The 288,358-nt window shown below is 42.0% G+C and overlaps 1 protein-coding gene across 1 annotated transcript; it reads right to left on the bottom strand.

The window, feature by feature from the left end:
* Nucleotides 1-59,474: 59,474 nt before the first annotated feature.
* On the bottom strand, nucleotides 59,475-196,044 carry CNKSR3 (CNKSR family member 3). Its single transcript, XM_075203403.1, has 13 exons — nucleotides 195,636-196,044; nucleotides 156,266-156,429; nucleotides 121,556-121,758; nucleotides 119,743-119,830; nucleotides 112,254-112,295; nucleotides 96,820-96,939; nucleotides 95,086-95,145; nucleotides 83,024-83,092; nucleotides 73,956-74,102; nucleotides 73,121-73,245; nucleotides 67,943-68,142; nucleotides 63,666-63,755; nucleotides 59,475-63,399 (listed from the first exon to the last, which is right to left on the bottom strand). The coding sequence occupies exons 1-13, from the start codon at nucleotides 195,688-195,690 to the stop codon at nucleotides 63,101-63,103; spliced, it is 1,662 nt and encodes a 553-aa protein (XP_075059504.1). The 5' UTR covers nucleotides 195,691-196,044; the 3' UTR covers nucleotides 59,475-63,100.
* Between the last annotated feature and the right edge of the window lie 92,314 nt (nucleotides 196,045-288,358).

Genomic DNA, 288,358 nt, shown 5'->3' with positions numbered 1-288,358 from the left:
CTCTTCTCGGCTCAGCAGGAGAAGACTTCGGGATCAACCCCAGCGGAAGAAGCACCCGTTCTCAGCAGAAGATCCTGCTCTTCTCTCTCCCTCCAGACTAGCTTTTCAAGCCTTTCAGCCCCAGGAAGAAGAGCCAGGAAGATGGCTTCAGCTCCTGCAGCTCCTGCCTTCTCCCCTGTTCCAGCCTCTAGGAAAAATGGTGAAAAGACCTCTGCACCAAAGCCTCTCCCAGTGGCTGGAATCTCTGCTTTCACCGCCCCAGCTGCTCCAGGACAAGGGAAACCCAGCCAGGATGCCCCCCCTGAAACCCTGGATGAGGCAGACCGTCATCCTGAAGCTGATGGAAGAGTTCCAGATCTGACGGCTGAGACCTTTGGGAAGAAGATGGTCCTTGAACAGGGTTTTTCGAAGGCTGAAACCTTCAGCATTCAGACCTACATTAAGGGCATCTTTTACATCACCTTCGCCTCCATAGCCATCTGCAAAAGATACTGAGAGGCGGTGAAGTCTGCGATACCGGAATCCCCATTTGCTCGATTTGTGGGTAGGCGTCCCATAGAGAGAGAGGAAAGAAGGGTGACAGTCTCCATGAGGAATCCTCATACCCCTGGCAAGGATATCACTACCTTCTTGAACCGCTTCTGCACTGTGATCAAGATCCTGAATGCCAACGGTTTCTGGACAGTCAAGTGGTCCATAATTGTCAGGCTGAGGAAAAAAAGACTCTGCAACAGACGAACTCCAGCATCTGCCATCATGTTTTGCCCTGGGTGGCTCTGCTAACCTTCTTCACTACGCTGATCAGCCAATAAACTGCAGGAAGTGTGGGGAAGCTGATCACATGTGGAGAAACTGCAAAGTTTCAGTCTGCAGAATCTGCAGAGTGGCAGGGCATGAGACCAAGTATTGCCCAAGGAAACATCTTGCAACCTCTGTGGCCTGGCCAGCCACATCTCCAGGGACTTCCCCCAGAGAGCCAGAACCTACGTTGCAGCATCCGAGAAATGACTGCTGGAAAGTGGACCTGCACCTGCCCTGCAGCCCAAAGGAAGCAGTAGAAGCCCCTACTGCAGCCATGAGTGGGTAAGAAACCTTCCACCTCTTCTCTCCCAACCCCCTTACAACCTCCCTCCCCCCTCCTTCCTCACCCGTTGTGATAGCATCTCCCTCCCTCTCTGCTGTCACAATCCCCCCACCCTCCCCAACCAGCTCCCGTCCTCTTCTCACTTTTAACCCATTCCCCATCGCAACCCTCCCTCCTCCCTCCCCTGCAGCAGCATAAACCCCATTCCACCGCTATTGCAGCTCCCTCACTCTCCCTGGAAGATTTTCTTCCTTTTGTGTCCGCTGCAGTTAAGGAGAACAAACTGAGGAGGAAGAGGAAAGAGTTTGACAGCTGCTGAAACTTCCAAGAAGCCAGCGGTCGATCTCGTAGAGGACCCGCCCCTACAAGAGGGGACCCTAGAAGAGACGGTGGATAAGCTGCTGGCAGTTCAGGATTTTGAAACAAAGGAGGAGTTAGAAGTGGACGAATTCCTGCAGCTGCCCGACATCTGCCTCTTTGATCAGCTGAATGAGAGATGTCTGCTCCCATCTCAACATGGGGACATGGGCAGACTGGAACAAGACCCACCTGACAAGGGTGGTAACTAATGTTTTGTATGTGCTAACTTTCTTTTTTCTCCCAACTAATGGCTAATTTTTCTCTTTTTACCATTAATGTGAGAAGTGCTAAGGATAAGATTAGTCATTCTGTGTTTACCTTTCTTGATTGTCAGAAATGTGATGTTACATGTTGCAGGAATGTTGTTTGCCTTTCTCTAGCTCTTACAGACATCTGGGTAGGCAGTGTTCTCATAGGCCCTCCTATAGGTGTGGGGGGAGTGACTGTAAGTCTGCGCGGGTCGCCATACTTAACAGGGGAAGCTTCTTCACACTAAATTCCATTCAGGAATTTGTCTGTGGCAGATTGCTTATTGTAGATGGCTCTTGCATGGGTGAGCCTATCAAGCTAATCTGTGTGTATGCATCCCCTGGTAAGAATGAGCGTTTGGAGCTTTTCCAGACCCTGTGGGCCCAGCTCACATCCACCAGGGCAGAAGTGATGGCCAGGGATTTTAACTGTCCTATTGTCACACACCGGCCCCATGGACGGGAACCGGCATTGTTACCTCTCTCCCATAAGCGGTGACCACAGTATCCTGAACTTTGCTTTACAGTCTCCATCTGGTCTTCTGTTCTGCGCATGTGTCATCTACCACTCTCTCTTATGACCTCCTACCTACTCCTATTGGTTCTGGCACTTTGGAGCGCTATTTAAACCTCCCATTTCCTGCTATCTGATGAAAATAGAAGAGGAGCGCACTACGCAATGATTTAGGTCAGCAGCTGAATAACAGGATAGTCCAACCTGAACTTACAATATACAGAAAATTCTGTGCTTTAACCTAAAGGATGGTAATTGGTAGAGGCACACCGCAGATTCTGAGTGTGGATATATATTCTGCGATGGGCCTTAATTGAAATGAATGGTGAGGGCTACAAGAGTATGTGTGTACACTTTATCACAATCCAAATAGCAAACAATCAAATGGCAAACTTTATACAAACAATGTAGATAAAATCAAAGTGTCAGCATATGCACAATGAGGACAATATAGGCAATATAAGGCAGAGTTTAAACACCATCTGTAAATATGATTACCATGTTGAGCTCCCTCCAAGAGGTAACGCCATTCAGAAAACGCCAGTTTCATGGCCAGTAGTTCCTTGTCGCCGGTGGTATAATTCTGTTCGGCAGGCAAGAACTTCCGAGAAAAGAAGGCACATGGTAATAGTCAGCTGGATGAAGACCGTTGGGAGAAAACAGCTCCTACGCCAATAGTTGAAGCGTAAACTTCCAAAAAGAATGGCAGGGAAAGGTCTGGTTGTCAAAGGATAGGAGCTGAGGAAATGGCATTCTTTAGAAAAGAAACCCGAACATGGAACACAGGACACGGCTGCGGAGTTCAGGTACAGCGGAAGTTCCATCAGAGGCAACGGAGAGAAACTGCAGCTAAACACGGAGTGGTAATGCAAAGCAACAACAGGTTAGTTAAACCGAAGGAAGCCCAATTCTAATGAGAGTGAGTAACTCGAAGAACAGGCATCAGATAGCAGGATATATATTCTGCTATGGGCCTTAATTGAAATGAATGGTGAGGGCTACAAGAGTATGTGTGTACACTTTATCACAATCCAAATAGCAAACAATCAAATGGCAAACTTTATACAAACAATGTAGATAAAATCAAAGTGTCAGCATATGCACAATGAGGACAATATAGGCAATATAAGGCAGAGTTTAAACACCAGCGCGCTGAGGCAAGATCATAGAAATGAAGGTCCATATATATAGGATATTATGTGGATATGTCCCAAAAGTCGATCGCTAGCAGCGACAGCTAAATGGCAAAGGTTCATAGGTATTATGTCATCTCTATACTTGCACTTTGGTGATTCATGTAGGAGGTGTCCAAAAAAACGCGGTAGTCCGATAATGACGGTGGTATATGGGTCCTGATGGTGAAGAAATCTTGCTGGTCCTAGTGAGAAGTGAGGACAGAGCAGTTGTGGGGATTACCAGAATTCGCGATGATCGCGTGGAGAGTCTGTGGCGTGCGTTCCAACGTGGGACGCAGGTGTAAACGGAAGTAGAGAACCGGAAATGTCTTGTGATTGGCTAACGCGTTTCGCCACCTAGGTGACTTTCTCAAGGCTGTAATCGCGTGTAAGGAAGTGGGCTGTTTATATAGTGTTGGCTGGTGATTGACACTTTGTCTCCGATGTCCGGACCTGTGTGGACCTTTGACCAATTGGTGCTATGTTTAATCCCAGAACAGTCTTTTCTGCGGTCATTAATACAAGAACATATGTTAAAGTAAATTACATAAATAGATAATTATTCCAGGAATTACATTGGAGCGATATATAGATGTGACAATATAAACAGTGTTCTGTATCGGAAAACCAGCGGACAATAAACAGTATAATATGCATTATGTTGTACCATGTTTCTTTATTGTCATCTGGTGGGTTTGGTAATTAATTAAATATTGCAGTGGTTATGCGACCATGACCAGAAAAGGTTCCCATAGTAATTAGATAGTTTGAGTACCTGGCATAAGGGGAAATTTAGATGCCAGTACGCATTGGTATATCACTGTATCATGTAGAGTGACTGGAAATAGTAAAGTGTTATTTTTATTGAAGGAGGATATTGTTTGAGTGTGAGTATTATCTTAGGTACATTTTAATCAATTTGATTCCAATAAGTCAAATTATGCTAGAAGAAAATTAATTTAGGGGGAGGTGGATATGATAGGATAAGTGGTGAAAGGAGATCTTTTAAGTATTATTGATTTTATAGATCGATTTTCTTTACAGCTGACTAATGCTAGAGTTCCTATAGAGTTCCTATAGATCGATGAGGTAAAATGGGTGGATTTGAGGAGTATAGGACTGATGTGAGGATATGTGCGTCTGGTCTTATTCACCATGCTGACATACCACCCAGTTAATTGTCACCAGATGACAATAAAGAAACATGGTACAACATAATGCATATTATACTGTTTATTGTCCGCTGGTTTTCCGATACAGAACACTGTTTATATTGTCACATGTATATATCGCTCCAATGTAATTCCTGGAATAATTATCTATTTATGTAATTTACTTTAACATATGTTCTTGTATTAATGACCGCAGAAAAGACTGTTCTGGGATTAAACATAGCACCAATTGGTCAAAAGTCCACACAGGTCCGGACATCGGAGAAAAAGTGCCAATCACCAGCCAACACTATATAAACAGCCCACTTCCTTACACGCGATTACAGCCTTGAGAAAGCCACCTAGGTGACGAAACGCGTTGGTTAATCACAAGAAATTTCCGGTTCTCTACTTCCGTTTACACCTGCGTCCCACGTTGGAACGCACGCCACAGACTCTCCACGCGATCATCGCGAACTCCGGTAATCCCCACAACTGCTCCGTCCTCACTTCTCATCAGGACCACCAAGATTTCTTCACCATCAGGACCCATATACCACCGTCATTATTGGACTACCCTGTTTTTTTGGACACCTCCTACATGAATCACCAAAGTGCAAGTATAGAGATGACATAATACCTAAGAACCTTTGCCATTTAGCTGTCGCTGCTAGCGATCAACTTTTGGAACATATCCACATAATATCCTATATATATGGACCTTCATTTCTATGATCTTGCCTCAGCGCGCTGGTGTTTAAACTCTGCCTTATATTGCCTATATTGTCCTCATTGTGCATATGCTGACACTTTGATTTTATCTACATTGTTTGTATAAAGTTTGCCATTTGATTGTTTGCTATTTGGATTGTGATAAAGTGTACACACATACTCTTGTAGCCCTCACCATTCATTTCAATTAAGGCCCATAGCAGAATATATATCCTGCTATCTGATGCCTGTTCTTCGAGTTACTCACTCTCATTAGAATTGGGCTTCCTTCGGTTTAACTAACCTGTTGTTGCTTTGCATTACCACTCCGTGTTTAGCTGCAGTTTCTCTCCGTTGCCTCTGATGGAACTTCCGCTGTACCTGAACTCCGCAGCCGTGTCCTGTGCTCCATGTTCGGGTCTCTTTTCTAAAGAATGCCTTTTCCTCAGCTCCTATCCTTCGACAACCAGACCTTTCCCTGCCATTCTTTTTGGAAGTATACGCTTCAACTATTGGCGTAGGAGCTGTTCTCTCTTCATCCAGCTGACTATTACCATGTGCCTTCTTTTCTCGGAAGTTCTTGCCTGCCGAACAGAATTATACCACCGGCGACAAGGAACTACTGGCCATGAAACTGGCGTTTTCTGAATGGCGTTACCTCTTGGAGGGAGCTCAACATGGTAATCATATTTACAGATCATAAGAATCTCCTGTATCTACAGACCGCACAATGTCTCAACCCTCGGCAGGCTCAATGGTCTGTCTTCTTCTCTCGCTTCAATCTCCATGTCACCTTCAAACCAGGTCATCTGAACAAAAGAGCAGATGCGCTCTCTCAAGCTGTTGACCACACTCTGGATCCGGATCCACCACCTGCTCACCCTATCTTAGATCCTAAATCTCTTCTAGCCACTTCTACTTCTCCATCTCCTCCTCCAGGTAAGACCTTTGTCTTCAAGGCACTTCATAAAAAACATTTCCGCTGGCATCATGCCTCCAAATTCTCTGGGCATGCTGGTTTCCTCAAGACCTACAAATGAATATCTCGTTCCTATTGGTGGCCATCTTTCCATGCTGATGTCAAAGACTTCATTGCCGCTTGTAATATCTATGCTCAGCACAAATCCTCTCACCTTGCTCCCATGGGTCTTTTGTTACCACTTCCCATACCATCCAAACCTTGGACTCACATCAGTATGGATTTCGTTACCGATCTCCCTACCAGCAAAGGACATAATACCATCTGGGTTGTGGTGGTGCATTTCTCAAAAATGGCCCACTTTATACCTCTGGTGGGTCTGCCTTCCTTCTCAATTCTAGCACAACATTTCATCAAGGAAATATTTTGTATATATGGCTGTCCACTGGAAATCGTGTCCGGTAGAGGGGTCCAGTTTACATCTAAATTCTGGCGGGCACTATGTAAGGCTCTTGGGGTACAACTTATTTCCTCTTCTGGTTACAATCCCCAATCCAACGGTCAGACGGAGAGGGTGAATCAAGACCTCGAAACATTTATCCGAATATTCTGCTCCGCTAATCAAGACAACTGGATGGATCTTTTACCATGGGCAGAAATTGCCCACAATAATTTATTCCACGAGTCCACCTCCTCCACTCCATTCTTCATTGTCTACGGCCTTCACCCTAACCTTCCCAGGTTTTCGGAACTCCCACCCACCCATGTTCCTGCTGCAACAGAACTTCTACAAAATTTTTCTTCTATCTGGTCTCAAGTTTCGGCTCAGCTCAAAAAAGTATCCATCCACTACAAGACTGCAACAGACAAGAGACGTCGGGCTGTACCTTCCCTCAAGGTCGGAGACAAAGTGTGGTTATCCACCCGGAACATCCATCTTAGAGTGCCTTCAATGAAATTCGCTCCCCGGTTTATTGGACCATATAAAATGCTACAAGTCATTAACCCAGTCTCCTTTAAATTGAAGATTCCTTCCTCGCTTCACATCTCCAACTCCTTCCATATATCTCTTTTAAAACCATTGATCGTCAATAGGTTCTCTTCTACCACACATTCCTCTACCACGCCCAGATTCTCAAAACAGGAAGAATTTGAACTTACTCAAATTTTGGATTCAAAAGTTTCCAGAGGACTGGTGAAGTATCTAGTGGATTGGAGGGGCTTCAGTCCTGAGGAACGCTCCTGGGTTAATGCTTTTGATATCAACGCTCCTCCATTATTACGAAAGTTTCATGCCAGATTCCCACACAAAATCACTGCTAAGTGTCCACTTCTAAAAAGGGGGGTACTTTTACACACCAGCCCCGTGGACGGGTACCGGCATTGTTACCTCTCTCCCATAAGCGGTGACCATGCTATCCTGAACTCAGCTTTGCTTTTTAGTCTCCATCTGGTCTCCTGTTCTGCGCATGTGTCATCTACCACTCTCTCTTATGACCTCCTACCTGCTCCTATTGGTTCTGGCACTTTGGAGCACTATTTAAACCTCCCATTTCCTGCTATCTGATGCCTGTTCTTCGAGTTACTCACTCTCATTAGGATTGGAATTCCTTTGGTTAACATGTTGTTACTTTGCATTACCACTCCATGTTTAGCTGCAGTTTCTCTCCGTTGGAACTTCCGCTGTACCAAAACTCTGCAGCTGTGTCCTGTGTTCCATGTTCGGGTCCACTGCTCTGGCTTCGTTGTCTCATTATTGGAACTCCAGCTTCATTAGGAACTCTCCACACCTGCTGCTCTGAGTTACTATCTACGGATCACCTAAGTTCCTCATCATTACTGTTTTTAACTGAACTGCCGCTGTACCAGTAATTCAACTGCTGCTGTTCTGAGTTACCATCTACGGATCAGCTAGGTTCCTCATCATTGCTGTTTCTAACTGAACTGCCGCTGTACCAGTAATTCACCTGCTGTTGCTTGTTACCATCTAACGGATCAGCAAGTTCCACATCGCTACTATTCACGGATGACGTCCTGAGCTTCCATTGTTATCTATGCCTATTTCTTCTCTGAGCAGCTCTGTTAATCACCTCTGCTCAGCAATACGTTCTGACCATATTCCTGTTACCTTCAGTGTTTCTCCACTCTACCATTGCTCTCCCTCTGCATCAGGCTCTACCTACTGTTCTGCCACCATTCTTTCTGGGAACCGCGACCTTCAGAAATAGGTGCTGCAAATTCCATACCCTCTAGTGAATACCACCTACCGTTAGACTCCGCGCCCCGGAATGAGCATCAGTTATTGCCAGTTACACGGGACTCACTAAATAATCACCAGATTTCGTGACACCTATAGACGAAAGAGGACGTAGTTCTTCTATGTTGTTGCAGGAGATGGTAGCCGAAGCATTCTTGTGGGATGCAGTGGGATCAATGGGGGCTGGCTCTTTAAATTATACTTGGAGCCGCCCCGTTGGCTCAGTGCATTCCCAAATTGACTTTGTGTTTACCTTGGGAGCAGTAAGGCAGAACAAGCATGTCATGGTTACCTGCTTCTTCTCGGACCACAGGGCCATTCTTTCAAGGGAGTTCTGGGGCATGGTTTTCCTCCTGCACCAGGCTCCTGAAAATTGACTTGTGCTCTGCTGGAGAAGGAGGATGTTTTGGAGGAACTGAGAGATGCCTACATCACGTGGAAGACGACAAATATTATTTTGAGTGCATGTCTAACTGGTGGGAATAGGTTAAGGTCAGAATTCTCAGTTTCTTTCACGCTAAGGACCAACAACAGGTGTGTGAAAGGCACAGAAACCTTAGGAGGCTGCAACGACAACTGCTGTCCCTGTTAAATCTCCAACTTTGCGGCTGGGATGTGAAGGATGATCTCATGGAGACCAATGGAGGCACTTGGAAAAAAAAGCCAGGTGAATCATCTTCTGTTCCAAGGTGGAGAACCTGGAAAAAGGTAAGAAATGTAACTCTTTTGTTTTCAGAAAACTACTCCGGCCACACACCCCTGACTAAGCTGCGAGACGTCCTGCAAATGAAGCTGCGAGACGTCCTGCAACTGAAGGAGGAAGATGTCCTTCAATTCCTGGCAGCAGGAACTCACCTGGGTGGCACCAACCTTGATTTCCAAATGGAGCAGTATATTTATAAGAGGAAAAGTGATGGCATTTATATTATAAACCTGAAGCGCACATGGGAGAAACTGCTACTGGCTGCACGTGCCATTGTAGCCATTGAAAATCCAGCTGACGTGTGTGTGATTTCCTCCAGGAATACTGGCCAGCGAGCTGTTCTGAAGTTTCTGGCATTCCCAGAAAGGAGAAAAAGGGAGTCATGGGAGTCGTCACAGGCTACTACAGCAACCTCTATTCCCCCAAGACTACTGACACAGATGCGGCTGATTCATTCCTGTCAGGTATCACTAATACTATTGATCCTGCAGATAAAGAATCCATGGACGCCCACCCTGTGGGAACTGCTCTCTGCCGCTAGATCTTTTAAACTGGGTAGGACCCCGGGCAGTGATGGTCTCCCAGTGGAGCTCTATGTAGCACTGTGGGACCTCATTGGGCCGGACCCGCTAGAGCTGTACGAGGAGATGGTGCTGGAGGGCAGAATGCCTCCTACTCTGAGAGACTGATCACAATCCTGTATAAGTGCAAGGGGGAGAGATGTGACCTTAAAAATTGGCGGTCCATCTCTCTCCTGAACGTGGACTACAAGATTCTCGCCAAGGTACTAGCCAGCAGGCTAAAGGTTGTCATTTGGCAGACTGTTCATCCGGATCACACTTGTGGCATTCCTGGTGGCAGGAATTCAGACAGCCTTGGGACACGGTCCATTGCATTAAAGATCGCCAAGCACACGTGGACCTGGTCAGTCTTGATCAGGACAAGGCCTTTGATCGTGTTTCTTATGATTTTATGCGTAGGGTTTTGTGCAGGTTTGGTCTGGGAAAGATGTTTTGTTCATATGTTAACCTGATGTACCTTGATATTTACAGCTTGGTGTTGGTGAATGGCTGGAAGACTGACCCTTTTTTGTCATGTCTGGGATCAGACAAGGCAGCTTTTTGCGATGTGCGGAATACAGAGGAAAAAGCAAAAAAAAAGTAACATTTATGTTCAATATAACCATTTTCCACGCCCATAATCCCCAAACTCAGCCCCACATTCAATAATAGACCGAAACCTCCCCAGCATTAAATTAAATGTTCCATGACCCCATCTTAATTTAATAGGCCCCACCGATAAATTAAATTGCCCCACCAATAAATTAAATTGCCCCACTATCACCCCACAAATAAAATAGCATCTATTAAATAATTAGCCCCCCACCTAAACTCCACCATTAAATTAATAGCCTATTTTCCACCCATGTACTATTAAGACAGCCCCCCATTCCCTCACACATTATAGCTCCCCTCTTTATAGTTTAGCATAGGCAACCCCCCTATAATTTAGTATAGGCAGCCCCCCCTCCCTCCATCCCTTTAGCTTAGAATAGGCAGGGCCCCCCTCTCTGCATACCTATAGCTTAGAATAGGCAGGGCCACCCTCTCCGAATTCTTATAGCTTAGAATAGGCAGGGGCCCCCTCTCCGCATCCCTATAGCTTAGAATAGGCAACCCCCCCCCCTCTCTGCATCCCTATAGCTTAGAATAGGCAGGGCCAGGGGCGGATTGGCCATAGGCACTACCGGGAATTTTACCGGTAGGCCGATGACCTGAGGCCGCCCGTGTGCCGCCTGACGTTTTTGTTTTTTTTTAAACAAGGAAGATGGCTGGCCCCTTTCCCCGGGACCAGCCACCTTCCTTCTAATGGCCGCGGATCTGTGTCTCTCTCCCCCTCTGCGTGGCCTAAGTATCACATGGGACGTGCACCATGTGACAGGTGCCGTCCCATGTGAGCAGAGCAGAAAGCGCGGCTGGAAGCGGATGACAGGTAAGTGTGAAGTGGGGGCGCTGATAACAGGTGTGGGTGGGTGTGTGTGTGTGAAGGGGGGGCTGATGTCAGTACAGTGTGTGTGAAGAAGGGGGGGGCTGATGTCAGTATAGTGTGTGTGAAGAAGGGGGGGGCTGCTGTCAGTACAGTGTGTGTGAAGAAGGGGGGGCTGATGTCAGTACAGTGTGTGTGAAGGGGGGGCTGATGTCAGTACAGTGTGTGTGAAGAAGGGGGGCTGATGTCAGTACAGTGTGTGTGTGAAGGGGGGGGGCTGATGTCAGTACAGTGTGTGTGAAGGGGGGGCTGATGTCAGTACAGTGTGTGTGAAGAAGGGGGGGCTGATGTCAGTACAGTGTGTGTGAAGAAGGGGGAACTGATGTCAGTACAGTGTGTGTGAAGAAGGGGGGGGGGCTGATGTCAGTACAGTGTGTGTGAAGAAGGGGGGGGCTGATGTCAGTACAGTGTGTGTGAAGGGGGGGCTGATGTCAGTACAGTGTGTGTGAAGGGGGGGCTGATGTCAGTGTTTTGTGTGTGTGTGTGAAGGGGGAAATAATGGAAGTACTGTGTATGTGAAGGGGGGGGCTGATGTCAGTGTTGTGTGTGTGTGTGTAGGGGGGCTGATGTCAGTGCTGTGTGTGATGACAAGGGGGCGTGTGGCAATGTAATGTGGGTGTGAGGTAGGTGGTGGCTAAAAGGTGCTATTTTGTTTGTGGGGTGATGGGGTAATGTAATTTAATAGTGGGGCCTATTAATTTAAAATGGGGTGGTTTGGGGGCTATTAATTGAATGTAGGGGTGATTTTGGGGACAATGAGGTCTATTTATTAAATTTAAATATGAATTATTTAATGGCAGGATAGTTGTGAGAAATGGTTATATTTATTAAATGTAAATGCTATTAATTTATTGCTGGGGCTCTTGGAGGGAGGTTTATTTATTCAATGTGAATGCTAATATTTTAATGTTGGGGTTGGAGGGAGGCCTTATCATTATATGTGAGTTATTTTGATTTAACACCAGAGCTCCTTAGAGTTTTCTAAATTTCATGTACCCATTTTCTTTTCTAGATGGGGCCCCCAGCATTTCAGCATCCAGACAATCGGCAAACTGAGCAAGAGACACCAGAAACCACAGGTAGGGAAAGCAGCAAGAACAGGTAAGAGAGAACAGGACAGTCTGCCAACTGTATTTTTCTATATTGGCAGTTCCTTTGCACCCTGTTATTAAATAAACACAAATATGTACAGTCATGGCCAAATGTTTTGAGAATGACACAAGTATTGGTTTTCACAAAGTTTTAGACCTTTTTGTCAGATATTGCTATGGTTTACTGAAGTAAAATTACAAGCATTTCACAAGTGTCAATGGCTTTTATTGACCATGTCATTAACTTTATGCAAAGAGTCAATATTTGCAGTGTTGACCCTTTCGTTTTAAAGACCTCTACAATTTGCCCTGGCATGCTGTCAATCAACTTCTGGGCCACATACTGACTGACGGCCGCCCATTCTTGCCTAATCAATGCTTGGAGTTTGACAGAATTTGTGGGTTTTTGTTTGTCCACCCGCCTCTTGAGGATTGACCACAAGCTCTCAATGGGATTAAGGTCTGGGGAGTTTCCTGGCCATGGACCCAAAATTTTGATGTTTTAATCCCTGAGCCACTTAGTTATCACTTTTGCCTTATGGTAAGGTGTCCATCATGCTGGAAAAGGCATTAGTCACAACCAAACTGTTCTTGGATGGTTGGGAGAAGTTGCTCTTGGAGGATGTTTTGGTATTATTCTTAATTCATGGCTGTGTTCTTAGGCAAAATTGTGAGTGAGCCCACTCCCTTGGCTGAGAACCACCCCACACATGAATGGTCTCAGGATGCTTTACTGTTGGCATGACACAGGACTGATGGTAGTCCTCACATTTTCTTCTCTGGACAAGCATGTTTCCAGGTGCCCCAAACAATCTGAAAGGGGATTCATCAGAGAAAATTACTTTACCCCCGTCCTCAGCAGTCCATTCCTTGTACATTTTGCAGAATATCATTCTATCCCTGATGTTTTTACTGGAGAGAAGTGGCTTCTTTGCTGGCCTTCTTGACATCAGGACTTCCTCCAAAAGTCTTCACCTCACTGTGTGTGCACTCACACCTGCCTGCTGCCAATACTGAGAAAGCTATGCACTGGTGGTGCTTTGATCCCGCATTCTGGGGTATATGCAAATTGCCATCATAAAAACTGAGACAGCAGACTTTGTGAAAATAATATTTGTGTCATTCTCAAATTTTGGCCATGACTATATATTGTGATGACATTTTCTGTTACTGGTTTACTACTGCTAAATTTAGTTGCTCATATTGTCCTACTTACTATGTATTAGTCAAAGTGTACCCATCACTTGTACACAGAGAAGGCAGCCATTATGTGGGTGAACCAATAATCATACCACCCAACTGTCCTGATTTTAGCGGGACAGTCCTGATTTAGGGTTCTGTCCCGCCCAGGGACATGTTTGTCCCATGGGTGGGAATGTTAGATGAAGGGTGCTATGTAAAGGGGAGTCTAGAACTTTACAGACCTCTGGTGGCATAGTCGACTTTGTACTAATCCCGCCTCCTTTTGTGCTTGCCCCGCCTACAGTTGATATGGTCCCTCCCACATGAGGCCACTTCCAGAAATTTTTTCAGGGCCACTTTAAGTTCCCAATCCGCCCCTGGGCAGGGCCCCCCTCTCTGCATACCTATAGCTTATAATAGGCAGGGCTCCCCCTCTCTGCATCCCTATAGCTTAGAATAGGCAGGGCCCCCTCTCTGCATTCCTATAGCTTAGAATAGGCAGGGCCCCCTTCTCTGCATCCCTATAGCTTAGAATAAGCAGGACCTCCCACTCTGTATCCCTATAGCTTAGAATAGACAGGGCTCCCCTCTCTGCATCCCTATAGCTTAGTATAGGCAGGCCCATCCTTCCCCGAGCTTGCGTACCTATAGTTGCTCCGCAGATCAGGCAGACAGGAAGTGAAGTGAGACTTCCTGTCTGCAGCACAGCCCTGTTGGAGCCCATACAGCAACAGGCCTAGTGATTGGCTGCCTGTTGCTGTCCACTGACCACCAGTGTTTTTGATCACTCTCCCCTCCATGTCCCCCACGATCGTGCGCCCCCCCACCCCGTCAAAAACAAAACAGGAGCTGCTCACCTCATAAGCGTCGGGGCCCACTGGGGGATACCCTGGCTCCCCGGCCAGCAAGTCCAACCCTGCATTTGAGCTACCTAGATTTTTGTTTTAATCTATCTGTAGATCTTTTTCTATGTATCCTAGCAACCTAGTGCATACTTCCCACTAAAATACATAGTCTTACCAAATAGAGGTAAAAGAAGAGGAGCTTAAGCAATCATGGATTCAGCATCACACTTGTTTGTGGGCGAGCCTTATTTATGCCTCTATTACTCAAGCCTGAGAAGTATGCAATAGCTTGTCTAAGACATAGAAAAAGGTCCCCAATCTAGAATAAAAACACCAGGTGGTTCTGTGTACTAGTTGAAAGGTTTTGTGTGAGTGGCTCACGGCTGTTATACAGGTTCAAATCCCTGAGTAACCTTTTTTTAAATAGCTTAGCATTCTGTGGCTTAGCATGCTGTGGCATGCATCCTGTTTAGTTCCAATTTGTTGACCTCAAAAGGGAGGAGTAGCTTAACCATGGATCCAGATTCACAACAAAGATGGTGGGCAGTGTTTATTTTAACTTTCTTTACAAGCTTATGTATTGGATGAGAAGTATTCAGAAGGTTGGTAAAAGACATAGAAGAAAGTCTCTGGGTTGAACCAAAACACCAAAACACCAGCTGACTCAATGGGCTGATAGACAGGTTAATTAAAAATAGTTCATGGCAACAACACAGGTTTAAATCCCCTTACATGCATTTTTTTTAATGGCTTTGCATGTTGTTGTGGCATACCTGTCTGTCCTTGTTGGTTAACCTAAAAAGGGGGAGGAGCTTTACAAGAAAGTGTGTGGAGTGCAAGCCTTAGTGATTGTTGGAAGTTTTCAGTAAGCTGATGTACTACATACAGAAAAGTCTTTGGACTGCATCAAAACACCAAGTGAGACAGTGGACTTATAGACTGGTACTGTGCGAGTGGGTCATTGTTGCTGCAGATTCAAATGCCTTTAGAGAAAGCTTTTTTATCATGGCTTTGCATGCTGCTGTGGTACACCTCCCGTCTATCCTGATTCTTTGGTCTCAAAAGGGGGAGGAGCTCCCTTTAGCATACCAGGTGTCTTATTTGATTGGTTGCCCTCTAAGGTGGTAGCGCTTGAACAGCCAAGAATTCAGCATTACAACAAAGCAGTTTTGTGGGGCTTCTTTTGCCTCTATTTTGCAAGCCCATGTATTTCATGGAAAATATGCAATAGGTTGATGAAAGACGCAGAATAAAGTTTCAGCATTGAAATACAGTGCCAGGTAACGTAACACATGTGCAGTTTGAGTTGTTTATACCTGTAGCAAAGGTTCAAATCCCCTTACAGGCATTTTTTTTAATGGCTTTGCATGTTGTTATGGCATACCTGTCTTTCCTTGTTGGTTAATCTAAAAAGGGGGAGGAGCTTTACAAGAAAGTGTGTGGAGTGCAAGCCTTTGAGTTTGTTGGAAGTTTTCAGTAAGCTGATGTACTACATACAGAAAAGTCTTTGGACTGCATCAAAACACCAAGTGAGACAGTGGACTTATAGACTGGTACTGTGCGAGTTGGTCATTGTTGCTGCAGATTCAAATGCCTTTAGAGAAAGCTTTTTTATCATGGCTTTGCATGCTGCTGTGGTACACCTCCCGTCTATCCTGATTGTTTGGTCTCAAAAGGGAGAGGAGCTCCCTTTAGCATACCAGGTGTCTTATCTGATTGGTTGCCCTCAAAGGTGGCAGCGCTTGAACAGCCAAGAATTCAGCATTACAACAAAGCAGTTTTGCGGGGCTTCTTTTGCCTCTATTTTGCAAGCCCATGTATTTCATGGAAAATATGCAATAGGTTGATGAAAGATGCAGAATAAAGTTTCAGCATTGAAATACAGTGCCAGGTAACGTAACACATGTGCAGTTTGAGTTGTTTATACCTGTAGCAAAGGTTCAAATCCCCTTACAGGCATTTTTTTAATGGCTTTGCTTGCTGCTGTGGCATACCTCTTGTCTTTCCTGATTGGTTTACCTCAAAAGAGGGAGGGGCTTTTAGGGAGGTTAATGCGTGGCTAAAAGATTGGTGTAGAAAGGAGGGTTTTGGATTCTTAGAGCACTGGGCTGATATCTCGGTTAGTTGCCATCTTTATTGTCGTGATGGATTGCACCTAAATAAGGAGGGATCTGCAGTGCTAGGGGAGAGGATGGTTAGAAGGTTGGAGGAGATTTTGAACTAGGCTTCGGGGGGGAGGGGCAAGCAAGTATTTATGGGATAGACATTGAGAGTAGTAAGGAGAAATTTAACAAGAGTCAAGGGGGTGGAGAGGGGGGAAAGGGAAGCATAGCCGATAAGGAGAGGCCCTTTTTAAAGCAAAATAAAATACCTAAGGGAGGCAATAGACTTTAGTGTATGCTTGCAAATGCAAGAAGCCTGACAGGTAAAATGGGAGAGTTAGAACTAGTAGCAATGAATGAGCAGTATGATATTATAGGTATTACGGAGACCTGGTGGGATGATACACATGACTGGGCAGTCAACTTGGAAGGCTATTCTCTCTTCAGGAGGGATAGGGTAAATAAAAGGGGAGGAGGAGTATGTTTTTATATTAAGTCAGAATTAAAACCAAGTATTTAGGAAGTTATATACGAGAATATTGGTGATAATATAGAGGCATTGTGGGTGGAAATATCCAGCGGAGGAAAAAGTTCCGAGAAGTTGCTGATAGGGATATGCTATAAACCGCCAGATATTAGTACGATTGAGGAAGCCCAACTTCTACAGCAAATTGAAAAGGCTACACAACTTGGTCAAATTTTAATTATGGGGAATTTTAATTATCCGGACATTGATTGGAGTACTGAGACCTGCGGTACAGCTAGGGGAAATAGGTTTCTGAGCACGCTAAAAGACCATTACATGTCCCAATTAGTAGAGGAACCAACTAGGAACCGGACTAAACTGGACCTAGTAATAACAAACAATGTAGACGTAATATGAAATATTCAAGTAAAGGAGCACTTGGGAAACAGTGATCATAATATTGTCTCATTTGAAATTAGTTTCCAGAAGCAACGGTATAAGGGATCAACTAGGACTTTAATCTTTAGAAAGGCAAATTTTAATATGCTAAAGGAGTCTGTAAAGAGCATAGACTGGGACAAAGCCTTTGAAGGAAAAAATACGGAAGAAGAGTGGGCTGTCTTTAAAATGTTGTTGGAAACATACACGTATCAGTTCATTCCTATGGGAAATAAATGTAAAAGAATTAAGTCTAAACCAATGTGGCTAAATAAAAAGGTAAGGGAAGAAATGCAAAGAAAGAAGCGTGCATTTAAATTGTTTAAGTCTGAAGGGTCAGAGGAGTCCTTCCGTAGGTACAAGGAATGTAATAAAACATGCAAAAAGGAAATTAGATTGGCTAAATTAGAAAATGAAAGGCACGTTGCAAAAGAAAGTAAGACAAACCCCAAAAAGTTTTTTAAGTATATAAATGGCAAAAGGATTAAAAAAGATAATAAAGGAACCCTAAGAAGTGAGATGGGTGAATTGATAAATGATACTAAGGAAAAAGCAGAGGTATTAAACACTTTCTTTTCTTCAGTATTTACCAGAGAGGAACAAATGGCAGGAGTAGTACATAAAAATGGAAATGAAACCATGCCATTAATTAATACTTGGTTGTCAGAGGAAGAAGTTCAAAGGCGACTGAAGAATATTAAGATAAATAAAGCTTCAGGTCCAGATGGCATACACCCAAGGGTCCTTATGGAGTTAAACTCAGAAATAGCTAGACCGCTATTCTTAATTTTCAGAGATTCAATCTCATCAGGCTCAGTAGCAAGGGATTAGCGAATAGCAGATGTGGTGCCGTTGTTTAAAAAGGGGACGAGATCACAACCAGAGAATTATAGACCTGTAAGCCTGACATCAATAGTGGGGAAACTACTGGAAGGTATGTTAAGGGACAGTATTCAGGATTACTTGGTACGCAAAAAAATTATTAGTGGGAATCAACATGGATTTGTGAGGGATAGGTCATGTCAAACTAATCTAATTAGTTTCTACGAGGAAGTTAGTGGGAACTTAGACCAGGGTAGGACAGTAGATGTGGTCTACTTAGATTTTGCAAAGGCCTTTGATACAGTGCCACACAAGAGGTTGGTTTACAAAATAAGGGAACTGGGTCTAGGAATCAAAATTTGTACTTGGATCGAAAACTGGTTAGAGAATAGGGAACAGAGAGTTGTGATAAATGGAACATTTTCTAATTGGTCAAAAGTCTTAAGTGGAATACTTCAAGGTTCCGTGCTGAGGCCACTCCTTTTTAATATATTTATTAATGACCTTGGTGATGGTTTAGAGAGTAAAGTTTCTATTTTTGCAGATGACACTAAACTCTGTAAGGTAATAAAATCAGAGCAAGATGTAGCTTCTCTATAAAGGGACTTAAATAAACTTAAAGGTTAGAGGAGAGGAAATTTCACAACCAGCAAAGGAAGGGGTTCTTTACAGTAAGGGCAGTCAAGATATGGAATTCATTGCCAGGGCAGGTTGTGATGGCAGATTCAATAGATATGTTTAAGAAAGGGTTAGACAAATTTTTAGCGGAAAGGTGTATCCAGGGATACGACCGTTAATTAAAATGAAGGATAGTAGTGGATATAAGGTAAAAATAGGACTGCAATATTGAGTCTGGGGGGATTTTCACAATTGAAACAGATTGGTGGTTGCTTACTCTGGATTAATTTCAAATATAAGTGCAGGATCGCAGGAGATCCAAAATAGGTTGAACTTGATGGACTGGTGTCTTTTTTCAACCTCATCAACTATGTTACTATGTTACTATGTTAAGTGCTCTCGGATTCAGCATCACAACAAAGTAGTGAACGAGGCTTCTTTTGCCTTTATATAGCAAGCCAATGTATTGGGTGGGGGGTATGCCGTAGTTTGATGAAAGACAACAAATTCTCACACATGAAATGAAGTATCTTGTATCTCATGGAACTATTCTGCAGGTTTTCTATAAATCAAACAAACTTAATCTCTGGCGCTAATATAGGGCATGAACATCTATAGGAAACAACAACAATATCTTCTGGGTATCAGATGCAGCAACTCAAAAAAGGAGGCAGTGTAGAACCTCCATACAATAATTACAGTCAAAAAGGGAACATAGAGTTGCGCAGAAGTACCTAGTAGAGCTTTTATTATAAAAATAACACAAATGTGTAAAATAGGTACATTGAAACGGTAAAAAAACACAAGTCATATAGCATACAATATGAATATCTAAAGATATTAGCTCTTTATAAACATGAATAGAGAACTCAGGTATAGATTCAAAGAGAAACAATCCACATGACCTCAATTGAATTTGTGATATACATTTGTACTAATAATAGCTCTACTAGGTACTTCTGCGCAACTCTAAGTTTTCTATAAATAGCTTATGGCTGTGGCACAGGTTCACAACCTCTATCAGTGAGATTTATTTTAATGGCATTCTGTGCTGCTATGGCATACCTCTTGTCTTTCCTGATTGGCTGACCTTAAAGAGGAAGGAGCAACAGGATTCAGCATCACAACAAAGTGGGAGAGCGGAGCATTTTGCCTATGTATTAAGTGGGAAGTATGCGGTAGGTTGAAAGTCATAGAAAAATGTGTCACCATCCTACTAAAGCACCAGTTGGCACAGTGGACTAATAGACAGGTGTGGTGAGCTGTTCATGACTACGGCTCAGGTTCAAATCCCCTTAGAGCTAGTATTTTTTGTTTGTTTAAATCGGTTGTAATGCAGTTGTGGCATACCTCCAGTCTTTCCAGATTGGTTGACCTAAAAAATGACTATGAACCTATCTAAGGTGGGAGAGTGGGGGATACTTTTGTCTCTTATTACAAATCTATGTATTGGGTGGGAAGTATTCAGCTGGTTGATGGAAGCCATAGAAAATTGTCTCAGACTTCAATTATAACACCATGTGCCTCACTGGTCTAGAGAAGACAGAGGTCTTATTAGTACTGAAAGGAGCATAAACTCTGAGGCCAGCCCTGCACTAATAAGGAGATGGGAGGGGGTGAGAGAATTAGTGGAGCGTAAAAGGGAATAAGAAGGATTGAATAGGAATAACAAGTATGAAATAGAAGGGGAGCTGGGTAGGAGAAAACACAATGGAAGAATTGAATGAGGAGTAGCAGGGATGGACAGAAGGGATTTAAAGTGTTTAAACACTGAAGGAGTCATTTGATTGAAGAGGTCCCATTTTTTCTGCTTCTCCCAGCACCAGAAACTTGATTCTAAGTGAACTATCAATTTTGTGTTTTATCCTTTTTATTTTATAAGAAACAATTGCACTATATAAGTATGTCTTTTATTATATTTTTATCTTAAGCATTGTGGATGTATTTTCCATATTAAATTACACTTAATAAGTTCTAGTCTCTGTGTTTTTACGAATTCACGCAACAGTTTGGTCAAGACGCTACATAATTGAAACAAGGAGAAGATTGAGGTTTTATGTGAACTCTGATAAAAAGTAAATTGTGTTAGATTAATGTTAGAGAGAACCAAAGGCTTCCTAAATAAGAGTGTCAGCTCTTGTCAGAAAAAACCTTGGTGGTGGTATAATTAGTATCGCAAAGCTAGTGTGTGGCATAGATAGGGAAGGATTTAATCATTTTAGACAGACCAGGTGGTTGTGATATGGTTAACCCTGTGTCACACCTGCATCACGCAGACTCAGGTGAGTGCTGTTCATGACAAATTGGTGAGTGTTTAAAGTATGTCATAGGAAATTGTTATCTGTTTAAACTTAGGTTATCCCAGTCTTTTATTGATGCCTAATTTATGATGGGTATCTGGCCTCCTCTAGCCTTTTAAACAAATGTTTTCTTTCCTTTCGATTAGCTGACCAATTAGCACATCTGTAGAGTATTCCTAAATTACCCTGACTACATCTTAGCTTCAGTCTATGGGGAGACGTAGTGGGATTTTCTCACAAAGTGGACGAAAATGCACAGTTAGACAACACAGTTGGACAAACATTGGAATTGATTTTACTTCCAGCAATAAGCTACATCTGCCACAGCCTATTTCTGCATTACTTGTCTATCTATATGGAACACTGCAAAGAGGTAATTCTTTAAAATCCCCTTGCTTTTTGCTTTTACTCCTTTTATCACAATGTTTAACAAATTGCTTTTCTTAGTCTCATTTCATGGCATGATCTTTAGGACTGTGTCATCTTTCACCCCTCCACCAACACACAAACTTGTTCATATTGCACCTGCATTACTCCACTCACCTCTATATAACACCCATGAACTGTTGCCCTATTTATTATCTCTAACAAGTACAGCCTCCACCTGTCGCCAGAAAATAAAAAGTCACACATCTTACAATCCCCTTGCCTATCTTTCTCTCACTCTGCTTCTATTAGCTGGTGATATATCACCTAATCCAGGTCCCCCACACTACTCACACACACATACATCAGAGCACTACCGCTCTATAGCAAACCTCAAACACATCACCTGTCTCCCCTCTCTTCCAAAGTCCTTTAAATGTGCCCTTTGGAATGCATGCTCTGTTTGTAACAAACTTACCTCCATTCATGATCTCTTCCTCTCAAAAAAACCTCAACCTTCTGGCAATAACTGAAACATGGCTCATGCAATCAGACACTGCCTCACCTGCAGCACTTTCACATGGTGGCCTCCATCTCACCCACACCTCCAGACCTGAAGGCAGACAAGGACTACTTCTCTCCCCACAGTGCACATTCACAGTTCTACCAAATGTCCCATCACTCACGTTCACATGTTTTGAAGTACATGCTATTTGCATTTTTAATCCATTCTCCCTACGTGTTGCGGTGATCTATCGTCCCTCTGGAGCACACCAACAGTTTATTGAGGATTTCTCTGCATGGCTCTCTCACTTCTTATCTTCAGACATCCCCACCATCATCATGGGTGACTTCAACATCCCCATTGATAACCCACCTTCCAAAGCTGCTTCCAAACTACTCTCTCTAACATCCTCACTTGACCTCTCCCAGTGGATTGAATCATCTACTCATAAGGATGGCCACTGCCTTGATCTTGTTTTCTCTAGACTATGCTCAGTTTCTAATTTTATTAATACACCCTTCCCCCTCTCGGATCATCACCTTATCGGCTACACTCTCACCCCCACTGCTCTAACCTCTCTACTGTCTAACTCAACCAACCCTCTTCATACTTGCAGAAATCCTAATTCTATTAATCTTCAACAATTTTCCACCTTTCTCCAACACCTTCTCTCCCCTATCTCTACATTCTCATCCCCTGAGATGGCAGTACCTCATTTTCACCTAACCTTAGCAATGGCCCTTGATCAAGTGGCTCCAGCGACACTACATACTACACGTCGACTTCGATGTCAACCGTGGCACACCAAAGCAACACGAAATCTTCAAAAACTGTCCCGTAAAGCAGAACGTCACTGGCGTAAATCTCGAAGCTCTAATGACTTCTTCACATATACTTCTGTCTACCGCTCCTATAGAAATGCTCTGGACACTGCAAAACAAACATACTTCCAATCTCTCATCTATGCTCAGGCTTCTAACCCCAAACGCTTTTTCAATACATTTAATCATCTTCTCAATCCTCCCACCCCAAACCCTCCATCTACTATCAGTGCTCAGGATCTTGCTTCCTACTTCAAGGACAAGATTGATAAGATCAGACTAGAAATGGTATCCTCTTCCTCGACAAGCATTCAGCTCAATTCCTTCCCACTACCCTCTGACACCCTCTCTTCAATTGACCCCACAAATGAAGAAGAGATCTCTACTCTCTTCTTATCTTCCTACTCTACCTCCTGTCCTCTTGATCCTATTCCCTCGCAAATTGGTAGATCCCTGTCTCCTGTACTCATTTTACCTCTAACTAAAATCTGTAATCTCTCACTCTCTACTGGCATTTTTCCATCACTATACAACCATGCAGTGATTGCTCCTATTCTAAAAAAACAAAACTCCGACCACCCAAACTCTCTCAAATTACCGTCCCATCTCAGCTCCCTTGCCCCTCCAAGCTTCTAGAGAGACTTAAATGATATACAAGGTAGTGGGGATGACAGCGCTGCTCTAAAAAATGTGTAAAAGCTGGCAAGGTGGGTCTGAGCAGGATGAATTCCAGAACTTCCCAGTATAAATCAGTAAAGACACAATATAGACCCACGGCGCTAGAATTAACAGCTACAAGATGTAAGTGGAGTGCGCCGTGGGTCCATATTGTGTCTTCTAGAGAGACTTGCCTACACTCGCCTCACACACTTTCTTTCCGCAAACAACCTGTTCGATCCTCTTCAGTCTGGATTTTGTTCTCAACACTCCACAGAGACTGCGCTGACCAAGGTTGTCAATGATCTGATCACTGCTAAAACTGAACGCCATTACTCTCTCCTAATTCTCCTGGATCTCTCGGCTGCATTTGACACCGTTGACCACTCTCTTCTCATACAAACGCTGCAATCACTAGGTCTTCAAGACATTGTTCTATCCTGGTTCTCATCCTACCTCTCTAATCGCTCTTTCACTGTTAATTTCTCTGCAGCCACCTCTGCTCCGCTTCCCCTATCAGTTGGAGTACCACAAGGCTCAGTGCTAGGTCCTCTGCTGTTCTCTATCTATACCGCTTCTCTTGGAAATCTAATAAGTTCCTTTGGCTTTCAGTATCATCTCTATGCGGATGATACCCAAATCTATCTATCCTCTCCTGATCTCTCGACATCTGTGTTGTCCCGTGTAACTGACTGTCTTTCTGCCATATCATCTTAGATGTCCTCTCGCCAACTCAAAATTAATCTTTCTAAAACAGAGTTAATAATATTCCCACCCGCCAACAAGAGCATACCTGACATTTCTATCTCTGTTGATAACATGACCATAAATCCCACGCCACAAGCTCGCTGCCTAGGTGTAATCCTTGATTCACACCTATCCTTTGTTCCCCACATTGAATCTATATCTAAATCATGTTACATACATCTAAAGAACATTTCCAGAATCCGCACATATCTCACGCAAGACACTGCTAAAACCTTAATTCATGCACTTATCATCTCCCGCATTGACTATTGCAATTCCCTCCTAACTGGTCTTCCCAAAAACAGACTCAAACCCCTACAATCTATTTTGCATGCTGCAGCATGACTGATTTTCCTTGCAAATCGCTATTCCTCTGTTGATTCACTCTGTATGTCTCTACACTGGCTGCCCGTCTTCTACCGAATCCAATATAAAATACTTTTACTAACCTACAAGGCCATCAACAAAGCTGCACCAACATACATCTCCTCTCTTGTCTCAAAATATCTCCCAACTCGGCAACTCCGTTCTGCAAAAGATCTGCGTCTTTTATCCACCCTCATTACATCCTCCCATTCCCGGTTACAGGACTTTTTTCGGGCTGCACCCACTCTATGGAACTCTCTCCCTCGCACAATAAGACTCTCCTCTGGTCTACAAACTTTCAAGCGTTCTCTGAAAACCTACCTATTCAGACTCATGATTCATGATTCATGATTTAATTCATGATTCATGATTCATATATAATAATATTCCTCAACCATCCTCTTAACCTCACTACCTTTAGCCTGTTACTGCCTGTTATACAATTTCACACAAGACAACTACCCCCTGACCAACATTGCTGTGTGACAGGATCATTTACCTTATGAGTCACTTTACCTTTGCAGTCTGGCTGGGCCAAGATGCAAAATGTATACTTAACCTCATGTGTCAATCTCCCATTGTCCCATAGATTGTAAGCTTGCGAGCAGGGCCTTCTCACCTCTTTGTCTGTTTTACCCAGTTTGTTTATTAGTTTATTATGTTTGTCCCCAATTGTAAAGCGCTACGGAATATGTTGGCGCTATATAAATAAATGATGATGATGATGATGAAGGGATTAGGATGGTAATTACAGAGAGTACAGTAGAATTTGTTTTCAGAATTTCACCTGGGCATACCTGAAATCTCTGTTCAGAGGCATCTTTGGATACTTGGAAGAGCCACTTAAGTTTTTGTTTTCATAACATTATTCCTCTTTTTCTTGCCTTGTCCTGCTTGTTTCCTGCATCTTTCTTCTATTTATTTTCATCCTCTCTCTTTTTCTTATATCCATTTGTCCCCCCTGATCCTCTCTCGCCAAGTTGCTCCATTCTCTCAATCGCTCTCCACTGTGCTCTGTCCCCCTCCTTGTCTCTCCGATGTATTCCATCCCCCTCCTTGTCTCTCCGCTGTGCTCTGTCCCCCTCCTTGGCTCTCAGCTGTGCTCTTTGCCCCTCTTTGTCTCTCCGCTGTGCTCCGTCCCTCTCCTTGTCTCTCCGTTCTGCTCCGTCCCAATCCTTGTCTCTACACTCTGCTCCGTTCCTCTCCTTGTCTCTCCGTTCTGCTCCGTCCTCCTCCTTGTCTCTACACTGTGCTCCGTCTCTCCACTCTGCTCCGTCCCCCTCCTTGTTTCTACGCTGTGCTCCGTCCCTCTCTTTGTCTCTCCACTGTTCTCTGTGCCCCTCCTTATCTCTCCACTCTACTCGGTCCCCCTCCTTTTCTCTGCGCTATGCTCCGTCCCTCTCCTTGTCTCTCCGCTCTGCTCCACCCCCCTCCTTGTCTGTACACTGTGCTCCATCCCTCTTCTTGTTTCTCCACTGTTCTCTGTCCCTCTTCTTAGGTCCTATTTATGAAGCAATTTAATGTGCCAAAACTACACTTATTCTCTCAATTGCTCTCCGCTTTACTGCGTCCCCCTCCTTGTCTCTCCGCTGTGCTCTGTCCCCCTCCTTGTCTCTCCAATGTATTCCATCCCCCTCCTTGTCTCTCTGCTGTGCTCTTTGCCCCTCCTTGTCTCTCCGCTGTGCTCCGTCCGTCTCATTGTCTCTCCGCTGTGCTCTGTCCCTCTCCTTGTCTCTCCACTGTGCTCCGTCCCTCTCCTTGTTTCTCCACTGTGCTCCGTTCCTCTCCTTGTCTCTCCGCTGTGCTCCATCTCTCTCCTTGTCTCTCCGCACTGCTCCGTCCCCCTCCTTGTCTCTATGCTCTGTTCCGTCCCCCTCCTTGTCTCTACGCTGTGCTCCGTCCCTCTTCTTGTCTCCCCACTGCTCTCTGTCCCTCTCCTTAGGGCCTATTTATGAAGCAATTTAATGTGCCAAAACCACACTTACCGTGAATCCACCGCAATTTGAAGTATACTTGAAATATATGAAGGTTGCATCAAACCAGATATCTTGGATATCTGCTGCTTTGTATTTCTATTTGTTTTCTGTGCAGTCCCCATAAAAAAAGAGTATGGGGACTGCTCCTTAATGCAATTCAACAAGTTCCGAAAAATAGACATTTTCAGAATTTTGTTATGTTAATGTAATGTAATTGAAAACTTTTCTAGCTGTCAGCTCTGCTCCAAAGAGCAAAGCTACACAGCGCATGTGTGGAGGGATCATTTGATCCCTCCCTGTCACGTTAGTCAGCCGTCGGTCAGTGCATTCTTTGTGCTCATGCCCGATATTTCCGGTTTGTGTATGCACACTAGGGGGTAAATGTATCAATGAACGGAATTCTTCAACTCCGGCGAGATCGGCGTCTTCAGCGCTTAAATTTAAAGCGGCGCTGCCTTGTAAAGGGAAGTTTCCCTTTACAAGGCAGCGCCGCTTTAAATTTAAGCGCTGAAGACGCCGATCTCGCCGGAGTTGAAGAATTCGGTCATTGATACATTTACCCCTAGGTGTTAAAGGGAAGCTGCTGTCTTCGGAAGTTTTTTTCAGTTGGTGTAAAGGTAAGTGATGATAAACTTCACAGGGACAGCAGTTTATCGTAACTGCTGTCTTTGCTGAAGTTTTTGATAAATATGAAAGATAGTTCAATTCTTATCAATGCGATAAGGATTGAAAGCTATCTTTTATATTATGCGTTGCTACATAAATATGCCCCCTTGTCTCTCTGCTGTGCTCCGTTCTGTTTCCTGTGTACCACATGTCCCTTGTGTGCCAGAAGGGGTACACACACCCTTTGCAAACACACAGGGGCTTATCATCATCACCATTTATTTATATAGCGCCACTGATTCCGCAGCGCTGTACAGAGAACTCATTCACATCAGTCCATGCACCATTGGAGCTTACAGTCTAAATTCCCTAACATACACACACAGACAGAGATAGAGAGACTGGGGTCAATTTTGATAGCAGCCACTTAACCTACTAGTATGTTTTTGGAGTGTGGGAGGAAACCGGAGTACCCGGAGGAAACCCACGCAAACATGGGGAGAACTAACAAACTCCACACAGATAAGGCCATGGTTGGGAATTGAACTCATGACCAATGCTCTGTGAGGCAGAAGTGCTAACCACTTAGCCACCGTGCTGCCCATATGGCTTATGGCAATATAATGTGTGTGTGATGACACAGGGGGCTTGTGGCAATGTAGTGTGTGTGATGGCATAGGTTCTTTGTGGCAATGTAATGGGTGTAAGTGATGGCACAGGGGGCTTGTGGCAATGTAATGTGTGTGTGATGGCACAAGGGTGCTTTTGGCAATGTAATGTGTGTGATGGCACAGGGGGCTTGTGGAAATGTAGTGTGTGAGGGCACAGGGGGCTTGTGGCAATGAGGTGTGAGTGAGGGCAGGGGGCTTGTGGCAATGTAATGTAATACTATTTAGTATTACCATTTATTAAATAGGAATACTATTAGTATTGTTAGTAAGTAGTACTCTAGTGGGGGCTGTTTGGAGGGAAGGAACCTTTCATTTAATGCTGGGGTGGTTTCGGTCTATTACTGAATTGGCTGAGTTTGGGGATTATGGGCGTGGGAAATGGTTATATTAAACATAAATGTTACTAATTTTTTGCTTGGGCAGTTTAGAGGGAGGGTATTAGGTTTATTTATTAAATGGGAATACTATTACTTTAATGTTGGGGTTGGTTAGAGGTATATAGATCTAGGGCCTGATTCATTAAGGATCTTAACTTGAGAAACTTCTTATTTCAGTCTCCTGGACAAAACCATGTTACAATGCAAGGGGTGCAAATTAGCATTCTGTTTTGTACATAAGTTAAATACTGACTGTTTTTTCATGTAGCACACAAATACTTAATAGCTTATTTGTACACTGAAATTTAAAGTTGATATTTGTGTGTTACATGAAAAAACAGTCAGTATTTAACTTATGTGCAAAACAGAATGCTTATTTGCACCCCTTGAATTGTAACATGGTTTTGTCCAGGAGACTGAAATAAGAAGTTTCTCAAGTTAAGATCCTTAATGAATCAGGCCCCTATTTATTAAATGGGAATACTATTATTTTAATGTTGGGGCTGGAGGAAGACCTAATTATTAATTGTGGGTGCTATTGATTTAACGCAGGGGCTGGTTGGAGTTTTCTAAATGTACCCATTTTTTTCCAAATAGAGCCTCCAACATTCCAGGATTCAGACAATACTAAAGAAACCTGCAGACACAGGTGATGAAAGTGACATGAACAGGTAGGAAAGAGTAGGACAGTCTGCCAAATGGTGACTGTTCTGCCCAATCTAAGGGGCAGGACAAGGCTGTGTACTCTTTATATACACACTGCATTCTTTATATACTACACTATGGTGTATAGCTGTCCTTCATGGGTTTACCACATCCCCTCTAGTGGTTTGGTTACGCCTCTCTAGTGGCTGGCCACACCCCCTCTGGTGGGCCTCTACCATTGTATCCCCGCTGTGGGCCCTTCATGCCCTAGTCCGACACTGAGCACGATTTACAGAAAAAGCGCAGGAAAGAGCAGAAAGGTTTGCGATACAGAAAGCAAGGTTCCTGACCTGTAAGTAAGGCAGCCAAGGACGTTGCCATATTATTGACAACTGTGCAGTGACTCACTTGATCAACAAGGTACCAGCGAAGAAGGATCAGTGCACCCTGTGGCATCGCCCGTGGGGCTGAAACATAATCAAAACGGGGCTAGAAATAGCAGGGTAGGTGACAGCTTGGGATACTCACCATTACTTTTCAATTATAATTAAAGTTCGGGACAACAACAGTCACAGATCAGGGGAGCTTTGGGGTCAACAGAGACAAATGGTTATGTACATATGACAAATTAAGGACAGGGCAATTTTAACCCTTGCACTGGACAGCATCAAACTGGGCACCAGCACCCAGGGAATTTTTAACAGGGTTTTCCCTATTGGCCGCAGACAACTTGTATGCCCAATCAGCAAGCTATGGGTCGCTTCAACTGTATGAAATTTCAACAAAAACACTCAAATGGTACAAACATCCCTTTGGGGCCGTATGGCATGTGTCAGGGCCAATGCAATCAACAAGGGATGGAACCAGTGGTTTGCAGCATTTGGAGGCAGCACCTAGCACGGGAGGTTGGCAAGGGAGGCAGCAATGTATTACAAACATGCGTGTTAACATGTTTGTAAGAACATGTTTTCACTTTCAGGATCCAATGCACCTACAAGCAGGGAGGATGTTCAGCAAGCAGCACTAACTGTTATTGCGAAAAGGGAAGAATCAAATCAGACATGAAGCACAAGCCTGAAAGAAAAGGCCATAAGAACAAACAGCAGGGGGACGGACGGACGGGGGGTGTCGTGGCCTAACCAGCATTCATTGCCGACGCATGTTAATAGAGCTTTCCCCACCTGAAGTTGCCAGAAAATAGAGGAATAGCTTCACCAACATAGTGGGATCCCTGTGGTTCCAATTGTGTTGGTGACACTTAACTACACACGGTGTCCGCTTCTTGCAGAGCTTTTGCGCCAGTGTGGGAAGAGACACAGGCACGAAATATACCATCCTACAATGGCTTGGGTGACCATACAAGAGCTGTCTTCATCTGCGGTCCACAATTAGTGCTGATCCAAGGTTATAAGGTGGGAACTGCTCTTACAATAGCTCCCTGCACTGATGGACACAGAGCGACATCTAGAATCTACATCACCCTCCAACTTTCACAACTAGCAGCTAAACTCTGGAGACCAGAATGATTATACACCTATATACCTCTAATTGTTGCGTCCCAAGAGCTGCTCCAACTTGACTGGACTTGTCTTATTCCTTATAATAGTTGTCATCTGCATGCTAGCAGAGGCTCATACAATCTATTCCAGGTCGGCTGACTACAAAAAAGCTGGACATGTTATTTTAGTGCTCAAATACATGAATCCACCATTACCGTCCCTCACAAAGTATGTAAGCTCCTCCCCTAGGTCAGTGACACTTGTAACTAACTCAAAAATATAAAGATACCGGGTTTTCTGGCCTAGTGCTACCCACTTCACGCTGGCTGGCCACCCACGGGTGCCTTCCTATGCCAGGAAATTCTACCCAGTACCTTGTAGGATTCGTATAGTCACTCAGGCAAATGCAGTTAGAAAAGTAAAACAGTACATTTATTGTCATACAAACAACACTAGAATATTATGTACACACAGTAAATAAATGCCAGGCAGGTTTACCACATCATCTGTCCCTTACCCCACTAGTTTAAGAAATCACGACCCATTGATCTCTCTCAGCTGCATATATAGACTCTAGTAGAGAACAACAACTCAAAACCAGATCTTGCACTCTTCATGAATGAAATCCCAGAATGAACACCCCCTCCCCCCTGGAGTGGCTCCTTATATCTGGGGTCTAATTTCCACAGTCTTTTACCCTCCCTGGGCAAACCGCTGGGTCTATTCTTCTTAACCATTGGTCAGTGCTGGAATGGGGGGTTGGACAGGGGAGTGAAGGTGAGCTTTCCTGCCACAGAACCTCCCCTGTTAGATGGCCTGTCTGGACTAGACTGGTGAGAACAATGGACACTAATTAGTTTTCCAACGCAACATCTTGCATCCAGATGCCTACCCATAATTCCCCTGGCTTCACTTTAAAGTCAATAAACAACCTTACTGCAAGTCATCAATATACAATACACAATATACATATTTACACTGAGCTATAATGTCCCCTTAGCCACATGTAACTAGACAATGCAGTTGTAGTCTGGTGAGCTGGGGAACAAAAGCAAGGGCTATAAAAGGTACTTGCTATAATCCACATTATGTGAGAAACGAGAAACAGAATGGTTAGTGTTATCACACTCGTTTCATCACACTCCCCTAGCCCAGTGACACTTGTGACTAACTCCTTGAGAGCATAAAATACAGATTACATATTAGTAGTACTAATACAAGACTGAGTAGATCCCCAGCAGCAGATTGTCAAATTCACTGCATTATATCACAACTATTTCCATCACAGCTTCTTTTTAATAAATGATAAGGAAGCTTTCTTTTAGCGCCAAAATACATCTTCAGCTGCGATTACAGTGCAACTCAATGTAATAGGAGATCCTACAGTGATGGAATTTCAACTTCCACCATTCACTGTGAAATAAGTATTATTGTTTTTCCTTCCCATATAATAATTCTGCTAACACCATTATTATTTCTTAAAAGAAGTGCCTCCTACCCCCACAACCTGGGTGAGTAGGTTATCACGGTCACAGTTACTCTGCCATTGCTGATAGCTGTCTGTATTACCTGTACAGTTGCTGTGACCTAATCTGACCTAATTTGGATGAGAATTGCCATTAAGTGGTGATATATTACATCTGCTGTGAAAATTCTCACTACATTCTTCCACACTTTGTCTACAGTTGGATACTAAAGCTCTATCACGTTTTGGCCTCATACAAGACTCTGGGGCATTCCTCTTCAACTACTTTATCTCAGCAGAGATGCCCTGCTCTAACTCCAGTCTGGCAGCTGGCATGAGCCACGGTTATAACTTGATTCCAGGTTTCTTTTTCTCTCTGCTATCTTTCCTATGAGGTTTGAGTAATTGTTTTGCACTAACTATGGCTAATACTATGGGGAGTATTCAATTAGGATTTGCGGCCGTGATTACGCGCGGCTGCATGTGTAAAGTACCATTACAGTACAGCAACATCGCGGATATCTGTGCGCACCCCTATCGATGTTGCGATAGCGAGACCCGTTCACCGCCGCAAATGCAAATTGAACATGCCCCTATATGTTTTTCTGGTAGTAAAAGTTTTTCTCAGGCTCATTGTGTATGCTACTATACTTAAAACTAGATATCTTCACTGACACCCATGTTTTGGTTTTGGATCTGGATTAAGTTTGTGTTTTGCTTTTGGCAAAACTGCCCTCGCGTGTTTTGGTTTTGGATCTGCATTTTTTAGAAAAATTGCTAATATATGCTAAAATCACATAATTGTGCTCTTTTTTTTGTTCCTACATTATTATTAACCTGAATAACACTAATTTCCAGTCACTTCCAGTCAATTTGGACCACCTCACAGGTCACAATTTTATTTTCATCCACTTTCAGTCAAAGACTGCAGCAGTTGACTGGATGCTAAACGAAAGAACAATGACAAAAACACACAGCAGCCCATAGCACATCTAGGAAACATTGCCACACAGCAGAAAAAAAGAAAAGTGGTGCAAGATGGAAATGTCCTTGGGCCCTCCCACCCATCCTTATATAAGATATTGAAAAGGACATGTACAGTTTAGCAAACCAATTGCTCCAGCAACAAGGAGTGCCACATTTGTGGCTGAAGTGCTTGGGTTGTTTGGGCCCCCACAAAACAAGCTACCAATAGCTTAGCTGCCTTAACCCCAACTGCTGTCAAGGAACTCTACATTATTAAACCATGTCTGCTCGTGCTGCATCTTTAATCTCCTTCTCCTCTGTGGATACCTCCCTCTCATCCCTGAAGAACTGCCACAGTTATATAGACACAATAATGGATATTACAACTGGAGTGGCATTAGATCTGCTTCAGACAGACTGTGACACAGAACATGAGGGCAGCATGGAATTCATAATGTTGGAATACGCTGCATTGAACAGAGATTTAAACCAATATATAGATGCATTTGAGGAGCTCGCACTTAAGTTAAAATGTGACCCACCGGATGAGATGCCGGATGTAAGAGAGCTTGTACACGAGAGATACACTGCGCTTCAGAATAATAATACAGAGGAGGCCCTGAGACAGGGCGATAAATATGTCCAGTTTAAAGAACAGCTAAGAGACCTGAGAAAACAAATGGGTGTGTCACCGGCCACTGCAGACTAAGCTTTGGAAGATGAAGACGAGGAGATCGCCATCACCCAGAGCACTCCTATAACACAGTTGGAGGTGGTGAACCCAGTGAAAAACAAAGTATGTGGTCATACGTGCGAGAGAGAAGCAATTGAAAGGATGATTGAAAACAAACTTCTGAAGGTTAAATCCATCAGGTGTCCAAAAATTGGCTGCGATCACTCTGACATGATGTTATTCCAGACAATGTACAAAAAAGAGCCTTGACTTTCACAGCAAAAAGCAAGGTCCTCACTGAGCTTCGAATCAGCTGCAGTCCCCTAAAAAATAAAATATAGCTAGGTACTTTTGAAGTAAAGTGCAGATTACAACACTTTGTGCAATACTGATGAAACAGCAGCAAAGTGGAAAGTTTGAGTAATATATATATACACTTCTATTTAGACATCCATGCTTGCAATACTTCTGCAAGCAACTGTTCTTTGTTAATAAAACTGTTGTCTTTATACCGTAATTATAAATAAATAATAATACTCCACCATTCTTTGGATGTTGATAATTAATAGTAGGATCAGGTGGAGTTACGGCAGAGGTGTCACTAATTTTGGTCAATTCTTTTACAATAGACCAGACCAGATGTCAAAATGTTATTCTGAATCATCTGCATCATCAATGGGTGTCTTTGAGTTTTGCAAAGCACACAACAGTATATAGCACATATAGGTAAAATTGACATACAGCGGTAGCTGAAAGGAAAAGTGGTGCAAGAGGGAATTGTCATTGGCCCTCCCACCCATCTTTATGTTGGATCTTAAAAATGACATGCACACTTTAACAAACCAAGCACTTTGACGACAAGGAGTGCTACTTTTGTGGCTGAAGTGATTGGTTTGTTTGGGCCCCCACAAAACAAGCTAACAATGGGTTAAAGCCAACTAAGCTAACAGTGCTGTTAATGAACTCTACTGTGGCAATATGTTGTCATCAGCCTCATCCTCACCCTCATCAGTGTGTACATCATCCTCACACAATATTAATCCAACATTACAGAAGTCTGTTTTTTTTTATGCAATTGCCGGGAAAGGCCTTCCTCAAGAAAATTGTAGTTCATTTTATGAACATCATCTTTTCCACATTTTAAGGAAGTAGCCTCATACGCTGAACGTTGACAAGGTTCCCGACTGTGCTGAAAATTATTTCTACGTACATACTGGAGGGTGGGCAGGTTAGGTAGTGCAAAGCGAGTTGGTACATGGGTCTACAAATTCCCTTTTTTTCCTCCCAGTATGTAAAGGGACTGACTGATGTGTTTTTTTTTTCTATGCTGTCGTTAAAATAATCCTCCACCATCCCTTGGATGTTGATAGTAGGATCAAGTGGAGTTTTGGCAGAGGTGTCACAGTTTTTAGTCAATTCTTTTAGACCAGACCAGATGTCAAAATGTTGTGCTGACTGATCTGCATTATCCCTGGGTCTCTTGGGAAAGCTAAGTTTTTTCCAGAAGCAGGTGAGTGAGAAACTGAAGGAGAAGACGCCGTCCTGTCATGTAACACTTGAGCTGTCATCTTGCTCATTAGGAGGTCCTTGTATCTCTTGAGATCTGGGTCAGTTGGAAACAAAGAGAAGACATAGCTCTTAAACCTAGGATCAAGCACAGTCGCCAAAATGTAGTGAACCAATTTCAAGATTTTGATAACTGGCGAAGCGAATAAAGTACTTGATCTACAAGTCCAACATAATTAGAGTAGTTGCTCTGTTTCAGGTCCTCCTTCAGTTTCTCAAGCTGCTTTCCAAAAGTCTAGTTAAGGGCATAACTTGGCTCAAGCGACCAGTGTCTGAACTCACTTCACAGATGACTACTTCAAATGGTTTCAGCACCTTGCACAACACGGAAAGTAGTCTCCACAGCGCTTGAGTAAAAATCTTTCCGAGTACACACTGGAGGTTGAGTAGCTTAGGCAGTGCAAAGCGAGTTGATACATGGGACTCCAAATTCCCTTTTTTTCCTCCCAGTATGTAAAAGGACTGTCTGATGTGTCTATTTCTATACTGTTGCGAAAATAGTCCTCCACCATCCTTTGGATAACTCCACCCGATAGTAGGATCAGGTGGAGTTACTTTTTTTTGTCAATTCTTTTAGACCAGACCAGATGTCAAAATTTGGTGCAGAGTCATCTGCATCATCCCTGGGTGTCTTGGGAAAGCAAAGTTTTTTCCGAGCAGCAGTTGAGTGAGAAACTGAAGGAGGAGACGTCGTCCTGTCACGTAACACTTGAGCTGTCATCTTGCTCACCAGGAGCTCCTTGCATCTCTTCAGATTTGGGTCAGTTGGAAAGAGAGCAGACATAGCTCTTAGAATGAAGATCAAGCACAGTCGCTAAAATGTAGTGATCCAATTTCAAGATTTTGTTAACTCTTAGATCCTGGCAAAGCGAATAAAGTACTTGATCTACAAGTCCGACATACTTAGCGTAATTGCTTTGTTTAATCTCCTCCTTCAGTTTCTCAAGCTGCTTTTCCAAAAGTGTAATTAAGGGAATCACTTGACTCAAGCTAGCAGTGTCTGAACTCACTTCACAGGTGGCTACTTCGAATGGTTTGCACAACACAGAAAGTATTCTTCACTGTGCTTGATTAAAATACATTCCCCCTCCTTTCCCAATGTCATGACTTGTGAAATAAGCGTGGATGACTTTTTACTGTTCCTCCATCCTCAGAAGCATATACAGGATGGAATTCCAACTTCTTACCATCGCTTGCTTCAGTTGGTGGCAGGGCAATCTCCTACATGCTGTTGCCTAATGCCAGAAATGTCCAGATATTTTACGGGACACAGACAGCCTCTCTTGCATGTCCCTGTCATTTTTCAAAAAGCTCTGCACCACCAAATTAATGTGTGAGCAAAACAGGGAATGTGATGGAATTCACCCAGCTGTAATGTTTTCACAATATTGTTGGCGTTATCAGAAATGACATATCCTGAGGAGAGTCCAAGAGGGATAAGCCATGTTGCAATGACAGCCCTTAGTTTTTGTAACAGATTGTCAGCTGTATATCTCTTAGTGAAGCCAGTGATACAGAGTAGCCTGCCACTGAATAATGTGACATAGTTGGGCATATGCTGCTGCTGTTCCTGCAGGTGAAGGCAAATCACCAACCCAGTGGGCTGTCACAGCCATATATGGCCAGAGTCATTAAGGAAAGTAAGGCAAAAAGAGGAGTAGATGTTTTCCGGGACAAACCATGCTACAATGCAAGGGGTGCAAATGAGTTTATTATTTTGCACATAAGTTAAATACTGGCTGTTTTTTCATCTAGCACACAAATACTTGATAGCTTCATTTTTACACTGAAATTTAAAGTTGATCTAGGACATGTTCTTCCCCAACTATAAATCTGTCCCCACATTTTAAATTTACCTCACCTTTCAATGCAACATGGTTTTGCCCAGGTACAAAGTTACTCCTTTTTTATGTTTTGCTCTCCTTAATGACTCAGACCCATATCCTTTAGTTTGCCAAGTTCCGCTTGTCCACATAACTGTGGTGAAGTGTACAGTGGGTAGAATGGCATTTTGTCGCCCAATAATTACATTTTTATGAACCTTTTGAACAGGTGAGCAATAGCTTTTCTAGTAAAATGGTGTCATGATGGAATTTGGTGATGGGGACACAAGACCTCAATTAACTGTCTAAAATCAGCTGAATTAATAGTGGATATTGGATGCAGATCTAATATTAGCATAGTCGCTATGGCACCTGTGATCCGCTTTGCGACTGGGTGACAGCATTCATACTTGCTTCCTCTTGCAAAGGATTGTTTAACAGTCAATTGTTGTGAACTACTAGTAGCCTTCTTCTTGGTATGCTTCTGGGATGAAGATCCACCACCAGCAGCAGCAGCCACAGCAGGACTAACGCTCAAGAATTCTTCTGAGGAATCCTGGATAGGGTAGTCACTTAGCCTTAGCAACTTGGATGCAGGATTAACGCCGATCACTATTGAGGATATTGATGAGAACGATGTTGTGGGTGTAGATTGCAGGTGCCGGGATCTAGCTGAGAGAAGGGAACTAGCTGATGCTGGACTGCTTGTTATTATTTTTTTAGCATAAGTTTCTAATTCTCCCAACAGCTTGCCATGATCTTGCTTCAAAAGGCATACCATGGATGAGGTGCCTAGATGGTTAAGGTCCCTACTTCTACTGATTGTGGCTTTAGAAACGCTACAAATGGCTTGACAACTGTTGTCAGGATTTGGGTAAAAATAATTCCACATATAAGAGGTGGATTTTTTTGGTTTTATGCCCAGGTATGACAATGGCCTTCTTCTTATAACTGGCATGAACTGCTTCCACTGGTGTAGGACTTACACAAACAAGATCATCCTCATCAACATTCTCATTAGCATCGTCGTCAGCTAAACAAATATCCCCCTCATTCTGTTGCAATTCCAAAGTGGCATCCTCAATTTGTGTATCACCAGCTACACTCAGCTCAATGCTGAAAGGAGGCATCTTTATAAGTACAGTATCAGATAGGTCAGGCTTACACATAGCACTCAGTGTCTTACATAGCTGTTTTCAAAATTACTGATTCTAATACATTGGGTTGCCATTGACGTGGAAAAACTGACTATATGTAAGACCATAGTAATCAGTTGTAAACACTGTAATACACTGTAATTCTACAAAGTATTACAGAGCTGTTTTTAAGCTTATTGATACTAATTCATTGGTCTGCCTTTGAAATAGGAGGGCTGGCTATTTATATGGCAATAATAATAATTGTACCTACTGGTACTCCCTACCATTGTGCAGTGTATTACATAGCTGTTTTCAAGCTTAGTGATACTAATTCCTTGGTTTGCCATTGAAGTGGGAGACCTGTCTCTGTGAATGGCTATAGTTACCAGATGTACCTACTATTGTAAAGAAATCTCCTTTAAATATCGCATTGAAATTAGAATTTACAGATTCCATGTAAAACAAACTGATTGATTCTTCATAATCCGAGAATAGTTGCAGACTTATTTTTTTTTACAAAGAAAATATTTGAATGGAAACAGTGTCTCGCTGGGTTATAGGAACAGGACAGATCCTGTTAACAATTTTTGTAGGCTGTCGATGTTGTAAACCCTGGGGATAATATTTAGGACCCATTGATCCTGAGTGATGAGCATCCAGACCTCCGCAAAGTTTCAAATCCTGCCACCCACAGAGGTAGGAGATACTAGAGGTTCGATCTAAAATGAGTCATTGTGATGTGTGCTGCCCTGGAAGAGATGTTACCATAAAGTCTGGAATATTTCCCAGGTTGATAATTAGGTGCCTCCTTGAATTGTTGACTAGAGGAAAGGAAAGGGAAACATATTATTCTTCTGTCCTGTGGTAAGTGATTGGACTAACCTTCTGTTAGTGTCTGAATATAATAATAGAATTATATTATATAGTTATAGAAATAAGCTTTTGACTAAAAAGGAAAAAGCCTTGAAAAGGAAATATGGCTAGATGATCTTTTCATTATACATCTGCTGCCCATGGATGCAGTCAAAGAGCCCTTCTTGCTACCACAGCTGAAGCCATATTACTAGAAGAGAAACTAAATAGTATCCAAAGATGCTTCACAAATCAATACCTTCTTACATAACTTCACTGGCCCACTATCTAAGTGTTCTTGGGGCTGAAACTAGACAGTCTCAGGCTCGGTTCCTCGGGAACCGAACAAACCCGAACTTAGGGGATCCGAGTACCGAGCCGAGTCGGCTCAGTACTTCCGTGCTTATTCGTAATTGAAAACGAGGCAAAACGTCATTGTGACGACGTCGGATCTCGCAAGTTTTGGAATCTATAAATACCGCCCTCCACATCGATCTAGCGCCATTTGAGAGGGACACAGAAGGGGTAGCATAGAGTGTAGAGCAGTTGGGCAGGCAAAGTTATAGAATTGAAAGAGGAGGGTGGTAGCAGTGTTAAACAAAGTAATCAGTGACATTCAGGAGAGCTCCATAGCTCCAGTGTTAAATCTCATTGCAGAAAAATACAAATACTAGTGCTGGCAGGGTTGGTGTAATTCTGCAGCCTAATTCTACTGTGTTATATAGGTAACACAAAAAGGAGAGCTGCGTTGCTCTATTGCTAATTGTCATTGCTGAAATACAAATAGTAGTTCTTGCAGGCTTTTCTTCTGAATTTGCACCAAAAAGTGTATGGTGTTATATACACCCAAAGACAAGAGCTCCATTGCTAATTGTAATTGCTGAAATACAAAAACTAGTGCTTGCAGGCTTTTCTTTTGAAATTGCACCAAAAAGTGTACGGTGTTATATACACTCAAAGACAAGAGTTCCATTGCTCCATTGCTAATTGTCATTGCTGAAATACCAATACTAGTCATTGCAGGCTTATCTTCTGAATTTGCACCAAAAGGTGTATGGTTTTATATACACCCAAATACAAGAGCTCCATTGCTCCATTGCTAATTGTGATTGCTGAAATACAAATACTAGTCCTTGCAGGCTTTTCTTCTGAATTTGCTCTAAAAAGTGTACAGTGTTATATACACTCAAAGAAAAGAACTCCTTGGCTAATTGTCATTGCTGAAATACAAATACTAGTCCTTGCAGGCTTTTCTTCTGAATTTGCACCAAAAAGTGTACAGTGTTATCAAAATGGATTCACAGCAGTACACAGAAGAGCAGGAGCACCAAGCAGCTGCTGATTTTTTATTTAGAAAAACTTGCAACAAAATACATAACACAACAATCTTACAATAACCAAGCCCCTCTCATATCCCAATAAAAAAGTCCATGCTCATAATAAATAAAGTCCATAAAAATAGAAAACTCCATAGGCCTTCATGGCTAAGGTAAACTGGTTATATGCACCATAATAAATCACAACTTTAATGTTAAAGCAAACTTTAACTGTACCAAAACTAAAAACAAGCACAGTGGAACTAAATAGGATGACTAGACATATGCAAGCACTTACTAAAAAAAAGGAACCAATCAAAATCTACTGGGAGGTGAAGAAATAGAAAGCCAACAGATGGAGAGGCCCCAGATTTATGCCACACACTAAGGGGGTTTCAAGCCATGCCAAAGCCTGGCCCATCTCGCAGCATCCATCCATTGCCTCTCCATATCCTTTATCTTCCAATCCTTGTGAAGAATATCTCCCACCACCTCTTTGCAAGGGAGGACTTTCTTGCGGATTGTCCCTAAACACTGTGCATTTCACGTGTAATAGCTAACCACTAAGGTAACTAAAAACAGAGTGACTAAATGAAAAGCCCTAAACCTCTTGAGTGCCCCGTAAACCCACTCAGGGTAACTAAGCCCCGAAAGACTAGGGGTGCTCAAGACACACAAGACCCTATCATAAACCCCTATGTTAAAAGAACACCTCAACAAGAAATGATCCATTGTCTCCTCCTCCTCTGGACACTCCTCCCGTGGGCAGGCACGATCATCGGCATTCCTTACCTTGAGGTTTCCTCTAACATAGAGTCTTCCATGGAAGTTGAGCCAGGCAATGTGATCAGAGCTATGCCATCTGAGAAAACACTGCCCGGGCAGTCCCTCAGTGACAGAGGCTCCCAGAAGTGAGACCGCAAGACTCTCCAACTCCCTTCTTGAGGAGCTTTTGACCTCTCCCACCTCCAGTTGCAAATTCCTTGTCACCTTCAAACCCAGTTTCACGTAGGCCGGGAGGTAACCATGTGGAACTCGAAAACTCTTTACCGCTCCTCCCCCAGGAATTTAGGAAGGGATGCACCCAGGCGCGAAAGCCCTCTACCCATCGAGGGAGAGTCTCCAAGATGAGACTGTGCAGATGTAATTTAAGAAAGGTGATCATAAAGAAGAGCACTGGGTTTACCATACCCAGGCCCCCCTCCCCCCTCGATCTGTAGGTTACGCTACGCTTAACAAGGTTCAGCCTGTTCCCCCAAAGCATCTGGAAGAACACTGCATTCACCCTGGCCCATAAAGATTCTGGCAAAAAGGTATACATAGCTGACATACAAAAAGACTGGAATCAGGTAAGTCTTGATCAAGTTCACCCTTTCCCTAAGAGACAAATACCATCCTTTCCAGTGTACCACTTTAGTGGAAACTGCTCCCAGCCTAATTTCCCAATTTCGCTTGGCATAATCACCAGGGCCAAATCGGATACCAAGAATTTTAATCTCCTCGCTCGCCTGGGAAAGGCTGTCCGGAAGGTTGAAATGCTGACTCTCCTCCCCCATTCAGAAAGCTTCACACTTATCCTGATTGATTCTGGACCCTGAGACCTCAGAATATGTATAGATATCAACCGTCACGTCTTTCACATCAGAAATCAAGATTGCGACATAATCTGTGTAAGCCACCACTTTCAACGGCTTCCCTGGACTCAGTTGCACCCTCTCACTGTGTCGCCTTCCACCCTGATGAAGGGATCGATTGCAAACACGTACAAGAGGGGGCTCAGGGGACATCCCTGTCTGACTCCCGAACTCACCAAGAAAGTAGGACCTACCCAACCATTCACAAGCGGGAAGCTCTCGGCTTGCCTGTAGATCAATCTAATCCAATTGACCACCCGCTCTGGGAGCCCATACCTGTCAAGTAGACACCGCAGGCATTTTGCAGACCAAAAATGTTACAGAGCCTACAAGTGGTGCACAGCTACTGTTACGAGTCAAAGCCAAGCAGTAAGATAAGATAACAGTAAGGCATTAGAGGAAAATATATGTTCAGATTCAGAAATAACACCAATCCCTGAGGAGAGTCTATCCACGAGTGCTATGTGTAATCGTGACCATTCTGATAGAGTACCCATAAAGAAGGCCCCTTTCAGCATTTCTGCAGATGTGTGCATGAACAGCCCAAGTGTAGCCAGTGATACACAAATTGAGGATGCCACTTTGGAATTGCAGCAGTATGAGGGGGATATTTGTGTAGCCAAGAGGGCGCTAATGAGTATGTTGATGAGGATGATGTTGTTTGTTTAAGTCCTGCACCGGTGTAAGCAGTTCTGTCACGTGATAAGAAGAAGGCCATTGTCAAGCCTGGACATAAGACCAAAAAATCCACTTCTTATGTGTGGAATTATTGTTACCCAAATCCTGAGAACAGTTGTCTAGCCCTTTGTAGTGTATGTAAAGCTACAGTCAGTCGAGGGAGGGACCTTAACCATCTAGGAACCTTATCCATGTTACGCCATTTGACGCGAGTTTATGTCAAGGTGTTGGGAAAATCAGAAAGTTATGCTAAAAAAATAACAACAAGCAGTCCATCATCAGCTAGGACCCTTCTGTCACCTACATCCCGATGCCTGCAATCTACACCCACAACACCGTCCTCGTCAATATACTCAGTAGCAATCGGAGTTAGTCCTGCATCCAAGTTGCTAAGGCTAGATGACTCCTCCACTATCCTGGATTCTTAAGAAGAATTCTTGCACGTTAGTCCCACCGCTGCTGCTGCTGAGGGTGAATCTTCATCCCAGAAGCAGACCAAGAAGAAGACTATTAGTAGTTTACAACAATTGACTGTTAAACAATCCTTTGCAACAGAAAGCAAGTATGAAAGCTGTCACCCAGTCGCAAAGCGGATCACAGATGCCATGGCGACTCTGCTAGTATTAGATCTGCGTCCAATATCCACTGGTTTTAGACAGCTACTTGAGGTCTTGTGTCCCCGTTACCAAATTCCTTCAAGACACCATTTCAGTAGAAAAGCTATACCTCACCTCTACCAGAAGGTTTGTAAAAATTTTATTTTTGGGCTGCAAAATGCCATTATACCCACTGTACACTTAACCACAGATATGTGGACAAGCGGAACTGGGCAAGCTAAATATTATATGACTGTGACAGACGGTGATGAATTTTGAGGGTTGGTGATTCGTCTTCACCAGCAGGAACAGCAGCAGCATGTACTCAAGTACGACAGATTTGTAAGAGGCAGGCTACTCTGTGTATCACCGGCTTCACAAAGAGGCAAATAGCTGACAATCTGTTACAAAAACTAAGGAATGTCATTGCAATATGGCTTATCCCACTTGGACTCTTCTCAGGATATGTCATTTCTGATAACGCCACCAATATTGTCAGAGCATTACAGCTGGGTGAATTCCATCACATTCCCTGTTTTGCTCACACAATAAACTTGGTGGTGCAGAGCTTTTTAAAAAATGACAGGTACGTGCAGGAGATGCTGTCTGTGGCCTGTAAAATATCTGGACATTTCTGGCATTCGGCAATAGCGTGTAGGAGATTGCAGCAGCTGCAAGAGCAATTTAATTTGCCCTGCCACCAATTTAAGTAAGAGGTGGTGACAAGGTGCAATTCCACTCTGCATATGCTTCTACAGATGGATGAACAGCGAAAAGCCATCCACGCTTACTCCACAAGTCATGACATTGGGAAAGGAGGGGGGATGTATTTTAGTCAAGCGTAGTGGAGAATACTTTCTGTGTTGTGCAAGGTGCTGAAACCATTCGAAGTAGCCACCTGTGAAGTGAGTTCAGACACTGCTAGCTTGAGTCAAGTGATTCCCTTAATTAGACTTTTGGAAAAGCAGCTTGAGAAACTGAAGGAGGAGATTAAACAAAGCAATTACACTAAGTATGTCGGACTTGTAGATCAAGTACTTTATTCACTTCGCCAGGATCTAAGAGTTAACAAAATCTTGAAATCGGATCACTACATTTTAGCGACTGTGCTTGATCTTCAGTTTAAGAGCTATGTCTGCTCTGTTTCCAACTGACCCAAATCTGAAGAGATGCAAGGAGCTCCTGGTGAGCAAGATGACAGCTCAAGTGTTACGTGACAGGACGACGTCTCCTCCTTCAGTTTCTCACTCAACTGCTGCTCGGAAAAAACTTCGCTTTCCCAATACACCCAGGGATAATGCAGATGACTCTGCCCCAAATTTTGACATCTGGTCTGGTCTAAAAGAATTGACAAAAAAAAAGTAACTCCACCTGATCCTACTATCAGCATCCAAAGGATGGTGGAGGACTATTTTCACGACAGTATAGAAATAGACACATCAGACAGTCCCTTTACATACTGGGAGGAAAAAAAGGGCATTTGGAGTCCCATGTACCAACTCGCTTTGCACTGCCTAAGCTACTCAACCTCCAGTGTGTACTCGGAAAGATTTTTCAGCCCAGCCGGAAACCTTGTCAGCAATCGGCGCAGGAGGCTACTTCCTCAAAATGTGGAAAAGATCATGTTCACGATTACTTCAAAATACTAAGACTTGTGTAACGGTGGATTCCAGCGGTGATGAATTATTAATGTGTGAGGATGATGTACACACTGATGAGGGTGAGGATGAGGCTGAGGATGATGACAACAACATCTTGCCACAGTAGAGTTACTTAACAGCACTGTTACCTTACGTGGCTTAAGGCCATTGTTACCTTATTTTGTGGGGGGCCCAAACAAACCAAGCACTTCAGCCACAAGGAGTGGCACTTTTGTGGCTGAAGTGCTTGGTTTGTTAAAGTGTGCGTGTCCTTTTTAAGATTTAACATAAGGGTGGGTGGGATGGCCCTAGGACAATTCTATCTTGCACAACTTTTCTTTTCTGACACTGCTGTATGCCAATGTGTCCTAGATGTGCTAGGAACTGCCGTGTGTTTGAGTCATTGCTCTGTCGCTTAGCATTAAGCCAGGTCGTTGCAGTATTTTTCCGAAAGTGTATGAAAATAATATTGTGACCTGTGAGGTGGTCAAATTTGACTGCAATTGACTTGAAATTATTGTTATTGAGGTTAATAATAATGTAGGATCAAAAAAAGTAATTATGCGATTTTAGCATATTTTGGCAACTTTTCTAAAAAATACAGATCCAAAACCAAAACCAAAACACACGTGGGTGGTTTTGCCAAAACCTAAACACGAAGCTAAGCCATCATACGAGAATTAAGTATAATACTGGAAGAAAAATTTAGGTTTTTGAAGCATCTTTCCATATTCTTGTCCATGAGATCTTGCAACGGACCCCCATCTTCTAATTGAATAGAGGTTTTAGTTGAAATGCTTGCTATTTCAGAATCTATTTTACACACACCATATTGGCATTCTCATCCTGAAAAGGATACAAATGGTCAAGTATCTACATATTAGGTTAGTCTTTATCTAATAGTTGCATTCCTTATTAATAATAATTTTAAGAACATGGGGCCTGAATCATTAAGACATGTATTTGCCAATCTTAAGCGTATCGTACACAAAATCACTTCCAGAACTGGGACATACGGACGCGAATGCAGCCCTGGCCACTGTGTATGCGGCTGCAATGTACACTTTCTTCAGCCTACGATTTTGGGGAGAGAATATGGCGAAAAAGGGTCATTTTTTTGTATTTCCATTTATAATCATAAATTACTATATTATTGACAGGTAACATTAAATGCTTAATATATTTTTTTCTTTGCATTCTTTAGAGATTTTATATTCCACATAGGCATTGTAGGTATCCTGCAATGGAGACAAATTAAATCAATTGTACAAAGACATTGGCCTATACTGATGTCAGACCAACAATTGGCCAAGTCATTGGATGAGAGGGTCAATTTTAGCTGGAGGCGCGCACCTAACCTACGGGACAAATTGGTACAAAGTCATTATAACCCAAGAAAACAAATATTGACTGTAAAAGGCTCACATAAATGTGGATCATGCAAAGCATGTTCAGTGATGGTTAAAACTACTGAAATACACGATAGATATGGGCAAAAACATATTATTAATAACTTTATTAATTGTAACACCAAAGGAGTTATTTATGTTTTGAAATGTACCTGCAATAAGATCTACGTAGGTATGACTAGTCGACCTTTAAAACAACGAGTTCTTGAACATGTAGGAAGTATTAGAAACGCTGCTATGGATAAACAACGCTTTAAACCACTTACCTCTGTAGCACGCCATTTCCTACAAATACATGAGTAATACAATTTCACTCTGATACATTATTGTGTAAGCACTTTATATTTGTTTGTGTTCACATTGAATTTGTTCAGACCAAATCTTTGGTATCTGACATACATGACATCATTGGTACCAATGTTATCACTTGATATTATTACTACATTGACATTTCCACGTGTCACTTCACAGGAATTTTAAATAAATTTTTTCCTTAATCATAAATAATATGATATGGTCACCTTGTATAATCCATGAAGAAAACATGGTCTTAGCACATTAATTTTTACATAATAATTTTTTCATTTTTTATTTATAACACCAATATTTTTTTCACTTTTCTAATTTTATTTTTACTTTTCTTATTATTATTACATATTTTTTTTTTTATATAAGCAATACAGTGCACTAATTCAGAGTGATCTTGTCAGTGCATTAATCCACAATAATTTTGATAATAATATCCAAGACAATTAGGCTATAAACCGTATATACTTACCTAGATGATATACTCGTTTTTATCCACTTATCTACCCATTTAACTTGTGAGTGGAGATGTTTACTATGGAACAAACATGACACACCTCCTTATTGGTCCTTGTGACTGTCAATCATAAATGTAAGTAAACTGTTAGCCGCTATGAGTTTATAAACCTCCAACCCGCAACAAACAGGTAATTCCCATGACTAAGCCGATAGGGCGAAACGTACGTCGGGTCACGTGTGACGCGTGACGTCACACACCCGGAAGTGTGAAGCCGGTTAGCGGAGCCAGCCGCGATCGTGCCACACTCTGTTTAATCTTGCAGTTTATTTAGACTGCTGCAATGCGCCTTGTTTAGGGTTTATATTAGTATAATACTATTCTACCATAGGAGGGTGACTAGAAGGATTAGTCCTTATGGTCCTTCAATACCGCTAGTCTCGCTATCAGCATGACTATAGGCAGAGCCGATCCATTTTATAATACAGCAGATATGTTTTAGAGGAGAATCCTCTGTGGTCACAATAATAATAACCCCTCTCTTTCACATATTATATGAGAGGATATTATATATTTATATATCAATTTGAGCTACCAATCTCAATCGTTGGGACTATATGTATAGATCCCTAATTTTCTAAGAATCTACATTAGTCAGGTTACCCTGACTTTTGGAACTATATACATACAGACCTAAGTTTCCCTCAATATCTGTGTTAGACTATAACACCCTAGCGGCTTTAATAATTATAACCCTTAGAAGTGCATTTCTATTAGAACTACTGTTACTTAATTCAGAGTGGACACATTTGCTGGCTATATGTGAAACACAATGTATCAATGAATGTATGAAATTTAATCTTAATAAACTGTGCTATTTTGAACCTAACTGATACAATGTTTATACTTATGGGTATTTTCCCCAGTCAATTATAAGTGTCACAACTTTGTGACCACCGGCTTCCCGGAAGGGTATTTTTAACTATCTTTATCACTTGTCTTTATTTTTCATCACCTCTTTATTTTAACAAATTCGCCTAGTCTGATATCCAATATTTGTCTAATTTTTAATAATAATCATTAATAAAGTTGATTTTATAAAACCCTTAGGGACAGGAGTGCCCCACACACTACTTTTTTCAGTTGATATTAAAGCATAAAGAGGATAGGAAGAATTGTGTATTGGAAGGCACTCAGCGATCTTCTTGTTAAAAATAAAAAACTTTTACTTTATTGATATACTTTAAAATATTAATATATACCTCCTAATTGAATAGCGAAATATTTAAGTGACTAAAGTGAATTAAAATAGCAAATTAAAATTGCTATGCCCTGCTACTTGTTATCAATATATATAAAGATAATCAGTATATAATAATCACTCCTATTATAATTATATTAAACTACCTAAGATACCATTGCAACTGGAAATGTATGCTGTGTGTACTATGGTCACCTTGATTGGAACCACTGGTCATGTGATTATAGTTGACACAATTTATAAGGTAAGTTCAGTAACTATTTAAGAAGATTACAGGGACAAAGGATTACTAGATTATACAACCTAATGAATACTAGTCAGAGTTCCTTTTAGCCCCAGTAATACTACTTAATATTATATAATAATACTCAACTTGGTGTGAGCTTATATAAACATGAATGTTTATTGATGTGATCATATATAGGGCATACTTATATAATAAAGCGCTCCTTACAGTCAAATAATCATCAGAGGTCTGAGTCAACATATAAGCTCATTACCTTATAAATTGTGTCAACTATAATCACATGACCAGTGGTTCCAATCAAGGTGACCATAGTACACACAGCATACATTTCCAGTTGCAATGGTATCTTAGGTAGTTTAATATAATTATAATAGGAGTGATTATTATATACTGATTATCTTTATAAATATTGATAACAAGTAGCAGGGCATAGCAATTTTAATTTGCTATTTTAATTCACTTTAGTCACTTAAATATTTCGCTATTCAATTAGGAGGTATATATTAATATTTTAAAGTATATCAATAAAGTAAAAGTTTTTTATTTTTAACAAGAAGATCGCTGAGTGCCTTCCAATACACAATTCTTCCTATCCTCTTTATGCTTCAATATTAGCTATTTGTGTAATAGTGCACCACCCAGTAAATTATTCCAACCTTTATTATTATATTTTGATACTGGAATAGCGATACCTAGTGCAGTGGTACCCTCTTTTTTCAGTTGATGTCTACCATCAATTGATTCCCTTTATGTTCTAGATTCGTCTAGTTTAGGAAGCACCCCCTCATATAATATAATATATGATATCTATTGAGGTTTGTCCTTGCTTTAGAGCGGATTGACAATCTTTTTCTTATCCTGCAGTGCTGGGTAGAGCAGAGTAAAACTACACCGTAGTCAACACCACACATATCTTTAGATCTGTTCCTTGTTGACTGCGGGAGTATAGTCGACTTTATAACAAACACACGATGCGCTCAATATGCGTGCCTAATGACTCAGCCCACGGTGTATATGAGAAACACTGCTCTTTTTCTGATGATCCTGCAAAAGGGCATCTTGAAGACAAACAGGAGCTGAAATCATCAATTCTCATAGATTTATTAATATCCTTAGCATTATATTCACAATACCTAGGTTAAACAACCCGGGTGTTAGGATATTGGGATTGTCTGTTTAGCTCTGGTGAGCTTGAGTCTTTCACTGTGTCTATTGACATTACCTCTTCAGCCTTAGTTAATATGATACCTGTCTCATTAAATTAAGGTGTGTTTCTCTCCTGACCGATTGGATCGTTGGAGTTTAATAGTACCTCCTGTTCTATTCAACTTTGTCAGTGATAGAGTTTCACTGGAGACTCTGGACTTCTGTGCAGTGTTCTCTCTGGGATTCTTCAGTTTTCTGATTACAACTTCAAATCTGGCTCTATTACCCTGGCTAACAGCATTGAACTCCAATTCAGCATTCCGGCATCCTGCTTACCGTGACCTCTCTCTGTGAGTACAGCATTTTGAACATTAGTGAACTACTCTCAGTCCCCTGACATCGCCGTGATATCAGCGATGCTGCAGTGATAGAAGCCAGGAGACAGGTGACATTTGTATGTCTCCCGGCATTCATCTGTGATCATGTCCTGTGGCATGCTCCGCTTCTACATGTTCCTGGGGGGCTGGATGCGCTTGACCAAATAGCAGGTAGCCGTTGTACCCCCTTGGACATGTGCCCTGGACAGTCACACATCCCGTACTGTCCTCGTAATGGCCCTGCCACAGTGTTTAACAGCAGCATGGGTATCAGGAACTGTTTAGAGAAATGTAAAAAGAAAATGTAAAAAGTTTTGAGTTCTGGTAAACTATAGTAGTAATGTTTGTGGTTCACAATCATGAAATGTGTAATGGCATGTCAAGTCACAAGATGGCAGTGTTTGCCTGTGAATATTTAAAACCAGGCTATGACCTTGTAGATAGAGGGCCTCATTTAGAGTTAGGAGCAAAGCGAAATAAGGAGCAAATTTGCACTACATGGGGAAGGGAATTTAAAATGTGCTGAGTTAGGAGTGGGCCTCTCCTAGTTCAACTCTAAATTTCACTGTAGAATAGAGCAGCCCATTATTTGTTTGCTACATGCAAAAGCAGCAGTATGTTCCCAAGCAAAAAAATAAATGTTTTATTTTACTTCCTGCATTACAATATGGTTTGCCCAAGAGCAAATTTGCATGTTTTTTTTTACTTTGCTCCTAACTCTAAATGAGGCCTAGACATATATTGAAAACAGGTCTTTAATGCATGTCTTTAGAGCCTAGTAAACATGCTTTAATGCTGATAGTCCAAAAAAATAATGTAAGCGAGTTGACCTGTACACAGACACACTTCTGACAAGTGTTCTCTTCACTTTCCAACAATTTTAATTTTGCTTCCAGCTTTCATAAGCATTGTTGCTCTGCCAATACACCTTGTCTTCGTTCTCATCAGCATAAACAGAAATGATGTCCCATTCCCAGAGCCGGGTTAACCGAATGATCCAGGGGCCTCGGGCAGCTCGGGGGCTCTAACAAATATTTTTATGTAATACTGCTGGCGATCAGGTTGGGCGGCCTCCCATTCATTCTAGGCAGGCTTAGCTAACAGCAAATATGATGCTGTTAGCTGCCCTGTTGTCAGTGCGGCCGCGATGCATATCGGGCTACTAGAGAGAAGGTCTTGTGAGACTATGACTTATAGTCACACGAGATCTTCTCACTAAGCAGCGCGCTGCCCACCGCACCTGCACGGACAGCAGGACAAGAAGAAGAGGAGCGTGCAGGCTGCCGCGAGAGTAGAGAACCAGGTAAGTACTGTGTGTGTATATATATATATATATATATATATATATATATATATATATAATGTATATCAGGGGGAAGGGGGTTCTTTTGCCTTATTCCGGCCCTGCCCATTCCTAGGAGGAAGTATGCCTAAAAACCAAAGGATATGCATGGCACCCCAGTAGCTATATTAAAATAAATACAGGATAATTAGAGCAATGGGAAGTACACAAACTACGATTAAGCTCAACTTGTGGGATATTCAATTGTTATCAATATTAATAAATGTTGATTTCATTTGACTTATGAGCCTTATTAAAAAAACAATAGCAGTTTCCCTGCAGTATTGAAGGGATGCAGGTAATTCCCTTCAAACCCATAGCTTGTTAAAGGATGACATGCAGGTATGAATAGATTAATTGGAACTAATGATATACTGAAAGACCATGATACTAAAGGAGAATATATAAGATGTTTTTCTTCCCATAATGCTGTTTTTCAGTACCCAGATTATTGCATAAACTTCATGAATGTATCAATCAAACTATGGGGCAGTTAGAGTCAACCTATCTAAAAGCAGTCAGAATTTTTTGGAACTAGAAACCAAATCCTGCAGCGCTTCACAGATTATTTACCATTCACTCCAGCCTATCTCATTGGAGTTTATTAGGTTTGTCTATGCCTACCCTACAAAAAACAACACAAGGGTCCATTAAACTTATCAATCAATTAACCTATCAATATGTTTTGGACTGTGGGAGGAAACCCACGCTAACATGGATAGAACAGACAACTCCGCACAGATAGGGCCCTAGTTGGGTATCAAACTAATCTGACAGATCAGATTTGATTTTTTGGGGATCAAAGGAGGTTCGTGAGCCATCTCGGTTTTGTGTGCCAGTCCAAGAAAATGTTGGATCTCGTGCATTTTGGATTGATATATTTTGTTCTGTAGCTGTCCCAACTGTTCTCATCTGCCATTTTAGAAGAGCTAGTGTGTAGGGAAGAACGTAGCTGTAGTGCTCTGCTACAAAATTGTGCACAGAGAGGGTTAGATGGTGAAAAAGGCAAATTAGATAGCAAACAAGCTGTAATTTTACTGCAGTTTACTTATGTAGAGATCAGTCAGCTAGAATTGTGTGCCGCTGATCAATAGGGTATCAGAGAGTTTAGACTAGTGTGGTAGCTACTGACTGTTATAAGCAATATTACACACCAAAAACTAATACTAAATAGATTTCCTGCTTTTAAAATACAAAGTGTTTGAAGTTGAAACCAATTTTGTGAGAGGCAGTATCATTGAGTGTAACATCTGAAGATGAGAAGTTGAGAAAACATAGGGTGCTCTATGAGTGTGAACAGCACCCCCCAAAAAAAACAAGATATTTCTTAATTTCTTTTTTGTTAAAAAATTCCATATGCTTTTCTCCCAGCAATTATAAAATATACTTGTTTTTTTTTAGGAACCAGTTGTCTTAATTTCAATTATATAATTGTGGTGCAGTGTCAAAAGAATCTCATTGTGCATTCACCTGTTGTGGAGGCAACTACAAGAAACTCCAGATTGAAGTATCATCATCATCATCAACATTTATTTATATAACGCCAGCAGATTCTGTAGCACTTTACAATTGGGAACAAACAGTAATAAAACAATACTGGGTAATACATACACACAGAGAGGTAATAGGGCCCTGCTCGCAAGCTTACAATCTATGGGACAATGGTATGATACACAAGGGTAAGTGCTACATCATATTGAATATTTTTCCAGCTAGAATGAAAAGGTTACAAAGTATTTAGTGGGCTGTATGCTCAGTCACACAACTATATTGGTCAGAGAGTTGTTGTCTGTTTTAGCTGTGTAGAGGGTGGTAATAGGGTAACCTAGAGAGATTAAGAGGGTGCTAGAGAATTATTATAAGCTTGTTTAAAGAGGTGGGTTTTCAGAGATCGTCTGAAGGTTTGAAGACTAGAGCAAAGTCTTGTGGTGCGAGGGAGTGAATTCCATAAAGTGGGTGCATCCCGAAAAAAAGTCCTGTAACCGAGAATGGGAGTAAGTACTGAGAGTTGAAGAGAGACGCAGATCTTGTGCAGTACAGAGGTGTCTAGTTTGGAGATATTTTGAGACAAGTGAGAAGATGTATGTTGATGCAATCTTGTTGATGCCTTTGTATGTTAGTAGAAGAATGCTATTTTGGATTCTTTGAGAAACAGGCAACCGATGTAGAGACTGACAGAGTGTCTCAGCAGACAAAAAAACAATTTGCAAGTAAAATCAATCTAGCCGTTGCGTGCAAAATAGATTGTAGGGCCTCGAGTCTGATTTTGGGAAGGACAGTAAGGAGGGAATTACAATAGTCCATGTGGGCGATGATGAGTGCATGAATTAAAGTTTTTGCAGTGTCTTGTGTGAGATATGTACATATTCTGGAAATGTTTTTTAGATGTATGCAGCATGATGTAAATATAGAGTTGATGTGGGGAACAAAGGATAGTTGCGAGTCAAGGATTACACCTAGCACGAGAGGTGGGATTTATGGTCATGTTGTCCACAGAAATAGAAATGTCAGGCAGGGAGCTTCTATTGTTGGGTGGGCCTATTATTAATTCTGTTTTTGAAAGATTGAGTTTGAGTTGGCAAGAGGGCATCCAAGATGAAATGGCAGAAAGACAATCAGTAACGGGAGACAAAACAGATGGTGAGAGATCAGGAGAGGATAGATAAATTTGTGTATCATCCGCATAGAGATGATACTGCAATCCAAAGGAACTTATTAGTTAGAAAAGTGGTGTAGATAGAGAATAGCAGAGGACCTTGAACTGAGCACTCCAACTGATAAAGGAAGCGGACTGGCGGTTGTTCTAGAGAAATGAACAGTGAAAGAGCGATTAGATAGGTAGGATGAGAGCCAGGATAGGACAGTGTTTTGAAGACCTAAGGACTGTAGCGTCAGTATGAGGAGAGAGTGGTCAACAGTTTCGAATGCAGCAGAGAGATCCAGCAGAATTAGAAGAGAGTAATCACTTTTAGATTTAGCTGTGATCAGATCACTGACAACCTTGGTCAGCGCAGTCTCTGTGGAGTGTTGAGATCAAAAGCCTGATTGTAGAGGATCCAATAGGTTGTTTGCAGAAAGGAAACGTGTGAGGCAAGTGTAGGCAATTCTCTCAAGAAGTTTGGAGGGGCATGGGAGCGGAGAGATGGAGCAGTTATTTGAGAGTTTAAAGTAGCTTTACTCCTCTTGTCAATGTGAAACATGAATCATTCTAAAGATCAGGAGCATCCCAGTACCAGTACTTGCAGTAGTAGTACGTGTTTAGTTGAAGTAGTAAGGTTTTTTTCAGTCCTTAGCTTTGTTTGTATCAACATTATTCATACTCAGGTTTTGTATTTTCTTTTTAGGTGATTTAAACAATATGCATTTCTCTTCAGGTTTCTGATAATTTACCTTCTGATGGGACAATGGAGAATCTGCAACCCTTGTATGGTTTAAATGATTGCTTGCAGCATTTTTTTTATGCTTACACCTTTTTAACTTAAATTAACTTAAATGGTGTCCTCTGACTCTTTACCCCAGTGGTTCCCAAACTTTTTCAGTTCACGGCACCCTTAGAGTCTCCATAATTTTTTCAAGGCACCCCTCCAAAATAATTACCAAGCAGTCTCATTTTTTAAGTAGTTGGGTCAAAAAAGCGTAATAAGTATTTAGGTCAGAACATAAATACTTATTTAGTTGTATGCAAAAATAATACACATAAATCCAAGGGAAAAGAATATTTTCATATTTTTTTTTCAATTATATTTCTGTCAAAGAATAATTTACAGCTACCTCACACTGTGCCCTCCTTCATCACCACACACTCTGTGCTCCCTCTGCATCCATCACACACTCTGTGCTCCCTCTGCATCCATCACACACTCTGTGCCCCCTCTGCATCCATCACACACTCTGTGCCCCCTCTGCAGCCTCCTTTCACACACTCTGTGCCCCCTCTGCAGCCTCCTTTCACACACTCTGTGTCCCCTCTGCAGCCTCCTTTCACACACTCTGTGTCCCCTCTGCAGCCTCCTTTCACACACTCTGTGCCCCCTCTGCAGCTTCCGCTCAATCTGTGCCCCCTCTGCAGCCTCTGCTCACACTCTGTGCCCCCTCTGCAGCCTCCTTTCACACTCTGTGCCCCCTCTGCAGCTTCCGCTCAATCTGTGCCCCCTCTGCTCACACTCTGTGCCCCCTCTGCAGCCTCCGCTCACACTCTGTGCCCCCTCTGCAGCCTCTGTTCACACTCTGTGCCCCCTCTGCAGCCTCCTTTCACACTCTGTACCCCCTCTGCAGTCTGCTCTCACACTCTGTGCCCCCTCTGCAGTCTGCTCTCACACTCTGTGCCCCCTCTGCAGTCTCCTCTCACACTCTGTGCCCCCTCTGCAGCCTCCTTTCACACTCTGTGCCCCCTCTGCAGCATCCTTTCACACTCTGTGCCCCCTCTGCAGCCTCCTTTCACACTCTGTGCCCCCCTGTAGCCTCCATTCACACTCTGTGCCCCCTCTGCAGCCTCCTCACACTCTGTGCCCCTTCTGCAGCCTCTGTTCACACTCTGTGCCTCCTCTGCAGCCTCCTTTCACACTCTGTGCCCCCGATGCAGCCTCCTCTCACACTCTGTGCCCCCTCTGCAGAGTCCTCTTACACTTTGTGCCCCCTCTGCAGCCTCTGCTCACACTCTGTGCCCCCTCTGCATCACGGGGGTCAGGAAGAGGAAAAACAAACAAGCAAAAAAACAACTTACCAATCCGGCGGCGCTCAGGACCCAGCATCCTCCTCTCTCCTGCCGCTTGTCACTGAATGTCGAGCGTGATGACGTCCCGCCCGACATTCAGTGAGAAGTGAGGACGCTGGGTCCCGGGCGCCACCGGATTGGTAAGTTTTTTTTTTGTTTCACTACCTGGCCTCGGCACCCCTGTGACAGTGCCGCGGCGCACACTTTGGGAACTGCTTTACACCTTTAGGTCCATTTCTACTGATAGTTTATAATTCAGCTTTACAGTACATACCTTACTTTTGCCAATGTCAGGAGACTCCCTTGTACAATTATCATGAGTAACAGATCTCTGGACAGTTTTTAAAACTTTTGCTTTGCTAGTCACTGCAGTACTTTTAGCCACAGAATTGTTTGTGTGAGATAACGGTTCGTCATTGTAATTTTCTCTTAATCTACTCTTTGCCCTTGTAGGAGCTTTAGTTTTTTGGTTTGTTTCTTGAACCATGTACCAACTACCTTCATCTTGTCCGCTATCAGTACATGAAGAAATAAACTGGCTTTTGTTGTGAAGATGCTATTGTCATTGCCTTTAGTAGTACATCCTGATGTACTAAAAGACACAGAAAAAGCTACTTGAGTACAAGTTGGTGGGCTTTTATCAGGAGATAAAAACATTTTAGCATTCTTTCCTTCATTTGTAAGTTCTAATTGATTTGCAAATATTCTGAAGTATTTGTCATATGTGCACAACTTTCTAGAAAGTCCTGCATTTTCCTCATTAGATAACCTTTTCAAAGATTGGATTTTTTTTTTTTTTTTTTAATTTGTTTATTGACCTTTTTTTAGGGATACGAAAAATAAAAGGGAAGGAAGGGGTGTACAGAGTCCAGCTGGGACAAATGGTCATATAGAGGTATTTGGAAATTTGGTGATGGATGAGATAAAATCCTGGGAGAGCAACAATGGGAAATCGAACAATCTCACTAAGGTAGAGAGATTAGCCATTAAATCCTTGAAAGACAATAACGATATTGTCATCAAACCCGCCGATAATGGTGGGTCCATAGTTATTATGAATAGACTGGATTATGTGACAGAGATTAATAGACAGCTGAATGATGGTCAAACCAATCGTAAACTTCGGGGTGATCCCACAAATCAAATTAAGCAAGATTTCTATAATCTCATTGATAAATACAAAAAGAAGAAAGTCTTAGAAGAGAGTCTGGCCGACTTCCTCATCATTAAGTATCCCACCATTCCGACTATATATATTCTACCTAAAATACACAAGAATTTAGAGACACCACCTGGTAGACCAATTATTAGTGGGGTAAATTCTATTACATCTAACTTGTGATCATATATTGATTCCCTCCTACAACCATTTGTTGTGAATTTGACATCTTATTTAAAAGACACTCATGATGTGTTATCCAAACTTGGCAATATTAACTGGCAGGAAGGATGGTATATTGTTACTGCCGATGTATCCTCTCTATATACCCATAACAGACCATCGTTTAGGATTGTAAGCTATAAAGAATATACTAGAGAGAAACCAAACTCCACAAGGTTTACTTGGTTTTATTACTGAAAGTATTGAATTTATTCTGAAGAACAATTTCTTTTATTTTGACAATGACGTCTTCTTAAAAATGGTCGGTACATCCATGGGCACCAAGTTCACACCCTGTTATGCAAATATTTTTATGAGCATATGGGAAAAAAAAATTGTCTGGGGAAATCCCAGATGGGTAGCGGACCTGGTGTCACGGTATAGATACATTGACAACATCATTTTCATATGGAAGGGAGATAGGGCTAAGTTAAATCTTTTCTGTCAACTTAACTGTAATAGTTATAATATCCATTTAACGTCTAACATTAGCCAAGAATCTGTTAACTTTCTGGACCTCGCCCTCTATGTAAATGATGGTCTATTGTACACCAAAACATATACTAAACCAACAGATAGTAATTCTTCTATCAATAGAAATAGTCACCAACACCAGAGATGGTTAGAGAATATCCCAGTAGGACAGTTCATTCGTATAAAAAGAAATTGCACAGAAAATGCTGTATGTGAAGAACAGATATCCATATTGAAAGAGAGATTTTTACAGAAAGGATATTCTAAGGAATCCATTGAGGTAGCCCATGATAAAACTAGAAAGATTGATAGGGCTTAAGTGCTCCAACCACAGGAATATACAAAGAATAAGACAGATACAAGTCACTTATCCTTGATCACACAATATAATGAAGATCATAAGAGATGTGAAAATGTCTTTAGAAAACATTGGAAAGTACTAATGGGAGATCCAGTTTTAAAAAATCTTTTGCCATCCAAACCAAGGTTTATTTATAGAAGGGCCTGAATTTAAAAGACAAAATAGTATGTAGCCTTCTCCATATTTGCCAGACTTCTCACTAGCTGTCCATTAAAAATATGGATTATCGAACATTACACAGAGTGACACCCAAAACAAAGACATCAATGAACTTCAAAATTGTGTGTAAAATGCATTTTAATATTTGTAATGTTCTTACTCTTCTAATTCAATATTTAAAACTTGAAATGTCAGGTTTTAACAAAGGCAGTTCTGGTATAATTATACAGTCTTGAAACATGTACTTTGAATTAAATATTATTGCATTAAAAATACAATACAATATGAACTGTGACATAAATGACAAACATAGTGTAAAAGCAGTTATGTTTACACCTGTTTAATTGCATAAAAATAGACATTATCTATTGTATTTAGGTCTTCCACGCATCACTGAAAGAAAGTGAAAGTTATGTAAATCACTCATTTTATTTTAATTTTCTATTTGCATATTACCCATAATTACAGTATAGTTCTGTTTGTTTAGAGTAAGGCTCTACAAAAATCATTCATCGTTTAACATAATTAACACAATAGTTGAGGCACAGCACTAAACAGCTAAAGCTTATGAACAATGCGGATGACCATATTGGCAGTGCAAGTGCTATAACAAATTCCTAAAACTCAATTTTATGGCTCATTTGCTAACTTTAGGAAAGAGGAAATGCCACATAACTGTGACTTTAATTAATCTCTTTTTAAAGCTATGGGTCGGTGCATTAACAAATGGCTACATTCCTATGGTTATTTTTAAATTAAATTGGGTTGCTTTTGCTAGTATATTTTTTATCTTAAAGTTTTTGCAAGAGTTATGTGATATATTCTTAGTCGAAATAAAGTTGAACCGCACTGGGTAAGCCCAGTATCCTAGTATAGATAATAATTCAGATTTTTATAGCCTCAATTGGTCTCATAACTAAACCAACAGACAAAAAGTAAAAATAATAGAAATGCGGTCTCTTATACTAGGATGGGTGCCCCCTCACATAAATTACAATGACAACACAGTAAGAGAGAGAAAGAATATGTGAACCGGGGCACTCAGAGAGCAGAGAAAACATATATTAAAAAACTTTAAATCTTTATTAGTAATAAAGATTTTCTCTGCTCTTTGATATATTCTTAGAACTGGTCAAAAATTTATGTTTGAAACCTATTATAAAATATGCAAATTTAAGGCTTGTTCCCACATTTGAGATGAGAAAATGGATATGAAAATGTACATTAAAACTCCAACTTTAGATGTGTTTTTGTATCATTTTTTAAAAAGCAGTTCTAATCTGGTAGTGCATGTTAACACATAGGAAATTGATTGTGCCACATTCTAAAATTTGAAATGCAGTGGAGGGAAAGGCACCGGTAATTCGTATTTGAACTATTATTAATATGTTTTTAATGCATTTATTAACTCCTGAAAACTGCAAAAAAGAGTATAGGTGTCAACAATGCCTCAAAAATAATTCTCTATCACATAAGGTTTGTAAAACTCACTTTAAGGGGCATATTCAATTGTTTGAATTCCCCACAGCGTTAAAATTATTACCGTTATTACGGTAATACTAAGCCGGATTTCAGCTCGCAGCTCCCTGAGCCGCGAGCTGCAATCCAGCGTGAAAGGTACCGTAATAACGGTATTTACACGCACTATTACTGTTATGACGGCAATAGTGCGTGCGCCGCATTACTTTTCAGTGTAACGCTAACAATTGAATATGCCCCTAAAGATATTTAGATATCTGACATCAAAAATTGCCTGGTCCATTATTGTTGCTTTTGTCTTTTGATAGCATGATTATGAAATTATAAAATTACATTACTGAACTACAATTATATAGTTATATTATTAAAGTTAATTTGTGTTAAAATAGCAATGAAAAATACCTAGTTTTGGAAATCAGCACTCTATATATGGTCAATGTTTTTCATAGAATTTTGCACAGAGGAGGCTAAGCAACATAGTATACATAAAATATACCAGAAATTAGGGCCTTTATCTTACATTTTCTCTTTTGCTTCAAAAGTGATTATGTGAAAAAGACACAAAAATGACAAAATGAAAAGGAAAAGACACATTTGAAGTTATTATTGTCTACCAATCTAAAATGTCTGCTGAGCTGGCAAACCAACAAGAAGCTGCATGCTCCCTGCTTACGGGTTTGTATTGGCCTCCTGTCCCTGATTAATATAAAAGAAGGTTTTCTTTTAATGTTGCGAACTGAATAGGTATGAGCACAACACATTTGTACAATATAGTTGACTATTAAATCAGTAAACAGCCTGTTTAGCTTCCTACTAATCTCTATTACTGATTTGATAAAGTTTCACTTTCAAGCGACACTTGGAGGAAGACTGGAAGAGAAGGAGGTATTTTAAGAGATAAATGAATCTCATACTGTCATTTTTGAAGAAAAAAAACATGGTATAAATGTCTGAAAAACATTATCGATATCCCTGCTAGTGCAACACATGGCTTTTAATACCTGATTTAAATTATTAGTAATCATAAAATAAATCTGCTTTACTCACTGGTTAAATAGTGCTCAGTGCTAAAGGCAACTGCCAAGTTTAAAAGTTTAAAAGTATACAATTACATATAAACAGATATTATAGAAGAATGTAACATTCACTGTATACCCTTTCTAGAACATTATGTACATTCAGTTTGTAGGCAAGATTTCCATGATAACATGTTTAAGAAAATACTAAACAGTCATTGCATCTTACATATATGTGCAGAGATAGCACTGGTGTTTCAAACATTTATTTCGCAAAATGAAAACTTGTGCTGGTCTCTAATTAAATGTACTGAATAAAGTTTGACTACATTACACTTGATAATGTAGTATTGTTGATTAAACAGCATCTTGGTAAAAAAAAAAAGCTCTACTCTTTTTAAATAGACTTTGACCTAATTTTTTGGTGTGCAGGCAAGTAAATGTGAAAACATTGTCTGTTTTTTTTAATTATGTATTTGGATAAAAATATTTCCATGGGACAGTTTGCTTGCACACAGAAGGCGGCCATGAGTGGTCCTCAGTGGTACCTTCTGCTCCCTCCCCTATTCTATCTAGACACATGTCTGATAAGAAAGTACAGTACTTTTACCTCTAGTATTGATGGGGAGTAGTGCAGAAAAAGGTAAGGTCAAAGATGGTCTTATTCGCAAAAACAAGAAAAAGAATGGTGGTGTTTCAAATGAACTGATTAAATACTGTTTGTAGCAGGAATTGTAACTGAGGGCCTGATTTAGAGTCGGATGCAATTTACACTGAAACCGTAATTGTAAATTGCATCCTTCATTATCATCATCATTTATTTATATAGCGCCACTAATTCCGCAGCGCTGTACAGAGAACTCATTCACATCAGTCCCTGCCCCATTGGAGCTTACAGTCTAAATTCCCTAATATAGACACACACACACAGACAGACAGAAAGGGAGACAGACAGACAGAGACTAGGGTCAATTTATTGATAGCAGTCCATTAACCTACTAGTATGTTTTTTGGAGTGTGGGAGGAAACCGGAGCACCCGGAGGAAACCCTGTAAAGCAGATATATGATTAAAAAAATGAATGTAAAAAATAAATAAAAATTGTGCTTTTTTTGCCCCGAAATAGCACAAGGGTTGGTTATGCTGTTTGCGAGGGGATGCACACCTTTTTTTTTAAAAACAAATGTAATTATTTTTTATTTAGTTTTTTAATACACCAAGATTTCTTGCACCAGTTGAAAGCACCTGAAAAAGATATGTCTCCGAGAGACCTATATGCGGTTGCTTTGAACTCAAAATAGCAAGTAAAGAGTGTGAACACGCTATTACATTCCTAAGCTCGCCCACTACCTTCCCCATTCTACCTCTCTAAGCGCAGAGAGGTGCAATGTGGAGATCTGTCTCAGTCAAAATGCAAACTGAGAGGGATCTTTGGCCAAAAGTGCTTTTTGCACTGATCAGAAGGACTTGCATCCGATTCTAAATCAGGCCCTGAATGTACAATATGAATATAGTTATTTATATCTTAATTTGGTAAATCATATTGGGATGCTTTATAAAGTGAGGTTAGTGTGTCTTTAACTGTACCAATAATTTTTGAGGATGAGTGTAAACTGCCAAGTGTATACTTACCTCTGCAACAATGAGCAGTGCCTGTAAAAAATGTTTTATCACTAAGTAAATGGAATGAGAAAAAAATACTAGTTAAATCTCTGCACATCTATGTTATTCAAAGAATATACATATTTTGTTAATGAGTACAAATGTAGAACTGCACTAATATTTTTCATAAATAATAACATTGAAATGTGGTTTTTTTTATATTGCTTGATAAAAACATTTGGAAAGCATACATATGTTAACATTACATCTAGAAAGCTAATAAATCCCAATAAATCCTAAAAACAATATTAAATAAATCCTTTGGTAAATCGCATGATGAAAAGTTGACAGCAAATTCGAATAAATTACTTCATTCTTGAAAGCTTAAAAAAAAAAGAAAAAAAAGCAGTAGCGCAAAATGTAAGTAAAATTTACATGCACATACTGTATATCTTTTATAGATTACAACTAAAGTACAAAAAAAGTTAACATATTCTGCAGAGACAAAGATAAATTTCCATTTACTGTATGTTTGTGATACCAAGGTATGCATTTTCCTTATTGCTTCAAAAAATATTGGTGGCATTGTGGTATTGTTTTTTTTATTTGCCAGGATGTAAAAGTAAGTACGTTGAGGAAGAGGTACACCGTCAATTTCTGTGGAACCTGCTTCACATAATACTGCCATTTTGGGAACAAAGGCACTGAGAGGTATAAGTAATGTCTGTTAAAAGTACAATTGAAAAAATAAAAATCAGCGACTCAAGAGTTTTAGTTTGGTAAACCAACTGACCAGTAGTGAGGGCTCTGTTGTGGAATTTTTTGAAGATGAAGCAGTGGTATGTTTCCTGGGTCCTTCGTCTTGGTATGGCATTGTGGCACTATTGTGCAGGTCCATGTTCAAAAGACCACGGCTACCCCTTATATAGTCTGTTCCTCTGACTAAATGCCTTTCAGTTGTTGATCTGATGAAATAATTCCGAGATGATACGTTTTCTTCTATTATCGGTGCTATACGTTCATTGCTGAAATACCTGGATAAAGGCTCATCACCTTTAAAATAGAGAGAAAACACTTAATAAATATTTTAAACATTGGGAGTTAGAAAGGATACAAGTGCATTCATTGACCATTTAGTTTTAAATGAAAAGGAATGTCTAATGTTTGCTAGCAAATACTGTTAGCAATTTTACAACTGTGTTAGTAAATAACCCCCAAACATGTACAATACATATATGGAAATAAAAAAAATAGAAAATATTCTTAAAACTTTAACATTCCCTCTATTGTTTTCACAGAAAAACTATGCTTCTTTTTACCTTTTTTTCCTGTGATTCTGTGCCTTGAGTAGGTTTCTGCAGATAAGATCCAACTAGCTTCTGCAGGCATAGATAAAGGACGTGGCTTACCTGTTGACAGACAAGAAAAAAGGAAGACATTAATAAAGGGCATACCCAAACTATAGTGGAAGTAAGATAGGCAGTTTGTCGTAGAAACATGTGAATATTTTATTGTTTACATTTTCAATATAAAATTGTGAAATCACTAGAAAACTTTAAAAAAAAGGTACAAAATTATGAAAGTGTTGCAGACAACGATTAAAGTAGACTGCATTAACAGATGCAAAATGAAGAGTATAAGTAATGTACTTGTAAGCAATCTACATGCACTTACATTTGTCTATTGTTCATTAACAACTGTTTTGATCTACATGCGTATCTTAGTATTAAATTGCGCTTAAATGCTGAAAAATCAGAAGAAAGCAGGGTTGAATTGACGTTATTCTACAGGTACCGTGCCTGTCAGTCAAAGTCCACTGTTTTGCTTCTTTCCCCCTCCACCCATTCAAATTTGCTCAGGTAGATTAAACCGAATGATAATAAACAGTTTTTTTTAAAAGATATATTAAGCTGATAAGATATCACAGATGCAAAAATGTCTGAAACGCAAACAATATAAACATGACATCTGAATACAGTCTGACGGAAGCCTTGTTTATAAAGACAGATACAACTCAGGAACATTTTGAATAAAAATAAGTGGCAAAATGTGTGGGGAGGGGAGATGAGGAAGGTGTGTGTATGGTGGAGCTCTGGAACTAACCGCTGCACGAGTCCACAAGTCTATGAGGAAAAGAACTAGCACTTAGTTCCCATCGTAAAAAGTCTTCTAAGGGCTGGCACAATTAAAAAATGCATCGGTCGGATAGCTGAAATGCGTAGTCCGCGGGGGATACATTTTGGTAAAAAAAGGGACTGCTTAATGGAGGATACTGGTAATATATTCCATGCTCTAAATATACCTACCTAGATGTAAGCCCCTCTACCTGGGAGGTGAGTGCATCTGATTTTAACTGCATTTTAATGGTGTTCAAAACATATAGGTCAGTGCAGGACTTGCATACAATAAGGTGCCCTTGACGCTAAGATGCAGGCTTAAATGTTTTGATAAAAATATGAAATAATATCTCATGTTTTCATTTTGCTAGATATACACATATATGCAGTGTAATGGATAACTGTCTTTTTGTTTTATATAAATATATGGGCATTTAATTGCCATGCAGTTAGGACCATGTATAGTATGACATATACCGAGAACTGGTGTATTTCTTCTGTGGTTTTGTTTCTAAATATACCACAACCTGCTGATAACCGATATAAGCACAGGTGCAAATCCTTAAGGAGCTAAACAGCTAGTAGCACATGCAATAATCAGTCACAAAATTAAAACCACTGACAACTGAAGTGAATAATACTGATAATATGTTACCATGGCAAGGAGTGGGATATGTTAGGCAGCAACTGAACAGTCAGTTCTTGAAGTGGATGGGTTGGAAGCAGGAAAAATGGGCAAGTGAGCTACTGTAGCACAAATTACTGAAAAGGTTAATGCTGGTTATGATAGAAAGGTGTCAGAACACAGAGTGCATCGCAGTTTGCTGCATATGGGGCTGCGTAGCTGCAGTCAGAGTGCCCAAGCTGACCCTTGTCCACTGCCAAAAGTGTCTACAATGGACACGTGAGTGCCAGAATTGGACCATGGGGCAATGGAAGACCGTGGCCTGGTCTGATGAATCACGTTTTCTATTACATTATGTGGATGGCCGGATGTGTGTGCGTTTACCTGGGGAAGAGATGGCACCAAGATGTACTATGGGAAGAAGGTGAGCATGCAGAGGCAGTGTGATGCTTGGCCAATGTTTTGCTGGGAAAACCTTGGGACTTGGCATTCATGTGGATGTTACTTTGACATGTACCTCAATAAGCAGGATAATATGCACTGCCACACTGCAAAAATTGTTCAGGAATGGTTTGAGGAACATGACAAAGAGTTGAAGATGTTGACCTGGCCTACAAATTCCCCAGATCTCAATCCAATTGAGCATCTGTGGGATATGCTGAAAGTCAGAGCCATGGAGGCCCCACTTCGCAATTTACAAGACTTAAAGGATCTGCTGTTAACGTCTTGGTGCCACATACCGCAGAACACCTTCAGAGGACATGACATCTATGCCTCCACAATTCAGAGCTGTTTTGGTAGCACAAGAGGGACCTACACAATATTAGGCAGGTGATTTTAAAGTTGTGGTTGATCGGTATATGTCTATTTCATTTCTTAGTGTGCTTGGGGAATCAACAGTAGAAAACATATGGGGACATTAGGAACTGAAACCCTCCAATGGTTTGTTATCAAAAGCCTGACACTAGATCATATGGGTTTCAAATATGGGTAAAAGATCTCATTTATGTGCATTGCCTCCAACAAACATTTGAGAAGCTGATGGAGAAAAAGTGGATCCCAGTGGGGTCAATAATACCAATGATAATAGAGCTTCAGTACATTTTCATTTATAAAAATGCTGTAAGCTGAAGCACCCCTATATTGTGTTGCTAATTAATGTCATGAAGCTCTGCTCTTTGTCTTGTGGCTTTGGGTATGTTAGGTTCCAATGGAGACCAATATTTTGGAGGTGAAGTGGAATAACGAAATGCACAACGATTTCAAAACATAACAGGAAGTAGGGCATAAGCTAGACTTATTACAATGTGTCTGATTTGGAGGTATTGGTGGAAGTCATGTTTGGAAAGCTTAATTTATGTTTGCAGTTCCAGGAAATCAGTCAGGGTCTCCAGAAAAGCAAGTTAGTATATTTCTGGATCCAGTCAAAGATAAAGATCAATTTAAATTGGGAGTTATTCTGAACTGGGTAGATCACTGGGGGTGTCCCAGCACAGATTGTATAGTCTATTGAAACAATCCTACACTTGAAAAGAAAAAGATCTGAGGGGTGCAACATAAAGGCTGCTAGCCTCTTTTGCTGAGGGATCTACAATATGGTGGCTATTAAGATCATATTCAGGCATGAAGATTCAATGTCAACCCATAGTTTGGTACCAGGAAGTAAATGCATTCAGACTAACTGTAATAATGTAGTATTTTTTCATATAAGTAACACTTAGTCCCATGTTGAATACATGCTTATGCGGATATCTCATCTTAATCCAGGACTTTCAACTGACCCAGATTAACTGAGTTTTTTAAAGAATCTATCAGGAATAGTGACTGAAAGAGTTTAGAACAACTATAAGAACTGTGGTAGTACTACTTTAATTTTGATGCAGGCAATCCTACCTATCAGTGAGATCAATAGTATATTCCATTTGGTAAGGTCTGACTTATTGGTCTCTATCAACAGGGGAAATTGGCATTGAATATTTGCTCATAAATTTTAATAATGGAAAAGCCAAAGTATTTGAATTTGGGGGATTAACACTTAACATTAAAATTCAGTGCAAGTAATTTTTACAGTTGATTTAGACAGTTTTGTCTGTATTAATTTTAGACCCTGAGAGGTTAAAATTTTGAATTTCGTAGAGAAGATTAGGGAGTGATGTCATGAAGTGGGTAAGCAAAAGCCAGACATTATTTGCACATAGACCTATTTTATACTTGTAGTAATTATGATATTTTCCTTTGATTAACAATCAAGATGGAGTCTATCATTAATTTCTATGTGTCTCTTTATGAACAGATACTAAGGAGTATATTTTCTAAACTGCGGGTTTGAACAAGTGGAGATGTTGCCTATAGCAACCAATCAGATTCTAGTTATCATTTATTTAGTACATTCTACAAAATAACAGCTAGAATCTGATTGGTTGTTATAGGCAACATCTCCACTTTTTCAAACCCGTAGTTTAGTAAATATACCCCTAACTCTGTGATGTTTCTTCAGATTATTTACTTGTCTTTTATGACCATGTTTTCTCTAAAATTAGTGTAGTGGACTATGGCCTGCAAACTCAGCTCTTTAAGTAATTTAGAACTCAAAGAGACAAAGGTTATTTACTGACAGACAGATAGATATACCGTAAGTATTTGTGTATTCTTAAGTATACTTTGTAATGTTTGTTTATAAGAAATATATGAATGTAATTGTTTAGTTAACTGCTGTACTCAGAATGATGCTGTCATCAATTGCATGTATTACATCAGTATTCACTTTAGCCATTTAATCCCTCATGTTTTCATCACCACTGAGAAATAGTTCAAATCAGTTTAATTTTTTCAAGTTACTGAGGTGAATACCTACCATGCATTGGAGTTTTGTCTCTGAGTTTGGCAGGCTGCACATGCACCTCAACTGGAAAAGTCGCCAGCTGGTCAGAGTCTGCAATAGTAAACCGTCGCCTACGGCTTTCCTGATCAAGGTAGGAATTTGGAGATTCTGAACCTTTTGATCCCGTGGGCGTGTCTCTGTAAGCAGTGTATCCAAAACTACTCTTCTCATCTCTTAAAATGGAAAAAAGCACACTTTTAGTATATTTTAAAAAATAACATGTTTGATCTTAACTCAATTATTCTGATGAATGTAAACAATAAAACAATAAAAAATGGTCTATAAATACTATTTCGTTAATGCTGAAGATTCATATGTCTGCATGTCAAAGTTCTGTTTCATTAAATACTACAATTCATAAAAAACAGTTATAACACAGATAATTTAACATGGCACATGCAAATAAAGGTAGTTTATTTGCATGTGTAGCTCCTGAAATTGCAGCAAAAAAGTGAAGTATGAAAATATACTTTTTTAGGAAGATTTGTCTCTTTCTTGGGTCATAACACAATATATACACTCAGTGGCAACTTTATTGGGTATATCTGCTCATTAATACAAATATCTAATCAGCCAATCATGTGGCAGCAACTCAATGCATAAAAGCATGAAAACATGGTCAAGAGGATCAGTTGTTGTTCAGACCAAATAACAGAATGGGGGAGACTTGTGATCTAAATGACATTGATCAAGGAAGATTATTGGTGCCAGGCAATTTGGTTCGAGTATCTCAGAAACTGCTGATCTCCAGGGATTTTCACGCACAACATTCTCTAGAATAGACTGGTAATACTATGCAAAAAAAAAGATCCAGTGAGAATGGCCAGATTGGCTCAAGCTGACGGGAATGTGATAGCAACACAAATAACCATGCATTATAACAGCAGTATGCAGAAAAACAACTTCAAATGCATATTATGTTGAACCTTGAAGTGGATGGGCTACAGAAGTAAAAGATGACACTAGGTTACACTCCTGCCAGCTATGAACAGGAAGCTAAGGCTACTGTGCACAGGTTCACCAAAAAAGGACAGTTGAAGAGTGGAAAAATGTTGTTGTCAGAATTTGGCATAAACAAAATGAATCCATGGATGCATCCTGCCTTGTGTCAATGGTGCAGGCTTGTATCGTTGTGGGGAATGTTTACTTGGCACACTATAGGCCCCTTAATATTGAGCATCATTTAAATGCCTCTGTCACGATTCGGGGTCTTAGTCCTGTTTACACCACCCGGCGATACCATATCACCGTACATCTCCTTCCTGGTCGAATGCAGCATTCTATCCTGGGACAAGTGTGTCTTCTGTCTGCAGTACTGGAGGCTGCCATATTGGGTGAGACACTTGCTAAATATCCTGCTGAGTCTGAACACCTGGGGGTATATTTACTAAACTGCGGGTTTGAAAAAGTGAAGATGTTGCCTATGGCAACTAATCAGATTCTAGTTGTCATTTTGTAGAATGTACTAAATAAATGATAACTAGAATCTGATAGGTTGCTATAGGCAACATCTCCACTTTTTCAAACCAGCAGTTTAGTAAATCTAGCCCCTGATCTCATCCACCAATTGGCTTCCTCTGCAGACTAAAAGAGTTTCCTCCTACACTCAGCAAACTGCCAGTGCAACACTTTCCTAGTTCCTGGTTCCAGACTTCCACAGTTGCTGTTGGTTGCTGCTTCAATCCTGTCTGCTGTATACAGATCTCAACCATCATCCTTCATGGGAATTCAGCTTCACCCTGTTTGCTGTTCTATGGATTTCTACCATTATCTCTCTGAGTGAATTCAGCCTCTTCCTGCTGCTGTTATATAAACTGCAATCATTAAGGCTTTGTGTGATTTCAGCTTCATCTTGTTGCTGTTATATGAACTGCAAACCGTTAACCCTTTGTGTGAATTCAGCTTCATCTTGTTGCTGTTATATAAACTGCAAACCATTAACCTTTCGTGTGAATTCAGCTCCATTCTGCCTGCTGAAATGAATACTTTGGTTATTTATTCCTCGTGTGGATTTACCTTCATTCTATCTGCTTGTGTACAGATTCCAGCTGTTATCTTCTGTGTGGATCCTCCTCTCATCAATCTATTTCTATCTCTGCTACTAGGTTATCTGGGATAATAGGTTGTTGTTCTGAGTCATCCACCTTCTGGAGCCATTTCTGTGTCTTAGGGTACCGATTTCCAGTTCCAGGCCTAAACCAGGTTCTGAGTTGTCCAGGGCCAGTTCCTGGCTTAGTCTATTCAGGAGGTTGCCACCCCTGTATATCCTCTGCCTGAGTTCTGAGTCTTCCCAGTGCCAATTGTGGGAGTATATTTGCCTGAATCTCTGAGTTCTTGGAGGTACTGAGTCTCTGGCCGTGGGTTCAGGTCCCCCCTGTTCCAGTACAGCAGCTCCAGATTCCAGTCATTTATTTCAGTACGGAGTCCAGTACAGCAGTCCTCCTCCTAACTTCCAGTATACGGGATTACAGCAAACTCTATGAGCAAGACATTCATCCGGCCTCCCAGTTTCCACTACACTCCTGCCACAGCTAGCCCCAGGAGTTTCGAGACGGATCACAGAAACCTTATTGCTGTAACAGCCTCAGCCTACCTGAGTATTGTTTTGGACTACATTCCTTAATGGCCACAGTCTACCCATCTTCTAATAGCTACTTCCAGCAGGATAACACGCCATACCACAAAGCATTCAGGTTGTTCAGGAGAAAGGGGGATTCTACCGAGTACTAGAAAGGTGTACCTAATAAAGTGACCACTGAGGGTATGTATTTTTGTTAGCTGTGTCAACCTATTTTATTGAACCTAGTAAACATTTTTTTACATATCATTTGTTAAGCTGCAATAAAATAGGCTAGGATGTCATGCACATGCCGTAACACTAGAGTGCCCTATTCATGTTGGAAACAGTGGGTACATTCGGGAATAGAGAATTCTAGGAGATTATTTTCCAAAACTGCCTAAGTGGACATGGGATATCCAGAAGGATAACCCGTGCCTATTTACACATAGGTCAGTTGACCCAGACTTACTAAAGATATGAGCTGCAGCCAACCGTGGTTATGAAAAGAATTACAGCAAAAATTGGCTTCTTTAGCAAAAATTTGAAATTACAACTGTGCATACATTATGTACAGTAAAGAGGAAAATGTTCAAATACCAAATCAAATCCCAAGTTCAATAGTAACACATATCTTATAACTAGCACTTAAAAACTTCCACATACATAAAGTAAATATTTCATTTACTAAATTTGCAATAAAGACACTTTATTAATTAATCCCCAGATTTCAATTTTCAGGTATGAATTGAGAAGGTAAAAGAGCTCTGTTATAAAGTAAAGTATGAACCTGCCCACTCTCTTAAACACAATTGGAGCTCCTTCCACATTTTATGGCAGAGCCCTAATGACATTGAAGTCAATAGGTTGAGACTGCAGAAGCTTATTTTTCTGTGACATCAATGGACCTTGCAGTACTAAAATCACCACTATGACAAGTTTCATTACAACATACATTTTAAAATACACAGAAATTTTATATACACCTTCTACATTTTGAATTATAAAGCCTTTTAACATTATAAAAGAGTTGCTTTTATTGTGCAGTAGGTCGATATAGAAAATAGGGACAGCCTTGCAAATGTAAATAGATCCAGATTGAACGGAACTCAGGATGGGACTCAGATAAGCAACTATTCATTTGTTTATTATTATTATTATCATCATCATCATCATCATCATCCTTTATTTATAAGGCACCACAAGATTATATCAATGTAAGTTACCATTACTTATGTAAAAAATATTTTTCACCACCATATATCTCACTGCGGTTTAATGCGCTTCGATTTTTATTATTTTATAGTAAAGCAAGTCTGCCTAGATGTCAGTCACTGTCTGCTTGTTTAGTTAGAGAAGCATCTATCTCCGCGGAAACTGCAGCATAGATATGCTCATCTTACTGTCATTAATACATACATATATGATGAGCATATCTAGTTAAGTATAAACACTCCACACACTATATGGACAAAAGTATTTGGCCACACCTGTTATTTAGTAAATAGAGGTGTTTCAATCAGACCCATTACCAGAGGTGTATAAAATCAAGCACCTAGCCTTGCAGCCTCCATTTACAAACATTTGTGATACCAAATAGGTCGTTCTGAATAGCTCAGTGACTTCAAACGTGGTACTGTGATAGGGTGTCACCTTTGCAATAAGATGGTTCGTGAACTTTAATCCGTGCTGGATATTCCTTGGTCAACTGTAAGTGACATTATTAGAAAGTTGAAACCATTAGGAACAGCAGCAACTCAGCCACGAAGCAGAAGACCACGTAAAATCACAGACTAGGGTCAATGACTGCTAAGGCGCATGGTGCATGAATGTCGCTGATTCCATAGCTGAAGAGGTCCGAACTTCCACTGGCATTAATGTAAGCACAAAAAGTGTGTGGCGGGAGCTTAATGGAATGGGTTTCCATTGCCGAGCAGCTGCATGCAAGCCTCACATCACCAAGATCAATACCAAGCGTCGGATGGAGTGCTTTAAAGCACACCGACATTGGACTGTGGAGCAGTGGAAACGTGTTCTGTGGAGTGGCGAATAACACTTCTCTGTTTAGCAGTCAGATGGGCGTGTCTGGGTTTGGCGGATGCCAGAACGTTACCTGCCTGTCTGCATTATGCCAACTGGTAATTTTGGTGGAGGGATAATGGTATGGGGCTGATTTTCAGGGTTTGGGCTAGGCCCATTATATTCAGTGAAGGGCAATCTTAATACTTCAGCATATTAAGTAATTTTGGACAATGCTATGCTTCCAACTTTGTGGCAACAGTTTGGGAAGGCCCTTTTCTATTCCAACATGACTGTGCCCCAGTGCCCAAAGAAAGGACTACAAAGATATGGTTTGATGAGTTTGGTGTGAAAGAACTTGACTGGCCTGCACAGAGCCCTGACCACATCCCCATTGAATACCTTTGTGATGAACGGGAATAGACATTGCGAGCCAGGCCTGCCCGTCCAACATCAGTGCCTGACCTCTTAATTACTCTACAGAATGAATGAGCACAAATCTTTATCTTCACTTGCTGAGGTTGCAAGTGGAAATTGATACCTGGACATTCATTATTCCGCCCCTTTAAACGTACCTTGGGGAGTATGGGACTTTGGGTGGTGGAGGAATATAAAGATCAAGTATTGCTGGCTTCTCTTTTTTCAGTGAGGAATCCAGTGTGCTTTCTGGTGACTGTGTCATAGTTGGTGGAGGGCTTGTCTAAATTTAAAATAAAGGACACAAATCATACAAAATACAATTGCACATAAAACTAAACAAGTACAGACAAGTTTAACGAAAAAGGTGAAGAAGTGAGACAAAAGATAGAGAAATCAAGTGGGTATATGTGATAAGTGACGAAATGGGTTTTGAGAGCACGCTTGAAAGATTAAAGGTTTGGAGAGAGTCTTGTCAGGCAGGGTAGGGAGTTCCATAAGTGGGGAGTCGTCAAGGCTGGAGTGACTTAGGTTAGATGGAGAGAACAGAGGGTAAGAGGGATTGTATCTCTGATGAGGTCAGAGAAATATGAAAGGGAGGAGTTTTTGAAGGTGAGGGTAAATTTGAATTGAATTTTGGAAGAAATAGGGATACAGTGCAAAGACTGGCAGAGTGGTGCAGCAGATGTATAGCAGCAAGAAAAGAAGATTAGTCTCATCTCCGTATTAAGGGCGGATTGTAGAGGGGAAAGACGGATGAGGGGAAGGCCAGATATTAGGAGGACGCAGTAGAGAATGTGAGAGATAAAGAAATACAGTTATCATAAGTAAATTCATTATATGAGATATCAGATGAATACATTTCTCATGCTTCTCATTTCTGAAGCAAATTGACTCACTCTTTTTATTTGTTCCTCCAAATTAACGTTTAATTGGTATTTGTAATAGTTGGACTAACTCATCAAATGGGATTTCTTTTAGTAAATTCGATACCTGAACAAGTGGCGGTCTCCATCTCAAGTTTTTTAAAGGTGCAGGGGTGAAATTAAAAGTTCCTGTGGGTCTCTTTTTCAGAAGTAGTGTAACTCCATCAGCGTTCTCTCTTAGTCTTGCCACAAGGTTCTTTAATTGCCATCCAACCTTCAAAATATATAGAAAGACTTCAATTTCTCACAGTTCAAAGTATGTTTAATCAATGTAATAAAATGTAATAAAACCTTTATATGAATTATATTTATAAATGTAAATATTGTAGTTGTTGTTTACTAACAAGTTATATTCATTGACCTCTTGTCTTAAAGTTAGATATGGTAAACATTTTTTGCAAGTATTAAATACTGCATATTTAAACAAGCCCTTCCTATGCACATGAGAGGCAAAGATTCTGGGAGTTTTTCACAACTTAAACCAGTGGTTCCCAAACTTTCTCAGCTCGAGGCACCCTTAGGGTCACCATAATTTTTCCAAGGCACCCCTAAGCAAAAATAATTAACGGGTATTCCCGTTTTTTAAGTAGTTGGGTCAAAATGACGTTAGATGTATTTAGACCCCTTCACCATCACATTGTGCCCCTTTATCATATCACTGCGCCCCTTCACCATATCACTCAGTATCTCCTTCGCCCTCTCACACTGTGTCCCCCTCTTCATCAGCTCACACCCACCCTGTGTCCCCCTCTTTGCCATCTCACACCCTGTGTCCCCCTCTTCGCCATCTCACACCCTGTGTCCCCCTCTTCGCCATCTCACACCCTGCGTCCACCGCTTCCCCATCTCACACCCTGTGTCCCCCTCTTCACCATCTCACACTCTGATCCCCCTTCAGCATCTCTCTCTGTCCCCCCCCTTCAGCATCTCTCTCTGTCCCCCTCCTTCAGTGTCTCTCTATCTCCCTCCTTTAGTGTCTCTCTCTGCCCTCCTCCTTCAGTGTCTCTTTGTCCCCCTCCTTCAGTGTCCCTCTGTCCCCCTCCTTGAGCATCTCTCTGTCTTCCTCCTTCAGTGTCTCTGTCCCCCACCTTCAGTGTCTCTCTATGCGTCTCTCTATCCCCCTCCTTCAGTGTCTCTCTCTGCCCTCCTCCTTCAGTGTCTATCTGTCCCCCTCCTTCAGTCTCTCTCTCTGCCCTCCTCCTTCAGTGTCTCTCTGACCCCCTCCTTCAGCGTGTCTCTCTGTCCCCCTCCTTCAGCGTGTCTCTGTGCCCCCTTCAGCCTGTCTCTCTGTGCCCCCTTCAACCTGTCTCTGTGTCCCCCTTCAGCCTGTCTCTCTGTGTCCTCCTTCAGCCTGTCTCTATGTGCCCCCTTCAGCCTGTCTCTCTGTGTCCCCCTTCAGCCTGTCTCTCTGCGTCCCTCTTCAGCATATCTCTTTGTGTCCCCCTTCAGGGTCTCTCTGTCCCCCTTCAGTGTCTCTCTGTGTCCCTTCAGTGTGTCTCTCTGTGTCCCTTCAGTGTCTCTCTGTGTCCCTTCAGTGTCTCTCTGTGTCCCACTTCACATCATGTTTAATTTAAACACTACAACTCAAACCAAGTATATCTTTAATTTTAATTTCACAAATTTACCAGATATCATGGATAACCTTAAAATGTGTCACATCTGAAGATCAGATTTGGGAATTAAAAGATGGCATACAACACATTTTTGGTTGGTGTATATTCCACTGCAATGAACAAAATGCATATCAATATAAATATTTAAAATGTAATGATTATTAACCCATATAAGTAAAATGTACTTGTGAATTTTGATCTAAGCAAAGATCATGTGGAATAGTGACAATTCAAATTCGTTTTTTAGGCCCAAGATAATTATGTGTTTTTCTAATCATTCCTCTACAAATTTCTTATTGGCTGCTGAACTCACCGTTTTGATCAGATACTTAGCTGAGCAAGGTCCTTCTTTATGTGTTCTCCTTATATTCAGTATTTATTCAATTCTTTGTGCAAACAACTGGGTTATTTTCAATCATAACCAGAGGGTTCTCCTACATTTGTGTGTTGGAACTCAGCTTTGACTACACAACAAGTGACAGACAATTTTGCCTTGAAATCCACAGCAGGTCCTCCTTTTACCTCACTATAATGGGACAAGTCAACATCTTTAAAAGGATATACCTTTGGGAGCGTAGCTTGGTAAACATCTTGAGCAGTCACACCGTTCTATAGCTCCTGCAGCTTTAAAGTGCTAATTCATGAACATCTGGGATACTCCATCTCTAATCCCCAACTGGATCACAAATAAAGCTATGGGAGTCCTTGGGATCTTTTAAGCGGGACTCCGGAATTGGGCCTGCCGCTCCTGAGACCCAGGCAGTTCTTCGCCTTCTACCCTCCCCCAAAAGCATCTATAGTATCATGCCCGCTGAAATCCCCTAAAGTAAACAGTCATCCATCTCGGACATCTTGGGGAGCCTGGCCATCCTCCATCCATTGCTACAAGAATAATAGTGCCTCCCCTCCACTTGTGGCCTCCTTCTTGTAGAAATCTGCGACCACTAGCACCCATCAGAATTTTGGTGCACTGATAATGCTCTGATACATGGTGCACGCAGCCTCACTGAGACCTCTGCAAGCCAGTGCCTGTAAGAATCACTGCACAAGATAGCAGACAGCGCTGTGCAGACATAGCTCACTGTCACATCACAAGAGTGTGTGTTGCCTGCATTAACTTGCCCAGTCTCTCATTACATAACATTGTACGATATATGGCTGGCCTGTACTAAGGAACCAAGAAGAAGGTCCTTACACACCACCTTACCTGGTATGCCACACTTAAAAAAATATTGAATTAACAAGGGTAGCATTTACAACCACACTTAAGGGTACCAGATAAAATTACTAGTTAACACTTCAACATAAATATTTGTAAACCTATCCCTTAAAACCTGGATTACTTGGATCTGTTTTCCAGACCAGGATATTTCCATACCTATCTCCTGGTTAGATATAAAGTCTAACTTTACTGGCTTTACCAACTATTATCCCTATTAGTAATCCTTTAAAGCACTTCACTGCCATCTAGTGGCCTCCTGTTTAAAACAACAGTGCATTCTGCTTTACAAACCCTGATCTCTGCAAAATCTTACTGGAACTACCTATGATTCAGGACTAAAAATTTAACATCCACCCTCCCAGATCACTTATTTCAGAGCGAAAGGATTATAATTTCTCTGTCAATTTTACCTTTACTATATCCATCAGGCATGAATCAGTGAAAGGCAAAAAAGAGGCAAAGATAACGCAATATTTTTCTTATCAAGAAGGACAAACCACAATTTCTTTTACCTTTGCCACTCCTAGATCAAAACGAAAACCCTGAGATAACTCCAGCTACAAAAGTAGCCATCCATGCTCTTCTGACCTTAAAACAGGACTCACTTCTATTGCTAAACGCACAACTGACTTGGAACATAAGGCAGAGTGCTCATTACAATTCCAAACATAGACAGTTAGAGATATGGGGGTAAATGTATCAAGGTCCGATTTTTTCAGCGTTTTAAAATCGCGGCAAATCGCGGGTGTTGACCCACGATTTTTGTCCAAAAGTTATCAAATGTATCAAGCTGTGATTTTTACCCTGATCTTCAAAATAGCTGGTCATCTCTGGCTATTTGCTGCGATATCAAACACTTCCGTGTTTAGCTAACTCTCCTGTGTTGTCCTTATGTAGCTGCGAGATTAGTAAACACATCACTGTTACACTGCACTGTCTATAGAGCCAAATGTCCCGTCAGCTGTCAAAACTGATAAAAATAAATAAAAGTTGAAAAAAAATAGTGACTGAGCCTCATTGCCGGTTATAGCGTCCTGTTCTCAGTTCTGCTGCCTGCTTGTTCACTCTCTGCTTGGTGTTTATACCTTCAACTGACTTCCCGTGTATGACCTTTGCTTGTTCCTGGACCTTTGAACCTAAGCTTCTGACCCTGACCATTTGCCTGAAATCCGGATTCTGCTCCTCCGCTAGTGCTTCTAGCCTTTCGCTTGTCCCTGGATTCCGAACCTGTGCTTGTGTCCTCTGACCTTGGTTTTCTCTGCCTGAACCCCACGCTGTTGTCCGCCAATCACTCCACTCCTGGGTTCTCCTTAAGCCTGTATACGATTCTCGACCCTCCGTCAGCCTGCGGCCAAGTTTGTCCCCACCACGACGGACTCCAGCGAACACCAGGCTTTCAGAGTAGACTCCGAGTTTCATTGTGCTGGCTTGGGAGTTCCTAACATAAAGACGCCAAACACCCTCATTTATACCACATACTTTTAATAAAAATAATAAATTCCCAATATACTCACCACTGATGTTTTCATCTGTTGTCAGCAGCTTTTAATCTTAAAATGTATGTAAACCAAGTCCCAAATAAATTTGTATCCAGTAGTCCGGCTTGACCAAGTCCAAAATAAATTTGCAATTCCCAAAGTCCGGCTTGAAATGTCCAAATTAATTTGTAAATCCAAAGTCCCTGCTTGAAATGTCTTTTCTTCTTGGGCAAAAAGCCCCCCTTGTTGCTTGAAGTCTTCATATCTTCTTCCAGGAGGGCCCCCTTGTTTCTTGAAGTCTTCTTATCTTCAGCCAGGAGGTCCCGATATTTGTAATATCCCATCCGGAACATGCTTGTAATAATAAAAAAAAAAATGAAGAGAGCCACCGCAAACAGCTTCTACAGTGTAGAAGCATCGATACGCAATGAACTTAGTTAATTTGCAATGTCTATTTATAGTATTAGGGGATTTTCCCAAGCTGTCATGGGAAAACCCTAATACTATAAATAGACCTAGCACATAAACTAAGTTAATCGTGTGATAGAGCTTCTACACTGTAGAAGCTGTTTGAGACGGCTCTCTTCATTTTTTTTTTTTATTCAGCCCTCCTGGCTGAAGATAAGAAGAATTCAAGCCACAAGGCGGTCCCACCTGGCCAGAAGAAATAAAGACTTCAAGGAACAAGGGGGGCTTTTTGTCCAAGAAGAAAAGAAGACATTTCAAGCAGGGACTTTGGATTTACAAATTATTTTTGGACATTTCAAGCAGGACTTTGGATACAAATATTTTGTTGACATTTTGAGCCGGACTCTGGGAATTACAAATTTATTTTGGACTTGGTCAAGCCGGACTACTGGATACAAATTTATTTGGGACTTGGTTTACAGACATTTTAGGATTAAAAACAACAGATAAAAACATCAGTGGTGAGTATTTTGGAGATTTATTATTTTTAATAAAAGTATGTGGTATAAATGAGGGTGTTTAGTGTCTTTATTGGGGTTTTATTATTTTTATAAAATGTATGTGGTTTTAATGAGGGTGTGGAGGTTTATTTAACATTTTCTTTTGTGGAACTACAGGTCCCAGCCAGCCGTGGATGTCAGGGCATGTTGGCGCTTGTGGTTCTCCAAGTGCCAACATGCCCTGGCTGTCATGGGTATGCTGGTGCTTGTAGCTATACAAGTACCAGCATGTCCACACTGTTTATGGCATCCTAGCTGGTTGGGACAAACAAAATGGCGTCTGTTTATTTTTTTAACTCTTTTATCGCTGTTTATTACCCTACACCCATCGCTCAGGGAATCCAGTCCAGCGCTGAACAGGCTTGGTTTGGTTTGTCATTATGGTAGGAGTAACCCTGCCGCATGTCCCCCTGCTATAGTGCCACCCACCCCGACTGGCTTGCCTAGTGCTGGCTATGTGAAAATCGGGGGACCCCAAGCAAAATGTTTCCCCGATTTTCACGTAACCAGCAGTAGGCTGGCAGCACTAGGGTTAATAGTGAATAGAGAGGAGACCCCACACTTTTTTTTTTCAACTTTTATTTATTCTTATCAGTTTCGACAGCTGCCGGGACCTCCGGCTCTATAGATGGGGAGGTGTAACAGTGATGTGTTTACTGAACACGCTGCTAGAATGCAGCATGTTGTATCTGGCTTGTTTTAAAGCACACTCAGGAGAGTTTGCTAAATTGAAGCTTCATACATTTGAGACTTATATAGCTAGAGTGGCAAACAGTCGGAAGTTTGATCTCTATCGATTTTGGAAATAGCGATTTTGACAGAAAAACAACTCTGGCGATTTTACATGAAATCTCAGGTTCATACATCTGCGAGTTTCAACTCTCCGGAGAAAATCGCTGGATTTGCAAATTTTGCACCTTGATACATTTACCCCATGGAGTTTCTTCACAGAGAAATGGAACTTTTGTAAGAGATGAATGAAGACCTATTGAATCGAGAAAAACAGAACAATATATGCATCGTAATATTCTTGAGTCAGATTAACCTGCAAATCTAGAATCATACATCATGCATTTCTTCTCTACTTTAGACCATGCTGAATACAGGTTGAAAAGACTCATAGGGCTCTCAGTCTAAAACTGAAAGATCTCAAACCCCCAGAGATGTTATCAAACTGCTCTCTTTTAAGGTGAAAGATAAAATTACGTCAGCATGCAGAAACCAATTGTACATTTTATTTGAAAAAGAGAAACTTGAGATATACCAGGGCTTGGCCCCAACAACCATTGCTAAATTATGTGACCTGAGAAATACAACGCATACCTTACTGGAAAACAGCTATAAAATGGTTTTCCCCTTTAAACTCATCATACCCATGGGCACCAAGCAACATGTATCTGTGATCCCAAAGAAGTTAAGACTTCATCTGCTTATCTCCATAAGGAGGAATGTTGTCTCAATGAGAGCTTTTTTTATCGTTGTGATCAAGTAATCCACCAAAGCTGTCTACAGCTGACTTATTTTTCTTATTCTGCCTTCTTCACATAGTTCTCACTATCTTCTCTTATTGTAATATCATAATCACTTTATCTAATCTTCATAACCGCTAGAAATAAATTTGTTTATCTGGTTTAATATACTGAAGCTCAACAGCACTTGCTAATTTTCTCAATCTGAAGAACCTCTACATAGGTTTGTGTTAAAATTTGATACCAATTGTTTACACAATATAAGATTTTGTTGTTATGGTATTGTAAGTGCTGCTTATACTAGTTCTCTGCTACTTTTTAGTTTCATTGCAAACAACTATTATATGTTTTACATTGTGTACACTTAAAGATGTCACCACCAGCAACATTTTTTCCAATAGATCCTCTAATGAAAACTTCGTCCAGTTCCAGACAAATTCACCTAAATTAAGACAATTAACCCAAATAGAGCACACCTGTATCTGCTCTGTAAATCGCAAAGGCCTGATTTCTATAAAAACATACTCTGCCAGGATCAACAAAATTTGGAACCGCTTGAAGCCAAATGGGAAAGAGATCTGAACACCAGTCTAGAGACAAAAGGACTGGGACCACATCAAACGCAGAATAGCTAAATCCTCAATTAACATAGCTTTGAGAGAAAACGCGTACAAAATATATACCAGATGGTACTTTGCTCCATCCAAATTGTGGTCCCCAGATTTCTGCTAGAGAGATTGTGGCATCAGGACTTTTTGCCATACCTGGTGGTTGTGCCCCCTTATTACCCAATTCTGGAAGATGGATATAAACGTAATCTATTAGATTATGGATTTTCAGGTACCTGCTGACCCTGCAGAACTGTTTTCAACCAAACCAATTTCCTCACTTACCAAACATGAGGATAGACTCATTACCCACATAAGTAATAAAGATAAAATAAGATAATTAATCCATAGGGAATGGAAGCAGGCCCCCACAATTAGAGAAGCTTTGCTAAATTGCATATGGTATGTCTTTTCCATGGAATATCTATTCAGCCTAATTAAAAATTCTGTATCTCTACAATAAAACTTAGACCCTTTGGTACCAACACCACACTCTCGGGCACAATTTCCCTTTCCCTTCTATCCCCACTACAAACACATATATTCATTGTCGCCCCCTTTTCCATAATCCTTTGCCCATTTAAATTGAAAAAACTTTGACAAGTGAATAATAATCAAGGGGTTATATCTCTTTTCCCTACCCCTTAGCTCCTAGCATTTCATTATTTGTGTTTCCAACTACTGGTTTATCTGTTTGTTTGTTTATTTTTGTTGTTGTTGTTACAATGTTGTATCTAAATATAAGCTTGTTTTCTTACTTTTGTTTATTGTATTCACTGAATTGTGATTTTCTATAAATAAAGACATTTTTGAAAAAAATTATATACCTTCCTTAATATTCGGATCTATTATAGACATATGAACTCCCTAAGGACCTCCTTTATTTTGGTCTCTTTCTCTCCTCTAGATTTAGTAGGCCCAGCCTACAATCCCCTTGTAAGCTCCGTTGTGTAGGCTGAATGACTTGTATTTATACTACATTAGCTCTCAGATATATTTTATTATATGGTAGGTGAACCTGAACCATGACAATCAACCAGTTTATTTTTTTCAGGTTGCTGCAGCCAGTTCCTTTGAAAACCTTTTTTCATTTAGAAGTCCAACTTAAATACTGCGAGACTATTCCCCAACTCTCTGTTATTTCTTTTCCTAAACCCCCATTATGGTGCAACATATTTCTTTTGATTGTATATCATGACCAGTCATGGCATAAAAGGGCAGACTAGATGGGCCTGTAGCTTTTCTCACCTCAAATTCATTGTTTCTATAGCATTTGTTTACAGATGATACCTTCCCTCATTTGTACAATTTTCAGGAGAAATATAATATACCTAAAGCAGCGTTTCACGTTATGAAGATGACTTTTCAGGTCCTGTATGCTATACAATTAAAAAAGCCCTAGGGAATATAAATGTTTTTTATCATTGAGAGGAGGCATCTTTTTATAGGTCTTCATCCACTGGCATCCACAATGTCTACTGGCTAAGGCTTTGTGCTAGGTAATAATGCACTTCCCCATACCAAACTCATTTACTTGAGTCTTGACTACCCAGACAAGTTTCTGTAGATGTAGCAGTCATGACTTGATTGCTCAGAGGCCTGTCAACTCTCTTCACCTAGCTAGATCTACAATGATGCTTTATGATTAGATAGAATGTGTGTATGGTTAAGTAATCTGTGTATTGCAGTTTTGTCTTTTTTTGTAATACTCTGTTAAAATTAGCTTGCGAAAATAAAATACTATTAAAAAATAATAAAACAATAACATAAAGCTTACCACAGTCTGATGATTAACCTGTATCACTTCATCACCAGCGTGAATCTTCCGGGAGGAATCAGCAGGTGACTGGGGAGATAGAAGAAAGAGAAAAACAAATCAAAGATATTGCCCAGACCTGTCTACAGTGTTTATGTAGATTGTTTGTACTGTTACAGTTTACTAATACAGCTTTAAAGCACGTACAGTCAAACAGTACGTACTGTCAAGGGAGCAAGAATGAATGATGTCAACTTCTCGAGGTCAATATAACTCCAACATTTTACATCCTTGCATCCCACCTGTCATTTTGGCATTTATTTTTTTATTTTTGTGTGATAGTAAAGCTAAAATAACAGAAGTTTGTTTCAACTATTTAAGTAACTGCGACGCTTCAGAGAAAAAAATATATCTTTTTATGTTCTTTAAATTATATATTACAGTATCTAAATAACCTTGTACTGCTTGTACAAATGTTTACACTATTTTATCTATGAATTGAATCTAGCAATAAATGCTGGTCTAGCAATTTTCACTGGGCATAAAACCCCATTCCTGCCACCGTAACAACAAATCTCATAGTAACAAGTGCAGAAAAAAAAGGCACCAGTCTCTGTATACAGTCACAAGGTCAGAGGGTAGAAAAAAAGAAAGCCATAATCTAGTAATCGGATCAAGAAACATGTGCTCTGCTGTCCATGAATTTCACCTTTTATCCAACTGCCTCATTAAAAATGGTGTTTTACCTAAAACACCTTTAATAGGATTTATATCTGCAGCACAGGAGAGAATAAACTCTCTTTTCTTTTCACTCAACTGCACATTTCATTGCTGCTTGTTCTCTCAGTAAGCTGTGGACTTGGGCAATAGCAGGGATAAATGGAAAACTTGTGGGTCATAGGAATGTTCCATAGGAAATAATGATTCACAAGCTTGAGCTGGCTAAACTGATAATTCTTGAACTATATATGCTAATATGCTGTTTTATATAATGCAATAATGACTATATGGTTTTAAATACACATTAAATATATGTTAAACATAATACAAATATACTCTTTGGAGATTACTTCAAAATCAGTGATTACATAGTTCTACTGTAAGCAAATACAAATTTCATAATGAAAAACCTTTCTATTACAATGTTGTCTTTATGGGGTGAATTCATACGGCATAAAAAAAAACGTGTTTTTGCCAGGGCAAGCCCAGACAACCCAGGTTTAGGCGCAGTATGGATGGTGTTAGTGAGAAATCCCGGGTCTGAAAACCCGGGATTTAGACCCAGGACTTTTGGTGGGGTAATTCCCGTGTCGGCCGTGGTTAGCCTGCAGTATGAATGGTGAGACCTGGGTCTCACATAAAGCAGCTGATTGGGTGTCTGGGACGCTTGAGGATGACATCATCGTTATGCTGCTGCAGAAGAGTCTAGAAGGAGAAGAAGCATTGAGAAGCAGAGAGAAGCATTGAGAAGCAGAGAGAATGTCACATTGGAATGAAGAGTTGCTAAATATCAGAGGGGAGGAAGAGAAAAAAAAACAAATAACAGGGACTGTAAAGGATGCAACTATTTATTCAAACATTGCAAAAATCATGAAACAACGTGGAATAAAGTGCAGCCAGCAACAGGTTGTGAACAAATTAAAATCCCTGCGTAAACAATATGCAAAAGTCTATGATAACAACTGTCGGAAAAGCGGTACTGCAAGAATGGAATGACCGTTTTACGAACAATGCAATATGGTGTTTGGAAATTCAGCACTTTCACATCCCATTGCACTATCTTCATCTTGTTGCCGGGATGCTCCTACTCCTCCACCAGAAAGCAGTCAGTCTAGCCAGCCCGCAATGGTGACTAGCGACGAGTCAGTAGAGGAACATGCTGATTTGGAGTGGACCAACAGTGCAGAAGACACAATCAATCTGTCTGCATATGAATTTCAAGATTAGCAACCTTTGGCATCAGCACAGCTTGCAGCAGATTCACAATCCTTGCAAGAGACACAACCGTTGTCAGCGAACCAACTTTTGCAATCACCACAGAGCACAACGTTACGCTCAAACAGTAAGTTTCTTAATTTGTAAATGTAATAAAATAAATTAAATTAATGAAAGTGTAACTAAACTAACAACTAGGCACAACTACAACTATAAAACTACAAAACAACTACATCTACAAACCTACAACTACATCTACAAAACTACATCTACATCTACAAAACTACAACTACATCTACAAAACTACAACTACATCTACAAAACTACAACTACATCTACAAAACTACAACAACTAGCCTCCTAAATTAAACATAGAAACATATTAAAACATGAACACGTATATGTTGCAGCGTGAAGCTATTGTGCAGGAGGGAAGAGGCCTCAAGCACATTTCTGCTTACAAAACTGCTATTTAATTTTAGAGCAATATTCTGTCATCCTCAGTGATCCTAATGTTTTTCCTTTCTTTTTTCCATTTCTAATTTACAATGTTCCTAAAAAAATGAAGAGACCAAATAAGATGGAAATAGCTACCAAAACCATGACCACGTTGATGTTAGACCACCTAAAGGAAATGGATAGGCTATGGCTGCCCAAGAGGATGCACGTCTCCAAAGATTCATGGACAATGAGCGCAAGCTCCAGGACTCCTTTATAACCCAAATCATGGGTATGCAAGAGCGTATTCTCCGTGAAAACCGTGAATGCTTAATGGGTTGCCTGGATCGACTCCTGCCAAGAATGCAGGGACATGCACAATCGCCACACCATGTAGAGGCACCTTACCCCGTGTATAACAGAGGCCAACAAATGGTGCACCCTAAATCAGGTACTTCAATAAACAACACACATCATCAACCACAAATGGATAAACATAACCTTGCCTACCCACCTACTACCCATAATCAAGAATATACAACTACTGTCCATAACCCTAAGTACACAGCAAGTCAACCAAATCAAGACTACCCACATTACCGACAGTTGTAGGTAATGAAATAATGTTGTGGACAATTATAATTTTGTTATTGTTTGAGTGTAAGGCAACAACATGTATATTGTTATTTAAAGTTAAAAATGGTTTGTGATCTAAGCAAACACTGAAAGAAAGTGTAGACTTGCACTACTGTTTGCACACATGGCTGCATATATTTATATGTTTTTTTTACTATTGTTATATTTTTGTGTTTTTGCTAATCAGCACTTTATATAGGTACATATGAGCAAATATTTACCATTTAACAAAGAAAAAACATTTTGAATAAAAATATTTTATTTAGTTATCGCTTGTCTGCTCTACTAATAATGAAGGACAGATTGGTGGTGATAGTGGTACGAATAAGTTCTGCAGAGGTCTTTGTGCACTCCAGCTCATAACCCGTAGAGTCCACAGAAAGCACTGACAGTTCAGAGTCCTGTACATTCCACTCTGGTAGAAACTGCTCTTTCTGTATTACACAAATATTGTGTAAAATACAGCAAGCAGCAACTACAAGGGGCATAAGTTTGGTGTCAATGTCATAGTGCTTCAATAAACACCGCCAAGCGTCCAGAGACATTTTCTACCACCATCCGAGCTGAGCTGAGGGTATGGGTGAAGCGAATTTGTTCCGCAGACAGTTGATGTTGCTGTGTGAAGCCCTTCATCAACCATCGCCACAATGGGTAAGCTGCATCCCTGATGATGTGCACTGGGATCTTCACACCATTCACGAACTTTGATTTCTGTAAAGAAATGTAACACATTACATTTCAGTAGTGCTTTAAAGAGAATATTGGAACATTTAAAAGAATCAGTACACCTATTAATCTTTCAATCTATCATGTCTAGCTCTAAATAAAAAAACACATAAACACGCTACCCAAATGTTGGTTACAGAACACAATACACCTGCTGGTACATGTTTTAAGTGTATTTTGAAAGCGGAACATCTAGAGAGGAAAAGGTGCAGTAACTAAATACCAAAAAATACATGAATGTATTATCCAGCTGAGGAAAACATCATCTAACAAAATATAGATATTTACCTCACTAGGGAACAACCAGCCATCTTGTCTGTCCTCTGCAATCTGGTACAAATCAGAATTGGCCAGAGCTCTGGCATCATGGGAATGTCCAGAACAGCCAATAAAGACATTTGTGAAACTGAAAATAAAATATATTTACCTTTGTTTTACAATAGACATCATAAGATACAGTCACATTAAACTAATAAATGATGCTTACCAATAGTTGTTGTCAACTACAGCTTGTAGAATAATGGAATGCCAGCCTTTGCGGTTATAGTAATCCGCAGCATTGCCTGTGGGGGCAATGATAGGGATGTGTGTCCCGTCAATTGCTCCAGCACACTGTGGGTATCCACGTCACAGGAATTCAGTGATGGTGTCATCTAGTCACTGTCCTTCAGGTAAGGAGATGAAACAATGGTAAAAGGCTTCCAGCAATGCCTTGGTGACTTCATGGACTAGAGTGCATACTGTGGATATCCCCACTCCAAACAAGCAGGAGATTGTGCGGTATTCACCTGGGGTAGCATACCAGCACATCACAATTGCTAGTCTCCTACAATGGGGTTTCTGAAGTTTGTTGACTGTTTAGAAAGTGCTGGGATGATAAGGTCCAGCACATAGTGAAATGTCCCACGTGACATACGAAAGTGTGCCATTCACTCCTAGTCCTCAAAAGATTCCACAGTAGACTGAAAAGCTTCTCCGTGGCTGCGTTGTCTGGCACACATTGTTCGGTTAGTCGCAGCACTGAATGGCAATCTGGAGGAAATGCTGGCCCTGAGAAAAGCTCTCCTCCTGTGCTTATACAGGCGCTGAGTATTCTCCCTCTGTGCCAGAAATTGCTCCTTTCTCCTCCTGAAATGACACTGTGCAAGGTAGCACAGTGGTAGCAGCTGCATCAAGCTCTCATTTGCTGTGTAAAACAGCAAATAAACGCAATAAAACATGACACAAAAGTGACTTGTCGGCCATGATTAAAGCAATGCTGTGAACAGTCACCACCCACTTTGACCTCATCTTTGTGTGCAAAAAATCTAGTCCCCTTTAAATGACCTCAGTATTTTTCAGCCAATGAAAGCTTCTCTTGTGATGACTCACACTTATTGGCAGGGCAGACCTGATTTCAGTATGAATGGGATCGACCCAGGAAATTCCCGGGATCAAGGTGCAGTGTGAACGGGGTCTCTGAGCTGGGAAGTTCGAACACTCTACAAAAACCCGGCTTGAAAAACCCAGGAAATTGCAGGTATTATACCACTTTCACATTGTCGCCCCTGCAATTTCCCGAGTTTTTTAAGAAAGGTTTTTGCCGTGTTAAAGAGCATCCCAGCTCGTAGACCCCGTTCACACTGCACCTTGGACCCAGGAATTTCCCGGGTCTACTCCGTTCATACTGAACCTGGGTCTGCCCTGACAATAAGTTTGAGTCATCACAAGAGGAGCTTTCATTGGCTGAATGGTGAGGTCATTTATAGGGGACCTTTTTTTTGCACACAAACGTGAGGCTAAAGTGGGTGGTGACTGTTCACAGCTTTACTTTAATCATGGGCGACGAGTCACTATTGTGTAGCCAGGATTTCCTGGTTCATTGCAATTCTTTGGCTGTTTTATAAAGCAAATGAGAGCTTGATGCAGCTGCTAACACTGTGCTACCTTGTACAGTGTCATTCCAGGAGGAGAAAGGAGCAATTTATGGAAGAGCAGGGGAATACGCAACGTCTTTATTTTCGTAGGAGACCTTTTGCCAGGTCCAGCATTTCCTCCATATTGAGATTCAGTGCGGCAACTAACCAAACAATGTGGGCCAGAGAACGCAGTCACGGAGAAGCTTTCTGGTTTACTGTGGAAGATTTTGAGAACGAGCAGTGAATGGCACACTTTCGTATGTCACGTGGGGCATTTCAGTATGTACTGGACTTTATTACCCAGCACTTTCTAGACAGACCACAAACTTCAGAAACCCCATTGCACCAAGTAGGAGACTAGCAATTGTGTTGTGGTGGTATGCTACCCCTGGCGAATACTGCACAATCTCCTGCTTCTTTGGAGTGGGGATATCCACAGTTTGCAATATAGTGCATGAAGTTGCCAAGGCATTGCTGAAAGCCCTTTACCATCGCTTCATCTCCTTGCCTCAAGGACAGTGACTAGATGACACCATCACTGGATTCCTGTGACATGGATATCCACAGTGTGCAGGAGTCATAGACGGGACACACATCCCTATCATTGTCCCCACAGACAACCTTGCGGATTACTACAATCACAAAGGCTGCCATTCCATCATTCTGCAGGCTGTAGTTGATCAACTATTGGCAAGCCTCATTTTTTTATTTTAATGTTACTGTGTCCTATGATGTGTATTGTAAAACAAAGCTAAATATATTATATTTTTAGTTTCACAGATGTGTTTATTGGCTGGCCTGGACGTTCCCATGACACCAGAGTTCTGGCCTATCTGGATCTGTACCAGATTGCAGAGGAGCAGCAAGATGGCTGGTTGTTCCCTAATAAGGTAAATATCTATATTTTTTTATGATGTTTTACTCAGCTACATTCATGTATTTTTTGCTATTTGTTTACTGTCCCTGTCCATCTGTTGATGTTCTGCTTTCCAAATACAATTAAAACATATACCAGGAGGTGTATTGTGTTCTGTAACCAACATTTGGGTAGCGTGTATATGTCTTTTGGGGGGGTTGGAGCTAGACATTATAGACGGCAAGATCTATAGGTGTAGTGATTGTTGTCAAAGTACCAATATTCTCTGTAAAGTACTACAGAAATTGAACCTGTTGTATTTCTTTACAAAAATCCAAGATCGTGAATGGTGTGGAGATCCAAGTACAGATCATCGGGGATGCAGCTCACCCTTTGCAGCAATGGTTGATGAAGGGCTTCACACAGCAACATCAACTTTCTGCACAACAAATTCACTTCACCCATACCCTCAGCTCTGCTCGGATGGTGGTAGAAAATGCCTTTGGAAGATTGAAAGGACGCTGGCGGTGTTTACTGAAGCATGATGACACCAAACTTGTGCCCCATGTAGTTACTGCTTGCTGTATTTTACACAACATTTGTGAAATACAGAAAGAGCAGTTTCTACCAGAGTGGAACATATAGGACTCTGAACTATATGTGCTGTCTGTGGATTCTGCAGCTTATGAGAGAGAACGTACAAATACCTCTGCAGAACTCACTCGTACCACCATCACCGCCAATCTGTCATCAATAATCAAGTAGAGCGGACAATGGGTTACCTGAACAAAATATTTTTTTATTTAAATTGTAAAATACTTTTTTAAAGGTTACATATTACGTTATATGTACCAATATAAATCAAAAAGTGCGTGTGTTTTCACAAAGGTCTGTATATTGTAGCATTTAAAAAACATATACAAATATACCGTTTAGACACACATGCGTCTAAAAACAGTAGTGCAAGATAAAACTTTTTCCAGTGCTTACATTACAAACATTTTAAATATAGAAAACATTTTAAATATTGTTGCCTCAAACACAGGCAAACATTATAACTGTACTATACATACTTTCATTACCTATAATTGACAGTAATGTGGGTACTCAGGGTTTTGTGGAGAAGCCAGGTACTCAGGGCTTTGTGTAGTAGACGGTACTCAGGGTTATGGGGAGTAGCCGGGTACTCAGTGTTATGTGGAGCCATTTGAGGATGATGTGGGGTGTTTAGTGGCATACCTGGGCAGCACAGTGGCCTAGTGGTTAGCACTTCTGCCTCACAGCACTGGAGTCATGAGGTCGATTCCTGACCATGGCCTTATCTGTGTGGAGTTTGTATGTTCTTCCTGTGTTTACGTGGGTTTCCTCCAGGTGCTCCGGTTTCCTCACACACTCCAAAAAACATACTGGTAGGTTAATTGGCTGCTATCAAAATTGACCTTAGTCTCTCTCTGTGTGTCTATGTTAGGGGATTTAGACTGAAAGCTCCAATGGGGCAGGGACCGATGTGAGTGAGTTTTCTGTACAGGGATGCGGAATTAGTGGCGCTATATAAATAATTGATGATGATGATAACTGAGTTTGGGGAAAAAATTTGTTGTCCTCTGTTGTATAAGGGGTAAGGGCTCTCAACATGTATGGAGGTTGTGCAGGTCCTTGCGGTTTTGGCATCAGGCAATCTATGTAAGCCACCATAAATTTGCGGTTTTCCCTCAGAATCCTGCATACCCATTATTTGGGTAATGAAAGATTCCTGCAGCTCATGCTCATTAACCATAAAGCATTGGAGATATGCGTCTTCTTGGGCTGCCATAGCCATAACCATTTCCTTGCGCTGTTCAACCATTACTGTGCTCATGGCTTTCTTCTTCCTTTTAGGAACATTGTAAATTACAAATGGATAAAAGAAAGGAAATACATTAGGGCCACCGAGGATGAATGAATATTGCTGCAAAATTAAATAGCAGTGTTGTAAACAGATATATGCCTGAGGCCTCCTCCCTCTTGCACACTAGCTTCACGCTGCAACATATACGTGTTCATGTTTTAATATGTTTTTACATTTAGTTTTGTTTAGTTTTTAGTTTAGTAATATTAAACGTTCATTTATTTATTTAATTTACTTTACAAATTTTAAAATTAGTAAACTTACTGTTTGAACTTAACATCGGGGTCTGCGTCGATGGGGAAGGCTAAGTCGCTGGCAATGTTTTGTCTCTTGCAACAGTTGTGTGTCTGGTGAAGGTTGTGCCGCTGGCAAAGATTGTGAGTCTGCCAGTTCCCCTGCTGACATATTCATGTTGTCTTCATTTACATTTCAATACTCCAAATCAGCATGTTCCTCCAGCAAATCATCGCTAATCATCAATGTTGGCACACTTGACTGACTGCTTTCAGGTGTTGGACTGTGAGCATCACGGCAGCTTGATGATGACAGTACTATGGGATTTGCCAGGGCAGAGTTGCCGAACACCACATTACATTGCTCATAAAATGGTCATTCCATACGGGCAGCACCACTCTATCTGCAGTTGTGGTCATGCACTTTTGAGTATTGTTTTCAAAGTGACTTAAATTTCTTTACCACTTGCTGCTGGCTGCGCTTTATCCACCTACTCTGTTAGTATTTTTGTTATATTATAGAACACTGTTGCTTCCTTTACAGTGCTTATGATCTGTTTTTTAATTTTCTCCTCTCCTCTAATGGCCAGCAGCTTATGCACTTCTTCCTCTAGCCAGTATGCCATGCTTTCTCCTATCTCTCTTCTATGCAGCATTGAAATGATGTCATCCTCCAGTGTGTCTAATCCCGCCAATCATCTTCTTTATGCGAGACCTGGGTTGAAAAAACCAGGTCGCACCGTTCACACTGCAGGAGACCTGGGACTGACATGGGAATAACTTCTCATGCATATGTTTCTTATAGAAATTGACATTAGGCATCGCCTTTATTTATATGCAATAGATTTTTAATATAAGGGTTAACCAACGTTCACCTATCAGATGGAAAGTTAGAGAAGTAACGGGCTTCATGTTATTATATATAACTTCACTAAAGAGACTTTAATCTCACTTTCGCTAATGAGTCAGAAGATATCCCACATAATACATATGCACATGTGTGATAGACTTTATATTGATCATATGATATAATGTATGAAATAATAGGTGAATCAATCCAAAAAAATATCTCTCGTGAATATATGTTCTCATAATAAATACCATTATTGACAATTTAGGAAATAAATCCATCTAGTACAAATTATGTACAAAAGCAGACAAATCAAACAAATAAAATAGACAATATAATTTGGTTTGAATTTCAATCTTTTTTTGAAAGTCTATTAATAAGTATACAATGTTGCGATTCAAAGATATTCCAGTAATTTTAACTGTATTGGATAAAATGTGAATTTTTATGTATTTCATTGGACCGGAGTGGCATGCTTCTTTGTTAATTCCAACTCTGGTCTTTAAGAGTTATAGTTATTATGTGTTGGAAGAGCACCCCCTCATCAAGATAAGTGAACATTTGGGTTTTAATATATTTTGAGAGGAACTGCAGCAGAGAAGACGTCAGGAAAGAAGGTAAGTGAAGGGGGCACTGAGAGACACGCTAAAGGGGATAGAGAGACGCTGAAGGGGGCAGAGAGACGCTGAAGGGGGCAGAGAGACGCTAAAGGGGGCAGAGAGACGCTGAAGGGGGCAGAGAGACGCTGAAGGGGGCGGGGGGCACAGACAGGCTGAAGGGGACAGAGAGACGCTGAAGGGGGGCACAGACAGGCTGAAGGGTGGCACAGACAGGCTGAAGGGGGGCACAGACAGGCTGAAGGGGGGCACAGACAGGCTGAAGGGGGGCACAGACAGGCTGAAGGGGGGCACAGACAGGCTGAAGGGGGGCACAGACAGGCTGAAGGGGGGCACAGACAGGCTGAAGGGGGGCACAGACAGGCTGAAGGGGGGCACAGAGAGACGCTGAAGGGGGGCACAGAGAGACGCTGAAGGGGACAGAGAGACGCTGAAGGGGACAGAGAGACGCTGTAGGGAGACACAGACAGGCTGAAGGGGACAGAGAGGCACTGAAGGGGGAAACAGAGGCTGAAGGGGCAGAGAGACACTGAAGGGGGACAGAGAGAGGCTGAAGGGGACAGATAGACACTGAAGGAGGGGGAGAGAGAGACACTGAAGGAGGGGGACAGAGAGAGACACTGAAGGAGGGGGACAGAGAGAGACACTGAAGGAGGGGGACAGAGAGGGACAGAGAGACGCTGAAGGAGGGGGACAGAGAGACGCTGAAGGAGGGGGACAGAGACGCTGAAGGAGGGGGACAGAGAGACGCTGAAGGAGGGGGACAGAGAGACGCTGAAGGAGGAGGACAGAGAGACGCTGAAGGAGGGGGACAGAGAGACGCTGAAGGAGGGGGACAGAGAGACACTGAAGGAGGGGGACAGAGAGAGACACTGAAGGAGGGGGACAGAGAGAGACGCTGAAGGAGGGGGACAGAGAGAGACGCTGAAGGAGGGGGACAGAGAGACACTGAAGGAGGGGGACAGAGAGACACTGAACGAGGGGGACAGAGAGAGACGCTGAAGGGGGGTCAGAGTGTGAGCTGATGAAGAGGGACACAGGGTGTGAGATGGCGAAGAGGGGGACACAGGGTGTGAGATGGCGAAGAGGGGGACACAGGGTGTGAGATGGCGAAGAGGGCGACACAGGGTGTGAGATGGCGAAGAGGGCGACACAGGGTGTGAGATGGCGAAGAGGGCGACACAGGGTGTGAGATGGCGAAGAGGGCGACACAGGGTGTGAGATGGCGAAGAGGGCGACACAGGGTGTGAGATGGCGAAGAGGGCGACACAGGGTGTGAGATGGCGAAGAGGGCGACACAGGGTGTGAGATGGCGAAGAGGGCGACACAGGGTGTGAGATGGCGAAGAGGGCGACACAGGGTGTGAGATGGCGAAGAGGGCGACACAGGGTGTGAGATGGCGAAGGGGATACAGAGTGATATGATAAAGGGGCACAATGTGATGGTGAAGGGGTCTAAATACATCTTACGTAATTTTGACCCAACTACTTAAAAAACGGGACTACCCGGTAATTATTTTTGCTTAGGGGTGCCTTGGAAAAATTATGGTGACCCTAAGGGTGCCTCGAGCTGAGAAAGTTTGGGAACCACTGATGTAATCTGTTTCCTAATAGTTTTCTGTCAGTCCTTCTTAAGTGCCAAAATGTGGAGACAGATTCAGCAGACATTAGTTTAAAAAGAAAAAAAGCCACTGATATTGTAGTGAGAAGAACTAAATAATTTCTTCACTGACCGTGAAGAAATGTTTGGGGTGGTAGCTGAAATAATTTTATGTGCTTTAAAAAATGTAGCCCAAAATAATGCTCATGAACTTACACATGTTTATGATTTATATGTTATGATAAATATTTGTGTAAATATTTGTTACATGGTTACAGCCAACCTTCAATATGTGACAAAGTTAACTATGTTTAACCGTCTGGAAAGCATTTATCACAAGACAACAATTAGATAGTTCTATGTTAGCTAAGTTAGAAGATAAATTATGTATTGCACACTTTACTTACATTTTCTGTAGTTCCTGTAATGACATGCAACCCATCATATGTGGATTTTATATACATTCCCTAAGGAGAGGAAAATAGCATACGTATGGTCAAATGCATTGTAGCAAAAAAATTATTATTTAAATTTCATTCTACTGAGAGCACAGAAGTCAGTGATGGCTATGCAATGTAATGGAAACAGTTGTGTAAAGGAATTTGGGTAACAAAAGTTCAGCATCTGGGCTTAATTTTAGTAAAATGTAAGTATTTTTTGTGTTTTATTGTTAATACTTTACCATGCGGTAAAGCAAATTTTGGTGTATGCAGTATGCATTACAAACATAATGTAACATATTCTAATACATGTATATGCTACCTTTTATGAGTAGAATCTGAGACTGTGCAGTCCAAACTCTATGAATAGAGTTTACAAAAAACGATGTCATGAGATGGAAACCATAGGCTTTAACTATTCCTCAAGGGCTTCCTCACCCCTGCTTAAATGGTTCACATGGTATGAATTTTTTTTAGGGTATAGACCTGTGTCTACCACCTAACTCTCCCAAGCTGTATAACCCTCTGGAGGTTAGATGTCCTGTTTTCAAAATGTATTTTTATGGTTGATTGGGTTCAATACGGCCAGTCTCTGACTCTTGCCCCCCTGTCTGTCTCCCTCCTCCCCCTTGAAGTCTTTGTCTTATTTGTATTTGTATGTTGCTTGTGTTATTGTTTTTTGTTACTTTTTTGATTGTTTGTGTATGGGCAGTTCTGACTGATTTATTGGATCTACATTATGCACTGTACGTTGTTGTAACTGCCATGTTTGTTACATATATATTCTTTTATATTCTTTTATTAAAACTTAGTAAAAACCTTTTAAGTAAAAAAAACCCCAAACTATGTCATACTATATATGGTGTGACAGGTTGTCAAGTTTGGTGGGAGCCACAAATAAGCCCTGACGGGCCCCATTTGCTGTGTAAAAATGTCAGTGTACATAAACATATAAGGTACCCAAAGAAAGTTGTGTGCATTACTTGTGTTGTGATAAATTGTTGGCACATTATAAGTGATATTTAGAAAACCTATTGAGTAAAAAAATATATTTACAGTCGATCATGAGCCAATATAATATATAATAGTCAAACGGGTACAAGAAGATTTTATAGCAACTGATACTATACATTTGTATGAACCAAAAGACTGTCTACTATTTTTGCAAAGTACCTCTTGACTTTATTGTACTAATAATTAGTACATTTATAGTCTACTAACTTCTAAAAATGTGTTCAGAATTTATATGGTAACAACCACCAATTGTCAGAAACATATTAATATATTTTGTAGTGTCTCTTACATTAAAAAGTAAAAGGCTTGAAAATTTATTTATCTTGACCATTTTACTTTGTGAAATTTTGCAGCTAATATGGAAACATTTCAGCAAATAACTTATTACAGAATCTCCATTACAGTCCATACTATTCTTCACATAAATGTAAATTATAAGTATTTTAGAATTTGAAGATGGTCATTATTAAAACTATTTTCCTGCCAATCTGCACAAAGGCCTCCATCAACAGGAACAGCAGAGCTCTGTGTACAACAGGGACGTCCAGGTGCATAATATAGGAACCCATAGCACCTATGTAATATAATCTGTAACATCATTGTGTATACTTCTAGTAAACAAGAAAAATATTTTTAGTGCTAATCAGGATTCTCCTAATCAGAAGACGAGTGCTATGAACTACTTACCAACCCTTCACCAGGTCTAATATTAGTCAGATGCACTTCATCCAAACAGGCACTTTGACTTGTCAAGGGATCAGTGGTAAATTTGTAAGTTTTGTCACATATTCCATTTAGAACTTTAGACTACAAAAGAAAACAGAGATGTAGAATGTGAGACTTATTAAGCATAAAGTAATGTTATAATAAGTAAAATATGTTTAGTATTTGTCGAGAATTCTAACATATTGGAAAATTATATCTATTATTTGTCCTCCACTGAGCTTTTTTGAAATGCCAGCAATAGTTTTTATTTTTATATCACTTCCCTTAAATCAACAGTGGGAAGATTGTGCTTACAGAATTTCCATCCTTTATCAAATATATGTATTATTTATCTGTGTTTGTCATTGCTGCAAAACTAATTATGGTTACATTAATAATTTTGAGGGCCTTACATTTGGCCCCAGACTAATCAGAGAACAGTTATTTCACACTTGGACCCAAAGTCGTGTAAATCAAGAATTTACATGGGAAGATAGAGCACTGAAGAGTTTCAACTTGATCACACTGAAAAGTACAGCAACTAAAATGATAACTGACACATGAAAGAAATACAATCCCCTTCTTCTTTGTTAGGAAATGCTCAGCTGTGGTTTGAACCTTTGCATATATAGGATGCACAAAGGCTGAGTTTGCAAAACATGACGAAGCAGATGTTTACCAAGTGCAAAAGCAGGCAAAAATAGTACAAAAAAGATGTACATTTAGACTTCTTTAAATGATCCATAATGCACTTGTCCAAACCAATCAGTGATGGATACACGGTTGGCTTCTCATATATAACTTAATACAGGTACATGGTGTTCACTGAGTGAAAAAATATCCAATGACAGATTAACAAACAAAAGTAGGATAATCTCTCATGTTTCAACGTAAGGATGAGCCAGCAACTAGATTAAAAATATGGTCCATTAGAACCTTATTTAAGTTAAATATTTTGATTACAGCTTATGAACCAAAAAAATCCATATGAGCCATTTTGTGACAAGCACCGGCATTCGATTACACAGACATTTTTTGTTTTAGATTAGGAAAAACTTTATTATGAGAGAGGCCATTAGCCGAAGGAGTTTAAAATCATGTGATGTGAAGCTGATAATGTTACTCACCACTGGGGGGGTTTAAGGCTGTAGTGTAATCAGCCAATAGGAAGGAAGTGGGAGTGTCGTGGAAAGAATATATCAAACAGTGGGAGAAGGAGAGAGCTTCCTGTTTCCTGGATCCGGAGAAGCTGCAGCATCAGGCTCAGTATCTGTGTTTTCTGGTTTCTTTTAACTGTGCTTCATTTATTTGCCTTGTCTTTTCTGCTTCTTTACTTCCTCCTTCCCTCCTCCTTGTGTTTGTCTCATCCTCTCTTTCCCTAATTCTTTGCCCATATTGCTTCCCTCAGCATGGCTTCATCCCGGCCTAGACGCTCCAGATCTACACCAGCAAGGCTGGCCGGGTCCCCCCTCCTCTCTCGTCTGTGTCCGCTTCTGCCCATCGCCCTGCCCTCTCCTCTGTTCACCCCCCCCTTCGCCCAAAACCAGCTAGAGACGCCGGGTCCTCCCGGTGCAAGCAGCCGAAAAAGGGGCAGCGCAGTCAGCAGCAGACCACGTGTCTCGGCCGCCGCGAGAGTGTCTCGCGGGGCGGTCCCGAGCTGTGGTCAGAGGTCCAGGGCTCCGGAGCGGGCGGCGAGGCCGCTCGTGTCCGGAGCGGTGCAACGGGTCAGACAGGCTGGAAAAGCCCTGGGCAGGGGATCTCCTTCCCCCGGGGTGTGTGGTGGCGCCCGGCGGCCATCTTTAATTCAATCCGCTGTGGCGGTGTCCAGGGGTCCAGATGGCACTGAGGGTGGTGTAGTGGCTCAGGAGGTAACCGCTCTGTCTGGTAGGGAGCAGAACCCGGGGTCCCCATATAGAGGGCTTGGTCCGGTTATTGTGGACCCCCTGTTTCCCCCGGGTCAACGTGGGCAGGGTGGGGATGTTCATGGTGTGCTCACTCCCTCCCCCTCCAGGCGTCAAGGTGGTGAGCAGCAGGCCCAATTACTTCTCAGCGGGTTTCAGCAGGCCCCCCCCCCCTCCTTTTTGCGGGGTCATGGTTCCCAATTTCATCCCCCCCCCTTCCCCTGGCCAGGGTTTCCCCCCCCCCCGTTTCTTCCCCTCTTCTTTTCTCTGTGGATGCTGTGGTTGTCAGGTGTCAGTTTTTCCTCTAACAGGGCCCCAGGTTTGTTAGGTCCGCCCCCGGTTAGGTTTTCTCCTGGTAGTAGGGGGGCAGCTTACCAGCAGTTTCCCTTGGAACAGTCAGCGGCTTGCCGCTCCCAGGTCTCGGACCCGGTTGAAACCTGGCCCTCCCAGCCACGTTCCTTCAATCAGAACAGGTTGGATGGTGCCCCCTCTTGGTCATTGCCATACCCCCCTAGGGGTTATGGACCCGTAACGGGGACGGGGGGTAGGTGGATGGCCCCTTACCCTCCTCTGTCTGGGCAACACTTTCATGCTTACCCTGAACCCTCCTTGGGCAATATATTTGGCGTTTCTGGTACGGTCTCGCCGCTTCCCATGGTTTCCCAGCAGGGGGGGTGGGGATCAAAGGGCTCCCCCTCAAGCAGGTTTTCTGGGTCATCTCATGGCCTCAACCCCGGTGCCGGCCCCGGCTGGGGTCCTGCCTCAGCCTTTATGCAATCTGCCTTCTCCAAATGCTAACGTGTTTTCTCATCCAGTTTCACAGGCGCAGCCGTCTTCCGTAGCAGTTCCAGCGGGCATGGACAGGTCACCGTCTCGGTCACAGCAGGGAGGTGAGGTGGAGCGTTCGGCAGTGCAACAAGAGTCTCAACCAGGCGGTACGAGGGACGAGGGCGGAGCGGGAGTAGTTCTGCAGGAGGCGCAGGGAGCGGATGGCGAGTATGATGGTTCTACGATAAGCAATACATACATGTCCGGTTCAAGCATATCTACCACCAGTGATGAGTCAGCATCATCTTCCCCCAGGCAGGGTCAGCGCAAGCTAATAAAAATTCTGAACACTCATTTCGGGGGAGCTAAGAGGAAGAGCGCGGATCGGCTGGTTACAATTTCTCCCACACCGGCAGGAGGTCCCCTGGTTAGATGTGAAAACACGGCATTGTTGATAGGAGTTAGGCGCAGCATGAGGCACAAGATTAAGAAAGGTCATTATGTTGATATATTCGAGCTGACAAAGGTCACCCAAAAAGAGTTGGCAGCTGCGTGCGTGCGAGGGGGAGTGGGGGAGGATGCATACAGAAACTTTTCGAACTGGCTAACAGGGTATTGCGTTTTTTCAGCTTGTTATTTAGAAACTAGACCTGACGCAATCATAGACGTATGGAAATATCTTCACCTTATTAATGAGATGCATAGTTGTGAACGCCCAGGTACCTGGAGGTTGTACGATAAGCTGTTTCGCGAGAAGGTGCACGGCCAGCTTTATATGCCCCTGGCTTTTAAAGATGTCGAGATCTGGTTGAGATTAAATAGAGCTCAAGTGTGGGAGGTGAGCATGGGGTATGGTCCTCCTCAGTTACCCAGGTTTCCATATGGGGGGAGACGAGGTGCTCCCAGTCTTCCAAAAACCGTTGCTTTGCCTTTAACAATTCCTCATGCGGGAGGGGGGATTCCTGCCGGTATAGGCATGTCTGCACCAACTGTAAAGGAAGTCATCCCCTCAAAGAATGCCCTAGGGGCCCCGGCGGAGTCGGTAGGGGACGGGGAGGGGCGGGGGGTACTGTCTAAAGCAGACTCTCCCATTATATTCCCAATTCTTTGTAGATGGCTGGCCCTTTACACGGATGCTGCGCAGGCCTCTTTCCTTAGGGAGGGTTTTCGCCTCGGTTTTCGTCTCCCCATAGATAGTGGGGTGGTGGGTACTGCCGCCAGAAACCTTCGCTCTGCGTATGTGCACCCTGACATCTTAGCGGAAAAAGTTGGGAAGGAGATAGGCCTTGGTCGTATGGTGGGTCCTTTCTCATCCCCTCCCATTCAAGATCTAGTCATTTCCCCGGTGGGAATAGTACCTAAAAAGACCCCAGGGAGATTTAGATTAATCCAGCATTTGTCTCACCCGGCGGGTAGGTCAGTTAATGATGCAATCGACCCAAAAATCAGCTCAGTGGTGTACCAGTCCTTTGATGATGCATTAACCATAGTGAGAGAATTTGGCAAGGGAGCGCTGATGGCTAAATTGGACATAGAGTCGGCTTTCCGCCTCCTCCCGTTGCATCCCGAGTCCTTTAAATTTATGGGGTTTAGAATTCAGAACGAGTACTATGTGGATCGATGCCTGCCAATGGGTTGTTCAGTGTCGTGCGCATATTTTGAGGCGTTTAGTTCCTTCCTCCACTGGTGTGTCGGGGCAGGGACGGGACATCGCGGCATAGCGCATTATCTGGATGATTTCCTGTTTATAGGTCCGGCCAATTCAACTTGTTGTAAGGACACATTGTTTGCTGCGCAAGCGCTATTTCGTGTAATGGGGGTGCCAGTAGCTGCAGATAAAACGGAAGGCCCGGCCACATGCCTGTCATTTTTAGGTATTGAAATTGACACAATAGAAGGTTGTTGTCATTTACCATCTGATAAAGTGGCTAAGTTACAGTCCCTGATAGAGGAGGTTTTGGCGGCCCCGTCTTGCGCATTGCGTAAAGTTCAATCGTTGTTAGGCTCTTTCAATTTTGCTTGCCGAGTAATACCTATGGGCCGAGTATTTTGTAGAAAGCTTCAGCTAGCAACGTCAGGCTTGCGTAGTCCCCATGCCCAGGTGCGGTTGTCTGCAGAAATTAAGGAGGATTTGTGTTTATGGAGGCGGTTCCTAGCGGTTTTTAATGGTGTAAGAGTATGGCCAGCACCCGCAGTAGCTAGTACATCTTTGGATTTGCATACAGACGCATCAGGCTCAAAAGGTTTCGGTGCCTTTTTCAAGGGGGAATGGTGTGCGGCTCCCTGGCCGCAGTCATGGAGTTCTGAAGGTTTGGTGCGAAATTTGTTAACCAAGTTGTTTCCCATTGTTGTAGCTTTGGAGCTGTGGGCTGACCGGTTGCGCGGCAGGAGCGTGGTTTTTTGGTGTGACAACCTAGGTGTGGTGCAGGCTATCAACAAGCAAAGCGCCTCCTCACGCACGGCAATCAATTTGCTGCGTGTCCTGGTGTTGAGATGTTTAGAGTTTGACATTACCTTTCGGGCACGCCACGTCCCTGGTGTGGATAACCAAATAGCCGATGCTCTCTCTCGTTTTGACTGGCAACGTTTTAGATCTCTGGCCCCACAGGCATGTTTAACTGGCTTACAGGGTCCTCCTTATGTTTGGCAGATGGTCCGTTAGGGATAAGGTGGCTAGCAGAAGCGTCCTTGGCTCCGGCAACTAGAAAGTGTTATCAAGGGGCATGGGAACGTTGGATGAGTTACCGCGCATCTTGCAACAGCGACGTTTCAGGTCAGATTCCCTCTATTACGGGTTTTATGTGGAATTGTTACAACGAGGGGGTTTCTAGGGCAAAGATGGGGTCCCTTTTGGCTGGTATTTCATTCATGGCTAAGTTAAATAGCGCGCAGGATCCCACAAAGTCATTTATCATAACTAAAGCATTGAAGGGTTGGTCCAGGATTCAGCCTATAAGTAGTGACACTCGCCGGCCGATTGACGGGCAAATTTTAGCCAGATTGATTGAGGTTTTGCATAACTTAGCTACAGATGATTACGAGGCTTTGCTGTTTGGGCTGGCTTTCTCAATGGCGTATCACGGAGCTTTTAGGGTTAGTGAGTTGGTAGCCAGATCCAAGAACGACATAGGGGGAGCTTTGTTGTTTAGAAATGTTATTTTACAATCTAATGTGATACGTTGTAAGATAGTCAGGTCCAAAACAGATCAGTTAGGCAGAGGTCATTGGTTAGCGATTACGGAGCAGCAGGAAGCATCCATATGCCCGGTCAAGCTGGCCAATCAATTCGCTAAAATTCGACCCCCAGGGGAAGGTTTGTGGTTAAGTCATTCGGACAATACACCAGTAACTAAATTTCAGTTTAGCGCTTTGTTAAAACGGGCCCTTGGGGAGGTTGGCCTTAACCCTGTTGAATATGGCACGCATTCTTTCAGAATAGGGGCGGCCACTGCCGCTGCAGCCAGAGGGGCATCTGTCAATGAGATTCAAGCGTTAGGGAGATGGAAGTCGCAGGCCTATAAGAAATATATCCGGCCGGATAAATGAGCCTTGTAAGGGCTCTTATATATATGGTCATGTTCTCTCCTTATGTCTCTCATGGTTCTTTATCGCTTTCATCTCTTCTTTTCTCATCTATCACTTGGTGACTCAGGGTTATGCTGCTCGCTGTGTTAAACACGTGCATGGAGGGATTTTTCCTCTTGTTTTCCTTGGCAAGGCCTGATTAGTGTGTGTGCCTCCCGGGGTTAATAAGGTGTTTTTACCTTCATATGGGTTACCAATTTTCCATTTCATTTTGTTAAGAATTAAAGAATAAAAGATAATTTCAGTTTAAGAAAAATAAATAAATAAATCAGTCAATAAACGAGACAAAATAGATAAAATTAATTGCTTTTAGAGCTAAAGATAGGATCTTTTCACCTTTCCAATATTCAAATTAAGTTGGGGTGGCCCCTCTGGTAGGGAAGGGATACCCCAGCAAGTTGTTAAAATCAAAATAAAAATAAAATAAAAATATAGTTCTGTTTTTAACACAGTTGTTTGGTGGCGCATGTTTCTCAGATACGGTTATGATTGATGAGACTATTCATTTTGTTTTAGGTTTTTCGGTGAAGACGACAAGGATATGGGTCGTGGGTCATTCGTTTATCTTTTGGGCGGCGAAACACAGACTAGCGGAGAGGTGGTCCGGTTTCACACACCCAGTTGACATCCACTGGTTGGGTAAAAGGGGCATGGTATGGGCGGCTTTGAGTCCCACGTTAGAGGAAGAAATAGAAGATCACGGTACCCCGGATATAGTGGTGATTCATTTGGTCGGTAATGATGTAGGAAAGGGCAAATCCCTTGATTTATTCATTAACATTCGTGAGGATCTCGCACAAATACATGCCCGCTGGCCTTCAATGAAGGTTTGTTGGTCCAACATAATACCTCTGTTGTCCTGGGGGTCATCTATTCCCCCGGCCACATTGATAAAGGTGGTTAAAAAGATAAATGGATACGCGAGGCAGAACATTAGGGGCATACAGGGGGTTGTCATTAGTCATCCTGGTTTAACAGTAGACTCAGAGCTCAAGGGTTTAGTTATTTCTTTAGGTGGCGGGCCGCGTGGTCCGTAGGGCACTCGGCTGTGGCAGGAGAGCATGGCAGTCATAAGGTTGTTAAACATACAGTGCTTAATGTGTTGGCAATATAGCCTTGGTTCCCTCAATGTTATTAGACTCGTTGATACTCTTGTAAGGAGTATCAGGTTTTGGCCTAGAAAGGGCATGACCAGTTTGAGTTCAGAGGGTATTGAGTTAATTTATAGTGTATAGTACCGGCCAATAGTTAAGGTGTTAACCTGGGTTGGTGGAAAGGAGGCGATCTTCCACCGTATTGGTTTATGTTGGTTTTAGCTGGCTGCCCTTGCTCTTCGCCACCTCTATAAAGAAAAAGGTCCAAATTGTTTATAGCATTTTGATAGTATTGATAGATAATAAAATAAAGATAAATAAAATAAAATAAAAATAAACAAATAATTTAAAATAATAATGTAATAAAAGGACCTTTTTTATTCCAAACTTAAGTCGGTGTCCGTGTCTTTATTTTATGGTTGTATATGTGGGGATTTTTAAACGAAGAGGGGAATGCATTTGAAGGGTAATCAAGACTATGCATTTTAACAAAATTATATGAAAAGTGCTTCAAAATATTTTGTAGTATTGATTTATTTCATTTGTGCAGGACGGTTTCCTAATGGATGCACTAGCTGAATATCAAGCTTGATCAAGAAACAAGTATAGTTTATATCGCTCCTAAATGCATGCAGTGTACAGACAGTGCAAATAAAATAAAACATTACAGAGGAAGATTTAAGGGGATAACTTTTTTCTTTTTTCTTAGCAGCAAACATTTTTATTAATAGGGCTTCTCTGTTTTGTTCCATGTCCATCACAAGCCAATGCTAGTTTAAGAGAAAAGCGGGATTTTATGATAAAATACTGACAAAAGATGTTAAGATACCATGTCATATTTCAACAGTCAAATTAAGCTGAACTTTAGTAAAAAAAAAAAAAAATGAAAAAAAAAGATCTAACGCATTGGAATCACTTCCAAACAGTGAACTATGGAAATTTAGCAGAACAAATATATCACGCTGTATGTCAGTGTTCAATGGGGCAAAGCAGATTTGGGCATGCTTATAGATTCACTTTGTAAGCAATATTTAAGTTTGTAGACAGACTGTCAAATAGTAAGAGAGCAATTTTATTGCCGTTTATCATATGTAAAAGAGCTAAATACTACAAAATGTCCAAAATTGTTTGATTCAAGTTACAATAGAGCCACTTTTTTAAAATAGTTTTAAACAACTAAAAAGAATATCATATTGCTGGCATGCTGAATAAAGGAGAAAAGTATGGCGACTGGGTAGAAAACCATATAAAATAGAATTACCTGGCACCAGGGCCTGATCATCCAATAGGCTGATCAGGCTGCAGCCTGCGGCGCTGGGAACTGGGGGTCGCAGCACCGGCAGCATTTAAGATTTTTTTCTTTACTATCGATTATGTACATCCGGAGTCGTTCCTCCTCTATGGTGTCGCTCCCTCCTCTCTTCTCCTCCCCCCTTCTCACTGGCTGTTAGGTGTGATGTCATCATCACATACTGACAGTGTCAGTGAGGAGCCCAGCAGAGAGGAGCAGCAGCCCGAAGACAAGTTTCAGGTAAGGAAAGCAAGGTGTACAGGGGAGAGTGGCAGTGTGCTGCAGGGGGAACTGTGATTCAAGGGAGTAGTGTAATGCAGAGGGGGGCAGTGGTGTGTTGCAAAGGCGGGGATTGTGATGCAGAGGGGGGGGGGGTCAGTGGTGTGATGCAGAGGGGGGGTCAGAGGTGAGATGTCAGTGGTGTGATGCAGAGGGGGTCAGTGGTGTGATGCAGAGGCGGGCACTGTAATGCAGGGGAGGCAGTGGTGTGATGCAGAGGGGGGGTGTAATGCAGAGGGGGGTCAGTGGTGTGATGCAGGGGGGGGGGGTCAGAGGTGTGATGCGGGGGGGGCAGTGGTGTGATGCACAGGGGGTCAGTGGTGTGATGAGGGGGGGTCACTGGTGTGATGTAGAGGGGGGGCAGTGGTGTGATGCATAGGGGGGGCAGTGCTGTGCTGCAGAGGGGGAAAGTATGATTGAGGGGGACTGAGTGTGCCGCAATGGGGACATTGTGCTGAGTAGCAGAGTGTGATGGAGGGGGACAGTGTGTAATGGAGGAGGGCAGAATATAATAAAGAGCACAGTGTAGTGAGGGGGCAGTATGATAAGGGGCACAGTGATTTGATGGCTGGGAGGAAGAGGGTCATGAATTGGCCACTAGGGATTAAGAGACATTTATGCATACATCCTTTTCACTATTGTTATAAATTGGCAAGTGGAAGGTATGTGGGGGGAGCTAAGGTGGATGATGAATTGGCTGTGGGGTAGGTGATGAATTAACTTGAGAAGCGGGTGATGAAATTGCCAGGGGCATCATGAATTAGCCACTGGGGGTGTGATGAAATGGCTGGTGTGGGGGGGGGGGCATGATCTCTGTATTGTATGGTGTTCATGAAGATGCTGATCATTGATGGTTTAGTAATATTTGCACTTTTTTTAAGACAGAGCCCCAACCTTCCAGAAGACAGCTAAATGACAACAAAGCTGCAGGAACAAGTAAGAAAGAACAGCAAGAACGGGTAAGATAATCTGTCTAAATTTGTTTGCTGGATAATACTCCTGAATCTTCCTTTGAAGAGGGCGGGGGTAGGGGGTGCTATGGTTGTATTAACTTAGGGCGGCCAGAACTCTTAATCAGGCCCTTTCTTGAAGGGAATGTTGTCTTCAGGCCCAACTCTCTATTATGTAATAGCTGGCCCCTCCTCCGGGACCAGCCACCTTTCATCATTGGCCGTGGCCCCTCCTCCCATCTCTGTGTGGCTTGCCACATGGGACGCGCACCATTGACAGGTGCTGTCCCATGTGTGAACTGTGAAGAGCCGCAGATGCGTGGGTGGAATAAGGTAAGTGGGGGTGTTGATTTTGTGTGTGTGTAGTGTATAACTATAGCGTGTGTGTGGGGCCAGTATATAACTATAGTGTGTGTGTGTATGAGTGCAGTATATAAATATAGTGTGTGTGTGTGTGTGTGTGGGCAGTATATATATATATATATATATATATATATATATATATATATATATATATATATATATATAGTGTGTTTGTGTGGGCAGTATATATATATTGTGTGTGTGTGTGGGCAGTATACTTATATTGTGTGTGTGTAGGCAGTATATATATATTGTGTGTGTGTGTGTGTGGGCAGTATATATATAGTGTGTGTGTGTGTATGTGTGGGCAGTATATATATATATATATATATATATATATATATATATATATATATATATATATATATATATAGTGTGTGTGTGTGTGTGTGTGTGTGTGTGGGCAGCGTATATATATTGTGTGTGTGTGTGTGTGTGGGCAGTGTCTACTATATAAATGCCTAGTGGCGTGTGTGAAAAAAAAAAAAACAAGCTGCAGCGCCACCTGCTGGGCAGAGTTATACACTGACCTATATATTTCTTGAAGGAGAAGTGACAGTTGGGAGTGGTTGGTGGTTGTCGGGGGTGACAGTGGAGAGTTTTTAACACCTTAAGTAGCTTGATGAAGGATGTGGCGATGAAGATGAAGGATGAGGTGATGGAAAAAAATGATGAGGTGGTGACATGTGGACAAAACCACGTTAAAAAAGGGCGCTTGTGTCGGGAAGTGACGCTCTTCCCCTGAGGAGGCCTGGGCTAGGCCCAAATGCATGACAAGAACCTTTTTAACACCTTAAGTAGCTTGATTTGACTAGAATGCATGAGTATCATGCACGGGTTAACTTATATATATATATATATATATACATATACATATATATATTGTGTGTGGGCAGTATATATAGTGTGTGTGTCTGGGGAGTATATAAACTATAGTGTGTGTGGGCAGTATATAAACTATAGTATGTGAGTGTGGGGGGGATGGCAATATATAAATATAAATATAGTGTGTGAGTGTGGGGGCCAGTATATAACTATAGTGTGTGTGTGGGGGCAGTATGTTAATATATGTGAGGGAAGGGGGGGGTATTAATATAGTGTGGGAGATAGGCTATTTAATGGTGGAGTGCAGGTGGGAGCTAATTATTTAATGAGTGCTATTTTATTTGTGGGGTGACGGTGGAGCAATTTAATTTATTGGTGGGTCTATTTAATTTAATATTGGGTCCTATTAATTTAAGGTGAGGTGGTTTGGGGCTATTAATTGAATATGGGACTGTTTTTGGGGAGGAGGACTATTAATTGTAATTGTAAATATGAATTATTTAATGCCGGTGATAGTTGTGGAAAATGGTTATATTAAACGTAAATTCTATTTAATTTATTGCTGCGGCTGTTTGGAGGGAGGGATAAACGATTATTTATTAATAGGGAATACTATTAATTTAATGTTAGGGATGGTTGGAGGGAAATAGATCTATTTAGCAAATGTGAATATTAATATTTTAATGTTGGGGGTGGAGGGAGGCCTAATTCTAAAACTTGTGTGCTACTGATTTAACACTGGGGCTAGTTGGAGTTTTCTAAATCTCATGTACCCATTTTTGTTTCCAAATAGGGCATCCAAAATTCCAGGATCCAGACAAGCAGCAACTGATCTAAAGACACCAGCAGCCACAAGTTTTGAAAGTGACAAGAACAGGTAGGAGAGAGCAGGACAGTCTGCCAATTGTCCTGAATCTGGAAGGACAGTCCCGAATTTGGGTGACAGTCTCGCTTAGTCAGGACTTGGACAGTTGGAAGGTATGTTCCACTTCACACTGTACTGCTCCTGAAGGCAGAACTGTGTGCACCTAACATCAGTATTGCCTGTGTATTGTATACAATTTGTCTAAAATGATAAAATGTTACATCATTGGGGCCCCTATCTAAAGTGACCAGGCCCCCCAGAGCCTTAATCCAGCTCTGGGCAAGGGTGTCAGATTGACACCTAGGGCTAGATTTACTAAACTGCGGGTTTGAAAAAGTGGGGATGTTGCCTATAGCAACCAATCAGATTCTAGCTTTCATTTTGTAGAATGCACTAAATAAATGAAAGCTAGAATCTGATTGGTTGCTATAGGCAACATCCCCACTTTTTCAAACCCACAGCTTAGTAAATCTAGCCCCTAGTGCTCTTCCCAGTACCACCACTCATAATATTTTTTGGGGTTAATCCTAAAACAAATAATTACTATTAGTATATATGGTGAAGCAAAAACAATCCCTTTGCTTTAAAAATCTGATGTCGCTGGGCCGCTACTTTGGGGCCAGTGTTGTGTGCTTGCCCCCCGGGCTAAAGTCTGCCAGCCAGCCCCTGCACAGAACACATCTAATCATATAATGGTTTGATGAGCATTACACTAATGCTATTGATAAGTCGTGGCATTCTCAATCAATTCCATGTGAACCCAATCAAGATTTTTTGCATATAACACTGAGACAGTGTTTTCCACCACAATCAACCAGCCCTTTGAGAAAAGAATGGTGCTACATGCCTCCTGCACAATTCCAGACATTAGTAGATTCAATGCACATACAACCAATGCTAGTCTGAAGTGCTGGTCCAATGTATTATTAAGTGGCTTTTTATTGGCGAGTCCCCTTTTTGGCCACTACCTGTAATTAGTATGTATAGTTTTGACCAGGGGCGGATTGACCATGAAACCTACCGGGCAAAGTCCCAGCAGGACCGATGGCCTCAGAAGGCCAACTTGTGTGTTTTTAGAGTATTTTTTTTTAAAAAACTAAAAAACTAAAAAATTATGTGTAGTGTGGTACTAGGTGGCTGGCCCCTCCTCCGGGACCATCCACCCACCTTAATGTGGCCGCGGATCCCTCTGCCGATCGGTCTCTCCCTCCTCCCTTTGTGGCTGCAGTCTCCTACACAGTTCACATGGGACGTGTCACATGACAGCTACCGTCCCATGTGTGCAGTGAGAGGAGTCTGCAGAAGGAACAAGGTAAGTGTATGTCTGCTAAAGTGTTTGTGTCTCTGCTAAAGTGTGTGTCTCTGCTAAAGTGTGTGTGTCTCTGCTAGTGTGTGTGTCTCTGCTAGTGTGTGTGTGTCTCTGCTAAAGTGTGTGTGTGTGGGGGGGGGGGGGGGAGTGCTACTAAAGTGTGTGAGGGGGGCTACTAAAGTGCGTGTAGGATAGGAGTGGGGGCTGCTAAAGGGTGTGTAGGCTAGGAGTGGGGGCTGCTAAAGGGTGTGTACAATAGGAGTGGGGGCTGCTAAAGGGTGTGTAGGATAGGAGTGGGGGCTGCTAAAGGGTGTGTAGGATAGGAGTGGGGGCTGCTAAAGGGTATGTAGGATAGGAGTGGGGGCTGCTAAAGGGTATGTAGGATAGGAGTGGGGGCTGCTAAAGGGTGAAATGGGAGGGTCTTAATATATTGTGTGATATGAGGGAAGGGAGGAGGGCTGTCTTAATAGTTCATGGGTGGGAGGTAGGGTATTAATTTAATGGTGGAGTATAATTTGGGGCTAATTATTTAATGGGTGCTATTATTTGTGGGGTAATTTAATTTATTGGTGGGGCAATTTCATTTAATACTGGGGCCTATTAAATTAATATGGAGTGAAGGGACCTTTAATTTAACGCTGGGATGGTTTGGGGCTATTAATTGAATGTAGGGCTGAGTTTGGGGAGAAGAGCTATTTATTAAATGTGAATATTAATTATTTAATGCCGTGATGTTTGTGGAAAATGGTTATATTAAACGTAAATGCTATTAATTTATTGCTGAGGCTGTTTGGAGGGAGGGAAATAGGCCTAATTATTAAATGTGGGTGCTATTAATTAAATGCCAGAATTGGTTGGAGTTTTCTAAATTTCATGTACCAATTTTTTTTTCCAAATAGGGCCTCCAACATTCCAGGATCCAGACAAGCAGCAACTGATCCAGCAGCCAAAGGTGGTGAAAGTGACAAGAACAGGTGAGAACAGGAGAGAGCAGGACAGTCTGCCAACTGTCCTGAATCTGGTTGGACAGTCCAGAATTTTGGTGACTGTCTCGCTTAGGATTTTGTCTGACTGGAAGGACAGTTGGGAGGTATTTCCCACTTCACACTGTACTACTCGTGAAGGCAGAGCTGTGTGTACCTAACAGTAGTGTACACAGTTTTGCCTGTTTATTTGTCATATATGATAACACCCCTGTCTTAAGTGCCCCGTCCCCCCGGAGCCTTATTCTAGCTCTAGCAATACTTTAGTGGTTCTCGCCTTGATTCCATTCCCTGCCTTCTACCTTGCATTGGTCCCATTCTCAGATCACTTTGATGAACATATGGCCAGCCCCCATTGCACTGACAATATAATTAATCCTGCCTCCTTTGCAATTACCATATCACCAGCAAACCCTTGGAATAGCTCTCCCCTTCACTTATGCCATTGTCTGCCAACCCTCCCTGCACTGTTATTAAATCAAACCACCAGCATTCACTGAGTACATTTAGGTCTCATACACAATTGTTACAAAAGAAGTGTTTTCTTGCAGATGCTTGAAGCATTTTACCTTTCCGGTGATTGCACTGGATATCAATTTATTATAAACATTATTTTTAATGCATTTTTTGAAACACACAGTACACATTTTATATATTAAAGAGAGAGATTTGACTGGTAGATTACAGCTCATGATGTCAGGGAAAGATGCAACAGTGCGGTGCTCACATGCTGCTCTGGCAGACTGATCAAATAGGATTCTGCCAACATGTTTCGCAATAGTTAAACTTATTAAACAAAATCAGATATGTTTCTATGAAGGGAATTTTGGAAGGATATGTTAGTAGGCAACTAAAGAAGTTTGAGCACAGAGACATAAACCAGTCGCAGATAATGTAAAAGGATTCATGTATTTTTATAGCACAGGACTGACAGCTTTTTCCCTGCTTTGCTTTAGAAATGACACACTGTGTCTTAAGTCATCACATCTTTGTTTTCCTAAGTGTTACTACAACCGAATTTCAGTAGTTCTAAATCCCGCCTACTTTTGTGTTGGAGCCCCCTACAGTTGATTTGGACTCGCCCACATGAGGCCACTTCAATAATTTTTTCCACGGCCACTTTAAGTTCCCAGTCCGCCCCTGGTTATGACTTGAGAACTCATTTTTATTATATCATTGTTTATAAAAACCATATATACTTACAACACTTATAACTGAATCTTCCATTTCCGAAACTGTGGATTCCTGTAAGGCAGAATATAAAATAGCTATTACAAAAATATTAGCAACAAATTTAAATATGCTGATATTGCTAAATTTTAGCTCAAGTTTCCCTATACTATTTACAAATGCAACATGTGGAATAAACGGTGATACTCATATACTATTTAAATGGTGGAAAACACAGTTTTTCACCATTTATATGGTATAAGGTAGAGCAAGAAAGAATTTTCGTTACAGAGAGAAGTTTAAATGGACAATTCAGGGAAGGGATATATAGATTTATAATAGAGTTGGGAAGGGAATGTTATAGAGATGATACATATACTCATAAAATATGTGACAAATGATTAAGAGAAGACTAGATCATGAGATGAACACCAATAACTTGAACAAGGATAATATTTTTGAATACATATCCTTAAATTTTCTATTTTCTTCATAATTGCCTACTTCTAGATATTTCCCTCCAGGATCTCCCAGAGGGGAGGTCAGGTTGCAAGTACAAGAGGGAAAATCCTGCACTGAGGGGTGGGGCTTAATTACCCAAATCATGTCATTAAACCCCGCTTCCGCCGTGGTCTAGTGGGGTACATGCTCTTCCGTGAGGGCTCCCCAAAATTCTGGAACCTCTGGGACATTCCCGGGAGAGTTGGCAAGTATGCTTTTATTTCTACTGCAGTCGTTGCAGATGACATCTTCAAATTTAGGATTGTTCTTTTCTGTTCTGAAATACACTTCAGTATCAGCAGCCCACCCTCTTAATTTCAAATGTGTTTTCTCTTACATAGGAGAAAGGAATTTATTCTCTATAAAAGGGCTTATTTAAAGGTAAGTCAACATCTCTCACCTGTTAGCATCAAACCACTAACTAGAATACTAAACCATGAACAACACGCTTTACATTATGGGATGCAAAGAGAAAGGCAATTCAGATGCTTGGTTGCATAGGGAGAGGAATCAGTAGCAGAAAGAAAGAAGTAATAATGCCACTGTATAGTACTGCCTCATTTAGAAAACTGTGTTCAGTTCTGGAGGCTTTATCACCAGAAGGATATAAATACATTAGAAACTGCAAAAAGTAGGGAAACTAAAATGATGCATGGCCTATAGCACAAAACTTACCTGGAAAGACTAAAAGATCTTAGTATGTGTCAGGCGCCGTCCCTGTGTATGAGTAAGAGCCTCCTGTTACGCCCTTGCGTCTGGTTGCCCTACTCTTGGTCCCGGCGGCGGTATTCCAAGTCACTGCTGCCAGTAATCACGTCCTCTCCTCCCTCTATTTAATCTCAGCTCTGCCACAATGTAGGTGTTGCCAGAGTATTGCTTCCCCTTACTCCAGCGCTTCCTTTTTGCCATTCTGACTGATTCCTGTGTTTTCACCTCAGCTTTTATCCTGACCTGCTCCTGGTGTCCCTGTTGGCTTTGGCGATATTCTGATTCCTGTGTCTAACCTCGGATTGCCTGACTACGCCTGTGGATACTCCCTTGGTACCTCTCTTGCCTGTGTGGTTCTGACCCAGATTGCCTGACACCTCTTCCATCACATTGCTTCGTTGATTACTGCTTCTGCTGAGTACTGCCAATATCAACAAGCAACCCTTCAGTTTCCTAAATAACGTGACAATATGTATAGTTTGGAGCAGAAAAGGGAACGTGGGACATGACAGAAACTTTCTAATATACCAAGGGTTTTCACAAGGTAAAGGATGGAAACATTTTTCAAAGGAAGAGAAATATTAGAACACGAGGACATGCACTGAAACTAGAGGGAAGAAGGTTAAGAGGAAATTTGAGGAAAAACTACTTCACAGAAAGGGTAGTGGATGAGTGGAATAGCCTCCCATCAGAGGTGTTTGAGGTTAATACAGTAGAGCAACATACTTAGGATAGGCATAAGGATATCCTTACAAAGATTAAAGGATCAAACAGGGATTGAGGTTACCACCATAGGTTAAAAACTGGGCAGCCTAGAGGGACTAAGCAGTTCTTATCTGTCGTCAAATTTTTATGTTTACATTATGCTTAACTTATAAAATACTACAATTGCAAAAAGGTCAAAATTATTTAAAAACAAATGTTCTAGAGTAGTAATGCATTTTTTTTAAATTGAAAAGGCATAATGTGAAGCATTATTTTGGTATTGAAATTTGACATTTTCTTGATATTACAAACTTTTATTCAATGTTGCTAAACTCATGACAATATTATCATATGTAGTGATAGTCATGCATATAAGGTACGCTCAACAAAAACATAACAATAAAGGCAAATATATCAGATTATAATTTTGCAGAAACACAGAACAAACAATACAGCTTCTATCCCGCTTACCCCAAGCCTCACCCAAAAGCTGCTGTGGTTCACGTGTGCTAACTTGTCCAGAAACTACATTATAAATAATATGCAGACAAAAAAGCATAATTTGATAACTAGGTATGAAGTCCCCAGTGAACCGTGTGAAAGAGAGAGAGCGAAGGATTACAGATTGTTGCCCCCAAAGGGAAAGATACAGGATGCTGTAATCTGGGTCAGAGATACCACTGAGGAGTAGGAGAGCGTGGGCTGATCCACGGTCATTACCACGGAGGCATATAGTTGAGTGTGAAGAACTGCAGTTATTACCACTGAGGAGTGAAAATGATTGAGATGATCTGCGGCTGTTACCACTGTGGCATGGAATGATGAGATGATCTGCGGCTGTTACTACTGAGGAGTGGAAATGATTGAGGTGATCTGCGGCCGTTACTACTGAGGAGTTGAATGAGAGATGATCTGCGTCCGTCACCACTGAGGAGTGGAATGAGAGATGATCTGCGTCCGTCACCACTGAGGAGTGGAATGAGAGGTGATCTACGGCCGTCAACACTGAGGAGTAAAATGATGAGTTCACAGAAGCACAGGGAGCGTAGGATCACTGGAGCGCAGGAAATGCAGTATCACAGTAGAAGAGGAATCGCAGGAGCACAGGGAGCAACTTCCAGCACAGAGCACTAACTGAGAGAAATGACTGAAAGAACCAGCGCAGAGTATAGTGAGGGGGAGCCTAATAAAGGGCTTGTCATGCTAATCAGCGAATGACAGAGGAAGGAGGATTTTAAAAGTACTGGCAATTCTGTGCAAGCGCAGAAACGCCAATGAAAATGACAGCTGGAGGAAGATGGAGCAGCGGTCAGGGAACTGGTAAGTGCGTCGGCTCACGGGCAGACGCCATGGCATTGTTTGTTTCAACCAAATGCAGGTCATACCTTGAGGATTCATTCAAATTTTAATGTTGCCCCCAGGTAATATGATACCTAGGTGTGGCAATAATAAGACATTATTCCGACCTGTACCGATTTAATTACTCTCCTTAATTGACCGTATTGGTGGACACCTAAACAAATGGCAATACCTATACATTTCTTGGACCGGGCGGATAAATGCAGTAAAGATGAACATTCTACTACAGCTGCTGTATTTGTGTCAGACTTTACCAGTCCAGGTTCCTCCCTCAGCTCTGGCGGCACTACAAACAGCATATAGGAAATTTAAATGAGATGGCAAGAGGCCCAGACTCAAGCGTACAACCCTGGCAAAACCATCCGACGAAGGAGGACTTGGTCTACCTCTTCTTTCTAATTATTACTATGCCACCCAGCTACACCACGTGATATCAAGGTATACCAATCCAGGCTTGAAAAAATGGGGGGATGTTGAGAACGCCATGACCCCGGAGGGGTTATATTGCGGAACTGAAAGTGGGAGGATGTTGGAGGCTGAGCACCTCAGTTCTATGAATAAAAGTTTACATGAAAAATCCCACAGGAAAATTGCTAAAACCCCACTGACATAAATGCCTACAAGAAAAATGCTCACACTGAAAATTGCTCACCCAGAAAAATGCCCACACGGAAAAATACCCACATATATTAATTAAGTATATTAATTTATTGCTATTGAAACGTGGCCTGTGCATGAAGAGCTTTTAAGTACCAGAGGTTTCCATCTCATTAATGCTTGGAAAATAATACAAATATTGTGAGGATAAAGATATTTAAGAGCAATTGTTAGGAGGAATTATTAAACAGTATAGCAAATTGATTCTTCACGAATCAGGTGTGGATTATCCAGACAGAATTATGGTTTTAGGTGATAGAGATCTTAAGCTAGAATTGAACAAATATACCATATATGGAGATGGTACCTTTGATAAAGTGCCAAATATATTTTACCAACTGTACACATGGCATGCCAAGGTGGGTAATTCATATCGGCCAAGTATTTACATTTTACTACAAAAAAAGAACATGGACACATATAATGAAATGTTTTAAATAATGAAGCTATTGATTCCAGGGGGTAAATGTATCAAAGTGCGATTTTGCAACTCCAGCGATTTTCTCGGGAGAGTTGAAACTCGCCGATGTATGAAGCTGAGATTTCATGCAAAATCGCCAGAGTTGTGCTTCTGTCAAAATCGCTATTTGCAAAATCGCCAGAGATCAAACTCCCGACTGTTTGCCTCTGCAGCTATACAAGTCTCCAATGTATGAAGCTGCGAGTTAGCAAACTCAGGAGAGTTTGCTTCAAAACACGCCAGATACAACACGCTGCTTGATAGCAGCGTGTTGTATAAACACATCACTGTTACACTGCCCTGGCAGTGTTGAAATGTTAAAGAATAGATAAAAGTTGAAAAAAAAAAAAGCGTGAGGTCCCCCCGCTATTCCTGCTTAACCCTAGTGCTGCCTGACTAGTGCTGGTCCCGTGAAAATCGGGGAAAAGTTTTGCGTGGGGTCCCCCCGATTTTTACTTTACCAGCACTAGGCAAACCAGCCAGGGTTGGCGGCACTATAGCAGTGGGACACACAGCAGGGGTCCCCCTGCCATAATGACTAACCAACCCTAGACTGTTCAGCGCTGGGCTGGATTCCCTAGGGAGTGGGGTCCGCCCAAAAAAAACGAGCGGGCCCCCCCCTAGAAAGAACCAGCCCAGTGCTGATAGCACTAGGGCTCTTCCTACCACCCCTGGGCTGTGGGTAGTAGGGTAATACGGTGATAAAGAATGAAAAAAATAAACAGACGCCATTTTGTTTTGTGGAACTACAGGTCCCGGCCAGCCAGGTTGCCAAAAACAGTGTGGCCATGCTGCTGCTTGTATAACTACAAGCACCAGCATACCCACGGCAGCCAGGGCATGTTGGCACTTGGAGAACCACAAGTGCCAACATGCCCTGACATCCCTGGCTTGCTGGGACCTGTAGTTCCACAAAAAAAAATGTTAAATAAACAACAGCACCCTAGTAAACACCACATCTATTTATTAAAAATAAAAAACCCACAATAAATACACTAACCACCCTCATTTAAACCACATCTATTTATTAAAAATAAAAACACCCCAAATACTCACCAAAGATGTCTTTTTTCTTCTTCCAAAGGTCCGTGCTTTCCCCAGTCCCTTAATAATTATACTTCCAAAATGGCTTGAATAATATCTTCATCACTTCGCCCAGAAGGGGCCCCTCGTTGATTGAAGTCTTCTTTGCTTCGGCCAGGGGGGCCCCATATTTGTACATCCCACGACACTGTAATCTTGATTGAAGAAAAATAAAAAAACTCTGCAGCTTGCCGCTAACACCACCTACTAGGTAGGAGGTCCGGTACGCACGTTCATTGCGTAAGCTATAACTACTGTATTATGTGATTTTCCCACGCTAGTGGGGGAATCACCTAATACAGTAAATAGAGCTTACGCAAGTAACGTAGCTCATTGCGCATGCGCTACTTGCGTAAGCTATATTTACAGTATTAGGCAAGTCACCAATGATTTACACTGTAAAAGTAAATGATACACTTCAACTACACAAACAGGTCATTATTATTAGCCGTGTCATAAGACTGCACCTGAGGCATAAGCAATTCTCTACATTGATGTTTATTTGAATTCTGAATGGAACTGGAATTCCATACTGATTACATTTATACTTTTGTTTAAATAGATACAAATAGGGAAAACATATATTCAATATAATATCTATTAAGACATATAAAACAGTGAGATGAGCTACATCATAGTTGCCTACTCTCCCGGAATGTCCGGGAGACTCCCAAATTTTTGGGACTTTTCCCGGACTCCCGAGAGAGTAGGCAAAAATCCCGGATCCAGCATCTCCCCGTTGTTGTAAATGATGGGGGCGGGGCAAACCACATCGCTCGTGGCCACGCCCCCCTCGACGGACCCCCTCCCGGACGGCTGGTGTCAAAAGTAGGTAAGTATGAGCTACATTATACAATGGCACAGAGTGTGCAGTTATAAAGTTGTATACAGATGATAAACAATTACAAAGACACAATTTATTGTCGTAGAAACCACAAAATATTAGTCTTGCAACAAGTTTAATGGTGTGTTAAAAGATATTGTACCAATATAAGATTATGATGATGTTTGGTAACTTCTGAAATTACATAACTCAAATGACCGTCGCCTCTCCTCCACCCTGGTCACCTCATCCCACTCCAGAATCCAGGACTTCTCCCGTGCAGCCCCCCTACACTGGAACGACCTCCCCCGCTCCATCCGTCTCTTTCCCAATCTCAGCTCCTTCAAACAGGCACTCAAAACCCACCTGTTCCTTAAAGCCTACCAATCTTCCACCTAACTCGTTCCACCTGCCCCTATTCTCTCCCTTACACGTCAACTGGCTCCCCTTGTGCTTGAGTTTGTTCACCCTCGCTTAGGATGTAAGCTCATTTGAGCAGATCCCTCTTCCCTCCTGTCTCCATACCTGTTCTTCTGCTCCGTCTGTACTGCATTAGCCTGCCTGGAGCCTCTGAAGTTTTGGTATTTATTGTTTACTGTTCAGTTATGTCTCACCCTGTATAGTCTACTGTTTGTGCTGTGTACGGCGCTGCGGAACTCTTGTGGCGCCTAACAAATAAAGGATAATAATAATAATAATAATAATAATAATAATAAATAAATCCTCCGTGTCCAATTACACGTGCTAAGGAGCAAAATGTCATACTTGCAACTGGCTAATGTTATACATACTTGCCTACTTTTCATGTTTGGATGGAAGGTATAAAAACAAAAAGGTAGGCTAACTAGAATAAACCATTTAAACAAGACCGGGCATGGCGTTATCGCGCAACTAACTACTCACTGAAGGGGTTGGAATTTGATTTGGTGATTTGCTGAACTTGCAGGCAGGTAAGCATCATTGCAGAATTGCCAATTCTCTAGGGGATTCAGAGAATCTTCTCCAGTTTTCAGAGTGCTCAATCAAAACATATGTATAAAACACCTTACTGAGCTGTATGTTTAAGTATTGTTATACTTGTTTTATGTGAATGTTACGGAAAAAAGTGTTTTCCTACACAAGTTTCTTAAGACAGATATGCTTTAGAATTAGAAAGTGAGAAATAAGGATACAGAGAAAGAGAGATAAAAAGAAACTAATTTTAAATATTAAAGAGATCTTATGACCTGTTGAACTGTGGTTGTCAGATCCAGGCAAAGCTGAATGATTTTGTTCTTTGTTGTAGAGAAGTCAGTGATCCCTGTAAATGGTGTCCTGTAACCACACAAAAAAAAATCCAGTTTGAACAAAGACTGCTTAAAACTCTTTGAACAGTGCATGTTGGCAAGCTAAGCCCATATATTTTGAATGTGGGTCACAGGGCCAGAGAACATCTCCCATGTTAAGCAATATAACAGTTTCCTCTCTCACAAGTTTGAGGAGCTAACATTGAACCAAAGAAATGAATGTACTGTATATAGTAAGCCAAGTAATAAATTTCTGAGCTGGATAGCAGTCTGTATTTTATCAAAATGCCACAGGATGTATAAATTGGGTTTCTGTTCAATGACATGAGAAATATAACTTGGGGAATTTTTAGCTTTTTTAAAATTCTTATGAGAAAGTACATGAAAAACATAGTTGTTTACTTGAGAACATAATATTTTAGCATGAGAAACCCTAATAAATGTAACTGTGTGGGACAATACAGATCAGAGAGATAATGAGCTATAGAAGGAACTGTACAAGGACACATAAAATGGGACTCACAACATGGATCCAAAGTTAGATTTTTTTTTTCTTTTTTAAATATCATAACATTTCCCAGTAAAATGAGATTATACAAAATACACAATATTTAAATGGATTCTCTGCCTTTTGAGAACTATTTAGTGCCATCAGAAAACACTGATAAGTGGGTCCCTGTGACCCCAACCGTTACCTTAAATAAGAGTGCTTTGATTCTCTTGAAACAATTGTTAATACCATCATCCCAGGATTTTTTTTAAATAAAATTCAAGTGCTCCGTTGTGGGGATCATGAAAGTAATCAGACACGTGTCACTAGATGGCTACAGCTAACTGCAACGGAACAATGGCGAAGCTCCAATGTTGAAGATGGAGAACCTCTTTAAATCCAATTTTTTTCAAACTAATTTTTATTTTAAAAGAAGGATCGTGCGATTACAGACATTGCCAAGTACTCTTAGGGGACAATTCAATCCCCCCCGAAGCAGTGCAGCATTAAACCTATTGCCATTATTATGGTAAATTTAACCTGACTTTCTGCTCGCAACTCAGGGAAATGTGAGCAAAAATACGGGTTAAATCGGTAACGGTATTTAAGTGCACTATTACCGTTAATAGTGCGCAGGCCGCGTTACTTTTTACAGCAACGCGGCCAATTGAATTCCCCCCCCCATTGTCCATATTATATGCACCTGGGATTAGGTGCTACACAGATTTATATTTATCTCTGTGTGCACTGTGAACTTTTTGAACTTATTTAATTTTTATTTTAGCTCTAGTGAAGCATCAATTTTATTGATATTTTTTTAACCCTGATTTCCATATTCTGTAAAATCAAGAGATACTTAGAGAAATGGCCACATAATAATTTACAGAACATAATGAAAAACCTATAAATCATGGCTGATGTACTTTAAATGACAGCATTTAAGTATCTCATGCATTACAATACAATGCACATACATTTAATTTATGAATTTTCCAACATAACATAATGCTATTTATAAGTAACATTGTAATTACATAGCAAATGATTGAAAAAAAAAAAAACTCCAAAAGTGCTGCTTTTCAAAAGGGAAAACACTACAATGACCTGGATACATAGGTGTTGTCTAAGGTTGCTTAAAACATTTTCTATAACTAGTTAAATATTCCAGTCAAAAATAGCATGTATCAAATGTTGATGTTGTGAGATTTAACATTTAGGACAATCTCTCCAAACCCTGATAATGACAGAAATATTGTAACTTACCTGTCCAGCCATGCTAACAGTGCTTTAGCTGAACCTATAAGTTCAACAACTGATGTAAGGAACTCATTGGGAGGTTTGCGAGAAGTAATCCCATCATAAGATGCATTTTTCCTTCTGTTGTCAATATAGTTCTGAAGGTTGTGGGAAGCCGATCTGAGTTTTAGCACCAAGTTTTTCATGTTGTCAGTTTCCAGACCATAATTCTGAAAATATGAGTTTAGGTGAAATTAATATTGCCCATTTCAGCAATTTCTGGAATAAAACTGAGCAATCATAGTCATTACATGGGGAAAACACATTAATACTCAACAACAATTCTTTAAAATAAATGGAATATCACTGGCCAAACAATTGCCTCAATTCTACATGAACACACACCTCAAGATGTGCTCTGGTAACACAGGACACTAGAAAGGGTGTGTAAAAATGCTAGTCCAGTGTAAATATGTATGTCTTTTTTTGTCATGTGCGCCCATTTTTATACCCAACACAAATTTGCATGCACAGCATAAATCAGTTTGTGTCTTGAATGGGGTTAAAGCTAGTATAAACATGGTCTAAGCTAGTTACACCTATAGAAAACCTTGATCCGCCCACTGCCCAGCCGAATTCTGTTTGCACCTACAAATCCCCCATCTTCGTGTACATGAAACCATTATGGTGCAAAATCAAGGCAGGAGCAATGAAAAAGACAACAAATGTATATCCAAATGCCCGATTTGGCATTTGGATGCGTTTCTGCAACGACACCCTATAACAAAAAAAAAAAAAGCCAAATGCATACTTCCCAACACTTGAAAATAGATATAGCTGGACAATATTACTGTATTGCCTATGTTTAAACTACATGCACAGGTAAAAATCACAGAAAAAGAACATACAAAGTTTATTGTGTAAAAAAAATATTTAAGAGAAAGACTAGGGAGGGTCTTGAAAGTATACCTGGTTTCCTTGGTTTACAAAATATGTTCTTGTTTGTTCTTTATTACTTGTGACCCACCACCAATATGTTAATCGGTCCTTTAGATATTTAATAATTGTGTCTGTTCTATTGATAATAGCAATACTGGAAACACTTCAGGGCTGCATAATGTCAATGAATCCAATTCCCAGGTTCTGTCTTTCCCATGCTACCTGAATTAGTGGGAAGCAAGAGAGGCAAACAGAAGAGTCTGCCTCTCCAACACGGTGCTGGAAAGAGATTAATACTTTTCATTTTTCACCACATAATAAAATGTTTACAGACAATATAAAAGGGACAATGGGAAAAAAGGGGTGGGGTGGAAGACACGAAAATTCCAACCCATGACAACCATACTTTTATTTATGTAAACCTTGGTAAAACATAAACCACAAAACACTAATTAGGGATTCAAATAATAAATCTTTGTATCTCCCTGCCCCACTAAGAATGAAAAATGACCCTGGAAAAGCTGAAAACTGTATTATAAGTTATAAACATTATCTTTACATAACTGCCAAACCTATAATCACTTACCTAATCCTGATATTATCCATACAGGATATTATCCAATACACACATATAGCTTATATTGCCTCATATTATTTTTTTTACAAAAAAAACCCAAGCAAGGGAAAGAACCATTTGGAGTATATTTTTGTATGGAGTGTTATTTGCTTAAAATTGTTTGCTGAGTTGCCAACAAGGAAAGGGGGATCTGTATGGTTAGTGCTCTCTAGATGCTGTATCTTTTAAAAACAAGAGTGGCATTTAGCCAATGGCACCTAGTGTAAATTCTGGGCTGGGTCCCTAGCCAATGCTACCATCCTTAACCACCCACTGCTAGGTACACTGTTATATTAAACTTTCTTAAGAAGGAGGAGCAGGGAGGGGAGAACTAAGTAAAAATTAAACAATGAGGAGTCTGGGAAAGAGAAGCATAGAAAGGGGATTAATACAGAACATAGAACGTTGAAAAATGGTGGGAAAAGAACAAGTCTGAGAAAGGCTCTTATTGTAATAGGGTAGAGGCTGGGCTATTTATTTAATTGTGAGGTGGGAGATATTTATTAGTATTGACAATTTATTTGATGGTGGGGGCTATTAAATGTAATAGTGGGGTCTTGATATTGCCTATTTATTTATAGTGGAGTGATGGGATTATTAAATGCTGGGGTGGTTTTGAGAATATTAATTGAATGTTGTGTTGAGTTTGGAGAAGTTATATATATCAAATGTGAATACTAATTATTTAATGTCGGGGCAGTTTTTTTGGGGGGTAAATAGGTTTAATTATTAAACATGAATGCTATTAGTTTAATGTTGGGGCTTTGCTTTAGTACCGTGATAACAATAACTATGGCCATTTAAAATGTACTCTATTGTTTTTGCATTGGGGTTGCCGTGAAAACACATGATTATCTCACCTAGAGTTACTCTGTGAGGTAATGGAAAATTTAGGTAAGATGGCCAAGGAATACAAGAATCAGATATAATGCCTCAGTACAAAAGAAGTTAAAAGGGAAAAAATGTCCCCACACCAAAAATAGTACATGTAAATTATCTAAATATAAAAACATGGAATACTAAAAAGTTCTTTGTCATCCATGTGCTAGAATTTTGGAGCAAGTAAGGGGGATGTGGAAGGATTTTGGGATGACTGATGTGGAGTGCCACAGACATTTTTGAAGGAGGGAATACTACCAGTTTCATTTTTACTGGGCCCCACAATTCGCTGGGTATATGCTAAGAGGCCACAGGTGTACATCAAAATATTCTTATTTAATAAAATGTTAAAGAAAATCGAATTAACTAAAAACAATATAAAACTTTCTGTATCTTTATTAAACTCAATGGAAAATATTTTTGTAGGAAATATCTGAATCTTGAATTTACTAACTGTCACAATGACTTCAATCAAACACTTCCTGTTATTATTGATCAAACACAGAAACATAGAATTTGATGGCAGATAAGAACTGCTTGGCCCATTTAGTCTGCCCATTGTTTTATTAACCTATGGTAACCATAAACCTTATTTGATCCCTTATTCTTTATAAGGATATTCTTATGTCTATCCCAAGCATGCTTAAACTGCTCTACTGTATTTGTCTCTACCACATCTGATGAGAAGCTATTCCACTTACCCACTACCCTTTCTGTGAAATAGTTTTTCCTCAAATTTCCTCTGAACCTACTTCCCTCCAGTTTCAGTGCATGTCCTCATGTTTTAGTACTTCTCTTCCTTTGAAGAATGTTTCCCTCATGTACCTTGTTCAAATCCTTGATATATTTGAAAGTTTCTATCATGCCCCCCCTTTCCCTTCTCTGGTCCAAACTTTACATATTAAGACCTTTTAGTCGTTCCAGGTAAGTTTTGTGCTGTAGGCCATGCACCATTTTAGTTGCCCTTCTTTGTACAGTTTCTAATTTATTTATATCCTTCTAGAGATATGGCCTCCAGAATTGAACACAGTATTCTAGATGAGGCCGTACCAATGTCCTATATAGTGGCATTATTACTTCTTTCTTTCTGCTAATGATTCTTCTCCCTATACAACAAGCATCTGACTTGCCTTTCTCATTGCTTTGTTGCATTGCTTACTTGTTTTAAGTCACCTAAAATAGGGACTCCTAGATCCCATTCATCAATCATTTGTTTTAACCCTCCTGGTGTGTCTACCCTGTTGCATATCTTTGTGTCATCTGCAAAAAGGCATACTTTCCATTCATTACCATTTGCAATGTCTGCAATAAAGATATTAAAAAACACTGGTCCAAGTACAGATCCTTTGGGTACTCCACTGGTAACCTTTCCCTCCTGTGAATGTACTCCATTTACTATAACTCTCTGTTTTCTATCCTGCAACTAAGATCTTATCCATTTCACCATCTTTGAATCCAATCCCAAGCTTTCAAGTTTATATAACAGTCTGCCATGTGGGACAGTGTCAAAAGCCTTACTAAAGTCTAGATAAGCTATATCTACAGCCCCTCATTGATCTATTAGTTTAGTCACCCAGTCAAAAAAGTCAATACCAGATTACAGCTTGGAGGCCAACTTTTCTTTACAATAAAAACTCTTCCACTTTCAATGAAACAGCACTTCTGTTTACATGCAGAATCACAGGGGGCACAGTGAATAAACAAAATTCCTGCACACCCTAATTTATAGGTATGGTGCTCTGATGAACGCCATACTGCATACGAAAGACTGCAAACTACATTCATAATTGCTCACTCATTGTGTGGTGCCTAAATGGGTTCTGACAAATGAAGGTTCTAGTTTGCCTCTCGCTACTGTATACAATTTTAATAAAAAAAACATATATTTAGTGGACTTATAGGTACACTGATCTGCCACAACACTAAAACCACTGGTACAATATTGTGTAGGTCCCCCCTCAAGCCACCATAACAGCTCTGACCAGACAAGGCATGGACTCCATAAGACCTCTGATGGTGTACTGTGGTAGCTGGCACCAAGACTTTAGCAGCAGATCCTTTAAGTCCTGTAAGTTGTGGCTCGGACTTGTTATTCCAGCACATCTCACAGATGCTTGATCGGATTGAGATCTGCGGAATTTGGAGGCCAAGTCAACACCTTGAACTCTTTGTCATGTTCCTCAAACCATTCCAGAACAAATTTTGCAGAGTGACTGGGCGCATAATCTTGCTGAAAGAGACCACTGCCATCTGGGAAAAGGGTTGCCAAGAAGAGATGTACTTGGTCTACAACAATGCTTAGGTAAGAGGTACGTAACATACATAGTAACATAGTTGATGAGGTTGAAAAAAAGACACCAGTCCATCAAGTTCAACCTATTTTGGATCTTCTGCAATCCCTCACTTATATTTGAAATTGATCCAGAGTAAGTAACCGCCAATCTGTTTCAGTTGTGAAAATCCCCCCAGACCCAATATTGCAGTTCTATTTTTACCCTATATACACTACTATCCTTCATTTTAATTATCGGTCGTATCCCTGGATACACTTTTCCGCAAAAAAATTGTCTAACCCTTTCTTAAACCTATCTATTGAATCTGCCATCACAACCTTCCCTGGCAGTAAATTCCATATCTTGACTGCCCTTACTGTAAAGAACTCCTTCCTTTGCTGGTTGTAAGATTTCCTCTCCTCTAACCTTAGTGGGTGACCGCATGTCCTGTGTATAGTCATTGGGGTAAAAAGTTCCCATGAATGTTCTCTGTATTTGTACATAGTAATCATATCTCCACTTAGACGCCTCTTTTCTAAAGTAAACATGCCTATACTGGCTAACCTTTCCTCATAACTTAATGACTCCATACCCTTTATCAATTTTGTTGCCCTTCTCTGAACCCTTTCTAGTTCCAAATTATCTTTTTTATAGAGTGGTGCCCAGAACTGTACTGCATATTCAAGATGAGGAAATGACACTGTCTTCCCTTGCATCTATACCCCTTTTTATGCATGCTAATACTTTCTTTGCCCTTGCAGCTGCTGCTTGACATTGAGCACTATTGCTAAGTCTACTGTCTACGAGAACTCCCAAATCCTTTTCCATTATAGATTCTCCTAAATTAATTCCATTTAATTTATAGATTGCGTTCTTGTTTTTGATCCCTAAATGCATAACCTTACATTTATCTATGTTAAACCTCATATTCCATTTGGCCGCCCAATCCTCCAGTTTATATAAGTCCCTCTGTAGAGAAGCTACATGTTGCTATGATTTTATTACCTTGCAAGAGTTTAGTGTCATCTGCAAAAATAGAAACTTTACTCTCTAAACCATCACCAAGGTCATTAATAAATATATTAAAAAGGAGTAGCCCCAGAACGGAACCTTGAGGTACTCCACTTGAAACTTTTGACCAATTAGAAACTGTTCCATTTCTCACAACTCTCTGTTCCCTATTCTCTTACTTTCGATCCAAGTACAAATGTTGTTTCCTAGACCCAGTTGCCTTATTTTGTAAACCAACCTTGTGTGGCACTGTATCAAAGGCCTTTGCAAAATCTAAGAAGACCAAATCTACTGTGCTGCCCTGGTCTAAGTTTCCACGAACTTCCTCGTAGTAACAAATTAGATTAGTTTGACATGACATATCCCTCACAAATCCATGCTGATTCCCACTAATAATCTTATTGCGCACCAAGTAATCCTGAATACTATCTCTTAATATATCTTCCATTAGTTTCCCCACTATTGATGTCAGGCTTACAGGTCTATAATTCCCTGGTTGTGATCTCGTCCCATTTTTAAACAACGGCACCACATCTGCTATTTGCCAGTCCCTTGGTACTGAGCCTGATGAGATTGAATCTATGAAAATTAAGAATAGCGGTCTAGCTATTTTTGAGTTTAGCTCCATAAGAACCCTTGGGTGTATGCCATCTGGACCTGGAGCTTTATCTTAATATTCTTCAGTCACCTTTGGACTTCTTCCTCTGTCAACCAAGAATTAATTAATTAATTAATGGCAAGGTTTCATTTCCATTTTTATGTATTATTCCTACCATTTCTTCCTCTCTAGTATATACTAAAGAAAAGAAAGTGTTTAATACCTCTGCTTTTTCCTTAGTATCATTTATCAATTCACCCATCTCACTTCTTAGGGGTCCTATATTATCTTTTTTTAATCCTTTTGCCATTTATATACTTAAAAAACATTTTTTGGGTTTGTCTTACTTTCTTTTGCAACATGTTTTTAATTTTCTAAATTAGCCTATCTGATTTCCTTTTTGCATGTTTTATTACATTCCTTGTACCTACAGAAGGACTCCTCAGACCCTTCAGACTTAAATAATTTAAATGCACGCTTCTTACTTTGCAATTCTTCCCTTAACTTTTTATTTAGAAACATTGGTTTAGACTTAATTCTTTTACATTTATTTCCCATAGGAATGAACTTATACGTGTCTGTTTCCATTTTATAGACAGCCCACTTTTCTTCCGTATTTTTTCCTTCAAAAACTTTGTCCCAGTCTATGCAATTTATAGACTCCTTTAGCATATTAAAATTTGCTTTTCTAAAATTTGAAGTCCTAGTTGATCCCTTACACTGTTCCTTCTGGAAACTAATTATGATCACTATTTCCCAAGTGTTCCCTTACTTGAATATTTGATATTACGTCTACATTATTTGTTATTACTAGGTCAAGTATAGTCTGGTTCCTAGTTGGTTCCTCTACTAACCTATTTCCCCTAGCTGTACCACAGGTCTCAGTACTCCAATAAATGTCCGGATAACTAAAATCCCCCATAATTAAAACTTGACCTAGTTGTGTAGCTTTTTCAATTTGCTGTAGAAATTGGTCTTTCTCACTCACTGGCGGTTTATAGCATAAACCCATTAACAACTTCCCTGAACTTTTTCCTCTGCTTAATATTTTCACCCACAATGCCTCTATATTATCACCAATATTCTCGTAATTTCCTGAATACTTGGTTTTAACTCTGGCTTAATATAAAGACATACTCCTCCTCCCCTTTTTTTTTACCCTATCCCTCCTGAAGAGAGTATAGCCTTCAAAGTTGACTGCCCAGTCATGTGTACCATCCCCCCAGGTCTCCGTAATACCTATAATATCATACTGGTCATTCATTGCTACAAGTTCTTACTCATTTTACCTGTCAGGCTTCTTGCATTTGCAAGCATACACTTAAGTCTATTACCTCCCTTAGGTATTTCTTTTTACTTTTAAAGGGCCTCTCCTTATCGACTATGCTTCCCTTTCCCCCCTCTCCACCCCCTTGATTCTTGTTAAATTCCTCCTTACTACTCTCAATGTTTATCCCATAATTACTTGCTTGCCCCTCCCCCTGAAGCCTAGTTTAAAATCTCCTCCAACCTTCTAACCATCCTCTCCCCTAGCACACCAGCTTCCTCCTCATTCAGGTGCAATCCATCTCGACAATAAAGATGGCAACTGACCGATAAATCAGCCCAGTGCTCTAAGAATCCAAAACCATCCTTCCTACAACAATCTTTTAGCCACGCATTAACCTCCCTAATATACCGCTGCCTCCCTGGACTAGCGCGTGGCACAGGTAGTATTTCCGAAAATACTACCTTGGATGTCCTTGTCTTAAGTTTGCGACCTATGTCCCTGAAATCATTCTTTAGGACACCCCTTCTTCCTCTAACTCGGCCATTGGTGTTAACATGCACCAAAACCGCTGGGTCATTCCCAGCCCCTCCCAAAAATCTGTCCACCCGATCTGCTATATGCCGAGCCCGAGCACCCGGGAGACAATACACTGTTCGGCATGCACGGTCCCGGTAACAGATTGCTTTATCTATGTCACGAGCCGCAGCGGTACGCCGCACTTATATTTTTATACATGCTTCCTGGTTATGTTATTACCTATGCTAGTTCTAGCTAGTAATTAATTAGCTGCCTCCTGAGGCTGATTGTCAGCCCTATCCTCCTCTGTCCTGATTGGCTCTTAGTACTATTTAAGGCAGTGAGATCAGAGACTCACTGCCGGTTATAGCGTCCTGTTTCAGTACTGCTGCCTGCTCCTTTGTCCCTGTGTTTGGTGTTTAACCTAAGATTGATTCTCCGTGTATGACCCTTGCCTGTTCCTGGATTCTGAACCTGTGTCTCTGACCCTGATCTACTGCCTGAACCCGGATTCTGATTCTCTGCTAGTTACCCTGATCTTTCGCCTGTTCCTGGATTCTGAACCGGTGCCTGTGACCTCTGACCTTGGTTTGTTCTGTGGATACGCTGTCTCCTGCCGGCACCGACTCGTGGCTGGACCCCACGCTGCTTTCCGCCATAACACTCTATTCCTGGGTTCCCCTTAGCCAGTACACAACTCTCGACCCTCTGTTAGTCTGCGGTCAAGTCTGTCCCCACCACTAGGGGCTCCAGTGAACACCAGGCTTTCGGAGCAGACTCCGGGTTTTGTTGTACCGGCTGGAGGGGTTCCTAACATTATAACCGGCATGAAGATTGGTGTTATATTGCCATGGACAACAGCGACTCAAATCTTTCTCCAGCCCAGGTCATGGCTAACCAGATCCAGGCGATTTCGCAAGTAGTACAGGGCCTATCCCAGCGCTTGGCAGAACAAGAAGAGGCTTCCAGAAACCTGCAGCCTCAGCAAGCCTCCGCTGGCGTCATACCAGAGCCAAAAATGAACTTGCCTGACCGGTTCTCGGGAAGCAGGTCTGCTTTCCGCAACTTTAAGGAGATTTGCTGGTTATACTTTCGCCTGAGACCAAGCTCCTCCGGTTCCGATCAGCAAAGAGTAGGGATTGTTATCTCTCTACTCCAGGGCGACCCTCAGTCCTGGGCCTTCTCCCTTCCACCAACCAGTCCAGCCTAACAGACCGTGGATGCCTTCTTCCAGGCCCTGGGGTTGCTATATGATGACCCAGACAGGGTGGCCTCAGTTTAGTCTCATCTCCGGGCATTAAGGCAAGGACGATGGTCCACCGATAGTGCCTGGATTGATCCGGCACTGCGGAGTCAATTCCGGCTGGGTCTCACCGAGCAAATTAAGGACTCCTTGGTTCAGTATCCGGTACCCGTCTCTCTGGAAGATTTGATGCAGCTCGTCATTAAAATTGACCGTCGAGTTAGAGAGAGTAAAGCTGAATGGGAGTTGTCCATACCTGTTGGCTCACCACCCAGTTCTAGTGCTACATTGCCGGATTCCCCTGAACCCATGCAGCTGGGTGCTTACCGCCTGCCTCCGGAGGAACGCTCCAGAAGATGCTCACTAGGTCTTTGTTTATATTGTGGCCAACCTGGCCACCTCGTACGCTTCTGTCCCAGCAAGTCGGGAAACGGCAAAGCCTAAGTGCTGGCGAAGAGGTGCGCTTAGGCCTACAAATTATCTCTTCAGAAAACTCTTTGTTGGCTCCTGGACGTCTAGTCTTTCGTGACAAATCCGCAGATGTGTCAGCTTTCCTCGATAGTGGTGCAGCAGGCAATTTTCTGGATATTCACTTGGCTCGGACACTTGACATTCCGGATATCAAGTTAGGTTCAAGCATTACCACCTGTGGTTTGGATGGCAGCCCTTTGCCTGGGGGTAGAATTTTCGCAAAGACTCCAATGGTTTAGTTGTCTGTAGGAGCCCTCCATGCGGAGGAACTCTTTTTCTACCCAATTTCCTGTCCCTCTTCTCCATTGATTCTGGGGTATCCTTGGCTTCGCAGCCATAATCCCATTATTGATTGGAAAAGAGGGGAGATCATCCGTTGGAGCCCAGAATGTTCCGTTGCTTGCCTGTCTCTACCTCTTAGAGTACTCCAGCCTAGTCCTGAGTTACTACCTACACCCTATCAGGAGTTCAGTGATGTATTCTGCAAGAAGAAAGCCGACTCACTTCCGCCACATCGGGATTATGATTGTGCAATAGATCTGGTACCAGGATCCAAGTTGCCCAAGGGGCGCCTCTATTCTCTATCTATCCCTGAGACCCAGGCCATGGAGCAGTATGTGGAGAAAAACCTGCAAAAAGGATTTATTCGTCCTTCCAAGTCCCCCTTAGGAGCTGGTTGCTTCTTCGTATCTAAGGAAGATGGTAGCCTTAGGCCTTGCATTGATTTTCGTGGTCTGAATAACATCACTGTTAAGAACACATATCCTCTGCCTTTGATCTCTGTCTTGTTCGATCAGCTTAAGGCAGCCACCATCTTCTCAAAGATTGACCTCAGAGGTGCTTACAATCTCATCCGAATCAGAAAAGGGGATGAGTGGAAAACAGCCTTCAACACCCAGTCAGGACACTACGAATATCTTGTTATGCCATTCGGTTTATGCAACGCTCCGGCAGTCTTCCAAGACTTAATCAACGATGTGTTGCGGGAATTCCTTGGAAAATCAGTGGTCGTCTATCTGGATGACATCCTAATTTACTCACAGTCCTTGTCTCAGCACCATCAGCATGTTCGTGAGGTCCTACTGAAGTTACATGATCATCTCTACGCTAAACGAGAGAAATGTGAGTTTGAGGTGTCCACTGTGGCCTTTCTGGGGTATATCATCTCTTCATCAGGATTCGCGATGGATTCCGCTACGGTTCAGGCAATACAAGATTGGGTCCTCCCTACTAACCTGAAGGCGGTCCAAAGATTCCTTGGCTTTGCTAATTATTATCGAAGATTAATAGCTTCATTTTCCTCCTTGATGGCTCCTATCACTGCTCTCACCCGAAAAGGAGCCAACCCAGCTGAATGGTCTCCAGAAGCGTTGGCGAGTTTTTCAGCCCTCAAGGCCGCATTTATGTCAGCACCAGTTCTTAGACACCCAAATCCGGAACTCCCATTCATTGTAGAGGTAGACGCATCAGATGTTGGTGGAGGGGCCGTCCTCTCTCAGAGAGACCCTCAGACTAAAAAATTGCATCCCTGTGCTTACCTGTCTAGAAAGTTTTCACCTGTAGAGAATAATTACGGTGTTGGAAACCGTGAATTAATGGCTATCAAGTGGGCCTTAGAAGAATGGCGGCACTGGTTAGAAGGAGCCACAAATGTAATTACGATCTTCACTGATCATAAAAATCTCCAGTATATCCAGACCGCGAAAACCTTAAATCCCAGGCAGGCCCGCGGGGCTTTGTTTTTTACCCGGTTTAATTTCGTCATTACCTTTCGTCCTAGTTCAAGGAACACCAAAGCGGATTCATTATCCCGCAGTTTCATGGCGTGTTATCCTTGGTCTCCTGTTCCCTCAACTTCCGTTCATATCTCCTTAACGCATGACCTTGGAGCTACTCTTCACCGGTTCCAAAGAATTGCTCCAGCTCAGACACCTGCTAATAAATTATTCGTACCTGTTCATCTCCGAAAGTCTGTTCTCATGGAAGGCCATGATAACCGCTTGGCAGGTCACCCAGGAATCCAAAGTACCATTGAAGCTTTGTCTCACTGGGTTTGGTGGCCTACTTTATCTTCAGATGTAGAGAACTATGTCCGTGCTTGACCAGAATGTGCTGGAAACAAATCTTCTAGGATTCGTCCTTCTGGTCTATTGATGCCTCTACCTACCCCAGGTAAACCGTGAACCCATCTTTCGATGGATTTCATAGTCGATCTCCCACGGTCTTCCGGTCATAACACCATTTGGGTAGTTGTTGACCGTTTCAGCAAAATGGCCCACTTTGTTCCATTATCCAAATTGCCGGATGCAAAACTCTTGGCCACATTGTTCATTTCACATATCTTCCGTCTCCACGGCCTCCTGGATTACATTGTTTCAGATCGAGGGTCCCAGTTCATTGCGCAGTTTTGGAGGGTATTTTACCATTTACTTGGAATCAAAGTCAGCCTGTCGTCTGCTTATCACCCTCAGTCGAATGGTCAGACGGAGAGAGAACTAACCAAACTCTTGAGCAATTTTTACGCATTTATGTATCGAAGTTTCATGACAACTGGCCTTCTCTTTTGCCTTGGCCGGAATTTGCATATAACAACTCTTGCCATTCTGCAACTGGTACATCCCCTTTCTTATATAACTACGGGTTTCATCCAAACGCGAATTCCCTCTCCTCTGACCATGTTACCGGGATTTTTGCCTTTACAGCTCGGCTAAAGTCCATCTGGAAAAAAGTACACTCTGCTCTACGTCAAGCCTCTTGCAGGTCCAAAGTCCTCGCTGATCGTCACCGTGGTCCTTGTCTATTAAAAGTGGGTGATCGAGTCTGGCTCTCCACTCGAAACATCAGGTTGAAGCAACCCTGTAAGAAATTAGGACCTCGGTTTATCGGACCGTTCTCTATCGTGGAAAAAATCAATCCGGTGGCGTTCAGACTCCAACTTCCACCATCCTTAAAGATTCCTAGAACCTTTCACTGTTCCCTCCTGAAAAAGGCGGTTCCTCCCAGCAAGTTCCATCCTCACTCTGCAAATAGACCTCGGCCTCTGCTTGTGAAAGGTGACCATGAGTTCATCGTGGAGAGAATCCTCGACTCAAGAAAAGTGCAGGGTCAGGTCCAGTTCTTAGTGCACTGGAAGGATTACGGCCCAGAAGAGCGAACTTGGATACCACAGAAGCGTATCCATGCTGAGAGACTCAAGAAGGAAGTTTTTAAGAAATTTCCCACAAAGCCTAGATGTCGGGGTTCCTTGACCCCTCCTCAAGGGGGGGTACTGTCACGGGCCGCGGCGGTACGCCGCATCCTGGTATGAACTAGCAACCGCGCATGTTTTAGTTTCTGTGCTCTGTTATTATCCTTGTGGCATAGATGTAGGAGGGTGTAGGGACAGCCTCCAACACCAGGGGGAGCTCTCATATGATTTAAACTGGTTCACTTATATTTTTATACATGCTTCCTGGTTATGTTATTACCTATGCTAGTTCTAGCTAGTAATTAATTAGCTGCCTCCTAAGGCTGATTGTCAGCCCTATCCTCCTCTGTCCTGATTGGCTCTTAGTACTATTTAAGGCAGTGAGATCAGAGCCTCACTGCCCATTATAGCGTCCTGTTTCAGTACTGCTGCCTACTCCTTTGTCCCTGTGTTTGGTGTTTTATTAATAATTATTAATATTTATTTATAAGGCGCTACAAGGCATCCGCAGCGCCGTACAGAGACAAACAAAATCACCATACAATGGGAGACAGCACAGTACAGTAAACACAGCAACTCAGTACGCTCAATGCACAGCTAGAGAGGGCGGGGAAGGGGGAGGGAGGATCCGAAAACGACGGGGTCCAAGAAGGGGGGCACGGAAGACAGGGAGACCCCCAGGGGGGAGGAGGGAGCGAAAGTGGACGTGGGGTGGAGGACCTTTGAGGAGGAGGGCTAAGTAGCTGGAGAGCAGAGTTAGAAGTTTTGGAAACAGGAGGAGAGATGGCCCTGCTCAGAGGAGCGTACAATCTAAGGGGAGGGGTGGACAGACAGAGAGACGCAGGGGAGAGAGGGAGAGTAGGGGGACAGAGGCAGAAGATAAGGTAGGAAGTTAAGTGGGAGACAGAAAGGCTTTAAGAAAAAGGTGGGTTTTTAGGGCCCGTTTGAAGCTGGACAGATTAGGGGAAGTTCTGATGGAGGGAGGGAGCTTGTTCCAGTGGAGGGGGGCAGCGCGGGCGAAGTCTTGGATACGCGCGTGGGAGGAGGTTATAAGGGGGGAAGAGAGGCGACGGTCAGAGGCAGAACGGAGAGGGCGGGATGGAGCATGAATAGAGAGGAGGGTGGAGATGTAGGGCGCAGTGGAGTTGGCGAGGGCCTTGTAGGTGAGTGTGAGGAGCTTAAAGAGGATTCTGAAGGGGAATGGGAGCCAGTGAAGGGCTAGGTAGAGGGGGGAGACAAAAGAGGAGCGGCGAGAGAGGAAAATAAGCCTAGCTGCAGCGTTAAGGACGGATCGAAGGGGATCGAGATGAGAGTGGGGGAGGCCAGTGAGGAGGAGGTTGCAGTAGTCCAGGCGGGAGATGATCAGAGAGTGGATAAGGCATTTGGTGGCATCTTGGGAGAGGAAGGGCCGGATGCGAGCGATGTTGCGCAGCTGGAAGCGGCAGGATTTAGCAAGAGAGAGGATGTGGGGGCCAAAGGAGAGAGAGGAGTCGAGGATGACACCAAGGCAGCGAAGTTGGGGGACAGGGGAGATAGAGGTGTTGTCGACAGTGATGGAGAGGTCAGAAGGGGATGGGGTATGAGAGGGAGGAAAAACTATGAGCTCAGTTTTGGCAAGGTTAAGTTTGAGGAATCGAGAGGACATCCAGGAGGTGATGGCAGAGAGGCAGGCGGACACCCTAGAGAGGAGGGAGGGAGAGAGATCAGGAGAGGAGAGGTATAGTTGAGTGTCGTCAGCGTAAAGGTGGTAGCTGAAGCCGAAGGAGCTGATGAGTTCACCCAGGGAGGAGGTGTATAGAGAGAAGAGTAAGGGTCCCAGAACAGAGCCCTGAGGGACCCCGACTGGAAGGGTGGATGGGGGGGAGAGAGACCCAGAGGTGGTGACAGAGAAGGAACGGTGAGTAACGTAAGAGGTGAACCAGGACAGGACTGGGCCGGAGAGGCCGAAAGACTGGAGGATGTGAAGGAGGAGGGGGTGGTCAACGGTGTCAAAGGCTGCAGAGAGGTCAAGGAGGATGAGAAGGGAGAAGTGGCCCCTGGCTTTTGCAGAGAGGAGGTCATTGGTGACTTTAGCCAGGGCAGTTTCAGTGGAGTGGAGGGGGCGGAAACCAGACTGGAGAGGATCAAGGAGGGAATATTCAGAAAGGTAGGAGGTGAGACGGCTGCAGACGAGCCTCTCAAGAATTTTGGAGGCAAAAGGGAGAAGAGATATGGGGCGATAGTTCGAGAGAGAAGTGGGGTCGAGATTAGGTTTCTTAAGAATGGGGGATACGAGAGCATGTTTGAAGGAGGAGGGGAAGATGCCAGTGGAGAGGGAGAGATTAAAGAGGTGAGCGAGGTGGGAGCAGGTGGTGGGGGAAAGGGAGCGAAGAAGGTGGGAGGGGATGGGATCCAGGGGGCAGGTAGTGGGGGGGAGGATAAAATGAGAGAGTGGACTTCCTCGCCGGTGGTGGGACGGAAGGAGTGGAGGGGAAGGTGGTTGGGGGGGGAGGACAGAAGAGTGGGAGGGGTGGAAGAGAGAGTGGAGGAGGAGATTTCAAGTCGGATGGCCTCGATTTTAGAGGAGAAGAAGGAGGCGAAATCAGAGGCAGTCAGGGAGGAGGGGGTGGGGGGAGGGGAGGGGGCCAGGAGAGTGCTGAAGGTGGCAAAGAGGCGGCGGGGGTTAGAGGACTGGGAAGAGATGAGGGATTTAAAGAAAGATTGTTTAGCGAGTGAGAGGGCAGAGCTGTAGGATGAAAGGATGAATTTAAAGTGGAGGAAGTCAGCCAGGGAGCGGGATTTTCTCCAGTGACGTTCGGCGGAACGGGAGCATTTTTGGAGGAAGCGGGTAAATTTGGAGTGCCAGGGTTGGGGTTTGGAGCAGCGGGGGTGGACGGAGTGGGCAGGGGCGACCGCGTCCAGAGCGGAGGTGAGGGTGTGATTGTAGAGGGAGACCGCCTGGTTGGGGCAGGCCTGGGAGGAAAGGGGAGAAAGGAGGGTATCGAGAGAGGAGGACAGAGAGGCAGGGTCAAGAGCATCGAGGTTGCGTATGGACAGAGTAGGTTTGGGCAGGGGGAGGGGAGCAGGAGAAGAGGAGAGAGAGAAGGAGAGGAGATGGTGGTCGGATAGAGGAAAGGGAGAGATGGAGAAGTCAGAGAGATTACATAGGTAGGAGAAGACAAGATCAAGGGAGTGACCAAGGCAGTGGGTAGAGGAGGAGGTCCATTGGGTGAGACCAAGGGAGGAAGAGAGGGTGAGCAGTTTGCTGGAAGCAGGGTAGGTGGGGTTGTCGATGGGGATATTAAAGTCACCGAGAATGATCGAGGGGAGATCGGAGGAGAGGTAGTGAGGAAGCCAGCTAGCAAAGTTGTCAAGGAAGAGGGAGGTGGGGCCAGGGGGGCGGTAGATGACAGTGACACGGAGATGGATGGGGTAGAAGAGGCGGATGGAGTGAGCTTCAAAAGAGGAGAAGGAGAGGGAGGGTTCAGGGGGAATGACACGAAAAGTACAGGTGGAGGAGAGGAGGAGGCCAACTCCACCGCCAGGGCGGGCACCAGGCCTGGCGGAGTGGGTGAAGGAGAGACCACCATAGGAGAGGGCAGCGGGGGAAGTAGTATCAGAATCGGAGAGCCAGGTTTCAGTAACGGCAAGAAGGTTAAAGGAGTTGGATAGAAAGAGGTCGTGGATAGCAGTCAGCTTGTTGCGGACGGATCTGGCGTTCCAGAGGGCACAGAAGAAAGGGGGAGAGGAGAGGGGGGAAATGGGGATGAGGTTAGCAAGATGAGCAGCGCGCTGGGGATGGCGGGGAGGAACGGGAGAGGTAGGGCGGGGGGAGAGTATGGGTATGGAGTGAGAGCGGGGAGGCATAGTAGGGAGAGAGAGTAACAGAACAGTGAGATAGTGGGGACAGTGAAAAACAGGTAAGAACAAAGGCAGGAAGACAATGAAAAGGTGGAAGATAATAACGAATTAGGGCGTGGAGGGCATGGAACAACAGTACAGTGAGATAATAAGGACAATGAAGACAGGTAAGAATGATAGCAGAAAAGTAAGATAATAAGGACAGCGGATAACAGGTAAGAATAAGCAGGGAGACAATAGCAAGATGGAGGACAATAACCAATTAGGGCGTGGAAGGCAAAGAATAATAGAAGGAGAGGTAATAAGGACAATGGAAATAGGCAAGAATAATAACAGGTAAAACTAGTTGCTGGTAAATATAAAATCAGGAAAAACAAGATAAAGGCATATAAATAGTAGAATAATAACAGGTAAAAAGTAGAAACTTGTAAATGTACAATCAGGAAAAACAAAATAATGGCATATAAAATAATGTTTTATATGCAGTTGATGCAGTTAAGCCAGGGATTCAGCAGGAGAAGGGTTAACTGACAAGCCGGGTCGGTACACAGTAGATCAGTTGCTGCAGATAAGCCAGGGATTCAGCAGGAGAAGGGTTAATTGACAAGCCGGGTCGGTACACAGTAGATCAGTTGGTCTACATAAGCAAGGGATTCAGCAGGAGAAGGGTTAATTGACAATCCGGGTCGGTACACAGTAGATCAGTTGATGCAGATAAGCCAGGGATTCAGCAGGAGAAGGGTTAATTGACAAGCCGGGTCGGTACACAGTAGATCAGTTGATACAGATAAGCCAGGGACTCAGCAGGAGAAGGGTTAATTGACAAGCCGGGTCGGTACACAGTAGATCAGTTGATGTAGATAAGCCAGGGATTCAGCAGGAGAAGGGTTAATTGACAAGCCGGGACGGTACACAGTAGATCAGATGGTGCAGATAAGCCAGGGATTCAGCAGGAGAAGGGTTAATTGACAAGCCGGGTCGGTACACAGTAAATCAGTTGATACAGATAAGCCAGGGACTCAGCAGGAGAAGGGTTAATTGACAAGCCGGGTCGGTACACAGTAGATCAGTTGATGTAGATAAGCCAGGGATTCAGCAGGAGAAGGGTTAACTGAAAAGCCGGGTCGGTACACAGTAGATCAGTTGATGCAGATAAGCCAGGGATTCAGCAGAAGGGTTAATTGACAAGCCGGGTCGGTACACAGTAGATCAGTTGATGCAGATAAGCCAGGGATTCAGCAGAAGGGTTAATTGACAAGCCGGGTCGGTACACAGTAGATCAGTTGGTGCAGATAAGCCAGGGAATCAGCAGGAGAAGGGTTAATTGACAAGCCGGGTCGGTACACAGTAGATCAGATGGTGCAGATAAGCCAGGGATTCAGCAGGAGAAGGGTTAATTGACAAGCCGGGTCGGTACACAGTAGATCAGTTGATACAGATAAGCCAGGGACTCAGCAGGAGAAGGGTTAATTGACAAGCCGGGTCGGTACACAATAGATCAGTTGGTGCAGATAAGCCAGGGACTCAGCAGGAGAAGGGTTAATTGACAAGCCGGGTCGGTACACAGTAGATCAGTTGATACAGGTAAGCCAGGGACTCAGCAGGAGAAGGGTTAATTGACAAGCCGGGTCGGTACACAGTAGATCAATTGATGTAGATAAGCCAGGGATTCAGCAGGAGAAGGGTTAACTGACAAGCCGGGTCGGTACACAGTAGATCAGTTGATGCAGATAAGCCAGGGATTCGGCAGGAGAAGGGTTAATTGACAAGCCGGGTCGGTACACAGTAGATCAGTTGATGCAGATAAACCAGGGATTCAGCAGGAGAAGGGTTAACTGACAAACCGGGTCGGTACACAACCTAAGATTAACCTAAGATTGATTCTCCGTGTATGACCCTTGCCTGTTCCTGGATTCTGAACCTGTGCCTCTGACCCTGATCTACTGCCTGAACCCGGATTCTGATTCTTTGCTAGTTACCCTGATCTTTCGCCTGTCCCTGGATTCTGAACCGGTGCCTGTGACCTCTGACCTTGGTTTGTTCTGTGGATATGCTGTCTGCTGCCGGCACCGACTCTGCCTGGACCCCACGCTACTGTCCGCCATAACACTCTATTCCTGGGTTCCACTTAGCCAGTACACAACTCTCGACCCTCTGTTAGTCTGCTGCCAAGTCTGTCCCCACCACTAGGGGCTCCAGTGAACACCAAGCTTTCGGAGCAGACTCCGGGTTTTGTTGTACCGGCTGGACGGGTTCCTAACAGTCTACCTTTCTAATAATTGAATCCCCTACCACCACAATCTGCCTGGGTCTCTGAGTAACTTTCATCCCCTCTATGCTGGAGAGACCGTTCCCCTGGTTGCTAGAGGAAGCAGTCTCACCCAACTCTACCAATTCTGAACTGCCTTCCACAGTATCTTCATCCAATCTGGCAAATCTGCTGGGATTGCTTAGCTCAGAACTGGCCTGCCTCTTCCTCCCTCTGCTACCCCTAGTAACTGTTACTCAGCTGCCTACCTGTGCATCCTCCTCTGTCTCTGCTCCACTCTGCTCAGCTAACGTATCAACGGTGAGCTGTAAACTCTGCTCCAGGTTGGCAATCTCTTTCAATGTTGCAATGGTCTGCTTTAGATCAGTTACCTGGGCTTCCAAAGAGACCAATTGCTCACATTTCTCACAGAGGTATAAACCTTGGAACAATTGCTCCAAGTGTGCATACATATGACAAGATATGCATTGAGTGAGATCATCAAGCCTGCTACCACTCATCTTATTATGGCTAACCTAACTTCTTATAGCCTACAGTGAACTCCAGAGTACTAACCTTTGCAAGCCATTTACCAGATTAAACCCCTTCCTGGATTCAACTCCTTAATGGGTCTAACTCCACACTTTAAACAAACAGTAAACAGTCAAAGTAATATCCACAAAAAGCCCAAGACCCAGCAGAACATTGCTCATAGCATCACACTGTCTTTGCCGGCTTGCCTTCTTCCCATAGTGAATCCTGGTGCCATCTCTTCCCCAGGTAAATGTGACACACGCATCCAGCTGTACACATGATGTAAAGAAAAATATGATTTGTCAGACCAGGCCACCTTCTTCCATTGCTCCATGGCCCAGTTGTGCAATTCACTTGCTCATTGTAAACGCTTTCGCTCTGGTCAGCTCTGGTCATCATGGGCACTCTGACGAGTCTGCAACTAAGAAGCTGCGATACACAGTGTGTTCTGACACCTTTCTATCATAGCAAGCATTAACTTTTTCAGCAATTTGTGCTACAGTAAATCTTCTATGGGATTGGACAAGATGGGCTGGCCTTCGCTTCCCACGCTCGTCAATGAACCTTTAGTGCTCATGACCCTGTCGCCAGTTCACCACTTGTCCTACCTTGGGCCACTTTTGGCATGTACTAACCACTGCATACTGAAAGCATCTCAAAAGACCTGTTGTTTTGGAGATGCCCTGGCTCATTTGTCTACCCATCACAATTTGGCCCTTGTCAAAGTTGCTCAGATCCTTATGCTTGCTTATTTTTCCTGCTTCCAACACATCGACTTCAAGAAATAACTGTTCACTTGTTACCTAATATATCCCCCTCCTTGACCAGTGCTATTAAAACCAGATAATCAATGATATTCACTTCACGTCAGTGAATGTTGTTGCTGATCGGTGTATGATAGTGTTAAAAACAACAAATAATCATTAGAATTGTCTGCATTTTAGAACCAGACCACCATCTTGGTTTTAATATATACCTAATAAAACATTACATTGTAATTCTCAACTACATTATATCCTGGAGTGCCCCATCTTACACTTCTTTTGGTTTCTTTCCTTTTTGTGATCCTTCTGTCTCTTCATGTAATCCCAGACAGACTTTATGATATTGAGATCAGGGTTCTGTGAGGGCCATATTCTGACTTCCATGACTCCTTGTTCTTCTTTAGGCTGAAGAGAATTCTGACATTGACTTTATGTTTGCGGTCGTTGTCCTGCTGCAGAATAAAGTTGGAGCCAATCAGACGCCTCCCTGATTGTATTGCATGATGGATAAGAAGATCTGTGGTTAGTTTTCCAAGATGTTTGGAACAACCTCCCTGCCGAGTTCCTTCATTGATGCTATTTTGAAGGCAAAGGGTGGTCCCACCAAATACTTATTTGATTTAGATTTATGCTCTGTTCATTCATTTTGTTAATTGATTAAAATAAACTATTAACACTTCTATTTTTAAAAGCATTCTTATTTTGCAGCATTTTTTCCACACCTGCCTAAAACTTTTGCAGGACTATATAAATTATGTTCTGACAATCGATATTGACTAGTATTAACCTAAGAATTTTTTGGTAAGATAAACCTGTTGCAGTTAATCTCTCTTTCTTGTGCAATGCCGGGTGACCCTACTAGTTTAGTAAAAATTGAGCTGCCGTGTTGTTTCTATTTGGAGGACATCTTCAACAGTGTAAAGGATATGGAAACATCCTTAAAACACTTAACACAATACTGGCATGAGAACTACCCCAAACACTTTCCAAATTTAGACTGGCACAAAGCCGGACCAATACCATCCATTACTTAATTTTGTTGATTTTTGTGTTTCATGTACTGTGTCAGGTCACCACAAACTTTGAGGCTGTAAATCTGTGAATATTTTAAACAAAGGATTTCCCTAGAAGTGGAAAATATGGGAAGTATTTGATTGTTTAAAAAACGGTTTGTATATAGTACTAAGAGAATGTTCTCGTCACAAAGCTAATTGCAAGCTTCCGGTATGCATCTGTGAAAGAAGCCAAGTTCTTACAGTAAGACAAAATGTATAATTAAATGTAATGTACAAAAAACAAAACAAACAAACAAACAAGAGATATAGCACACACACAACTATTTAGTGCTTTATAACCAGTTATGAGTAAGTCCAGCTAGAACAGTGGTGGGAAACAGGCAGCTCACAGGCTGGCAAGCCTTTACCTACAGCCCCCAGATTTATGTACCTGATCTGACTTAATTCTCTGCTTTGTTACAAAGCAGAGCATAAGGTTGAATGGAAAGTGTGGGGTTTTTTTTTGGGTTTTTTTTAACATAAATCATTGTGGCAGGCTTTAAGGGGTATTTACAATTTTTCTTCATGCTGTAAACACAGTGTGGTGGACTACCATAGCAACCACACTACCCATAATGAATTGTCCAGAGAGGCTTTATAAAAGTCCTCTGAGCTCTGTCTGCTCTTTTTACAATAATTCCTTGATGTTACGCACTTCAGTTAGCACTGTTTTGATTTTAGGTCACATGGCTGTTATATGCTTACAGAATTCAATCTTGTGTTCCAACTGGATATGCATAGACAAATGATGACGACAACTGTAGCTAAAAGCAACAGAAGTAACAGCGACTATAGTCTTGCAAAGCATTTTTTAAATATTATTTGTAAGTAAAGTACTTCTATATAATACAGTACAGTATTTTGCGTTTAATGGTGGGAATTCAACTGGCCGTGTTACTGTAAAAAGTAATGCGGCCTGCTTACTATTACCGTTATTATGTTAATAGTGCGCTTAAATACCGCAATTATGGTAATTTCAACGCCGGCTTTTTGCTCGCAGCTCAGAAAGCCGAGTTGAATTTACCATAATAATGGTAGTAGGACTAACGCTGTGTTAATCTGGGGGGAATTGAATTCCCCCCCAATAAGTTTGATAAATATATGTACAGTACAACACTGGAGGGGATTGCTGTAATGTAAAATCATCCCTCCTCTGCCTTCACATGATAAGATGAGAGCCTGTGTATGTGTAACTTGTAGCCATATTTTACAACCGCCCGAGATTTTGAAAATTAGATGATTTATAGAAGAAAAGCTAATAAAAATGGCTACCAGACTTCTACTGACTGCATGCTTAAAAGAGAAACTTAAAGAGAAAAAAATAAACACTGTATGTGCGATTGTTGTTTTAAGTGAGACGGTTTTCCCATTATATAAGGCTACATTAGAATGCTGCTAGGATTTCAACTCAAGTTAATCATTACTTTTTGTGGTTTGATTTAGGGCACGTTCCGAATAGAAAAGAGGTTTTGGATTTTTCCAAAACTTTGTGTGCTGTCTAAAAAAAGAAAAAAAAAACGTTAAAAAAATAAAGAAATATATTTCATTTATTTGTTGATTTAGGCATAAAAATAAAAAATGGACTTTTATAAATTAATTCATTATCTGCTGTTGTATGAAGAACTAAGAAAAAGGGAGGAGGCAATTTTTCTCAAATTTTGATTATCGTATTAAATTTATTGGGTAATGAGCTGGAACAAGGTAAAATCTGAGAAAAGGTAAATGCTTACTGCTGTAATCTTATTAAAGACAGGTGTCATGTAATCAGGGACTGGCTGGGCTGTGGGGCATATGAGCATTTGTTTCCCGGGCTAGACCCTTATTTAATGCCTTGGGTAGTATTGGTAGCGGCCGTATCATTCATTATCACAACCACAACCTTTGACTCCCATAGAACCAATGATGTGATAGTGAATCATGCATCTGCATATGCAACACGTGTCTGTGACCAATACTATCCAATCAGACGGATGCCAACCCATTGCATTGAATGGGCCACCTCCGAACTGAAGATATATTGACCGAGATGAAAGAAGACACAAAAGAGAAGACAGAAGAGAGAGAGATAGAAAGAAGATTTGTATGGGAGCCCAGTGTAACTCCCCAGCGCCATTATGTTTCTTGCACTTAAACCACTGGTTTCAAATCTTCTGTTGTCTGGCTGACATGATGATTTATTCATTAACATGAGCCAGACAGCAGGACATTTGAAAACAGTGGTTCAAGTGAAAGAAGCGTCACTGCGATGGTGAGTTACAGTGCTGCCTATATAATTAATAAATACAATTTTTTACTAAATAAATACAAATAATTAAAACAGCACTACTTTAAAGAATGCTTTATTCCAAGAATAAAATTTCTTCTGTTCTAGTATTGCCATTTAAGGATGGTGTTATTAGAACAGGGAGTACAACCTTGATAGCTTAAAAACAGTTGCTTCCAACATGGGCTATCTCCAGTGGTAGTTAATTTATATAAACTACAAGGAGAAAATAAGACCTTTCACCAGTGAAAGCACATATTCTTAAAGCCACGTTATAAGGACAGGACGCTGCTCATGGGCCAAAGCTGTAAGCTTTCAGGTGTTCAAGCAATCTATCCGTTTCAGAATCAAGGAGGAAACAGAAAAAAATTGTAGGAGAAGTTTTAGCCCCCAGGCTAAAATAAATTGAACATGAAAAATGTATGCTACAAACTGCCTCAGTGCAGATCTGCAGAAGGATGTTACTTTGAAAAAATTGAACGATCACCCTAGAGACATACACAGAGACAACTCTCCACACTTAATAAAGCCTGAAGAAGTAATGCATCCTTCTTAAATTCTATCTTTTCAAGAGTTGGAGAGCCCTAAAATCCTGTTAGGGGGCCAGCTTTTTTTTCATAAACTGGTACTTTATTATCTATAGTTTTACTATATTGTACAGATCCTATTAAGATAGAAAAACATATTTTGATGTATTTTACGTAAATGGCTAAAATGCTCAAAGTCAGCCAATGCAAAGCAATCAAATTGACACTAACAAGGGGAATAGTCTAATATGTTAAAAGGGGTTTTACCGGTTATTGTAATTACAGTGCAGTCTCTTAAACCCTATCTTCCTCCACCAACTCTCCCACCCTTTAAATGACTATTTAGACATAAGCTATTCTGACTGCTTTAGGGCATGCAACAGTGAACAGAAAAATGTGATGTGAACTAAAAAGAACAAGTGACTGAGAGGTAACCTTTGATCTTAATGGAATGTTACCTAATTTCAATACTGTGTTCACTAGTGACCCCTTATATATATTTGGTATTGATGAGACAGTGGAAATTGTGCTTTTTTTGGTTCATTTCAGAATTCTAGATCCTAGCAATAGAAAGAAAACAAGAACATCAGTGTAGAAAAGGTGCATATTGGTCACACAACAAATCAAAATATTAGTTCACTTTGTGAAGGCTCCATTAATAATGTCTGTAAGAATTAAGGAGTGATTTGTGAAAAGTGTACATTTTAACAAGCTTGTTGCATATATGTTCACATCTAGCAGCAAATCAAGAAAGAGAAAAATACAAAAAGTCTATATATAATTATTATTTTCTTGCTAACATAATTGGCTGATGGATGCAAACAATAATCTGACAAGAAAACTGATAAGATACTTGATACTTGTTATACATTTTTCCCACAAGAGATGAATAATAAGGATTGGTTGGAAAATATTTACTTTGAAGCTATGAAAGGTCATATTGTAGAAGTAAATGCACATGCCACATATTTTATTTTAGTGGAAAAATGAAATCCTCCTATAGTTCCTTTGTTACTCATATACCCTGGTATCTCTGGCAGGGGCTACAAGGTCTTCTCAACAAAAGCGTGACACATCACAAATTATAAGTCTACTAACTTCTCAAGTTCTGTATATTGCTAAAGAATATTTTTATATCAATCAACATACTCTGGTCATAAATAAACAGCAGTCATATTGCAATTATTGATTTTGTTTTGCTCAGTTGAGTCTGGTCTTCTTTAGGTTGCAACAGATGTCAAAAGAAAATCAATCATAACAGTAGTAAAAAAAAGCATTGAAACAAAATCCCTTGGTTGCTTATATGTTTAAAAAACAAATGTGTGTGTTTGAAAGGTCACTGAACTCCTCAGTTACTTGTTAAAAACTTATAACAATATAGTGTAAGAAGGTAGAGGGTTCATTGTACCACATATTATCATTACCCTTGTAACTGAGTTTATGTGAAACATGCATAGCTTTTATTGAATATGATATAATCAACATCTATTTTTGAATCTCATCTTCTCTCGACCAATTCTTCAGTTTTGGAACAACATTTTAGTAAGCAAACACTCTGACATATTTTCAGTCATGTTAATAAACATAACTTCAAATATCTTGATGTTTTCAAGGACAGCTCAATTACCTAAGAAATCCTTTAGATGAAAGGATGAGTTCTTTAACCACATCTGAAAGACATTTTTTTTAAAGACATCTTTTGACTCATGTGTTGTTTTTGCTGACACAGTGTGCATGCAAGTGAGGCTTAGAAAATGCCAAGCTTGCGATAAATGGCACATGTTGGAAAATTTGGTTTAACATGGAACTAAACGTAACAAAATATTCTGGGTGGGCTTAACTCTACTATCTTAATCTTCTTGCAATGACTATTAAATGCCATTCAAAAATCATTCCCTGGGTACTGCTAAATTTCTGTGATATTCCATCCCGTATTCAAAGATTTGTATAAATAAATAATCTTGTTTAATAGCAGTAAAGTATGATGCAGAAAACTTGGCTTCCCTCTTTTACTCGTTTATATATCACACTTAAAAATTGCTACAACTTTCACATGTAGAAATTCATCTTAGAAGATGTTTTAAGAAAAATGATTAACTATTTTGTCTTTTACTACACTTTAAACAGATACATGATACAATGTCCTGAAAACGCTTTCAGCCCCCAATTTTAGTAGCTTTTTAGTAGAGGGTAGCATTACAAGATTTGTCTGTAATATGTGCCACTCATCTTCCCATCAATCCTGATAATATTGCTAGTCCATGCTGCTGCAAAGGATCCAAAAAAACCATGTTGCTAAAACTGTTATTATTCACAATAGGATTTTCAGTGTTTGATCTGTGCATACATACTGTACCTCTTATCATTCAGGTTAAAAAGTTCCACTTTATCTTCTTCACAATTTCTGACACGTCTCTTCTAGATAGGGCTTTGCAGGAAAGGATGTGTGTTTTTCAGTCAGGGCTTCTTCCTTGTGACCTTCCCGTTAAAGGCAATTTTTGTGGAGTGTCTTAGAGATTGTTGACCCATGTATATAATCTTCCCTTGTAGCCACACACTTGTGTCATTCAATGGCACAGTTGGCCTCAGAGTAACTTCTCTGATGAGTGCTCTTCTCATCCTGGCACTAGGTTTCAGAGGGCAGCCTGATCTAGGAAGTGTGGCTGTAGTTATGTCTTCCACTTCTGTACAGGTGACTGCACGGAGGTCCACACAATGTCCAATGCCTTTACAACGTTCATATAGCTTTACTTAGAATAGTTACCCTCTATAATCATATCCCTGACTTGTTTTGAATGCTGTTTCCACTTAATTTTGAATGTTGCTTTTTTGTAGTCTTCTCCATGCTTTTAGGACCTCACAAAGAGAGGGATATTTATATTTGAAAACTACTGAGAACAGGTGATTGAGTTATTTAGCACATGCGACTTTTCAGGCAATGTATTGCACTTGAGCAAATATGAACTTGCAATTAAAAAGGGTATTTATTTTTTTTGCCATTAGTGGTAAGGTTTTACTACATTTAATTTTTAATAAAAATTCCTACATCAATCTATTTTTAGATAGCCCAATAAGTTTACAATGATTAGTTCAAATCTCTTGTGAGAAGAATGATTCATCCTATTTGTATTCTGGTGTGTGTCAACAAGGAAGGGTATTTTGTCAGCTATGCAAACTACATAAACATAAATAAACACTACATACAGACAAAGACAAAGGGGCATATTCAATTGTTTATTTTCCGCGCCGCGGAAAAACTATTACCGTTAATACCTTGAGCCGCGAGCTGAAATCCAGCGAGAAAATTATCGTATTAACGTTTTTTCTGCGCACGATTACCGTAATAACGGGAATCGTGCGCAAACCGTGAGATTTTCTGCGTTTCCGCCGAGAATTGAATATGCCCCAAAGAGCCTGATTTAAACTAAAAAAAATCTGCCAGTAAAAATAGCATATATACATATGATGAGTTATAGGCATGTGTCCAGCTCTGCACATGTAGCATATAGGACAGGTTTATATCAGGACTATGACAGGCATACATACATACACACACTACAAGGTCATAAGCAAAAGATGTTAACATTGGTTTGTTAGCAAAATATACATTCACGAATATAGAACATATATTAGCAAAAAATATATATATTTTTAAAATACGCCCACAAAATCTTACAATACATGCAAAATGAATGAAGAAAATACCTATCCGCTTCAGAGATAAATTTTGCAATGAGCCAGTGAGAAGCAGCTAGCTAGTGACTGTCCTCATCATCAGTGTATTTGTATATGCCTTCTAGCAGGTGCAAAAGATACAGCTACTGACAGGCCTATATGCTTCTCCATGCTGGTCTGGGGCTAACCCTTCCCCTGAAAGACTCCTTTTCGCTTAATTGAAGCCCTATTGAGAGTTTGATCATTTTTTTCTGCTGTGTCAAAAAGTAGCATGCGAGCTCTGCGACACAGCAATTGAAAGGTGTCGGGGGGGGGGGGGGGGGGGGGGTTTGGGGTGCAGGACTGATTAAAAAGAGAAAGTCCACAAGTGGACAACCTTTACTATAGTGCACCAGATCAGCACAGTACAGTACAATCTACTTTCATATACATCATCATGGCAACTCTCATTCAGCAAAGGTGAGACTGTCTAACTAAGCTTTCATATCTCTGTATTACTTTCCCATGGGTTTTGTTTTGTTCTGTAATCTTTTTAATTAAGGGTTTAGCAATGTACAAGATATAGAGAATTGGTAGGTTACAAGATATGCGATAATGAATCTATTAACAACAGTAGCACAGAATTGTACTAACTTGAAAGAAAACCACAGTGAATAAATGATGCAAAGCTCTTGGTGTGCCTTTTGGATCGTTCCAATAGTTAATAAAACAATATCTAGACATGTAGCAAAGTGTGAATGGTATAAGGGAGGGAGGGTGGGAAGTGGGTGTTAATGGGGTGAGCCAAAGGGAAGAGGGTCTAAACATTTTTTCCTGATATATCATACTTCCCAGCTTTTCTGGTTAAAGTGGTACAGTCATGATTTCTAGCGGGATTCACACTATCCTGCAGATCAGGACTTTTGTTGGAAGGTATGAGTTGATTACATACTTGCCAACTCTCCCGGAATGTCCGGGAGACTCCCGCATTTTGCAAGAGTCTCATGGACTCCCGGGAGAGTGTGGCAATCTCCCGCATCCTAGTGAAGTGGGCAGAATTAGGTCCAAAACGCAGCGATTCACCGAGAATCACGGCGTTTAGCGGGGCCAAAATGACACAAATTTTGGAGCCCCACCCCCATCACGCCCACCTCCCCCCGGCAGGCTCCCGGAAGCCAACTTCTGCAAGTTGGCAAGTATGGTTTATTATGATTTTAAAATGTATGAGGTTTTGGAAATGGGGAGGGGCTATCAGCAAGAGAAAACACTGGAGACAAATAAAAATAGTAAAAATTATATTGAGCTAAATAGTTTTGATGTCGATCATATACAGGGAAATGTAAGGAGAAGCCAGCAGTTCATGTATCACCAAACAAGCATAGACAGTATGCGACATATTGAAACAGGTGCATTTTTTGGCCAACAAATATCAAGTTAACTTGTTAAGTTAAATTACAGCATACCTCCTTAGATTTGTAAGAATGTAGGTTCTTTCACAGGATTTTCCTCCTTCCAGTATATACCGTGAGAGAAGGAAAATACCAAAACATTTTTTTCAAAGCTATGCAGTGACACATTCTGTTTAATGTAAAACTCTATAGGGGAGGGGCAAACACATACTGACTTTTACCAAATAAATCTGAGGTCAGAAACACTGCTTAACAAAGGAAATGAGTAGGAAATTGTACAAGACATAATACAGCCTAAGGATCTGGCATTCATCCAGTTTTGTTTCATTTTCTGGTAAAACACAAAGACAATGGACAAGATAAGATATAAAAGCATTAGGATGTCTCTAATTTAGTACAAGATACAATTTCAGATCCTGCACATCTTCTCATCTCACAGGTGTAATACTACACCCACTGAGATACTGGTCTTCTCAGCTTAAGAGCAGAGACTTGATTCATTTAAAACTTACAGCAAAACAACACTGACGCAAATCTTTTTTCTGTTTTTTTGTGAACAACATAGCAATAACTTTTCACATAAATTCTAAATAATTACTAATGAGTGTCCCTTGTGGGAAAGTGGCCTTGTCCAAGAAAGAGCATAATAACAGTGGGATTCATGTAGAGTTGGATAAAAGTCCATTTTATTTGTGTTAAAATATACATTTCCCTATGTAGACTCAGATGCATCTTACACCTACTACTTTCTATACTTAGAGAGGTGGAACGGGTACAGTAAAGGAATGTTCACGTATCTGCTGCATTTGTAGAGGTCGAGACAGCCACAAGAGTCTCTCAAAGAGGCCTATCTGTTGCAGGTTCTACATCCCTGGTACATACATGCTGATGATCACTACTACAGGAAATGTGCTTTCCCAAAGGTGCAACCAGCACTAATGTGCATAGCCTAGCCTGGTTGTTGCAAAATCAGGGGGATAAACAGCATGTGATCTCCCCAAAAAATGCTACAACGGCATTATGTTATGACAGGCTGGGATGCCATGATGTTAATAGAGCTCACAAAAAAAACAGCCCCATGGTGTGGTGGTGTAGGGTAATAAAATGGTTTAAAATAGATCAAAGTGTTTTGTCGCTGAAAAAATACAGGTCCAGCGGGCCCTGTCATGCCTACAGTGCTAGGGTATGCTTGCACATGTAGAATTACAAGTGCCAGCATACCCATGGTTGCCAGAGCATGGTGGCACTTGTAGAACCTGCTATCTGTAATTCACCTGCAATAAAAACACTGTAAAATAAAGACACCTACACCATGACAGTCCTGTATTTAAATAAACATTCCGTGAGATATAACCTATTAACCACTTAATGGTCAACTAGTTCCAGGGGAGTCCTCTTCTTTCTTCAAGGTTTGCAATCCACAGAGTTAAAAAAGAAAACACATTATCAATGAAAGTACAATTCCTTACAGGAGCCATATTGCAAATGACAGACTAAGAGCCAATAATTATAACCAAACAGATTGGCTTTAGTTTGACTGGCCAGATCATGGGAAAGACACTCTGATTAGTTAGAAGCGACTAAACTCACGTGGGATTTTGCAGCAATGAAGATCATTTTGTCATACCAGCCTGGGTGTTGAGCAGTAATGCTAGTATAATTTTTGCTTTAAAAGTACACTACATAGGCAAAAGTATGTGGATACATGAACATTACATCCATTCTCTTCTCATTGATCTTCTCATTCCATAACCATGGGCACTAATATGGAGTCCCCCTTCCCACTTGCTGCTATAATAACATCCATTATTTTAAGAAGGCTCTCCACCAGACTCTGGAACATTGCTGCGGGGATTCGCATCCATTCAGCTAAAAGAGCATTAGTGAAGTTGGACATTATGTTGGCAATAATACTGGCTCAAAGTCAGTGTTCCAATTCACCTCAAAGTTCTTTGATATGTTTGAGGTCAGGGATTTGTGCACCCCAGTCTCAAATTCTTCCACACCAAACTCAGGAAACCATTTTTTGATGGCCCTCCCCAAATTGTTGCCACAAAGTTGTAAGCACACAATTCTCTAGAATGTCACTGAATGTTGTAGCATTAAGATTTCACTTCTCTGGAACTATGGGGCCCTGGCTAAACCATGAAAAACGGCCCAAGACCATTATTCCACCTCCACCAAATATTACAGCTCGAAGTATGCATTCGTGTAGGAAGCATTCTTCTGCCATCTGCAAACCCACATTCCCCTGTCAGGCTGCCAGATGGTGAAGCATGATTTGTCACTCCACAGAATACATTTCCACAGCTCCAGAGTCCAGTAGGAATATGCTTTACACCACTCCAGTGGACATTTGTCAATGAGCATAATGACTCGTGTGTGGCTGCTTTACCAAGGACACCCAATCCATGAATTTCCCAATTAACCGTTTTTGTGCTGATATTGGTTCCACAGGGAGCTTGGAACTCGGTAGTGAGTGTTGGAGGGCCAACGATTTTTCTGTATTGCGCGTTTCAGCACTCTATGGTGCCCTCCATGAGCTTGTGCGGCCTATTGTTTTGACGCTAAGGTGTTGTTTCTCCTAGAAATTTCCAATTCCCAATAACAGCACTTACAGTTAACCAGAGCAACTCTAGAAGTGCAGAAATTTCACAAACTGACTTGTTGGAAATATAGCATCCTAGGACAGTGCTACATTGAAAAATCTTCAGTACGACACATTCTACTGCTAATGTTTTACTTTGGAGATTACAAGACTGTATGTTTGCTTTTGTGCACCTTCTGGTAATGGGTGTGGCTGAAATACCCAAATACAGTAATTAGTAGGGGTATCAACATACATTTGACCATGAAATATATCTTCATGTAGTACACGCATTTAAAGTAGATTGCTGAGTCGCACATATTTTTAGATACATGCAGCTCTGCATAAACAAGTAAATGTATGCAACTGGATGCAATTTGCACCAGCATTTTCTATGTAAATTGCCCAGTGTGTGCAGTATGCAAATAGCTGGAATTAGCTGATATTGGAAGTGCTCACTTCCATCATACAGCTCCTCTGCTTTGTGGATGCTTGCTAGGCAGGGGAGCTATGAAATTGACTGCTGGTTGGAGAACATAACCATGTGTGCATAGCAACTTGAAGTCCAGCTATTTGCCTAGAGTCAAGCTGTATCATTCCTGGGCAAATGGGTTAGAAAGATATCACAGACTAAGGGCTTGTACTCACAGTTTTACATTTACTCGTGGTATGTTCCCGTGCATCAGATCATTATGGGAATTAAACATTTTCCAAGCATCCAAAATATCAAATATTAAGAACCTGGTGTTCAGAATCCATTTGACATTTGATAAAATACCGTGCAGTGTGTGCTTCACAGCTTTCTATTGATTAATGTCCTCAGGCCTGCTCAAGATGTGATTACTTTCCAGCGAGCAGGGCAATGTACACACGGGCAGTTGTAAAACCTGTGATTTGCCAATACACCTGTTGGTAGATATTTAGCGCCTGAGTCATTAAGGAGAGTAAAGCATAAAAAGGAGTAACTTTGTATCTGGGCAAAATCATTTTGCATTGGAGGGGGAGGTAAATTTAAAATGTGGGGACAGATTTATAGTTGGGGTAGGGCATGTCCTAGATCAACTTTAAATTTCAGTGTACAAATAAAGCTATTACGTATTTGTGTGCTAGATGAAAAAACAGCCAGTATTTAACTGATGTGCAAAATAATAAGCTAATTTGCACCCCTGGCGTTGATTAACATGGTTTGTCAGAGAAAATTTACTCCTTTTTTTGCCTTACCTTCTTTAATGACTCAGGTCCCTAGAGTCAAATTAGAAACACTCTATCCTGGCTAGCTAATGTTATAAGCCCCTTCAGGTGACAGTAGCCAATAATCCATTGCATTCTGAGCAGCAAGCATGTGCTCATGCTGTATGCTCTCAGAGACTGCACTTCTGTGAGCCTCTTCCACTCATGCTCCATGTGTGATCTAAAATGCAAGAAGCAGGACCAAGCTCACATGGTATATGCACTATTCACTGAAGGATAGAATCAAAGAAATCCATAAGGAAAAGAACTGCAGGAATAAATGCAGATTTTGAGTATTACACTTACAGTTATGGAGTTGACTAAAATAGTGTGCCAATTTCTGATATACTATATTTTAAATGGGATAATTACATAAATAAATAAACATTATTTTTAAAAACAACAGCTTCTCTTGTCTACATTGAATCATGTGAAATCATGACATACAACATTTTCCCTGCATACTTTTCATTTCAAGATTACTTTGTGCTATAAACAGAAATGCTGTTTTATTGTCTGCAGGGGAAAATTTGCTTCCATTTTAAGAAAAATGGGCATACATTTAAAAAAATGTATGACAAGTCGAAGGGAATGCAGAATAGTAATGAGATTGGAATTGAAAGACATTCTTTCCTATCACTGGCAGGGAGGTAACTGTGTATACACGTCTGGCTCTATTACCCTGGCTTCCATCATGCATGCCATGAAAACAACAGTGACTCATTTTAGCTTTTTAAAACGTTTTTGTATTAATAAATTAAGACACATCAAGATTCGCATATCAATATCATAACAACAAACTCTAGATTTTTTTTGCTAGTTCATTATATTTAATTGATCCACGATGAAAAGTTGTAAATATTGTAAAAATGTTAAACCTATAGAAATATGCAAACAATCATTCTGAGGTTTGGCCAGAGGCTTGTAGTTAACCTTTGCTTTCTATGAATAGTTAATTACAGGTACAGGTATTGATTGGGCTAGATGTCTAATAACAATTACATAGATGCAGCATGTTTCATTGGTATATATGGCGTGATCGGGCAATCCAAACCGTGAAATATGACCCAGATCTCACCATATGTCACTCTCCAATTATTTCATCAACCATGCCAGCTCCCATGTGTAAAGAAGGAAAGCACAGTTAAGTACAAATAGTGGATCTTCATGCAGAATGAAAGGTACAGAATTGTGCCTCTTGTCAAAAACAAATGTGCTGAATCTTTAAACACACAATAAGTAGTTCAACATTTGAAAGCACATCCTTTAATCACATTCAAGTGACGTATACTTAGGCATGACATTTTACAGATTCTAGGACAACTTTAAAATAGGAAGCTTTCCAAAGTCACACTTTGCTTCTTTTTAAGTGCAAATGCGGTGATATAATAGCCTACCAACCCTCTTGCCTCAAAACAAGTGCCTTAAGAGAATGGATTCTAGAAAATAATCAATTGCAATTAAAGCTTTTGAGCAGTAATAACTGGTGTTGTTCTGCAAAAGCAAGGATATTTGGAAATCTTTGACATTTCATAGAGGTGAGAAACAATAAGGCAAATAAGCCAATACATCAAATAAAATTAATGTAGGTGTCATCTTAATACTTGTTATTTAGTTACTAACCAAGGCACAGAGAAGATCTACAGCCTCTAGAACAAGTTCCTGATGACCAATCCGTGTCACTCCAAGTTCCTCCAGATCCTGGTGCGATATCTGTAGTAGCTGTTCACCATTAATCTTCTCCCTTTCAACACTTTGGACATATTGTTGCAAGGAGTCATCAAGACCTAAATATAAAAAAAATGGAAGAATGATCACAAAAACTATAGTCTTTTTGTATCTCTTTTGCAAACCAGCCAAAATAATATATATACAAAATTAAATACAATAAAAGCTTGAAAGAAAAAAGCTATTTTGTACTTTTGTTTTCCACTTATAATTTACAGTGTGGAATGACAGGTCTATGGACAACCAAACAGTGAAAGAGAAGAATGGTGGCTTAATGGCTAGCACTTCTGCCTCACAGTACTGGGGTCATGAGTTTGATTCCCGACCATGGCCCTATCTGTGAGGAGTTTGTATGTTCTCCCCGTGTTTGCGTGGGTTTCCTCCCAGTGCTCCAGTTTCCTCCTACACACCAAAAACATACTGGTAGGTTAATTGGCTGCTAACAAATTGACCCTAGTCTGTGTGTCTGTGTGTGTGTGTGTGTGTGTGTGTGTGTGTGTGTGTGTGTGTGTGTGTGTGTGTGTGTGTGTGTGTGTGTTAGGGAATTTAGACTGTAAGCCCCAATGGGACAGGGACTGATGTGAGTGTGTTCTCTGTACAGCGCTGTGGTATTAGTGGTGCTATATAAATAAATGGTGATGATGATGATGGTAACTATGTAAATATATACAAACCTGGATATTACAGGTAACAAATACATTTCAGAAATATTATTACAGGGTATGCTTCCTATTCTTCTATAAATGCTAACTAGCAGTCCATGGAAGTGTCATGTGCATGTCTGCTAGTCGGGAATGGGAGGATGGATACTTGACCATTGCAGACAATTGCTTTAAAGCAGAGAAATTGTCTCCACTGTGGCACAAAAAAATGTCTGCAGTAAGTATATAAACCCCCTATTACTTTTGCTCAGCAAAACAATTGGTTGGAGCTATTTTTACTAATTGTGCTAATCCAGGTGCAGCAAAAGTTGAAGGAAAAACAAGACTGTCCTGGATAAACAGATACATAGTATCAAATAGCGCACTGGGTTATACAAGTAGCATGTTTGGTCAACTTAACCTATGTCTGTGTTTTACTGAATGTTTATAAAAACAATGGAACTAAGCTTGTTGGGTATGGTGCCAACTTAGCTAACTTGGATTGCAAATACATATAGTCCTATATAGGGCCGCCATCAGGGGGGTAAAGGAGGTACTGGTGTACGGGGCCCGGGTTACTCAAAGTGCCCGCCACCTGAGGCAGTAAGACATTTACATTGAAAGAGCTTGGTAGCCTTTTTGTCACCACTAGGCTTCCATAAAAGGCAGCAACCAGGAGATGGCATTGAATACAAGAACAGCAACTGAAGGACCTCTACAAACAGAACTTCTAACACCACTATGTAAGTATTTAATGTAATTTTAATGTTAATAAACTTCTGCACTTTTACCATCATCCTATCCACCTCTGCTTCAAGCTGACACAATAACGATTTTTGCAGCTCAGGATAAAGAAACTGCATTTCTACAACAGTCACAAAATATGCACCTACACACAGGAATTGTATCCCTCAACCCAACACAATCCAGGTATTTTTATTTCATGATACCCCATCTGTGTTTTACCCTGTAATACTTTTTTAATTTTACCTAGCATCGCCAACACGCTTTTGGAGCGTAGGCTCCAGGACAAACAAACTTGCGATCGAATTGTGGCCATCAGAGTTCATACACAGCAATTAATATATGATCCCCAAGCTATAGCAAATAAATTCCGTACTTACTATAACGTGTTATATAATCTCCCTCCACCCACTGACCCCCCGGACATTTATCATACCCAGATACACAAATACCTCCAAATGTGTTCGCTTCCTCGCATCACGGAAGCACAACTGTCAATATTAAATGCTGAGGTCATATTAAAAGAGTTTACAGCGACCATTAAAATCCTCAGGATTTCAGCAGCCCCGGGTCCAGATGGCCTTACAGCATTATACTATAAAAAATGCCTATGCTCCTCTCCCTCTTTAAGCAATTTTAAGCGGTAGAACATTTGAGAGGGACACCACCAGAGCAGACTTGTAATCGCCAAGGAGGGGCGTGAGCCAAGTCACTGTGAGAGCTACCGGCCTATTTCCCTTCTAAATGTAGACTTAAAGCTATTTGTTAAGTTACTGGCGAGCAGGCTGGCCCAAGTGATACCCGCTCTGGTCCACCCTGATCAGGTGGGCTTCGTCTCTGCTCGACAGGGAGCAGACAATACAAGGCGAGCAATCAATTTAATTGAATAACCGGGATCAGACCCCATGTTCTGGAGGTGTCTCTTGACGCAGAAAAGGCTTTTGACAGGGTCCCCTGGCCCTTTATGAGAGCTACCCTTAAAGCAATGGGATTTGAAGGTCAATTTATATGTGGACTAGCTTCCTTATATTATAATCCATCGGCCACCTTTAGGGCTAATGGCGGTGCGTCGCCCCCATTTCAAATTGGGAATGGCACTCGACAAGGCTGCCCACTCTCCCCACTGCTGTTTGCTCTAACGATGGAGCCATTAGCATCTCGAATTCGCAACAATCACAGGGATACAGATGGGTAGGACCGATTACAAGATCTCCATGTACGCAGACGACAATCTACTCACAATAACTAACCCCCTCACCTCCCTCCCCGCCTTGCAGAGTAAAATTAAAAAATATGGTGCAGTATCTAACTTTAAAATCAAACTAGACAAGCCCGAAATCCTCCCTCTTAATTTACCGCCCCAGCTTCTGGACTTCCTGAAGCACCAATCAAACTATAGATGGCAACTAGATAAGCTCAAGTACCTGGGAATCTACCTAGCAGGCCATTATAGTCAAAAATATGCTGCTTATTATCCCCATCTATTGAACTCACTGAAATGAGACCTCGAGAAGTGGGATAGGTTATACATCTCTTGGCTGGGCCGTATAACAGCGGTTAAAATTAACTTAGTGCCACGGATTCTCTACTTGTTCCAAACACTTCCTATTCGAATACCGTCGCTACCGCTTAAGACTATCAGAAACAAATTGCCCAATTTGTCTGGGCAAGCAAACGACCCCGAGTACAAGCCCGTTCTCTTTTTCTTCAAACTTCAGAGGGAGGACTTGGGCTTTCAAATATCTCTAAATATTACATAACTACGCATCTGACCCAGCTAGTCCTATTTCACTCCCCACTTGACACGAGGCTATGGGTTGACATAGAAACTAATCTCATACAACTGCTTTCTACCTACACCCTCCTTTGGATGTCGATCAAACATCACCCACCACTTTCCCTACTCCCACCCACTACTCGCTTCTCACTTCAGATATGGGACTAAAACACCTGAGCATTCCATAGCAAATCCTGAAATTATGTTCCCCCTATGGAATAACCCAATTTTCCCCCTGGACAACAACACTCTTTTTTCCTGCATTGGTCCTATCGTGGGCTAAGGTTCCTGGCTGACCTAGCTCCGATGCGTATTTTCCCCAAATTTGTGGGCCTTCAATGGCGATATGAAATTCCTCATAGTTGCTTCTATCAATATCTTCAACTAAGGCATCTGTATCATTCAATACCTGCGCTTAATTAAAGCCTTTTACCAACTCACACCTTTAGAAACATTTTGTATAAGCAAGTCCCTCCCTACTGGATTAATCTCAACATTTTACAGCTTGCTGCTGGTGCATCGTCAACCTGTCAAATTTAACCCACATTTTTTACATATATCTAATTGTTTAGTGCGTAATATTTTCTTACTACTATAAGTACTGGGCAGCACAGTGGCTCAGTGGTTAGCACTTCTGTCTCACAGTGCTGGGGTCATGAATTTGATTTCCCGACCAATAACTTCAGTTTTTATCTTCTCACTGTGTTTGCGTAGGTTTCCTTCCACACTCCAGAAACATACTGGTAGGTTAATTGGCTGTTGAGAAAATGTGTGTGTGTGTGTGTGTGTGTGTGTGTGTGTGTGTGTGTGTGTGTGTGTGTGTGTGTGTGTGTGTGTGAATTTAGACTGTAAGCTTCCATGGGGCAGTGACTGGTGTGAATAACGCTGTGGAATAGTGGCGTACTATAAATAAATGGTGATGAGATACCATATAATATTGCAGGTTTCTTCTCCTTGTCCCTTACTACAACAGACAACTGATGATGAGGAAAACATAGAGCTTTGTTTTATTACGCATGTTTCAACATGCTTTCACTAAGTCCCAACAAAAAGGGATTGTTAGAAATTACACAAAACCATAAAATTTAAGATGGGGTGTGACATCTAATTTGTTAGTAAGAAAGTTCATAAATATAATGGCTGGATAATTCAACATCTTGTTTTTTTAAACTCTTAAATTGTTATCCCAACATAAACCCATTTTGCATGAGAGCTTAAGCTATATTTCCTTTCCCCAGTGAATTTTGCACCCTCCAACTAGTAGAAACACTCGGGTCACTTGTACTGGAACCTTACTGTTTGGTGGATACTCAGCCCGAAGAAGTCTGAAAGTAAATTGCGTCTATTGTAAGATTGTCTGTGTTTGACTGCATCTTAAATTAGCTACAGCAAAGCTTTACACTCCACGGGGCATATTCAATTGTTGGCGTTTTCTGTTGCGGAAAAAGTATTACCATTATTACGGTAATACTAAGCTGGATTTCAGCTCGCAGCTCCCTGAGCTGCGAGCTGAAATCCAGCTTAAAATGTACCGTAATAACGGTATTTACACGCACTATTACCGTAATGACGGTAATAGTGCACGCGCCACGTTACTTTAGGCCAGTGGTTCCCAAACTTTCTCAGTTCGAGGCACCCTTAGGGTCACCATAATCTTTCCTAGGCACCCCTAAGCCAAAATAATTACCGGGTAGTCCCGTTTTTTAAGTAGTTGGGTCAAAATGACGTAAGATGTATTTAGGCCCCTTCACCATCACATTGTGCCCCTTCATCATATCACTGCGCCCCTTCACCATATTACTCTGCCCCCTCTTCGCCATCTCACACTCTGTGTCCCGTTCTTCGCCATCTCTCTCTGTCTCCCTTCAGCGTCTCTCTCTGTCCCCATTCAACGTCTCTCTCTGTCCCCCTCTTTCAGTGTGTCTCTCTCTCTGACCCCCTCCTTCAGCGTCTCTCTCTGTCCCCCCCCTTCAGCATGTCTCTCTGTCTCCCTTCAGCTTGTCTCTCTGTCCCCCTCCTTCAGCGTCTCTTTCTGTCCCCCTCCTTCATCGTCTCTCTCTGTCCCCCTCCTTCATCGTCTCTCTCTGTCCCCCTCCTTCAGGGTCTCTCTCTGTCCCCCTCCTTCAGGGTCTCTCTCTGTCCCCCTCCTTCAGGGTCTCTCTCTGTCCCCCTCCTTCAGGGTCTCTCTCTGTCCCCCTCCTTCAGGGTCTCTCTCTGTCCCCCTCCTTCAGAGTCTCTCTCTGTCCCCCTCCTTCAGCGTCTCTCTCTCTGTCCCCCTCCTTCAGCGTCTCTCTCTCTGTCCCCCTTCAGCGTCTCTCTCTCTGTCCCCCTTCAGCATCTCTCTCTCCTCCTTCAGCATCTCTCTCTGTCCCCCTTCAGCGTCTCTCTCTCTCTGTCCCCCTTCAGCGTCTCTCTCTGTCCCCCTTCAGCGTCTCTCTCTGTCCCCCTTCAGCGTCTCTCTCTGTCCCCCTTCAGCGTCTCTCTCTGTCCCCCTTCAGCGTCTCTCTCTGTCCCCCTTCAGCGTCTCTCTCTGTCCCCCTTCAGCGTGTCTCTCTGTCCCCCTTCAGCGTGTCTCTCTCTGTCCCCCTTCAGCGTGTCTCTCTCTGTCCCCCTTCAGCGTGTCTCTCTCTGTCCCCCTTCAGCGTGTCTCTCTCTGTCCCCCTTCAGCATCTCTCTCTGTCCCCCTTCAGCATCTCTCTCTGTCCCCCTTCAGCATGTCTCTCTGTCCCCCTTCAGCATGTCTCTCTGTCCCCCTTCAGCATGTCTCTCTGTCCCCCGTCAGCGTCTATCTCTGTCCCCCTTCAGCGTCTCTCTCTGTCCCCCTTCAGCATCTCTCTCTGTCCCCCTTCAGCATCTCTCTCTGTCCCCCTTCAGCGTCTCTCTCTGTCCCCCTTCAGCATCTCTCTCTGTCCCCTTCAGCGTCTATCTCTGTCCCCTTCAGCGTCTATCTCTGTCCCCAGTCAGCTTCTCTCTCTGTCCCCCGTCAGCGTGTCTCTCTGTCCCCCGTCAGCGTGTCTCTCTGTCCCCCTTCAGCGTCTATCTCTGTCCCCCTTCAGCGTCTATCTCTGTCCCCCTTCAGCGTCTATCTCTGTCCCCAGTCAGCATGTCTCTCTGTCCCCCGTCAGCGTCTCTCTCTGTCCCCCTTCAGCGTGTCTCTCTGTCCCCCTTCAGCGTGTCTCTCTGTCCCCCTTCAGCGTGTCTCTCTCTGTCCCCCTTCAGCGTGTCTCTCTCTGTCCCCCTTCAGCGTGTCTCTCTGTCCCCCTTCAGCGTGTCTCTCTCTGTCCCCCTTCAGCGTGTCTCTCTCTGTCCCCCTTCAGCATCTCTCTCTGTCCCCCTTCAGCATCTCTCTCTGTCCCCCTTCAGCATGTCTCTCTGTCCCCCTTCAGCATGTCTCTCTGTCCCCCGTCAGCGTCTATCTCTGTCCCCCTTCAGCATCTCTCTCTGTCCCCCTTCAGCATCTCTCTCTGTCCCCCTTCAGCATCTCTCTCTGTCCCCCTTCAGCGTCTCTCTCTGTCCCCCTTCAGCATCTCTCTCTGTCCCCCTTCAGCATCTCTCTCTGTCCCCCTTCAGCGTGTCTCTCTGTCCCCCTTCAGCGTCTATCTCTGTCCCCAGTCAGCTTCTCTCTCTGTCCCCCGTCAGCGTCTATCTCTGTCCCCCTTCAGCATCTCTCTCTGTCCCCCGTCAGCTTCTCTCTCTGTCCCCCGTCAGCTTCTCTCTCTGTCCCCCGTCAGCTTCTCTCTCTGTCCCCCGTCAGCTTCTCTCTCTGTCCCCCGTCAGCTTCTCTCTCTGTCCCCCGTCAGCTTCTCTCTCTGTCCCCCGTCAGCTTCTCTCTCTGTCCCCCGTCAGCGTCTATCTCTGTCCCCCTTCAGCGTGTCTCTCTGTGTCCCCCTTCAGCATCTCTCTTTGTCCCCCTTCAGCATCTCTCTTTGTCCCCCTTCAGCATCTCTCTTTGTCCCCCTTCACTCTCCTTTACTTACCTTCTTTACTGACGTCCTCTCTGCTGCTTCTCCTCACTGAGGCTGACGGACGTGATGACGTCACGCCCGGCAGTCAGTGAGGAGGAGGATCCGGTGCTGGATGATTGATAAGTTTTGTTTTTTTTTGTTTTTTTTTCTTCTTTTTATTTCTAGGGCGATCGCGGCACCCTGTGACAGTTTGAGAACCGCTGCTTTAGGCAGTAACGCCAAGAATTGAATATGCCCCTTTAAGTATCAGCAGCTATATACAGATGTTACTATAGTTTGCAGAGAATCTAATTATCCCACTTGTATTATATATTTGCCATTTCCGTGTTCATATCCTTTACATGTGGATAATAAAACATTGTGCAAACATTAGCTTTTTTTATTTTTTCACTTCACTTTGATTGACAGGAGAAGAAAGTGTGTTTACTAAATTATTTTAGTAAATCAACCTATCAAATCTGTCCCAAAGGACAAAAGATATCCTTCTGGCCCTTTTAGAGTAAGAGAAATGTGTTTCCTCAAGCACAGTTAATGGGTTAGGAACTATATGTTCAGCTGGTGTTATAAATCAATTGTCTAGAACCATTTCCCTGTCCTAGGTTAAGTGTAACATGAACACACAGCTCCTGAAGCCAAACATTGCCCTGTTCTTTAAATCAAAACCATTTACTGTAAAATCAGTCCCTAAATGTCAATTTAGGAACATATGGAAAACTTGTTATTATTATTGCAGACTATTATAGCAGAATATTATATATTGCAGCTTAACTGTAAAATAACTAATGTCTATGATTCTTCAGCGCAGTATTTATATGGTTTGTAAAATGATTTTATTTGTTTTGTAATATTTACGTGAAAGGGTCAATCATGCTTTTTTTATACAAGCAGAAGAACTTTGAACACTTCCTGCAGAGGTGTAGGGATTGGGGGATTTCAGAGTCATTTATTTTGACACTTACTCAAATAGTTCTGCTAGTTTTATTAGGTAAATAGTAGTTAGTGACACAGTTTTTCAACTTTTCCATTTCTAGGTAGTTAGGATAGCCTTTGTTTTCATAGCATATACTGCTTTTCATACTGAGGTTTCATTGACAAGTTTGTATTTCAGTTCATAAAAAAGCCTGGAAATTATAAAGATGCAGAAAACCAAAACACTTGCAGCCATTCACACCTCTGACTCCATCCAAATAAAGAGTCCTATATACAATCCATAAACAACAGGGCAGGTGGAAGATGGCGCTTGTGTAACCAATCAGATATTGTTGTTTGATCAGTGTTCCATCATATATAAATCATCACGTGTAGAATAGCAAAGAAAAAGTAGTATAATATAAAAAAACATTTTCAGTCTCTCATGATTCTGTTGTGAAATGAGTATCTTATGATAAGTCACAGTGTTCTCTGTTCAAAAGAAATTCCTCCATTATTATTTTTAGAACTACAGTGTAATATGTACAAAAATAAAGAAACGCATAATAGTGCAATCTGTTTCATAATTATAGTGTGAATCATACAGTGTGAATAAGCTGTGATGCTTTTATCTAACAATAAAGTATTTAATCCATTTTTTAAACAACGAAGTGTAACATCTTTATTCAACAATATTTGTGTCTTTTTGTATTTCAGTACTGTGTGTGTTTACCATATTCATTCTAAGACATATTGGTATTTAGCAAGAGTAGAATTCTGTATAACTGAAATAATTGATGAATTAGGTAACAACCAACAATAAACTTTGCTAGGAAGATCACTACCAAGGGCTAGATTTACTAAGCTGCGGGTTTGAAAAAGTGGGGATGTTGCCTATAGCAACCAATCAGATTCTAGCTTTCATTTATTTAGTACTCCCCCCGTCCACGAACTGCCAGGGAGAGGGGGGCTCAGTCCACTCTCCTCCCCTGGTGCCTCTCTATCTGGGGCGAGAGATTTAGCTTTTAAATCTCCTGCCCAAAGTTACTTCCAGGGACCCTGCTCCGGGGTTAGGCTCTGCTTTCTGGCTGAAAACAGTACCAGTGAAGAGCAGCTATAACCCTGCCCTGTCGCTAGTTGAAGCTCTTTGAGCTCCAGCTAGGGACTTTGCTTGTTGGGACCCCCAGGAGGCGCTGAAAGCTCCCGGAGGTGTTTGATTGCAGGAGGCTAGTGTGGAAGTCCCTCCGACAGCCACTGAAACCGGCTGCTGGGGGGGTAAAGGTTCCAGGGCTGCTTCTGCAGCCCCCTCTGGATCGAGGGACAGGGTAAGTACTCTTTTCTTATTTATACACATATACATTCTACATTTTACATTTAAAATACACAGATCTACACTCCTTACACTCCCGATGCCAAGCGCCGTGGGTTAACCCTTGCTGCATGCCGGCTAACTACCTGCGCTGCAACACCTGTACACATACATTTATATAGAGCTTTACATTTAATTACATACATCTAGACACACTGGCAACAAGCGCCGGGGTTTAACCCCTTACATGCTGCAGCGCTGGGTGCTCCTCAGCCAGCGCTACCGCACACACATTAGAAAACATTTTTATTTCGATAGAACGTTTTTTTTATTAATAACCGTTCACACTGCGCCTAGCGCCGGTGATTTAAATCCCTCCGGCGCCAGGTATTAACCCTCCCAGTGCCGGAATCCATTTCAAGATGGCCACTGCACTCGTACTCGGGAACCGACCACAATTTTATTCCAAGAAAATGATATAGGATACATAAAACTAATGTTTAAAGTATTTTTACCCAACACTGAAAAGCACATTTCATTCCCTTGTGTCGAGCATATTATATTTACCAGTGACTTGTACATTATACCCATCAGTGACTAGTAATATACAAAACTATATTAAAGGCACTCTAACCTAAAAATGTTATTAGCTTAATTCTGTTTACTACATATAGCATAGCGCATTTTCTAGACATATTGTGTGGTAGCTATATTTAATATGGGACAACCTGGGGGTTTGTGACTGTCTCACCTTCTACTTGCCGGCTTTTGGGCTTCAGAATTGGCTTCCACACAATAATATTAATATTATAATAAATTAGGTGGACAGATTTGAAATCATGGGACCTAAGATAAATAATGTGTTCCAAATGAATAGTAAGATCTTTAGGCAGACTTATTGTGTACATGAAGAGCAAATTACCGTGTCATGGAGCCTGAGTTTGCAATAGACCTCAAAGCCCCGCTCTAGATAGACTTACCCCCAGAGACGTGTAGAGTCTAAAGGTAGAGAGGTATTCACAAGGGATCCCTGCAAGGGAATATGGACTTAGCTGCTCTCTAGCCGCAGGTCGCGGTCCTCTAAGGGGAATTAGAGCAGGGTGAGATGGAACCGTGGAGTGGAGGAAGACTGCTGGACGATAAATGCAGAGGTTCAGGTGAATGGCAGTGAACTGTAGCACTGAGGTCTTTAGAAAGTGAATATCTGAAAACAAGACTAATTATGAGGCACGAGGTTCCTGCAAGAATACCGCAGGTCTTGATCGTGGAACAGATAACACAGGATACCAACTGAGAAGTGGTGAACTGCAAAGAATTGATGCACTGAGATCCCTGGGAAGCGAATGGCTTGAGGACAGAACCGATGATGAGGCACAAGGTTCTTGCAATAATACCACAGCTCTTGTTCGTGGAACAGGTAACATAGGATACCGATGTGCAGATGGGAGCCAGACAGAACAGCGTCCTAACAGGTAAGGAGACCTGAAGATCTGGCAACTCAGTAGAGCAACAGGTGCTTTAAATAGACAGAGCTGACAGGCAATTAGCTAATCAAGAAAATGCAGGAAGTTTTGAAAAGACCAGGTATGCGCATGCTCAGTTCAGACCAGCAAATGAACGCAGGGAGTGAGAACCAACAGGTAAGTTACCTGTAACAGTGACCAAAATGCAGGTTAACTGGTGCAAAGTGTGACAGTACGCCCCCTTCTTAAAGGTGGGCACCGCACACCTAAGGCTTAGCTGTGTTGGGACACTTGGCATGAAATTTCTTGACCAAAGATGGAGCGTGAACATCACAAGCATTCACCCAGGACCGTTCCCCAGGTCCATATTCCTTCCATTCAACTAAATACCTGGTCTTTCTCTGAAAGGTTTTGGAATCCAGGATCTAGGAAATCTTGAATTCTTGAGATTGCTGAACAGGCGGAGGAGACATATTCTTATGGGAAAAAAACCGATAAATGATTAGAGGCTTGAGGAGCGAAACATGAAAGAAATTTGAGATGTGGAGTGAGCTAGGAAGCTTGAGTTTGACAGATACTGGGTTGATGACCCATTCTGAAGGGTCCAATGAATCGGGGGGCGAACTTCATGGAAGGGACTCGTAGGTGGATGTAGCAAAGAATTCTTGATGGAGATCATTAGCCGCCGGAACCTGGGTGGGAGAGAGGGCTAAGAACTTGGGAAGATTAGGATGAAGGCCATAAACAATGGAGAACGGAGTGGAAGAGGTAGATTCGTGATAGAGGTTGTTATGGCCAAATTCTGCCCAAGGCAAAAGATCCACCCAATTATCCTGGGAAGCCGAGGAATATAGATGAATAAAAGTCTCCAAATCTTGGTTCACACTTTCAGTTTGACCATTGGATTGCAGATGGTAAGATGACGAGAAGATCAGTTGGATATCCAGGAGTTTACAGAGATCTCTTCAAAATTTGGATGTAAAGTGGACTTCCCGGTCGGAGACAATCTCAAGAAGACATCCATGTAAGATAAATATTTCCTTGACAAAAATATCTGCTAAACAGGACGCTAATGGAAGGTCAACAAGAGGGATAAAATGCGCCATCTTCGAGAAACTGTCTATGACCATCCAGATGATGTTAAACTTTATGCAGGGAGGGAGATCAGTCACAGAATCCATGGATATATGTGACCATGGTTTGGATGGAATAGAAAGCGGCATGAGAGGACCAGCAGGAGACTGGCGAGAGGTTTTATGCTGTGCACAAAGATGACAAGCTGCCAATAACTGTTTAACATCTGACCTAATGGTGGACCACCAATAACTCCGAGAGATGAGTTCAATGATTTTAGCAGATCTGGCATGACGGGAAAATCGAGAACAGTGAAACCAAAGCAAAAGCTTTTTTCGAAGATTCCAAGACATAAAACTTCTCTCAGGAGGCGGTACTGGTTCAGGAGACAAAGACGTGACCTGAAGAAATTTGGGTTCCAAAATAGGCCAATTCACAACATCTGGAGATTCAGGTTCACAAGATTTTTGTGGTCGGTAAAAATGGTCACTGAAAAACCTGCCCATTCCAGGAGAAACCTCTATACAGAAAGTACCAAATTCATAGCTAGGAGTTCTCTGTCACCGATGGTATATTTCTTTTCAGCTGGCAGGAATTTGCGTGAAAAGAATGCACAAGGATGAAGCTGTTTCTCTGCAGAGGAGTTATGGGAAAGAACTGCATCAACTCCCACTGCTTAAGTGTCTATTTCAGCTAAGAATGGTTGAGAAGGATCAGGTTGTTTGAGAACTGGAGCTGTGGAGAATGCCCTCGAGGGTGCTAAAAGCAACAGAGCCTGCTGGGACCAATCCTTAGTGGCACCTTTTTTGGTCAAAGCAATAATGGGAGCCACAATAAAAGAATAACGTCAAATAAACTGTCTATAATAGTTGACAAACCCTAAGATGAGTTGAATGGCCTTCAAGTCTAATGGAATAGGCCACTCAATGATGGCTCACACTTTCTCAGGGTCCATACGTAAGTTGTCTCCGGAAACAATGTATCCTAAAAAAGAAGTTCTGTGACTTCAAAGACACATTTCTCAAGCGTTACTAAGCCCAAAGGCCATGACCAGATATTTGTAATGGCCGTTTCTGGTGTTAAAAGCGGTCTTCCACTCATCTCCTTTTCTAATTCTGATTAAATTGTATGCACCCCTCCAGTCTAACTTGGCAAAGATTCAAGCCCCTTTTATCCAGTCAAACAGCTCAGTTCTCAGAGGAATTGGGTAACGATTTTTCTGTGTTATGTCATTAAGACCCCTATAGTCGATGCAAGGGCGTAATGAGCCGTCCTTCTTTTTTACAAAAAAAAACCGGCACCAGCTGGAGAGGAGGAACCACGAATAAACTCCCGTTGAAGGTTTTCTTTGACATGATCTGCCATGGCTTCCGTCTCAGGAACCAACAAAGGATAGACACGGCCCCTGGGTGGCATCTTGCCAGGAAGGAAAGACTTCAGATTATTGTTTATCAAAAACATCAGCAAACGAGGAGTATTGAAAAGGAAGAACCGCTTTGGTAGATTTCTTAACAGTAGCAACAGAACGTAAGGGCTTAACATATACCAAGCACTTGGAATGACAGGATGGACCTTAAGACAAAATTTGAGCGGATGGCCAATCTATATGAGGAGAATGCAGACAGAGCCAAGGTAAACCAAGGATAACTGGACTGGCGGTGTGCAACAACACATAGAAAGATAATTTTTTGAAATGCAGAGCCCCGACTTGTGAAAGTGAAACAGGCAAGAACAGTTACCAAAATGCAGGTTAGCTGGTGCAATGTGCGATATACCGCCACATGTAAAGGCAAAAAAAGGTGGCTTATCCTGATTCACATGGTAGATGCGCTCAATGACTGCATTTGGCCATGTATGCAGCCATCAGCTTACAGTGATAATGTAGCTCCACTGAACATTTTGTCCAAGCGCTGATTGTCTGGATCTTTCAATTGTTTATGGTTAAATGTTACAGAGAACCTGACACTTTGGAGAGTTTAGATAAACCAGAAACCTTTGCAAAAAGAAAATGTATGAATCTCAATAGTTACAATAAATATAAACAAAGAAAAAATAAATAAGTAGGAAAAATGTTTGGTCTGGGAGTAGATTTTAAATATTTATTTTCTTTATATGGAAAGCATGATGACATTTCCACAGTGTAACCCAAGTACATAACTTAATCTGCAGACTAAATCGGAACATTGCCCTTAAAGGCCAATTAATAGCGGAAAATGGTAGGAAAACTGCTGAGCACTGACAATAAAGTTTACAATGTATTATATACCTTAAAGGTGGATGAACAGTCATATTGACAAGTTTCATTATTGAATGATCGCATTTTTGATTGATGAAAAACAAACAAGGTAAATTTGAGAAAGTTCAAGCATGGTTGAGTCAATTGATCTTGAATATAATCAGGCTTAAATTTATACATTTTAAAGGATTTAATTTGCAAATTTGGAACCTCGATTGCAAATAACGAAGTTCGAAAACAGTTGTTTACTAGATGAAATGAAAAAAAAAAAAGTTAAAATACTTATTTAAAAATATTATTAAAATAGTTTTAAAAAATAAAATATTTAAAAACACTAATTGCAAACATTACCCACCAAGCTCAAAAATGTACACTATCATTACTCCTTCCAGATCATTTATATATCCTGTACGGCAAAACAATATCTTCTTTTTGTGGATCCAGCACATAACTTGGCAAATTACTGTACATATTCTACAACATGGAGCTACACCCTTATTTACCTAGGCCTGCTCCTTTTTATCAAAACACTTCCAAATTAAATCACTCACCGTTTCCTGTGTTGCTTTATCTTGTTGCTTTATAAGAATACAAGCTAAAGTGATTTGCTAGTTGCTTGGTTTTAAATGATTAATGGCATAGTTAAAACTGGAGTAAAATGTGGTTGTGTGTAAGAATGCTCTTCCCATGATTTGTGTATGTGCCTGTGTGTGTCATGTAATTCCTATGCATTTATTTTAGTCAATCTATGCTGTTTTTGTGTATAATTAGATTTACAAATTATACAGACACCAGTGTATTACATACTGTGGTGCTATTTTTTTTACGTGACATTATGATGTTACATGAGCTCTGCATGTGAAGTGATACACTCTCATACTGAGTATTAGTGCAGACCGAAAAGCCATTTTTGAGTAATGTTTTCAAGATTGTTTGTGTTTAAAGGAGAATTCCATGAACTGCGTCACTCCACAGAGATCAAAAATGTGAGCTTCCTCCTTTCTTCTGTTCACCTTGTGTGCACATATCTTCAAAGATATTAGATATTTCCTCTATTTTATTATTATTCTATTACTACTAGCATTCAGTACTCCTCAACAATATGCACATATTGAAATATAAAGGTTCATTTAAGCATCAATTTCAGTTTTGTAAGTAAAGTATAAGTCAGTTTCATGTAATATACAAAATTCAATGATCAGCTGACACCTGGTTCTTCTTGTTCTAACACAACCTTTGTAAAAAAAAAAACATCCCTATTTTCACAGATATGTGTGATAAACGCTGAGCAGAAAGGAACACCTGCACTTCTGGGACAAGTCTAGGCAGCTGCATTCATAATCATACAAAACATTTCTATAGTCATTAAAAGCACATTGTTGTTCATGCAGTTTTTCTCACAATGCTCTTTTGTTAGTAAATGCAGTCTCTGGGTCCTACATGCACAGTTAAAAAAACATAAGTCATCAATGAATTAAGCTGGAGTTTGGATAAAAATTGAGGAGCAGTGGTGGAATTTCCAAAGTTAGCGGTATGCCAAGCCATTTTTACACCCTGAACAAAATGTATTTACTACTTCTGTAGTAATTACAATCTTGCATTAAATCAATATAAACAGACAGAGTTTTTCAACGGTTTCACTGCAGGTATAATGTTAACATTTATAATTACTATTGTCTTTTTGATTTTCTTTTTTTTAAAAAAAAAAACCAACTAATAACCTTTATACACATTTTTATCACGTTACAAAATAGTAAATAAAGTAATTTTTTACGTTTATTAATACAGCTTTCTGCCACAAATTCACATACGAAACATTTGAAATAAGGTAAGTAAATGACATATTTTTGACTGGTTACTTTACCATTCCGCAAGTAAGAAGATTGATTCAACTGCACCAGGCATTATATTAGAACATCCCTAGAATAGTCTAGATAATGAGGATATCAGTATATTTTGCATACTGAAGGGTGCATCCTAAGTACTCATGTGAATGACTTGCTTAGAAATTGTAAAGTTTTAAGGAATATGCTGGCATTATATAAATAATAATAATAATAATAATAATAATAATAATAATAGTAGTAGTAGTAGTAATAATAATAGTAACCTTATAGAAATAATATGCATGCAACTTTAAAGCTCCAATAGCTCTGCCTAAATGCTTTGCATGCACATTGTGCTGCACTCACTTAATAATTCTTTACATTCATGAGCTCAGTTACTTCTGATTGGCTAGCATACCTGCTATGGGCCATATTTAGGGTTTAATGAAAAGATGCCCCGTTTGCATAAGTACAAAGACACATCGCCAGTCTTTCATTTCCATTTCTGTATTTTTAGTTGCAACAGTCCCCTTACCCTCCAAAACTGGCACCCAGTTTATGCAAGTGCAAATTTGACATCTCTTAGTTAATATACAAATCTGTGTAACTCAATAAGATGTGCTTAATTTGCATATACATCTCTCATTGTAACTCACTTGCATGTTAACATCACTGATACACTTGTCTACGTGTAAAGCAGGGGTCAGGGAACTTTTTTACCTTTTATCCCAAAATATATTTAGATACGCCAACATTACCCCCTTGATTTGAAAGGAAGGAAATCATATATTATTAATTATTGGAATTCAAAATTTTATTGAATCTATTCAAAATTTCTTTGAAAGCTTCAACCTCAAAACTTCAGGTTTTGGAGAAATTATGTTGCTTCATTTTTTATACAAGAGCATCAATATTGGGGCATTTTGATGTCAGAGCAATTTGGATTCAGTTTTCAGCGTCCAATCGATTTCTCTGCTGTGTTTTTATGTTCGTTAGAGTGGAAAATCCTTGTTCGCAAAGGTAGGTTGTTGCAAAAGGCAGCAACTTTTTGACTGCCTCCTCATGTGCAATTTTGAATGCCTTTGCCGCTGTTGACATCCAAAAATATGACAGATCTGCTTTGTTTTCAAATGCAATACGTGCTTCTTTATTGCATCGAAGCTCAAGAAGTGCCTCTGCCAACCTTTGAGGCTCTTCTGGTACAACAGCAATTTCACATTTAAAGGGGTCTACAATCCAACTGACAGCATGTGAATCGGCAGCATTACCCCCAGGAATTTCATTTTTACCCCATTTGGGGTAATTTACCCCTGTTCCCTGACCACTGGTGTAAAGGGTCTCAAGATATGTGCAACTCTAAATATAGTTGCCAGGTGTTTGCATGCAGTGCATCGAATTTGCACAAATGCCATTACAATCAACTCTAAATCAGACACCATATTTCCATCCGAAAAAGTGAAATAACTTAATTACTTTGCAAGGGTGAATCATCCAGTGAATGAATATTTTCAATCTTAGTGCATTCAAATTCGACTTAATATACAATCTATGTCAGTTGATCTGTTGCCTTTGTTTTATTAAAGTGAATCACATTATTTATTCACCGGCCTGGCTTCATTTGCTGGCTTTAGGCATTCAATCACTGGTATTTTCTGCACTTCTCCTGTTTTTTTGGTTGTACAATTCTAACTTACTTTAGACCATTCATTTTACAAGTAGACATAGTAATGACAATAGTACATGTCTAAAAATATTTTTTATGTTGTATCTTCAACATATACCATCCATTAAGCAAGAGAATTCCCTTAAACGTTAATTCAATGAACCTTTCACCTTACATTGCTTGTTAAAGCATATTTAATACAAGTGACTTCTACACAAATTTTACAAACTATTCTATACATAATAAATTATCAAATAAATTGAAACATTAGTATCTAAACATAAATGTTATTAAAGACAAATAATTGTAAAATGGTGTAGTATTTTAAAGTAAACATTACAAGGTTTGTTATATATGATAAAAAAAACACACAAAAAAAGCTGATGCAGGAGAAACTAAAAAAAAAAACAAAAAACACTTCACAGCCAAAAAAAATCCAGGAATTGCCTTAGTAAATTAAGCCTATAAAAATTAATTTGCAGATATGGAATTCCATAGATATTAATGCATTTCAGAAGTAAATTCATATTACAAGGCAAATTATTGCAATTATTACTTTCTACAAAACAGGGAACATCATTTTCTATATTGTGAAAGTTTCAAGTTTTGTAAAGAAAATCAGCTTCTACTGTACCTCCCAGAGGAAATGTTTACTCTGCACAAGGAATTGTTTAACTGTAAACATGCAGTTTTAGGGAATTAATGGACACAAACTATAAGTGAAAAATATCTCCTCATGACTACAAAATCACTAGAATTCTTAAAAGATACTATCATTGTTTCCTGGAATCTTCCATGTAAACTTTGATACTTCTCTATGTCAGAAACATCTATAGGCGCATCAATTTTTTTTTTTTTAAAGCCTTTCAAAATATGACTCATTAGCCATAACCCTTTCTCAAACAATAAATTTGTGTTTCATACACATTACATGGCAGGTCCTTTGGGCTAGCTCGAAAGTTTTTTTTTGTTATTGCTGTTACATGAGGTGTAATACAATAATAACAAACTCTAATTATAACTTCTTCCAGATTTACTTTTGTATACTACAAAAAATGCAAATTGATAGTTTTTTAGTGGTACAAATATGTGCTCTCTCAAAAACGTATTTGTTTAATACAAATAACATACAAGTAAATTTACATTACAGCACAAAATGATGAACATGCACTGTATGTGTGCAATTTACCTGATAAAATGCTATTGTATACCATGGAAACTAGCAACATGAGGCTAATACAAGTCACACTAGAAAGGACCTTTTTATGACAAAGAGCAAATATCTAAAATGTTTAAACAGTTGTTCTAATAGGTGCCTTTCATTTACTGTTTGCTCAGCTACAATCACTATAGAAGTACAAGAAAGTCTTGGCAGCGCTCTGGAAAGACTTTTGGTTCCTTGATGAACATTTGTATTAAAAATAAAAGATGAAACTGATAAGTACATAATGGCACTCGCGGGCCATATACTCAATGTCGCCAAGTGTGCAATAGCAGTGAACTGGAAACAACCCAAACCTTCTATCTTACCTGAAGTGATCAATAGAATTTGGCAGACCTACTATTGCGAACATATCACAAGCATCATCAACAACCGCCCCAACAAATTCTATACCATCTGGAATCCTTGACTTTCCTCTCAAGGAAAAGACCAGCCAAGAACCTCCTAATTTGTAGACGGACCCCAATGGTATTACCTGCAGACCGTACGCTGAGCGTCCAACACACGGCAAGGTGACAGGCCAGGCACCCCCTCATTTCAACTCTGCTTACTCTGTCCCCCATAATTGTTCCTTTTCCTTTTTTGAAGTCCTCTTCCTATCCCGTAGACTCCTTCCCTTTTTCCTTTCTTCTATTCTTAATTTGTTTTTACATTTTTGTTTTTTCTTAATACTCATCTAATTACTGATTATTTACTGTCATTTTGTTTTTACACTGTTAAAATGCTGATTAAAACCGTAATAAAATATGTTTAATAAATAAATAAAAATAAAAGACCTATATTTAAAAAAAAAAGCAATTGCATTTGTGTATAACTTTCACTACTTACCTAGAGATGAATAGTTCAAGGATTGGTCATACCGGTCACAAATTAGAGTGAATAAAAGACTTGATGAATAGCCCATAATCTTGTAACTTTCTAACCAAATAATCAGCCTTAAAGTTAATGTAATACTGTATGTGTGAACTGTGAGTAATTATTTTAAAAAGTGAAATCAGTGCAAGGTAGACAAAAAGCTACAAATGATCCAAGCAATCACAGAAGTCATGTAAATCCTCACATATTTATAAAACACAGCAGAGCATTTTTGAACTTTCCTGCTTGGTATATGCATAATCAACAGAACAAAAGGCTTATCCATTCAAGAGCTGTGTTTACTACACACCTTCTATCCAAGCTGTTTGAACAGCTATGGAGATTTTAGTCCAGCTGCACTGATAGGTCTTTCCACTCAGTTCAATGCTGTGCGATTTGCAGCTGCATTTCAGTAATGGTTTACTCAGGAATGGGTCTAGGGGAGGTGTGACAAAATAGCTTGTGTGGTACAAAAGGTATACAATCCATTTAAATTCACTTTTGCTTGTGCTTGTGGGAACCCTATGGACCTCATTTAGAGTCGGACGCAAAGTCCGTTTTAGGCACATCTAACAAAAAAACACCATCACGCATGTGCAGCAAGCACCATATCCGCTTGCATCTTGGACACAATTAACACTTGCGACAGCTTGCGGCTCAATACGAGAGAAAGGGCAGAACGCGGAATTGTGAAGGCGTGACCCTGGAAGTGAATCCTAGACGCAGTGAGGCGCAGACGCAACACACGTCAAAAAAGGGTTAAAACTGTGTGGCAGGAATTAGGTGGTGCAAGTAGTCAGCTAGCTGCAGGAACTACTCGCAGCTCGGTAGGGTATTACGAGTGGGATGCAACTGGGGTTGCATGCCACTCATAATAACCTACCACGCTGCGGCACACTCCCACTCCTACACTTCTTACACCGACTTTGCGCCCAACTCTAAATGAGGTCCTATATGTTTTTCCCACTGAATTAACTTGGGATTGAATTAAATAACAGTTGTAAAAAAAACTGTCATTTGCTTCCTCCTGTTCAGGTTACTGCGGATGGAAAATAAGTTGGAATACACAGGAGCAGGACATTGTGTTCCCTGGGTCATGTTAGCTGGTGTGTCAAATAGTGTGGTTGAATTGTTAAATCAATTCTAAAGCGTCTATTTATTAAAGGGAGATTAGACCTAGGTCCTGGTAAAATTTAAGTTTTCACAGGATTTAGGCTCTTTATTTACCAAAGGGCAGTGAAGGCTATTGCCGGCAGATATCCATTGCAAACGGCCTAATACGATGCTTCTCCATGCAAAGCAAGTACCGCAGCTGTCCTCCGATTGCGAACATCATCTCAGGAGGGGAATGTCCAAAGGAAAAATGTATTTTTTTTTCTACTTTATTACCGGTAATATTTTTTTTTTTTTTATAGAATAAGGAACTTGAAGCCCAAGCCCGGGATTCCGGTTCTAGTGGGTATGCCTGATTCAGCTCAAGTGTGAGGGTCCCAGGAATGGCAAGTAAGCAACCAGTATCACCATGGAGCATTGCTCAACTGCCCTGGCGACATTTTCCTAAGAAAATGGCCCAAAAAAGATTTTTGATTGCTGCGATGACCAGCAATATTATCAACATAGAGGTCTTAATAAATACATCCCTAAATATCAGTGTGTTAACGGTTAAATTATCATGAGTCACTTTTATACAGTAGAATTATTCCAGGATTATATGATAGCACAGCACATTAGTTTAACAACTGAGCTGACATATATATTAACAAATGTCTTGTTACTGCTTAATGACACACACAACATGCTGAAAAGAAAATCTTCAAAAAAATTTTTATTTTATTTTTTTCTACTATAGTACACCTTACAGAAACATTAGGCTCACAACCTCTGCTTTGGTGTAGAGGTTCACCAGAGCATGATAGAAAACCTGGGATTGCACTAATTCATTCAGCAAAATTATTGCAGCTGAAAAATAAATCAGAAAGGCAGAAGCCATCTATTATGACCATTTGAAAATAAAACAAGTTAGTAGGTGTAGGTATTCACTTGTAATGTTTACATTAATTGTGCAGTTAAGACATTAGGTTGCATTGGCCTATGAAACTTTTCAATTTATCAACATGAAGTAACTAGTACTGTTTTAAGGAAACACTTTTGAGGCATTTCAGCAGTATTCCTTAAGTGTCACAACTCTATAACTGCTTGTTGTATGCTCTTTTTTAAATTATACAGTAACTCTTTGCTAAATCAGGCAGAATTTCAGTTTCGCCATCCTGTTACATTTATCAACCAAATATATACTTCGAATCCAACTTCAAGGCCATTTGTTTTCAAATGTGCATAGGCAAGATTATTTCATGTGTCCCAGAATACAGCTGACAACTGCATCAAGCGTTCCTCAGTTTCCATTCTTTAAAAATGTTGATTCTTTGTGAGAAACAAGTAACAGCCACCAGTTAGTCTGCAGCTATATACAAACTAGATAGACAAGTGTTGATTGACAAGTCTTAATCATTTGCCTATTCATAATTACATAACAATAGCACTGATTATATACTTCTCTTTAGCTAGTTTTCACACATCAATAAAAAGAATGATTCATAAACATCAATTCATTTTACAAAGTTGAGACTTGTACATTATACACTATATTTCAGAATAATGGCATTGCAATGTCTCGCATTTTAAATTGCTGCCATATGAACAGTGCAAATATTTAGGCATAAGGATCAAAATTCTCTAGCCAGCAGTCAGCTATCAGGCCTTGAGCCTAAGATGATGCGCTGTCTAAGCTACATTTCATTCTACTACATGGAAACTCAAGATTTACAGATTTACAGTCCAGGTTACTCCACTTGGAAAACAAGTGAGAATACACAGGACAGAGTACTGTGTCCCAGCCCCCAGCTGATATGGGCCATTTTAGCCAGCAAGTCAAATTATATGTGAATTACGAAATGAACTCCTAATTTTCATAAGCACCCTGTCTGCAAGTAAAAATCTGTCCTTTGAAGTTGCACATTGAACATACTCACTACATTTTGGGGTATGTTTAGCAAAACTTCTAAAAGGAAAAATGGAGGTGTTGCCCATAGCAATAAATCGGCAATTAATCAGATAATTTTTTAAACAGTACTAGATCAGTGATAGGCAAAGGGTGGTCCTCTAAACCTTCACCTGCAGCCCCCAGCTCCTTCCTGCTTTATTGTCAGATTTGCTTTTTATAGCTTATATCACTCTTTTAATATGACTGTTTAAATGTTATTACAGGCAAGTGTCTCTCTCTGTTTGATTAAATGTACTGTTTTATCGTATTACTGAGATTAAGGGTAATGTGCGGCCCTTTTGAAGGTTGGAGGGCTGCCCATGTGGCCCCTGAAGTGTATCAGATTGCCTGTTACTGTACTAGTACATTCTACAAAATGATAGCTAGAATCTGATTGGTTGCTATGGGTAACACTTCCTCTTTTCCTTTTTAGAAGGTTTGATAAATTCACCCCTTTGTACTCAATATGGTTACAAAATGTGCGATACTAAAAGACAAGTAGGGTCGTTTACAAAACATACCGCGTCTCTGATATATGCTAAATCTTACGCCTAAATATATTATTTTCATGGTGCATATCCACTTCCTGGTGTTTGGCACTACTCCCATGTGTTTATATTTGGGGTTTTGCAGTTTCTCTGGAAAATGTGTATAATGAAAAAATTAAATAGTACAAACTGCACCACAAAGTCAAATTAACTTTAAAGCTGACTCTACAAGAGGTAGTTATGTCCAAATAGTGCTTACACATGCCACCGTACACAGGAAGAGACAAATAGAAAGCTTGTTGGCAAAATTACCACACTTATGTGGTAAAGCCTGTTGTCTTGGATACATTCTCTTTCATGACAAGGGCTTCATAACAGTGTACAGTAAAAAAAATTGTCTGTGGTCTGAAAACTGCAAATGGTCTGCCAAGGAATCAACTTTAACCTTCAGATTAAACTGTTATGGCGCTGACAAGGATGGAGAATTGAGCGTATCTAGTATGAAAGCACAAGAAGTATGAAGTTTTATTCATTTAAATTGGGATCTGCTTCAGACTCAGTCCAGCAGTTCTGAAACTGCTTTGAACTATATACACATATTCTCAGAACACCGACAAAGCATACATAAGAAGTGTAAAATGTTCATTTAGTAGTAAACAGCAAATACTACAACTCTGCTTAAGATGGAACCAACCCCTGTAGCAGAATTCAAAAACTGTTACTGTAGTTAAAAAAATTAATAAGGGCCTCATTTAGAGTCGGATGCAATTTACACTGAAATCGTAAGTGTAAATTGCATCCTGTAATTTACACAGTATTTAGAGTGGCACGGATCCTTAGATTACTGTGGAAATTGCACAAACACGCCTCTTTGTCTGCCTAATGGGCCAGTGTACAAGTGTATCATGTACAGCACCCTGTAAAGCAGATAATTAAATAAATAAAACACTGTTTAAAAAAAATGCGGAATTAGTAGCACTATATAACTAGCTGGTGATGATGATGATGATTCAAACTGCCTCCTAAAATGAAATGCTTTTCTGCATTTTTTCTTCACTTTATAAGTCAAACAAAAACACAAACAAATAAAGACATATACAGTCAAGTCCATAAATATTGGGACATCAACACAATTCTCATATTTTGGGCTCTATACTCCCCCACAATGGAATTGAAATGGAACAAACAAGTTGTGCTTTAACTGCAGACTTTCAGCTTTAATTTGAAGGAATTTGCATCCAAATCAGGTAAACAGTGTAGGATTTACAACGGTTTCTATATGTGCCTCCCACTTTTTAAGGGACCAAAAGTAATGGGACAAACTAAACAATCCTACATCAAACTTTCACTTTTTAATACTTTGTTGCAAATCCTTTGCAGTCAATTACAGCCTGATGTCTGGAACGCATAGACATCACCAGACGCTGGGTTTCATCCCTGGTGATGCTCTACCAAACCTCTACTGGAAATGTCTTCAGTTCCTGCTTGTTTTTGGGGCATTTTCCCTTCAGTTTTGTCTTCATCAAGTGAAATGCATTCTCAATCAGATTCAGGTCAGGTGATTGACTTGGCCATTGCATAACATTCCACTTGTTAGCCTTAAAAAAACTCTTTGGTTGCTTTTGCAGTATGCTTCGGGTCATTGTCCATCTGCACTGTGAAGCGCCGTCCAATGAGTTCTGAAGCATTTGACTGAATATGAGCAGATAATATTGCCCGAAACACTTCAGAATTCATCCTGCTGCTTTTGTCAGCAGTCACATCATCAATAAATACAAGGGAACCAGTTCCATTGGCAGCCATACATGCCCACGCCATGACACTACCACCACCATGCTTTACTGATGAGGTGGTATGTTTTGGATCATGAGCAGTTCCTTTCCTTCTCCATACTCTTCTCTTCCCATCACTCTGGTACAAGTTGATCTTTGTCTCATCTGTCCATAGGATGTTGTTCCAGAACTGCAATGGCTTTTTTAGATATTGTTTGCCAAACTCTAATCTGGTCTTCCTGTTTTTTGTGGCTCACAAATGGTTTACATCTTGTGGTGAACCCTCTATAGTCACTCTTGTGATGAACCCTCTATAGTCACTCTTGTGAAGTCTTCTCTTGATTGTTGACTTTGACACATATACACCTACCTCCTGGAGAGTGTTCTTGATTTGGCCAACTGTTGTGAAGGGGTTTTTCTTCATCAGGGAAAAAATTCTTCTGTCATCCACCACAGTTGTTTTCCGTGGTCTTCCGGGTCTTTTGGTGTTGCTAAACTCTCCGGTGCGTTCTTTCTTTTTAACAATGTTCCAAACAGTTAAATTAATATTTTTTCCCTTGGTCTCTTCAGGTAAGTGCCCTAACACTCATGATCTGAATGAAGAAGAAGTGCTACCCACTGAGTCACTGTGCTGCCATCTATTATTAAATACGTACATCAACTGCGCAACTCTCATACTCTCCTTATCTGAGCATCATCTGAACCTCATCTCATCAATCTGTACCTCTCATCTGTGCAACTGTGCCTCCTTAAAAGTATGCACATCAACTGCTGCAGCTCAGAATAGAAGAGGATGGGAGTAGTAGCAGATGATGTACACACTTTTTAAAGAAAAACACAGTTGCACAGATGAGTAGCAGAAATGAATGAGATGAGGTTCAGAATAGTAGAGGATGGGAGTAATAGCAGTTGATGTACACACTTTAAAAAAAAAACACATCCAGATATATGACTGCTTCCATTAGTCCATTAGTTATTTACTGAACCAAGAGTGTTGTTCAGACATCAGCGAAATAAAAAAATAACAGTACAGTTTGTCCTTTAATGCAACATATCAAATATGTGTTTTCCTATATAAGCAAGAAAGCTTTACCAGACTACTATCACTAGAGAATCAATGAAAAAAATTGATGCACATGTGCAAAACAGATGACTTGCCAACATAGACAGTAGACAGAGGATTTACAGTAGATGTTAAGCTGTTACTTAGCCTGACCACCACTGCGCACTTTTGAGTGTCATATAGGAATGGCATGTGACTGAGAAAGAAGTTATGAAATAATAAGGTCATGGCCTGTACTTTTATTGTACCCGTGAGAACCGCTTTATGAAGACAACTGTTTAACATGTGTAAAGGCAGAACATATGGTTTTCAATTAAGCACAAAACTACCAATGTAATATCCTAAAACATATAAATTGTGAAATTTTAAAATATATAGCCAAATATTTAATTTTCATGAAAATGAGAAACTGGCTAGCAGCAAAACTAAAAAAATCTGAAAATTTCAACAAAACTGGGAATTCACTTATCATAGTTTCTATATAGTAATAACATAAATTGTGTTTAGTACATCAATATTTCCTGGGTTCAACAGTATGTTCTCGTTTTATGCCCTTGGATATTAACCTAAAAATTGGACATGAATCATATTAATATATAAACATAGCATTAAGGACTTGTACTTGAACATCACTGAAGTTTTATTTTGGCAACATAGTGGACATCATTTAGAGTTGGACGCTAAGTCCATTTTAGGCGCATCCAACAAAAAAACACTACCACGCATGTGCAGAAAGCACCAAATCCGCCTGCATCTTGGACGCAATTAACACTTGTGACAGCTTGCGACTCACTACAAGAGAATGGGAGGAATGCGGAATTGTGAAGGTGTGACCATGTGAATACATCCTAATCGCAGTGAGGCGCAGGCGCAACACACGTCAAAACAGGGCTAAAGCTGTGCGGCAGGAATTAGGTGGTGCAAGTTGTTAGCTAGCTGCAGGAACTGCTCGCAGCCCGATAGGGTATTAAGAGTGGGACGCAACTGGGGTTGCTTGTCACTCGTAATACCCTTCCAAGCTGCGGCACACTCTCACTCCTATACTTCTTAAACGGAATTTGCGTCCGACTCTAAATGAGGTCCATATAGAGTAAAGGTGCCAACATATAATGAGTTCTTCTCGCGATGCAATCATGTTCGATGAGAGGGTACAATTATCACTATGTATGTGGCACAAGAAAGGTCTTAATCAAAATATCTCAATCTAAAAGATTGTTCTGAAATATGATTGTTCAGTCCTTGAAGCAATTATATTGCTATATCTTGGAAGATTGATAGCTTGTGATTAAACATATTTTCCGGGCATTTATAAATCAGATTTCACAGTCTTTACAGATTCAGATTATTCTGTGTGTACGAACTGTTAATGGTAAGATTGTTAAAAAATATCTTGAAAATGTAGAAAATCCGTGCCGCATACGAGAATCTGTTCAGACTTGCTAATAAAGGAACTCGATTTAAGAAAACATATGTAGTAGTGGGTGTACAGTTCCAAAAAACACTTATTATTTTTTTGATTGTCCATATCACATTCCAAAGCACTACTACTCTGTGATCAATTATTTAGGGACAGATATTTTATGTGGTTTACCTGATTATAAATTGATAATTTGTGATTTTAAAAAATATACAATCCAAACAATGCATATTTTTTTTTGTCTTAACAAATGTTACCCACTGATGGATTTACATCACTGTTTCCTGTAAGCACATAATATTTGACACCTGAAGCACTACCTCCTTCTGAAAATAGCTACAGCAAACACTCCAAAGACCAGTCTTTCTACAAACGGGGTGGGCGGGGCAGAGTGACATGTACCCCCTGGCCGGGACCTCACTGATCGGAAGCTTGATGCGGCCACAGGAATCCTATGTGTGGACTGTGGAGCTGCCTCATTCACTGGCACTATTGGTTCTGACAGTGCTCCTGTAGCCTATGGGCAGGACCAGTGTCAGTGAAAGAAGCATCAGGAAGTACTTAATGTGGCCACCGGTGCAACCACGTACTTCAGGCTGACCCCTTTAATTGCAGTTTTAGTAAAACATGAAAATGTCCCATAGATTGTAAGCTTGCGAGCAGGGCCTTCTCACCTCTTTGTCTGTTTTACCCAGTTTGTTTATTAGTTTATTATGTTTGTCCCCAATTGTAAAGCGCTACGGAATATGTTGGCGCTATATAAATAAATGATGATGATGATGAATGTTGTAAATTTGTGTTATACATCTGGGTTCAAGGGTGTAGCACTCTGGGGACGCCAGTGTGGCGATCACAGGTTGGAGCGCCTCCCCCTCCCCTGCACTAAGGATTGTGCATTGCCTATCTATGGTATAAACAATGCTACTTAGTTTACATAGTGGACACTGCCATGTAAATGCGTGCAAATGTGTTCCCCCATGTCTACTCCTCCTGCACTGGGCTAGGAGGTAAAGGAGCCTTTCGTGTGAGTGTGAATATAATAAAACTCAATTAACTCATCTCCACATTCAAAAGTATGATGACAGGTGGTGGTACACACAAGTGCTCTACTCAAATTATCACCCTGCTACTAATGGGCTAATGGATAGCAATTACATTTAAATGATGCAATTGCTTTTCATGGATTTATGCAGGAACATGCATATCTTTAGCATGTACTCTCCAGCCATTTCTGGAAAAGACTTTAGAAGAGATATGTGCCCCTAATTTTTGCTTTGTCTTTAACAGGTAAGTAAATTGTCAAGTAGAGCCAAGGGTGCAGTACGTGTTTTAACATAATCTAACCATAAAATAATGGTACACAGACCAATTCCTGCACATAACAATTACATATTTAATAGAAAACTATCTACATCTTGTTAGATGACACTGTAATCTGATTTTAGATTATAAATAAAAAGCAAGAAATTGCTTTTAAATCTAGGCGATATTCTTTTATTGAAGATTATAGACAATGTAGACATTTATTAAAGAAGATCATGTTTTAAGAGAAAGATTGTTTTTGGTAGAATGTTATGTGGGGTCCCAGAAAATAACTAAAATTAAAAAAAAGTCTTTTGAATAGATTTCATTGTAAACAGTTTATAAATATGCCCACAAATTAACATATTGTTGTGATAGAGTAAACAGTGTCTTTGTTGTAGATGACATCCAACATGTGTTAGAAGCTATTTATCTGTACAGCAACTCTCTCTCTAGAGTAAATCATGACAGTACATGGGCAGCAAGCATATGTGTGAACAGATGGTTCAAATGGTATTAAGTGACATAAGACTAACAGTGGGTAAACAAAAATTAAGGGATGGAACCTTTTTGTGGGTTTATGACTGCATTTACCCACTTAGAGGGGGGGGGGGGATTCAATTACTAGCGATGTAATAGCAAAGACTCTGTTGACTAGTAAAATATCTGTTTTACTAACCTGAAATCAGCTATCTTTTACTTGCCATAATACTCAAACGTGTGCATATCACACAAGGCTCAAGCTTTACTTTGAACTGAATTCCCTCCATAGTCTTTGATTACAAAATAGGATGTCTATGTGCATGAAGATAGAGGAAAGCATACATAGATTTTAACAGGACAACATGGTCTATAAGCATATGAAGTAAACAAGGATTCTTTACCTAATGCAGCACAAAAAAACAAAAATAAAATGATGACTTTGTGAGTCTGAGATATAAATCTACAAAATGGATGTTGATTGGTAATGCTTGGAGGCCTTTTATTTACCACAGAGTAAAAACAAAATGGGTTTTGATACCCGCATGGGTGACTATACATTCAGATTTTTTATGGGAAAATATGCAGTGTCTAAGGTCATACTTGCCCACTTTCTTACAATGGGTAGGAGGGGGCGCGTGGTGACGACTTTGCGTCATCACCATAGCTCCACCCCCACTATAAAATGCCTAAAATTCACAGCATTGAATAGCAGGGACAGGGCTTAATGATGCGATTAAGCCCCTCCCCCAATATTAAATGCCGTGAATATCGGTATTATTTAGGATCCGGGAGACTTGTCTACTCTTCCGGGAGGACTCCCCGAAATTCGGGAGCCTCCCGGATTCAAGTATGTCTGAGGTGCAAGCAAAGCACTTAGCATATCCAACAAAAGGATTAGATGGTACAACAGCGCAGAGCTTAGTCTCAAACAGCCCCCTATGTTTAGATCCACAAATGAGTCAACAATGCAATGAAAATACACAAATCAAACATAAGATTGGCGCTAATGACCAATATTTGCAAGTCCAAGGGCTAAAAGTATGATCTTCCGACTTCTGCAATTCGCCGGAAATCTGCCACTTTGCAAATAAACTTTAAAGCGGTGATGGCTTGTAAATGTAAGTTTGCCTTTACAAGCCATTGTGACTTGCAGAAACACAGCTGCTCACACACATTGCCAGCAGCCCCCCTGCTGCTCACACACACATTGCCACCCCCCCCAGTGCTCACACACATTGTCCAAACCCACCCCCCCCCGCTGCCAACACACTGTCAACAGCCCCCCTGCTGCTCACACACACGCGCATTGCCAACAGCACCCGCCCCTGCTGCTCACACACATTGCCAACAGTCCCCCTCCCGCTGCTCACACACACACACACATTATTATTATTGTTAATTTTTATTTATAAGGCGCCACTAGGTGTCCGCGGCGCCGTACAGGGACAAGCAAAATAACAATACGAGGAGAGACGGCACAGAACAGTAAACAATAATCACAGTAACTCAGTGAGCTCAAGGCACAGCTAGAGGGGCGGGGGAACGTCAGCCAAGAACGGCACCAAGGAGGGAGGGCACGGATGAGAGGGAGACCCCCAGGGGAAGAGGAGGAAGCAAGAGGGGATGGGGGAAGAGGGTCCTCAAGGAGTAAGGCTAGGTAGCAGGCGAGCAGAGTTAAAAGTGGTGAAGACAGGAGGAGAGAAGACCCTGCTCGAAGGAGCGTACAATCTAAGGGGAGGGGAAGAATGACAGAGAGACACAGGGGAGAGAGGGAGAGAAGGAGGAGCGGAGGATAAGGATAGGGGAAGGGGAATGAGGGAGAAGAGTCAAAAGAAAAGGTAGGAAGTTAAGTGGGAGACTGGAAAGCTTTAAGAAAAAGGTGGGTTTTTAGACACCGTTTGAAACTGGACAGATTAGGGGAAGTTCTGATGGAGCGGGGGAGCTGGTTCCAGTGGAGGGGGGCAGCGCGGGAGAAGTCTTGGATACGCGCGTGGGAGGAAGTGATCAGGGGGGAAGAGAGGCGACGGTCATGACATATCCGTCCCTGCATACCGTCCCATATTTTGATGTCACTGTATATGGCTCGAGGAACACAATATTACACATAATAACAGAAACGTGGAAAGTACTGTCCTGTGATTGGTGTGCTGATTTTGTATTTGTTTGGTTGTTTTTGGGATGGGGCTGGGAGGCAAGACAAAGGCTCTTTTTGCCCTGGACTCTACTTGATCTAAAACCAGCCCTGTATAAAGACAACCATTTTTTCTCATAGAGATCAATTATTTCTGGTGCATCAGCATTACCCCCTTGTGTTTTCTGACTACTGAAGGAAAAATGTAACTTTAAAATCACCAGTGTGCACAAGATCTTGTAGCAGGGTACCAGAAACAAATGAATTCTCTATACCTTTTATAGCAGTGGTCAGGGAAGAGGGGTAAATTACCCCAAATGGGGTAAAAATGAAATTCCTGGGGGTAATGCTGCCGATTCGCATGCTGTCAGTTGGATTGTAGACCCCTTTAAATGTGAAATTGCTGTTGCACCAGAAAAGCTTCAATGGTTGGCAGAGGCACTTCTTGAGCTTCGATGCAATAATGAAGCACGTATTGCATTTGAAAACAAAGCAGATCTGTCATATTTTTGGATGTCAACAGCTGCAAAGGCATTCAAAATTGCTCATGAGGAGGCAGTCAAAAAGTTGCTGCCTTTTGCAACAACCTACCTTTGCGAACAAGGATTTTCCACTCCAAATTGACATCAAAATGCTCCAATATTGATGCTCTCGTATCAAAAATGAAGCAACATCATTTCTCCAAAACCTGAAGTTTTGAAATTGAAGCTTTCGAAATTTTGAATAGATTCAATAAAATTTTAAATTTCAATAATTAATAATATATGATTTCCTTCCTTTCAAAGCAAGGGGGTAACGTCGGCGTATCTAAATACATTTTGGAGTAAAAGGTAAAAAAGTTCCCCGACTCCTGTTTTATAGCAAACAAATATGTTAAATAAAATATCTTTAGAGGCTTGTTTATATAATTTTGAATGAATTCCTGAGCAGTAACAATCAATTCAAACTACAATGTTTACTACAGTAAAACAAACAAAGAAAGAAAAACAAAGTTGTTTAATGAGAACAAGTGTATGTAATTTGAAATTGGTGGATGGAGAGAATGTAATATATGATACTGATTAGCAAACCTGAATGGTCAACAGCAAAACAGAAAACATTGCTTTACTCCTTGTTACTGTGATTAACATAGCTATGCAAGCTAATGAATACATATGACTAGGTCTGCATTTTGTAACCAGAGGGCACAAAGGCTAAAGATAAGGTTAGTAACACTTTTCAAAAAGAACTAAATATACGGAATAGTCTGCCAGCAGTACAATGTGTAACAAATTCCAAGCGCTTGAGCTAAAATGTGTTTTCAGGAAAGTTGATGATAAGTCAGGCAGCGTATAAGCATGTTTCAGTGACTCCTGGGGGTAAATGTTTTAAGCTGCGAGTTTCCAGGGTGCTTGAAAAGTGGAGATGTTGCCTATAGCAACCAATCAGATTCCAGCTTGTAGAATGTGGTAAATAAATGGAAACTAGAATCTGATTTGTTGCTAGGGGCAACATCTCCACTTTTCAACCCTGCCGGAAACTCGTAGCTTAATACATTTACCCCTGGATTGTCTGGCTGGCTCATAGTTTTTGTACCCTTTTGTCACCAGTCTTACTTGGGATTGCAAAAAAATGCTTTGCACAGACATGAGTTATTTATGAGAGTAAAAAGATCAGTGACCTACACAGTGTCAGGGGTTATAAAATATGAGGCAAGACGCATGTTAGACAAGAGGGTTATAGCAGCTCGGGAAATTTGCAACTTCATTGAATTTGAGAAAAGTCATGTGTAAGCATCAGCTCTCTAGATCCCCTCTCCCATTATATTAAACAGCCTGCAGTAGTAAATCAATAAAGTTGCACAACAAATTATTCACAAATTGCTTCTTCTTCTGCACATGTGCATAATATTCACTAGGGCTATGTTGAGTGCAGGAACATTGCTTACAGCCATCTTGGGATAATATTGTAAAAAATACTGTTTATATAATCTTGCAAGCAGGGTTCTATTACCAATCTGTCTGTATGTATTACCCAGTATTGTCTTATTACTGTTTGTTCCCAATTGGAAAATGCTACGGAATTTGCTGGCGCTATATAAATAAATGTTGATGATGATGATGATAATGTGCAACCTCTGCAGCCATGAGCATGACAAAGAAATGTATATAGCTTTGTCTTTTCATTCCACTGAGCAAGGGACAAACCCATCCACCATAACAAAGCACATGTTTGTGTCGCGCCAAATGACCACAAGCAGTGAACACAACACATACAAGTTCAGGGGATCATGTTGAGTTGAATACAAAATGTGTTTTTGACGCATAATACGTTTTTTTTTCACTTCTGCGCAAGTGTATAAAACACTAGTCCGAGAGAGTTCAGTATATAAATCGTAATGATAGTGTCACAGGAGCTAAAAATAACCCAGCACTTTGTAGCTAAAATAAATTCTGCATTACCCTAGCTATTAATCTACATAAAGTATTGTGTGACAGTGGCCTTCTTTTGTGAGTGACCGCATGCATGGTCATTTTGAAAACAGTATGCGCCAATTCAGGTACAGCTAGTTATATACATAGTGTATGGTACTTCATATTAAAATTTCAAATAAAAAAAGGCTAGTTCTATCAGTGAAATATAGTTAGTGGCTATTAGTAAATTCCAGGAATGCATCATATCAATAAGATTTAGTTATTAGAAGAAAAATGTGCACTGATGACAAGGAGCATTTTATTGGCCAGCATATCATGTAAAAGTTGTCATCACCCATCAGTGTGTTCTACATATCTTCTTGCATTTGTATTTTAAATAGTCAATCCTTGTTTACACTGTGCATGTGACACATGCATGATTTATCCACCATCTCATTCTTAGTTTTCCTTGGATGACATTTGACAAGTTGAAAAACTGTCCTTTGACATTGCTTCATTGCATATGACAATGTTTCTTCTGTTTCAAAACTTTTTATCAGCTGTTGAAAGTTCCTAAAATAGACTTGAAAGCTGATGGAGAGGACTGGATGAGGACAGCACAATGAAAAGAGAGCCAATGTCCTTATATTTTAATAATTAAATTGTTTTATAATCAGCTAATAAATAGTACCATAAAATTCAATAATTAATTAATTGCTAAATAATATGCACAAAAATAATTTTAAAAAATAATACCACCCGGTACTGAATATTCAGTTTTGAGTGTAATTTCATAAGTGAAACTTAAAAGGTAAATATTACTTACCTGTTTTTCGGTGATTCACCTGATGCATCAGGTCCCCTAATGTCTCCTGTGGTCAAGAGAGGCTATCCTTCACCCTGCGGTTAATGTGCTGGTGATGTACACTGCAATGCCAGTTTGATAAGCTATAGTTTTAGCATGAGCCAGGCAAGTATCCCTGGATAGGCATCAGTTTACCCTCCTCACTCTGAGGTTGCCTTTTTCATACAAGCAGCATATTGTCCATAAACAGCACACTACCCGAAGAAGTGACAATGGCATTCTCGCACTGTAGCAGACATCTGGGGACCCGCTGGGTTGGTTAAATCTCCCCACCCCAGTTAAGTAATATTCTTTGGTTATGTTTAACTTGTGGAGCTCCACCCAAAACTGGAAAATCAACACTACATGTCTGCAGTAGGAAATGAAATATTCCAGATATTGAATCAACTAGTATTTAAATTATGATTCATATTGTCTATTCATTCCGATAATACATATTCTACAGCATTGTAGGTCATTTAGTTTTCCTCTAATTACATATGAAGATGCAAACAATGTGCAGAATTTTGCTTTAAAAATGAGCAACCTTTTAAAATGAAAATACTGTGCTTACGTTTGTGAAAATATCTGCAACACTCCCCCTTTAATTATCAGGGTCGGGGTCACAAACCCCCCATTTTGGGTTTACCTGTTTGCTGCTCTCCTGTCACAAAGCTAACAATGATCTGTAGATCCAGAGCCAAATAGGACAAAATCACAAAGTTTTTCAGGCTTGCTGAAAACGTTAACAATGACTGTGAAGTGACTTCTTCACGGCAGGGAACAGCAAACCGAGTTCCCATCTCAGTGTCTGGCTTCTGGATTACCAATGCAATTTAACCAAGGTGACAAAAAGCTACAAATTCAAACCCGTAATTCAGCACAATATAGTCCGAATTTACCAAGATATATTATGTTTGCCTTATGACGTAGGAATTTACTGTAACAAAAATCTGTGGTTCAACATATGGGACCTCATTTACAGTCGGACGCAAAGTCCGTTTTAGGCGCATCTAACCAAAAAACACTACCACGCATGTGCAGAAAGCACCAAATCCGCCTACATCTTGGACGCAATTAACACTTGCTACAGCTTGCAACTCACTACGAGAGAATGGGAGAAACGCGGAATTGTAAAGGAGTGACCATGTAAATACATCCTAGTTGCAGTGAGGCGCAGAAGCAACACACGTCAAAACAGGGCTAAAGCTGTGTGGCAGGAATTAGGTGGCGCAAGCTTTAGCTAGCTGCAGGAACTGCTCACAGCTCGATAGGGTATTAAGAGTGGGACGCAACTGTGGTTGCTTGCCACTCGTAATACCCTACCAAGCTGCGGCACACTCCCACGCCTACACTTCTTAAAACTGACTTTGCGTCCGACTCTAAATGAGGTCCACGGTGTGTCAATTTTGATTTCCTGCACTATAATCCAAAAATAGTTGAATTTTAGTATGACACCTACAGTAACAGGTAATTTTAAAATCAGCCACTAAACACCTTAAAGTCTTTCCCATTATAAACATTCTGTAAACTAAATACAATGTAGTTAGCTAAAGGATCAACTATATACATTTCTATTGAACTATACAAATAGTTGACCTATTTATTCTGACCATTCATTCAATTGTAGAATTTGCCTTTTCAGTCAGTGATCTGTAACATTTTATATATTTTTTTTGGTTACTACAATTCAACAATCCATTAGGCTCAATGTACAAAATGTGGCTGAATTTTGAGTTTAGCAATTTAATTTATCCATATGTACTTCTTATCTAAACTGTGTCCAAATGTATAAGATCCATCACAAACCTTCCATGTTTATATCAGTTTATGTTGTGTTTGTACTTTAGAATACTTTTTAATATCAAAAGCAGACTATTTTCATAATTTAAATCAGGTTAGTTACAGTACAGTACTATAAACAGTATATGTCAATAATATATACAGCTGCCCACATGTAGTGCCAGTATGTTCTAACAGCTGTCAAATAAGTGGGAGAATTTTCTAAACAGTATGAGAACTTCTTACATAGTTTTACAAGCTTGCAAAGGATTAGACTCTAATCTACTCATCGGATGGCTAACTAGTGTTAACATGGATGTCTGAACACTTTCCAATTATGTTTATTTTACATTGCCATTATAGACCTGAGAAACAGAATGTAAGATTTTCACATTCTGCCACGTGCAAACCAACTGCACCACGACACACTTCAAAAACAGCGGGGAATGACCCGGTCAGTTTAATGAGTGACAAAAAGCAAGATGAAATACCAAAGAAATAGGGAATATTTTATTTGAAAATACAAATATTGTTTTTTCTAGATATAACTTATTAGTTAAAGGAACTCCACCTAAGCATAATATTGTGTGACACCCATTCCACTCCAACGAAAAAAATTGCCAAGGTCCCAAACGAGGGACCCCTGCGATTCCAGACCTCTACCTTTCAGTAAATAATCAACTTTGCCAACAAAATGACAGACATTATAACCAGAATGACAACCAGATAAAGTTTGAAAATATGGTTATCAATGCAGCTGACTGAACAGCTGAAGTTTGTCTAATCAGCCATGTTGACAATCTTTCAATGCACTGGGTTTCTTTGCAAACTCCTCTTGGGTGTCAACCTAGAATAAAATTATTGCTACAGCACTGGCATTGGTATGCATCTTCCAAACCACAGGGGTCAGGTCCCATGGTTCTTCCAAATGGGGGACAAGTTAAATGTGAAAATAGTTTGACTAGGTGGAGTTGTGATTTAAATGTAAACTAACCAATCTTTTAATGTTTTCATTTCCTTTCTCACCACCGTGATATTGAGAGCACAAATGCTCAAGTCATATGACCCCTAAAACTAAATTCAAGTTGACATTTATAAAATAGCTACTACTAACAGTAACATAAATAAATGTTAAAGATCCAGAAAGGGAAGATATATGATATAAAGTTGTGATCATGTGGTGGATTTTTTTGTCTCAAAACAGCAAGCATGCATGCTTCCTATCAATAAACTTGTGGGAGTATACTTTAGTCGCATAAGCTGAAAACAGAAAATGGCTGGTAAAACACAACAGTAACTTGCATTAAATTACATAGCACATGCAAACATCTCAAGTACTGTCAAGGTGTGTGAACGTTTACGTCCAGTGTTTACATTATATATATATATATATATATATATATATATATATATATATATATTACAGTAGTAATAGTTATCGTGTGTATTTTAGGTCTCGAAGATCTTTAAGTTATTCACTTTAATTCTAAATTGACACATTATATAGCATTGTTTTTCTTGCTGTTGGAAACTATGATAATATGTAGACACTGAGCATATAAATAACAAACACAAAAAAACAATGTGCCTTTTCTAATTGCCTTCATATGCAAGCCTTTGAGGATGCTGCCATTGGGGTATTTTCAGAGACAAACAAAGGCTTTTTGCATCACTATTGTCAAGAGATGACAAACAGCATCTATCCTCTTTATACATTACTTTTTCAGGGAATAATACAGCTAAAAATAGTCTACACTGTGAGCAGCAATAATATTCTTCAGAATGGTATCTTTATTTTAATAGGAAAACAAATGTCGAAAGGTAAGGAAAGCTCAGTTTAAGCTGAACCTAACATTCACTCAATACATACAGCAAATAATTGCATTCAGAAGCAAGATGTAACAAATCCAGCATTAGCAGCAGAGAGCAACCACTACCTGGTTAGTTACTTTTGCATGTATAAATAGGGACGTACAGCAGATGGTATGAGATGCTTTGACACACAAGTTAGAGCACAAAAGCTTCCCAAACTTTTTGGCTTAAATATCATTACCCTGTCAATTAGAAAATAAGGTATACACAAAACATTACTTTTTTTTTTTTAAACAACAAGTCCATAAAAAATGTTATTCACGTTCATAAAATGATAATGCAGCCAGCTTTATTAAGAATGTGTTTTAGGTCACATTATCATTCCTTATATCACATCTATTATCTTTATTAGAATTGGACCCCCACTAATTTGCTGTTTTAAAAACCTGTTGCCTCCCAGTGACAGGCCTGCTTGCCCTCAACAACTGTCTAAATAGATAGGTAATCTTTAATTCTTTGTCAATAGGTCACACAGGCTTCAGTCCAATTGGAGGTTACAGCCCTTCACTGCCCTTATACCCCAATTTTATGTCTAGGCAGCAATATTTAAAATACTTTAGGAGAGGGCAAGGGAGGGGAAGTGAGGTCTCTGTAGGTGGGAGGAAAGGGGGTAAAGTGGGTTGAAAGGGCTCACTGGGACATGAAGGGAAAATATCAGTGGGGGAGAGATGCAACAGAAAGAACTTGGGGATTTAACATGAGAGCTGAGAAAGGACAATGCTATTGGCAGAAAAAAAGTCTAGAGTATAGAAAACGAATGTCAGGGAAGTGGAAAGGAAGCAACAGTCAGCTATGTGGAAAAAAAGATCAGTGCATATTTGGCTGCGCCGCCTGTGTGTGTGGGGAAAAATACACTTTAAAAATAAGCTATTGTGCTGCTAAATCACCTTACTGCAATTCCCTAATAGGAGATTTCAGAGAAAAATAATTTAGTGTTTACAATAACTAACAAGCCTGTAGTATGGTTATAAATACAACAATAAAAAAATCTGACCTTTCATCCAATCCACTACTAGTGTTGGACTCCACTTTGTAACAGGTTCCATCATTTCTTTGTGCAAAGGAGCTCTTATATCCAAACTAGGTGTTTTCCTCTGACCGATACTGATGTAAATATCCTCTGATACTAGCACGTCCGTGTTGAGAAGAATGTTTACTAATGAATGCGATGTGCAGTCTCAAGTTCCCATTGCTTCGTTTCCCGGGCCTCAGCTCTCATCAGACGTCTTGCTGCACACATACATGGATGCAGACCATCAAAGCCAGCCAGTTAGTACTGAAAAAGTCACCTGTCCCCTAATGTGACTGTATGGGGACAGAGGTAAAGAAGGTCTCTTCGGATTGTCTGACTAGCAGTTTATCCCCCCTCCTAGTTTCAGACTGTATCCTCCTCCATCCTGCTGTTTCTCCTCCCCATGCTAACTGACCCCTCCCATGACTTCCCATACACAGGCCTCGTCTCCTATCTGTCACACCGTCCCTCCCACTCCCTGTTCACTGTCCCTTCCCAGTTCTTCTACAGCATTTCACTTCTTTATTTTCACACGCTGACCCCTCCTGCACTGCCAACATTACTCTCTTTACCTCACAGCACTTTCCATCTTCTCAAATATCCTCATGTACTCTCGTCTTGTACTACCACAAACATTTCTTGTTTACTGCTAAACAAGAATAGGGATAAATAAATTTACAAAACATTTTAAAATGCAGATGTAATTTTTCAAACGGATTGTTGTATATGTGCTTAACTACAATAGTACTTTAATGTATGGAATGCAGTCACTAGTCTATTTACTAATAACTTACCTTCTCCCCACACCAACATATGTATGTGCATTGCAAACTGTACAGAGCACAATAGAGAAGTTGGCACTAATACAAAATGAGTCACAGTAAGTAACAATGGTAAACTTACTACTGGAGTTTATTTGGCAATTACAAATGATAAAAGTAGGGGAGTGGACAGCAGGGAACTTTTAGCCAGGGGCTTGCACAACGTAGCCCATAATATTGTAAAGTCAGCTCATATATTTATGGAATGCAGCTGTAGCTCCACACGATGTGCAGGCAGGATAATGAATCCCACAACTGATCTTTTTTTTCTGTACTGAAAGACATAAATAAAAACTTTGACAGTCAAAGTTTGACTTTTGGTATTGGCTACTAACATTTGGTAAACAACTAATAAACCATATAAGGGTGACTGGCGAAATTTAAAACACTGATTAAGGCACATTCCTACAATGGTAAGTTTTGGCAAGGGAAACTTTTTTTCTTTTTTTCAATTTAAACTTCTGCATCCCAGGAGGCTGAACGTTTTTGTATTAAGACAACAATGCACATGGAACCTATTTAAAAATGTTGCCTTAAAGTATCACTGCTAACACTAACAATAAATACTGACCAAGATGTCATGAATATATGATGCAAAATGAGTTTCTTTCTGTGGCTGAGGATAGCTGGCCACTTTTATCAAATTTCGTTTTTGCTGTGTAATAATCTTTTACACATCTGAGCATGCACACAAATCACTAGTTTCAGAACTAGTGTTTTGTGCACTTGCGCAAAAGTAATAAAGTATTATACGGCAAATTGAGTTCAACTTACCATGAGCCCTACAGTCTGTGCAATAATGAGTTCTCTGACCACAACGCTCAATGCTTACTCACATGCTCACTGGTAAATATAAAAGTGGCCAGCTCTCTGCCACAGAAAGAAGCTCATTTTGCATCATATATTCATGACATCTTGGTTAGTATTTCTTGTTAGTGTTAGCAGCTTTACTTAAACACAACATTTTTCCATAAACTGAAAATGCAGATGTGCCTCTTTGTCTTAATGCAAAAACGATCTGCCTCCAGGGATGCGGAATGTTAAATTGGAAACAAAGAAAAAAGTTTCCCTTGACAAAAATTACCATTGTGGGAATGTGACTTTTCTAGTGTTATTAAATGTTACCCTCATTCACTAGCGATTTCATAAATATCTGAATGCTGTTGATTACTAATCATTAATGTATTTTCAAACCATTTTTCTTATGGTGTTTACAATACTTACCAATTTGCTTTACTGAGTGGTATAAATATAAATATGTAGTAAACAGAACTTCCAAAAGAGCATAGGCTCAAATTGGACAATTTGTAATCCTACAGTTTAAGGGGCATATTTAACAAAGCACGATAGTGCTTTTAACGGGTCATTAAGGTGTCCTCCTGTCCTCCGCAAATTTATTAAGGGTGCATCGCAGCAGATATCATGGATATCTGCTGCTTTGCATTCCTCTTCGTTTTTGGGAGCAGTCACCATTCTGTTGAATGGTGACTGCTCCTGGCCGCAATCTAACAAGTCCCGAAAAAATTTTTTTTTCGGGAACTTGTCATGTTAATGTACGCCAGCGCGTACATCATCGGAATTGAAGAAATCTAATGCTGTCAGCTCTGCTCCGAAGAGCAGAGCTGTACAGCGCATGTGTGGAGGGATCACATGATCCCTCCCTGTCACTCAGCGCGCTCTCTCTGCAACTATCGTTGCAGAGACAGAGAGGGGATCTGTGTGCGCATGTCCAGTTCTTGGAACTGGACATGCGCAATTGAAGAGTGAAGAGAAGACCCGGAGACAGCGCTTCCGAAGAGGGGGGTAAGTATGATTTTTTTTATCACTGAAACAGCAGTTTTTTCGGAACTGCTGTTTCTGTGCAGGGCTGTACATAAATGTGAGAAATAGTTCAATCCTTATCATTGCGATAAGGATTGAAAACTACTTTTCACTTTATGTGAATATTGATAAATGTGCCCCAAAGTCTATGGAACCCGGCACTTGCATGCTGGTGTTATGTGCAATACTTATAGAGAAGGCTGAGTTCTACGCGTGGCAACAAAATATCTGTCACGGGCACTAGGAGTTGCTTACCCGAGTTTCACCAGATGGAACTCTGCTAGAGAGGCGGGATTATGGCACGCACCTCAAAGCAGGCAGGTGAATGATTGGAGCGACACAACAGCAGGAGAGTAGAGATAGTCTGAGGAAGTCGGCGACTTGCAGCTATGGTTAGAGGAAAGTCAGCGACTTGGAGCAGTAAACTGGAGGTTGAAGATAATGTAGACACGAGGAGTGGACGTGGATAGGTGATGGTAGGTAGAGGAGGAGTCAGTGGTCTGCGTACAGCAAGTTGTACCACTGCAGTGATGGGAAGAATAGTACTGGTGCAGGTAGGAAGCAGGGTAGTCGGTGGTCTGCGTTCAGCAAGTTGTACCACCGCTATGGTGAGGAGTCTGGTCCAGGTGTAGGTAGGTAATAGGAGAGTCAGTGGTCTGCGTATAGCAAGTTGTACCACCGCTGTGATAGGAGGACTTGTCCAGGTGCGGGTAGGTAGCAGGGAAGTCAGTGGTCTGCGTGCAGCAAGTTGTACCACTGCTGTGAGAAGGAATGAGGACTTGTCCAGGTGCAGGAGAGTGAAGTTGAAAGGCAAACTGTGGCTGTATGGAAACAGCGCGAGAAGAGCAATGTCTTGTGAGGCAGAGATGGAAGGCACAATGAATAGTCTGTATGGAGTAGATGCCTTGCAGTGAGGAGAAGCTGGTCACAGCAGATATGCACAATAACGCTAAGTAGTAGCGTGAGGAGATATCGTAGCTTGAGTGAAAGCTTGTCCTAAATGAAGCAATGCAGTAACACAGTCTATATGGGTACTTGTACCCTGTGCAGCAAACAACAATGGATACAACTGGTATGCGAGCAATAGGCAATAGTCAATAGTCAGTAGAGCATACCCAGTTGTGTAGATCCGGAATCAGCTGAGAAGTGAAGCGTTGTAGCGGTATGGGAACCGCCGCTGAGTTGAGCAGGGAGCTGCGTGGAAGCTGAAGCACGAGTAGAGCTGGAAGCAGTTTGGAAACTGTACACACGAGTAGAGCTGGAAGCAGTTTGGAAACTGTACACACGAGTAGAGCTGGAAGCAGTTTGGAAACTGCACACAGGAGTAAAGCTGGAAGCAGTTTGGAAACTGCACACAGGAGTAGAGCTGGAAGCAGTTTGGAAACTGCACACAGGAGTAGAGCTGGAAGCAGTTTGGTAACTGCACACAGGAGTAGAGCTGGAAGCAGTTTGGAAACTGCACACACCTATAGAAGTTCAATGGGAGTGAGACTTCAAGATCAGGCCCCTATCTATGGCTGCAGGTGCCTTAAGTAGGGAGGGGTGATTGATCCATCAATCACATTAGTGGTCAGGTGTAGTTGTTAAAGGGACCTGCGCGTGCCCAGTGCGACAGGATGGCGGACGGCCGCGGTTCCACACAGGTGTGAGCGGGAAAGATGGAGAACCACGTACCAGAATGCAGGCACTCACACTCCGGTGAGTGACAGTACCCCCCCTTTTAAAGGTGGGCACAGAACACTTGGAACCGGGTTTGCCCAGGAATTTTTGGTAGAATTTTTTAAGCAGGGTTGGAGCGTTGAGGTCCTCAGCGCGAATCCAGGAGCGTTCTTCTGGACCGAAGCCCTTCCAATGAACGAGGAATCTGAGAGTTCCTCGCGAAATTTTAGCATCCAGGATCTGGGAGATCTCGAACTCCTCTTCTTGATGAATCTGTACTGGTTTAGGTACAGAAGGAGGAGCAGAAAAACGATTGATAACAAGAGGTTTGAGCAGAGAGACATGGAAGGCATTGGAGATCCGGAGGTTCTTTGGTAATAGTAGCTTGAAGCATACTGGATTTATGACTTGAGTGATCTTGTATGGTCCGATGAAGCGTGGCGCAAACTTCATGGACGGAACCTTCAAGCGGATGTTTTTTGTAGAAAGCCATACACGGTCTCCAAGCTTGAGTGGTGGAATGGCTCGCCTCTTTTTATCTGCGAAGAATTTGTATCTGGCTGATGCTTTCCTCAGGGATGATCTCACCTGAGTCCAGATGGTTTTAAAGTTTTGACAAAGTCTCTCCACCGCAGGGACTTGGGTGGGAGGGAGGGCAGGAAACTCTGGGAGAGACGGATGGTGACCGTAAACCACGAAAAAAGGAGTTTTTGTTGAAGACTCATGGTACATGTTATTGTGGGCAAACTCAGCCCACGGGAGTAAATCTACCCAATTATCTTGATTGGCTGAGGAAAAGATTCTTATGAAGGTCTCGAGATCTTGATTGACCCTTTCGGTCTGGCCGTTTGATTGGGGATGGTAAGACGATGATAGAGACAGTCGGATACCCAAGTTCTTACAAAGGGCTCGCCAGAATCTAGAGACGAACTGCACTCCTCTATCGGACACAATCTCGGACGGACAGCCGTGAATTCGAAAAATCTCTTTAATAAAATGGTCAGCCAAGGTAGAAGAAGATGGTAATCCGGTGAGAGGGACGAAGTGAACCATCTTGGAGAATCTATCCACCACTACCCAGATGGTATTACATCTCTTGCTAAGAGGAAGTTCGGTGACAAAGTCCATACTTATGTGGGTCCAAGGTTTGGTAGGGATAGGTAGTGGTTGGAGCAATCCCGCTGGTGTTCTGCGGGAAGACTTAAATTGAGAGCAGATCTCACAAGCGGCCACAAATTCTCTGACATCCTTTCTGATAGAAGGCCACCAATAACTCCGGGAAAGGATCTCAAAAGTCTTTCGTTCACCAGAATGTCCAGAGAAGCGTGAAGAATGGTACCATGACAATATTCTCTTGCGTAGAGATGGCGGAACAAGAGTTCTCCCAAACGGTAGCACATTGGTGGACGAAGTGGCCAAAGTCCCACATTTGGGATCCAGTATAGGATGATCGGAAGAATCCAAGATGTCAGAAGGAGGAGCAAATGCCCGGGATAAAGCATCTGCTTTCCTGTTCTTTGCAGCAGGTTTGAACGTTATAATGAGTTTGAAGCGAGAAAAGAAAAGAGACCACCTCGCCTGTCGAGGGTTTAGACATTGGGCTGTTTGTAAATAGAGGAGATTTTTGTGGTCGGTGAAGATGGTTACCGGATAATGAGCCCCCTCCAGTAGATATCTCCACTCCTCCAATGCGACTTTTATTGCCAACAGTTCTTTGTCACCGATGGTGTAGTTCTTATCCGCGGGTAGAAGACCCAGGGAGTAGAAGGCACAAGGATATGATTTCTGTTGCTCAGATCTTTGGGAGAGAATAGCTCCTAGTCCAACATTGGAGGCGTCCACCTAGAGAAAGAAGGGAAGGTTTACGTCAGGCTGCCGAAGAACAGGGGCGGTAGAAAATGCTTCTTTAAATCTTTGGAAAGCGTGAAGGGCCTCGGAGGACCAGTGTTTAGTATTGGCACCCTTTTTGGTCAGGGCCACAATAGGAGAAGCAATAGATGAGAAGTTCAGGATAAAACGTCTGTAATAATTCGCAAACCCCAGGAAGCGTTGTATAGCCCTGAGGGTAGTTGGCTGGGGCCAAAGTAGAATGGCATTAACTTTGTCTGGGTCCATCTCCAGACCTACTCTGGACACGATGTATCCCAAGAATGGAATTTGGGATAATTCGAAGGAGCATTTTTCTAATTTGCAGAATAGGAGGTTCTTCCGCAGTCTGGAGAGAACTTCTGCCACATGTTGATGGTGGGAGACAAGATCTTGAGAGAAGATTAAAATGTCGTCCAGATAGACTACAACGCACAGGTATAATAGGTCCCGGAAGATCTCGTTCACAAATCCTTGGAAGACAGCTGGGGCATTACACAGTCAAAAGGGCATAAGTAGGTATTCGTAACGCCCATACCTGGCTTTGAATGCTGTCTTCCATTCGTCGCCTGACTTGATCCGGATTAGGTTGTAAGCGCCACGGAGATCAAGTTTGGTAAAAATCCGAGCACCTTTTATACGATCAAAGAGTTCGGTGATAAGAGGAATCGGGTACCGATTTTTTACGGTTATGGCATTGAGCCCCGATAATCAATGCAGGGTCTTAAAGTCCCATCTTTCTTTTTCAAGAAAAAGAAGCCCGCTCCAGCGGGAGATCTGGAAGGTCGAATGAATCCGCAATGAAGGTTGTCCTTAATATACTCTGACATAGCCTGTGTCCCTGGTAGCGAGAGAGGGTATACACGGCCCCTAGGAGGGTTTTTGCCAGGTAGTAAATCTATGGGACAATCCCATGCCCGACGAGGTGGCAGGCGTTCAGATTGCGCCTTATCGAACACGTCAGCGAACGGGGCATACTGTGGAGGAAGGCCCGAAGGACCAGGTGTTATAGATGAGCTGTTGATTTTGAGTGGTACCACTCGGGTTAGGCATCTATGATGACAATCCGGGCCCCAGGATGTGACTTGGGGAGTACTCCAATCAACTTGTGGTGAATGAAGCTGAAGCCATGGAAGGCCAAGAACGATGGGACTAGTAGTAGCAGGAAGGACCAGCAAAGAGATTTTCTCTCAGTGTAAGGCTCCAATTTGAAGGGTCAAAGGAGTCGTACAGTGAGTGATAAGTCCATTAATGATGCGAGAGCCGTCTATAGCGGTGACCGCTATGGCGGTTTTTAACGGGGCCACTGGTAGGGACCACTGGTTAACAAGAGCACTGGAGATAAAGTTGCCGGCAGCGCCGGAATCCAGAAGTGCTTGAGAGATAAAAGATTTGGTGGCTGAGAAGATGGTAACATCAAATGCACACACTTTGGAATCCATAGAAGATGGAGAGGAGTCCAGGGACCCTAACCTTACCTCTCCAGAACTGGTTAGGGCCTGGCATTTCCCGACTGCTTAGGACATGAGTTCAGGCTGTGAGTAGGGTCAGCACAATAGATGCAGAATCTATTTTGTATTCGTCGATCCCTCTCTCTAGATGTTAACTTAGAACGTCCTACCTCCATGGGTTCCACTGGAGGGGGAAGGTGACGAACTTGAGGTGATGGGCGAGTGAACCCCTTAGAGGTGCTTGTTCTTTCAGACTCCCTCTCACGGAATCTCATGTCTACCCTCTGACATAGGGAAATTAGATCGTCCAAGGAGGAGGGTAACTCTTGTGTGGTCAGTGCGTCTTTGATCTTATCCATCAGACCCTGCCAGAAGGCAGCTATCAGGGCCTCGGTGTTCCACTGTAGTTCAGAGGCGAGTATCCGAAACTGAATGACGTACTGGGCCACAGAGTGTGATCCTTGCCGTAGTCGGAGAATGCTGGAAGCCGCAGAGACAACACGGCCAGGTTCATCGAAAATTTTGCGGAACGTGGAAATAAAAAGTGCACTATCCTCCAATAGGGGGTCATTTCTCTCCCACAGAGGGGAGGCCCACGCAAGAGCCTGTCCGGAAAACAGAGAAATGAGGTAGGCAATCTTGGCACGGTGAGTGGCAAAATGGTGAGGTTGAAGCTCGAAATGGAGAGAGCACTGATTAAAAAAACCTCTACACGTCTTGGGATCTCCATCATATTTTGAGGGAGTAGGCAGGTGTAGCGTGGAAGCAGTAGACACCTGGGATGGCACTGGGGAAGGAGAAGGCACTTGAGGTTCAACAGTCGCTGAAACAGTTTGTAGAGGAACTCCTCGGATGGCCAGAGTCTGGAAACACTGGAACAGATGTTGCTGCCGAACATCCTGTTGTTCTACCCAAGTGATCAGATGCTGCAGCATCTCCTTAGCTGTTGGTTCCAATCCTGGGTCTGTCATCGCCTGATCTTACTGTCACGGGCACTAGGAGTTGCTTACCCGAGTTTCACCAGATGGAACTCTGCTAGAGAGGCGGGGTTATGGCACGCACCTCAAAGCAGGCAGGTGAATGATTGGAGCGACACAACAGCAGGAGAGTAGAGATAGTCTGAGGAAGTCAGCGACTTGCAGCTATGGTTAGAGGAAAGTCAGCGACTTGGAGCAGTAAACTGGAGGCTGAAGATAATGTAGACACGAGGAGTGGACGTGGATAGGTGATGGTAGGTAGAGGAGGAGTCAGTGTTCTGCGTACAGCAAGTTGTATCACTGCAGTGATGGGAAGAATAGTACTGGTGCAGGTAGGAAGCAGGGTAGTGTAGATCCGGAATCAGCTGAGAAGTGAAGCGTTGTAGCGGTATGGGAACCGCCGCTGAGTTGAGCAGGGAGATGTGTGGAAGCTGAAGCACGAGTAGAGCAGAAAGCAGTTTGGAAACTGTACACACGAGTAGAGCTGGAAGCAGTTTGGAAACTGTACACACGAGTAGAGCTGGAAGCAGTTTGGAAACTGCACACAGGAGTAGAGCTGGAAGCAGTTTGGAAACTGCACACAGGAGTAGAGCTGGAAGCAGTTTGGAAACTGCACACAGGAGTAGAGCTGGAAGCAGTTTGGAAACTGCACACAGGAGTAGAGCTGGAAGCAGTTTGGAAACTGCACACAGGAGTAGAGCTGGAAGCAGTTTGGAAACTGCACACAGGAGTAGAGCTGGAAGCAGTTTGGAAACTGCACACAGGAGTAGAGCTGGAAGCAGTTTGGAAACTGCACACATCTATAGAAGTTCACTGGGAGTGAGACTTCAAGATCAGGCCCCTACCTAAGGCTGCAGGTGCCTTAAGTAGGGAGGGGTGATTGATCCATCAATCACATTAGTGGTCAGGTGTAGTTGTTAAAGGGACCTGTGCGTGCCCAGTGCGACAGGATGGCGGACGGCCGCGGTTACACACAGGTGTGAGCGAGAAAGATGGAGAACCACGTACCAGAGTGAAGGCACTCACACTCCCGGTGAGTGACAATATCAGTGTTTCATAACTTTATAAATGTTTCTTTTAGTTTATGCATTTCTCTCCCAGTATAATCTTTGTAAGTTCTGGGTTCCTATTGCACAAAAATTAAAATAAACCTAGAAACACTAGCATTTTGTAGCCTTGTGTGTCATAACTCCTAATGCAGTTTACACATATCAATAGTGAAATAAGGAGATAAAGGAGGCTAAAATTTGCAGCACTATCTGAAAAGATTAACTTGATATATCCATACAGAGCCTTATGTAGAATTGGATATACGGGGTTAGATTCCCTATGGAGATCGGGTCCGCTAAATATAACCAGCCCTGTGTTGAACAGCAAAGGGCTCTTTCCACACCCCTGGGGCGGTAAGTGTGGTGTAATAATAATAAAATATATGTAAAAAAATCAATGTCTGTGGTGTATTACAGGTCCCAGGATGCCCAGGCTGCCATTAGGGAATCCAGCCCCTTGCTGACCGCCTAGGTCTGATTTGGCATTACGGCAGGGCAGCCCCACGCTGTGGGTTTCCCTGCTTTAGTGCCACCAGCGCTGGCTGGAAAATCCTAGTGCTCGTACTAGTAATTTTGGATGGGTGGGGGCACTCTTTTTCTCCCCTTGATTTTGGCAGTACCAGCTATTAAAGTAATTCTATCGTTTTAAAATAAGCATTGCCCAATCAATTGAATGTGTGTCCAAAGCCAAAAGTGATTTTTTTTTAACAGATGTAAATAGTCAACAATTCAATACATTATTATATCATGATAAAGTACAGTACAGCACAGCCAATACCAAAAGATAAGTACATACCAATGCAATCGCTTGCGCTCGCTTGCACACCCACGGGACCCGTACTCACGGACGTAATGCTATTCAGACAATAGCCCCTCGCACTTTCTCCAAGCTCCAAGGTTTCCAAATTTTCCTTTACCCCTGAATTGAATAGAGTAATTGACTGGACTGTGTCACGGGCACTAGGAGTCTTTACCCAGGGATCACCAGGTGATAGGCTTACCAGAGCAGTATAGGTGGTAATATGGTACTCTGGTAGCAGGGTGATCACGGAACAGGAAATAGCAGATGATGAGATGCTCAGGAAAGTCTATGACTAGCAGCACTGGCAATATGGAGGTAGTAATACACGAGGAACTGTATGGACAAAGGACACGTGAAGGTAGTCAGTGGTCTGCGGTAGCAAGTTGTACCACTGCTATAGTGAGGAGGAATGTCCAACAGAAACGAGGAGGTGATGAGAGTCAGCGGTCTGCGGATAGCAAGTTGTACCGCTGTCTGAGTGAAGGAATGGAATCCAAGTGGAGGTATCCGGGGAGTCAGTGGTCTGCGTTAGCAAGTTGTACCACTGCTATGTGAGAGGATACTGGAGCAGGTGAAACTGGAAACAGGGGTCAGTGGTCTGCCACTAGCAAGTTGTACCACTGAATATATATGTGAGGAGGTGCACGGGGAGAGACTGCAACACAATATATACACGGGCACCTTGACTTTGATCCACAGTAATATGCACAATATAAATGTATAAATGACTGAACAACACTGCCAATATAGAAAGTCTCTTGAAGTAATCCAGCATGAGATAACACAGTCAATGATGGCAATAGACTCAGCGGATAGTACACTCCAGAGGAGAACCAACACAGTCCAGCAAGGTATGCAATACACAGCACAGTCAATGGGAAGTATGCATACCGTGGTTCAGGAGAAGGCAGTCAGACAGAAGTGCAGAGATACCTGAACGGCAGGAGGCCGGCAGGATGCAAAGTCCCTGGATGGGTGAAGCGGTGGTCTAGCAGGTGCAGCGCACAGGTAGGTAGACCAGCAGGGAACCCAGGAAGGCGTGGAGAGCGGATCAGCAGTAGATGGATGCGTAGCGCTGAGAAGTAACAGCAGCGGGTCTCTGCGGGAACACGGAGGTAGCCAATAGCAACCAGCAGGTGCAGTAACGATGGGACACCAGAGCAGAGTTGAACTGGAACAGTTGATCACGGAGAGTAGCGGGTAGCAATAGTGGCAGCAGACTCAAGGAAACACGGGAGGGTTGACAAGGGCTGAAGACTGAAGCGCACAGAGGCGGCGGATAGGAATCAGCTAAACAGTCACGATGAAACACAGACGGGTTGCAGGTTGAAGACTGTAGTGCACGGAGGCAGCGGATAGGAATCAGCTAGCAGTCACGATGATGAAACACAGACGAGTTGCAGGTTGAAGACTGTAGTGCACGGAGGCAGCGGATAGAAATCAGCCAAACAGTCACGATGATGAAACACAGACGAGTTGCAGGTTGAAGCCTGTAGTGCACGGAGGCAGCGGATAGGAATCAGCTGGCAGTCACAATCATGAACAGGTGAGTGGATGTGAATGAAAGACTGTAGTGCACGGAGGCAGCGGATAGGAATCAGCTCACAGTCACGATGATACAGTAGATGGTAGAAGTGGTATGGGAACCACAGTAGTAGAAGTGGTTTGGAAACCACAGAGGTAGAAGTGGTTTGGAAACCACAGGAATCAGCTGGGCTGAATAAACGAGGAAACACAGGAACACCTTCAGAGACTCATGGGGAATGAGACTCCAAGATCAGGCAATGTGGTGATGACCACAGGTGCTTAATATAGGGAGGTTGCCTGATCTGCCAATTAAGTTAAAGGAACATACACTGGAGGTATAGAAAGGGCTGCGCATGTGCAGTCCCTCAGGATGGAGGACGGCCATGGTTCCTAAATGTCCGGGAAGAAGCACTCACAGTCCGGTGAGTGACAGTACCCCCCCCTTTTAAAGGTGGGCACAGAACGCCTGGAACCGGGCTTGTCCGGATTTTTGGAATAAAACTTCTTCAGAAGGGCAGGAGCATTAAGATCTTCAGCTTTGATCCATGAACGCTCTTCAGGACCAAAGCCCTTCCAATGAACGAGGAAACGGAGAACTCCTCGCGAAATTTTTGCATCCAATACCTCAGTAATCTCGAAATCCTCCTCCTGATGAACTTGAACTGGCTGCGGTGCTGAGGGAGGAGTCGAGAAACGGTTGATGATGAGAGGTTTGAGCAAGGACACATGGAAGGCATTGGAAATCCGAAGATTCTTAGGAAGAAGAAGTTTAACACATACTGGATTGATAACTTGAATGATCCTATATGGACCAATAAAACGAGGGGCGAATTTCATAGATGGAACCTTCAAACGAATATTTTTGGTAGATAACCAGACACGATCTCCAATTTTTAGTGGTGGAATAGCCCGCCTCTTCTTATCTGCGAAAGACTTATATTTATTAGATGTCTTCTTTAAACAGGTTTTGACCTGAGACCAGATATTTTTGAAGGTTTGACAAGCAGTCTCCACAGCAGGAACTTGGGTGGGCGGGAGGGCAGGAAATTCCGGGAAAGACGGATGGTGACCGTAGACCACAAAGAATGGAGTTTTGGATGATGACTCATGGTACATGTTGTTATGGGCGAATTCAGCCCAAGGGAGCAATTCTACCCAGTTGTCTTGGTTGGCTGAAGAGAACATCCTAATAAAAGTCTCAAGATCTTGATTGACTCGTTCCGTTTGTCCGTTAGATTGCGGATGGTAAGACGATGAGAGTGCTAATCGTATGCCCAAGGTTTTACAAAGGGCCCGCCAGAATCTGGAAACGAATTGTACTCCTCTATCCCTCTATCCGACACAATCTCAGACGGACATCCATGGATGCGGAAGATTTCTTTAATGAAATGTTCAGCCAGAGTAGACGAGGAAGGTAAACCGGACAGAGGGACGAAATGGGCCATCTTCGAAAATCTGTCTACCACTACCCAAATAGTATTGTGATTCTTACTTGGTGGCAAATCAGTAACGAAATCCATACTAATATGGGTCCAAGGCTTGGACGGAATGGGTAGTGGTCGCAGCAACCCTGCTGGAGTTCTGCGGGAGGATTTGAACTGAGAACATAAATCACAGGAAGCAATAAACTCTTTGACGTCTCTCCTCATTGAAGGCCACCAGTAACTACGAGAGAGAATCTCAAAGGTCTTGTGTTCACCGGCGTGTCCAGAAAAACGAGAGGCATGGAACCACGAAAGGATTTTCCTCCTCAGAGTAGGAGGCACAAGGGTCTTCCCAAATGGTAGCATTTTGGTGGATGAAGCAGCCAGAGAAATACATTTGGGGTCTAGAATAGCATGGTTGGGAACCTCTTCTACATCAGAGGACGTCACAAAAGCTCGAGATAGAGCGTCAGCTTTCTTGTTCTTAGCGGCTGGTTTGAAGGTTATAATTAATTCAAAACGGGAAAAGAAAAGAGACCATCTTGCTTGACGAGGGTTCAAGCATTGAGCAGATTGCAAATATGACAAGTTCTTATGATCCGTGAAGATCGTCACCGGATGGCGAGCTCCTTCCAACAAGTATCTCCATTCCTCTAATGCAGCTTTGATGGCCAGCAACTCCTTGTCCCCGATAGTATAATTTTTCTCTGCGGGCAGAAGACCCCGAGAGTAGAAGGCACAAGGATGTAATTTTTGTTGCTCCGAGCGTTGGGAGAGAATAGCTCCTAAGCCCACATTAGAGGCATCTACTTCTAGGAAGAAGGGGAGTGTCACATCAGGCTGTCGCAGAATGGGAGCAGACGAGAAGGCCTCTTTGAGGATTTGAAAGGCTTGGAGAGCCTCAGATGACCATTGCTTAGTATTAGCCCCTTTCCGAGTTAGGGCCACAATGGGAGATGCAATGGATGAGAAGTCTTGAATGAAGCGTCTATAGTAATTGGCAAAACCTAAAAAACGCTGGATGGCACGAAGAGTAGTTGGCTGAGGCCAATGTAGTACAGCATTTACTTTGTCTGGATCCATCTTCAGGCCAACTCCGGAAACTATATACCCCAAGAATGGAATCTGGGGTAACTCGAATGAACATTTTTCCAATTTACAGAACAACGAGTTTTTCCGTAGTCTGGAGAGGACCTCTGCCACATGTTGGTGATGAGAAGGCAGGTCCTGTGAGAAGATCAATATGTCGTCTAGGTAGACAACGACACATACATATAATAAGTCCCGAAAGATCTCATTGATGAAACCCTGGAAAACAGCGGGGGCATTACACAGCCCGAAGGGCATTACTAAATATTCGTAATGCCCATCTCTGGTGTTAAACGCGGTCTTCCATTCGTCACCGGAACGGATTCTAATTAAATTGTAGGCACCACGAAGATCCAACTTAGTAAATATCCGAGCTCCCTTGATGCGATCAAATAGCTCAGTGATCAGCGGAATGGGATACCGATTCTTGATAGTAATGGCGTTGAGTCCACGAAAATCTATACAAGGGCGTAATGATCCATCCTTCTTTTTGACGAAGAAGAACCCAGCTCCAGCGGGAGAGGTGGAAGGTCGAATGAACCCACGCTGGAGATTCTCCTGTATGTACTCAGATGTGGCTTGAGTTTCAGGTAACGAGAGAGGATAGACCCGACCCCTGGGAGGAGTCTTGCCAGGTAGAAGGTCGATCGGACAATCCCAAGAACGATGAGGAGGAAGACGTTCAGACTGAGCTTTATCAAACACATCGGCAAATGAAGCATACTGAGGAGGGAGTCCCGGGGAGGAAGATGAGATGGAAGATCGCTGTACTTTAAGAGGAATAACTTGAGAGAGACAACGATGGTGACATTCAGACCCCCAAGACGTAACTTGAGGGGTGCGCCAGTCAATCTGGGGAGAGTGACACTGAAGCCATGGAAGGCCTAAGACAATCGGACTTGTCGTAACTGGAAGAATTAAAAACGAAATTTCTTCATGGTGTAGTACACCAATCTGAAGGGTTACTGGAGACGTACTCTGGGTGATGAGACCATTGATGAGGCGTGATCCATCTATAGCCGTCACAGTAATGGGTGTTTTTAAAGTGATCACTGGTAGGGACCATTGATTCACTAGTGATTTAGAAATGAAATTTCCTGCTGCTCCGGAATCAATCAATGCCTGTGACTCAAAGGATTTGGTAGCAAAGGAAATCGTAACATCAAAAGCGCAGACTTTAGATTTCATAGACAATGGAGAGGACTCCAGGGACCCTAACTTCACCTCTCCAGAACTAGTTAGGGCCTGGCATTTCCCGATCTCTTAGGGCAAGAGCTGAGCATATGCGTGGAATCAGCACAATAGATACAGAGTCTATTCTTTACTCTTCGTTTCCTTTCCTCTGAAGATAATTTGGAACGTCCTATCTCCATGGGAATCACAGAGGATGGAGCTGGACGAAATTGAGGGTTTAAACGAAGAGGTGCTTTGACAGCTGTTGTTTTCTCAGACTCTCTTTCACGAAATCTCATATCTACACGATGGCAAAGAGAGATCAAATCTTCTAGTGACGAAGGAAGCTCTTGGGTAGTCAGTGCATCTTTAATTTTATCGGAGAGCCCCTGCCAGAAGGCGGCAACTAATGCTTCAGTGTTCCACTGAAGTTCAGAGGCTAAGATCCTAAATTGAATGACATACTGTCCTACTGTATGGGAGCCTTGTCGCAAACGAAGAATGCTGGAAGCAGCGGAGGTCACACGACCTGGTTCATCGAACACACTTCGGAACGTGGAAATGAATTTGGCACTATCTTGTAGAATTGGATCGTTTCTTTCCCACAGGGGGGAGGCCCAAGCCAGGGCTTGTCCCGAAAACAATGAGATAAGATAGGCCACTCTGGAATGATGGGTAGAAAAATTTTGAGGTTGGAGTTCAAAATGGACTGAACATTGGTTAAGGAAACCTCTACAAGTTTTGGGGTCCCCGTCATATTTTGACGGAGTAGGCAGGTGAAGCGTAGGAGCTGTAGACACCTGGGATGGCACTGGGGAAACGGAGGAAAGCACAGGAGCTTCAATATTAGCTGTAACAGTCTGTCCAGATGTTCCTTGGGAGGTTAATGATTGGTAACATTGAAGTAACAGCTGTTGGCGAGCATCCTGTTGCTCCACACGGCTGACCAGATGCTGCAGCATCTCTTTAGCGGTAGGTTCCGTATCTGGGTCTGTCATGGCCTGATCTTACTGTCACGGGCACTAGGAGTCTTTACCCAGGGATCACCAGGTGATAGGCTTACCAGAGCAGTATAGGTGGTAATATGGTACTCTGGTAGCAGGGTGATCACGGAACAGGAAATAGCAGATGATGAGATGCTCAGGAAAGTCTATGACTAGCAGCACTGGCAATATGGAGGTAGTAATACACGAGGAACTGTATGGACAAAGGACACGTGAAGGTAGTCAGTGGTCTGCGGTAGCAAGTTGTACCACTGCTATAGTGAGGAGGAATGTCCAACAGAAACGAGGAGGTGATGAGAGTCAGCGGTCTGCGGATAGCAAGTTGTACCGCTGTCTGAGTGAAGGAATGGAATCCAAGTGGAGGTATCCGGGGAGTCAGTGGTCTGCGTTAGCAAGTTGTACCACTGCTATGTGAGAGGATACTGGAGCAGGTGAAACTGGAAACAGGGGTCAGTGGTCTGCCACTAGCAAGTTGTACCACTGAATATATATGTGAGGAGGTGCACGGGGAGAGACTGCAACACAATATATACACGGGCACCTTGACTTTGATCCACAGTAATATGCACAATATAAATGTATAAATGACTGAACAACACTGCCAATATAGAAAGTCTCTTGAAGTAATCCAGCATGAGATAACACAGTCAATGATGGCAATAGACTCAGCGGATAGTACACTCCAGAGGAGAACCAACACAGTCCAGCAAGGTATGCAATACACAGCACAGTCAATGGGAAGTATGCATACCGTGGTTCAGGAGAAGGCAGTCAGACAGAAGTGCAGAGATACCTGAACGGCAGGAGGCCGGCAGGATGCAAAGTCCCTGGATGGGTGAAGCGGTGGTCTAGCAGGTGCAGCGCACAGGTAGGTAGACCAGCAGGGAACCCAGGAAGGCGTGGAGAGCGGATCAGCAGTAGATGGATGCGTAGCGCTGAGAAGTAACAGCAGCGGGTCTCTGCGGGAACACGGAGGTAGCCAATAGCAACCAGCAGGTGCAGTAACGATGGGACACCAGAGCAGAGTTGAACTGGAACAGTTGATCACGGAGAGTAGCGGGTAGCAATAGTGGCAGCAGACTCAAGGAAACACGGGAGGGTTGACAAGGGCTGAAGACTGAAGCGCACAGAGGCGGCGGATAGGAATCAGCTAAACAGTCACGATGAAACACAGACGGGTTGCAGGTTGAAGACTGTAGTGCACGGAGGCAGCGGATAGGAATCAGCTAGCAGTCACGATGATGAAACACAGACGAGTTGCAGGTTGAAGACTGTAGTGCACGGAGGCAGCGGATAGAAATCAGCCAAACAGTCACGATGATGAAACACAGACGAGTTGCAGGTTGAAGCCTGTAGTGCACGGAGGCAGCGGATAGGAATCAGCTGGCAGTCACAATCATGAACAGGTGAGTGGATGTGAATGAAAGACTGTAGTGCACGGAGGCAGCGGATAGGAATCAGCTCACAGTCACGATGATACAGTAGATGGTAGAAGTGGTATGGGAACCACAGTAGTAGAAGTGGTTTGGAAACCACAGAGGTAGAAGTGGTTTGGAAACCACAGGAATCAGCTGGGCTGAATAAACGAGGAAACACAGGAACACCTTCAGAGACTCATGGGGAATGAGACTCCAAGATCAGGCAATGTGGTGATGACCACAGGTGCTTAATATAGGGAGGTTGCCTGATCTGCCAATTAAGTTAAAGGAACATACACTGGAGGTATAGAAAGGGCTGCGCATGCGCAGTCCCTCAGGATGGAGGACGGCCATGGTTCCTAAATGTCCGGGAAGAAGCACTCACAGTCCGGTGAGTGACAGACTGATTATGCTACTAACTTCTTCCTCCTCAATACCTCCTTATCATTACCTGAACCAGTCTCTGTCACCTGCTAATAATCAAAAGAATTAACCGCCCTGAGAAGAAAATGAAATGAGAGAACACAAAACAGGAAAAACTACAACTTCATGCTGGACAACAGTCTTAGCCTTTGGCTCAGGTGCTACTAACTGCATTCGAGGCCTTCCAGTACAGACTCATGAGTGCCCTTGGACCCTTCTCTGAGTGTTGGCATCAGCAGTTTCTATACACATGAAAACAAAATCCCTGACTGTTTCTGTAACTTATGTCAATCTAGTGTGTGTATCTCTGAATTTGTCTTATGTAAAAACATAAAAATATGTTTTAGCCCCATTGTTGAGACTGTGTCTGATTTTATCTCTACCAGAGCAGAGAGAGAGAGAGAGAGAGAGAGAGAGAGAGGGAGCGGGAGAGGGAGAGATAGAGAGAGAGAGAGAGAGGGAGAGAGAGAGAGCTAGAGAGAGAGCGGGAGAGAGAGAGAGAGAGAGAGGTAGAGAGAGAGAGAGAGATGTAGAGAGAGAGAGAGAGAGAGAGAGAGAGAGAGAGAGGTGAGAGAGAGAGAGAGAGAGGTAGAGAGAGAGAGGGAGAGAGGGAGCGGGAGAGAGAGAGAGAGAGAGAGAGAGGTAGAGAGAGAGAGAGGGGGCGGGAGAGAAAGAGAGAGGGAGCGGGAGAGAGAGAGAGAGAGAGAGAGAGAGAGACTAGCGTTTGTGTAAAGAATGAGAAATAGGAAAGCAATGAATGATGGGAATACAAAGGTTTGAATACAAACATACATGTAGAAAGGGAGATTTTTACAACAAAATGACAGCTGGATTGGACTCTGACTCTATGGGGAAATGGCTGTATTCATTCCACTGTTCCCCTTGGCTATTTGCTAACTATGACCCCTCCCCATACTTGACTAGGGGTTCTTAACAGTGCAATCCAGTGTCGTCCGTCATTTGTTCATTAAGAACTCGGTATCTCATTGACTACATACCTTTTCAACGGACTTTTCTAACTTATAATAGAGAAATGTAAAAATGTACTCTTAGTGACTCATATTTTCTCTGAAATACATAAAACGATATTTTGGAGCAAAGTATGTACATACTTCATTGTTGGATAATGATTCTCAGCCAAACAAATTATCATGAGTCACTGCAGCCTAAAACAAAAGAGTGTTCCAATTGTCTATTGTTAATTAGTCTTTCAAGAGTAATCTCCATCAGAGCCCTGCAAAAATAGTCTGCTGCATTTTCACTATCTTTTTGCTGGATACTAAAAATTTTACTCCAGTCCACTATCACTGGGAAATATGTGGCCAACCGTGTGATTATTTGTCTAATATTGTCCTGATTATCATCCTCGGTTAAGGATTCATACTCCTCCAACATACAATCCTTAATGAACTTTTGTATATCAGTATTGAGAGGAAGACAGGCCTTCAATAATACTCGCCAATCGTTATTAGTTGGCTCATACACATTACCATAATATCTAATAAACTGCTGACATTTGGTCAAATCTTTCCTAGGATCAGGGAAATCAGACAAAATTGAAAATGTTTCAGACCTAGTGCATGGATCATGCTTTGCTACATGTTTGGCTCAGGTGCTACTAACTGCATTCGAGGCCTTCCAGTACAGACTCATGAGTGCCCTTGGACCCTTCTCTGAGTGTTGGCATCAGCAGTTTCTATACACATGAAAACAAAATCCCTGACTGTTTCTGTAACTTATGTCAATCTAGTGTGTGTATCTCTGAATTTGTCTTATGTAAAAACATAAAAATATGTTTTAGCCCCATTGTTGAGACTGTGTCTGATTTTATCTCTACCAGAGCAGAGAGAGAGAGAGAGAGAGAGAGAGAGAGAGAGAGAGGGAGCGGGAGAGGGAGAGATAGAGAGAGAGAGAGAGAGAGAGGGAGAGAGAGAGAGCTAGAGAGAGAGCGGGAGAGAGAGAGAGAGAGAGAGAGAGGTAGAGAGAGAGAGAGAGATGTAGAGAGAGAGAGAGAGAGAGAGAGAGAGAGAGAGAGAGGTGTGTGAGAGAGAGAGAGAGAGAGGTAGAGAGAGAGAGGGAGAGAGGGAGAGAGAGGGAGCGGGAGAGAGAGAGAGAGAGAGAGAGGTAGAGAGAGAGAGAGGGGGCGGGAGAGAGAAAGAGAGAGGGAGCGGGAGAGAGGGAGAGAGAGAGAGAGAGAGAGACTAGCGTTTGTGTAAAGAATGAGAAATAGGAAAGCAATGAATGATGGGAATACAAAGGTTTGAATACAAACATACATGTAGAAAGGGAGATTTTTACAACAAAATGACAGCTGGATTGGACTCTGACTCTATGGGGAAATGGCTGTATTCATTCCACTGTTCCCCTTAGCTATTTGCTAACTATGACCCCTCCCCATACTTGACTAGGGGTTCTTAACAGTGCAATCCAGTGTCGTCCGTCATTTGTTCATTAAGAACTCGGTATCTCATTGACTACATACCTTTTCAACGGACTTTTCTAACTTATAATAGAGAAATGTAAAAATGTACTCTTAGTGACTCATATTTTCTCTGAAATACATAAAACGATATTTTGGAGCAAAGTATGTACATACTTCATTGTTGGATAATGATTCTCAGCCAAACAAATTATCATGAGTCACTGCAGCCTAAAACAAAAGAGTGTTCCAATTGTCTATTGTTAATTAGTCTTTCAAGAGTAATTCTTCTATTTCTCTATCTCACCCCTTTTAAACACTTGTCTATACTTCTTTTGTGTCCCCTTTATCTGTGAAAAGAAAAACAAGATAGTTATCTTAAAACAGCAAACAAAACAAACATTTCTATTCTTTGCCGTCGGCTAGTGATTTAGGAAAACAAACATGTGACAACATAAAACGAACAAACAAAATCAACAAAGATTACTTTTAAAAAAATAAGTTTCTTTCTACATTTTGCACCTTAATGCTCACCACAGATTAACTCTAGAGTCGGCTATATTTCTCCCCCAGAATATTAGTTGTTACAGAGTGTGCAATCAATTAAAGGGGAACCTCTGAGAGAAGTGTACGCCTCCTTTGTGGATGTCTATGTGATTCCCCCTTAGATGTGCCAAGTCTCTTTGCTTCCGCTCTTGTCATTGTACAGTCCTGTGCTTGGTGTCCCATTTTAGTGCATCTAAAACACTTTCTCAACTCATGTTGTTTCTCTTCTTTTTTACAATCTCTTGTGAAATGGCCTTCTTCGTTACACTTAAAACACCTGATTTTTCTATGTTTCTTATTATGTGGGTTGTATGCTGGTGGTCGTGTGTGCAGTCCCTCTAGTGCTGGGATACTTACTATCATTACCCTATGACTTAGTGTCTCTTTCTGTTTATTTATACTTTTATCATGTTCTATAGCTGACTCCCTGAGAGCACTTACAGTGGTTCCTTTCCAGTATGGTAATGAAGTTTGCACCCTTCTTTTCAAATTTTCCCTGAGTCCATCCATTAGAACGTGAACAGCAACCTCTCTGTAATCTTCATTATCTTTTATGTCTGGTACCCCAGTATATTTGACCATCTCCATCAGAGCCCTGCAAAAATAGTCTGCTGCATTTTCACTATCTTTTTGCTGGATACTAAAAATTTTACTCCAGTCCACTATCACTGGGAAATATGTGGCCAACCGTGTGATTATTTGTCTAATATTGTCCTGATTATCATCCTCGGTTAAGGATTCATCCTCCTCCAACATACAATCCTTAATGAACTTTTGTATATCAGTATTGAGAGGAAGACAGGCCTTCAATAATACTCGCCAATCGTTATTAGTTGGCTCATACACATTACCATAATATCTAATAAACTGCTGACATTTGGTCAAATCTTTCCTAGGATCAGGGAAATCAGACAAAATTGAAAATGTTTCAGACCTAGTGCATGGATCATGCTTTGCTACATGTTTTAAGGGAACATCACTATTCCTGTCTGCTTTCCCATTGGGAACTGCTGCTGTGCAGACAGGATGTAAGTCTACCAAATCGCTAAAACTAGTTGCTGAAATTGCTGCTGCAGTACAATGGATGTCTCCCCCTGTGTTAACCTTTTCATTATTCTCACCACTTTCAGCAGCTGCCCCTGCTGGTGGGACCGTTCCTCTTCTTTGTCCTGAAACATTACTTTTAACGTTACTTAAAACAACATACAACTTACTAGTTACAGTTTTTACATTTTTGGTATTGGCTGTACTTCCCGCCCCGACCGAATTTATCGGGGGCGTGTTTGCGCTCAGTTCGCCACGCTTTGCAACGCACACTTCCGAAATACTTGTTTCCGGTACGCTTACTTCCGCTGAACACGTGTTTTTCCTTACACTCACTTCCGCTGTGCGTTCGCTGCTCTGCCACGTGTTACCTTCCATTTGCCACGATTTTAAACAATGATTATGTGCATTTCTCACTTTCGTTGACTTAATCAACCGTACTTTATCTTTTACGGTATTTAGCACCTCTGCATTAAAACTCCCTGTTGTTGGGAAAGGCCTATCACAATCTTTGGTTATTTCGACCCACGTGTCACAATACACAGTTGCGTATGCACCATATTTTGCACACATGAGAAATCTCGCTGACTCAATAAGACCTTCCTTAGGCAGTAAATTGGCAATCTCTAGCGTATGCCTAGCACCCATGTTGCACAATATACTTTCTACCCGGAACACAGACACACCGCAATGCTCTGTTCTTTCCACTAAATAATTTCAACTCTGTTGCTATACTCACCGCTAGAGATCTATAATGCTCGGTGAACGTATTTCCTTTAGCCGCGTTCACTCGCTTTTCTCGCCCCTGACGAGGATCCCTTATACAGAAATATCACTGTGGGCCCCAAGGGCTATCAGCTCCTCGATACCCTGGCTCAACCACAAAAATCTGCTGAGTTTATTATCGCTGGGAGCGCAAGTTAATACAATCAACCTGCCTTTCCAGTATAATTCCTCCTAGCTGCTTCACCAATTCGCACTAACGGTGCGATTGGATCGCACTGCCTACCAATACTAATTATTAGCAAACCTTGCGATCTATTGGTAGCGCTTTTGCGAAAACTTCGTTTTCGCATTCGGTATACCTGCCCTGTATACCGTCCTTGAGTTGGGCAATCCGCCTCGTCAGACAGCAACTGAGCACCTCAACAATAAACAGTGTATCTACGTTACAAAATCGCACACTATACACCTTTTCTGCGCAGAAAATTGAAAGCTCCCAACAACCGTAATAATGTCTCAGAGGCTTTCACAAGTAATTATACTATGCATATAATAACTATCAAAACAATTGTTCAACCACGTGGCAAATCTACCGGAAGTTTGCGTACGCACAGCAGGAAGTACACATACGCACAGCAATGCAATACACTTTAAACCATTAAAACGACAATAAAAAGAAACATTTTTCTTTCTTGTCCCTAGATTCTAATTAGCGTTCCTTCAGTCTATGCAACAACGGACATTCGGTTTCGCAACACACAGTGAACCACAGGTATTAGACGCATTACGTTCTTTCCTGCTTTATGCGACGCGTCCGTCAATCCACCCTTTGTTGAGGAACCGAATATCGTAAGCGTTGCATACCTGCCGGTAACATAACTCCAAACTCACGAGCCCCCAAATTATTAAAGTAATTCTATTGTTTTAAAATAAGCATTGCCCAATCAATTGAATGTGTGTCCAAAGCACAAAGTGATTTATTTTTAACAGATGTAAATAGTCAACAATTCAATACATTATTATATCATGATAAAGTACAGTACAGCACAGCCAATACCAAAGATAAGTACATACCAATGCAATTGCTTGCGCTCGCTTGCGCACCCACGGGACCCGATGAACAATATTCTGTATAGAATATTGTGTCAGAGTTGACTGAGGCCCCAGTGAGGATGCAGCTAATATATATATACAATCAGTGTTTCATTGTGAACAATAGAGATGACGTAGATTGTTTCTATAGGTCCAGACGTTGGGTGGGTCCAGGCCAAACAGGTAATAGGTTGATTCAATCTAAGGAATCCAAAGGTGGGTGGTCTTCTCCCAGGGGGTCTGCTCCTTTTCATAGCCAGTATCATACAAAGGTTTACTCTCTAATATCAATAACTAAGTATACAATGTGCGATCTCTTCGCCGACTGCACCGGACAGCTGCTGATGATTAGGGCTTCAATATGATATCAGCATGACACCTTTCCTATTACCTAAACCTTTAATAACACTACAATGTACATATAATCACTATATATATATATATATATATAGACTAATAATAAACCAAATACTATCTGCTCCTGAATTACAGTGTAACAGAACCAATATGAAATGATATAAATAACTAACTGTTGCAATGCGAGTGTGTGCGTGCGTATTTTACCGTGCGAACGCACCCACGTCACGTAACACGTGGCGTACGCTTCGCAATACGCACGGCAAACCAATATTAAACCAATATACTTTCGTTCATCCAATTATACGACTTTGACACAGCCTAGGCTGCCAGCCCTAGGTTTGGTTAAGGTGTTTGGTTGGGGAGGAACAATTTTATTTATTTATTTATCTGCCTTACCAGGCTGCTGCGCCTGTTACACTGCAAGGGTAAGGCAGATAGTAGTATATCTTACTAAGTGTACACAATTTGCATACTAATCCAAGTCGCACGTATTTAAAGATATGTGGGACTAGGAATACTAGATAAATTACGGGAGGCAATTTACACTAGTTTACATAAGGTCCACAGTCACACAGACATTACATTATTAAAATCAAATTCTAAAATAGCAATTGCATATAGACATCTATTTACAAGCACCTGAAGCTTTCTTTTGCTCCCTTTTCAAACCCTGTATTTTAGCTTCTATTCTATGGGGCATATTCAATTAGCTTTTGGATTCGCAGTAACGCGCCGGAAACAGCCGCAAAACGTAATACACGGTACCGCAATAACGTGGATTTTCATTCGCAGCCCATAGGGTTGCGAACGAAAATTCGCGTTAATGCGGTACCGTAATACCCGCAAGAACGCGCACTTTTCGCGGCAACGCGCGTTACCACGAATCCAAAAGCTAATTGAATATGCCCCTATATGTCTATGTTTGTATATTTCTCCTTTATTGTTATGGTAAATCATGTTTATTTTCTAAGGGTTGGTGTGTGGGATATTCTACACCCAATGCCAAATGTATACAAAGGTCACTGCAATATTGTAAAAAGTATTATAACATATGTTATTGACTTGTTTGACATTTATAGTGTGCAACTTAAAAGTTTTGTTTTTATACTGTTAATTTCAGCTCTTCAGAATTTCGTATTTATGCTACATCCTTGGCACATGCAAATTGTCGAAATATGCGCTACATCTTACCACAATTTTTTTTATTGGACATTGTCAGTTATGTCAACTCCCACATTGACCTCTCCCTGCTATTTTGTGAATTAGGCCAAATGTATTATGTTTATTGCTAGTGGTCCAAGCTGAACCAAGAATGCAGGCATGCAAAAAGGATTCATTTCCTAGTGAAGGCAATTGTCTTGTCCAGGATTTTCAATTTACTTTTTGAATGAATGTATTGGGCTCAGTAAATTAGTTGGAATCAAGCATGACTTCTACATCAATTAATTATTTAAGTCCAGGTTAATTCAGTGAAAATGTAAGAAATCCTGACCCGACAAATATCTCACTAACTCAATGGGACAGATTTCCATGTCTGCCCTATTGTCACCCTAAAAGTTTATTTTCCCCATAAAAATTTTTTTTTTTACATTTATTACTTCATTTCTGCTTACTTGTAATCTTTCTGGTACCACTCTCTAGTTTAAAACTGTCATCATATGTTCTGTGAGATTTTCTCAAGTTCTTCTATGTTAATAAATGCATAGTGGGCGGGAAAGGACTGAAGGCTGAAATCTTCACTCCTAACAACAGATCAGATTACAGCTCCATCGAAAGCATGACGTGGGGGTTGAGTGAAACTTCTGAAAAAGGGAAGGCTGTCCAAATATTCAAACTCGCTCTTACAGTCACACAAATATGTGTTCTGTAAGTTACAAAGATAGACAGTGTCCCATGCAACATACATAGAGAGCATAATTTCATGAGAAAACTGGACACAAAGCAAACCTATGATATAATTTGTACATACCAAAGTAATTTATATTTGTAAAGACCGATTGAAACTAACAGGTGTAATGTAAATGAAAGCTCACATGTATGTACTGTATGCCATACTATTTGGTTACTGATAATTTCATGTCTAAAATCATAGATTATATGTAAGTAAAAATCAAAAATGCTTTTCCATAAGTGATAGTACTTGTGATACTGATAAATAAGATATTTGATAATATTTAGCACTTAATTTATACAGCAGCAACATTATTCTGCAGTGTTGTATAATCAGGGACACAAATTAAACAGACTATGATATTAGTACAGAACTAGAAACTTGCAATGAAACAGGGGTCCATGCTCAAGTGCTAACAATCTAACAACTTACACAGCTAACACGAGACATCAACCCTCTGACCAACATAGTTGTGTGACTTCTAGCTGGACAAATATTCATTATGATGTAGCACTTACCCTTGTGTATCAAACCATTGTCCATAGATTGTAAGCTTGCGAGCAGGGCCTTCTTACCTCTACGTATGTATGTATGTATTACCCAGTTTTGTTTTATTACTGTTTTTTCCCAATTGTAAAGCGCTACGGAATCTGCTGGCGCTATATAATTAAATGTTAATGATGATGATGATGACAATCTAGGTGAGATGAGGGCTGTTGGGCAGGCTGGGCTGGGGGCAGGGGGGCATCTGCCTCCCAGGCTGGTCTCATAGTGGGCTAAGTTGGGCTGGGTCACTGGGCCGCCTGCATTTTTTTCCTTTAAAATGTTCCTAATAAGCTGTTGAGTCAAGTCATGTCCTCTGGCTAAAATTTGCCAGCCTTTCCCTGGATGAGGGAATATAAAACAATGCAAACTTGCGTGTTTTGTACAGTGGCCTTGAGAGGCCATAAAAATTAACTTTAAGTTTTGTGTAAACCATTCCGTCCAGAATTAAAGAAGGGACCTACAGATCAGACAACATTTTGCAGTGTTATATGCCTAAAGTTGCACAACTGTGCACATTTGTATGGGAAAGGGCATATTTCAGTGTGTGAATATGGCAGGGACTGCTAGGATGCAAGCTAGTCACAAAATCCATGCAAAAACATGGATTTGTGTTTAAATGAGCTTCAAATGGTGGAGACTGAACATTTTTGGGTGCATTCCTGGCTTAGCTTGTGGCTCCAAAGCCCCTTTCCTCTCACAAGAAACCTGATTTTTAAGTTTCCACCGCGTTGACAATTGTGAGATGTCATCCATTATTTCAAAGGGACATCTTTTGTACCATCTAGAAAACAAACATTACTAGCACACAAAATCGATGTAATTAAAATATAGATGTGATACATGAAATAAAGACAATCCTGATGCCACTCTCATGACTTAAATAAAGGAATGATGCAAATGCAATAGTGTTAAGAACTTTAAAGTAATGATTTTACTTCTACTGGCATCATGAGTTCGATTCCCAACCATGGCCTTATCTGTGTGGAGTTTGTATATTCTCCCTGTGTTTGTGTGGGTTTCCTCCGGGTGCTCCAAGTTCCTTGCTATGTGTATAGTGCTGAAATAGGTGCATTTAATTACCTTCCAATCTGCATGTTTTTCAGTTAGTAAATTACTTTTAGGGCTAGTTCACACAAGTATTTTTCTTTGTTGCATTCTAAATGTAATGCAAAAGAACCACCAGGGAATAAGTACCTTCTATTAATCCATGTGGTCACACCCCTCCTGGCATGCAGCATCTTTTGCCTAGGCGGAGAGGGACAAGGAAGTAGCAGGACCAGATTAATCGTATTATGAAAAACATATTGATGTAAAATAGGAACCAATTAATAAACATTTATCCATAAATGATTCATATTTTCTTCAATGAAGTTTCAATCTACAGTCATGGCCAAAAGTTTTGGGAATGACACAAATATTGGTTTTCACAAAGTTTGCTGCTTCTGTGTTTTTAGACCTTTTTGTCAGATGTTACTATGGTATACTGAAATAAAATTACAAGCATTTCATAGGTGTCAAAGGCTTTTATTGACAATTATATGAAGTTTATGCAGAGTCAATATTTGCAGTGTTGACCCTTCTTTTGAAGACCTCTGCAATTCGCCCTGGCATGCTGTCAATCCACTTCTAGGCCACATACTGACTGATGGCCATCCATTCTTGCCTAATCAATGTTTGGAGTTAGTCAGAATTGGTGGGGTTTTGCTTGTCCACTTGCCTCTTGAGGATTGACCACAAGGTCTCAATGGGATTAATGTCTGGGGAGTTTCCTAGCCATGGAACCAAAATTTCGATGTTTTGATCCCCGAGTCACTTAGTTATCACTTTTGCCTTATGGCAAGGTGCTCCATCATGCTGGAAAAAGCATTGGTTATCACCAAACTGTTCTTGGATGGTTGGGAGAAGTTGCTCTAGGAGAAAGTTTTGGTACCATTCTATATTCATGGTTGTGTTCTTCAGGCAAAATTGTGAGTGAGCCCACTCCCACTAGTGCAGAGCTTGCTCAGGAATGGCAGCAGGCAGGTGTGAGTGCATCTGCATGCACAGTGAGCTGAAGACTTTTGGAGGATGACCTGGTGACAAGAAAGCCAGCAAAAAAGCCACTTCTCTCTAGGAAAACAGGGACAGACTGATATTCTGCAAAAGGTACAGGTATTGGAGTGCTGAGGACTGGCATAAAGTCATTTTCTTTGATGAATCCCCTTTAAGATTGTTTGGGACATCTGGAAAAACGCTTGTCCGGAGAAAGAAAGGTGAGCGCTACCATCAGTCATACCAACAGTAAAGCATCCTAAGACCATTCTTGTGTGGGGTTGCTTCTCAGCCAAGGGAGTGGGCTCACTCACAATTTTGCCTAAGAACACAAGCATGAATAAAGAATGGTACCAAAACATCCTCCAAGAACAACTTCTCCCAACCATCCAAGAACAGTTTGGTGGCGAACAATGCCTTTTCCAGCATGATGGAGCACCTTGCCATAATGTAAAAGTGATAACTAAGTGGCTCGGTCAAGTTATTTCACACCAAGCTCATCAAACTATGTCTTTATAGTCCTTGTGTCACGGGCACTAGGAGTCTTTACCCAGGGATCACCAGATGGTAGGCTTACCAGAGCAATGTAGATGGTAATAGGGTACTCTGGTAGCTGGGTGATCACGGAACATGAAATGATGGCCGATGAGATGCTCAGGAAAGTCTATGACTAGCAACACTGGTAATAATGAGGTAATGATACACAAGGAACTGTATGGACAAGGACACGTGAAGGTAGTCAGTGGTCTGCGATAGCAAGTTGTACCACTGCTATAGTGAGGAGGAATGTCCAACAGAAACAAGGAGGTGATGAGAGTCAGCGGTCTGCGGGTAGCAAGTTGTACCGCTGTCTGAGTGAAGGAATGGAATCCAAGTGGAGGTATCCAGGTAGTCAGTGGTCTGCGGTAGCAAGTTGTACCACTGCTATGTGAGAGGATAATGGAACAGGTGATACCGGAAACAGGGATCAGTGGTCTGACATCAGCAAGTTGTACCACTGCATATATATGTGAGGAGGTGCACGGGGGAAGACTGCAACACAGGATATACACAGGCACCTTATACACGATCCACAGTAATATGCACAATATAGGTATATATATATGTAAATGACTGATCAGGTCTGCAATCTAGAAAGTCTCTTGAAGTAGTCCAGCACAATGATAACACAGTCAATGATGGCAATAGACTCAGCGGATAGCAGACTCCAGAGAGAACCAAACATAGTCCAGCAAGATATGCAATACACAGCACAGTCAATGAGAAGTATGCATACCGTGGTTCAGCAGTAGCAGTCAGATGGGATTGCAGCGGTACCCGAGCGGCTGGAGGCCGACTGGATAGGAAGTCCCTGGATAGGAGAAGCAGCGGTCTAGCAGGTGCAGCGCACAGGTGAGTAGACCGACAGGGACACGAATCCACAGGAGGCAGCAACACGTGGAACTGGACTCATAGGAAACCCAGGAGAATGGAGATGATCCAGCAGAGGGTAGTAGAAGAGATACAAATCCAATGCTGACAGGAGGGTAGAGGCCAGTGGAACACGTGAAGGCGTGGAGAGTGGATCAGCAGGAGATGGACGATAGCGCTGACCACAGCGGCAGGACTCAGCGGCACACGGAGGTAACCAGTAGCAACCACAGGAACCAACAGCGATGGGAAACAGGAGTGCAGCGCAGGGCAGGAGCTGTAGATCACGAAGTGAAGCAGATGGTAATGAAAAGCGGCAGTCTCGAGGAAGGCACAGCAAAGATGAGATGAGAGTGTAGTGCACGGAGGCAGCGGATAGTAATCAGCTGGCAGTCACGATGTTGAACACAGGCGAGTTGCAAGCAGGAGACTGTAGTGCACAGAGGCAGCGGATAGGAATCAGCAAACAGACTTGATGAGAAGCAGGTGAGTGAGGTAAAAGCTGGAGTGCACGGAGGCAGCGGATAGCAATGAGCAACCGTCCCAAAGATATACAATAGCGATGAAGTGGTATAGAAGACTGTAGTGCACGGAGGCAGCGGATAGGAATCAGCAAACAGTCATGATGATACAGTTGATGGTAGAAGTGGTATGGAACCACAGTAGTAGAAGTGGTTTGGAAACCACAGGAATCAGCAGCGCTGAATACACGAGTAATACAGGAACACCTTCAGAGACTCATGAGGAATGAGACTCCAAGATCAGGCAACGTGGTAGTGACCACAGGTGCTTAATATAGGGAGGTTGCCTGATCTGCCAATTAAGTTAAAGGGGTATACACTGAAGTATAGAAAAGGGCTGCGCATGCGCAGACCCTCAGGATGGTGGACGGCCACGGTTCCTAAATGTCCGGGAAGAGGCACTCACGGTCCGGTGAGTGACACCTTGCTTTGTGCACTGGGGCACAGTCATGTTGGAATAGAAAAGGGCCTTCCCCAAAACAGTTGCCACAAAGTTGGAAACATAGCATTGTCCAAAATGACTTGGTATGCCTACGCATTAAGATTGTCCTTCACTCGCCCAAACCCTGAAAAACAGTGCAATACCATTACCCCTCCTCCATCAAATTTCACAGTTGGTATAATGCAGTCAGGTATGTAACGTTCGCCCGGCATCTGCCAAACACAGACTTGCCCATCTGACTGCAAAGCAGAGAAGCATGGAAGCTGAAAGCAGCATGCCTTGATGTCACGATCTGCCTGCTACATCTCCCTTTGAATGCTGCTTGCATCCTGCAGCCCCTGTTTGTTTTGCACTGTGCTGTATTTGTGTTCATTTTTATGTGCTGCAGCAGTACCTTCATTCACCAGAGGTGCTGCTATTGTGCCCTATTTGTGTGCATTAGGGGTTAACCTTGCTGCTTCACTAATTATCCCATGCACCTGGGTGTGGTCTCATTTTTCCCTTTATATACCTGTCACTCCCAGCACACATTGCTGGTTATTGATGTAATTTCCTGTTGTTCCATCCTGTGAAGTCATATCCTTGTTGCAGCCTGTGGACTCTTCCTCCTGCCCTGCTCCTCTGGTTCATGCTGCTTGGAAATCTGTTCATACATTCTGGTTCCCTGCATTAACTGTTTACCTGCTGGTTTCTGAACAATCATATCATTTCCTGCATCAGCTTGCACCTGGTATTTATTTCTACAGACTTGATTACCTGCTTTGTACATTTCTGCAAATAAACACAGAGTGTTTTCACCATATTCGTGGCTCCCAGCTGTATTCCTGTATGCAACCGTGACAGTATAACCAGCCCAAAAAACAGCTTAGGAGTCAGGTGAAAGTTTTTTATTTCTGGGACCTTTTCTCTGCAATCAAGTTTTCATTTGTTTTCTGCAACATGTCTATTTTACCAAACTTGGAATTGCCACTGCTACAAACTTTACAGATGGACATTATCTTGCTTCGCTCCCAGCTGGCTAAATTTGCTACGTTGCTTTTGGACCCACTCAGGAGACTGTCAGATTCTGTCCCTCCTAATTCAGAAGCTGCTGATCTGTTTCAATCCACCTTCTCTGCTGATGAACCTGTGCAAGCAGCACCTCTTAAAAGTGCTTCTACGAGTTTGCTGTTTTCTAAGAACTATGGGGTAACAAATTCCCAGTTCACAGGTGGTCCATGCCCCCATCTGACCGAAGAGGAACGGCGTCGCAGAATAACAAACAAGTTGTGTCTCTACTGTGCCAGCAATGCACATTTCTTGCAGGACTGTCCCATCCGTAGACCACGTCAGCTTACTAAACAATCACCTGTTGTTTCCTCTCTGCACTCCAAATCTGTTTATGCTCCAGCATTCCTGTTCTCTGCGAAGAGACCCAATCTGCCAGCTCCAGCCGCCTGTCCTGAGGCACCAACTCCCTCTGTCTCCTGTTGCGAGGTGCCAGCCTCTGTCTCCTGTTGCGAGGTGCCAGCTTCTGTCTCCTGTTGCGAGGTGCCAGCTTCTGTCTCCTGTTGCGAGGTGCCAGCTTCTGTCTCCTGTTGCGAGGTGCCAGCCTCTGTCTCCTGTTGCGAGGTGCCAGCCTCTGTCTCCTGTTGCGAGGTGCCAGCCTCTGTCTCCTGTCGCGAGGTGCCAGCCTCTGTCTCCTGTCGCGAGGTGCCAGCCTCTGTCTCCTGTCGCGAGGTGCCAGCCTCTGTCTCCTGTCGCGAGGTGCCAGCCTCTGTCTCCTGTCGCGAGGTGCCAGCCTCTGTCTCCTGTCCCGAGGTGCCAGCCTCTGCCTCCAGCTCTGAGGTCACATCATCTGCCTCCAGCTTTGAGTCTCCTGCCACTGTGTCCGGTCCCGAGTCTCCTGCCACTGTGTCCGGTCCCGAGTCTCCTGCCACTGTGTCCGGTCCCGAGTCTCCTGCCACTGTGTCCGGTCCCGAGTCTCCTGCCACTGTGTCCGGTCCCGAGTCTCCTGCCGCTGTGTCCGGTCCCGAGTCTCCTGCCGCTGTGTCCGGTCCCGAGTCTCCTGCCGCTGTGTCCGGTCCCGAGTCTCCTGCCGCTGTGTCCGGTCCCGAGTCTCCTGCCGCTGTGTCCGGTCCCGAGTCTCCTGCCACTGTGTCCGGTCGTGAGCCTGCTGCCACTGTGTCCGGTCGTGAGCCTGCTGCCACTGTGCCCGGTCGTGAGCCTGCTGCCGCAGCTTCTGCACCTGAGTCTCCTGTTACCGTGCTATCCAGTGCCGAGTCTCCAGCCGCTGCCTCTAGTGCCGAGTCTCCAGCCGCTGCCTCTAGTGCCGAGTCTCCAGCCGCTGCCTCTAGTGCCGAGTCTCCAGCCGCTGCCTCTAGTGCCGAGTCTCCAGCCGCTGCCTCTAGTGCCGAGTCTCCAGCCGCTGCCTCTAGTGCCGAGTCTCCAGCCGCTGCCTCTAGTGCCGAGTCTCCAGCCGCTGCCTCTAGTGCCGAGTCTCCAGCCGCTGCCTCCAGTGCCGAGTCTCCAGCCGCTGCCTCCAGTGCCGAGTCTCCAGCCGCTGCCTCCAGTGCCGAGTCTCCAGCCGCTGCCTCCAGTGCCGAGTCTCCAGAGGGGGCGCTGCCCTTCCAGTCTGCTCCAGAGGGGGCGCTGCCCTTCCAGTCTGCTCCAGAGGGGGCGCTGCCCTTCCAGTTTGCTCCAGAGGGGGCGCTGCCCTTAAAGACTCCTCAAGAGGGGGCGCTGCCCTTCCAGTCTGCTCCAGAGGGGGCGCTGCCCTTCCAGTCTGCTCCAGAGGGGGCGCTGCCCTTCCAGTCTGCTCCAGATGGGGCGCTGCCCTTCCAGTCTGCTCCAGAGGGGGCGCTGCCCTTCCAGTCTGCTCCAGAGGGGGCGCTGCCCTTCCAGTTTGCTCCAGAGGGGGCGCTGCCCTTAAAGACTCCTCAAGAGGGGGCGCTGCCCTTCCAGTCTGCTCCAGAGGGGGCGCTGCCCTTCCAGTCTGCTCCAGAGGGGGCGCTGCCCTTCCATTCTGCTCCAGAGGGGGGCGCTGCGCTTCCAGTCTGCTCCAGAGGGGGCGCTGCCCTTCCAGTCTGCTCCAGAGGGGGCGCTGCCATTCCAGTCAGCTCCAGAGGGGGACCTGTCCCTCCAGGCCCCTCCAGAGTTGCCAGTCTATGCAGTCCAGCCCGAGTTGCCAGTCCATGCGGTCCAGCCCGAGTTGCCAGTCCATGCGGTCCAGCCCGAGTTGCCAGTCCATGCGGTCCAGCCCGAGTTGCCAGTCCATGCGGTCCAGCCCGAGTTGCCAGTCCATGCGGTCCAGCCCGAGTTGCCAGTCCATGCGGTTCAGCCCGAGTTCCCACTTGGTGCTGTCTGCCCTCAGGCTTCTCAAAGTGCTGTCTGCCCTCAGGCTTCTCAAAGCGCTGTCTGCCCTCAGGCTTCTCAAAGCGCTGTCTGCCCTCAGGCTTCTCAAAGCGCTGTCTGCCCTCAGGCTTCTCAAAGCGCTGTCTGCCCTCAGGCTTCTCAAAGCGCTGTCTGCCCTTAGGCTTCTCACAGCGCTGTCCCCTCCGAGGCTTCTCACAGCGCTGTCCCCTCCAAGTCTGCCTCCCAGTCCGGGCCTGCTCCCAAGTCCGCCGCCCGGTCCGGGCCTGCTCCCAAGTCCGCCGCCCGGTCCGGGCCTGCTCCCAAGTCCGCCGCCCCGTCCGGGCCTGCTCCCAAGTCTGCCGCCCAGTCCGGGTCCCCTGTCGGGTCTGTTGCCAACTCCGAGTCATCCTGTGCTGATGGTGCCGAGTCTGAGCCGTTGCCTTTCTTTGAGGGGCACATTTCCCAACTTTGTGCTCTTCTGAAATTTGCTGCCTCTTATATGCCCTCCATACCAGAGCTTGTTAACAACCCTAAGGGACGTGTACTGTTCCTTATTTCGTATTTTAAAGGAGAAGCTTTGGAATGGGCAAATCCTTTTATTGAAACCCAAGATCCCATCCTGTTTGACTTACAACGGTTTGTTGAGGAAGCAATCAAAAAGTTTTCTCCAACCCCTGCAGTGCCATCCTGTGGATCACCGGTGCTTTCAGCAACACTACCCGGCACTACAGTTCGAGAACTACCCTTGTGCTCCACCCAGTTGGCGCAGGTCCCAACTCTAAGGAAGTCCCGTAAGAGAGGAGGACGTAAGAAAAGAGGTGGTTCTGCAGTGCTTGAACTGGCAGCTGGCATGGCCTCCTTTGCTCTTTTGCCCATGGACGAGGACTTTTCTGCAGGGCCCCCTATTGTGGACTATGATTCCAACGAATTTAGACATTTTTGGTAATTGGGCGTCTGGAATCCGCCCTTTAAAGGGGGGGGGGTACTGTCACAATCTGCCTGCTACATCTCCCTTTGAATGCTGCTTGCATCCTGCAGCCCCTGTTTGTTTAGCACTGTGCTGTATTTGTGTTTTTATGTGCTGCAGCAGTACCTTCATTCACCAGAGGTGCTGCTATTGTGCCCTATTTGTGTGCATTAGGGGTTAACCTTGCTGCTTCACTAATTATCCCATGCACCTGGGTGTGGTCTCATTTTTCCCTTTATATACCTGTAACTCCCAGCACACATTGCTGGTTATTGATGTCATTTCCTGTTGTTCCATCCTGTGAAGTCATATCCTTGTTGCAGCCTGTGGACTCTTCCTCCTGCCTTGCTCCTCTGGTTCATGCTGCTTGGAAATCTGTTCATACATCCTGGTTCCCTGCATTAACTGTTTACCTGCTGGTTTCTGAACAATCATATCATTTCCTGCATCAGCTTGCACCTGGTATTTATTTCTACAGACTTGATTACCTGCTTTGTACATTTCTGCAAATAAACACAGAGTGTTTTCACCATATTCGTGGCTCCCAGCTGTATTCCTGTATGCAACCGTGACACTTGATGAGTGTTCCTGTGGGCACTTAGGCATTGGCATTGGCATTTTCAGAACACTGGGGATCCGTGCTGTATGTAGCAAGTGTCACTTCTTTCCGCTGTACATAACACCTTTCCACTGCTCCACAGTCCAGTGTCGGTGTGATTTACACCACTCCATCTGACGCTTAGCATCAGTCTTGGTGATGTGAGGCTTGCATCCAGCTGCTCGTCCATGAAAACCCATTCCCATTCCATTAAGCTCCTGCCACACAGTTTTTGTGTTTACATTAATACCAGTGGAAGTTCGGCACGCTTCAGCTATGTAATGAGCAGAGTGTTGGCCACTTTTACGCACCATGCACCTTAGAAGTCGTTGACCCTGCTCTGTGATTTTACGTGGTCTTCCACTTCATGGCTGAATTGCTGTTGTTCCTAAATGCTTCAAATTAAAGCATAGTCATGCTCCCCTTTCAATGATCGCAGGAGCTGCACTAACCCAGGGTATCCCTCCCTTATATTATAAGAAATAATGTTAGGCGCTCACTGACTACTGAAAATAGATTGGAAAATTATGTACTATTCCTGCGTGTCAAATTGTGTGTGTAATGCATAAACATACACATGGGTGTCTACAGTATAATTAAAATGCAATTTATTACTATAACTATTGGGTAGCTAAAATTAGCTCAAGCTTGAGCTTTGTAACATAAGTAAAAGACATCACTAATTACACATAAACATAAACATGAATCCTTACCACAATGGATAAATACAATTGAACATACCATGAGGTTTATACAGATAAATATCTCAAGTTAAAACAGTGCAGATATATATTAGAAGTCTATTAGATGGATGATGACCTCCAGCCGTCTACAATCAATGCTTGTAATAGTCCTATGATGTGCTGAAATGATAAGTAGACATCCGTGGTGAATGCCAGAGGGTCGCGTGATATAGTGTGCAAAATTAACTGACCGTGCTACATACTGTCAATATGCCAAGACAGTCCAGGGTATGTTTGCTAAATATAAATCCTCTAAGGGAACGAGTCAATCCAGATATTAATACTTGCTGTTATGCTCCGTTAGTGTCACACATGGAGAGATGATGCCGTGTGGCAGTCCCAGATGTAGATGCGTGTCAGCCTGAAACGCACAGCAGTGTTTCCGGATATTGTGGAGAATTCCTCAATGGTAGTAAACAGCAGTAGGCGTGTTTAGGGGCGTGTTTTCTCCAACGCGTTTTGTCCCAATTGGGACTTTCTCAAGGGGTTGAAGGAGTCTGTAATGTTCCTTGTTTAAATAGGGTGACAAATTAGTTTCCATGGTTACTAATTACGATGGTCTGGAGGTCTGTTTACAATGATATAAGTGATACAATACATAATTCCTAACCAACAAGGAAAAAAACAAAAACGTTATGGTTGTATAAATTGCTTTCATGATTGCGTATATAGACATAATATTCGCAATTACAGATTTTAGTTTAATATGAACTAGATGTTGGATATAATTATAAATATAAATATAATTAAAAATTATAAGTAGCACTGTTTATCTATTACCGATCAGGATTATGCACATCTATATTGATGTTAACCATATTGATTATATAATACGAAATTATAAAGGTTCAGGAGATAGTACACATTTGATTCTTATGCGTGCCGAGTTTTAATCACGAATAGGTAGTAAATAGATACTTAGATTAAATACTAAAAATAAATATATAACCACAAATAAAAAATGCAAAAACATTCTAATAAAAAACCATAAAAGTTTATATAAATGAAAAAATAGAAAAAAATATAAAAATTGTCCTGTACCAGATGGTGGTTGTGAGACACTTACACTGCTAACTTAGTTAGCCATCTTAGAAGAAAAATATTCATATATTGTTTTCCCAAACTGTATTATAGTAGGGTATAATATATATGAGGATTCCATGAAAAAGATGTGTATGCAGGGGAGGAATCATACCTAGTGTACCCGGTATTCACAGGTAGTCTCCTATCCCGCTACTTACCTGGCCCTCTTTGCTTGGCTTCCAAGGTCGGCCGAGTTTGGGCATAGCCAAAGAGGTATGACTGTAGGTAGGCTGATCATCCCCATTAATCCATGACGTGCCCAATATATTTAGCCATAAAAATAGTCATGCATTAATATAAATAACATGCATGTGGTATATATAAGAATCATAGAGATCATCTGGGCAGCACAGTGGCCTAGTGGTTAGTGCTTCTGCCTCACAGCACTGGGGTCATGGGTTTGATTCCCGACCATGGCCTCATCTGTGTGGAGTTTGCATGTTCTCCCTGTGTTTGCGTGGGTTTCCTCCAGGTGCTCCGGTTTTCTCCCACACTCCAAAAACATACTGGAAGGTTAATACCAGGTTCGCACTCCAGCCATTGTTCGCCCAAATAAATTGGTTCTCCCAATGGCTCATGTAAAGGTTGGCATAACTGGGTGCGAACCTGGTACCAATGGCAGTTCCTTGTGTTTGTAAATAGTATTTCCCCTCATACCAAAAATAATTATGAGTCAGGATGAACTCTATATTTGTCAAAATAAAGTCCACCTGACTTTGAGTGAGAGATGGATCTGATTTTAGGAAAAATTGTGTACTTTCCAATCCTAATGTGTGTTTGATAACTGTATAGAGTGAGGAAACATCACAGGTCACTAGCCAGTATTTGTAGAACATGCGTGGTATCCTTCAAATATGCTTCCTGTACTTTAACATATGGTTGTAGGAACATGTCTATATAATGTGATAAATTGGCTGTAATTGAGTTAATCCCAGAGATTATTGGTCTACCAGGGGGCTTTGTTAGGCTCTTGTGAATTTTTGGAAGGTGGTAAATGACCGGGATAATGGGATGTTGGTTATGAATGTTATTGAATTCATTCAAATTTATTATACCTTTGTCCAGGCCTCCTTTTAATATATTTTTGAGTGCTGCAGAAAAGCTCATCGTTGGGTCAGAATCCAGAAGTTGATATGTGTCTGTGTCTGAAAGTAACCGAGTTGTTTCGGCTAGATAATCAGCTTGGTTTAAAAGAACGATTCCCCCCCTTTAATAGCTGGCTTAATCACTACATCATTTAAACCTTGTAAATCTTTCAGAGCCTTTACCTCTCCATCTGTGAGGTTAATTCGTGAATAAGTGATTCTGGTGTTCATTTTCTCAAGGTCTAATAAGGTCTCTTCCCCCTGCGGCGACTTCCTGCTACTTCTGGTTCGCCCCGACTCCGATGCCACACAGCATCTCACTGCTGCCGTCCCTCACCTGCTCCGGATGCACTATGGGGGACACGGCCTGCCGCCTACCCTCTGGAGCACTGGCCTCATCTCGTTCAATTGCACCTTAGTCTGCTTTGATGGGCCTCGGAGCTCCCATTTTCTGTTGTGTCTCCTGACTCCCACCTGGACCCTGGGCCTGCCCTGTCTCTATGACCCACCAGAACTCTTGCCTCACCTGTTCCTGAACTGAACCTGCTCCTGGGCCTGCCCTGTCTCTGTGACCCACTGGAACTCCTCACCTGTTCCTGAACTCTGGTCCCTCCGGTCTGCTCTGACTCCCTGGACTCTCCTGTTCCTCCTGGTACAGGCTCTCTGCAGCCAATATTTTTAACACCATGTGTTTTTCATGTTAACTTTACCTTAGTTCATTTTAACTTTATTTTACGTTTACTATTTAATTTTTATCTGATTGTATTGTATTTTACCTGAACTTTTATTGCATTTTATTTATCTCCATTTTATTCTATTCTCTACAGCACTTTACATTGCTTTTGCCACTGCCTTTTGTTCTTGCTCCATTCCTTTGTCCTTTCAGTCCTATCTTTTGTCTTACTTTGCTCTGTTAGTCCTTAACTTAACTTAACCGCTCTGATCCATTTCAGTCCCCCATTGCTGCCCTCACCTCGGTGCTAATTACGCTGCTCTTCCTGGTACAGGCCCTCTGCAGCCATCCATTATTTCTTCTACCATGTGCTTTTCATTTTAATTTTACCTTTGTCCGTTCTAACCTTATTTTACTATTACAATTTTATTTTATCTGATTGTATTATATTTTCCTTATTTTATTTGCATTTTAATTTATCTCCACTTTATTTAATCTCTACGGCACTTTACATTGCTTTTGCCTCTGCCTTTTGGCACGGCCTTTTGTTCTTGCTCCATTCCATTGTCCTTCTCTGTCCTATCTTTTGTCACCCCCCCTCTCCCTCCCTACTATGCCTCCCCGCTCTCGTTCCATACCCATACTCTTCCCCCGCCCTACCTCTCCCGCTCCTCCCCGCCCTCCCCCGCGCACTGCCCATCTTGCTAACCTCATCCTCATCTCCCCGCTCTCCTATCCCGCTTTCTCATGTGCCCTCCCCCGCCGCCCTCTCCTATGGTGGCCTCTCCTTCACCCACTCCGCCAGACCTGGTGCCCGCCCAGACGGGGGGGGGGGTGGGCTTCCTCCTATCCTCCACCTCTACTTTTCGTGTCATTCCCCCTGAACCCTCCCTCTCCTCCTCCTTTGAAGTCCACTCCATCCGTCTCTTCTACCCTATCCATCTCCGTGTCACTGTCATCTACCACCCCCCTGGCCCCACCTCCCTCTTCCTTGTAATTTTGCTGCCTGGCTTCCTCACCACCTCTCCTCCGACCTCCCCTCCATCATCCTCGGCGACTTTAATATCCCCATGGACAATCCCATCAACCCTGCTTCCAGCAAACTGCTCACACTCTCTTCCTCCCTTGGTCTTACCCAATGGACCTCCTCCCCTACCCACTGCCTTGGTCACTCCCTTGATCTTGTCTTCTCCTACCTATGTAGTCTCTCTGACTTCTCCATCTCTCCATTTCCTCTATCCGATCACCATCTCCTCTCCTTCTCTCTCTCCTCTTCTCCTGCTCCCCTCCCCCTGGCCAAACCTACTCTGTCCATATGCAACCTCGACGCTCTTAACCTGGCCTCTCTGTCCTCCTCTCTCGATACCCTCCTTTCTCCCCTTTCTTCCCTGGCCTGCCCCAACCAGGCGGTCTCCCTCTACAATCTCACCCTTACCTCTGCTCTGGAAGCGGTCGCCCCTGCCCACTCCGTCCACCCTCGCTGCTCCAAACCCCAACCCTGGCACTCCAAATTTACCCGCTTCATCCAAAAATGCTCCCGTATCGCTGAACGCCACTGGAAAAAATCCCGCTCCCTGGCTGACTTCCTCCACTTTAAATTCATCCTTTCATCCTACAGCTCTGCCCTCTCACTCGCTAAACAATCTTTCTTTAAATCCCTCATCTCGTCCCAATCCTCTAACCCCCGCCGCCACTTCGCCACCTTCAGCCTTCTCCTGGCCCCACCCCCTCCTCCCTGACTGCCTCCGACTTCGCCTCCTTTTTATCCTCTAAAATTGAGGCCATCCGACTTGAAATCTCCTCCTCCTCTCTCTCGTCCACCCCCCCACTCTTCCGTCCTCCCCCCCTAACCACCTTCCCCTCTACTCCTTCCGTCCCACCACGGGCGAGGAAGTCCACTCTCTCATTTCATCCTCTCCCCCCTCTACCTGTCCCCTGAATCCCCTCCCCTCCCACCTTCTTCGCTTTCTTTCCCCCACCACCTGCTCCCACCTCGCCCACCTCTTTAATCTTTCCCTCTCCACCGACATCTTCCCCTCCACATTAAAACATGCTCTCATATCCTCCATTCTTGAGAGACCTAATCTTGACCCCACTTCTCCCTCCAACTATCGCCCCATATCTCTCCTCCCCTTTGCCTCCAAAATTCTCGAAAGGCTTGTCTGCAGCCGTCTCTCCTCCTACCTTTCTGAACATTCCGTCCTCGATCCTCTCCGGTCTGGTTTCCGCCCCCTTCACTCCACTGAACTGCCCTGGTTAAAGTCACCGATAATCTCCTCTCTGCTAAAGCCAGGGGCCACTTCTCCCTTCTCATCCTCCTTGATCTCACTGCAGCCGTCGATTATCCCCTCCTCCTCCACACCCTCCAGTCCTTTGGCCTCTCCGGCTCAGTCTTGTCCTGGTCCACCTCTTACCTTGCTGACCGTTCCTTCTCCGTCACCACCTCTGGGTCTCTCTCCCCCCGTCCACCCTTCCAGTCGGGGTCCCTCAGGGCTCTGTTCTGAGACCCTTACTCTTCTCTTTATACACCTCTTCCCTGGGTGAACTCATCAGCTCCTACGGCCTCAACTACCACCTCTACGCTGACGACACTCAACTATACCTCTCCTCCTCTGATCTCTCTCCCTCCCTCCTCTCTAGGGTGTCCGCTTGCCTCTCTTCCATCTCCTCCTGGATGTCCTCTCAATTCCTTAAACTTAACCTCGCCAAAACTGAACTCATAGTCTTTCCTCCCCCTCACACCTCGTCCCCTTCTGACCTCTCTATCACTGTCGACAACACCTCAATCTCCTCTGTCCCCCAACTTCGCTGCCTCGGTGTCATCCTCGACTGCTCTCTCTGCTTTGGCCCCCACATTCTCTCTCCTGCTAAATCCTGCCGCTTCCAGCTGCGTAACATCGCTCGCATCAGGCCCTTCCTCTCCCAAGATGCCACCAAATGTCTTATTCACTCTTTGATCATCTCCCGCTTGGACTACTGTAACCTCCTCCTCACTGGCCTCCCCCAATCTCATCTTGCTCCCCTTATCTTCCTCTCTTGCCGCTCCTCGTCTGTCTCCCCCTCTACCAATCCCTTCACTGGCTCCTCTTCCCCTTCAGAATCCTCTTCAAGCTCCTCACTCTTACATACAAGGTCCTCGCCAACTCCACTGCACCCTAAATCTCCACCCTCCTCTCTATTCATGCTCCATTCCGCCCTCTCCGATCTGCCAATGACCGTCGCCTCTCTTCCCCCCTGATCACCTCCTTCCATGCGCTTATCCAAGACTTCACTCGCGCTGCCTCCCTCCACTGGAACAAGCTCCCTCCCTCCATCAGAACTTCCCCTAATCTGTCCAGTTTCAAACGGGCTTTAAAAACCCACCTTTTTCTTAAAGCCTTCCAGTCTCCCACTTAATTTCCTACCTTTCCTTCTGCCTCTTCCCCTTCATTCCCCTTCCCCTATCCTCCGTTCCTCCTTCTCTCCCTCTCTCCCCCATGTCTCTCTGTCTCTCTACCTCACCCCTTAGATTGTACGCTCCTTTGAGCAGGGTCACCTCTTCTCCTGTCTTCACCAATGTTAACTCTGCTCTCCAGCTACCTTGCCCTCCTCCTCGAGGACCCTCTTCCCCCCCATCCCCTCTCGCTCCCTCCTCTCCCCTCTGGGGGTCTCCCTGTCATCCATGCCCTCCCTCTTGGGCTCCGTCATATGCAGGCCCTTCCCCTCTCCCCTCCCCCGCCCCTAGCTGTGCTTTGAGCTCACGAAGTTACTGTGCTTATTGTTTACTGTACTGTGCTGTCTCTCCTCGTATTGTAATTTCGTTTGTCCCTGTACGGCGCTACGGACACCTAGTGGCGCCCTATAAATAAAAATTAATAATAATAATAATAACTAATGTTTTGAAAGTAATAAATGCTTCAAATTTCTAATAATATCACTTACAGCTGACCGTGGAATATCCAGCAGGGATGAAATTGCACGAACCGTCTTATTGCAAAGGTGGCACCCTATCACAACCACGCTTGAAGTCACTGAGCTCTTAGGAAAAAGCTTTTTGGTATCACAAATGTTTGCTAAGGTGGCTTTCTATCCCAGTACCACACTTTGGAAGTAATCGGTTTCTGCAAGTCGCTGGAAATCGGCGACTTTGCAGGGGAAAATTAAAGCAGCGATGGCTTTTAAAGGCAAGCTTGCCCTTCAAAGCCATAGCCGCTTTAAATTTCCCCTGCAATGTCACCGATTTCCGGCCTTTAAAAGCCACAATTTTGCCTAAGAACACAGCCATTAATAAAGAATGGTACCAAAACATCCTCCAAGAGCAACATCTCGGTGATCAAAACATCAAAATGTTAGGTCCATGGCCAGGAAATTCCCCAGATCTTAATCCCATTGAGAACTTGTGGTCAATCCTCAAGAGGAGGGTGGGAAAACAAAAGCCCACAAATTCTGACAAACTCCAAGCATTGATTAGGCAAGAATGGGCGGCCATCAGTCAGTATGTGGCCCAAAATTTGATTGGCAGCATGCCAGGACGAATTGCAGAAGTCTTCAAAAAGAAGGGTCAACACTGCAAATATTCACTCTTTGCATAAACTTAATGTAATTGTCAATAAAAGCCTTTGACACTTATGAAATGCTTGTAATTTTATTTCCGTATACCATAACAACATCTGAAAAAAAGGTTCAAAAACACTGAAGCAGCAAACTTTGTGAAAACCGTTTGGCCATGACTGTAGCTGCTTTGGATCCTTAGATACATTCTTTAATAGAGCATATATAGCTTTTACTTGTCTACTTACTTTGTCTGTCCTTAGACACTTCCAATATATTATGTATTCGTACATTATCTGCTCATTTTCATCTGGGTTCAAATCCTCTGCACAAGAAGCTTTTTGCACTTAAATCCTTTAAATAGTTTAGTAATGCATTTGACAGTGTGATATTTGCTGTTCCTATATAACTGCAAAATATTTATTTATTATCAGTTATTGATACAGCACCCAGATATTACATAGCACGTAACAGACTTTTTAATCATTCACATAATTCCAAGCCCCAGTGGCATTGACAATGTCTATTCCCTACCACACACCTTAGGATTAATTTCCTCAGAAGCCGATTAGTCAACCACTATGTCTTTGGAGTATAGGAGGAAACTGGAGCACTGAGAAGAAACCCACATAAACACAAGGAAAATATACAAACTTTCCGCATATAGAACCCTGGTTGGAATCAAAACCATTACCCCAGCACTGTGAGACAACAATGTGAACCACTGTGCCACCATGATTATTTAATTGGCCATAAAATGTGCTAGTGACTGGTTGTCTACTAATTAAATCTATTAATAATTTTTTCTCTTGGTCTCTTCATGTAAGTGCCTTAACACTTACATGATCTGAATGAGAGAAGAGGGAGCAACAGACAGCAGAGAGTAATACAACACCAAGAGAGAGTAGTATAATAGAGGACAGTAAAACTGGCCACACATTCTGCAACAATGCAGCCAATATCTGAAAATTAGGCCAATATTGCAACATGTGGAACATAAAAATAGCAGTGATGCATAATAGTAATTTGAAATAAATCCACCTGATCAATATTGGTAATGTAGTTCGGAAGATGATCACAGATGACTGCTATTATCCAGTGTGGGAAGTCATCTTCGTATCACACCAACAGGTACCAGTCATTCCAGAAGTAGTCCAACTACTCTATGTGTGATTGTGGCAAAATTAGTTATTAATGTTTTTGTCCTAGGATTCGACCAAGTGGCAGGATTGTCCTATGTGTGCCTAGTTTATATTGAGAAAGGGACACAGTGAGAAATATTAACAGAAACATTTGAAGTGAGCAAAATAGCTAGGTCAGAAAGTCATCGATGAGAGAGTAAGCAGAGATATAACACTGCAGACAGTGAGTCGCAGATGAGAGATCCAGTTCTATAACTCTATGAGGACTCCTTTAGTAGTTGGCAGGTGAAATAGCAAATCTGACAGTTTTAGTAACCCTTGAGCAGCTGGCTACTCCACAGGACTGATTTGCTCTAGGAATTTCCATTCTGCAATGCAAACATGAAACATGCTTTGAATAGAGATGCTTTTTGCTAGAGAAAGCCAAGCAATTGACAAGAAGATACCCAATAATAAATTAGTTATCTATCACTTTCTTTTTCTGAAAAATATTTGCAGAGATATGTTCTAATTTCCAATAATAGGAGTGATGGATTATTAATAATCTTCCCTTAAAAAATGGCATAAGATTGGTATGTCAATACACAATTTATGGTGGAAATGCATGGCAAATTTTAACATAGTAACACATTTATTTTTAATAATCGTTTGTTTTACTATTTCCTCTATCTCATTTGTATCTACTGTACATTACCAATGGTATTAGAGAGGGATTATTATGAAGGTTTTTGCAGAATAAATATTTACTGTTATATACAGCCTCTTTATGATGTATTATTGAATAAGAAATTGTTATATTGTGATAGATATAAGTGAAACACCCATGGTTTGGTTTGTGAATATGATAACAAATCTGCTGTGTAGAGTTTACCAGTGCACAGTGCTGCAGTCCTATAGTTATTTGTTGTTATATCATAGAGAAATGCACATAAACAAATATAATATAATATACACTATATACACACTATATGGACAAAAGCATTCAGTCGCTTGACCATTACACCAACCGGGACTGTAATGACATTGTATTCAAATACAATCTCAGTTCATTCCAAAGGTGTTCGATGGTGCTGAGGTTAGGGCTATATGCGGGCCAGTCAAGTTCTTCCACACCAAGCTCATCAAACTATGTCTTTATAGTCCTTGCTTTGTGCACTGGTGCACAGTCATGCTGGAATAGAAAAGGGCCTTCCCCAAAACAGTTGCCACAAAGTTGGAAGCATAGCATTGTCCAAAATGACTTGATATGCTGACGCATTAAGATTGTCTTTCACTGGAGATAAGGGGCCTCGCCCAAACCCTGAAAAACAGCGCAATACCATTACCTCTCCTCCATCAAATTTCACAGTTGGCCTAATGCAGTAAGGCAGGTAACGTTCACCCGGCATCTGCCAAACACAGACTTGCCCATCTGACTGCAAAGCAGAGAAGCATGGAAGCTGAAAGCAGCATGCCTTGATGAGTGTTCCTGTGGGCACTTAGGCATTAGCATTTTTGAGACACTTGGAATACGTGCTGTATGTAGCAAGTGTCCCTTCTTTCCGCTGTACATAACATCTTTCCACTGCTCCACAGTCCTGTGTCGGTGGGATTTGCACCACTCCACCTGAAGCTTGGCATTGGTCTTGGTGATGTGAGGCTTGCATCCAGCTGCTTGGCCAGGGAAACCCATTCCATTAAGCTCCTGCCACACAGATTTTGTGTTTACATTAATACCAGTGGAAGTTCGACACTCTTCAGCTATGTAATGAGCAGAGTATTGGCGACTTTTACGCACCATGCACCTTAACAGTCGTTGACACCGCTCTGTGATTTTACGTGGTCTTTCACTTAATGGCTGAATTGCCGTTGTTCCTAAATGTTTCCAATTTCTAATAATATCACTTACAGCTGACCGTGGAATATCCAGCAGGGATGAAATTTCACGAACCGTCTTATTACAAAGGTGGCACCCTATCACAGCCACGCTTGAAGTCACTGAGCTCTGAGGAACAAGCTATTTGATATCACAAATGTTTGCTAAGGTGGCTTCCTATCCCATTACCACACTTTGTAAGTAAATGTATGAAGGATCGGTTTCTGCAAGTCGCTGGAAATCGGTGACTTTGCAGGGGAAAATTAAAGCAGCGATGGCTTTTAAAGGCAAGCTTGCCCTTCAAAGCCATAGCTGCTTTAAATTTCCCCTGCAATGTCACCGATTTCCGGCCTTTAAAAGCCACAATTTTGCCTAAGAACACAGCCATTAATAAAGAATGGTACCAAATGTTACGAGCCGCGGCGGTGCCCAGCCGCCGCGACTCCCCTGTCTCCGTCCTGGTGGTCGCTATGGCGACCGGGACGTCACTTCCGGGGGCTCGTCAGACGTTGTAACGTAACGGAAAGAAGCTCTCTTATCCAGCGCCGTGTCCCGGCATTACAGAGCAGCCGGGCGCGTGCGCAACAGCAGAGCAAGCCTGAGGGCTAATTGGAACAGCTTGTGGGCAATTAGAGAGCTAGGCTCTCATTGGTCTGCTTCAGTATTTAGGGCAATGAGGTCTGCTGCCTCATTGCCGGTTATAGCTTCTGCTTCCCAGTCTGCTGACCTGCTTTGTTCCTGTTCCTGTTCCTGTTTATTGAACTTCTGCTGACCTCCCGTGTATGACCTTTGGTTTGGATTTGGACTTCGCATGTGTATCCTGTGACCCTGACCTCTGGCCTGTTTACCGTTTCTTCTGTCTGCTTGTGACCCTTGACCCCAGCTCGTTTTGGCAGAGTAGACTCCGGGTTGTGTTGTGCCGGCTGGAGGGGTTCCTAACACCAAAACATCCTCCAAGAGCAACTTCTCTCAACCATCCAAGCACAGTTTGGTGGCGAACAATGCCTTTTCCAGCATGATGGAGCACCTTGCCCTAATGTAAAAGTGATAACTAAGTGGCTTGGTGATCAAAACATCAAAATGTTAGGTCCATGGCCAGGAAATTCCCCAGACCTTAATCCCATTGAGAACTTGTGGTCAATCCTCAAGAGGAGGGTGGGCAAACAAAAGCCCACAAATTCTGACAAACTCCAAGCATTGATTAGGCAAGAATGGGCGGCCATCAGTCAGTATGTGGCCCAAAATTTGATTGCCAGGATTCCAGGACGAATTGCAGAAGTCTTCAAAAAGAAGGGTCAACACGGCAAATATTGACTCTTTGCATAAACTTAATGTAATTGTCAATAAAAGCCTTTGACACTTATGAAATGTTTGTAATTTTATTTCAGTAAACCATAACAACATCTGAAAAAAAGGTCTAAAAACACTGAAGCAGCAAACTTTGTGAAAACCAAGACTTGTGTGTCATTCTCAAAACATTTGGCCATGACTGTAGCTGCTTTGGATCTTTAGATACATTCTTTAATAGAGCATATATAGCTTTTACTTGTCTACTTACTTTGCCTGCCCTTAGACACTTCCAATATATTATGCATTCGTACATTATCTGCTCATTTTCATCTGGGTTCAAATCCTCTGCACAAGAAGCTTTTTGCATTTAAATCCTTTAAATAGTTTAGTAATGCATTTGACAGTGTGATATTTGCTGTTCTTATATAGCTGCAAAATATTTATTTATTAACAGTTATTGATACAGCACCCAGATATTACATAGCACGTAACAGACTATTTAATCATTCACATAAGTCCAAGCCCTAGTGGCGTTTACAATGTCTATTCACTACCACACACCCTAGGATTAATTTCATCAGAAGCCGATTAGTCAACCACTATGTCTATGGAGTATAGGAGGAAACTGGAGCACTCAGAAGAAACCCACATAAACAAAGGTGGCACCCTATAACAGTACCACGCTTGAAGTCACTGAACTCTTAGGAACAAGCTATTTGGTATCACAAATGTTTTCTAAGGTGGCTTCCTATCCCAGTACCACACTTTGGAAGTAAATGTATGAAGGATCGGTTTCTGCAAGTCGCTGGAAATGGCTTTTAAAGGCAAACTTGCCTTTAAAAGCCATAGCCGCTTTAAATTTCCCCTGCAAAGTCACCGATTTCTGGCAACTTGCAGAAACAGATCCTTCATACATTTACATTTACCCTTTGATGTAACTGAACTGTTCATAACGATCCAATTTGTATCACAAATGTTTGCAAGTGGAGACTGCATGGCTAGATACTTTATTTTATATACCTCTGGCAAAGGGTCTGATTGACACACCTCAATTAAATAATTAACAGTTGTGGCCAAATACTTTTGTTCATATAGGGCCTGAGTCATTAAGGAAAGTAAGGCAAAAAAAGAGTAAATGCACTCTGGGACAAGCTATGTTACAATTCAAGGGGTGCAAGTTAGTTTATTATTTTGCACATTTGTTAAATATTGACTGTTTTTCATCTAGCACACAAATACTTGATAACTTTATTTTTACACTAAAATTTAAGGTTGATCTAGGGCATTTACCTCCGCCTCCAATGCAACATGGTTTTGCCCTGGTGCAAAGTTACTCCTTTTTTATGCTTTGCTCTCCTTAATGACTCAGGCCCATAGTGTATATCCATGAATGAAGAAATATTAAAACATTTAATGAAGTATAAAATATGTTACAGAGTAATGCCCAACAATTGTTTCAATGTTCCACACTTTCCTCAGGGACCCCTAAACATTCATGGAACTAGTTTTATTTTGTATGGACCGTGCACGGATTAAATAATTAAATTATGTGGTTTGAGTGCATTCCCTCCTGGAATAATATATATTTATACTGTATATGAAACTGAAAGACTCAAACCTGCAAAATTGTGAAAAACAAGGAGCGCTACATAGACATCTGACTATATTAATCTCATCAACAACTGCACTTATTAAGAACAGTATTTGATTAAATATGAACCTAGAATAAAAAAAATTCTAATACATATAATGAAATCACAAATACACTGAAGCTCATATAAAGCAACTTATAATCATATATAAATGAATGTGGAGTTTATCATAATATTTGGAAACATGAATAAGTTTCATCTAATAGTTGGCATAGTGCTTAATTCCTATGCTATAAACTACCTCTATAATCAAAATAGCGGGATACTCCTCACAATTATTCTTATGTTTATTGCGTTTCTCCACATCAGATCATTAAAGAATATTCAAATGATGGCCTTAATCCACTGATCACACATGCATGCGTAGTTGCTTGTTGATTAGGGTCATGTGCGCTCTGGCTCAAAAAAGTTAACAGCGATAATATGGTGTCAAAGGATGTTAATTTCTTGAAAACAATATAAACAGAGGGAACCCCACAAAATATGATACCTGATTCATCCTGATTCATCATCGGGCATAAAACCCTTTGTGTGCCGTATCTTGTGTGAAATTGCCCTGCACATGCACTAGGATGGGTCTTACGCCAGTGAACGCAATTGCGTGTAATTCATGTTCAACGCAAATGACATTTCCGAGTGCCTATCATCATCATCTATTTATTTAAACAGTGCCGCAAATTCCGCTGCGCTGAATTGTGACTTGAAGGGTGGCAAAGGGGTGGGAAGGAGTGAACTAATGTAGGCAATATACATTAAAGGGTCAAGCGCACGCACATGCAGCCAACTGAAGTTCAGGGCATCTCTTAGGTACGTGTTTTTTAGTTGTATCATTTGCACCAGCTATATTGCAGGTGTAAGTGCCAATTAATAGTGATCACAAAACTTTTACGTGCCAGAACATATGTTTGCAAGTAAGAGAAAATATAAAACTGGATTTTATGTACAGTATGCATTAAGAATAAAGTTGTTAATTTATTTTATAAAATATTTTTTTTGCATTCGTTCTGATGGGTCTTGATATTGCACATATGCATTTGTCTATCTTGCACTGTGTTCTGTCTGTCTAAATATGGCAAGTAACATATAGAGTATACTTATATGGAAACATTTCTTGAGATTCGCTTCTATTTAAATATGGGCTTTCATGCGTGAAGATACGTGTTTTTTTTTTTTTAACTGCAAGTTGCGTTCACATTGCAATCGAAGATGAATTAGGCCCAATATGTACAAAGAAAGATAATGTACCTGAGCTTTCCAGAAATTGTGGGATTTTAAGCTGTAGTAAGATTGCAGTCCTGCCGTTAAAGTTTCTGATGAAATCGCGTATGCGAAGAAACACATTAGAAAATTGGAAGCTGTTAGCTATAGTGATAATTCATGCACCAGGACAAAAAGTAATGATAAAATTAAAGTGAGAAAATAATATGGATGACTGAACTCTACAGGTGTTCATTCTCTTTGCAGGCATCTGGTACTCAAGGTATTTATGATACTGTAGCGCCTGCGGGGAACAGGACAGACGCAACACAAAAGAACTTACTTTGTAAACGATGGTCACCTCCAGTCCGCTTCCGATATCCCAGCTGCGATTCGATTCCAGCAGATCAGCAGCCGCAACCCTTGTCACCTCCAACCACGTCCCTCTAAGAAAGAGACAGAGATTACGGCTGTGCCTACCAGGTAAGGGCTGTCCGAGAATACGGCAATGAACAAGGACACTCTCAGTCCAAGCCCCCTTGCCGCCTCCTCACTTTGCTCTCGCCAAGGCACGGGGGACTACAGGCACTTGAGACCAGAACTGGTTCCGCCTCAAGTACCTCGCACACCACCCGGTGAGGGCCTAACCGAAAGGGGGAATCGAGCGTAATACTCACCGGGACACTCCCACTTCCGATCCGGTTCTCCTGCACCTCCTCGACACCTGCGGATGACAAGGAACACACAGCCTCCCTCTGCACTCTCAGTGAGACTAAGATGGGCACCCACAAAACTAAACTGACTACAACAGCGACCCGACCCTAACAACGCTCTAATGGTCGGCAACGCAACTAAGTCAAACAACTATGACTAACTAGGTGTGGTGCACTAACGGAACTGCTTACTAACCACTACGGGGAACACCAGCCGGTGTTCACGGACTATACCGGAGGGCGATTCCTAACCCCCTCACCCAGGTCTAACCAAGGAGACTGTCTCCTTATGATGGGGTCACCCACGGACCCTAAGGACCGGCTGCACCAGGCCCGACTGAGACTCGCTGGAACAACACACTAACCCGTGGGCCGACTGCCGCACGGAACATCCGATCGAAACTGAACCGCCCGACTGCCTGTACTCGGGTATCTAACACGTGTCCTTACACCCGGAACCACAGGTTAACCTGCATGGAACTGGCCTTGGGGACCCTCAACCAGAACCACGGGCTGCCCCTGGAACTGCCTCAAGGTGTGCTGCACTGCCACCGACTCACTCAGTCACCCCCTCTGATAACCAGCGTGACCCCAGGGACCTAAGGGATGGAGAAACTACGTATGTTCTTCCCTGACTATGTGTAAGCTGGTAACTACACTTGTCCCCACAGCACGGGTTAGCACAGGAAAAACCCCTGGACACAATTGTGTAGCACACCCCAAAATACAGTAATACAAACAATACTCGCCGCACAGACAAAATAAATGCAGTAAACAGTACTTTGTACGCTACTCACTAGAGCACACAGCTGCTAGCCAACCAGCCGGTTGCTACAGCACCACAGGAGCCTCCGCTCTACTGTACCTCCTAACTCCGTGTGCTCACCTCACACAGGACCGTGCCTACACTCACAAGGCTCTCACGCCTCTATCACACCACCACCAGGGCCTTCTGCCCTTCACACCATGGGCCTCTCTGCCCAACTACATGCAGAGCCTTCTGCTCTGTTTACGGGCCTTAGCCCCCTCTCTAACTCAGGGCTCTGAGCCCACTAACTAGGGCCTTGTGCCCTGCTACCTAGGGGCACTAGCCCCTACCTACTCAGGCCTTGTGGCCTCCCTATCTAGCTACTAAGGGCCTTGTGCCCTTTTCAGCCTACGGGCTATCAGCCCCCTGCCAAGGCCCTGTGGCCTTTCCTATGGCCTCTAGGCCACTACCTAACTAAGGGCCTTGTACCCTTGCACCTGGGGCCCTCACGCCCCCTACCTATATAACTAGCAGGGCCTTGTGCCCATTTATCACAACTGGGCTACTTGCCCAGTACCTAATAGGGGCCTAGTGCCCAACGCCCTGGGCCTTGTGCCCTTTAAGACTTGTGGCCTACTGGCCCACTACTTTATCGGGGCCTAGTGCCCAATTCCCTGGGCCTTGTGCCCCTATTACATGCTCCCACGGGCCTTGTGCCCGACCGTGGCCACGGGCCTAGTGCCCGACCTAACGTTAAGGCTACATACCTGCTCTGCGCAGGATACTCAACTTGCCACGCCGTCTTCCTTCTTCTTTTCCGGGTCTTCCAGACCCTCCAGCCGGCGGCGCCTCTTCTCCTCTTCGGCGCTGTTGAAGGCTGCTTGGCGGGGGCGCTTTTAGCCCTTACAAGGGCTCCCCGCTGATGATCTCTGCTCCGGCGGCTTGATTGGAGTCTTCTGTTTTTGGTTCGCTCAGGACGTCTCACGACGTCCTTCTCTCTCTGCCGCTGACTCTCTTCTGACAAAATGGCGCCGCCCGGTGACTTATATAGTCGCCGACGTGACGTCATCAGCCGGCGCGAGCGCCGATTGGCTCGCGTCTGCGCCAATCTTTTAAACGCCGGGTATCCGGCCGCTGATTGGCCAGCGAAGAAAGATGAGCCATGATTTGCTCATCCTTCCTCCGCGGACAGGACCTGCAGGAAAGCGGACATACTTACCGCCGCTGGAGCGCTGGACGGGTAAGTCACTTCTTTCTTCATTTTTCACCCTCTTGCTGGGCACAGGAACCGAAGACATCTCCTGTCCCTCCAGGGACACGGCGGCAGCGGGCATCTTCGCCCGCTTCTCGGGCACCAGCTCCGGGGGCATCTCTACATTATGTAAAGATTGGGATGAGCTGATAGGCTTCCTACATTTGCAAGGCCAGTTTTTTGGCAAATATCTCTGAATCTCTAATATGGTAATTTTGTTCTGCTGGAGTTGTCTTGAAGTAGAAATAGGACAGGGTATTAGCTTCTGTAAATATTTAGAAATAACTGCTCCTGCATTGAGATCTGGAGCATTTACTTCAACAACATATGAATGACAGTCTAATACTGGATTATGTTGCTGAAGCCATGGCAACCACAGCATGATGGGATTTGAAGGCGATGAAATTAGTTGGAAGGACAAAACCTACTGAGGTGAAGCTCAGCATGACGTCTTCTTCCATGAGGGACCCAGCTGCCCCTATGTCCAAAAACACTCAAGTGAAAAGTCAGTAAAGGATGAGTGTATGTTAAATAAGAGAAGGTTTCAGTGAAGAGAAGGTGGAAGCTGGAAGCAGCATGCCATGATCCCTGTGTGCACTTAGGCATTGGCAATTTCCAGACACTTGGGATACGTACTGTATGTAGCAAGTGTTCCTTCTTTCCGCTGTACATACCACAACCATACTACAAGTTTTTTCCTCTGGACCCAGGTGAAATGGTTACTCAGATGGTGAGGTGATGGGAGTTATAAATTCTCGAGGATTGGGTGTTCTTTCTTGACTTTTTTCTCTGACAAGTCTGAACTAAACAGCAAGAGACATGGGGCTAGATTTACTAAGCTGCGGGTTTGAAAAAGTGGTGATGTTGCCTATAGCAACCAATCAGATTCTAGCTTTAATTTATTTAGTACCTTCTACAAAATGATAGCTAGAATCTGATTGGTTGCTAAAGGCAACATCCCCACTTTTTCAAACCCGCAGCTTAGTAAATCTAGCCCATGGCATCCTTCAGAGTCTCAGGAGCCAGAAGATTGACTAAGAAGTCTTTAACTGCACTTGAAAGGCCTGTTATGCATGAATTTGTACGCTCTTATCATTCAATCGAGATAGAATTCCACAGAAGAACTCAGAATAATCCATGGCGCACAGCACATAGAGCAATAATTCTGGATGCCTTCTGATCTTGAATTCTCTAAAAATGTGAATGCACTGCTTATTTCTAGAGAAGCATTCCAGTAAGGGCAGCTAGGATTCTTGCAGGATGCTTAGCAAAGCAGGAGCAGCAACGGAACAAGCAGAATACCATATTGGACTTGTTCCTGTGCTTTGATGTGGGCAGATAACAAGTTGAGTGAGGAATGAAACTTGGTCCTCAAGGGTTTAAAATCCAGCCTTTATGTTGTGCCATATTTTACCAAATCTAATTTTGTGAATTTCCCTCAGATGTAACTCCAACAAAGTGCTTGATGCCACTCTCTGGTGCATGATTCTGGGTTTCAGGAAGTCTGGATCTCAGAATGAAAGAAAGTAATGGAAACATAGTCGAAAGGATACCCAGTGGGAATGCCAGGTTGTTAACTTACGGTACAATTACTTACAAATACTGTACAATATAGCACTCAAGAACCATGGAACATGACCTCTAACCTAACAGTTAGCAAGTTACACTTTCAGGTTAACTAAACAGAGGCAGAAGAAAATTAATGTCATCCATAACTAAGGATAGACACCTTTGCTGTACTGACCTCTATGTTTGGGAGGTCTCCCTAGTAGATAAGATCTTAACACCTGCTTCCCATCAGTGTGATCTGGGGTTATACTTCAGGTGGTTCCAGATTGAACACAGCATGCAGATATAGACACCCAAAAAATGGACGTTTAGAGTATTTGGTTTATATTAGGTGGCAGCTAGAAGCAGGTCAAAAAGAAAGTTGTCAGCGCTTATCTTTTAAACTGCATATCTGTGTGTGTCTAGCAAAATGAAAACATGAGGTATTAGTTCATATTTTGATCAAAAGACTTAAGCCTGCATCCATACTTCAAGGGTACCTCATTATATGCAGGTTCTACGCTGACCTATATGCTTTAAACCAGGCCTGTCCAACCTGTGGCCCTCCAGGTGTTGTGAAACTACAAGACCCAGCATGCTTTGCCGGTAGACAACCAGTTGATAGCTGGAAGGGCATGCTGGGACTTGTAGTTTCACAACATCTGGAGGGCCACAGGTTGGACAGGCCTGCTTTAAACACTATTAAAATGCAGTTAAAATCAGATGCACTCACCTCCCAGGTATAGGGGTTTACATCTAGCAATGGCTGGCTTGTGAGCCACACCGAAATGTGCCTTAAATAGGCTTGATGGACAACTGCTATGACAAAAAGGCAATATTTTGAAACAAAACCAGAGAAAAATAAGCCCGCGCTCGGTATATCCCACATTATATATGGTACCAGCTGCTTAGCAATAAGCCCGCGCTCTGTATATCCCATATTGTATGTGGTACCAGCTGCGTGGCAATATAAATGCCCATATATGTATACAAAACAAAAAGAAAGTTGTCAGCGCTTATCCTTTAAACTGCATATCTGTGTGTGTGTGTCTAGCAAAATAAAAACATGAGTTATTAGTTCATATTTTGATCAAAAGACTTAAGCCTGCATCCCAACATCAAAGGTACCTCATTATATGCAGGTCCTTTGTATACATATATGGGCATTTATATTGCCACGCAGCTGGTACCACATACAATATGGGATATACCGAGCGCGGGCTTATTGCCAAGCAGCTGGTACCATATATAATGTGGGATATACCGAGCGCGGGCTTATTTTTCTCTGGTTTTGTTTCAAAATATTGCCTTTTTGTCATAGCAGCTGTCCATCAAGCCTATTTAAGGCACATTTGGGTGTGGCTCACAAGCCAGCCTTTGCTAAATGTAAACCCCTATACCTGGGAGGTGAGTGCATGTTATTTTAACTGCATTTTAATAGTGTTTAAAGCATATAGGTCAGTGTAGGACCTGCATATAATGAGGTACCCTTGACGTTGGGATGCGGGCTTAAGTCTTTTGATCAAAATATGAACTAATGCCTCATGTTTTCATTTTGCTAGACACACACAGATATGCAGTTTAAAGGATAAGCGCTGACAACTTTCTTTTTGTTTTGTATACATATATGGGCATTTATATTGCCAAGCAGCTGGTACCACATACAATATGGGATATACCGAGCGCGGGCTTATTGCCAAGCAGTTTGTACCATATATAATGTGGGATATACCGAGCGCGGGCTTATTTTTCTCTGGTTTTGTTTCAAAATATTGCCTTTTTGTCATAGCAGCTGTCCATTAAGCCTATTTAAGGCACATTTGGGTGTGGCTCACAAGCCAGCCTTTGCTAAATGTAAACCCCTATACCTGGGAGGTGAGTGCATGTTATTTTAACTGCATTTTAATAGTGTTTAAAGCATATAGGTCAGTGTAGGACCTGCATATAATGAGGTACCCTTGACGTTGGGATGCAGGCTTAAGTCTTTTGATCAAAATATGAACTAATGCCTCATGTTTTCATTTTGCTAGACACACACAGATATGCAGTTTAAAGGATAAGCGCTGACAACTTTCTTTTTGTTTTGTATACATATATGGGCATTTATATTGCCAAGCAGCTGGTACCACATACAATATGGGATATACCGAGCGCGGGCTTATTGCCAAGCAGTTTGTACCATATATAATGTGGGATATACCGAGCGCGGGCTTATTTTTCTCTGGTTTTGTTTCAAAATATTGCCTTTTTGTCATAGCAGCTGTCCATTAAGCCTATTTAAGGCACATTTGGGTGTGGCTCACAAGCCAGACTTTGCTAGATGTAAACCCCTATACCTGGGAGGTGAGTGCATCTGATTTAAACTGCATTTTAATTAAAGATGGTCACTGACCCCCATGTTTTGGTTTTGGATTCGGTTTTGGATCTGGTTTACCGTCTTGTGTTTTGGTTTTGGTTTTGGTTTTGCAAAACCGCCCTTGCGTGTTTTGGTTCTGGTTTTGGTTTTGTTTGGTTTTGTTTTGCAATTTGTTAAAAAAAATTACATTTATTGGTTCTAAAATAACATAATTTAGGTATTATTTTGTAGCTACATTATTATTAACCTCAGTAACACTAATTTCCAGTCATTTTTTATTCAATTTTGAACACCTCCTATGTCACAATATGATTTTCATACACTTGAAAAGAAAAATTGCTGCAGTTCTTGCCAGTGATAACAAAAAGGCCATTGTCATGCCTGGGCATAAGACCAAAAATCCACCTCTTAAGTGTGGAATTATTTTTACACAAATCCTGGCAAGAGTTGTCTATCCATTTGTAGCGTTTTTAAAGCCACACTCAGTAGAGGTAGGGACCGTAACCATCTGGGATCCTCATCCAGGTTTCGTCATTTTTCAGCGAGTTCTTGGAAAACTGTTGGGAAAATCAGAACCTTCGGTTAAAAAAAAAATAACAACAAGCAGTCCAGCATAATCTACCTCCCTTCTCTCATCTACATCCCAGCAACTGAAATCTTCCCCTCCAACACCTTCATAATCAATATCCCCTGAACCAACAATTGGCAGTTAAACAATCCTCTGCAAGAGGAAGCAAGAATGAAACCTGTCACCCAGTCGCAAAGCGGATCACAGACGTCCTGGGTACAATGCTAGTGTTAGATATGCGTCCAATGTCCACTATTAATACAGTTGGTTTAAGACATTTAATTGAGGTGTTCTGTCCCTGTTAGCAAATGTCATCACTATACCATTTTACTAGAAAAGCTAATTCTCTACTGTACCAGAAAGTTCCTAAAAATTTATTTATTGGGCGACAAAATGGCATTCTACCCACTGTACACTTAACCACAGATATGTGTACAAGCGGAACTGGGCAAACTAAAGATTATATGACTGTGAAAGCCCACTGGGTTGGTCATTTGCCTTCCCCAGCATGGACAGCAGCAGCATGTCCACAGGTACGTCACATTTTTGAGAAGTAGGCTACTCTGTGTATCAGCGGCTTCAGAAAGAGGCATACAGCTGACAATCTGTTCCAAAAACTAAGGGATGTCATTGAAAGATGGCTAATCCTGCTTGGACTCTCCTGAGGATATGTCATTTCTGATTACGAACCCAATATTGATCAAGCATTACAGCAGGGTTGAATTCCGTCACATTTCCTGTTTTGCACACACCATCAACTTGGTGTTACAGAACTTTTTAAAAATGACATGCAGGAGATGCTGTTTGTGTCCAGAAACATTTAGGGTCAATGTCTGGTTTCTGCAACAGCATGTAGAAGAATGAAGCAGCTGCAAGAAGACTAGCATTTGAGGGGAATATACTTTAGTCCAGCAAAGTAGTTACCTGTGAAGAAAGTGCAGACACGGTTAGCTTGAGTCAAGTGATTGCCTGAATAATACATTTTGAAAAGGTGCTACATAAAATTATAGTGTGCAATAAAACAAAGTAAATGTGCTAACTATATTTTAATTGTAGATTAAATACTTAATTTTCTTTGCAAGGATCCCAGACTTATCAACATCTTGTTGGAACGGCTTCTCCTTCAGTTTCTCTGGCAACTGCTTGTTGTAAAGGAAATTGCTTTCCCAAGACACCTAGTGGTGATGCAGATGAGTCCGCTCAACATTTTGATATTTGCTGTGCTGTAAAAGAATTGCCCAAAAATCGTGACAGCTCTGCCCTAAAATCAACTAGTCATTCCCTTTGGAAGGTCCTTATCGACAATTACATCATACTACACAGACTTCTATGATGGAGGGATGAATTAGTATTGTTTGAGGAAGATTATCACTAAACCCTGCCACCTCTCCAGTTTCGCAGTGAGCTATGGTACAATAAAATGTAACTGCAGATTTAGACCAAGACTGTCAGCCCTATTATTTCTATTTCAGCAATTACAATTAGCAATGCAGCAATGGAGCTCTTCTCTTTGGGTATTACCTATATAATGCAGCACAATTTGCCTGCAAATTCTACAGACAAGCCTGTTTGTCTTCCTCTTCATCAATGACTCTTAGCAATTGACCACTCGTCTTTGGGTGTATATTACACCCAAACAGTATTAGTGAAAATTAGGAAAAATACAGTTTAATCCCTGATAGGCCCTCCACCATCCTTTGCATGTTAATAGTAGGATTGGTTGGAGTTATGGTCAAGGTCACACATTTTTTTGACAAATCCTTCAAACCAGCCCAGATGTCAAACTGTTGTGGTCTGCCACCCGCGTCATCCCTGCTTGTGTTTGGAAAGTGCATATTGGTGCCAGAATCTCACGTGCCAAAACTGCTCCCACTGGTGCCACACTGCTGCAGGATTTACACAATCAACCGCATCCTCGTCGGATACCCAAATCTCCCCCACATCCTTTTCTAAAGACAAAGTGTCATCCTCACTTGGTGTATCACCGGCTACACTCGGGCTGTTCAGGCACACATCAGCAGAACTGCTGAAAGGGCCCTTCTTTATGGGTACACTAACAGAATGCTCACGATTAGACATCCCACTGTTGGGTGAACTCTCCACAGTGATTGGTGTCATTTCTGATTCAGAGCAAACATTATCCTCTAATGCCTTACTGTTATCTTGCAGCTCGGCTTTGACGCGTAACAGTAGTTGTGCACCACTTGTAGGCTCGGTAACATTTTTGGATCTGCCACTAATAGCCAAAGGTGAAGGCCTCATTCTCTCTTTGCCACTGCGTGTGTAGAATGGCATGTTGGCAATTTTTTCTTTATCGGCACTTATCTTTTGCTCAGTAACACTTCTATTTCGCTTCAACACAGTAATTTTTTTTTTTAATTTTGTTTTTTGGACTGATTTCGAAACACTCTGCAGTTTGACATCACCTTGCCCAGATGACGTACTGGGAACACTTACATCAGGACTGGTGACAGAACCTGGTTGCTCATTCTGATCAAATGTGGACTGCTTTGAATCCATTCAAAATTATTTGGTATATACTGCGGACAGATATGATTTTTGAAAGCCAGAAATATTTATGCACAATTATGGGGGACACCCCAAAAGCACTGAGGAGTGCTAAAAATTATTTGGTAGATACTGCTGACAGATATGACTTTTGACAGCCAGAAATATTTATGCACAATTATGGGGGACACCCCAAAAGCACTGAGGAGTGCTAAATATTACAAAAATAAAAAAAACCTCTATCCTCCTCTCTTCTCTAGCGATTTTTGTTACAGCAATTGGAATAAGAATATTGTATTCTCTGTCCATGCTCTAATCAGCCTGTGACTACACCCTGCTCTCTCCCTCTGTCAAATGGCGTTGGATTGCTGTGGAGGCAGTTATTTATAATCTTGAAGTATCGCGAGAACCGAGCCACGAGATCCGACAACGTCACGATGACGTTCGGCCTCAAATTGGATTCGGAGCGGGCGGGAGAGTACCGAGCTACTCAGCTCGGTACTCGGATACCCAAAGTTCGGGTGGGTTCGGTTCTCGGGGACCCTGACCCGCCCATCTCTAATTTTAATAGTGTTTAAAGCATATAGGTCAGTTTAGGACCTGCATATAATGAGGTACCCTTGACGTTGGGATGCAGGCTTAAGTCTTTTGATCAAAATATGAACTAATACCTCATGTTTTCATTTTGCTAGACACACACAGATATGCAGTTTAAAGGATAAGCGCTGACAACTTTATTTTTGTTATGTATACATATATGGGCATTTATATTGCCACGCAGCTGGTACAACATACAATATGGGATATACCGAGCACAGGCTTATAGCCAAGCAGCTGGTACCATATATAATGTGGGATATACCGAGCGCGGGCTTATTTTTCTCTGGTTTTGTTTCAAAATATTGCCTTTTTGTCATAGCAGCTGTCCATCAAGCCTATTTAAGGCACATTTGGGTGTGGCTCACAAGCCAGCCTTTGCTAGATGTAAACCCCTACACCTGGGAGGTGAGTGCATCTGATTTTAACTGCATTTTAATAGTGTTTAAAGCATATAGGTCAGTGTAGGACCTGCATATAATGAGGTACCCTTGACATTGGGATGCAGGCTTAAGTCTTTTGATCAAAATATGAACTAATACCTCATGTTTTTATTTTGCTAAACACACACAGATATGCAGTTTAAAGGATAAGCGCTGACAACTTTCTTTTTGTTTTATATACATATATGGGCATTTATATTGCCACGCAGCTGGTACCACATACAATATGGGATATACCGAGCGCGGGCTTATTGCCAAGCAGCTGGTACCATATATAATGTGGGTTATACCGAGCGCGGCCTTATTTTTCTCTGGTTTAGCTAGAAGCAGGTCTTTTGCTAATCTCCAATAAAGAGCAATCACTATATTCACATTCCAACACCTACATGTAACCTCCTAGATTCATATGAGAAAAATAGAAATAATGCCACAAAAAGAACTTATTCAGTTCACCTTTCAATATACTTTTGTAAAGATTTAATGCTAAAATCAAATATATAACAATAAATATTATTTCATATCACAAATCCAAAATTAGGAACTAATTTAATAGCAGCTGCTAATACTAACAATATACCATTTAGAACATAGTGCCAGATAACTGAAAACATACACAAAGTGTAAACATAGTTTAGACTATATATATATATATATATATATATATATATATATATATATATATATATATATATATATATATATATATATATATATATATATATGACTTTTGTCCTAATTGTTGTGAATAAATACCAGCAATTTAAATGATAGTTCACAATCAGCAGAGTTATTTGCATGCAGAGATCATCAATAATAGATAAATAAGCGGGTGAATGTTCTGCAAGCTGACAAAATCCCTAACAAATTACAACATAGTTATATATATGGTCTAAACTATTTTTACATGTTGTGTATGTTTTTGAATGCCTAGATACTATACCAACTCTGTGGATAGAAGAGGTCAAGCCTCAGTTCTTGGGCTAATCTTTCACTAGTGCATCAACCATCAAAAGAGGAGTAAAAGAGAGCTCAGATTTTGGTTATGAAAAGGATGCTTGGGGTTGCATACAGAGCACTGAGGATGCAAAACTAAAGCTGTGAAAAGAATATATAGATATGTGGATAAAACATTCCCACTGGGAATAGAAAAGAAAGAGCTTGAGGAAGAGGGTTAGAAAAGAAAGAGAACTCTAGGGATAAAAGTTACAAATAAATAGCAAAGAGAGTGGGGCTTGTAAAACAACCAGGGTTAGAAGAGATTTGGGGTAGACAAGAGAGGACTTGGAAGAGAAAGGAGAGAGGTAGGAGAAAAGGGATTTAGATGACTTTTAAAGATGTTGGAGAGGAGACTGCAGTAAACAAAAAAAAGGTACTGTTACCTGTGTTGTTAATGTATTTCTGTATGTCTATTTAATTATAAGCAACATTTTGTGACTGAACCAAAAATTGACTACAGCAAAAAGAGTCTGTTGCTGACTCATAATGACAAGTTTTATTTTTGCGTTCAATCGATTCAAGTATATGGGCACCCTTTATACAAACTGTGTGTTTGCCCTTGCAGTGGTAATACATGGTAGTATTGGCAGTATTTCTAAATGTGTTTTAAATTATGATCAACACTACTTTAAAAAAACTTGGATATGTATGGATTTAACAAATAATGTGTACACGATGAAAGAGAATATGTTCATGTGATATCGGAAGACGATGTGGTATATTTTTCTATGGTGCCTGGCGGTATCCTGCCTTTTCTACCCCCTTGCTAACTAAAAAGCATATGCTCTCTCTATTTTCCCTCAATGCTCTTCATGCACATGCATGCACAGTTATGTGTAAAGTTGGAGTGAGTATGAGTTACCAAAGCACACAGAAAAAGGCCAGCAATGTCTGCAGCAGTGGGTGTGGATTCATTGGAGGTAATTAACAAAGGGAGAAGCAGATCAGTAAATAAGGCTATTACAGAGTAGAACTTTAGGAAAACAATTGAAAACTTGATTCAATTGAAATAAGTGGTACTAAAGAGGCAATACAGGGGCGGATTGGTCATAGGCCTTACCGGGAACTTTACCGGTAGGCCGATGACCTGAGGCCGCATGTCAGTTTTTTTTACCTTTGAATTGTTTTTCTTCTTTATTTTGAACGAGGCCGTGGATCTCCTGTGGCCTGTCCCTCCCCCCCTTTGAGTGGCCTATCACAGAAGAAGTGGATATCACATGGGACGCGCACCAAGTGACAGATGCCGTCACATGTGAGCAGAGAAGCGCAGCTGGAAGCGACTAAAAAGTAAGTGAGAGCGGCGGGCTTATGACAGGGTCTGTGTGTATGTGTGCGCCCGCGAGGAGAGGGGGCCGACTCCTGTGAGTGTTTGTGTGTGTGAAGGCGGGGGGCAGCGATTCCTGTGAGTGTGTGTGCGCACGCTCGTGGAGGGGGGGATGACTCCAGTGTGTGAGTGAGTGGAGCTGATTCTAGTGTATGTGAGCGGCAGGGGGTCTGATTCCAGAGTGTGTGTGAGTGGGAGGGGGGCTGATGGCACTGTGTGTATGAAGGCAGCAGGGGGGGCTGATGGCACTGTGTGTGTGTAAAGGCAGCAGGGGGGGCTGATGGCACTGTGTGTGTGTGTGTGTGTGTGAAGGCAGCAGGGGGGGCTGATGGCACTGTGTGTGTGTGAAGGCAGTAGGGGGGGCTGATGGCACTGTGTATGTGTGTGTGAAGGCAGCAGGGGGGGTAATGGCACTGTGTGTGTGAAGGCAGCGGGGGGGGGCTGATGGCACTGTGTGTGTGAAGGCAGGGGGAGGGGGCTGATGGCACTGTGTGTGTGAAGGCAGCAGGGGGGGCTGATGGCACTGTATGTGTGAAGGCAGAAGGGGGGGGCAGATGGCACTGTGTGTGTGTGAAGGCAGTAGGAGGGGGCTGATGGCACTGTGTGTGTGTGTGTAGGCAGCATGGGGGTCTGATGGCACTGTGTGTGTGTAGGCAGCAAGGGGGGCTGATGGCACTGTGTGTGTTGGCCAAGGGGACTTGTGGGAATGTAGTGTTTGTGTTGGCCAAAGGGTCTTGTGGCATTGTAATATGGGTGTGATGTAGGTGGTGGCAAATTAATGGGTACTATTTTGTTTGTGGATTGATGGTGGGGCAATTTAATTTAATAGCGGGGACTATTTAAGATGGGATGGTTTGGGGGCTATTAATTGAATGTGGAGGTGAGTTTGGGAAGAGGGCTATTAATTAAATGTAAATATGAATTATTTAATGCCGGCATGGTCGTGGGAAATGGTTATATTTATTAAATGTAAATGCTGTTAATTTTTTGCTGGGGCTGTTTTGGAGGGAGGGAAATAGGTTTATTTATTAAATGTGAATTCTAGCATTTTAACATTGGGGCTGGAGGGAAGCCTATTTATTAAATGTGGGTGCTTTTGTTTCAACAACGGAGCTTGTTGGAGCTTTCTAAATTTCATGTACTCATTTTTATTCCAAATAGGGCCCCCAGCATTCCAGGATCCAGACAAGCGGCAACTGATCAACAGACACCAGCAACCACAGGTAGGGAAAGCAACAAGAACAGGTAGGAGAGAGCAGGAGAGTCTGCCAACTGTATTTTTCTATATTGACAGTTCCTCTGCAACATGTTATTAAACAAACATGAATATGTTTCAGCGGGACAGTCCTGATTTGGGAATGTTGGGACAATGGTGGTATAATGGGCAGTCTAGCAATATTCAGCCCTCTGATGGCATAATCAACTTTGTATTAATCCCGCCTCTTTTTGTGTTTGCCCTGCCTACACTTGATTTGGCCCCGCCCACATGAGGCCACTTCCAGATTTTTTTTCCAGGGCCACTTTACGCTCCCAATCCGCCCCTGGGGCTATATGTGACATTTTTCATCCCCCATTGTCAATCAATGAGGAGTGTTTAATGTAAATCCCTGGTAGGCCAGTACTCTGTGTGTAGTAATCACAGAGAAAATAATAACACTGAATGAGTGACATTATGTGAGTAACTTCTCTATACAGCGCTACAGAATTAGTAGTGCTATACAAATAAATACACGATGATGATAATCATGCAGTTTATGCAGAGTTGGACTTACCTGTTTGCGTAGAGTAATTGCTAAGAACCCACGCGCATAGGCAGAAATACAGAGTGATAACAGCCGAAAATCAGAGTTTAATGGTTTTTAAATATATTTTTCCTTTTTTTATTTATTTTTAGCACATTTATTTTTTCATCCATCAAGTGAAACTGAAAGCCAAAGTCAGCTGGGTCACCCACACATGAAACAATATCTGGGAGTAAATGTATCAAGCTGAGAGTTTTCCGTCAGGTTTGAAAAGTGGAGATGTTGCCTATAGCAAACAATCAGATTCGAGCTGTCATTTTGTAGAATGTACTAAATAAATGATAACTAGAATCTGATTGGTTTTTCAAACCCGCCGGAAAACTCTCAGCTTGATACATTTACCCCCTAAAGTCCATTACAAGAGAACACCCAAATAGAAAAGATCAGGGGAGGGAAGGGGTGGGCAAATGTTGGTAAAGTACACTATGGGCATGTTCATGCACGTATGAGTCAAGTAGAAGTGGATGCAGACACGACTGTTAAGTGGCATATCTCTCGCTGGTGTTGAAGGGCTGGTGACATGATATGCAATAATGATGATGACTATCAGCAGCACTATCAAGCTGAATCTGATTGACTCATTGCATATTGACACCTCCAGGCAATAGTACTTAAATCAGGCCTGTCCAACCTGCGGCCCTCCAGGTGTTGTGAAACTACAAGCCCCAGCATGCTTTGCCAGTAGACAACCTGTTGATAGCTGGAAGGGCATGCTGGGACTTGTGGTTTCACAACATCTGGAGGGCCGCAGGTTGGACAGGCCTGACTTAAATCATTAGCATTGTGGCTGTATTATATGAAGTCACATTCATCTATTCAAATAACTTAACTGACAATTCCATATGGACTAATGCTGGTAAGATTCTCATTGGACTTTAAAGCGGATCACAACATATATATTTAATTTTAATTGTATTTAAGTCTGTATTTCATTACATTTTATAAGAAACGTGCAACTTTCGCACTTATAAATGACACTGTCAAGGGTAAACGTAGGATTTCTACAACTGGTCTCCAAATGCTTGATTTCGGGAAAACTTCCACAACAGCCTGAAACTATTTTGTAGTTAAATTGTTTTACGTAGATAACTAGTACGGTTGAGTCCCATAGTGTTGCATATTCACATAGTCTTATTTAATAACAAGTTTGAGACATAATTTATTTAAAAGGGTAAAATGTTTTTTATGCACTATAAAATAGCATGTTAGCTGCCTCAACAACTTAGTTAGTGCTTTAGGTATGTTCATGACTGCAGTAAGACACATTTACCATAGAAGTAGGAGTTCTTACTGCATCCATCATGTGGTTGATGCTACTGACTGGACTGCAGGTAAAATGCTATTTATTTTAAGGTTACCTAATATGTTTGATAGATCAAATACTGTAAACTTACAAATTTACAATCACAGTTAATATTAATTACTGATTACAACACACCTAACTAGCATAACTTAAAAAAATAACCATATGTCCATGACTGGTGGTGGACTGCCACCTTGAATCATACAAGCAATATAGCTTGTGTAAAAGGCTGAATGGGGAATTTGGAGGTCTGGTACAGCAACTATTTGTGCCCCCCTCTCTCCATGGGCTAGTGGGAAGAGAGATGTCTACCGAAAAGGTGCGTGGCCAAATAGTATTAGGGGTGTGGTCAACATGGGTTTTAGCTTAGAGATGCTCACTTACCCCCGTGTTTTGGTTTTGGTTTTGGATCTGGATTACAATTGTGTTTTGGTTTTGGTTTTGCAAAACCGCCCTTGCGTGTTTTGGTTTTGGTTTTGTTTGGTTTTGTTTTGCAATTTGTTAAAAAAATTACATTTATTTGTGCTAAAAAAACATAATTTAGGTATTATTTTGTAGCTACATTATTATTAACCTCACTAACACTAATTTCCAGTCATTTTTTTATTCAATTTTGACCACCTCCTATGTCACAATATGATTTTCATACACTTGAAAAGAAATATTGCTGCAGTTCTTGCCAGTGATAACAAAAATGCCATTGCCATGCCTGGGCATAAGACCAAAAATCAATATCCCCATAACCAACAATTTCCAGTTAAACAATCCTTTGCAAGAGGAAGCAAGAATGAAACCTGTCACCCAGTCGCAAAGCTGATCACAGACGCCCTGGGTACTATGCTAGTGTTAGATCTGTGTCCAATGTTCACTATTAATACAGTTGGTTTAAGACATTTAATTAAGGTGTTCTGTCCCTTTTAGCAATTGTCATCACTATACCATTTTACTAGAAAAGCTAATTCTCTCCTGTACCGGAAAGTTCCTAAAAAAATTTAATTATTGGGCGACAAAATGGCATTCTACCCACTGTACACTTAACCACAGATATGTGGACAAGCGGAACTGGGCAAACTAAAGATTATATGACTGTGAAAGCCCACTGGGTTCGTCATTCGCCTTCCCCAGCATGGAAAGCAGCAGCATGTACCCAGGTACGTCACATTTTTGAGAAGTAGGCTACTCTGTGTATCAGCGGCTTCAGTAAAAGGTATACAGCTGACAATCTGTTCCAAAAACTAAGGGATGTCATTGAAAGATGGCTAATGCTGCTTGGACTCTCCTGAGGATGTGTCATTTCTGATTATGACCCCAATATTGATCAAGCATTACAGTGGGGTTGAATTCCATCACATTTCCTGTTTTGCACACACCATCAACTTGGTGTTACAGAACTTTTTAAAAATGACATGCAGGAGATGCTGTTTGTGTCCAGAAACATTTAGGGTTAATTTCTGGTTTCTGCAACAGCATGTAGGAGAATGCAGCAGCTGCAAGAAGACTAGCATTTGAGGGGAATATACTTTAGTCCAGTGAAGTAGTTACCTGTGAAGAAAGTGCAGACACGGTTAGCTTGAGTCAAGTGATTGCCTTAATAATACATTTTGAAAAGGTGCTACAGAAAATTATAGTGTGAAATAAAACAAAGTAAATGTGCTAACTATATTTTAATTGTAGATTAAATACTTAATTTTCTTCGCAAGGATCCAAGACTTATCAACATCTTATTTGGACGTCTTCTCCTTCAGTTTCTCTGGCAACTGCTTGTTGTAAAAAAAATTGCTTTCCCAAGACACCCAGTGGTGATGCAGATGAGTCCGCACAACATTTAGATATTTGCTCTGCTGTAAAAGAATTGCCCAAAAATCGTGACATCTCTGCCCTAAAATCAACTAGTAATTCCATTTGGAAGGCCATTATCGGGCAATCACATCATACTACACTACACACTAGACTTCTATGATGGTGGGATGAATTAGTATTGTTTGAGGAAGATTATCACTAAACCCTGCCACCTCTCCTGTTTCGGAGTGAGCTATGGTACAATAAAATGTAACTGCAGATTTAGACCAAGACTTTCAGCCCTATTATTTCTATTTCAGCAATTACAATTAGTAATGGAGCAATGGAGCTCTTCTCTTTGGGTGTTACCTATATAACGCAGCACAATTTGCCTGCAAATTCTACAGACAAGCCTGCTTGTCTTCCTCTTCATCAATGACTCTTAGCAATTGAGCACTCGTCTTTGGGTGTATATTACACCCAAACATTATTAGTGAAAATTAGGAAAAATACAGTTTAATCCCTGATAGGCCCTTCACCATCCTTTGCATGTTAATAGTAGGATTGGTTGGAGTTATGGTCAAGGTCACACTTTTATTGACAAATCCTTCAAACCAGCCCAGATGTCAAACTGTTGTGGTCTGCCACCTGCGTCATCCCTGCTTGTGTTTGGAAAGTGCAAATTGGTGCCAGAACCTCACGTGCCAGAACTGCTGCCACTGGTGCCACACTGCTGCCTCTGGTGCAGCACTTACACAATCAACCGCCTCATCATCAGTGCCCTCGTCGGATACCCAAATCTTCCCCACATCCTCTTCTACAGACAAAGTGTCATCATCACTTGGTGTATCACCGGCTACACTCGGGCTGTTTACCCTTGAAATGCCAGTGTGTGATTCGTTGATACATTTGATTAACAAGCTGTGTGTGCTTGCATTTACATTTGTGTAACAGTCTGGAGGTCTGCAGAGTTAACTCTGTGCATGCTGGTGTGGGTATTGCTAGTTTGTGGATAACTAGAAACCTGCGTGCCAGTGTGGAACAGTATATTGGGGTCCTATTGCCCGTTTTCAATAGGTGGTGTCAGAACCTGAAGTGTCTGGGGATGTGAGAGCGCTGTGTTTGGGGGCGATTCCGTAGATCTATAACCTGTGTGATAGGTAGAGAGAGACTGCAGGCTGAAATTGTGTGTGACCTCATACAGCGAACACCCCAAAGTCACTGCAGTTGGGAGCGTGTTCGTGACAATAGTTCATACATTAATGTACTGACACTTTTATTAAAATACAGTATGACATTACCCGTTCTTAAAAGCATTGAGCTTTTAAGAACGGGTGGGATGGTGGGATATGAAAATATATTTGGGAAAGAACTCTGCCTAACATTGCACTTGGAAACTTCAATAAACATATGGTTTATCATAAGGACCAATAAAATCCATAAATTCGTATTAACTGATAAATCTGCACATTGTTGCAAAGATTGCAAAAGAAGAGCAAATAACACAATTGTAGCTTATCATACTTGGGTCTGAATACTCCGTCAAATCGCCCATGACCCTATGCACCAAGCCAAACAGAGCATTAGCAGACTTGAAATTCCAGATAAGTACCAGGCCTAAAACTACACCCACTTCTGGTTTATTTCCCAGGCCAGGAAAGGTGCTCCAAGTTAATGGCAGTGTCTTCAGTGATGGCTGGAGAGTCCCAAACAGATCTCCAAGACGTAGTCTAATGTCATATTTTGTCTGGTAAATAGGAATCTATGATGCCTCAATGAAATAGACAGCCAGAGTGTAAAGAATTAGCATCAGTCTAATCCCTGAGAGAGGGCAGGATGCGGCCTAGAAAGGCAGCCCTATAAAATGTACTACTCTCTGCTTGAAACATGTCGGCTTGTCTGCCTTTGCTGTGACTGAATGGCTTATCACTAAACCGGTACTCTTGTCAATCCCAAGCCCCTCCTCTATATGTAGCCTTAACCCTGTCATATCACCCCTCCACCCTGACTCGTGCCCTACTCTGGGTTTCTTTGTATACAAATTAAATTTAAATGCTGTCCACATAGTTACTACTGCTATGGCATAGCAGAAAAATCTAGGTGCTCTTTTTGCCTTTGCAACTTACATTTTGCTCAATCAAGAGCAAGCTGCCCACCATTTCAACACCCTTTACCCACACAACAAGTACTGGCATCAGTATATGTTAGCATTATAAGTTTTTCTAATAGCAAACAATATTTTACATTTGTTATTCTTTACTGGTATGTGTCCTATATTATGTTTGTTATTATTAATCTTTATTTTCAAAGCTCCAATACTCCACAATGAAACTGGGCAATTATCTGGAGCCCCAAGCCTCCTTCTAAATAAAAAAATGTAAAAAATATTGTAATACCTTCAGCTCAGGTCATTGCTCCCACTGGGTTTCCCACACAGCCATCAGTTTTTTATTAATAGTGAATTAAGCTGTTGTGGCTTCTGTTCACCAAAATCTAACTGTATGTTGGAGTGCAGGACAAGGCACCACCAATAGGGTGGAAAGTATGTTAATGCTTGGCTCTGTAAGTATCTGCCACTACGTATGGCTCTGCATATCTAACTTGGCACCAGATGTAGTTTAGTGTAATACACTGAGCCATATTTGCTACCAGATATAATATGCTTATCAATATCTGGTAGCTTGCTTACAAAGTTGAGCCATATCTGATACCATGTTTACAAGTCAAATTAAATGCTCATCATATTATACTTAGCAGCAGTTGTGTTTCAACTCTGTATATGTTGTACCAGCCATGGTTCAGCACGTTACACTAGGCACCAACTGTGATTTAGATTTGAATACTTGCCACCAGTCATGACTCAGCATACATTGGGTTTTAATTTCATCAGATGGCTCCTAGATTTTGGCCAAATTTATTGAGGTCTACTCATTATGTTACCAAAGCTCATCCTGCTAGCTGTTACTGAATCAAGCTGAATGTAAAGGCCACTTTATAGGCATTCGCAGACTCTTCCAGTTCAGTCAACAGATCAAGGTAAGCATTATGAGGTGTGTGTGGAGTCTGGTTTTGGCATTGGGTCCTGTAAAATATAGCTGGCAAGGGGGTATGTTAAAAGTAGTTGGCAATTGGGCTTTGCAATATTACAGTCAGACATGTAAGTTCACCCTATTGTGACTTCTCCCCATTTCTCCAAATGGTGGATACAACAGAGAGTCCATCATTGACAACTAATTTATAATTAGAAATGTTCACTGACCCCCGTAATCTGGTTTTGGTTTTGGATCTGGATTAAATTTGTGTTTTTGGTTTTGGTTTTGGCAAAACCATCCTTGCGTGTTTTGGTTTTGGTGTTGGATCCCAACTTTTTTCTAAAATCCCTATTTATTTATTTATTTATTTATTTATTTATTTTTGGCTAAAATCACATATTTTTGTTTCCCTCCCCCTACATTACTATTAACCTCAATAACACTAATTTCAAGTCATTTGCAGTTAATTTTGACCATCTCACAGATCATAATAATATTTACATACACTTTCCAACAAAGACTGCAGCAGTTCTTGCCAGTGATAAGAAGAAGGCCACTATCAGGCCTGGGCATAAGACCAAAAAATCCACTTCTTATGTGTGGAATTATTTTCACCCAAATCCTGTCAACAGTTGTCTAGCCATTTGTAGCATTGCAAAGCCACAGTCAGTAGAGGTAGAGACCTTAACCATCTGGGAATCTCATCCATGTTACACCATTTGAAGCAAGTTCATGGAAAGCTTTTGTGAAAATCAGAAATTTAAACTAAAAAATAACAGCAAGCAGTCTAGCATTAGCTACCTTCCTTCTCTCAGCTAGATCCCAGCACCTGTAATCTACACCCCCAACACCTTCATCATCAATATTCTCACAAGTGATCAGAGTTAGTTCTGCATCCAAGTTTCTAAGGCAAGATGACTCTTCCCCTATACAGGACTTCTCAGAAGAATCCTTGAGCATTAGGCCCACTGCTGCTGCTCCTGCTGCTGGGGGTTGATCTTCAACCCATAAGCAGACCAAGAAGAAGACTACTAGTAGTTTACAACAATTGACTGTTAAACAATCATTTACAAGAGAAAGCAAGTATGAAAGCTGTCACCCAGTGGCAAAGTGGATCACAGACGCCATGGCAACTATGCTACTATTAGATATGCATCCAATATCCACTCTTAATGAGCTGGTTTTAGACAGTTACTTGAGGTCTTCTGTCCCAGTTACCAAATTCCATCACAACACCATTTTGCTAGAAAAGCTATTATTCACCTCTACCAGAATGTTTGTAAAAATTAGAGATGGTCACTGACCCCCGTGTTTTGGTTTTGGATTCGGTTTTGGATCTGGATTACCGTCGTGTTTTGGTTTTGGTTTTGCAAAACCGCCATTGCGTGTTTTGGTTTTGGTTTTGTTTGGTTTTGTTTTGCTATTTTGTTGGAAAATCCATGTTTTTGTGCCTAAAATAACCCAATGTAGTGCTCCAACTGTTTTAGAGATAAGTAATCTAATTGTTGAGGTAATAAATCATCCAAAAAAACAGTTTAATTCTTTGTTGGTAGGCCTTCATTTATTCTACACACAAAACAGATTGTCTTCCTCTCCATCTATGCATATTGCCAATGCAGCCATCGTCTTTGGATGTATATTACACCCTACACTTATACTTAAATATGTAAAGAAATGGAAAAAGACAGTTTGCTTTCTGTCTCTATAGGCCCCCCTCCACTTTTTAAAAAAAAAAAAAAAAAATTCAGCCATTATAGACTGTACAATATTAATTGACATGGAGAAAGCCAGTTTGGTTTCTGTCTCTCTAGGCCCCCCTCCACTTGTATAAAATACTAATAAATTCAGCCGTTATAGACTGTACAATAAAAATTGAAATGGACAAAGGCAGTTTGGTATCTGTCTGCATCAGATCCTCTCTCCACTAGGAGTAAAATAGAAAACTATTCAGCCGTTATATAATCTAGAATATAAATAGAAATTGAGAAAGGCAATTTGGTATCTGTCTGCATCATAATCATCAACATCATCATTAGCGCCCTCGTCGCCTACACAAATCTCCCCCTCATCCTCTTCTAATTCCAAAGTGGCATCCTCAATTTGGGTATCACCGGCTACACTCGGGCTATTAAGGCACACATCAGCAGAATGCTCACGATTAGACATCCCACTGTTGGATGGACTCTCTACAGGGATTGTTGTCATTTGTGAATCAGAGCAAACATTCTCCTCTAATGCCTTACTGTTATATTGCAGCTCGGCTTTGACGCGTAACAGTAGTTGTGCACCAATTGTAGGCTGGGTAACTTTTTGGGATCTGCCACTAATAGCCAAAGGTGAAGGCTTCATTCTCTCTTTGCCACTGCGTGTGTAGAATGGCATGCTTGCAATTTTTTTTTTATTGTCACTTAACTTTTGCTCAGTTACACTTCTTTTTCGCTTCAATACAGTAAAAAAAATTTTGTTTTTTGTTTTTTGCACTAATTTGGAAACACTCTGTTGTTTGACATCGCCTTGGCCAGATGACGTACTGGGAACACTAACATCAGAACTGGTGACAGTACCTGGTTGCTCATTCTGATCATATGTGGACTGCTTTGAATCCATTCTGAGCGCAAAGCACTGGGGAGTGCTAAAAATTATTTGGTAGATACTGCTGACAGGTATGACTTTTGACAGCCAGAAATATTTATGCACAATTATGGGAGACACCCCAAAAACACAGAGGAGTGCTAAAAATTATTTGGTAGCCAGAAATATTAATGCACAATTAGGGAGGACACCCCAAAAGCACTGAGGAGTGCTAAAAATTATTTAGTAGATACTGCTGACAGATATGACTTTTGACAGCCAGAAATATTTATGCACAATTATGGGAGACACCCCAAAAACACAGAGGAGTGCTAAAAATTATTTGGTAGCCAGAAATATTAATGCACAATTAGGGAGGACACCCCAAAAGCACTGAGGAGTGCTAAAAATTATTTAGTAGATACTGCTGACAGATATGACTTTTGACAGCCAGAAATATTAATGCACAATTAGGGAGGACACCCCAAAAGCACTGAGGTGTGCTAAAAATTATTTAGTAGATACTGCTGACAGAAATGACTTTTGACAGCCAGAAATATTAATGCACAATTATGGGGGACACCCCAAAAGCGCTGGGGAGTGCCAAATATGAAGAAAAAATAATAAACCTCTATCCTCCTCTCTGCACTAGCGATTTTGGTTAGAGCAATTGCAAGAACAATATTGTATTCTCTGTCCCTGCTCTAATTAGCCTATGACTACACCCTGCTCTCTCCCTCTGTCAAATGGCGATGGATTGCTGTGGAGGCGTGTATTTATAAAGTTGAAGTATCGCGAGAACCGAGCCCCGAGATCCGACGACGTCACAATGACGTTCGGCCTCGATTTGGATTCGGAACGGGCGGGAGAGTACCGAGCTGCTCAGCTCGGTACTCGGATACCCAAAGTTCGGGTGGGTTCGGTTCTCGGAGAACCGGACCCGCCCATCTCTAGTAAAAATGTAATTATTGGGCTACAAAATACCATTCTACCCACTGTACACTTAACCACAGATATGTGGACAAGTGGAACTGGGCAAACTAAAGATTATATGATTGTGACAGCCCACTGGTACAGCATTAGCATGTACCCAAGAACATCATATTTTTCAGAGGCAGGCTTCTTTGTGTATCATCTGCTTCACTAAGAGGCTTATTATTATTATTATTATCGTAGATTTGTAGGGCACCACAGTGCTCCAAAGCGCCATACAGTAGGGAAGACAAGGATATACATAAAACAAGACATACGTAAAACAAGCACAGACAAGGCAGACAATGAATGGAGACATGAAAACAAAGGGTATGGAGGACCCTGCTCATTAGAGAGCTTACATTCTAAAGGGAAGAGGGCACAGCTGAAACAAGAGGAGCGAGTGTGGCCCAGAGTGGAGATTGGGATAGTTGTGAGAGTGCATTAGTGTGAAAAGTGTTATCAATGATAAGGTCACCTCTAAAAAAGAGATGGGTTTTCAAAGAGCATCTAAAGATTTGAAGGCTGTGGGAAAGTATGATTGAGCGTGGTAGGGAATTCCTTAAGTGGGGAGCAACACGGGAAAAGTCTGGAGGCGGAAGTGAGAGGTGGCTATCAGAGATGAGACAAAGTGCAGGTCAGAGGTAATAGCGCTGGCAATCTGTTTGAAAAACTAAGGGATGTCATTGCAACATGGCTTATCCTGCTTGGACTTTCCTGAGGATATGTGATTTCTGATAACGTTACCAATATTGTTAGAGTATTGTTAGAGTATTACAGCTGGGTGAATTCCATCACATTCCCTGTTTTGCAAACACAATTAACTTCGTGGTACAGAACTTTTTAAAAAATGACAATGACATGCAGGAGATGCTGTCTGTGTCCCGAAATATTTAGGGTCATTTTCGGGATTCTGCAACAGCATGTAGGAGATTGCAGCAGCTGCAAGAAGAATAGAATTTAGGGGGGATGTACTTTAGTCCAGCGCAGTGGAGAATACTTTCCGTGTTGTGCAAGGTGCTGAAACCACTCGAAGTAGTCATCTGTGAAGAGAGTGCAGAGAGTGCAGAAACTGTTAGCTTGAGTAAAGTAATTCTCCTAATTAGACTTGAAAAAAAGCCAGAGAAATTGTAGGAGGATATGAAACAAAGCAACTCCGCTAATTACGTTGGACTTGTAGATTAAGTACTTTATTCACTTCACCAGGGTGCAAGAGTTATCAACATCTTGAAATCGGATCATTACATTTTGGCAACTGTGCTTGATGGTAGGTTTAAAAGCCGTGTTTTTTATTATTCCATCTGACCCAGATCTCAAAAGATGCAATGAGCTCCTGGTCAATAAGCTGACAGCTCAAGTGGTACATGACACAATGACGTCTCTTCTTCAGTTTCTCTGGAAATTGCTGTTAGGAAAAAACATATCTTTCCCAAGACACGTAGTGGTGATGCAGATGAGTCTGCACAACATTTTGACATTTAGTCTGGTCTAAAAGAATTGCCCAAAAATCGTGACAGCTCTTCTGTAAAATGAACTACAAATTCCATGAGGAAGGCCATTGCCAGCAATTACATCAAAGTACACAGACTCCTGTGATGGTGGATTCCAGCGGGGATGAATTAATATTGTTTAAGGATGATGTATATACCGATGAGGGTGAATATGATAACAGTGTAGATTGCAGGTGCTGAGATCTAGCTGAGAGAAAGGAGTGAGCTGATGCTGATAAGCTTGGTAATATTTTGGGTAGAATGGCATGTTGCCAATTTTATGTTTTTCTACAATGAACTTTCACCTTTATTAGAGAGGTGTTTTTTTCTTGAAAAAGGTACAAGCTTTTTATTTACATTTTTGTTTCCCTGACTTAAAACCACTATGCACTTGAACATAGACTTTAGCACATGAGGTAGAGGGATTAGTGTCATCATGACTGAGACTGAAGAGTGACACCAACCCTATTATTTCTATTTCAGCAATGACAATTAGCAATGGAGCAATGGAGCTCTCCTCTTTGTGTGTAACCTATATCACACCTATATAACACCGTTAATGTGATTGCAAATTCAGAAGACCAAGCCTGCCAGCCCTAGTATTTCTATTTCAGCAATGTCAATTATCAATGGAGCAATGGAGTTCTCTTCTTTGTGTGTAACCTATATAACACCATACAATGTGACTACAGATTTACACCAAGACTGCCAGCCGTATTATTTGTATTTCAGCAATGACAATTAGCAATGGAGCTCTCCTCTTTGTGTGTAACCTATATAACACCGTACAATGTGACTGCAGATTTGCACCAAGTCTGCCAGCCGTAGTATTTCTATTTCAGCAATGACACTGGAGACTTTGAAGAACACTGCTACCCCCGCCTCTTTCTTTTCTACCTATGACGCTGCCCAACTGCTCTAAATACTGCCAAGAACTGTGGTACCCCTTCGTGTCCCTCTGTGAAATGGCGCTGGATCGCCGTGGAGGGCGGTACTTATAGAATCCAAAACTTGCGAGATCCAACGATGTAACAATGACTTTTTGTCTCATTTTCAATTTAAAGGGTGCGCGAAAGTATTGAGCCGGATCGGCTCGGTACTCAGATCTGCTAGGTTCAGGTGTGTTCGGTTCTCAGGGAACCGAGCCTGAACATCCCAGGCCCATGTGGTCAGTGTAATTACAGAGCTGATTCCCTGATGGCCATTGTACAATATAGACCATGTTCCCTGATTGCCAAGTGTACAATATAGAACCAATCTCCTGGAGGCTAATATTCAAGACAGAGTGTATTCAGTTAACAAAGTGATAAACTCAGTACCAATGTTGTACCATTTAGTCTTTGACTGGACTCGTTTCCCTACTGGGAGTCTTGTCTCCCTCTCTCACCTTTCCTTTTCTCTCTTTGATGTCACTGCCCTTTTTGCTCTTCCCTAGTACTCAGGTCCCCTGTGACTCTTAAAATCCCTTTTATATTAATGATTTTTTTGCCTGGGTTAGGGGTGCTTGTACATGAACTCAAATGGTAGGAGGACATGGGGGGGACGCTCAACCCTGAGGATCGGGTTAATATTAGATTACATCGATCCAAAACCTCAATTTGCGGTAAAATTAGTGAGAATGTTCGCAAGATCCATACATGGTATCTTGTTCCTCACAGGCTTCACATTATATTCCCGAACCCTTCCCCTCTATGTTGGCATCTCTGTAGTGGCGTGGGTACTCTATCTCATATTTGGTGGCACTGCCCGAAATTAGTCCCCCTTTGTAGGGAAATACACCGCTTGATCACCAATATCACCAACATTATCTTATTACTTACTACCCAGTCATATCCCAGATATCGTTAACCGCACACAGAAACTGGTCACACATATTCTCAGTGCCACGAAATGGCAGATTGCCCTCTTCTGGAAGAATTCCCAATTGCCCTCCATCACGTCCATTATTAATCAGATCTGCAGGTCTACCACATGCAATTTATTTCTAGTATCCTTTATCATACACCCAATAAATTTGCTTGTATCTGGAGCTCTTGGTACTATGGGGTCACCCCTCCTTTAACATATCTTCTCTATTCTTTTGTTTTTTATATCTCTTTAGACAGTGACTTCCTCCCCTTCTCATCTACTCTATAACAACCCCCCCCCCTATATTCTATTTTCCATCTCTCACACTATTCTACATTGTATATTGCTAACATGAATATGTGTGTTATTTGTTTATCTTGGAGATTACATGTGTTCTCCTTTGTATTTTATCCCCATATGCTCTTTTTCTTTTTTCTGTAACAATTTCTGTTTTTCAGGACAAAAATGAAAAAATATTATTTAAGTGAAAAAAGTAGCACTAAAAGGGAAGGAGGATAGACTTTGATGTGATGTTTACTGTGCACAACCTAGAAATTTTTCAATTTTTTCACATATGCAAGCATACTTTCAGTTTGCGTAGGCTGCTGCTGAAAAGGAAGCGGAGGCGTGGACCTTAATCTTCACTGAATGGACCATTGATGCACACTGGCGCAAAACCAAGATGATTTGCGATGCACTTCGGCAATTGTATCCCTGAAAATTATATTGACATGCAATGTAACAATGGGTGTATAAATATATAATTGGGCTAGTATATCACATATGGGCTTATTTGTTTTTACTCACCAATATGCTGTCAATGGCCAGAGATGTCAGCTTTGCGAACACAAGTGGGGATTGTCATGATCTATAGGCATAACTAGTTTGCTGTGATTTTTACACCTAAGGCAATGCAAAATTGAGCAAAATAGTAGTTGATTGGCAAACATGGAATTATGCCTGTCATTTCTGGAGAAATACTTTTGCATAAAATAAACTAGTTTTAGTTTTTTCTTTAACCTCTAATCTTTTTTTTTTTTTTTTGTGGATTATTTTTTACAGAAGCACATTAGAAGTCCCATATCAGAGATACTCTACATATTTTGACTATGCTTGAGTCTATTAAATGGTGCGATAAATATGCGTTTTTGACACTGGATGTACAAGCTTTGTACACCAATATTCCCCACGAAAGGGGGATAAGAGCAGTTAAATCCTTTATTACAACTGACACTGATATTTCAAATGAAAAACATTATTTTGTTTTAGAAGCAATTTCTTTTATTTTGTCTCACAATTATTTTTTATTTGAAAATTGTTTTTATTTACAAATCTCGGAAACTGGAATGGGGACTAGGTTCACCCCGAGTTTTGCCAATCTATATATGGGTGATTTCAAGAAACAATATATCTGGGATGGTCCCTTTGGGGCGAACCTGGTCCTCTATGGGCGCTTTATAGATGATATTTTTATTATTTGGAAAGGTGATGAGGATTTAGCACTCAGTTTGTTTCTTATCTTAATCAAAATATGTTTAATCTTAAGTTTACTCATATTTTTGATTAACATAGGGTCAATTTTTTGGATATCACCCTCCCTTATTGTGGTGACAAAATAGTGTGTTCTAACTTTAATAAACCAGTTGATGCCTATAATTTCTTACATTATACAAGTAGCTATTACCACCCCTGGAAAAGGAATATCCCCAAGAGTCAGGTGGGTTGACTCAGGCGGAATTCCTCTGAAGACTCTGACTTCTCCAAACAAATGAAGGAGATGCTTGAAAAATTTAAAGATAGGGGTTACCCGAGTGAAATACTAGAGGAGACAGGAGCTTTTGCATCTACTCTTGACAGAACTTATCTCTTGAGTATGAGGAAATCTACTAATAGAAAATGTAAGAGAAAAGATACACCTTGTTTTGTGTCTACCTTCAATACCAAATCACGACAAATTAAGAACATCTTATTTTCTAATTTTGGCATTTTAAAGCAGGATAATCTCTTGAATAAATGCATAGAAGATAAACCAGTGGTGGTTTTCAAAAAGAATCTGGACCTCAAGAGGATTCTAGCTCCCAGTGTTCTAAAACATGATATAGATGTATCTAGTAAATGGTTTCCAGACATTTTGCCGATGTCCATTATAGTGATCCATTAGGTATGTCTCTGATAGGGGTTGAACACGTGGAGAATACTGTTAAGAGGGGTGACAGATTCTTTAAGCTGTGTCTTAGTGAGTCTGCCTGGATATTAAAACTAAGAACCTTCAGTCCAAAGGAGCTAAATTAATCCTTAGACCATCATAGTTTAGAATAATATGCCTAGTTTTGCTAGTCTTTATTATGTGTCCATATATCAATTTTTGCAATAATCTATTACTCCCATGTGGAGCAGTGACTATATGGCTAAGGGTTTTATTGAAGATTTGTGTAACTGTGTTTTTCATGTATCTGAGATTTGTGATGAGTTTTTTTATTTATGATTTTTTATTATTTATTATTTTTTTATTATTATATTATATTATATTTAATATATTATTATTTCTTATATTTTATATTTTTTATTTTTAATATTTTATTATTGAGTTATATTTAGGTTATATTCTCGGTACTATATCAGTTATACTGTTGTTGCTGGTGCCATGTTTTCAAAAGGTTTTTCTGAGGGATTGTTATTTATTATGAGATTGGTTTTGCTTCTTCTTGTTTTTATGGATCTATGTATCCCGTATTTTAAATTGTTTAAAAATTAGATTAGTTATTAGATACAATGTTTTGTTATGCTCAGGCTGGAGGAGGTGTTCTGCAGCCTGTGAATAAGCGGGCTTATATCTAGGGATTAATTATCTGTGGCTGGTCCCACTTCCTCTAATTGTACCAGTCTCTATTTAAAACCCATCGAGGCATTATCGTTGAAGCTTTGAGAAAGTCCCACCACAGGGACGAAACGCGTCAGTTACCACGCATTCTATTGATAAACAGCGACTCTTGTACTTACCAGAGGAGTGAGGAATTAAAGAACAGGAACCACTACAGGAACCACTAACAGACTTTAGCTGTTTCCGAACGACTTATTTCGTAGGTGCACCTATGTGAACTATACTGAAACTAACAGAAAAGTGACATGGCAAGTACAAGTGAGTAAAGGTCTGTGAAACTAGCGGGGAAGTCCGCGATACGTCACTATACCGTTTCTGCTGCATACACTTCCCATGTGTGATCTGCCTGATTGTGGATGTTGGTAAGAACTTTTCCCCTCTGGGGTAATTTTTTCTGTTAGCTCCAGTGCCGTCTAGATGAAGTTCCTTTTATACATACATACACATATAGACATTCTCTTATTGGAATTTGTGTTTGGACTATTCCGGATATCAACTTTACTAATGAATTGAATACTCCATTGTGTATGATGAATTTTGTGATTTTATAAACCGAACCCGGATATTTACCCATTAATCCGTACTAGGGGGGTAAATGTATCAAGCTGCGAGTTTGCAACTCCAGCGATTTTCTCAGGAGAGTTGAAACTCGCCGATGTATGAAGCTGAGATTTCATGCAAAATCGCCAGAGTTGTGCTTCTGTCAAAATCGCTGTTTGCAAAATCGCCAGTGATCAAACTCCCGACTGTTTGCCACTGCAGTTCTACAGCTCTCAAATGTATGAAGCTGCGAGTTAGCAAACTCAGGAGAGTTTGCTTCAAAACACGCCAGATACAACACGCTGCTTGATAGCAGCGTGTTGTACAAACACATCACTGTTATACTGCCCTGGCAGTGTTAAAATGGTAAAGAACAGATAAAAGTTGAAAAAAAAAAAAGCGTGAGGTCCCCCCGCTATTTATGCTTAACCCTAGTGCTGCCTGACTAGTGCTGGTCCCGTGAAAATCGGGGAAAAATTTTGCGTGGGGTTCCCCCGATTTTCACTTTACCAGCACTAGGCAAACCAGCCAGGGTTGGCGGCACTATAGCAGGGAGACGCGCAGCAGGGGTCCCCATGCCATAATGACTAACCAACCCTAGACTGTTCAGCGCTGGGCTGGATTCCCTAGGGAGTGGGGTCCGCTGAAAAAAATGAGCGGGCCCCCCCCCTAGAAAGAACCAGCCCAGTGCTGATAGCACTAGGGCTCTTCCTACCACCCCTGGGCTGTGGGTAGTAGGGTAATACGGCGTAAAGTAGTAAAAAAAACAAACTGACACCAATTTTGTTTGTGGAACTACAAGTCCCAGCCAGCCAGGTTGCCAAAAACAGTGTGGCCATGCTGGTGCTTGTATAACTACAAGCACCAGCATACCCACGGCAGCCAGGGCATGCTTGCACTTGGAGAACCACAAGTGCCAACATGCCCTGACATCCCTGGCTTGCTGGGCCCTGTAGTTCCACAAAGAAAAAAGTTTACAAAGCCACAACACCCTCTTATAAACCACATACATTTATTAAAAATAATAAAACCCACAATAAAGACACTAACCACCCTCTTTTAAACCACAAGTATTTATTAATATAATAAAACCCAAATACTTACCGATGATGCCTTCTTTCTTGCTCCAATGTCTCTTATTATTTGTAAATCCATCTTGCCGGCTTGCCCCAGTCCCAGCCATTTGTACCTCCATAAGGGAATCTTTGCCAACAGGAACTCTTGGCCCAGAAGGGGCACATATTTGTACATCCCGACTCTTTAGTGTTGCTTGAAGATAAAAAATAAAAAAAAACAGGAGCCGCCGCAAACACCTCCTACCTAGTAGGAGGTCCGTTTCGCAATGCTCTTACGCTGTTTGCGTAAGAGCTAACTACTGTATTATGGTATTTTCCCACGCTAGTGGGGAAATCACATAATACTGTATCTAGCGCTTACGCAATTAACGTAGCGCATTGCGCATGCACTACGCTACTTGCGTAACCTGTAATACAGTAAATACAGCTTACGCGATTTAAACACGCTGGCAAACTCGCACTTTGATACATTTACCCCTAGATCTTGTGTGGTTTGACTGTATTCTATTATTCCTATCCTCCATATTCAGTCTCAAAAGAGTCTTATTTGTATATTTTTGTTTTGCTGTTTTATATGCTTATATTACCTTTAATGGGATGTAGGTTTTGTGTGCTTTTAATTTGTATGTTGTATTAAACTTTATGAATATTTTTATGGAAGTATAAACCAATCTCTTGTCATTTTCTGGATGTTTGACTATCCCCCTGTTATGTGCGTATTGTCGCTAACCAATAAAGATTGTCGAACCTCGATTTGTGTTTCCAAAGCACAAAGATTTATTCGCAATAAGTGGAATAATATGCTCAAGCGAAGTAATAGTAAATACAGCCGTTACTTATCGCATGCGCTCTGGATCCAGTGCAGTCATTCAATCCTGAAGTCTGGGGACAAGATGTCTGCACTCTGGATCACAAGCTGCTGCTTATATACACAATCAAATACAGTAATACAATGAAGATGGTATAGCTTGCATCTATTGGTCCGGGTCTCAGGAATGTCCAAGGGGTCGTCAATCATTGGCTGGTTCATCCTAAGGAATCCAAAGGAGGGGGTCATCTCTGCAGGGGGTATGCTCTGCTCTTCCCGCCCGGATTCCTTAGTCTTAAGTAGTTCATAATTCCCTATTATTCATAACTTGCGTATGCACTCTGCGATTCCCTCGCAGAGTGAACCAAACAGTAGGATATGTAATAAGGTTCATTATGATACCACTCATGATGTTATTCCTTTAACCCATTCCGTGTATTTCACTAATATGCATGTAACTCTGATATAACATATAAATACTACTATATTTCGACATAACTGACTATGTGTTGCAATTACCATTAATGTGTACTATTTTATAAGTATGCGTGCTTGTGCGAATGTATGGTAAAAGACCGATTACTGTTGCTGTCACGTGTAGTGGATGCGTACGCTCTTTCACGCCGTAGCGTGCCCTTGTACGTCATAGCGTACCGTACGCATCTTTTCAGACAAAGACAACCAAGTTTGCTAGACTTTAATTGAAATGACTTTATCCAATTTGCTGACTTCGACAGTTCCACCCTTTGATAGTGTAATAAACTATCACCCAATCACCGTTTCAAGTTCAGGATTATACAATACTTCTTCACAGACCATGATCTCAGTATATGGTACCACCCTTTCAGTCTCTTTCTCAGTATTACTCCCATGAGACCGTTTTCCACACTTCAACACAGTAGGAACACATTTGACAACTAAACCAATTGCTAAGATTGACACCCAGTATAAGGAGAAGGAGCTTACCTACACTCGCAATCATTTCCTGTACCCACTCCCCCAGACCGGAGAACCATTTTGCTGGGTTCAACCATGAAAACCAACCCGCCACCTTTTCCCCGACCTCATATAACGAAGAATTATGGCTCTTTCGAAATTCCCATTTCAGCTGCAAAATTTCATCCATCTTCCGGTCTATAACCTCTTTAGGGTCTTCAGTATTATTAGTAATGTACGTGCAACATTTGACACCGAACTGGGTGGCCAGTGTCACACAGTACCCACCAGTAATAGAGGTGAGATAATTTAGTACCAGTCTATGTTGCACCAACTCCTTTTTGTACGCTTGTAGCTCCCTTCCAGTATACCTGAAAGTGTCATCATACATCTCGGTGATATTATCTATTAATTTAGCTAGGTCTTGGATATATTTAAAGTTTAATGTTCCCCGAGCGGTCCTGGTGAGATCTAGAGCAACCATAACTTGGAAACCAGCAGTTTCACTAATCAATTTTGTAGCTATGGGTTCCTCACCAGGAATCATATTTCTCTTGCCACGGTGTTCATACTGTGTGTGTATGTATGGTGGTGATGTAGTCTTGTGAATATCTACCATTTCTTCATGAGTAATAGTCATGATTTCAGGAACCAGTTTAGCTAGGAAACACAAGCCCTTGGAACTCGGAGTCACCCAGGAAAAAGCTTTCCTTCCACAAACAAAATACACATCATCAGGGAGAACATAAGGAACAGTATGCCCATGAATTATATCACACAGAGTTTTGATAAAACTACCCATGCCTAGTGTCTCCATCTGCTCTAGACACGTGTCGGCATTAATGATATTTTCACATTTATCTGTAGAGACTTTTCCAATGGATACCTTCTTATGTTTGGTTATACGCCCTAACTTGTGACTTCCATCAACATTCCTGCCTAGTAGTGACCTTGTGAGTCTCTCTCTAAAATGAGTGTGGCGAGCCATTGTCTGATCTGATAGGTCAGCCTCCCAATTCTCCAGGCGCTTTGCATGAGATATGTTTAGGCACAGCAAAGATCTGCCTATGGAGTATTGTCGAAGCGTCAGACTAGGGGACCTAGTGTTATTGTACCTCCCTTCTATGGGCCTCCCACCCCTTAATTCGAGTACTTCGGATATGTTTAGAGGGAATGGCACTGTCACGGGCACTAGGAGTCTTTACCCAGGGATCACCAGGTGGTAGGCTTACCAGAGCAATGTAGGTGGTAATAGGGTACTCTGGTAGCAGGGTGATCACGGAACAGTAAATAGCAGATGATGAGATGCTCAGGAAAGTCTATGACTAGCAACACTGGTAATATGGAGGTAATAGTACACGAGGATCTGTATGGACAAGGACACGTGAAGGTAGTCAGTGGTCTGCGATAGCAAGTTGTACCACTGCTATAGTGAGGAGGAATGTCCAACAGAAACGAGGAAGTGATGAGAGTCAGCGGTCTGCGGATAGCAAGTTGTACCGCTGTCTGGGTGAAGGAATGGAATCCAAGTGGAGGTATCCGGGGAGTCAGTGGTCTGCGATAGCAAGTTGTACCACTGCTATGTGAGAGGATACTGGAACAGGTGATACTGGAAACAGGGATCAGTGGTCTGCTACTAGCAAGTTGTACCACTGAATATATATGTGAGGAGGTGCACGGGGAGAGACTGCAACACAGGGTAAACACGGCACCTTAACACGATCCACAGTAATATGCACAATATAGATATATATATATATGAATGACTGAACAGCACTGCAAATATGGAAAGTCTCTTGAAGTAATCCGGCACAAGATAGTACAGTCAATGATGGTAATAGTCTCAGCGGATAGTAAACTCCAGAGGAGAACAAACTCAGTCCAGCAAGGTATGCAATACACCAGCACAGTCAATGAGAAGTATGCATACCATGGGTCAGAAGCAGGCAGTCAGTTAGGAGTGCAGCGATACCTGAGCGGCAGGAGGCCGGCAGGATGAGAAGTCCCTGGATAGATGAAGCAGAGGTCTAGTAGGTGCAGCGCACAGGTAAGTAAACCAACAGGGACACGAATCCACAGGAATCGGTAGAACGCGGAACTGGACTCTTAGAGGACCCAGGAGAATGGTGATGATCTAGCAGCAGGATAGCGGATGAGACACGAATCCAATGCTGACAGGCAGGTAGAGACCAGCGGAACACAGGAAGGCGTGGAGAGCGGATCAGCAGTAGATGGACGATTAGCGCTGGCAGCAGCAGCAGGACACTGCGGATCCCCGGAGGTAACCAGTAGCAACCAGCAGGTGCAAATAGCGATGGAACACGGGTGAGCAGAGTAGACCAGGAGCTGTTGATCACGGAGAGTAGCAGATGGCAATAATAGCAGCAGTCTCGAGGAAACACGGGAGAGATGAGATGAAGACTGCAGTGCACAGGGGCAGCGGATAAGAATCAGCTAACAGTCACGATGATGAAACACAGCTGAGTTGCAAGCTGGAGTCTGTAGTGCACGGAGGCAGCGGATAGGAATCAGCTAACAGTCACGATGTGGAAACACAGACGAGTTGTACGCTGGAGACTGTAGTGCACAGAGGCAGCGGATAAGAATCAGCTAACAGTCATGATGTTGGAACACAAACGAGTTGCAAGCTGGAGGCTGTAGTGCACGGAGGCAGCGGATAGGAATCAGCTCACAGTCTTGATGATGAACAGGTGAGTAAATGTGGAGAGTGGCTGAAGTGCACGGAGGCAGCGGATAGGAATCAGCTCACAGTCTTGATGATGAACAGGTGAGTAGATGTGGAGAGTGGCTGAAGTGCACGGAGGCAGCGGATAGGAATCAGCAAACAGTCACAATGATATGAGATAGAGTTGAAGTGGCTTAGAAGACTGTAGTGCACGGAGGCAGCGGATAGGAATCAGCTAACAGTAACGATGATACAATTGATGGTAGAAGTGGTATGGAACCACAGTAGTAGCAGTGGTTTGGAAACCACAGGAATCAGCAGCGCTGAACAAACGAGGAAACACCTTCAGAGACTCATGGGGAATGAGACTCCAAGATCAGGCAACGTGGTGTTGACCACAGGTGCTTAATATAGGGAGTGTTGCCTGATCTGCCAATTAAGTTAAAGGGACATACACTGAAGGGTAGGAAAGGGCTGCGCATGCGCAGACCCTCAGGATGGAGGACGGCCACGGTTCCTAAATGTCCGGGAAGAGGCACTCACGGTCCGGTGAGTGACAGTACCCCCCCTTTTAAAGGTGGGCACAGAACGCCTGGAACCGGGCTTGTCCGGATTTTTGGAATAAAACTTCTTCAAAAGGGCAGGAGCATTAAGATCTTCAGCTTTGATCCAAGAGCGCTCCTCAGGACCAAAGCCCTTTCAATGAACGAGGAAACGGAGGACTCCTCGCGAAATTTTTGCATCCAATACCTCAGTAATCTCGAAAATCCTCCTCCTGGTGAACTTGAACTGGCTGCGGAGCTGAGGGAGGAGTTGAGAAACGGTTGATGATAAGAGGTTTGAGTAAAGACACATGAAAGGCATTGGAAATCCGAAGATTCTTAGGAAGAAGAAGTTTAACACATACTGGATTGATTATTTGAATGATCCTATATGGACCAATAAAACGAGGGGCGAATTTCATAGATGGGACCTTCAAACGAATATTTTTGGTAGATAACCAGACACGATCTCCAATTTTTAGTGGTGGAATAGCCCGCCTCTTTTTATCTGCAAAAGACTTATATTTGTTAGATGTCTTCTTTAAACAGGTTTTGACCTGAGACCAGATATTTCTGAAGGTCTGACAAACAGTCACCACAGCAGGAACTTGGGTGGGCGGGAGGGCAGGAAATTCCGGAAAAGACGGATGGTGACCGTAGACCACAAAAAATGGAGTTTTGGATGATGACTCATGGTACATGTTGTTATGGGCGAATTCAGCCCAGGGAAGCAATTCTACCCAGTTGTCTTGATTGGCTGAAGAGAACATCCTTATAAAAGTCTCAAGATCTTGATTGACTCGTTCAGTTTGTCCGTTAGATTGCGGATGGTAAGAAGATGAGAGTGCTAATCGTATGCCCAAGGTTTTACAAAGGGCTCGCCAGAATCTGGAAACGAATTGTACTCCTCTATCAGACACAATCTCCGACGGACATCCATGGATACGGAAGATCTCTTTAATGAAATGTTCAGCCAGAATAGACGAGGAAGGCAAACCAGACAGAGGGACGAAATGAGCCATCTTCGAAAATCTGTCCACCACCACCCAAATAGTATTATGATTCTTACTAGGTGGTAAATCAGTAACGAAATCCATACTAATATGGGTCCATGGTTTGGACGGAATGGGTAGTGGTCGCAGCAACCCTGCTGGAGTTCTGCGGGAGGATTTGAACTGGGAACATAACTCGCAGGAAGCAATGAACTCTTTGACGTCTCTCCTCATTGAAGGCCACCAGTAATTTCGAGAGAGAATCTCAAAGGTCTTGTGTTCACCGGCGTGTCCAGAAAAACGGGAGGCATGGAACCACGAAAGGATTTTCCTCCTTAGAGTAGGAGGCACAAGGGTCTTCCCAAATGGTAGCATTTTGGTGGAGGAAGCAGCCAGTGAGATACATTTGGGGTCTAGAATAGTATGGTTGGAAACCTCTTCTACATCAGAGGACGTCACAAAAGCTCTAGACAGAGCGTCAGCTTTTTTGTTCTTGGCAGCTGGTTTGAAGGTTATAATTAATTCAAAACGGGAAAAGAAAAGAGACCATCTTGCTTGACGAGGGTTCAAGCATTGGGCAGACTGGAGATATGACAAGTTCTTATGATCCGTGAAGATCGTCACCGGATGGCGAGCTCCTTCCAATAAGTATCTCCATTCCTCTAATGCAGCTTTGATAGCCAGTAACTCCTTGTCCCCGATAGTATAATTCTTCTCTGCGGGCAGAAGACCCCGAGAATAGAAGGCACAAGGATGGAATTTTTGCTGTTCCGAGCGTTGGGAGAGAATGGCTCCCAGGCCCACATTAGAGGCATCTACTTCTAGGAAGAAGGGAAGTGTCACATCAGGCTGTCGAAGAATTGGAGCCGAGGAGAAGGACTCTTTGAGAATTTGAAAGGCTTGGAGAGCCTCAGATGACCATTGCTTAGGATTAGCCCCTTTCCGAGTCAGGGCCACAATAGGGGATGCAATGGAAGAGAAGTCTTGAATGAAGCGTCTATAGTAATTGGCAAAACCTAAAAAACGCTGGATAGCACGAAGAGTAGTTGGCTGGGGCCAATGTAGTACAGCATTCACCTTGTCTGGATCCATCTTCAGGCCAACTCCGGAAACTATATACCCCAAGAATGGAATCTGGGGCAATTCGAATGAACATTTTTCTAATTTACAGAACAATGAGTTTTTCCGTAGCCTGGAGAGGACTTCTGCCACATGTTGGTGATGAGAAGGCAGGTCCTGTGAGAAGATCAATATGTCGTCCAGGTAGACGACGACACATACATATAATAAGTCCCGAAAGATCTCATTGATGAAGCCTTGGAAAACAGCGGGGGCATTACACAGCCCGAAAGGCATTACCAGATATTCGTAATGCCCGTCTCTGGTGTTGAACGCTGTCTTCCATTCGTCACCGGAACGAATTCTAATTAAATTGTAGGCACCACGAAGATCCAACTTAGTGAAGATACGGGCTCCCTTGATGCGATCGAATAACTCAGTGATCAACGGAATGGGATACCGATTCTTGATAGTAATGGCATTGAGTCCACGGAAAATCTATGCAAGGGCGTAATGATCCATCCTTCTTTTTGACGAAGAAGAAACCAGCTCCAGCGGGAGAGGTGGAAGGTCGAATAAACCCACGCTGGAGGTTCTCCTGTATGTACTCAGATGTGGCTTGAGTTTCAGGTAACGAGAGTGGATAGACCCGGCCCCTGGGAGGAGTCTTGCCAGGTAGAAGGTCGATCGGACAATCCCAAGAACGATGAGGAGGAAGACGTTCAGACTGAGCTTTATCAAACACATTAGTAAATGAAGCATACTGAGGAGGGAGTCCCGGTGAGGAAGATGAAATGGAAGATTGCTGTACTTTGAGAGGAATAACTTGGGAAAGGCACCGATGGTAACATTCAGACCCCCAAGACGTAACTTGAGGAGTGCGCCAGTCAATCTGGGGAGAGTGACACTGAAGCCATGGAAGGCCTAAGACAATCGGACTTGTCGTAACTGGAAGGATTAAAAACGATATTTCTTCATGGTGCAGGGCACCAATCTGAAGTGTTACTGGAGACGTACTCTGGGTGATGAGACCGTTGATGAGACGTGATCCATCTATAGCCGTCACAGTAATGGGTGTTCTTAACGTAATTACTGGTAGAGACCATTGATGCACTAATGATTTGGAAATAAAATTTCCTGCTGCTCCGGAATCAATCAATGCCTGTGACTCAAAGGTTTTGGTAGCAAAGGAAATCGTAACATCAAAAGCGCAGACTTTAGATTTCATAGAAGATGGAGAGGACTCCAGGGACCCTAACATCACCTCTCCAGAACTAGTTAGGGCCTGGCATTTCCCGATCTCTTAGGGCAAGAGCTGAGCATATGAGTGGAATCAGCACAATAGATACAGAGTCTATTCTTGACTCTTCGTTTCCTCTCCTCTGAAGATAATTTGGAACGTCCTATCTCCATGGGAATCACAGAGGGTGAAACAGGACGAAATTGAGGGTTTGAACGAAGAGGTGCTTTAGCAGAAGTTGTTCTCTCAGCCTCTCTTTCACGAAATCTCATATCAACACGATGGCAAAGAGAGATCAGATCTTCAAGTGACGAAGGAAGCTCCTGGGTAGTCAGTGCATCTTTAATTTTATCGGAGAGCCCCTGCCAGAAGGCGGCAACTAGGGCTTCAGTGTTCCACTGAAGTTCAGAGGCTAAGA

Source organism: Mixophyes fleayi, chromosome 3 (genome assembly GCF_038048845.1).
Source record: "Mixophyes fleayi isolate aMixFle1 chromosome 3, aMixFle1.hap1, whole genome shotgun sequence".
In the NCBI taxonomy this organism is placed as follows: domain Eukaryota; kingdom Metazoa; phylum Chordata; class Amphibia; order Anura; family Limnodynastidae; genus Mixophyes; species Mixophyes fleayi.
Note: the sequence above shows the minus strand (reverse complement) of the source record. Positions and strands in the feature narration are given on the sequence as shown.

Bases quoted from the DNA above. Each gene is read 5' to 3' on its own strand.
- CNKSR3 (XM_075203403.1), bottom strand. From the start codon at position 195,690: ATGATGGAACCTGTTACAAAGTGGAGTCCAACACTAGTAGTGGATTGG. The intron at 156,430-195,635 runs GTCAGATTTTTT...TTTTATATTTAG, and splicing joins AGTAGTGGATTGGATGAAAG to GTCTTGATGACTCCTTGCAA. The intron at 119,831-121,555 runs GTAAGTTACAAT...GTGTGGTTACAG, and splicing joins CTGTTAGCATGGCTGGACAG to GACACCATTTACAGGGATCA.